Here is a 288,358-nt window from a genome sequence, read left to right on the forward strand (position 1 = left end):
TTTGAGTTTTATCTCTGTGTATGGTGTGAGAGAATGGTCCAGTTTCATTCTTTTGCATGTGGCTGTCCAACGTTCCCAGCAGCCTTTAGTGAGGAGGCTGTCTTTTTTCCAGTGGATGGTCTCTCCTGCTTGGTCGAATATATGGTCCTGACCGTAGAGTTGAGGGTCCACTTCTGGATTTCTCTCTTCTGTCCCATTGATCCGTGTGTCTGTTTTTCTGCTAGTAGCACACTGTCTTGATGAGCACAGCTTTGTAGCACAACCTGAAGTCCGGCGTTGTGATGCCGCCAGCTGTGGTTTTCTTTTCTAATATTGCCCTGGGCATTCGGGGTCTTGTCTGATTCCACACTAATCTTCAGATGATTTGTGGCGAATCTCTGAAGGGAGCCTTTGGTATTTTTGATGATAGGGATTGCAATCAATGTGTAAATTGCCCTGGGTCAGTCACGTTGACATTTTCCCAATATATGAATTCTTCCAATCCAGGAGCATGGGATAGTTTTCCATCTCTTAGTGTCCTCCTCAATTTCTTTCAGATGTGTTCCGTGGTTTTTCGGGTAGAGATCCTTTACCTCTTTGGTTAGGTGTATTCCTGGGTATCTCATGCTTTTGGGTGCAGTTGTCACTGGAACCGACTCCTTAATTTCTCTTTCTTCAGAGTCATCGTTGGCGTATAGAGAGGTGACTGATTTCTTGGCATAGATTTAGGATCCTGCCACGCTGCCGAATTTGCTGTATGAGTTCTACGATCTTGGGGTGGAGTCTTTTGGGTTTTCCGGGTACGGTACCATGCATGCCATCGGTGAAGAGGGCAAGTTTGACTACTTCTTTGCCAATGTGAATGCCTTTTATTTTTTCTGTCGCTTGATTGCTGAGGCCGAGATGTCTAGAAGTATGTTGAGAAGACGTGGTGAGGGTGGACATCCCTGTCTCTCGTTCCTGATGTTCGAAGAAAGGCTCCCAGTGTTTCCACATTGTGGATGATAATTTGCCACGGGCTTTTCGTAGATGGATTTGAAGATGCTGAGGGACGTTCCCTCTATCCCTGTACTCTGAAGGGTTTGGATCTGCCATGGATGCCGTATTTTGTCAAATGCTTCCTCTGCGTCTCTTGAGAGGATCATCTGGTTCTTGTTTTCTCTCTTGCAGATCTGATGAAGCCCATCGAGTGTTCTCCGAGTGCTGAAGCAGCCTTGCACCCTGGCGATTAACCCCACTGGGTCGTGGTGAGTAACTTCTTAATCATGTCCCGTCGGATCCTGTTGGCTCATATCTTGTGGAGAAGGTGTGCGTCCGCCTTAATCAGGGACATCGGTCCAGCATTGTCCCCTTTTGGGGTCTTGGGTTTTGGAGTTAAGGTGATGCTGGCCTCCAAGAACGAGCTTGGAAGTATTCCATCTCTTTCTATCTTTCGGAGCAGCTTTAGTAGCATAGGTAGTCTTTCTTCTTGAAGCGCTGGATAGATTTCCCCTGGGAAGCCATCTGGCCCTGGACTTTTGTGTCTTGGGAGGTTTGTGTGTTTGTTTATAGGTTTCTTTCTTATTGGAGGTCATTTTGCCAACATCGAGTGTAACTCCCCCAGTGTTCATCGCATCAAGTGCCCCCCTCTGTGCCCGTCACCCAGTCAACCCCGCCCCCCGCGTTCCTCCCTTTCTTCCACCCCTTGTTCATTTCCCAGGGTTAGGAGTCTCTCCTGTTCTGTCTCCTTTTCTGCCATCTCCCACTCATTTTTTTCTTCTTTCTCCTCTGTTCCCTTTCACTATTTTTTTCATACTCCCCAAAAGAACGAGACCATAGAATGTTTGTCCTTCGCCGACTGCCTTCTTTTTCTTTGACTCAGCCATAATACCCTCTGGTTCCATCCACATCGAAGCAAATGGTGGGTGTTTGTCGTTTCTGATGGCTGAGTAATCTTCCATCGTGTACAGAGACCACTCGCCCTCCTTATCCATTCATCTTTCGATGGGCACCGAGGCTCCTTCCGCAGTGTGGCTATCGTGGGCATTGCAACTCGAAACCTCAGGGTGCACGTGTCCCGGTGTTTCCCCGCATCTGTATCTTTGGGGTACATCTCCACCAGTGCACCCCCATGCTGGATCGCAGGGCAGATCCGTTGTTACCTCTCTGAGGCACCTGCACACGGTTTTCCAGGCGTGGCTGCATCAGGTCACATTCCCACCAGCAGTGCAAGAGGGTTCCCTTTTCGCCACATCCTCGCCGACCTTCGCTGTTTCCTATCTTGTTAACGTTCACCGCAGTCACTGGTGTGTCAGGTGGGATCTCGTGGTGCTTTTGACCCATATCTCCCTGACGGCCAGTGATGCGGAGCATTGTCTCACGTGCTTGTCGGCCATGCCTAGTCTTCCTCTGTGACATTTCCATTCATGTCTCTTGCCCGTCTTCCGGATTGGATCGTTGGTCTCTTTGCTGTGGAGTTGCAGAAGTTCTTCAGAGATCTTGGATACTGGCCCTTTACCTGACAGGGTCATTTGCACATGTCTTCTCCCACTCTGTGGGTTGGCTTTGAGTTTTGTCGGGTGTTTCTTTTGCTGTGTGGAACCTGCTCATCTTGGTGAAGTCCCAGCAATCCTTTTCTTCGCTCTTGTTTCTCTGGCCTTCGTGGCTGATGTCATTTCTACGAAGTTGCTGTGGCCCAGTTCAAGAAGGGTGTTGTTGCCTTTGTCCTGCCCTAGGATTTTGATGGACTCTTGTCTTGCAAAATTGAGATCCTTCATCCATTTTGAGTTTATCCTTGTGTATGGTGTGAGAGGAATGGTCCAGTTTCATTCTTCTGCGTGTGGCTGTCCAGTGTTCCCAGCAGCATTTATTGAAGAGGCTGTCTTTTCCTTTTCCCCGTGCATGGTCTTTCCTGCCTGGCTGAATATTAGTTGCCCATAGAGTTGAGGGTCCACCTCTGGATGCTCTCTTCTGTTCCATTGATCGGCGTGTCTGTTTTTGTGCCAGTATCCCACTGTCTTGCCCGTCACAGCTTCGTGGCACAACGTGAAATCCGGCATTGTGCTGCCCCCGCAGTGGTTTTCTTGGCGACTCTTCCCGTGGCCGTTCGGGGTCTTTTCGCATTCCACACCAGCCTTCAGAGGACTTGCTCCAGCTCTCTGAAGAGAGTCCGTGCTATTTCTGACAGGGATTGCATTAGTTGTGTATATTGCCCTGGGTCACGTTGACATTTTCCCCAATATCAATTCTTCCAACCCAGGAGCGTGGAACCCTTTTCCATCTCTTTGTGTCTTCCTCAGTTTCTTTCCGACGTGTTCCACAGTGTTTCAGGAAGCCATCCGGCCCTAGACTTTTGTGTCCTGGGAGGTCTTTGATGACGACTGCTTTAATTTCCTCCCTGGATATTGACCTGTTGGGGTTTTCTGTGTCTTCCTGTTCCGTTTTTGGTAGTTTGTGGTTTTCCGGAAATGCGTTCGTTTCTTCTCGATTGCCCAATTTATTGGCGTATAGCTGCTCAGGATGAGTTTTTCAGATCGCTTGTATTTCCTACGTGGTGGTGGTGATCTCTCCTTTCTCATTCATGTTTTTGTTAATTGGAGTCTTTTCTCTCTTCTTTTACTAAGGCTGGCTTCATGGTTTTTCTCTCTCTTATTGGTTCTTTCAGAGGTCCACCACCTGGTTTTGTGGATGTGTTTCCTCAGTTCTTCTGCTCTCTATTTCATTGAGTTCTGCTCCAATTTTTATTAACCGTCGTCTTCTGCTGGGTGAAGGTTTCATTTGCTGGTCCTTCTCCAGCTCCTTTAGGTGCCAGGTTAGTTTTTGTATTTGAGTTCTTTCCAGTGTTTGGATCGATGCTTGTATTGCGATGTCTTTCCCCTATTTGGGACCGCTTTTGCTGTATCCCAGAGATTCTGAACGGTTGGTCGTATCTTCGTTCTCATTGGTTTCCGTGAATTTTCTTAATTCTTCTCTGATGTCCTGGTTGACCCTTTCACCTTTTAGCAGGATGGTCCTTAACCTGCACGTGTTTGAAATCCTTGCAAACTTCTTGTGGTTGAGCTCTAGTTTCAGAGCATTATGGGCTGAAAATATGCAGGGGACGATCCCAAAGTTTTGGTATCGATTATGACCTGATTTGTGACCCAGTATGTGGTCTCTTCTGGACAAAGTTCCACGTGCAATTGAGAAGAATGTGAATTCAGTTGCATTTGCATGTAAAGTTCTGTAAATATCTGTGAGATCCACCTGGTCCACTGTATCCTTTAGTGCTCTTGTTTCTTTGGAGATGCTGTGCCTGGAAGACCTGTCAATTGCAGAAAGCGCCGTATTCGAGTCTCCAAGTAAAAGGGTATTATTATCTAAGTATGTCTTAACTTTGCTTAGCGATTGATTGATATCCGTGGCAACTCCCTCATTCAGGGCATAGATACCCACGATCGTTAGTTAGGTCGTCTTGTTGGATAGATCCCTTACGTACGATCTAGTCTAGTGATTGTGTGAGGTTTCCCACATAGAGTGTCATGTCCTCTGTGAAGAGTGAGAGTTTGACTTCTTTGCCGATCCGGATGCCTTTTTTTTCTGTTTCGGAATGTCGCTGGGAAAGCGAGGACCACTACTATTCTGCCGAACGAGAGTGTTGAGGGTGGACACCCTGTCGTGTTCCTGACCTTAAGGGAAAAGCTCCAGGTTTTTCCCAATGAAGAGCACGTTCCCTCTCTGGGTCGTTTGTACATGGGTTTTATGATAATTGAGGTTTTTTTCCCAGTATGCGTACCCAGCAGAAGGTTTTCATCATGAAAGGATGGTCTATTTGGTCAAATGCTTTTTCTGCATCTATTGAGAGAATCCTACGGTTCTCATCCTTTGTTTCATTAACGTGGAGAGGGAAGGAGAGACAGAACTGGAGGGATGGACAGACACAGGGAGGGGGACACAGACAGGGAGGGAGAGATAGGGATGGGGAGGGAGAGACAGCGAGATGGTGAGGGAGAGACCGAGACAAGGAGGAAGAATGAGGAAGGGAGGGAGAGAGCCAGACATGGAAGGAGAGTCAGAGAGACAGGGAGGGAGAGACAGAGACAGAGAGACACCGAGAGCCCAGGAGGGATACACTGAGAGACAGGGAGGAAGAGTCAGAGAGAAAGGGAGGGAGACTGAGACACAGAGAGGGGAACACAGAGACAGGATGGAGAGAACGAGACGGAGTGAGAGACTGGGAGACACGAAGGGAGACACACAGAGACTGGCAGAGAGACAGAGACGCAAAGAGAGACAGAGACACAGGAAGGGAGAGTCGGCGAGACAGGGAGCGAGAGTCAGAGAGAGGGCGGGAGAGGAGACGGGGTGGGGGGCAGGGCGGGGACAGACTGAGAGGGGGCAGCGGGGAGAGACAGACTCAGACACAGGGAAGGAGAGTCAGAGAGACAGGGATGGAGAGACAGAGACAGCGAGGGAGATACAGAAAGACAGGCAGGGAGAGGCAGGGAAACAGGTAGGGAGACACCGAGAGCCTGGGAGGGAGAGACCGAGACACAGAGAGAAGGAGGGTGAGATCTAGACACCGTGGGAGAGACAGAGAGGGAGGGAGACCGAGAGACAGGGAGGGACAGACCCAGAGACAAGTAGGGAGAGACTGAGAGACCGGGAGGGACAGACCGAGAGACAGGCAGGGGGAGACAGAGAGACAGGGAGTGAGAGCCAGAGCCATGGAGGGAGACCGAGATACAGTGAGGGAGAGGCCGAGGAACAGGATGAGAGAGACACGGATGGAGACACACAGACAGGGAGGGACAGATGGAGACGGGTGGCGAGAGACAGGGATGGAGAGACCGAGGCAGGGAAGGAGAGACAGAAGTGGAGGGATGGACAGAGACAGGGAGGGAGAGATAGATAGAGGTGGGCAGGGAGATGGAGAGAAAGCGAGGGGGAGACCGAGAGACAGGCAGGGAGAGAGAGATGGAGACAGGGAGGAGTGACTGAGACGACGGGGGTGAGAGATCGAGATGGGGGAGAGACACAGGACAGGGAAGGAAGGATCCAGAGACAGGGAGGGACAGACAGACCAAGAGACAGAGAGGGAGAGATGAGACAGAGGGGAGAGACCAACGTGCAGGGAGGGAGACCGAGAGACAGGAGGGGAGAGTCAGAGACAGGGAGGGAGGAGACAGCGAGACAGAGACAGGATGGAGAGAATGAGACAGGGAGGGAGACAAGTGAGAGTCCGAGAGACAAGAAGGTAGGCACAGAGACAGGGAGAGAGAGACAGCGAGGGACAGGCCATGATAGGCAGTAAGAGAAGAAAGACTGGGAGGGACACAGAGACTGGGAGGGCGAGGGAGAGAGAGAGAGATGGGGGTGGGGGCAGAGGCAGAGAGACTGGGAGGGAGACAGGGCCAGACCGGGAGGGAGAGCGAGGGAGACAGTGAGGGAGAGACAGAGACCCGGACGGAGGGACAGGGATGGAGACACAGAGCCAGAGAGAGGCTCCGTGCCTCCGTGAGCAGGTGTCCCTCGGGACTGAGCCGGGGCGCAAGGCCTCGGCCCCGGCGCCCCGACTAGACTAGCGGGGGGAGGCAGAGGCGGTCTCGGGTCCCCTGTAGGCTCCGCGGAGGGCGGGCCTCTGTGTGGCAGGTCTGCGGGGGGCGTGGCGGGGGCGGGGCGGGAGCTTGCCCAGGCGCCTGAGCCCGAGCGTGACCTGAAGGGGGCCGGGGCGTGGCCGCAGGAGGAGCTGTGCGCAGATGCGGCGACGTGGGCACGGCAGGAGGTTGCGCGGCCGCGCCCCCAGTCCAGGCCCGCGGTTCCCCGCGGTTCCCCGCGGTTCCCCGCGCTCCGGGCTCGCGGCAGCGGCTCTGCAGGCCTGGGCCCCCGGCGCGCAGGTCAGCGTGGGCCCCGGGAGGCGTGACGGGCCCCGGGGTGGCTGTGCGAGAGGCATCTGGCCCTCGCTGGTGGCGCGGCGGGTGCCTGGGAGGGACCGGAGGGGGACAGTGAGTCTTGGGGGCCGCATGGAGGCGCCCCCGTGGCGAGCCCGGCGGACACCCTTTGGGCCGCCAGGGTGCCGGGCAGAGGGCTGCGCGGGGGAGGAGTGGTGGCACCTGTTCTCGGAGGGGGGCGGCGGCGGGGCCTCCTACGTGTCAGGTCAGGTCTCACAGGAGCGGCTCAGGGAGGGTGTGGGGCCCCTCCACCGGGGCTCGGGGAGGTGCCGCCGAACCCATCCGCGGCTGCTCAGAGGGGTTAGGATGCAGGCACCTTGCGATGTCAGGGCAGGGCCTTGGGGCGGTGGCTTGAGGGCCTGGGCTGCTGGGCCCCCCCAGGCCCCCCAAGGCCCTTGGCTGTTCCTCCTCCCCCCACCCCCTCCCCGCTCTCAGGTCCCTCCCTAAGCTCCCCAGCCTGGCCGGCAGCATGCCCCCCTCCCCCTTGGTCCCTTTCAGGTGAATATGGCTACCTCTGAAATTGTTGAATTTTGAAATCGTTCCCCTTTCTGCACATCCTGTCCAGTATTTGTGGTTTCCTGTCTGGCCAATGTTCCCCATTCTCACCGGTGTAAGGTGGGATTTCGTTGCGCTTTTGACGTGTGTTTCCCTGATGGAAATAACAGTGATGCGGCGCATTTTCTCATGGGCTTGTCGGCCACGTCGACGTCTTGCTCTGTGCCATTTCGGTTCGTGTCTTTTGCCCATTTCCGGATTGGATGGTTGGTTTCTCTGCTGTTGAGTTGAATGGGTTCTTTAGTGATCGTGGATGCTGGCCCTTTATCTGACGGGTCATTTGCACGTAGCTTCTCCCATTCTGGAGGTTGTCTCTTGGTTTTGTTGAGTGTCTCTTTGGCTGTGCGGAAGCTTCTCATCCCGATGAAGTCCCAATAGTTCATCTTTGCTTTTGTTTTCTGGCCTTCACGGGTGTATCTTGCAAGAAGTTACTGTGGCCAAGTTCGGGAAGGACGTGGCCTGTGTTCTCCCCTAGGGTTTTGATGGAATCTCATCTCACATTTACATCTTTCATCCATTTTGAGTTTTATCTCTGTGTATGGTGTGAGAGAATGGTCCAGTTTCATTCTTTTGCATGTGGCTGTCCAACATTCCCAGCAGCCTTTTGTGAGGAGGCTGTCTTTTTTGCAGTGGATGGTCTCTCCTGCTTGGTCGAATATATGGTCCTGACCGTAGAGTTGAGGGTCCACTTCTGGATTTCTCTCTTCTGTCCCATTGATCCGTGTGTCTGTTTTTCTGCTAGTAGCACACTGTCTTGATGAGCACAGCTTTGTAGCACAACCTGAAGTCCGGCGTTGTGATGCCGCCAGCTGTGGTTTTCTTTTCTAATGTTGCCCTGGGCATTCGGGGTCTTCTCTGATTCCACACTAATCTTCAGATGATTTGTGGCGAATCTCTGAAGGGAGCCTTTGGTATTTTTGATGATAGGGATTGCAATCAATGTGTAAATTGCCCTGGGTCAGTCAGGTTGACATTTTCCCAATATATGAATTCTTCCAATCCAGGAGCAGGGGATAGTTTTCCATCTCTTAGTGTCCTCCTCAATTTCTTTCAGATGTGTTCCGTGGTTTTTCGGGTAGAGATCCTTTACCTCTTTGGTTAGGTGTATTCCTGGGTATCTCATGCTTTTGGGTGCAGTTGTCACTGGAACCGACTCCTTAATTTCTCTTTCTTCAGAGTCATCGTTGGCGTATAGAGAGGTGACTGATTTCTTGGCATAGATTTAGGATCCTGCCACGCTGCCGAATTTGCTGTATGAGTTCTACGATCTTGGGGTGGAGTCTTTTGGGTTTTCCGGGTACGGTACCATGCATGCCATCGGTGAAGAGGGCAAGTTTGACTACTTCTTTGCCAATGTGAATGCCTTTTATTTTTTCTGTCGCTTGATTGCTGAGGCCGAGATGTCTAGAAGTATGTTGAGAAGACGTGGTGAGGGTGGACATCCCTGTCTCTCGTTCCTGATGTTCGAAGAAAGGCTCCCAGTGTTTCCACATTGTGGATGATAATTTGCCACGGGCTTTTCGTAGATGGATTTGAAGATGCTGAGGGACGTTCCCTCTATCCCTGTACTCTGAAGGGTTTGGATCTGCCATGGATGCCGTATTTTGTCAAATGCTTCCTCTGCGTCTCTTGAGAGGATCATCTGGTTCTTGTTTTCTCTCTTGCAGATCTGATGAAGCCCATCGAGTGTTCTCCGAGTGCTGAAGCAGCCTTGCACCCTGGCGATTAACCCCACTGGGTCGTGGTGAGTAACTTCTTAATCATGTCCCGTCGGATCCTGTTGGCTCATATCTTGTGGAGAAGGTGTGCGTCCGCCTTAATCAGGGACATCGGTCCAGCATTGTCCCCTTTTGGGGTCTTGGGTTTTGGAGTTAAGGTGATGCTGGCCTCCAAGAACGAGCTTGGAAGTATTCCATCTCTTTCTATCTTTCGGAGCAGCTTTAGTAGCATAGGTAGTCTTTCTTCTTGAAGCGCTGGATAGAATTCCCCTGGGAAGCCATCTGGCCCTGGACTTTTGTGTCTTGGGAGGTTTGTGTGTTTGTTTATAGGTTTCTTTCTTATTGGAGGTCATTTTGCCAACATCGAGTGTAACTCCCCCAGTGTTCATCGCATCAAGTGCCCCCCTCTGTGCCCGTCACCCAGTCAACCCCGCCCCCCGCGTTCCTCCCTTTCTTCCACCCCTTGTTCATTTCCCAGGGTTAGGAGTCTCTCCTGTTCTGTCTCCTTTTCTGCCATCTCCCACTCATTTTTTTCTTCTTTCTCCTCTGTTCCCTTTCACTATTTTTTTCATACTCCCCAAAAGAACGAGACCATAGAATGTTTGTCCTTCGCCGACTGCCTTCTTTTTCTTTGACTCAGCCATAATACCCTCTGGTTCCATCCACATCGAAGCAAATGGTGGGTGTTTGTCGTTTCTGATGGCTGAGTAATCTTCCATCGTGTACAGAGACCACTCGCCCTCCTTATCCATTCATCTTTCGATGGGCACCGAGGCTCCTTCCGCAGTGTGGCTATCGTGGGCATTGCAACTCGAAACCTCAGGGTGCACGTGTCCCGGTGTTTCCCCGCATCTGTATCTTTGGGGTACATCTCCACCAGTGCACCCCCATGCTGGATCGCAGGGCAGATCCGTTGTTACCTCTCTGAGGCACCTGCACACGGTTTTCCAGGCGTGGCTGCATCAGGTCACATTCCCACCAGCAGTGCAAGAGGGTTCCCTTTTCGCCACATCCTCGCCGACCTTCGCTGTTTCCTATCTTGTTAACGTTCACCGCAGTCACTGGTGTGTCAGGTGGGATCTCGTGGTGCTTTTGACCCATATCTCCCTGACGGCCAGTGATGCGGAGCATTGTCTCACGTGCTTGTCGGCCATGCCTAGTCTTCCTCTGTGACATTTCCATTCATGTCTCTTGCCCGTCTTCCGGATTGGATCGTTGGTCTCTTTGCTGTGGAGTTGCAGAAGTTCTTCAGAGATCTTGGATACTGGCCCTTTACCTGACAGGGTCATTTGCACATGTCTTCTCCCACTCTGTGGGTTGGCTTTGAGTTTTGTCGGGTGTTTCTTTTGCTGTGTGGAACCTGCTCATCTTGGTGAAGTCCCAGCAATCCTTTTCTTCGCTCTTGTTTCTCTGGCCTTCGTGGCTGATGTCATTTCTACGAAGTTGCTGTGGCCCAGTTCAAGAAGGGTGTTGTTGCCTTTGTCCTGCCCTAGGATTTTGATGGACTCTTGTCTTGCAAAATTGAGATCCTTCATCCATTTTGAGTTTATCCTTGTGTATGGTGTGAGAGGAATGGTCCAGTTTCATTCTTCTGCGTGTGGCTGTCCAGTGTTCCCAGCAGCATTTATTGAAGAGACTGTCTTTTCTTTTTCCCCGTGCATGGTCTTTCCTGCCTGGCTGAATATTAGTTGCCCATAGAGTTGAGGGTCCACCTCTGGATGCTCTCTTCTGTTCCATTGATCGGCGTGTCTGTTTTTGTGCCAGTATCCCACTGTCTTGCCCGTCACAGCTTCGTGGCACAACGTGAAATCCGGCATTGTGCTGCCCCCGCAGTGGTTTTCTTGGCGACTCTTCCCGTGGCCGTTCGGGGTCTTTTCGCATTCCACACCAGCCTTCAGAGGACTTGCTCCAGCTCTCTGAAGAGAGTCCGTGCTATTTCTGACAGGGATTGCATTAGTTGTGTATATTGCCCTGGGTCACGTTGACATTTTCCCCAATATCAATTCTTCCAACCCAGGAGCGTGGAACCCTTTTCCATCTCTTTGTGTCTTCCTCAGTTTCTTTCCGACGTGTTCCACAGTGTTTCAGGAAGCCATCCGGCCCTAGACTTTTGTGTCCTGGGAGGTCTTTGATGACGACTGCTTTAATTTCCTCCCTGGATATTGACCTGTTGGGGTTTTCTGTGTCTTCCTGTTCCGTTTTTGGTAGTTTGTGGTTTTCCGGAAATGCGTTCGTTTCTTCTCGATTGCCCAATTTATTGGCGTATAGCTGCTCAGGATGAGTTTTTCAGATCGCTTGTATTTCCTACGTGGTGGTGGTGATCTCTCCTTTCTCATTCATGTTTTTGTTAATTGGAGTCTTTTCTCTCTTCTTTTAATAAGGCTGGCTTCATGGTTTTTCTCTCTCTTATTGGTTCTTTCAGAGGTCCACCACCTGGTTTTGTGGATGTGTTTCCTCAGTTCTTCTGCTCTCTATTTCATTGAGTTCTGCTCCAATTTTTATTAACCGTCGTCTTCTGCTGGGTGAAGGTTTCATTTGCTGGTCCTTCTCCAGCTCCTTTAGGTGCCAGGTTAGTTTTCGTATTTGAGTTCCTTTCCAGTGTTTGGATCGATGCTTGTATTGCGATGTCTTTCCCCTATTTGGGACCGCTTTTGCTGTATCCCAGAGATTCTGAACGGTTGGTCGTATCTTCGTTCTCATTGGTTTCCGTGAATTTTCTTAATTCTTCTCTGATGTCCTGGTTGACCCTTTCACCTTTTAGCAGGATGGTCCTTAACCTGCACGTGTTTGAAATCCTTGCAAACTTCTTGTGGTTGAGCTCTAGTTTCAGAGCATTATGGGCTGAAAATATGCAGGGGACGATCCCAAAGTTTTGGTATCGATTATGACCTGATTTGTGACCCAGTATGTGGTCTCTTCTGGACAAAGTTCCACGTGCAATTGAGAAGAATGTGAATTCAGTTGCATTTGCATGTAAAGTTCTGTAAATATCTGTGAGATCCACCTGGTCCACTGTATCCTTTAGTGCTCTTGTTTCTTTGGAGATGCTGTGCCTGGAAGACCTGTCAATTGCAGAAAGCGCCGTATTCGAGTCTCCAAGTAAAAGGGTATTATTATCTAAGTATGTCTTAACTTTGCTTAGCGATTGATTGATATCCGTGGCAACTCCCTCATTCAGGGCATAGATACCCACGATCGTTAGTTAGGTCGTCTTGTTGGATAGATCCCTTACGTACGATCTAGTCTAGTGATTGTGTGAGGTTTCCCACATAGAGTGTCATGTCCTCTGTGAAGAGTGAGAGTTTGACTTCTTTGCCGATCCGGATGCCTTTTTTTTCTGTTTCGGAATGTCGCTGGGAAAGCGAGGACCACTACTATTCTGCCGAACGAGAGTGTGGAGGGTGGACACCCTGTCGTGTTCCTGACCTTAAGGGAAAAGCTCCAGGTTTTTCCCAATGAAGAGCACGTTCCCTCTCTGGGTCGTTTGTACATGGGTTTTATGATAATTGAGGTTTTTTTTCCCAGTATGCGTACCCAGCAGAAGGTTTTCATCATGAAAGGATGGTCTATTTGGTCAAATGCTTTTTCTGCATCTATTGAGAGAATCCTACGGTTCTCATCCTTTGTTTCATTAACGTGGAGAGGGAAGGAGAGACAGAACTGGAGGGATGGACAGACACAGGGAGGGGGACACAGACAGGGAGGGAGAGATAGGGATGGGGAGGGAGAGACAGCGAGATGGTGAGGGAGAGACCGAGACAAGGAGGAAGAATGAGGAAGGGAGGGAGAGAGCCAGACATGGAAGGAGAGTCAGAGAGACAGGGAGGGAGAGACAGAGACAGAGAGACACCGAGAGCCCGGGAGGGATACACTGAGAGACAGGGAGGAAGAGTCAGAGAGAAAGGGAGGGAGACTGAGACACAGAGAGGGGAACACAGAGACAGGATGGAGAGAACGAGACGGAGTGAGAGACTGGGAGACACGAAGGGAGACACACAGAGACTGGCAGAGAGACAGAGACGCGAAGAGAGACAGAGACACAGGAAGGGAGAGTCGGCGAGACAGGGAGCGAGAGTCAGAGAGAGGGCGGGAGAGGAGACGGGGTTGGGGGGCAGGGCGGGGACAGACTGAGATGGGGCAGCGGGGAGAGACAGACACAGACACAGGGAAGGAGAGTCAGAGAGACAGGGATGGAGAGACAGAGACAGCGAGGGAGATACAGAAAGACAGGCAGGGAGAGGCAGGGAAACAGGTAGGGAGACACCGAGAGCCTGGGAGGGAGAGACCGAGACACAGAGAGAAGGAGGGTGAGATCTAGACACCGTGGGAGAGACAGAGAGGGAGGGAGACCGAGAGACAGGGAGGGACAGACCCAGAGACAGGGAGGTAGAGACTGAGAGACCGGGAGGGACAGACCGAGAGACAGGCAGGGGAAGACAGAGAGACAGGGAGTGAGAGCCAGAGCCATGGAGGGAGACCGAGATACAGTGAGGGAGAGGCCGAGAGACAGGATGAGAGAGAGACAGGGATGGAGACACACAGACAGGGAGGGACAGATGGAGACGGGTGGCGAGAGACAGGGATGGAGAGACCGAGGCAGGGAAGGAGAGACAGAAGTGGAGGGATGGCCAGAGACAGGGAGGGAGAGATAGATAGAGGTGGGCAGGGAGACGGAGAGAAAGCGAGGGGGAGACCGAGAGACAGGGAGGGAGAGAGAGATGGAGACAGGGAGGAGTGACTGAGACGACGGGGGTGAGAGATCGAGATGGGGGAGAGACACAGGACAGGGAAGGAAGGATCCAGAGACAGGGAGGGACAGACAGACCAAGAGACAGAGAGGGAGAGATATGTCAGAGGGGAGAGACCAAGGTGCAGGGAGGGAGACCGAGAGACAGGAGGGGAGAGTCAGAGACAGGGAGGGAGGAGACAGCGAGACAGAGACAGGATGGAGAGAATGAGACAGGGAGGGAGACAAGTGAGAGTCCGAGAGACAAGAAGGTAGGCACAGAGACAGGGAGAGAGAGACAGCGAGGGACAGGCCATGATAGGCAGTAAGAGAAGAAAGACTGGGAGGGACACAGAGACTGGGAGGGCGAGGGAGAGAGAGAGAGATGGGGGTGGGGGCAGAGGCAGAGAGACTGGGAGGGAGACAGGGCCAGACCGGGAGGGAGAGCGAGGGAGACAGTGAGGGAGAGACAGAGACCGGGACGGAGGGACAGGGATGGAGACACAGAGCCAGAGAGAGGCTCCGTGCCTCCGTGAGCAGGTGTCCCTCGGGACTGAGCCGGGGCGCAAGGCCTCGGCCCCGGCGCCCCGACTAGACTAGCGGGGGGAGGCAGAGGCGGTCTCGGGTCCCCTGTAGGCTCCGCGGAGGGCGGGCCTCTGTGTGGCAGGTCTGCGGGGGGCGTGGCGGGGGCGGGGCGGGAGCTTGCCCAGGCGCCTGAGCCCGAGCGTGACCTGAAGGGGGCCGGGGCGTGGCCGCAGGAGGAGCTGTGCGCAGATGCGGCGACGTGGGCACGGCAGGAGGTTGCGCGGCCGCGCCCCCAGTCCAGGCCCGCGGTTCCCCGCGGTTCCCCGCGGTTCCCCGCGCTCCGGGCTCGCGGCAGCGGCTCTGCAGGCCTCGGCCCCCGGCGCGCAGGTCAGCGTGGGCCCCGGGAGGCGTGACGGGCCCCGGGGTGGCTGTGCGAGAGGCATCTGGCCCTCGCTGGTGGCGCGGCGGGTGCCTGGGAGGGACCGCAGGGGGACAGTGAGTCTTGGGGGCCGCATGGAGGCGCCCCCGTGGCGAGCCCGGCGGACACCCTTTGGGCCGCCAGGGTGCCGGGCAGAGGGCTGCGCGGGGGAGGAGTGGTGGCACCTGTTCTCGGAGGGGGGCGGCGGCGGGGCCTCCTACGTGTCAGGTCAGGTCTCACAGGAGCGGCTCAGGGAGGGTGTGGGGCCCCTCCACCGGGGCTCGGGGAGGTGCCGCCGAACCCATCCGCGGCTGCTCAGAGGGGTTAGGATGCAGGCACCTTGCGATGTCAGGGCAGGGCCTTGGGGCGGTGGCTTGAGGGCCTGGGCTGCTGGGCCCCCCCAGGCCCCCCAAGGCCCTTGGCTGTTCCTCCTCCCCCCACCCCCTCCCCGCTCTCAGGTCCCTCCCTAAGCTCCCCAGCCTGGCCGGCAGCATGCCCCCCTCCCCCTTGGTCCCTTTCAGGTGAATATGCTACCTCTGAAATTGTTGAATTTTGAAATCGTTCCCCTTTCTGCACATCCTGTCCAGTATTTGTGGTTTCCTGTCTGGCCAATGTTCCCCATTCTCACCGGTGTAAGGTGGGATTTCGTTGCGCTTTTGACGTGTGTTTCCCTGATGGAAATAACAGTGATGCGGCGCATTTTCTCATGGGCTTGTCGGCCACGTCGACGTCTTGCTCTGTGCCATTTCGGTTCGTGTCTTTTGCCCATTTCCGGATTGGATGGTTGGTTTCTCTGCTGTTGAGTTGAATGGGTTCTTTAGAGATCGTGGATGCTGGCCCTTTATCTGACGGGTCATTTGCACGTAGCTTCTCCCATTCTGGAGGTTGTCTCTTGGTTTTGTTGAGTGTCTCTTTGGCTGTGCGGAAGCTTCTCATCCCGATGAAGTCCCAATAGTTCATCTTTGCTTTTGTTTTCTGGCCTTCACGGGTGTATCTTGCAAGAAGTTACTGTGTCCAAGTTCGGGAAGGACGTGGCCTGTGTTCTCCCCTAGGGTTTTGATGGAATCTCATCTCACATTTACATCTTTCATCCATTTTGAGTTTTATCTCTGTGTATGGTGTGAGAGAATGGTCCAGTTTCATTCTTTTGCATGTGGCTGTCCAACGTTCCCAGCAGCCTTTAGTGAGGAGGCTGTCTTTTTTCCAGTGGATGGTCTCTCCTGCTTGGTCGAATATATGGTCCTGACCGTAGAGTTGAGGGTCCACTTCTGGATTTCTCTCTTCTGTCCCATTGATCCGTGTGTCTGTTTTTCTGCTAGTAGCACACTGTCTTGATGAGCACAGCTTTGTAGCACAACCTGAAGTCCGGCGTTGTGATGCCGCCAGCTGTGGTTTTCTTTTCTAATATTGCCCTGGGCATTCGGGGTCTTGTCTGATTCCACACTAATCTTCAGATGATTTGTGGCAACTCTCTGAAGGGAGCCTTTGGTATTTTTGATGATAGGGATTGCAATCAATGTGTAAATTGCCCTGGGTCAGTCACGTTGACATTTTCCCAATATATGAATTCTTCCAATCCAGGAGCATGGGATAGTTTTCCATCTCTTAGTGTCCTCCTCAATTTCTTTCAGATGTGTTCCGTGGTTTTTCGGGTAGAGATCCTTTACCTCTTTTTTTAGGTGTATTCCTGGGTATCTCATGCTTTTGGGTGCAGTTGTCACTGGAACCGACTCCTTAATTTCTCTTTCTTCAGAGTCATCGTTGGCGTATAGAGAGGTGACTGATTTCTTGGCATAGATTTAGGATCCTGCCACGCTGCCGAATTTGCTGTATGAGTTCTACGATCTTGGGGTGGAGTCTTTTGGGTTTTCCGGGTACGGTACCATGCATGCCATCGGTGAAGAGGGCAAGTTTGACTACTTCTTTGCCAATGTGAATGCCTTTTATTTTTTCTGTCGCTTGATTGCTGAGGCCGAGATGTCTAGTAGTATGTTGAGAAGACGTGGTGAGGGTGGACATCCCTGTCTCTCGTTCCTGATGTTCGAAGAAAGGCTCCCAGTGTTTCCACATTGTGGATGATAATTTGCCACGGGCTTTTCGTAGATGGATTTGAAGATGCTGAGGGACGTTCCCTCTATCCCTGTACTCTGAAGGGTTTGGATCTGCCATGGATGCCGTATTTTGTCAAATGCTTCCTCTGCGTCTCTTGAGAGGATCATCTGGTTCTTGTTTTCTCTCTTGCAGATCTGATGAAGCCCATCGAGTGTTCTCCGAGTGCTGAAGCAGCCTTGCACCCTGGCGATTAACCCCACTGGGTCGTGGTGAGTAACTTCTTAATCATGTCCCGTCGGATCCTGTTGGCTCATATCTTGTGGAGAAGGTGTGCGTCCGCCTTAATCAGGGACATCGGTCCAGCATTGTCCCCTTTTGGGGTCTTGGGTTTTGGAGTTAAGGTGATGCTGGCCTCCAAGAACGAGCTTGGAAGTATTCCATCTCTTTCTATCTTTCGGAGCAGCTTTAGTAGCATAGGTAGTCTTTCTTCTTGAAGCGCTGGATAGAATTCCCCTGGGAAGCCATCTGGCCCTGGACTTTTGTGTCTTGGGAGGTTTGTGTGTTTGTTTATAGGTTTCTTTCTTATTGGAGGTCATTTTGCCAACATCGAGTGTAACTCCCCCGGTGTTCATCGCATCAAGTGCCCCCCTCTGTGCCCGTCACCCAGTCAACCCCGCCCCCCGCGTTCCTCCCTTTCTTCCACCCCTTGTTCATTTCCCAGGGTTAGGAGTCTCTCCTGTTCTGTCTCCTTTTCTGCCATCTCCCACTCATTTTTTTCTTCTTTCTCCTCTGTTCCCTTTCACTATTTTTTTCATACTCCCCAAAAGAACGAGACCATAGAATGTTTGTCCTTCGCCGACTGCCTTCTTTTTCTTTGACTCAGCCATAATACCCTCTGGTTCCATCCACATCGAAGCAAATGGTGGGTGTTTGTCGTTTCTGATGGCTGAGTAATCTTCCATCGTGTACAGAGACCACTCGCCCTCCTTATCCATTCATCTTTCGATGGGCACCGAGGCTCCTTCCGCAGTGTGGCTATCGTGGGCATTGCAACTCGAAACCTCAGGGTGCACGTGTCCCGGTGTTTCCCCGCATCTGTATCTTTGGGGTACATCTCCACCAGTGCAACCCCATGCTGGATCGCAGGGCAGATCCGTTGTTACCTCTCTGAGGCACCTGCACACGGTTTTCCAGGCGTGGCTGCATCAGGTCACATTCCCACCAGCAGTGCAAGAGGGTTCCCTTTTCGCCACATCCTCGCCGACCTTCGCTGTTTCCTATCTTGTTAACGTTCACCGCAGTCACTGGTGTGTCAGGTGGGATCTCGTGGTGCTTTTGACCCATATCTCCCTGACGGCCAGTGATGCGGAGCATTGTCTCACGTGCTTGTCGGCCATGCCTAGTCTTCCTCTGTGACATTTCCATTCATGTCTCTTGCCCGTCTTCCGGATTGGATCGTTGGTCTCTTTGCTGTGGAGTTGCAGAAGTTCTTCAGAGATCTTGGATACTGGCCCTTTACCTGACAGGGTCATTTGCACATGTCTTCTCCCACTCTGTGGGTTGGCTTTGAGTTTTGTCAAGTGTTTCTTTTGCTGTGTGGAACCTGCTCAACTTGGTGAAGTCCCAGCAATCCTTTTCTTCGCTCTTGTTTCTCTGGCCTTCGTGGCTGATGTCATTTCTACGAAGTTGCTGTGGCCCAGTTCAAGAAGGGTGTTGTTGCCTTTGTCCTGCCCTAGGATTTTGATGGACTCTTGTCTTGCAAAATTGAGATCCTTCATCCATTTTGAGTTTATCCTTGTGTATGGTGTGAGAGGAATGGTCCAGTTTCATTCTTCTGCGTGTGGCTGTCCAGTGTTCCCAGCAGCATTTATTGAAGAGGCTGTCTTTTCTTTTTCCCCGTGCATGGTCTTTCCTGCCTGGCTGAATATTAGTTGCCCATAGAGTTGAGGGTCCACCTCTGGATGCTCTCTTCTGTTCCATTGATCGGCGTTTCTGTTTTTGTGCCAGTATCCCACTGTCTTGCCCGTCACAGCTTCGTGGCACAACGTGAAATCCGGCATTGTGCTGCCCCCGCAGTGGTTTTCTTGGCGACTCTTCCCGTGGCCGTTCGGGGTCTTTTCGCATTCCACACCAGCCTTCAGAGGACTTGCTCCAGCTCTCTGAAGAGAGTCCGTGCTATTTCTGACAGGGATTGCATTAGTTGTGTATATTGCCCTGGGTCACGTTGACATTTTCCCCAATATCAATTCTTCCAACCCAGGAGCGTGGAACCCTTTTCCATCTCTTTGTGTCTTCCTCAGTTTCTTTCCGACGTGTTCCACAGTGTTTCAGGAAGCCATCCGGCCCTAGACTTTTGTGTCCTGGGAGGTCTTTGATGATGACTGCTTTAATTTCCTCCCTGGATATTGACCTGTTGGGGTTTTCTGTGTCTTCCTGTTCCGTTTTTGGTAGTTTGTGGTTTTCCGGAAATGCGTTCGTTTCTTCTCGATTGCCCAATTTATTGGCGTATAGCTGCTCAGGATGAGTTTTTCAGATCGCTTGTATTTCCTACGTGGTGGTGGTGATCTCTCCTTTCTCATTCATGTTTTTGTTAATTGGAGTCTTTTCTCTCTTCTTTTACTAAGGCTGGCTTCATGGTTTTTCTCTCTCTTATTGGTTCTTTCAGAGGTCCACCACCTGGTTTTGTGGATGTGTTTCCTCAGTTCTTCTGCTCTCTATTTCATTGAGTTCTGCTCGAATTTTTATTAACCGTCGTCTTCTGCTGGGTGAAGGTTTCATTTGCTGGTCCTTCTCCAGCTCCTTTAGGTGCCAGGTTAGTTTTTGTATTTGAGTTCTTTCCAGTGTTTGGATCGATGCTTGTATTGCGATGTCTTTCCCCTATTTGGGACCGCTTTTGCTGTATCCCAGAGATTCTGAACGGTTGGTTGTATCTTCGTTCTCATTGGTTTCCGTGAATTTTCTTAATTCTTCTCTGATGTCCTGGTTGACCCTTTCACCTTTTAGCAGGATGGTCCTTAACCTGCACGTGTTTGAAATCCTTGCAAACTTCTTGTGGTTGAGCTCTAGTTTCAGAGCATTATGGGCTGAAAATATGCAGGGGACGATCCCAAAGTTTTGGTATCGATTATGACCTGATTTGTGACCCAGTATGTGGTCTCTTCTGGACAAAGTTCCACGTGCAATTGAGAAGAATGTGAATTCAGTTGCATTTGCATGTAAAGTTCTGTAAATATCTGTGAGATCCACCTGGTCCACTGTATCCTTTAGTGCTCTTGTTTCTTTGGAGATGCTGTGCCTGGAAGACCTGTCAATTGCAGAAAGCGCCGTATTCGAGTCTCCAAGTAAAAGGGTATTATTATCTAAGTATGTCTTAACTTTGCTTAGCGATTGATTGATATCCGTGGCAACTCCCACATTCAGGGCATAGATACCCACAATCGTTAGTTAGGTCGTCTTCTTGGATAGATCCCTTACGTACGATCTAGTCTAGTGATTGTGTGAGGTTTCCCACGTAGAGTGTCATGTCCTCTGTGAAGAGTGAGAGTTTGACTTCTTTGCCGATCCGGATGCCTTTTTTTTCTGTTTCGGAATGTCGCTGGGAAAGCGAGGACCACTACTATTCTGCCGAACGAGAGTGTGGAGGGTGGACACCCTGTCGTGTTCCTGACCTTAAGGGAAAAGCTCCAGGTTTTTCCCAATGAAGAGCACGTTCCCTCTCTGGGTCGTTTGTACATGGGTTTTATGATAATTGAGGTTTTTTTCCCAGTATGCGTACCCAGCAGAAGGTTTTCATCATGAAAGGATGGTCTATTTGGTCAAATGCTTTTTCTGCATCTATTGAGAGAATCCTACGGTTCTCATCCTTTGTTTCATTAACGTGGAGAGGGAAGGAGAGACAGAACTGGAGGGATGGACAGACACAGGGAGGGGGACACAGACAGGGAGGGAGAGATAGGGATGGGGAGGGAGAGACAGCGAGATGGTGAGGGAGAGACCGAGACAAGGAGGAAGAATGAGGAAGGGAGGGAGAGAGCCAGACATGGAAGGAGAGTCAGAGAGACAGGGAGGGAGAGACAGAGACAGAGAGACACCGAGAGCCCGGGAGGGATACACTGAGAGACAGGGAGGAAGAGTCAGAGAGAAAGGGAGGGAGACTGAGACACAGAGAGGGGAACACAGAGACAGGATGGAGAGAACGAGACGGAGTGAGAGACTGGGAGACACGAAGGGAGACACACAGAGACTGGCAGAGAGACAGAGACGCAAAGAGAGACAGAGACACAGGAAGGGAGAGTCGGCGAGACAGGGAGCGAGAGTCAGAGAGAGGGCGGGAGAGGAGACGGGGTGGGGGGCAGGGCGGGGACAGACTGAGATGGGGCAGCGGGGAGAGACAGACACAGACACAGGGAAGGAGAGTCAGAGAGACAGGGATGGAGAGACAGAGACAGCGAGGGAGATACAGAAAGACAGGCAGGGAGAGGCAGGGAAACAGGTAGGGAGACACCGAGAGCCTGGGAGGGAGAGACCGAGACACAGAGAGAAGGAGGGTGAGATCTAGACACCGTGGGAGAGACAGAGAGGGAGGGAGACCGAGAGACAGGGAGGGACAGACCCAGAGACAGGGAGGTAGAGACTGAGAGACCGGGAGGGACAGACCGAGAGACAGGCAGGGGGAGACAGAGAGACAGGGAGTGAGAGCCAGAGCCATGGAGGGAGACCGAGATACAGTGAGGGAGAGGCCGAGAGACAGGATGAGAGAGAGACAGGGATGGAGACACACAGACAGGGAGGGACAGATGGAGACGGGTGGCGAGAGACAGGGATGGAGAGACCGAGGCAGGGAAGGAGAGACAGAAGTGGAGGGATGGCCAGAGACAGGGAGGGAGAGATAGATAGAGGTGGGCAGGGAGACGGAGAGAAAGCGAGGGGGAGACCGAGAGACAGGGAGGGAGAGAGAGATGGAGACAGGGAGGAGTGACTGAGACGACGGGGGTGAGAGATCGAGATGGGGGAGAGACACAGGACAGGGAAGGAAGGATCCAGAGACAGGGAGGGACAGACAGACCAAGAGACAGAGAGGGAGAGATGAGACAGAGGGGAGAGACCAAGGTGCAGGGAGGGAGACCGAGAGACAGGAGGGGAGAGTCAGAGACAGGGAGGGAGGAGACAGCGAGACAGAGACAGGATGGAGAGAATGAGACAGGGAGGGAGACAAGTGAGAGTCCGAGAGACATGAAGGTAGGCACAGAGACAGGGAGAGAGAGACAGCGAGGGACAGGCCATGATAGGCAGTAAGAGAAGAAAGACTGGGAGGGACACAGAGACTGGGAGGGCGAGGGAGAGAGAGAGAGATGGGGGTGGGGGCAGAGGCAGAGAGACTGGGAGGGAGACAGGGCCAGACCGGGAGGGAGAGCGAGGGAGACAGTGAGGGAGAGACAGAGACCGGGACGGAGGGACAGGGATGGAGACACAGAGCCAGAGAGAGGCTCCGTGCCTCCGTGAGCAGGTGTCCCTCGGGACTGAGCCGGGGCGCAAGGCCTCGGCCCCGGCGCCCCGACTAGACTAGCGGGGGGAGGCAGAGGCGGTCTCGGGTCCCCTGTAGGCTCCGCGGAGGGCGGGCCTCTGTGTGGCAGGTCTGCGGGGGGCGTGGCGGGGGCGGGGCGGGAGCTTGCCCAGGCGCCTGAGCCCGAGCGTGACCTGAAGGGGGCCGGGGCGTGGCCGCAGGAGGAGCTGTGCGCAGATGCGGCGACGTGGGCACGGCAGGAGGTTGCGCGGCCGCGCCCCCAGTCCAGGCCCGCGGTTCCCCGCGGTTCCCCGCGGTTCCCCGCGCTCCGGGCTCGCGGCAGCGGCTCTGCAGGCCTGGGCCCCCGGCGCGCAGGTCAGCGTGGGCCCCGGGAGGCGTGACGGGCCCCGGGGTGGCTGTGCGAGAGGCATCTGGCCCTCGCTGGTGGCGCGGCGGGTGCCTGGGAGGGACCGGAGGGGGACAGTGAGTCTTGGGGGCCGCATGGAGGCGCCCCCGTGGCGAGCCCGGCGGACACCCTTTGGGCCGCCAGGGTGCCGGGCAGAGGGCTGCGCGGGGGAGGAGTGGTGGCACCTGTTCTCGGAGGGGGGCGGCGGCGGGGCCTCCTACGTGTCAGGTCAGGTCTCACAGGAGCGGCTCAGGGAGGGTGTGGGGCCCCTCCACCGGGGCTCGGGGAGGTGCCGCCGAACCCATCCGCGGCTGCTCAGAGGGGTTAGGATGCAGGCACCTTGCGATGTCAGGGCAGGGCCTTGGGGCGGTGGCTTGAGGGCCTGGGCTGCTGGGCCCCCCCAGGCCCCCCAAGGCCCTTGGCTGTTCCTCCTCCCCCCACCCCCTCCCCGCTCTCAGGTCCCTCCCTAAGCTCCCCAGCCTGGCCGGCAGCATGCCCCCCTCCCCCTTGGTCCCTTTCAGGTGAATATGGCTACCTCTGAAATTGTTGAATTTTGAAATCGTTCCCCTTTCTGCACATCCTGTCCAGTATTTGTGGTTTCCTGTCTGGCCAATGTTCCCCATTCTCACCGGTGTAAGGTGGGATTTCGTTGTGCTTTTGACGTGTGTTTCCCTGATGGAAATAACAGTGATGCGGCGCATTTTCTCATGGGCTTGTCGGCCACGTCGACGTCTTGCTCTGTGCCATTTCGGTTCGTGTCTTTTGCCCATTTCCGGATTGGATGGTTGGTTTCTCTGCTGTTGAGTTGAATGGGTTCTTTAGAGATCGTGGATGCTGGCCCTTTTTCTGACGGGTCATTTGCACGTAGCTTCTCCCATTCTGGAGGTTGTCTGTTGGTTTTGTTGAGTGTCTCTTTGGCTGGGCGGAAGCTTCTCATCCCGATGAAGTCCCAATAGTTCATCTTTGCTTTTGTTTTCTGGCCTTCACGGGTGTATCTTGCAAGAAGTTACTGTGGCCAAGTTCGGGAAGGACGTGGCCTGTGTTCTCCCCTAGGGTTTTGATGGAATCTCATCTCACATTTACATCTTTCATCCATTTTGAGTTTTATCTCTGTGTATGGTGTGAGAGAATGGTCCAGTTTCATTCTTTTGCATGTGGCTGTCCAACGTTCCCAGCAGCCTTTAGTGAGGAGGCTGTCTTTTTTGCAGTGGATGGTCTCTCCTGCTTGGTCGAATATATGGTCCTGACCGTAGAGTTGAGGGTCCACTTCTGGATTTCTCTCTTCTGTCCCATTGATCCGTGTGTCTGTTTTTCTGCTAGTAGCACACTGTCTTGATGAGCACAGCTTTGTAGCACAACCTGAAGTCCGGCGTTGTGATGCCGCCAGCTGTGGTTTTCTTTTCTAATGTTGCCCTGGGCATTCGGGGTCTTGTCTGATTCCACACTAATCTTCAGTTGATTTGTGGCAACTCTCTGAAGGGAGCCTTTGGTATTTTTGATGATAGGGATTGCAATCAATGTGTAAATTGCCCTGGGTCAGTCACGTTGACATTTTCCCAATATATGAATTCTTCCAATCCAGGAGCAGGGGATAGTTTTCCATCTCTTAGTGTCCTCCTCAATTTCTTTCAGATGTGTTCCGTGGTTTTTCGGGTAGAGATCCTTTACCTCTGTGGTTAGGTGTATTCCTGGGTATTTCATGCTTTTGGGTGCAGTTGTCACTGGAACCGACTCCTTAATTTCTCTTTCTTCAGAGTCATCGTTGGCGTATAGAGAGGTGACTGATTTCTTGGCATAGATTTAGGATCCTGCCACGCTGCCGAATTTGCTGTATGAGTTCTACGATCTTGGGGTGGAGTCTTTTGGGTTTTCCGGGTACGGTACCATGCATGCCATCGGTGAAGAAGGCAAGTTTGACTACTTCTTTGCCAATGTGAATGCCTTTTAGTTTTTCTGTCGCTTGATTGCTGAGGCCGAGATGTCTAGTAGTATGTTGAGAAGACGTGGTGAGGGTGGACATCCCTGTCTCTCGTTCCTGATGTTCGAAGAAAGGCTCCCAGTGTTTCCACATTGTGGATGATAATTTGCCACGGGCTTTTCGTAGATGGATTTGAAGATGCTGAGGGACGTTCCCTCTATCCCTGTACTCTGAAGGGTTTGGAGCTGCCATGGATGCCGTATTTTGTCAAATGCTTCCTCTGCGTCTCTTGAGAGGATCATCTGGTTCTTGTTTTCTCTCTTGCAGATCTGATGAAGCCCATCGAGTGTTCTCCGAGTGCTGAAGCAGCCTTGCACCCTGGCGATTAACCCCACTGGGTCGTGGTGAGTAACTTCTTAATCATGTCCCGTCGGATCCTGTTGGCTCATATCTTGTGGAGAAGGTGTGCGTCCGCCTTAATCAGGGACATCGGTCCAGCATTGTCCCCTTTTGGGGTCTTGGGTTTTGGAGTTAAGGTGATGCTGGCCTCCAAGAACGAGCTTGGAAGTATTCCATCTCTTTCTATCTTTCGGAGCAGCTTTAGTAGCATAGGTAGTCTTTCTTCTTGAAGCGCTGGATAGAATTCCCCTGGGAAGCCATCTGGCCCTGGACTTTTGTGTCTTGGGAGGTTTGTGTGTTTGTTTATAGGTTTCTTTCTTATTGGAGGTCATTTTGCCAACATCGAGTGTAACTCCCCCGGTGTTCATCGCATCAAGTGCCCCCCTCTGTGCCCGTCACCCAGTCAACCCCGCCCCCCGCGTTCCTCCCTTTCTTCCACCCCTTGTTCATTTCCCAGGGTTAGGAGTCTCTCCTGTTCTGTCTCCTTTTCTGCCATCTCCCACTCATTTTTTTCTTCTTTCTCCTCTGTTCCCTTTCACTATTTTTTTCATACTCCCCAAAAGAACGAGACCATAGAATGTTTGTCCTTCGCCGACTGCCTTCTTTTTCTTTGACTCAGCCATAATACCCTCTGGTTCCATCCACATCGAAGCAAATGGTGGGTGTTTGTCGTTTCTGATGGCTGAGTAATCTTCCATCGTGTACAGAGACCACTCGCCCTCCTTATCCATTCATCTTTCGATGGGCACCGAGGCTCCTTCCGCAGTGTGGCTATCGTGGGCATTGCAACTCGAAACCTCAGGGTGCACGTGTCCCGGTGTTTCCCCGCATCTGTATCTTTGGGGTACATCTCCACCAGTGCACCCCCATGCTGGATCGCAGGGCAGATCCGTTGTTACCTCTCTGAGGCACCTGCACACGGTTTTCCAGGCGTGGCTGCATCAGGTCACATTCCCACCAGCAGTGCAAGAGGGTTCCCTTTTCGCCACATCCTCGCCGACCTTCGCTGTTTCCTATCTTGTTAACGTTCACCGCAGTCACTGGTGTGTCAGGTGGGATCTCGTGGTGCTTTTGACCCATATCTCCCTGACGGCCAGTGATGCGGAGCATTGTCTCACGTGCTTGTCGGCCATGCCTAGTCTTCCTCTGTGACATTTCCATTCATGTCTCTTGCCCGTCTTCCGGATTGGATCGTTGGTCTCTTTGCTGTGGAGTTGCAGAAGTTCTTCAGAGATCTTGGATACTGGCCCTTTACCTGACAGGGTCATTTGCACATGTCTTCTCCCACTCTGTGGGTTGGCTTTGAGTTTTGTCGGGTGTTTCTTTTGCTGTGTGGAACCTGCTCATCTTGGTGAAGTCCCAGCAATCCTTTTCTTCGCTCTTGTTTCTCTGGCCTTCGTGGCTGATGTCATTTCTACGAAGTTGCTGTGGCCCAGTTCAAGAAGGGTGTTGTTGCCTTTGTCCTGCCCTAGGATTTTGATGGACTCTTGTCTTGCAAAATTGAGATCCTTCATCCATTTTGAGTTTATCCTTGTGTATGGTGTGAGAGGAATGGTCCAGTTTCATTCTTCTGCGTGTGGCTGTCCAGTGTTCCCAGCAGCATTTATTGAAGAGGCTGTCTTTTCTTTTTCCCCGTGCATGGTCTTTCCTGCCTGGCTGAATATTAGTTGCCCATAGAGTTGAGGGTCCACCTCTGGATGCTCTCTTCTGTTCCATTGATCGGCGTGTCTGTTTTTGTGCCAGTATCCCACTGTCTTGCCCGTCACAGCTTCGTGGCACAACGTGAAATCCGGCATTGTGCTGCCCCCGCAGTGGTTTTCTTGGCGACTCTTCCCGTGGCCGTTCGGGGTCTTTTCGCATTCCACACCATCCTTCAGAGGACTTGCTCCAGCTCTCTGAAGAGAGTCCGTGCTATTTCTGACAGGGATTGCATTAGTTGTGTATATTGCCCTGGGTCACGTTGACATTTTCCCCAATATCAATTCTTCCAACCCAGGAGCGTGGAACCCTTTTCCATCTCTTTGTGTCTTCCTCAGTTTCTTTCCGACGTGTTCCACAGTGTTTCAGGAAGCCATCCGGCCCTAGACTTTTGTGTCCTGGGAGGTCTTTGATGATGACTGCTTTAATTTCCTCCCTGGATATTGACCTGTTGGGGTTTTCTGTGTCTTCCTGTTCCGTTTTTGGTAGTTTGTGGTTTTCCGGAAATGCGTTCGTTTCTTCTCGATTGCCCAATTTATTGGCGTATAGCTGCTCAGGATGAGTTTTTCAGATCGCTTGTATTTCCTACGTGGTGGTGGTGATCTCTCCTTTCTCATTCATGTTTTTGTTAATTGGAGTCTTTTCTCTCTTCTTTTAATAAGGCTGGCTTCATGGTTTTTCTCTCTCTTATTGGTTCTTTCAGAGGTCCACCACCTGGTTTTGTGGATGTGTTTCCTCAGTTCTTCTGCTCTCTATTTCATTGAGTTCTGCTCCAATTTTTATTAACCGTCGTCTTCTGCTGGGTGAAGGTTTCATTTGCTGGTCCTTCTCCAGCTCCTTTAGGTGCCAGGTTAGTTTTTGTATTTGAGTTCTTTCCAGTGTTTGGATTGATGCTTGTATTGCGATGTCTTTCCCCTATTTGGGACCGCTTTTGCTGTATCCCAGAGATTCTGAACGGTTGGTTGTATCTTCGTTCTCATTGGTTTCCGTGAATTTTCTTAATTCTTCTCTGATGTCCTGGTTGACCCTTTCACCTTTTAGCAGGATGGTCCTTAACCTGCACGTGTTTGAAATCCTTGCAAACTTCTTGTGGTTGAGCTCTAGTTTCAGAGCATTATGGGCTGAAAATATGCAGGGGACGATCCCAAAGTTTTGGTATCGATTATGACCTGATTTGTGACCCAGTATGTGGTCTCTTCTGGACAAAGTTCCACGTGCAATTGAGAAGAATGTGAATTCAGTTGCATTTGCATGTAAAGTTCTGTAAATATCTGTGAGATCCACCTGGTCCACTGTATCCTTTAGTGCTCTTGTTTCTTTGGAGATGCTGTGCCTGGAAGACCTGTCAATTGCAGAAAGCGCCGTATTCGAGTCTCCAAGTAAAAGGGTATTATTATCTAAGTATGTCTTAACTTTGCTTAGCGATTGATTGATATCCGTGGCAACTCCCTCATTCAGGGCATAGATACCCACGATCGTTAGTTAGGTCGTCTTGTTGGATAGATCCCTTACGTACGATCTAGTCTAGTGATTGTGTGAGGTTTCCCACATAGAGTGTCATGTCCTCTGTGAAGAGTGAGAGTTTGACTTCTTTGCCGATCCGGATGCCTTTTTTTTCTGTTTCGGAATGTCGCTGGGAAAGCGAGGACCACTACTATTCTGCCGAACGAGAGTGTTGAGGGTGGACACCCTGTCGTGTTCCTGACCTTAAGGGAAAAGCTCCAGGTTTTTCCCAATGAAGAGCACGTTCCCTCTCTGGGTCGTTTGTACATGGGTTTTATGATAATTGAGGTTTTTTTCCCAGTATGCGTACCCAGCAGAAGGTTTTCATCATGAAAGGATGGTCTATTTGGTCAAATGCTTTTTCTGCATCTATTGAGAGAATCCTACGGTTCTCATCCTTTGTTTCATTAACGTGGAGAGGGAAGGAGAGACAGAACTGGAGGGATGGACAGACACAGGGAGGGGGACACAGACAGGGAGGGAGAGATAGGGATGGGGAGGGAGAGACAGCGAGATGGTGAGGGAGAGACCGAGACAAGGAGGAAGAATGAGGAAGGGAGGGAGAGAGCCAGACATGGAAGGAGAGTCAGAGAGACAGGGAGGGAGAGACAGAGACAGAGAGACACCGAGAGCCCGGGAGGGATACACTGAGAGACAGGGAGGAAGAGTCAGAGAGAAAGGGAGGGAGACTGAGACACAGAGAGGGGAACACAGAGACAGGATGGAGAGAACGAGACGGAGTGAGAGACTGGGAGACACGAAGGGAGACACACAGAGACTGGCAGAGAGACAGAGACGCAAAGAGAGACAGAGACACAGGAAGGGAGAGTCGGCGAGACAGGGAGCGAGAGTCAGAGAGAGGGCGGGAGAGGAGACGGGGTGGGGGGCAGGGCGGGGACAGACTGAGATGGGGCAGCGGGGAGAGACAGACACAGACACAGGGAAGGAGAGTCAGAGAGACAGGGATGGAGAGACAGAGACAGCGAGGGAGATACAGAAAGACAGGCAGGGAGAGGCAGGGAAACAGGTAGGGAGACACCGAGAGCCTGGGAGGGAGAGACCGAGACACAGAGAGAAGGAGGGTGAGATCTAGACACCGTGGGAGAGACAGAGAGGGAGGGAGACCGAGAGACAGGGAGGGACAGACCCAGAGACAGGGAGGGAGAGACTGAGAGACCGGGAGGGACAGACCGAGAGACAGGCAGGGGGAGACAGAGAGACAGGGAGTGAGAGCCAGAGCCATGGAGGGAGACCGAGATACAGTGAGGGAGAGGCCGAGAGACAGGATGAGAGAGACAGGGATGGAGACACACAGACAGGGAGGGACAGATGGAGACGGGTGGCGAGAGACAGGGATGGAGAGACCGAGGCAGGGAAGGAGAGACAGAAGTGGAGGGATGGACAGAGACAGGGAGGGAGAGATAGATAGAGGTGGGCAGGGAGACGGAGAGAAAGCGAGGGGGAGACCGAGAGAAGGGAGGGAGAGAGAGATGGAGACAGGGAGGAGTGACTGAGACGACGGGGGTGAGAGATCGAGATGGGGGAGAGACACAGGACAGGGAAGGAAGGATCCAGAGACAGGGAGGGACAGACAGACCAAGAGACAGAGAGGGAGAGATGAGACAGAGGGGAGAGACCAAGGTGCAGGGAGGGAGACCGAGAGACAGGAGGGGAGAGTCAGAGACAGGGAGGGAGGAGACAGCGAGACAGAGACAGGATGGAGAGAATGAGACAGGGAGGGAGACAAGTGAGAGTCCGAGAGACAAGAAGGTAGGCACAGAGACAGGGAGAGAGAGACAGCGAGGGACAGGCCATGATAGGCAGTAAGAGAAGAAAGACTGGGAGGGACACAGAGACTGGGAGGGCGAGGGAGAGAGAGAGAGATGGGGGTGGGGGCAGAGGCAGAGAGACTGGGAGGGAGACAGGGCCAGACCGGGAGGGAGAGCGAGGGAGACAGTGAGGGAGAGACAGAGACCGGGACGGAGGGACAGGGATGGAGACACAGAGCCAGAGAGAGGCTCCGTGCCTCCGTGAGCAGGTGTCCCTCGGGACTGAGCCGGGGCGCAAGGCCTCGGCCCCGGCGCCCCGACTAGACTAGCGGGGGGAGGCAGAGGCGGTCTCGGGTCCCCTGTAGGCTCCGCGGAGGGCGGGCCTCTGTGTGGCAGGTCTGCGGGGGGCGTGGCGGGGGCGGGGCGGGAGCTTGCCCAGGCGCCTGAGCCCGAGCGTGACCTGAAGGGGGCCGGGGCGTGGCCGCAGGAGGAGCTGTGCGCAGATGCGGCGACGTGGGCACGGCAGGAGGTTGCGCGGCCGCGCCCCCAGTCCAGGCCCGCGGTTCCCCGCGGTTCCCCGCGGTTCCCCGCGCTCCGGGCTCGCGGCAGCGGCTCTGCAGGCCTGGGCCCCCGGCGCGCAGGTCAGCGTGGGCCCCGGGAGGCGTGACGGGCCCCGGGGTGGCTGTGCGAGAGGCATCTGGCCCTCGCTGGTGGCGCGGCGGGTGCCTGGGAGGGACCGCAGGGGGACAGTGAGTCTTGGGGGCCGCATGGAGGCGCCCCCGTGGCGAGCCCGGCGGACACCCTTTGGGCCGCCAGGGTGCCGGGCAGAGGGCTGCGCGGGGGAGGAGTGGTGGCACCTGTTCTCGGAGGGGGGCGGCGGCGGGGCCTCCTACGTGTCAGGTCAGGTCTCACAGGAGCGGCTCAGGGAGGGTGTGGGGCCCCTCCACCGGGGCTCGGGGAGGTGCCGCCGAACCCATCCGCGGCTGCTCAGAGGGGTTAGGATGCAGGCACCTTGCGATGTCAGGGCAGGGCCTTGGGGCGGTGGCTTGAGGGCCTGGGCTGCTGGGCCCCCCCAGGCCCCCCAAGGCCCTTGGCTGTTCCTCCTCCCCCCACCCCCTCCCCGCTCTCAGGTCCCTCCCTAAGCTCCCCAGCCTGGCCGGCAGCATGCCCCCCTCCCCCTTGGTCCCTTTCAGGTGAATATGGCTACCTCTGAAATTGTTGAATTTTGAAATCGTTCCCCTTTCTGCACATCCTGTCCAGTATTTGTGGTTTCCTGTCTGGCCAATGTTCCCCATTCTCACCGGTGTAAGGTGGGATTTCGTTGCGCTTTTGACGTGTGTTTCCCTGATGGAAATAACAGTGATGCGGCGCATTTTCTCATGGGCTTGTCGGCCACGTCGACGTCTTGCTCTGTGCCATTTCGGTTCGTGTCTTTTGCCCATTTCCGGATTGGATGGTTGGTTTCTCTGCTGTTGAGTTGAATGTGTTCTTTAGAGATCGTGGATGCTGGCCCTTTATCTGACGGGTCATTTGCACGTAGCTTCTCCCATTCTGGAGGTTGTCTGTTGGTTTTGTTGAGTGTCTCTTTGGCTGTGCGGAAGCTTCTCATCCCGATGAAGTCCCAATAGTTCATCTTTGCTTTTGTTTTCTGGCCTTCACGGGTGTATCTTGCAAGAAGTTACTGTGGCCAAGTTCGGGAAGGACGTGGCCTGTGTTCTCCCCTAGGGTTTTGATGGAATCTCATCTCACATTTACATCTTTCATCCATTTTGAGTTTTATCTCTGTGTATGGTGTGAGAGAATGGTCCAGTTTCATTCTTTTGCATGTGGCTGTCCAACGTTCCCAGCAGCCTTTAGTGAGGAGGCTGTCTTTTTTCCAGTGGATGGTCTCTCCTGCTTGGTCGAATATATGGTCCTGACCGTAGAGTTGAGGGTCCACTTCTGGATTTCTCTCTTCTGTCCCATTGATCCGTGTGTCTGTTTTTCTGCTAGTAGCACACTGTCTTGATGAGCACAGCTTTGTAGCACAACCTGAAGTCCGGCGTTGTGATGCCGCCAGCTGTGGTTTTCTTTTTTTTTTTTTTTTTTTTTTTTTTTTGTGGTTTTCTTTTCTAATATTGCCCTGGGCATTCGGGGTCTTGTCTGATTCCACACTAATCTTCAGATGATTTGTGGCGACTCTCTGAAGGGAGCCTTTGGTATTTTTGATGATAGGGATTGCAATCAATGTGTAAATTGCCCTGGGTCAGTCACGTTGACATTTTCCCAATATATGAATTCTTCCAATCCAGGAGCAGGGGATAGTTTTCCATCTCTTAGTGTCCTCCTCAATTTCTTTCAGATGTGTTCCGTGGTTTTTCGGGTAGAGATCCTTTACCTCTTTGGTTAGGTGTATTCCTGGGTATCTCATGCTTTTGGGTGCAGTTGTCACTGGAACCGACTCCTTAATTTCTCTTTCTTCAGAGTCATCGTTGGCGTATAGAGAGGTGACTGATTTCTTGGCATAGATTTAGGATCCTGCCACGCTGCCGAATTTGCTGTATGAGTTCTACGATCTTGGGGTGGAGTCTTTTGGGTTTTCCGGGTACAGTACCATGCATGCCATCGGTGAAGAGGGCAAGTTTGACTACTTCTTTGCCAATGTGAATGCCTTTTATTTTTTCTGTCGCTTGATTGCTGAGGCCGAGATGTCTAGTAGTATGTTGAGAAGACGTGGTGAGGGTGGACATCCCTGTCTCTCGTTCCTGATGTTCGAAGAAAGGCTCCCAGTGTTTCCACATTGTGGATGATAATTTGCCACGGGCTTTTCGTAGATGGATTTGAAGATGCTGAGGGACGTTCCCTCTATCCCTGTACTCTGAAGGGTTTGGATCTGCCATGGATGCCGTATTTTGTCAAATGCTTCCTCTGCGTCTCTTGAGAGGATCATCTGGTTCTTGTTTTCTCTCTTGCAGATCTGATGAAGCCCATCGAGTGTTCTCCGAGTGCTGAAGCAGCCTTGCACCCTGGCGATTAACCCCACTGGGTCGTGGTGAGTAACTTCTTAATCATGTCCCGTCGGATCCTGTTGGCTCATATCTTGTGGAGAAGGTGTGCGTCCGCCTTAATCAGGGACATCGGTCCAGCATTGTCCCCTTTTGGGGTCTTGGGTTTTGGAGTTAAGGTGATGCTGGCCTCCAAGAACGAGCTTGGAAGTATTCCATCTCTTTCTATCTTTCGGAGCAGCTTTAGTAGCATAGGTAGTCTTTCTTCTTGAAGCGCTGGATAGAATTCCCCTGGGAAGCCATCTGGCCCTGGACTTTTGTGTCTTGGGAGGTTTGTGTGTTTGTTTATAGGTTTCTTTCTTATTGGAGGTCATTTTGCCAACATCGAGTGTAACTCCCCCAGTGTTCATCGCATCAAGTGCCCCCCTCTGTGCCCGTCACCCAGTCAACCCCGCCCCCCGCGTTCCTCCCTTTCTTCCACCCCTTGTTCATTTCCCAGGGTTAGGAGTCTCTCCTGTTCTGTCTCCTTTTCTGCCATCTCCCACTCATTTTTTTCTTCTTTCTCCTCTGTTCCCTTTCACTATTTTTTTCATACTCCCCAAAAGAACGAGACCATAGAATGTTTGTCCTTCGCCGACTGCCTTCTTTTTCTTTGACTCAGCCATAATACCCTCTGGTTCCATCCACATCGAAGCAAATGGTGGGTGTTTGTCGTTTCTGATGGCTGAGTAATCTTCCATCGTGTACAGAGACCACTCGCCCTCCTTATCCATTCATCTTTCGATGGGCACCGAGGCTCCTTCCGCAGTGTGGCTATCGTGGGCATTGCAACTCGAAACCTCAGGGTGCACGTGTCCCGGTGTTTCCCCGCATCTGTATCTTTGGGGTACATCTCCACCAGTGCACCCCCATGCTGGATCGCAGGGCAGATCCGTTGTTACCTCTCTGAGGCACCTGCACACGGTTTTCCAGGCGTGGCTGCATCAGGTCACATTCCCACCAGCAGTGCAAGAGGGTTCCCTTTTCGCCACATCCTCGCCGACCTTCGCTGTTTCCTATCTTGTTAACGTTCACCGCAGTCACTGGTGTGTCAGGTGGGATCTCGTGGTGCTTTTGACCCATATCTCCCTGACGGCCAGTGATGCGGAGCATTGTCTCACGTGCTTGTCGGCCATGCCTAGTCTTCCTCTGTGACATTTCCATTCATGTCTCTTGCCCGTCTTCCGGATTGGATCGTTGGTCTCTTTGCTGTGGAGTTGCAGAAGTTCTTCAGAGATCTTGGATACTGGCCCTTTACCTGACAGGGTCATTTGCACATGTCTTCTCCCACTCTGTGGGTTGGCTTTGAGTTTTGTCGGGTGTTTCTTTTGCTGTGTGGAACCTGCTCATCTTGGTGAAGTCCCAGCAATCCTTTTCTTCGCTCTTGTTTCTCTGGCCTTCGTGGCTGATGTCATTTCTACGAAGTTGCTGTGGCCCAGTTCAAGAAGGGTGTTGTTGCCTTTGTCCTGCCCTAGGATTTTGATGGACTCTTGTCTTGCAAAATTGAGATCCTTCATCCATTTTGAGTTTATCCTTGTGTATGGTGTGAGAGGAATGGTCCAGTTTCATTCTTCTGCGTGTGGCTGTCCAGTGTTCCCAGCAGCATTTATTGAAGAGGCTGTCTTTTCTTTTTCCCCGTGCATGGTCTTTCCTGCCTGGCTGAATATTAGTTGCCCATAGAGTTGAGGGTCCACCTCTGGATGCTCTCTTCTGTTCCATTGATCGGCGTGTCTGTTTTTGTGCCAGTATCCCACTGTCTTGCCCGTCACAGCTTCGTGGCACAACGTGAAATCCGGCATTGTGCTGCCCCCGCAGTGGTTTTCTTGGCGACTCTTCCCGTGGCCGTTCGGGGTCTTTTCGCATTCCACACCAGCCTTCAGAGGACTTGCTCCAGCTCTCTGAAGAGAGTCCGTGCTATTTCTGACAGGGATTGCATTAGTTGTGTATATTGCCCTGGGTCACGTTGACATTTTCCCCAATATCAATTCTTCCAACCCAGGAGCGTGGAACCCTTTTCCATCTCTTTGTGTCTTCCTCAGTTTCTTTCCGACGTGTTCCACAGTGTTTCAGGAAGCCATCCGGCCCTAGACTTTTGTGTCCTGGGAGGTCTTTGATGACGACTGCTTTAATTTCCTCCCTGGATATTGACCTGTTGGGGTTTTCTGTGTCTTCCTGTTCCGTTTTTGGTAGTTTGTGGTTTTCCGGAAATGCGTTCGTTTCTTCTCGATTGCCCAATTTATTGGCGTATAGCTGCTCAGGATGAGTTTTTCAGATCGCTTGTATTTCCTACGTGGTGGTGGTGATCTCTCCTTTCTCATTCATGTTTTTGTTAATTGGAGTCTTTTCTCTCTTCTTTTAATAAGGCTGGCTTCATGGTTTTTCTCTCTCTTATTGGTTCTTTCAGAGGTCCACCACCTGGTTTTGTGGATGTGTTTCCTCAGTTCTTCTGCTCTCTATTTCATTGAGTTCTGCTCCAATTTTTATTAACCGTCGTCTTCTGCTGGGTGAAGGTTTCATTTGCTGGTCCTTCTCCAGCTCCTTTAGGTGCCAGGTTAGTTTTCGTATTTGAGTTCTTTCCAGTGTTTGGATCGATGCTTGTATTGCGATGTCTTTCCCCTATTTGGGACCGCTTTTGCTGTATCCCAGAGATTCTGAACGGTTGGTTGTATCTTCGTTCTCATTGGTTTCCGTGAATTTTCTTAATTCTTCTCTGATGTCCTGGTTGACCCTTTCACCTTTTAGCAGGATGGTCCTTAACCTGCACGTGTTTGAAATCCTTGCAAACTTCTTGTGGTTGAGCTCTAGTTTCAGAGCATTATGGGCTGAAAATATGCAGGGGACGATCCCAAAGTTTTGGTATCGATTATGACCTGATTTGTGACCCAGTATGTGGTCTCTTCTGGACAAAGTTCCACGTGCAATTGAGAAGAATGTGAATTCAGTTGCATTTGCATGTAAAGTTCTGTAAATATCTGTGAGATCCACCTGGTCCACTGTATCCTTTAGTGCTCTTGTTTCTTTGGAGATGCTGTGCCTGGAAGACCTGTCAATTGCAGAAAGCGCCGTATTCGAGTCTCCAAGTAAAAGGGTATTATTATCTAAGTATGTCTTAACTTTGCTTAGCGATTGATTGATGTCCGTGGCAACTCCCTCATTCAGGGCATAGATACCCACGATCGTTAGTTAGGTCGTCTTGTTGGATAGATCCCTTACGTACGATCTAGTCTAGTGATTGTGTGAGGTTTCCCACATAGAGTGTCATGTCCTCTGTGAAGAGTGAGAGTTTGACTTCTTTGCCGATCCGGATGCCTTTTTTTTCTGTTTCGGAATGTCGCTGGGAAAGCGAGGACCACTACTATTCTGCCGAACGAGAGTGTTGAGGGTGGACACCCTGTCGTGTTCCTGACCTTAAGGGAAAAGCTCCAGGTTTTTCCCAATGAAGAGCACGTTCCCTCTCTGGGTCGTTTGTACATGGGTTTTATGATAATTGAGGTTTTTTTCCCAGTCTGCGTACCCAGCAGAAGGTTTTCATCATGAAAGGATGGTCTATTTGGTCAAATGCTTTTTCTGCATCTATTGAGAGAATCCTACGGTTCTCATCCTTTGTTTCATTAACGTGGAGAGGGAAGGAGAGACAGAACTGGAGGGATGGACAGACACAGGGAGGGGGACACAGACAGGGAGGGAGAGATAGGGATGGGGAGGGAGAGACAGCGAGATGGTGAGGGAGAGACCGAGACAAGGAGGAAGAATGAGGAAGGGAGGGAGAGAGCCAGACATGGAAGGAGAGTCAGAGAGACAGGGAGGGAGAGACAGAGACAGAGAGACACCGAGAGCCCGGGAGGGATACACTGAGAGACAGGGAGGAAGAGTCAGAGAGAAAGGGAGGGAGACTGAGACACAGAGAGGGGAACACAGAGACAGGATGGAGAGAACGAGACGGAGTGAGAGACTGGGAGACACGAAGGGAGACACACAGAGACTGGCAGAGAGACAGAGACGCAAAGAGAGACAGAGACACAGGAAGGGAGAGTCGGCGAGACAGGGAGCGAGAGTCAGAGAGAGGGCGGGAGAGGAGACGGGGTGGGGGGCAGGGCGGGGACAGACTGAGATGGGGCAGCGGGGAGAGACAGACACAGACACAGGGAAGGAGAGTCAGAGAGACAGGGATGGAGAGACAGAGACAGCGAGGGAGATACAGAAAGACAGGCAGGGAGAGGCAGGGAAACAGGTAGGGAGACACCGAGAGCCTGGGAGGGAGAGACCGAGACACAGAGAGAAGGAGGGTGAGATCTAGACACCGTGGGAGAGACAGAGAGGGAGGGAGACCGAGAGACAGGGAGGGACAGACCCAGAGACAGGGAGGGAGAGACCGAGAGACCGGGAGGGACAGACCGAGAGACAGGCAGGGGGAGACAGAGAGACAGGGAGTGAGAGCCAGAGCCATGGAGGGAGACCGAGATACAGTGAGGGAGAGGCCGAGAGACAGGATGAGAGAGAGACAGGGATGGAGACACACAGACAGGGAGGGACAGATGGAGACGGGTGGCGAGAGACAGGGATGGAGAGACCGAGGCAGGGAAGGAGAGACAGAAGTGGAGGGATGGACAGAGACAGGGAGGGAGAGATAGATAGAGGTGGGCAGGGAGACGGAGAGAAAGCGAGGGGGAGACCGAGAGACAGGGAGGGAGAGAGAGATGGAGACAGGGAGGAGTGACTGAGACGACCGGGGTGAGAGATCGAGATGGGGGAGAGACACAGGACAGGGAAGGAAGGATCCAGAGACAGGGAGGGACAGACAGACCAAGAGGCAGAGAGGGAGAGATGAGACAGAGGGGAGAGACCAAGGTGCAGGGAGGGAGACCGAGAGACAGGAGGGGAGAGTCAGAGACAGGGAGGGAGGAGACAGCGAGACAGAGACAGGATGGAGAGAATGAGACAGGGAGGGAGACAAGTGAGAGTCCGAGAGACAAGAAGGTAGGCACAGAGACAGGGAGAGAGAGACAGCGAGGGACAGGCCATGATAGGCAGTAAGAGAAGAAAGACTGGGAGGGACACAGAGACTGGGAGGGCGAGGGAGAGAGAGAGAGATGGGGGTGGGGGCAGAGGCAGAGAGACTGGGAGGGAGACAGGGCCAGACCGGGAGGGAGAGCGAGGGAGACAGTGAGGGAGAGACAGAGACCGGGACGGAGGGACAGGGATGGAGACACAGAGCCAGAGAGAGGCTCCGTGCCTCCGTGAGCAGGTGTCCCTCGGGACTGAGCCGGGGCGCAAGGCCTCGGCCCCGGCGCCCCGACTAGACTAGCGGGGGGAGGCAGAGGCGGTCTCGGGTCCCCTGTAGGCTCCGCGGAGGGCGGGCCTCTGTGTGGCAGGTCTGCGGGGGGCGTGGCGGGGGCGCGGCGGGAGCTTGCCCAGGCGCCTGAGCCCGAGCGTGACCTGAAGGGGGCCGGGGCGTGGCCGCAGGAGGAGCTGTGCGCAGATGCGGCGACGTGGGCACGGCAGGAGGTTGCGCGGCCGCGCCCCCAGTCCAGGCCCGCGGTTCCCCGCGGTTCCCCGCGGTTCCCCGCGCTCCGGGCTCGCGGCAGCGGCTCTGCAGGCCTCGGCCCCCGGCGCGCAGGTCAGCGTGGGCCCCGGGAGGCGTGACGGGCCCCGGGGTGGCTGTGCGAGAGGCATCTGGCCCTCGCTGGTGGCGCGGCGGGTGCCTGGGAGGGACCGGAGGGGGACAGTGAGTCTTGGGGGCCGCATGGAGGCGCCCCCGTGGCGAGCCCGGCGGACACCCTTTGGGCCGCCAGGGTGCCGGGCAGAGGGCTGCGCGGGGGAGGAGTGGTGGCACCTGTTCTCGGAGGGGGGCGGCGGCGGGGCCTCCTACGTGTCAGGTCAGGTCTCACAGGAGCGGCTCAGGGAGGGTGTGGGGCCCCTCCACCGGGGCTCGGGGAGGTGCCGCCGAACCCATCCGCGGCTGCTCAGAGGGGTTAGGATGCAGGCACCTTGCGATGTCAGGGCAGGGCCTTGGGGCGGTGGCTTGAGGGCCTGGGCTGCTGGGCCCCCCCAGGCCCCCCAAGGCCCTTGGCTGTTCCTCCTCCCCCCACCCCCTCCCCGCTCTCAGGTCCCTCCCTAAGCTCCCCAGCCTGGCCGGCAGCATGCCCCCCTCCCCCTTGGTCCCTTTCAGGTGAATATGCTACCTCTGAAATTGTTGAATTTTGAAATCGTTCCCCTTTCTGCACATCCTGTCCAGTATTTGTGGTTTCCTGTCTGGCCAATGTTCCCCATTCTCACCGGTGTAAGGTGGGATTTCGTTGCGCTTTTGACGTGTGTTTCCCTGATGGAAATAACAGTGATGCGGCGCATTTTCTCATGGGCTTGTCGGCCACGTCGACGTCTTGCTCTGTGCCATTTCGGTTCGTGTCTTTTGCCCATTTCCGGATTGGATGGTTGGTTTCTCTGCTGTTGAGTTGAATGGGTTCTTTAGAGATCGTGGATGCTGGCCCTTTATCTGACGGGTCATTTGCACGTAGCTTCTCCCATTCTGGAGGTTGTCTCTTGGTTTTGTTGAGTGTCTCTTTGGCTGTGCGGAAGCTTCTCATCCCGATGAAGTCCCAATAGTTCATCTTTGCTTTTGTTTTCTGGCCTTCACGGGTGTATCTTGCAAGAAGTTACTGTGGCCAAGTTCGGGAAGGACGTGGCCTGTGTTCTCCCCTAGGGTTTTGATGGAATCTCATCTCACATTTACATCTTTCATCCATTTTGAGTTTTATCTCTGTGTATGGTGTGAGAGAATGGTCCAGTTTCATTCTTTTGCATGTGGCTGTCCAACGTTCCCAGCAGCCTTTAGTGAGGAGGCTGTCTTTTTTCCAGTGGATGGTCTCTCCTGCTTGGTCGAATATATGGTCCTGACCGTAGAGTTGAGGGTCCACTTCTGGATTTCTCTCTTCTGTCCCATTGATCCGTGTGTCTGTTTTTCTGCTAGTAGCACACTGTCTTGATGAGCACAGCTTTGTAGCACAACCTGAAGTCCGGCGTTGTGATGCCGCCAGCTGTGGTTTTCTTTTCTAATATTGCCCTGGGCATTCGGGGTCTTGTCTGATTCCACACTAATCTTCAGATGATTTGTGGCGACTCTCTGAAGGGAGCCTTTGGTATTTTTGATGATAGGGATTGCAATCAATGTGTAAATTGCCCTGGGTCAGTCACGTTGACATTTTCCCAATATATGAATTCTTCCAATCCAGGAGCAGGGGATAGTTTTCCATCTCTTAGTGTCCTCCTCAATTTCTTTCAGATGTGTTCCGTGGTTTTTCGGGTAGAGATCCTTTACCTCTTTGGTTAGGTGTATTCCTGGGTATCTCATGCTTTTGGGTGCAGTTGTCACTGGAACCGACTCCTTAATTTCTCTTTCTTCAGAGTCATCGTTGGCGTATAGAGAGGTGACTGATTTCTTGGCATAGATTTAGGATCCTGCCACGCTGCCGAATTTGCTGTATGAGTTCTACGATCTTGGGGTGGAGTCTTTTGGGTTTTCCGGGTACGGTACCATGCATGCCATCGGTGAAGAGGGCAAGTTTGACTACTTCTTTGCCAATGTGAATGCCTTTTATTTTTTCTGTCGCTTGATTGCTGAGGCCGAGATGTCTAGTAGTATGTTGAGAAGACGTGGTGAGGGTGGACATCCCTGTCTCTCGTTCCTGATGTTCGAAGAAAGGCTCCCAGTGTTTCCACATTGTGGATGATAATTTGCCACGGGCTTTTCGTAGATGGATTTGAAGATGCTGAGGGACGTTCCCTCTATCCCTGTACTCTGAAGGGTTTGGATCTGCCATGGATGCCGTATTTTGTCAAATGCTTCCTCTGCGTCTCTTGAGAGGATCATCTGGTTCTTGTTTTCTCTCTTGCAGATCTGATGAAGCCCATCGAGTGTTCTCCGAGTGCTGAAGCAGCCTTGCACCCTGGCGATTAACCCCACTGGGTCGTGGTGAGTAACTTCTTAATCATGTCCCGTCGGATCCTGTTGGCTCATATCTTGTGGAGAAGGTGTGCGTCCGCCTTAATCAGGGACATCGGTCCAGCATTGTCCCCTTTTGGGGTCTTGGGTTTTGGAGTTAAGGTGATGCTGGCCTCCAAGAACGAGCTTGGAAGTATTCCATCTCTTTCTATCTTTCGGAGCAGCTTTAGTAGCATAGGTAGTCTTTCTTCTTGAAGCGCTGGATAGAATTCCCCTGGGAAGCCATCTGGCCCTGGACTTTTGTGTCTTGGGAGGTTTGTGTGTTTGTTTATAGGTTTCTTTCTTATTGGAGGTCATTTTGCCAACATCGAGTGTAACTCCCCCGGTGTTCATCGCATCAAGTGCCCCCCTCTGTGCCCGTCACCCAGTCAACCCCGCCCCCCGCGTTCCTCCCTTTCTTCCACCCCTTGTTCATTTCCCAGGGTTAGGAGTCTCTCCTGTTCTGTCTCCTTTTCTGCCATCTCCCACTCATTTTTTTCTTCTTTCTCCTCTGTTCCCTTTCACTATTTTTTTCATACTCCCCAAAAGAACGAGACCATAGAATGTTTGTCCTTCGCCGACTGCCTTCTTTTTCTTTGACTCAGCCATAATACCCTCTGGTTCCATCCACATCGAAGCAAATGGTGGGTGTTTGTCGTTTCTGATGGCTGAGTAATCTTCCATCGTGTACAGAGACCACTCGCCCTCCTTATCCATTCATCTTTCGATGGGCACCGAGGCTCCTTCCGCAGTGTGGCTATCGTGGGCATTGCAACTCGAAACCTCAGGGTGCACGTGTCCCGGTGTTTCCCCGCATCTGTATCTTTGGGGTACATCTCCACCAGTGCACCCCCATGCTGGATCGCAGGGCAGATCCGTTGTTACCTCTCTGAGGCACCTGCACACGGTTTTCCAGGCGTGGCTGCATCAGGTCACATTCCCACCAGCAGTGCAAGAGGGTTCCCTTTTCGCCACATCCTCGCCGACCTTCGCTGTTTCCTATCTTGTTAACGTTCACCGCAGTCACTGGTGTGTCAGGTGGGATCTCGTGGTGCTTTTGACCCATATCTCCCTGACGGCCAGTGATGCGGAGCATTGTCTCACGTGCTTGTCGGCCATGCCTAGTCTTCCTCTGTGACATTTCCATTCATGTCTCTTGCCCGTCTTCCGGATTGGATCGTTGGTCTCTTTGCTGTGGAGTTGCAGAAGTTCTTCAGAGATCTTGGATACTGGCCCTTTACCTGACAGGGTCATTTGCACATGTCTTCTCCCACTCTGTGGGTTGGCTTTGAGTTTTGTCGGGTGTTTCTTTTGCTGTGTGGAACCTGCTCATCTTGGTGAAGTCCCAGCAATCCTTTTCTTCGCTCTTGTTTCTCTGGCCTTCGTGGCTGATGTCATTTCTACGAAGTTGCTGTGGCCCAGTTCAAGAAGGGTGTTGTTGCCTTTGTCCTGCCCTAGGATTTTGATGGACTCTTGTCTTGCAAAATTGAGATCCTTCATCCATTTTGAGTTTATCCTTGTGTATGGTGTGAGAGGAATGGTCCAGTTTCATTCTTCTGCGTGTGGCTGTCCAGTGTTCCCAGCAGCATTTATTGAAGAGGCTGTCTTTTCTTTTTCCCCGTGCATGGTCTTTCCTGCCTGGCTGAATATTAGTTGCCCATAGAGTTGAGGGTCCACCTCTGGATGCTCTCTTCTGTTCCATTGATCGGCGTGTCTGTTTTTGTGCCAGTATCCCACTGTCTTGCCCGTCACAGCTTCGTGGCACAACGTGAAATCCGGCATTGTGCTGCCCCCGCAGTGGTTTTCTTGGCGACTCTTCCCGTGGCCGTTCGGGGTCTTTTCGCATTCCACACCAGCCTTCAGAGGACTTGCTCCAGCTCTCTGAAGAGAGTCCGTGCTATTTCTGACAGGGATTGCATTAGTTGTGTATATTGCCCTGGGTCACGTTGACATTTTCCCCAATATCAATTCTTCCAACCCAGGAGCGTGGAACCCTTTTCCATCTCTTTGTGTCTTCCTCAGTTTCTTTCCGACGTGTTCCACAGTGTTTCAGGAAGCCATCCGGCCCTAGACTTTTGTGTCCCGGGAGGTCTTTGATGATGACTGCTTTAATTTCCTCCCTGGATATTGACCTGTTGGGGATTTCTGTGTCTTCCTGTTCCGTTTTTGGTAGTTTGTGGTTTTCCGGAAATGCGTTCGTTTCTTCTCGATTGCCCAATTTATTGGCGTATAGCTGCTCAGGATGAGTTTTTCAGATCGCTTGTATTTCCTACGTGGTGGTGGTGATCTCTCCTTTCTCATTCATGTTTTAGTTAATTGGAGACTTTTCTCTCTTCTTTTAATAAGGCTGGCTTCATGGTTTTTCTCTCTCTTATTGGTTCTTTCAGAGGTCCACCACCTGGTTTTGTGGATGTGTTTCCTCAGTTCTTCTGCTCTCTATTTCATTGAGTTCTGCTCGATTTTTTATTAACCGTCGTCTTCTGCTGGGTGAAGGTTTCATTTGCTGGTCCTTCTCCAGCTCCTTTAGGTGCCAGGTTAGTTTTCGTATTTGAGTTCCTTTCCAGTGTTTGGATCGATGCTTGTATTGCGATGTCTTTCCCCTATTTGGGACCGCTTTTGCTGTATCCCAGAGATTCTGAACGGTTGGTTGTATCTTCGTTCTCATTGGTTTCCGTGAATTTTCTTAATTCTTCTCTAATGTCCTGGTTAACCCTTTCACCTTTTAGCAGGATGGTCCTTAACCTGCACGTGTTTGAAATCCTTGCAAACTTCTTGTGGTTGAGCTCTAGTTTCAGAGCATTATGGGCTGAAAATATGCAGGGGACGATCCCAAAGTTTTGGTATCGATTATGACCTGATTTGTGACCCAGTATGTGGTCTCTTCTGGACAAAGTTCCACGTGCAATTGAGAAGAATGTGAATTCAGTTGCATTTGCATGTAAAGTTCTGTAAATATCTGTGAGATCCACCTGGTCCACTGTATCCTTTAGTGCTCTTGTTTCTTTGGAGATGCTGTGCCTGGAAGACCTGTCAATTGCAGAAAGCGCCGTATTCGAGTCTCCAAGTAAAAGGGTATTATTATCTAAGTATGTCTTAACTTTGCTTAGCGATTGATTGATATCCGTGGCAACTCCCACATTCAGGGCATAGATACCCACGATCGTTAGTTAGGTCGTCTTGTTGGATAGATCCCTTACGTACGATCTAGTCTAGTGATTGTGTGAGGTTTCCCACATAGAGTGTCATGTCCTCTGTGAAGAGTGAGAGTTTGACTTCTTTGCCGATCCGGATGCCTTTTTTTTCTGTTTCGGAATGTCGCTGGGAAAGCGAGGACCACTACTATTCTGCCGAACGAGAGTGTTGAGGGTGGACACCCTGTCGTGTTCCTGACCTTAAGGGAAAAGCTCCAGGTTTTTCCCAATGAAGAGCACGTTCCCTCTCTGGGTCGTTTGTACATGGGTTTTATGATAATTGAGGTTTTTTTCCCAGTATGCGTACCCAGCAGAAGGTTTTCATCATGAAAGGATGGTCTATTTGGTCAAATGCTTTTTCTGCATCTATTGAGAGAATCCTACGGTTCTCATCCTTTGTTTCATTAACGTGGAGAGGGAAGGAGAGACAGAACTGGAGGGATGGACAGACACAGGGAGGGGGACACAGACAGGGAGGGAGAGATAGGGATGGGGAGGGAGAGACAGCGAGATGGTGAGGGAGAGACCGAGACAAGGAGGAAGAATGAGGAAGGGAGGGAGAGAGCCAGACATGGAAGGAGAGTCAGAGAGACAGGGAGGGAGAGACAGAGACAGAGAGACACCGAGAGCCCGGGAGGGATACACTGAGAGACAGGGAGGAAGAGTCAGAGAGAAAGGGAGGGAGACTGAGACACAGAGAGGGGAACACAGAGACAGGATGGAGAGAACGAGACGGAGTGAGAGACTGGGAGACACGAAGGGAGACACACAGAGACTGGCAGAGAGACAGAGACGCAAAGAGAGACAGAGACACAGGAAGGGAGAGTCGGCGAGACAGGGAGCGAGAGTCAGAGAGAGGGCGGGAGAGGAGACGGGGTGGGGGGCAGGGCGGGGACAGACTGAGATGGGGCAGCGGGGAGAGACAGACACAGACACAGGGAAGGAGAGTCAGAGAGACAGGGATGGAGAGACAGAGACAGAGAGGGAGATACAGAAAGACAGGCAGGGAGAGGCAGGGAAACAGGTAGGGAGACACCGAGAGCCTGGGAGGGAGAGACCGAGACACAGAGAGAAGGAGGGTGAGATCTAGACACCGTGGGAGAGACAGAGAGGGAGGGAGACCGAGAGACAGGGAGGGACAGACCCAGAGACAGGGAGGGAGAGACTGAGAGACCGGGAGGGACAGACCGAGAGACAGGCAGGGGGAGACAGAGAGACAGGGAGTGAGAGCCAGAGCCATGGAGGGAGACCGAGATACAGTGAGGGAGAGGCCGAGAGACAGGATGAGAGAGACAGGGATGGAGACACACAGACAGGGAGGGACAGATGGAGACGGGTGGCGAGAGACAGGGATGGAGAGACCGAGGCAGGGAAGGAGAGACAGAAGTGGAGGGATGGACAGAGACAGGGAGGGAGAGATAGATAGAGGTGGGCAGGGAGACGGAGAGAAAGCGAGGGGGAGACCGAGAGACAGGGAGGGAGAGAGAGATGGAGACAGGGAGGAGTGACTGAGACGACGGGGGTGAGAGATCGAGATGGGGGAGAGACACAGGACAGGGAAGGAAGGATCCAGAGACAGGGAGGGACAGACAGACCAAGAGACAGAGAGGGAGAGATGAGACAGAGGGGAGAGACCAAGGTGCAGGGAGGGAGACCGAGAGACAGGAGGGGAGAGTCAGAGACAGGGAGGGAGGAGACAGCGAGACAGAGACAGGATGGAGAGAATGAGACAGGGAGGGAGACAAGTGAGAGTCCGAGAGACAAGAAGGTAGGCACAGAGACAGGGAGAGAGAGACAGCGAGGGACAGGCCATGATAGGCAGTAAGAGAAGAAAGACTGGGAGGGACACAGAGACTGGGAGGGCGAGGGAGAGAGAGAGAGATGGGGGTGGGGGCAGAGGCAGAGAGACTGGGAGGGAGACAGGGCCAGACCGGGAGGGAGAGCGAGGGAGACAGTGAGGGAGAGACAGAGACCGGGACGGAGGGACAGGGATGGAGACACAGAGCCAGAGAGAGGCTCCGTGCCTCCGTGAGCAGGTGTCCCTCGGGACTGAGCCGGGGCGCAAGGCCTCGGCCCCGGCGCCCCGACTAGACTAGCGGGGGGAGGCAGAGGCGGTCTCGGGTCCCCTGTAGGCTCCGCGGAGGGCGGGCCTCTGTGTGGCAGGTCTGCGGGGGGCGTGGCGGGGGCGCGGCGGGAGCTTGCCCAGGCGCCTGAGCCCGAGCGTGACCTGAAGGGGGCCGGGGCGTGGCCGCAGGAGGAGCTGTGCGCAGATGCGGCGACGTGGGCACGGCAGGAGGTTGCGCGGCCGCGCCCCCAGTCCAGGCCCGCGGTTCCCCGCGGTTCCCCGCGGTTCCCCGCGCTCCGGGCTCGCGGCAGCGGCTCTGCAGGCCTCGGCCCCCGGCGCGCAGGTCAGCGTGTGCCCCGGGAGGCGTGACGGGCCCCGGGGTGGCTGTGCGAGAGGCATCTGGCCCTCGCTGGTGGCGCGGCGGGTGCCTGGGAGGGACCGGAGGGGGACAGTGAGTCTTGGGGGCCGCATGGAGGCGCCCCCGTGGCGAGCCCGGCGGACACCCTTTGGGCCGCCAGGGTGCCGGGCAGAGGGCTGCGCGGGGGAGGAGTGGTGGCACCTGTTCTCGGAGGGGGGCGGCGGCGGGGCCTCCTACGTGTCAGGTCAGGTCTCACAGGAGCGGCTCAGGGAGGGTGTGGGGCCCCTCCACCGGGGCTCGGGGAGGTGCCGCCGAACCCATCCGCGGCTGCTCAGAGGGGTTAGGATGCAGGCACCTTGCGATGTCAGGGCAGGGCCTTGGGGCGGTGGCTTGAGGGCCTGGGCTGCTGGGCCCCCCCAGGCCCCCCAAGGCCCTTGGCTGTTCCTCCTCCCCCCACCCCCTCCCCGCTCTCAGGTCCCTCCCTAAGCTCCCCAGCCTGGCCGGCAGCATGCCCCCCTCCCCCTTGGTCCCTTTCAGGTGAATATGGCTACCTCTGAAATTGTTGAATTTTGAAATCGTTCCCCTTTCTGCACATCCTGTCCAGTATTTGTGGTTTCCTGTCTGGCCAATGTTCCCCATTCTCACCGGTGTAAGGTGGGATTTCGTTGCGCTTTTGACGTGTGTTTCCCTGATGGAAATAACAGTGATGCGGCGCATTTTCTCATGGGCTTGTCGGCCACGTCGACGTCTTGCTCTGTGCCATTTCGGTTCGTGTCTTTTGCCCATTTCCGGATTGGATGGTTGGTTTCTCTGCTGTTGAGTTGAATGGGTTCTTTAGAGATCGTGGATGCTGGCCCTTTATCTGACGGGTCATTTGCACGTAGCTTCTCCCATTCTGGAGGTTGTCTGTTGGTTTTGTTGAGTGTCTCTTTGGCTGTGCGGAAGCTTCTCATCCCGATGAAGTCCCAATAGTTCATCTTTGCTTTTGTTTTCTGGCCTTCACGGGTGTATCTTGCAAGAAGTTACTGTGGCCAAGTTCGGGAAGGACGTTGCCTGTGTTCTCCCCTAGGGTTTTGATGGAATCTCATCTCACATTTACATCTTTCATCCATTTTGAGTTTTATCTCTGTGTATGGTGTGAGAGAATGGTCCAGTTTCATTCTTTTGCATGTGGCTGTCCAACGTTCCCAGCAGCCTTTAGTGAGGAGGCTGTCTTTTTTGTAGTGGATGGTCTCTCCTGCTTGGTCGAATATATGGTCCTGACCGTAGAGTTGAGGGTTCACTTCTGGATTTCTCTCTTCTGTCCCATTGATCCGTGTGTCTGTTTTTCTGCTAGTAGCACACTGTCTTGATGAGCACAGCTTTGTAGCACAACCTGAAGTCCGGCGTTGTGATGCCGCCAGCTGTGGTTTTCTTTTCTAATATTGCCCTGGGCATTCGGGGTCTTGTCTGATTCCACACGAATCTTCAGATGATTTGTGGCAACTCTCTGAAGGGAGCCTTTGGTATTTTTGATGATAGGGATTGCAATCAATGTGTAAATTGCCCTGGGTCAGTCACGTTGACATTTTCCCAATATATGAATTCTTCCAATCCAGGAGCAGGGGATAGTTTTCCATCTCTTAGTGTCCTCCTCAATTTCTTTCAGATGTGTTCCGTGGTTTTTCGGGTAGAGATCCTTTACCTCTTTGGTTAGGTGTATTCCTGGGTATCTCATGCTTTTGGGTGCAGTTGTCACTGGAACCGACTCCTTAATTTCTCTTTCTTCAGAGTCATCGTTGGCGTATAGAGAGGTGACTGATTTCTTGGCATAGATTTAGGATCCTGCCACGCTGCCGAATTTGCTGTATGAGTTCTACGATCTTGGGGTGGAGTCTTTTGTGTTTTCCGGGTACGGTACCATGCATGCCATCGGTGAAGAGGGCAAGTTTGACTACTTCTTTGCCAATGTGAATGCCTTTTATTTTTTCTGTCGCTTGATTGCTGAGGCCGAGATGTCTAGTAGTATGTTGAGAAGACGTGGTGAGGGTGGACATCCCTGTCTCTCGTTCCTGATGTTCGAAGAAAGGCTCCCAGTGTTTCCACATTGTGGATGATAATTTGCCACGGGCTTTTCGTAGATGGATTTGAAGATGCTGAGGGACGTTCCCTCTATCCCTGTACTCTGAAGGGTTTGGATCTGCCATGGATGCCGTATTTTGTCAAATGCTTCCTCTGCGTCTCTTGAGAGGATCATCTGGTTCTTGTTTTCTCTCTTGCAGATCTGATGAAGCCCATCGAGTGTTCTCCGAGTGCTGAAGCAGCCTTGCACCCTGGCGATTAACCCCACTGGGTCGTGGTGAGTAACTTCTTAATCATGTCCCGTCGGATCCTGTTGGCTCATATCTTGTGGAGAAGGTGTGCGTCCGCCTTAATCAGGGACATCGGTCCAGCATTGTCCCCTTTTGGGGTCTTGGGTTTTGGAGTTAAGGTGATGCTGGCCTCCAAGAACGAGCTTGGAAGTATTCCATCTCTTTCTATCTTTCGGAGCAGCTTTAGTAGCATAGGTAGTCTTTCTTCTTGAAGCGCTGGATAGAATTCCCCTGGGAAGCCATCTGGCCCTGGACTTTTGTGTCTTGGGAGGTTTGTGTGTTTGTTTATAGGTTTCTTTCTTATTGGAGGTCATTTTGCCAACATCGAGTGTAACTCCCCCAGTGTTCATCGCATCAAGTGCCCCCCTCTGTGCCCGTCACCCAGTCAACCCCGCCCCCCGCGTTCCTCCCTTTCTTCCACCCCTTGTTCATTTCCCAGGGTTAGGAGTCTCTCCTGTTCTGTCTCCTTTTCTGCCATCTCCCACTCATTTTCTTCTTCTTTCTCCTCTGTTCCCTTTCACTATTTTTTTCATACTCCCCAAAAGAACGAGACCATAGAATGTTTGTCCTTCGCCGACTGCCTTCTTTTTCTTTGACTCAGCCATAATACCCTCTGGTTCCATCCACATCGAAGCAAATGGTGGGTGTTTGTCGTTTCTGATGGCTGAGTAATCTTCCATCGTGTACAGAGACCACTCGCCCTCCTTATCCATTCATCTTTCGATGGGCACCGAGGCTCCTTCCGCAGTGTGGCTATCGTGGGCATTGCAACTCGAAACCTCAGGGTGCACGTGTCCCGGTGTTTCCCCGCATCTGTATCTTTGGGGTACATCTCCACCAGTGCACCCCCATGCTGGATCGCAGGGCAGATCCGTTGTTACCTCTCTGAGGCACCTGCACACGGTTTTCCAGGCGTGGCTGCATCAGGTCACATTCCCACCAGCAGTGCAAGAGGGTTCCCTTTTCGCCACATCCTCGCCGACCTTCGCTGTTTCCTATCTTGTTAACATTCACCGCAGTCACTGGTGTGTCAGGTGGGATCTCGTGGTGCTTTTGACCCATATCTCCCTGACGGCCAGTGATGCGGAGCATTGTCTCACGTGCTTGTCGGCCATGCCTAGTCTTCCTCTGTGACATTTCCATTCATGTCTCTTGCCCGTCTTCCGGATTGGATCGTTGGTCTCTTTGCTGTGGAGTTGCAGAAGTTCTTCAGAGATCTTGGATACTGGCCCTTTACCTGACAGGGTCATTTGCACATGTCTTCTCCCACTCTGTGGGTTGGCTTTGAGTTTTGTCGAGTGTTTCTTTTGCTGTGTGGAACCTGCTCAACTTGGTGAAGTCCCAGCAATCCTTTTCTTCGCTCTTGTTTCTCTGGCCTTCGTGGCTGATGTCATTTCTACGAAGTTGCTGTGGCCCAGTTCAAGAAGGGTGTTGTTGCCTTTGTCCTGCCCTAGGATTTTGATGGACTCTTGTCTTGCAAAATTGAGATCCTTCATCCATTTTGAGTTTATCCTTGGGTATGGTGTGAGAGGAATGGTCCAGTTTCATTCTTCTGCGTGTGGCTCTCCAGTGTTCCCAGCAGCATTTATTGAAGAGGCTGTCTTTTCTTTTTCCCCGTGCATGGTCTTTCCTGCCTGGCTGAATATTAGTTGCCCATAGAGTTGAGGGTCCACCTCTGGATGCTCTCTTCTGTTCCATTGATCGGCGTGTCTGTTTTTGTGCCAGTATCCCACTGTCTTGCCCGTCACAGCTTCGTGGCACAACGTGAAATCCGGCATTGTGCTGCCCCCGCAGTGGTTTTCTTGGCGACTCTTCCCGTGGCCGTTCGGGGTCTTTTCGCATTCCACACCAGCCTTCAGAGGACTTGCTCCAGCTCTCTGAAGAGAGTCCGTGCTATTTCTGACAGGGATTGCATTAGTTGTGTATATTGCCCTGGGTCACGTTGACATTTTCCCCAATATCAATTCTTCCAACCCAGGAGCGTGGAACCCTTTTCCATCTCTTTGTGTCTTCCTCAGTTTCTTTCCGACGTGTTCCACAGTGTTTCAGGAAGCCATCCGGCCCTAGACTTTTGTGTCCTGGGAGGTCTTTGATGACGACTGCTTTAATTTCCTCCCTGGATATTGACCTGTTGGGGTTTTCTGTGTCTTCCTGTTCCGTTTTTGGTAGTTTGTGGTTTTCCGGAAATGCGTTCGTTTCTTCTCGATTGCCCAATTTATTGGCGTATAGCTGCTCAGGATGAGTTTTTCAGATCGCTTGTATTTCCTACGTGGTGGTGGTGATCTCTCCTTTCTCATTCATGTTTTTGTTAATTGGAGTCTTTTCTCTCTTCTTTTAATAAGGCTGGCTTCATGGTTTTTCTCTCTCTTATTGGTTCTTTCAGAGGTCCACCACCTGGTTTTGTGGATGTGTTTCCTCAGTTCTTCTGCTCTCTATTTCATTGAGTTCTGCTCGAATTTTTATTAACCGTCGTCTTCTGCTGGGTGAAGGTTTCATTTGCTGGTCCTTCTCCAGCTCCTTTAGGTGCCAGGTTAGTTTTCGTATTTGAGTTCTTTCCAGTGTTTGGATCGATGCTTGTATTGCGATGTCTTTCCCCTATTTGGGACCGCTTTTGCTGTATCCCAGAGATTCTGAACGGTTGGTTGTATCTTCGTTCTCATTGGTTTCCGTGAATTTTCTTAATTCTTCTCTGATGTCCTGGTTGACCCTTTCACCTTTTAGCAGGATGGTCCTTAACCTGCACGTGTTTGAAATCCTTGCAAACTTCTTGTGGTTGAGCTCTAGTTTCAGAGCATTATGGGCTGAAAATATGCAGGGGACGATCCCAAAGTTTTGGTATCGATTATGACCTGATTTGTGACCCAGTATGTGGTCTCTTCTGGACAAAGTTCCACGTGCAATTGAGAAGAATGTGAATTCAGTTGCATTTGCATGTAAAGTTCTGTAAATATCTGTGAGATCCACCTGGTCCACTGTATCCTTTAGTGCTCTTGTTTCTTTGGAGATGCTGTGCCTGGAAGACCTGTCAATTGCAGAAAGCGCCGTATTCGAGTCTCCAAGTAAAAGGGTATTATTATCTAAGTATGTCTTAACTTTGCTTAGCGATTGATTGATGTCCGTGGCAACTCCCTCATTCAGGGCATAGATACCCACGATCGTTAGTTAGGTCGTCTTGTTGGATAGATCCCTTACGTACGATCTAGTCTAGTGATTGTGTGAGGTTTCCCACATAGAGTGTCATGTCCTCTGTGAAGAGTGAGAGTTTGACTTCTTTGCCGATCCGGATGCCTTTTTTTTCTGTTTCGGAATGTCGCTGGGAAAGCGAGGACCACTACTATTCTGCCGAACGAGAGTGTTGAGGGTGGACACCCTGTCGTGTTCCTGACCTTAAGGGAAAAGCTCCAGGTTTTTCCCAATGAAGAGCACGTTCCCTCTCTGGGTCGTTTGTACATGGGTTTTATGATAATTGAGGTTTTTTTCCCAGTCTGCGTACCCAGCAGAAGGTTTTCATCATGAAAGGATGGTCTATTTGGTCAAATGCTTTTTCTGCATCTATTGAGAGAATCCTACGGTTCTCATCCTTTGTTTCATTAACGTGGAGAGGGAAGGAGAGACAGAACTGGAGGGATGGACAGACACAGGGAGGGGGACACAGACAGGGAGGGAGAGATAGGGATGGGGAGGGAGAGACAGCGAGATGGTGAGGGAGAGACCGAGACAAGGAGGAAGAATGAGGAAGGGAGGGAGAGAGCCAGACATGGAAGGAGAGTCAGAGAGACAGGGAGGGAGAGACAGAGACAGAGAGACACCGAGAGCCCGGGAGGGATACACTGAGAGACAGGGAGGAAGAGTCACAGAGAAAGGGAGGGAGACTGAGACACAGAGAGGGGAACACAGAGACAGGATGGAGAGAACGAGACGGAGTGAGAGACTGGGAGACACGAAGGGAGACACACAGAGACTGGCAGAGAGACAGAGACGCAAAGAGAGACAGAGACACAGGAAGGGAGAGTCGGCGAGACAGGGAGCGAGAGTCAGAGAGAGGGCGGGAGAGGAGACGGGGTGGGGGGCAGGGCGGGGACAGACTGAGATGGGGCAGCGGGGAGAGACAGACACAGACACAGGGAAGGAGAGTCAGAGAGACAGGGATGGAGAGACAGAGACAGCGAGGGAGATACAGAAAGACAGGCAGGGAGAGGCAGGGAAACAGGTAGGGAGACACCGAGAGCCTGGGAGGGAGAGACCGAGACACAGAGAGAAGGAGGGTGAGATCTAGACACCGTGGGAGAGACAGAGAGGGAGGGAGACCGAGAGACAGGGAGGGACAGACCCAGAGACAGGGAGGGAGAGACCGAGAGACCGGGAGGGACAGACCGAGAGACAGGCAGGGGGAGACAGAGAGACAGGGAGTGAGAGCAAGAGCCATGGAGGGAGACCGAGATACAGTGAGGGAGAGGCCGAGAGACAGGATGAGAGAGAGACAGGGATGGAGACACACAGACAGGGAGGGACAGATGGAGACGGGTGGCGAGAGACAGGGATGGAGAGACCGAGGCAGGGAAGGAGAGACAGAAGTGGAGGGATGGACAGAGACAGGGAGGGAGAGATAGATAGAGGTGGGCAGGGAGATGGAGAGAAAGCGAGGGGGAGACCGAGAGACAGGGAGGGAGAGAGAGATGGAGACAGGGAGGAGTGACTGAGACGACCGGGGTGAGAGATCGAGATGGGGGAGAGACACAGGACAGGGAAGGAAGGATCCAGAGACAGGGAGGGACAGACAGACCAAGAGGCAGAGAGGGAGAGATGAGACAGAGGGGAGAGACCAAGGTGCAGGGAGGGAGACCGAGAGACAGGAGGGGAGAGTCAGAGACAGGGAGGGAGGAGACAGCGAGACAGAGACAGGATGGAGAGAATGAGACAGGGAGGGAGACAAGTGAGAGTCCGAGAGACAAGAAGGTAGGCACAGAGACAGGGAGAGAGAGACAGCGAGGGACAGGCCATGATAGGCAGTAAGAGAAGAAAGACTGGGAGGGACACAGAGACTGGGAGGGCGAGGGAGAGAGAGAGAGATGGGGGTGGGGGCAGAGGCAGAGAGACTGGGAGGGAGACAGGGCCAGACCGGGAGGGAGAGCGAGGGAGACAGTGAGGGAGAGACAGAGACCGGGACGGAGGGACAGGGATGGAGACACAGAGCCAGAGAGAGGCTCCGTGCCTCCGTGAGCAGGTGTCCCTCGGGACTGAGCCGGGGCGCAAGGCCTCGGCCCCGGCGCCCCGACTAGACTAGCGGGGGGAGGCAGAGGCGGTCTCGGGTCCCCTGTAGGCTCCGCGGAGGGCGGGCCTCTGTGTGGCAGGTCTGCGGGGGGCGTGGCGGGGGCGCGGCGGGAGCTTGCCCAGGCGCCTGAGCCCGAGCGTGACCTGAAGGGGGCCGGGGCGTGGCCGCAGGAGGAGCTGTGCGCAGATGCGGCGACGTGGGCACGGCAGGAGGTTGCGCGGCCGCGCCCCCAGTCCAGGCCCGCGGTTCCCCGCGGTTCCCCGCGGTTCCCCGCGCTCCGGGCTCGCGGCAGCGGCTCTGCAGGCCTCGGCCCCCGGCGCGCAGGTCAGCGTGGGCCCCGGGAGGCGTGACGGGCCCCGGGGTGGCTGTGCGAGAGGCATCTGGCCCTCGCTGGTGGCGCGGCGGGTGCCTGGGAGGGACCGGAGGGGGACAGTGAGTCTTGGGGGCCGCATGGAGGCGCCCCCGTGGCGAGCCCGGCGGACACCCTTTGGGCCGCCAGGGTGCCGGGCAGAGGGCTGCGCGGGGGAGGAGTGGTGGCACCTGTTCTCGGAGGGGGGCGGCGGCGGGGCCTCCTACGTGTCAGGTCAGGTCTCACAGGAGCGGCTCAGGGAGGGTGTGGGGCCCCTCCACCGGGGCTCGGGGAGGTGCCGCCGAACCCATCCGCGGCTGCTCAGAGGGGTTAGGATGCAGGCACCTTGCGATGTCAGGGCAGGGCCTTGGGGCGGTGGCTTGAGGGCCTGGGCTGCTGGGCCCCCCCAGGCCCCCCAAGGCCCTTGGCTGTTCCTCCTCCCCCCACCCCCTCCCCGCTCTCAGGTCCCTCCCTAAGCTCCCCAGCCTGGCCGGCAGCATGCCCCCCTCCCCCTTGGTCCCTTTCAGGTGAATATGCTACCTCTGAAATTGTTGAATTTTGAAATCGTTCCCCTTTCTGCACATCCTGTCCAGTATTTGTGGTTTCCTGTCTGGCCAATGTTCCCCATTCTCACCGGTGTAAGGTGGGATTTCGTTGCGCTTTTGACGTGTGTTTCCCTGATGGAAATAACAGTGATGCGGCGCATTTTCTCATGGGCTTGTCGGCCACGTCGACGTCTTGCTCTGTGCCATTTCGGTTCGTGTCTTTTGCCCATTTCCGGATTGGATGGTTGGTTTCTCTGCTGTTGAGTTGAATGGGTTCTTTAGAGATCGTGGATGCTGGCCCTTTATCTGACGGGTCATTTGCACGTAGCTTCTCCCATTCTGGAGGTTGTCTCTTGGTTTTGTTGAGTGTCTCTTTGGCTGTGCGGAAGCTTCTCATCCCGATGAAGTCCCAATAGTTCATCTTTGCTTTTGTTTTCTGGCCTTCACGGGTGTATCTTGCAAGAAGTTACTGTGGCCAAGTTCGGGAAGGACGTGGCCTGTGTTCTCCCCTAGGGTTTTGATGGAATCTCATCTCACATTTACATCTTTCATCCATTTTGAGTTTTATCTCTGTGTATGGTGTGAGAGAATGGTCCAGTTTCATTCTTTTGCATGTGGCTGTCCAACGTTCCCAGCAGCCTTTAGTGAGGAGGCTGTCTTTTTTGCAGTGGATGGTCTCTCCTGCTTGGTCGAATATATGGTCCTGACCGTAGAGTTGAGGGTCCACTTCTGGATTTCTCTCTTCTGTCCCATTGATCCGTGTGTCTGTTTTTCTGCTAGTAGCACACTGTCTTGATGAGCACAGCTTTGTAGCACAACCTGAAGTCCGGCGTTGTGATGCCGCCAGCTGTGGTTTTCTTTTCTAATATTGCCCTGGGCATTCGGGGTCTTGTCTGATTCCACACTAATCTTCAGATGATTTGTGGCGACTCTCTGAAGGGAGCCTTTGGTATTTTTGATGATAGGGATTGCAATCAATGTGTAAATTGCCCTGGGTCAGTCACGTTGACATTTTCCCAATATATGAATTCTTCCAATCCAGGAGCAGGGGATAGTTTTCCATCTCTTAGTGTCCTCCTCAATTTCTTTCAGATGTGTTCCGTGGTTTTTCGGGTAGAGATCCTTTACCTCTTTGGTTAGGTGTATTCCTGGGTATCTCATGCTTTTGGGTGCAGTTGTCACTGGAACCGACTCCTTAATTTCTCTTTCTTCAGAGTCATCGTTGGCGTATAGAGAGGTGACTGATTTCTTGGCATAGATTTAGGATCCTGCCACGCTGCCGAATTTGCTGTATGAGTTCTACGATCTTGGGGTGGAGTCTTTTGGGTTTTCCGGGTACAGTACCATGCATGCCATCGGTGAAGAGGGCAAGTTTGACTACTTCTTTGCCAATGTGAATGCCTTTTATTTTTTCTGTCGCTTGATTGCTGAGGCCGAGATGTCTAGTAGTATGTTGAGAAGACGTGGTGAGGGTGGACATCCCTGTCTCTCGTTCCTGATGTTCGAAGAAAGGCTCCCAGTGTTTCCACATTGTGGATGATAATTTGCCACGGGCTTTTCGTAGATGGATTTGAAGATGCTGAGGGACGTTCCCTCTATCCCTGTACTCTGAAGGGTTTGGATCTGCCATGGATGCCGTATTTTGTCAAATGCTTCCTCTGCGTCTCTTGAGAGGATCATCTGGTTCTTGTTTTCTCTCTTGCAGATCTGATGAAGCCCATCGAGTGTTCTCCGAGTGCTGAAGCAGCCTTGCACCCTGGCGATTAACCCCACTGGGTCGTGGTGAGTAACTTCTTAATCATGTCCCGTCGGATCCTGTTGGCTCATATCTTGTGGAGAAGGTGTGCGTCCGCCTTAATCAGGGACATCGGTCCAGCATTGTCCCCTTTTGGGGTCTTGGGTTTTGGAGTTAAGGTGATGCTGGCCTCCAAGAACGAGCTTGGAAGTATTCCATCTCTTTCTATCTTTCGGAGCAGCTTTAGTAGCATAGGTAGTCTTTCTTCTTGAAGCGCTGGATAGAATTCCCCTGGGAAGCCATCTGGCCCTGGACTTTTGTGTCTTGGGAGGTTTGTGTGTTTGTTTATAGGTTTCTTTCTTATTGGAGGTCATTTTGCCAACATCGAGTGTAACTCCCCCGGTGTTCATCGCATCAAGTGCCCCCCTCTGTGCCCGTCACCCAGTCAACCCCGCCCCCCGCGTTCCTCCCTTTCTTCCACCCCTTGTTCATTTCCCAGGGTTAGGAGTCTCTCCTGTTCTGTCTCCTTTTCTGCCATCTCCCACTCATTTTTTTCTTCTTTCTCCTCTGTTCCCTTTCACTATTTTTTTCATACTCCCCAAAAGAACGAGACCATAGAATGTTTGTCCTTCGCCGACTGCCTTCTTTTTCTTTGACTCAGCCATAATACCCTCTGGTTCCATCCACATCGAAGCAAATGGTGGGTGTTTGTCGTTTCTGATGGCTGAGTAATCTTCCATCGTGTACAGAGACCACTCGCCCTCCTTATCCATTCATCTTTCGATGGGCACCGAGGCTCCTTCCGCAGTGTGGCTATCGTGGGCATTGCAACTCGAAACCTCAGGGTGCACGTGTCCCGGTGTTTCCCCGCATCTGTATCTTTGGGGTACATCTCCACCAGTGCACCCCCATGCTGGATCGCAGGGCAGATCCGTTGTTACCTCTCTGAGGCACCTGCACACGGTTTTCCAGGCGTGGCTGCATCAGGTCACATTCCCACCAGCAGTGCAAGAGGGTTCCCTTTTCGCCACATCCTCGCCGACCTTCGCTGTTTCCTATCTTGTTAACGTTCACCGCAGTCACTGGTGTGTCAGGTGGGATCTCGTGGTGCTTTTGACCCATATCTCCCTGACGGCCAGTGATGCGGAGCATTGTCTCACGTGCTTGTCGGCCATGCCTAGTCTTCCTCTGTGACATTTCCATTCATGTCTCTTGCCCGTCTTCCGGATTGGATCGTTGGTCTCTTTGCTGTGGAGTTGCAGAAGTTCTTCAGAGATCTTGGATACTGGCCCTTTACCTGACAGGGTCATTTGCACATGTCTTCTCCCACTCTGTGGGTTGGCTTTGAGTTTTGTCGGGTGTTTCTTTTGCTGTGTGGAACCTGCTCATCTTGGTGAAGTCCCAGCAATCCTTTTCTTCGCTCTTGTTTCTCTGGCCTTCGTGGCTGATGTCATTTCTACGAAGTTGCTGTGGCCCAGTTCAAGAAGGGTGTTGTTGCCTTTGTCCTGCCCTAGGATTTTGATGGACTCTTGTCTTGCAAAATTGAGATCCTTCATCCATTTTGAGTTTATCCTTGTGTATGGTGTGAGAGGAATGGTCCAGTTTCATTCTTCTGCGTGTGGCTGTCCAGTGTTCCCAGCAGCATTTATTGAAGAGGCTGTCTTTTCTTTTTCCCCGTGCATGGTCTTTCCTGCCTGGCTGAATATTAGTTGCCCATAGAGTTGAGGGTCCACCTCTGGATGCTCTCTTCTGTTCCATTGATCGGCGTGTCTGTTTTTGTGCCAGTATCCCACTGTCTTGCCCGTCACAGCTTCGTGGCACAACGTGAAATCCGGCATTGTGCTGCCCCCGCAGTGGTTTTCTTGGCGACTCTTCCCGTGGCCGTTCGGGGTCTTTTCGCATTCCACACCAGCCTTCAGAGGACTTGCTCCAGCTCTCTGAAGAGAGTCCGTGCTATTTCTGACAGGGATTGCATTAGTTGTGTATATTGCCCTGGGTCACGTTGACATTTTCCCCAATATCAATTCTTCCAACCCAGGAGCGTGGAACCCTTTTCCATCTCTTTGTGTCTTCCTCAGTTTCTTTCCGACGTGTTCCACAGTGTTTCAGGAAGCCATCCGGCCCTAGACTTTTGTGTCCCGGGAGGTCTTTGATGATGACTGCTTTAATTTCCTCCCTGGATATTGACCTGTTGGGGATTTCTGTGTCTTCCTGTTCCGTTTTTGGTAGTTTGTGGTTTTCCGGAAATGCGTTCGTTTCTTCTCGATTGCCCAATTTATTGGCGTATAGCTGCTCAGGATGAGTTTTTCAGATCGCTTGTATTTCCTACGTGGTGGTGGTGATCTCTCCTTTCTCATTCATGTTTTTGTTAATTGGAGTCTTTTCTCTCTTCTTTTAATAAGGCTGGCTTCATGGTTTTTCTCTCTCTTATTGGTTCTTTCAGAGGTCCACCACCTGGTTTTGTGGATGTGTTTCCTCAGTTCTTCTGCTCTCTATTTCATTGAGTTCTGCTCGATTTTTTATTAACCGTCGTCTTCTGCTGGGTGAAGGTTTCATTTGCTGGTCCTTCTCCAGCTCCTTTAGGTGCCAGGTTAGTTTTCGTATTTGAGTTCCTTTCCAGTGTTTGGATCGATGCTTGTATTGCGATGTCTTTCCCCTATTTGGGACCGCTTTTGCTGTATCCCAGAGATTCTGAACGGTTGGTTGTATCTTCGTTCTCATTGGTTTCCGTGAATTTTCTTAATTCTTCTCTAATGTCCTGGTTAACCCTTTCACCTTTTAGCAGGATGGTCCTTAACCTGCACGTGTTTGAAATCCTTGCAAACTTCTTGTGGTTGAGCTCTAGTTTCAGAGCATTATGGGCTGAAAATATGCAGGGGACGATCCCAAAGTTTTGGTATCGATTATGACCTGATTTGTGACCCAGTATGTGGTCTCTTCTGGACAAAGTTCCACGTGCAGTTGAGAAGAATGTGAATTCAGTTGCATTTGCATGTAAAGTTCTGTAAATATCTGTGAGATCCACCTGGTCCACTGTATCCTTTAGTGCTCTTGTTTCTTTGGAGATGCTGTGCCTGGAAGACCTGTCAATTGCAGAAAGCGCCGTATTCGAGTCTCCAAGTAAAAGGGTATTATTATCTAAGTATGTCTTAACTTTGCTTAGCGATTGATTGATATCCGTGGCAACTCCCACATTCAGGGCATAGATACCCACGATCGTTAGTTAGGTCGTCTTGTTGGATAGATCCCTTACGTACGATCTAGTCTAGTGATTGTGTGAGGTTTCCCACATAGAGTGTCATGTCCTCTGTGAAGAGTGAGAGTTTGACTTCTTTGCCGATCCGGATGCCTTTTTTTTCTGTTTCGGAATGTCGCTGGGAAAGCGAGGACCACTACTATTCTGCCGAACGAGAGTGTTGAGGGTGGACACCCTGTCGTGTTCCTGACCTTAAGGGAAAAGCTCCAGGTTTTTCCCAATGAAGAGCACGTTCCCTCTCTGGGTCGTTTGTACATGGGTTTTATGATAATTGAGGTTTTTTTCCCAGTATGCGTACCCAGCAGAAGGTTTTCATCATGAAAGGATGGTCTATTTGGTCAAATGCTTTTTCTGCATCTATTGAGAGAATCCTACGGTTCTCATCCTTTGTTTCATTAACGTGGAGAGGGAAGGAGAGACAGAACTGGAGGGATGGACAGACACAGGGAGGGGGACACAGACAGGGAGGGAGAGATAGGGATGGGGAGGGAGAGACAGCGAGATGGTGAGGGAGAGACCGAGACAAGGAGGAAGAATGAGGAAGGGAGGGAGAGAGCCAGACATGGAAGGAGAGTCAGAGAGACAGGGAGGGAGAGACAGAGACAGAGAGACACCGAGAGCCCAGGAGGGATACACTGAGAGACAGGGAGGAAGAGTCAGAGAGAAAGGGAGGGAGACTGAGACACAGAGAGGGGAACACAGAGACAGGATGGAGAGAACGAGACGGAGTGAGAGACTGGGAGACACGAAGGGAGACACACAGAGACTGGCAGAGAGACAGAGACGCAAAGAGAGACAGAGACACAGGAAGGGAGAGTCGGCGAGACAGGGAGCGAGAGTCACAGAGAGGGCGGGAGAGGAGACGGGGTGGGGGGCAGGGCGGGGACAGACTGAGATGGGGCAGCGGGGAGAGACAGACACAGACACAGGGAAGGAGAGTCAGAGAGACAGGGATGGAGAGACAGAGACAGCGAGGGAGATACAGAAAGACAGGCAGGGAGAGGCAGGGAAACAGGTAGGGAGACACCGAGAGCCTGGGAGGGAGAGACCGAGACACAGAGAGAAGGAGGGTGAGATCTAGACACCGTGGGAGAGACAGAGAGGGAGGGAGACCGAGAGACAGGGAGGGACAGACCCAGAGACAGGGAGGGAGAGACTGAGAGACCGGGAGGGACAGACCGAGAGACAGGCAGGGGGAGACAGAGAGACAGGGAGTGAGAGCCAGAGCCATGGAGGGAGACCGAGATACAGTGAGGGAGAGGCCGAGAGACAGGATGAGAGAGACAGGGATGGAGACACACAGACAGGGAGGGACAGATGGAGACGGGTGGCGAGAGACAGGGATGGAGAGACCGAGGCAGGGAAGGAGAGACAGAAGTGGAGGGATGGACAGAGACAGGGAGGGAGCCCCCAGACAGGGAGGGAGAGATAGATAGAGGTGGGCAGGGAGACGGAGAGAAAGCGAGGGGGAGACCGAGAGACAGGCAGGGAGAGAGAGATGGAGACAGGGAGGAGTGACTGAGACGACGGGGGTGAGAGATCGAGATGGGGGAGAGACACAGGACAGGGAAGGAAGGATCCAGAGACAGGGAGGGACAGACAGACCAAGAGACAGAGAGGGAGAGATGAGACAGAGGGGAGAGACCAAGGTGCAGGGAGGGAGACCGAGAGACAGGAGGGGAGAGTCAGAGACAGGGAGGGAGGAGACAGCGAGACAGAGACAGGATGGAGAGAATGAGACAGGGAGGGAGACAAGTGAGAGTCCGAGAGACAAGAAGGTAGGCACAGAGACAGGGAGAGAGAGACAGCGAGGGACAGGCCATGATAGGCAGTAAGAGAAGAAAGACTGGGAGGGACACAGAGACTGGGAGGGCGAGGGAGAGAGAGAGAGATGGGGGTGGGGGCAGAGGCAGAGAGACTGGGAGGGAGACAGGGCCAGACCGGGAGGGAGAGCGAGGGAGACAGCGAGGGAGAGACAGAGACCGGGACGGAGGGACAGGGATGGAGACACAGAGCCAGAGAGAGGCTCCGTGCCTCCGTGAGCAGGTGTCCCTCGGGACTGAGCCGGGGCGCAAGGCCTCGGCCCCAGCGCCCCGACTAGACTAGCGGGGGGAGGCAGAGGCGGTCTCGGGTCCCCTGTAGGCTCCGCGGAGGGCGGGCCTCTGTGTGGCAGGTCTGCGGGGGGCGTGGCGGGGGCGGGGCGGGAGCTTGCCCAGGCGCCTGAGCCCGAGCGTGACCTGAAGGGGGCCGGGGCGTGGCCGCAGGAGGAGCTGTGCGCAGATGCGGCGACGTGGGCACGGCAGGAGGTTGCGCGGCCGCGCCCCCAGTCCAGGCCCGCGGTTCCCCGCGGTTCCCCGCGGTTCCCCGCGCTCCGGGCTCGCGGCAGCGGCTCTGCAGGCCTCGGCCCCCGGCGCGCAGGTCAGCGTGGGCCCCGGGAGGCGTGACGGGCCCCGGGGTGGCTGTGCGAGAGGCATCTGGCCCTCGCTGGTGGCGCGGCGGGTGCCTGGGAGGGACCGGAGGGGGACAGTGAGTCTTGGGGGCCGCATGGAGGCGCCCCCGTGGCGAGCCCGGCGGACACCCTTTGGGCCGCCAGGGTGCCGGGCAGAGGGCTGCGCGGGGGAGGAGTGGTGGCACCTGTTCTCGGAGGGGGGCGGCGGCGGGGCCTCCTACGTGTCAGGTCAGGTCTCACAGGAGCGGCTCAGGGAGGGTGTGGGGCCCCTCCACCGGGGCTCGGGGAGGTGCCGCCGAACCCATCCGCGGCTGCTCAGAGGGGTTAGGATGCAGGCACCTTGCGATGTCAGGGCAGGGCCTTGGGGCGGTGGCTTGAGGGCCTGGGCTGCTGGGCCCCCCCAGGCCCCCCAAGGCCCTTGGCTGTTCCTCCTCCCCCCACCCCCTCCCCGCTCTCAGGTCCCTCCCTAAGCTCCCCAGCCTGGCCGGCAGCATGCCCCCCTCCCCCTTGGTCCCTTTCAGGTGAATATGCTACCTCTGAAATTGTTGAATTTTGAAATCGTTCCCCTTTCTGCACATCCTGTCCAGTATTTGTGGTTTCCTGTCTGGCCAATGTTCCCCATTCTCACCGGTGTAAGGTGGGATTTCGTTGTGCTTTTGACGTGTGTTTCCCTGATGGAAATAACAGTGATGCGGCGCATTTTCTCATGGGCTTGTCGGCCACGTCGACGTCTTGCTCTGTGCCATTTCGGTTCGTGTCTTTTGCCCATTTCCGGATTGGATGGTTGGTTTCTCTGCTGTTGAGTTGAATGGGTTCTTTAGAGATCGTGGATGCTGGCCCTTTATCTGACGGGTCATTTGCACGTAGCTTCTCCCATTCTGGAGGTTGTCTGTTGGTTTTGTTGAGTGTCTCTTTGGCTGTACGGAAGCTTCTCATCCCGATGAAGTCCCAATAGTTCATCTTTGCTTTTGTTTTCTGGCCTTCACGGGTGTATCTTGCAAGAAGTTACTGTGGCCAAGTTCGGGAAGGACGTTGCCTGTGTTCTCCCCTAGGGTTTTGATGGAATCTCATCTCACATTTACATCTTTCATCCATTTTGAGTTTTATCTCTGTGTATGGTGTGAGAGAATGGTCCAGTTTCATTCTTTTGCATGTGGCTGTCCAACGTTCCCAGCAGCCTTTAGTGAGGAGGCTGTCTTTTTTCCAGTGGATGGTCTCTCCTGCTTGGTCGAATATATGGTCCTGACCGTAGAGTTGAGGGTCCACTTCTGGATTTCTCTCTTCTGTCCCATTGATCCGTGTGTCTGTTTTTCTGCTAGTAGCACACTGTCTTGATGAGCACAGCTTTGTAGCACAACCTGAAGTCCGGCGTTGTGATGCCGCCAGCTGTGGTTTTCTTTTCTAATATTGCCCTGGGCATTCGGGGTCTTGTCTGATTCCACACTAATCTTCAGATGATTTGTGGCAACTCTCTGAAGGGAGCCTTTGGTATTTTTGATGATAGGGATTGCAATCAATGTGTAAATTGCCCTGGGTCAGTCACGTTGACATTTTCCCAATATATGAATTCTTCCAATCCAGGAGCATGGGATAGTTTTCCATCTCTTAGTGTCCTCCTCAATTTCTTTCAGATGTGTTCCGTGGTTTTTCGGGTAGAGATCCTTTACCTCTTTGGTTAGGTGTATTCCTGGGTATCTCATGCTTTTGGGTGCAGTTGTCACTGGAACCGACTCCTTAATTTCTCTTTCTTCAGAGTCATCGTTGGCGTATAGAGAGGTGACTGATTTCTTGGCATAGATTTAGGATCCTGCCACGCTGCCGAATTTGCTGTATGAGTTCTACGATCTTGGGGTGGAGTCTTTTGGGTTTTCCGGGTACGGTACCATGCATGCCATCGGTGAAGAGGGCAAGTTTGACTACTTCTTTGCCAATGTGAATGCCTTTTATTTTTTCTGTCGCTTGATTGCTGAGGCCGAGATGTCTAGTAGTATGTTGAGAAGACGTGGTGAGGGTGGACATCCCTGTCTCTCGTTCCTGATGTTCGAAGAAAGGCTCCCAGTGTTTCCACATTGTGGATGATAATTTGCCACGGGCTTTTCGTAGATGGATTTGAAGATGCTGAGGGACGTTCCCTCTATCCCTGTACTCTGAAGGGTTTGGATCTGCCATGGATGCCGTATTTTGTCAAATGCTTCCTCTGCGTCTCTTGAGAGGATCATCTGGTTCTTGTTTTCTCTCTTGCAGATCTGATGAAGCCCATCGAGTGTTCTCCGAGTGCTGAAGCAGCCTTGCACCCTGGCGATTAACCCCACTGGGTCGTGGTGAGTAACTTCTTAATCATGTCCCGTCGGATCCTGTTGGCTCATATCTTGTGGAGAAGGTGTGCGTCCGCCTTAATCAGGGACATCGGTCCAGCATTGTCCCCTTTTGGGGTCTTGGGTTTTGGAGTTAAGGTGATGCTGGCCTCCAAGAACGAGCTTGGAAGTATTCCATCTCTTTCTATCTTTCGGAGCAGCTTTAGTAGCATAGGTAGTCTTTCTTCTTGAAGCGCTGGATAGAATTCCCCTGGGAAGCCATCTGGCCCTGGACTTTTGTGTCTTGGGAGGTTTGTGTGTTTGTTTATAGGTTTCTTTCTTATTGGAGGTCATTTTGCCAACATCGAGTGTAACTCCCCCGGTGTTCATCGCATCAAGTGCCCCCCTCTGTGCCCGTCACCCAGTCAACCCCGCCCCCCGCGTTCCTCCCTTTCTTCCACCCCTTGTTCATTTCCCAGGGTTAGGAGTCTCTCCTGTTCTGTCTCCTTTTCTGCCATCTCCCACTCATTTTTTTCTTCTTTCTCCTCTGTTCCCTTTCACTATTTTTTTCATACTCCCCAAAAGAACGAGACCATAGAATGTTTGTCCTTCGCCGACTGCCTTCTTTTTCTTTGACTCAGCCATAATACCCTCTGGTTCCATCCACATCGAAGCAAATGGTGGGTGTTTGTCGTTTCTGATGGCTGAGTAATCTTCCATCGTGTACAGAGACCACTCGCCCTCCTTATCCATTCATCTTTCGATGGGCACCGAGGCTCCTTCCGCAGTGTGGCTATCGTGGGCATTGCAACTCGAAACCTCAGGGTGCACGTGTCCCGGTGTTTCCCCGCATCTGTATCTTTGGGGTACATCTCCACCAGTGCACCCCCATGCTGGATCGCAGGGCAGATCCGTTGTTACCTCTCTGAGGCACCTGCACACGGTTTTCCAGGCGTGGCTGCATCAGGTCACATTCCCACCAGCAGTGCAAGAGGGTTCCCTTTTCGCCACATCCTCGCCGACCTTCGCTGTTTCCTATCTTGTTAACGTTCACCGCAGTCACTGGTGTGTCAGGTGGGATCTCGTGGTGCTTTTGACCCATATCTCCCTGACGGCCAGTGATGCGGAGCATTGTCTCACGTGCTTGTCGGCCATGCCTAGTCTTCCTCTGTGACATTTCCATTCATGTCTCTTGCCCGTCTTCCGGATTGGATCGTTGGTCTCTTTGCTGTGGAGTTGCAGAAGTTCTTCAGAGATCTTGGATACTGGCCCTTTACCTGACAGGGTCATTTGCACATGTCTTCTCCCACTCTGTGGGTTGGCTTTGAGTTTTGTCGGGTGTTTCTTTTGCTGTGTGGAACCTGCTCATCTTGGTGAAGTCCCAGCAATCCTTTTCTTCGCTCTTGTTTCTCTGGCCTTCGTGGCTGATGTCATTTCTACGAAGTTGCTGTGGCCCAGTTCAAGAAGGGTGTTGTTGCCTTTGTCCTGCCCTAGGATTTTGATGGACTCTTGTCTTGCAAAATTGAGATCCTTCATCCATTTTGAGTTTATCCTTGTGTATGGTGTGAGAGGAATGGTCCAGTTTCATTCTTCTGCGTGTGGCTGTCCAGTGTTCCCAGCAGCATTTATTGAAGAGGCTGTCTTTTCTTTTTCCCCGTGCATGGTCTTTCCTGCCTGGCTGAATATTAGTTGCCCATAGAGTTGAGGGTCCACCTCTGGATGCTCTCTTCTGTTCCATTGATCGGCGTGTCTGTTTTTGTGCCAGTATCCCACTGTCTTGCCCGTCACAGCTTCGTGGCACAACGTGAAATCCGGCATTGTGCTGCCCCCGCAGTGGTTTTCTTGGCGACTCTTCCCGTGGCCGTTCGGGGTCTTTTCGCATTCCACACCAGCCTTCAGAGGACTTGCTCCAGCTCTCTGAAGAGAGTCCGTGCTATTTCTGACAGGGATTGCATTAGTTGTGTATATTGCCCTGGGTCACGTTGACATTTTCCCCAATATCAATTCTTCCAACCCAGGAGCGTGGAACCCTTTTCCATCTCTTTGTGTCTTCCTCAGTTTCTTTCCGACGTGTTCCACAGTGTTTCAGGAAGCCATCCGGCCCTAGACTTTTGTGTCCTGGGAGGTCTTTGATGACGACTGCTTTAATTTCCTCCCTGGATATTGACCTGTTGGGGTTTTCTGTGTCTTCCTGTTCCGTTTTTGGTAGTTTGTGGTTTTCCGGAAATGCGTTCGTTTCTTCTCGATTGCCCAATTTATTGGCGTATAGCTGCTCAGGATGAGTTTTTCAGATCGCTTGTATTTCCTACGTGGTGGTGGTGATCTCTCCTTTCTCATTCATGTTTTTGTTAATTGGAGTCTTTTCTCTCTTCTTTTAATAAGGCTGGCTTCATGGTTTTTCTCTCTCTTATTGGTTCTTTCAGAGGTCCACCACCTGGTTTTGTGGATGTGGTTCCTCAGTTCTTTTGCTCTCTATTTCATTGAGTTCTGCTCGAATTTTTATTAACCGTCGTCTTCTGCTGGGTGAAGGTTTCATTTGCTGGTCCTTCTCCAGCTCCTTTAGGTGCCAGGTTAGTTTTCGTATTTGAGTTCTTTCCAGTGTTTGGATTGATGCTTGTATTGCGATGTCTTTCCCCTATTTGGGACCGCTTTTGCTGTATCCCAGAGATTCTGAACGGTTGGTTGTATCTTCGTTCTCATTGGTTTCCGTGAATTTTCTTAATTCTTCTCTGATGTCCTGGTTGACCCTTTCACCTTTTAGCAGGATGGTCCTTAACCTGCACGTGTTTGAAATCCTTGCAAACTTCTTGTGGTTGAGCTCTAGTTTCAGAGCATTATGGGCTGAAAATATGCAGGGGACGATCCCAAAGTTTTGGTATCGATTATGACCTGATTTGTGACCCAGTATGTGGTCTCTTCTGGACAAAGTTCCACGTGCAATTGAGAAGAATGTGAATTCAGTTGCATTTGCATGTAAAGTTCTGTAAATATCTGTGAGATCCACCTGGTCCACTGTATCCTTTAGTGCTCTTGTTTCTTTGGAGATGCTGTGCCTGGAAGACCTGTCAATTGCAGAAAGCGCCGTATTCGAGTCTCCAAGTAAAAGGGTATTATTATCTAAGTATGTCTTAACTTTGCTTAGCGATTGATTGATATCCGTGGCAACTCCCTCATTCAGGGCATAGATACCCACGATCGTTAGTTAGGTCGTCTTGTTGGATAGATCCCTTACGTACGATCTAGTCTAGTGATTGTGTGAGGTTTCCCACATAGAGTGTCATGTCCTCTGTGAAGAGTGAGAGTTTGACTTCTTTGCCGATCCGGATGCCTTTTTTTTCTGTTTCGGAATGTCGCTGGGAAAGCGAGGACCACTACTATTCTGCCGAACGAGAGTGTTGAGGGTGGACACCCTGTCGTGTTCCTGACCTTAAGGGAAAAGCTCCAGGTTTTTCCCAATGAAGAGCACGTTCCCTCTCTGGGTCGTTTGTACATGGGTTTTATGATAATTGAGGTTTTTTTCCCAGTATGCGTACCCAGCAGAAGGTTTTCATCCATACAGAATAACACCCAGTGCTCATCCCGTCAAGTGTCCCCCTCAGTGCCCGTCACCCATTCACCCCCACCCCCCGCACTCCTCCCCTTCTACCACCCCTAGTTCGTTTCCCAGAGTTAGCAGTCTTTACGTTCTGTCTCCCTTTCTGATATTTCCCACACATTTCTTCTCCCTTCCCTTATATTCCCTTTCACTATTATTTATATTCCCCAAATGAATGAGAACATACGCTGTTTATTTTTTATTTCTTTATTTCTTTATATTTTATTGGTATATGAATTTTAAAATTAAGAATTCAGTTTACTTAATAGACTACAGAACTATTCAGATGTTTTATTCACAGTACTTACATGTTACTGCATGAGTTGTAGTGGCTTGTGGTTTTTTGAGAAGCTTGTCCGTATCTTTGAATTGGTCAAATTGATGTGTGAAGTCTTACTACTGTTTCCTTTATCTTTTCAGTTTCCGCAGGGTCTGTAATGATAACGTTTCTTTCCTGATTTTGTTAATTTACGTCATATCAGTCTCTCTCTCTCACTCATTTCTCTAGAGGTTTGCGTATTTTATTTCCTATATTTAAGGGATCACATTTTTGTTTCGTTGATTTGGGGGTTTTTTTTCCTGTTTTCAGTTTCTTTGATTTTTTTCTTGTATTTACTATGCTATTTCTTCCTCTCAATTTGCTTTACTTTGTTCTTCTTTTTCTAGATTATTTAAATGGAAGCTTAGATTATTTGACAACTTTCTCTTTTTTAGTATGAGCAAATAATCTCATAAATTTCCCTTTCAGAGCTACGCACCACCGATATTGGTGTGTGGTATTCTCACTTTCATTCCGTTCTGTGTATTTTTAAAACTTTCCTTTGACATCTCCTTTCAACTCCTGGATTGCTTAGAATCATTTTGCTTAGTTTCTCAATATTTGGAGATTTTTCTGCTACCGATTTTTAGTTTGAGTCCATGATTTTCAAAGACCATGCTCTAGAATTTTAATTCTTGTAAATACGTTGAAGTTTGTGTCATGGTCCAGGATATGGCCTGTCTTGGTGTGAGTTCTGTGGGTGCTTGAAGACAACGTGTTTTCTGCACTTCTTGGGCGAGGTGTTTTATACCTGTTGTTGACATACTGTTGGCTGATGGTCTTCTCGAGTGCTCTGTATCATTGCTAATCTTTGTCCAGATTTTCTATCATTTATTTTTCTTCTTAAAATTTTTTTTGAAAAAGAGTTTATTTATTCATGAGAGACACACACACACACACAGAGATGCAGAGACACAGGCAGAGGAAGAATCAGGCTCGCCACAGGAGGGATGCGAGACTCAATCCCAGGACCCCGGGATCATGCCCTGAGCCAAAGGCAGATGCTCAACCGCTGAGCCACCCGGGCGTCCCTGGGTCATACTTGTTAAAAACCAGTCTGCCAATGTCTGTCTTTTGTATGTTTAGAACACTTCTCTTTCATGTAATTATTATGTCAGAGCATCCACCTGTCATTTTATGTTTTGTTTCTTTTTCCTGCTTTCCTCTGTGTTAGTCGAACGCGTTTTTAGAATTCAGCTTTGATATATCATTGTGCCCGTGAGTGCGTATCTTTCTCAGTGCTGCTTGAGGTTTTATACTACAGACACGTAATGTCACATTCTACTGTTGTCGACATGTTACCGGATAGGGCGAAGTGCAGAAACCCCACCTCCGTGGCCTTCAGCCTCACCTGCAACATCACTGTCTTAAATATTTCTTCTGCATACATTTGAGCCACACCAGGCAGTGCTGTGTGACTTGCTTCAACCAGCACGTAGCAGAGAAGGGAAGTAAATTTTATTCATGGATATTTTTGCTTATGTTATGTTATTTTTTCCTCCCCTATGCCCAGGTGCTTCCTTTTCTCCTTTTCTTTCTGGTTACAGGTCTTTCTCTTGGGGCAGGTCTGTTGGTGACAAGGCCTCCTACTTTTCCCTCTTGATTTCTTTCATTCCTGAAGGGCTCTGGGTAGACAGTTCTTTTCTCTCTGCACTAGAAAAGCCGGCCACCATCTCATGGCCTCCATGATCCCCGATGAGAAATCTGCGGTAATTCCAACCGTGTTTCTCGTGGGAGAGGCACCGTTACTCCCCCGTTACTGTTTGGCCTCATCCCCTGTCATGATGTTTCTGACGTTTGACTGTGTTGTGTCCTGGTGTGGATTTCTTCGGTTTGTCTGCACTGGGGTCTTTCCAGTTTCCTGAGTGTGGAGATTTAGGTCTTTTGTCAAATTTGGGGTCTTTTCATCCACTAATTCTCTGAAGTTTTGTAGCCATTTTCTTACTCGTCTTTGGTGACTCCGTGGACATGAATGTGGGATCTTTTGTTACGGTCCTATGGGTCACTGTATTTTGGGGATTTCCTTCCCAGTCTCTGCTCTGTTTTATCCATGTGGGCTATCTCTGTCATTCCGCCTGCAAGTTCACTAGGCTCTCCGTTCTTTGCACCTGTCGAGCTTTTTATTTGATTTTTTTTTCAGCTCCAACATTTGTATTTGAGTCTCTCTTGTATCTTTTATCTCTTTGCTGGTTCCTTTTTCTTCTTTCATTTTTTCCAGGTGTGTTTGTGGCTGTTTATCGAATGATTCCTACATTAGCTGCTTTAAAATCTCGTTAGGTATGGTGATTATTCTGTTAATCATGCTGTTGCTGTCTATTGATTGTCTTTATTCATTTGTTGAGATCGTTCCGGTTCTCATGTGCTGCGTGATTTTCTTTTTTTTTCTAAGATTTTATTTATGTATTTATTCATGAGAGACACAGAGAGAGGTAGAGACAGAGGCAGAGGGAGAAGCAGGCTCCCTGCAGGGAGCCCGCACGATGCAGGACTTGATCCCAGGACCCCAGGGTCACACCCCGGTTGGAAGGCAGATGCTCAACCACTGAGCCATCCAGGCATCCTTAATACATTTATCTTAAGTCACGTTTTGGTAGTCAAGTTAAATGTAGTAATGTTTGTAGGATGCTGGGAGACATTGTAGGATCCACGTTCATGAGTTTGTCCTTTGGATTTCTGGCTTTGTGTTTTATTTTGCTGGTCAGAACACATCAGGCTTGTCGGCTCCTGATGCAGCGTTTACTTCTGCTTGGGGCTTTCGGGCTGGGTCTGAGATTGGACGTGGATTGCAGGTAATATCTTTATGATGTCAGAAAACTACTTTGTTCCAGGTTTTGCTGTTTTTAATCGGGGATGGGTGCTTGATCTTGCCAGATGGCACTTTGCTCCCTATGGGAAAGTTGTGTGCTTTTACTCTTGGTTATGTGTGTCAGCTTTAGGGACCATCCCTAATCTCGTGGGTGCAGCTGATGCTGAGCCCCTGGTCAGAAGGACAGCCACAGCCTGTCCTTAGGAATTTCATATGACAGTGGTTTATGCAAGTGTGAACACTCTTTCCCCCTCATGTGCGGGTTCCAGAGAGCCTCTTTATGGCTGAGGTGGCAGGGCTGATCCATGCAGCCCTTCCAGCCCAGTCTCCCATCTCTTCACTGATCTGCCACTGCTGGTGTGTGGCCCTCATCCTCATTAACCAAGATGGTAGGTAGAGGGCTGGACATCAATACCATGTCCCCAGCAACAGAGGGACAAAAGGAAGAATAGGCCATCTTTAAGAGCCGTTCCAGAAGCTCTTACATGACCTTTCACCCCCTGTCTTCTGGGCCACATCTAGCTGCAAGAGCAGGCTGGATCACAGGGTGTTTATCTTAGGTCTCTGAGCCCCAGATGAAAGTAAGAGGCTAGACGGTTGTGCTAGTGGTGAAGAAAGGATGTGGGAACAGCAGCCAGCTCTGCCCTGGCCTCACTTCCAGCACCAGATGCCACTGCCCAGCATTCCCAGCGTGGTACTCTCCTGTGGTCTATGGCTGACTCAATTTCCCTGTCCTAACTCCACGGTGCAGGGCAGTGATGGGATGGAGAGACCAGGTCCTGGAGGTGTGCCCTTATCTGGGGTCCTTGGAGAGGGAGGGGTTCCAGGGAATTAGGAGAATACTGAACGGGGAGGACGGTGTGCTGGGCACGGCGGGTGTGGGGGGCAGTCTCCCTTGTTTGATCCGATGTAGCGTATTTGTAGGTACAGGTGAGGGATTTAAGACCTGAGCCCTGAGCAGTGGGAATTGGAGGCGTGGCAGGCAAAGGGGGAGCAGGGTCTGGGGGGCAATGACCCCCTCACAGAGCACCTGCTGAGGACGTGGTGCGCCTGTCTCCCTGTCTGGTGTGATGGAATTCAGACAGGGCAGAGATGCGATGCAAGGCCAGGCCACCGTGCACTTCTCCAGGGACCCTCCATGTGGGGCATGCTGGTGCCTGAGCCACCCCTGAGCCCCTAACCGCAGCTCGGCAGCCCGGGCGGCCCAGGGTCGTGGGGCCCCGTGATGCTGGGTCTTCCTAGGAGAGCGTGAAGCCCCATGTGTGTTCTAGGGCAGCATTCTGTAGTGTCTCGGCCTCGTGCCTCGAGGCCCAGGGGCCATATATGTGTTCTTCAAATCCATGAGCATGGAATTTTTTCCATTCCTTTGTGTTCACTTCAATTTCTTTCATGAGTGTTCTATAGCTCTAAGAGTATAGATCTACCTATTTGGTTAGGTTTATTGCTGGGGGTGGGCCTCTCTGTGGCCAGGGCGTGGCCGGGGCATGGCCGGGAGCTTACCCTGGCGCCTGACCCCCAGCGTGACCAAAGTCCCCAGGGCGTGGCCCGGGAGGAGCTGGGCACAGATGCAGCGATCCCGCCACTGGGGCAGGAGGTTAGTCGGCCTCGCCGCCGCTCCAGGCCCGTGGTTCCCCGCACTGCGGGCTCGCGGCAGTGGCTCTGCAGGCCTCGGCCCCGGCACGCAGGTCAGCGTGGGCCCCGGGAGACGTGACGGGCCCCAGGGTGGCTGTGCGAGGGGCATCTGGCCCTCGCTCGTGGCGTGGCGGATGCCTGGGAGGGACCAGGTGGGGGACAGCGGTCCTTGGTGGCCACATGGAGGCGCTCCCGTGGCGAGCTGGGCCAACACCCTTTGGGCCGCCAGGTTGCCAAGGGCAGAGGGCTACATGGGGGAGGAGTGGTGGGACCTGTTGGCGGAGGGGGCGGCGGAGGGGCCTCCTACGTGTCAGGTCAGGTCTCACAGGAGCGGCTCAGGGAGGGTGTGGGGCCCCTCCCCCCGGGCTCAGGGAGGTGCCGCCGAACCCATGTGCGTGCGCTCAGAGGGGTTAGGGTGCAGGCACCTTGCAATGTCAGGGCAGGGCCTTGGGGTGGTGGCTTGAGGGCCTGGGCCGCTGGGCCCCAGGAGCCCCCCCAAGGCCCTTGGCTGTTCCCTCGCCCCCCTCCCCCCTCCCCGCTCTCGGGTCCCTCCCTAAGCACCCCAGCCTGGCCGGGAGCCCACCCCTCCCGCTTGGTCCCTATCAGGTGAGTATGGCTACCTCTGAAATTTTTCCTTTTTGAAAGCGTTCCCCTTTCTGCACATCCGGTCCAACATTTGTGGTTTCCTGTCTGGCCAATGTTCCCCATTCTCACCGCTGTGAGGTGGAATTCCTTGTGGTTTTGATCTGTATTTCCCTGATGGAAATACAGTGATGCAGCGCACTTTGTCATGGGCTTGTCGGTCACATCTACATCTTGCTCTGTGCTGTTTCGGTTCGTGTCTTTTGCCCATTTCCGGATTGGATGGTTGGTTTCTCTGCTGTTGAGTTGAATAGGTTCTTTAGAGATCTAGGATGCTGGCCCTTTACCCGACGGGTCATTTGCACGTAGCTTCTCCCATTCTGGAGGTTGTCTGTTGGTTTTGTTGAGTGTCTCTTTGGCTGTGCAGAAGCTTCTCATCCCGATGAAGTCCCAATAGTTCATATTTGCTTTTGTTTCTCTGGCCTTTGTGGGTGTATCTTGCATGAAGTTGCTGTGGCCAAGTTCGGGAAGGGTGTTGCCTGTGTTCTCCCCTAGGGTTTTGATGGAATCTCATCTCACATTTACATCTTTCATCCATTTTGAGTTTATCTTTGTGTCTGGTGTGAGACAGTGGTCCAGGTTCACTCCTCTGCATGTGGCTGTCCAGCATTCCCAGTGGCATTTATGGAAGAGACTTGTCTTTTTTTCCAGTGGATGGTCTCTCCTGCTTGGTCGAATATGTGGTCTTGACCACTGAGTGGAGGGTCCACTTCTGGATTCCTCTTCTGTTCCATTGATGGATGTGTCTGTTTTTGTGCCTGTACCACACTGTCTTGGTGAGCACAGCTTTGCAGTGCAACCTGAAATCCGGCATTGTACTGCCCCCCGCTGTGGTTTTCTTGGCTACTCTTCCTGTGGCCATTCGGGGTCCTTTCTGATTCCACACAAATCTTCAGATGATCTGTTCCAGCTCTCTGAAGAGAGTCCATGGTATTTTGATAGGGATTGCATTGTGTAAATTGCCCTGGGTCACGTTGACGTTTTCCCAATATTCATTCTTCAGATCCATGAGCATGGAATAGTTTGCCATCTCTTTGTGTCTTCCTCAGTCTCTTTCAGACGTGTTCTGTCATTTTTCGGATAGAGATCCTTGACCTCTTTGGTTAGGTTTATTCCTAGGTAGCGCATGCTTTCGGGTGCCATCCCAAATGGGGTTGACTCCTTAATTTCTCTTTCTTCAGTCTCATCGTTAGCGTCTAGAAAGGCCACTGGTTTCTGGGCATTGATTTCGTACCCTGCCACACTGCCGAATTTGCTGTATGAGTTCTAGCAGTCTTGGGGTCGAGTCTTTTGGGTTTTCCAGGTGTATGGTATCATGTCATCTGTGAACAGGGAGAGTTTGACTTCTTCTAGGCCGATTTGAATGCCTTTTATTTCTTTTTGTTGCCAGATTGCTGAGGCTATGACGTCTAGTGTTATGTTGAATTGCAGTGATGAGAGTGGACATCCCTGTCTCGTTCCTGATCTTCTTCGGGGAAAGGCTCCCAGCGTTTCCCCCTTGGGAATGATAATTTGCCGTGGGCTTTTCGTAGATGGCTTTGAAGATGTTGAGGAATGTTCTCTCTATCCCTATACTCTGAAGCGTTTGGATCAGGAATGGATGCCGTATTTTGTCAAATGCTTTCTCTGCATCTATTGAGAGGATCATCTGGTTCTCGTTTTTTCTCTTGCAGATCTGATCAGTCACATGGAGTGTTTGACAAGTGTTGAACCAGCCTTGCATCCCGGGGATAAATGCTACCTGGTCACGGTGAGTAACTTCTCAATGTACCGTTGGATCCTATTGGCTCGTATATTGTTGAGAACGTTTGCATCCGTGTTCATCGGAGACATTGGTCTATAACTCTCCTTTTTGGTCGGGTGGGGTCTTTGTCTGCTTTTGGACTTAAGGTGATGCTGGCCTCATAGAACGAGTTTGGAAGTATTCCATCTCCAGAAGCTTCAGCTGGCCTCACTGTAGTCTCTTTGGCAGGCTCTTGATTTGGTTCAGGATGTTGCTCAGTGGCAAAAGTCATTTGCTCCACTGAGGCAGGTGGCGGCTCCGGCATGTGCGGGAACCCAATAGCATGCACCTGGGCGTGCTCTTCCTCCAGGGTGGCCACGGGTACAGGTAGCTCTTGCATGTCGGAACAGTGAGTCAGAGGTGTTACCACCACATGCATTGGTTTGGTCTGAGCAGCTGGCTTCTCGGCTCGAGCCATGACCAGCTCAATCACCTCTGGCCCTGAAGCTTTAGCAGGCCCCAAGGTAGGAGCTGGGGCCAGTTGTTGAGGTGGTTCAGGATATTGCACAGGGGTGGACACTATTTGCTCCACTGAGACGAGTGGCTGCTCCGGCATGTGGCAGACCCTGATAGCATGCGCTGGGACATGATCTACTGCGAGGGTGGCCAAGATTGCAGGTGGGTCCTCCTTGTTGGGAGAGTGAATCAGAGATTTGACCACCTCATGCATTGGCTTCAACTCAGCAGCTGGTATCTCTACTCTGGCCAAGCACTCAGCACCGACAGCCCTGCCCAGCTCGATCACCTCAGGCCCAGAAGCTTCATCAGGCCCCACCTTCAGAGCTGGGGTGGGCTGCTGACATGATGTTGCTCAGGGGCCCAAGCTGGTTGCTGCACTGAGGCAGGTGATTCCTTTGGCATGGCATGCCGGGGACATTGATAGTGGGCACCTGGGGGAGCTCTTGTTGCAGGGTGGCCAAGTGTGTAGGTGGCTCCTCCAGGTCGGGACAGTGAATCAGAGGTGTGACTGCCTTGTAAATTGGCTTGGCCTCAGCAGCTAGCATCTCGCTCGGGCCATGCACTCAGCACCAACTGCCATGCCCGGCTCAAACTGCTCAGGCCCATAAGTTTCAGCTTGCCCCAGTGTAGTAGCTCTGGCGGGCTCTTGATTTCGTTTAGGATGTTGCTCAGTGGCCGAAGTCGGTTGCTTCACTGAGGCAGGTGGCTGCTCTGTCATGTGGGGGATCCCGATAGCATGCCCCTTGGCGTGCTCTTCCTCCAGGGTGGCCATGGGTACAGGTACTTTTTCACATTTGAAATACATTATTGCATATTTGCTTATGTTAAAAAAATAACTGTGTCCAAAACTTAAAGATTCTTATTTACTGATGCATTTAAATCTTTCTCATGATGATCTACGGCATTTAACATAGTAGTGAAATTGTTCATATCTGTGCCTTCAGCAGCTTTTACTTCTGTACTTGTGGTGTTCCTGTTTATATCACTCGGATATCTTTTGAAAAACAATGACATACTTTAGAACCCTGAAGATTTCCCTGGTGTTTTTTTTTTTTTTTTTTTTAGTGTCCTACATTTCCATTTATTGGACCTACTGAATACATCAGTTAAATGTTTGCTTATTTTACATAAAGGGCCCATTTTCTTTTTTTTTGAATTTTTAATTTTTTATTGGAGTTCAATTTGTCCACATATAGCACAACACCCAGTGCTCATCCCGCCAAGTGCCCCCCTCATTGCCCATCACCCAGTCACCCACCCCCACCCACTTCCCCTTCCACTACCCCTTGTTTGTTTCCCAGAGTTAGGTGTCTCCTGTTTTGTCACCCTCACTGATACTTTCACTCATTTTCTCTCCTTTGCCTTTATTCCCTTTCACTAATTTTTATATTTCCCAAATGAATAAGACCATATAATGTCTGTCCTTTTCCGATTGACTGTTTTCACTCAGCATAATACCCGGGACAGCTGCACCCCAATGTTTATAGCAGCAATGTCCACAATAGCCAAACTGTGGAAGGAACCTCGGTGTCCATCGAAAGATGATGGATCAAGAAGCTGTGGTCTGGCGGGAAGTCATGGCGGCTCACCTAAAGAAACGAGTGTACGACGAATTCACTAAGGAGGTCCAGCAACAACAGGAGGAAATTGCAACCAAGAAACTGCGATTGACAAAACCAAGTAAATCTGCAGCACTCCACGTAGATCTGTGTAAAGCTCCCTTCCCAGCGGATGCTTTGCAGTATCTACTCCAGTTTGCCAGAAAGCCTGTTGAAGCAGAAAGTGTGGAAGGAGTAGTTAGGATTCTCTTGGAACATTATTATGGAGAATGATCCATCTGTGAGACTGAAAATTGCATCATTGTTGGGTTTATTATCAAAGACTGCAGGATTTTCACCAGACTGCATTATGGATGATGCCAATAACATCCTGCAGAATGAAAAGTCTCATCAAGTCCTTGCTCAACTGTTGGACAGCTTGCTTGCAACTGGCACCAGACTCCCAGAGAATCAAGCTATCCAGATGGGATTAGTTGATGTAGCCTGGAAGCACCTCACAGATACGTCTCATGGTGTAAGAAATAAGTGCCTGCAATTACTTGGCAATCTTGGCTCTTTGGAGAAAAGTGTCACAAAAGATGGAGAAGGCCTAGCTGTCAGAGATGTCCAGAAGATGATAGGGGATTACTTCAGTGACCAAGACCCACGTGTCAGAACAGCAGCTATAAAAGCCATGTTGCAGCTTCATGAGAGAGGACTGAAATTACACCAAGCAATTTATAATCAGGCCTGTAAATTGTTGTCTGATGACTATGAACAAGGGCGCAGTGCTGCAGTCCAACTTATCTGGGTTGTCAGTCAGCTCTATCCTGAAAGCGTTGTCTCCATTCCTTCTCCTAATGAAGAAATTCGCTTAGTTGGTGATGCATTTGGAAAAATTTGCCCCATGGTCAATGATGGCTCCTGGGTGGTTCGAGTTCAGGCTGCAAAGCTGTTGGGCTCAATGGAACAAGTCAGTTCTCATTTCCTGGAGCAAACACTCGACAAGAAGCTCATGTCCGATCTCAGGAGAAAATGCACTGCACATGAACATGCCAAGGAACTTTACAGGTCAGGAGAGTTTTCCAGTGGCAGAAAGTGAGGAGGTGATGCTCCCAAAGAAGAAATAGATACAGGAGCTGTGAACTTGATTGAGTCAGGAGTTTGTGGAGCCTTTGTTCAGGGATTGGAAGATGAGATGTATGAGGTCCTCATTGCTGCTGTGGAGGCTCTCTGCGTGCTGGCCCAATCTTCACCTTCTTTTGCGGAGAAGTGCCGCCCTGATTTCCTGGTTGACATGTTTAATGATGAAATTGAGGAAGTACATCTGCAGCCCATACACAGCATGAGAAAAATTTCTAATAATATCACTCTCCGAGAGGATCAGCTTGACACTGTCCTGGCTGTGTTAGAGGATTCATCCAGAGATATTCGAGAGGCTCTTCATGAACTTTTATGCTGTACTAATGTTTCGACTAAAGAAGGGATTCATCTTGCACTGGCGGAGCTGCTGAAAAATTTAACCAAGTACCCTACTGATAGGGACTCTATATGGAAGTGCTTGAAGTTTCTGGGAAGTCGGCATCCAACCCTGGTGCTTCCCTTGGTGCCAGAGCTCCTGAGCACCCATCCGTTTTTTGACACAGCTGAACCAGACATGGATGAACCAGCTTACATTGCAGTTTTGGTTCTTATTTTTAATGCTGCTAAAACCTGTTCAACAATGCCAGCACTGTTCTCAGATCATACCTTCAGGCATTATGCCTACCTCTGAGACAGTCTTTCTCATCTTGTTCCTGCCTTAAGGTTACCAGGTAGAAAACTAGTGTCATCGGCCATTTCTCCCGGTATTGCGCCCCATGAGGACCCGTCCCATCAGTTCCTGCAGCAGAGCTCTGAAAGGGTGTACAGTCTTCAGAGCACCGGAACCCTCAGGGAACCCAGAAGCTGCTGGAGTTCACCATCCAGGATCTTCAAAAACGTGGAGAACTTCAGTCTGAACTAGCAGGAGTCGCTGCTAGGAGTTCTCGGCTACCTATCTTTGGTGTCAGCTTCTTCTCATCAAGGCCTTGCAAGAAAAGCTCTGGAATGTGGTTGCCCCTTTATATTTGAAGCAGAGTGACTTGGCCTCCACAGCAGCAAAACAGATCATGGAAGAGACCTACCAAATGGAGTTCATGTACAGTGGTGTGGAGAATAAACAGGTGGTGATTATACATCACCTGAGGCTGCAGGCCAAAGCCTTGCAACTTATAGTAACAGCACGGACTACTCGAGGAGTTGACCCCTTATTTGGGATGTGTCAAAACTTTTTACAGGAAGTGGACTTTTTTCAGAGGTGTTTTATTGCGGATTTGCCCCACCTAAAGGACAGCTTTGTGGACAAACTTCTTGACCTTATGCCCCGACTCATGACATCCAAACCTGTGGAAGTGGTCAAAATTCTATGGACCATGCTGAGGCAGAGTACCTTCTTGCACCTCCCCCTTCCAGAGCAGATCCACACACTTCAGCCAGCATCATTGAGCCAGCAGGTGAGTCAGACAACCCCTTGCAGTTTACATCTGGATTGGTTGTGGCCCTGCATGTCGATGCGACCCTGGAAAATGTCCAGGACCCTCAGAGTGCTGTGAAGGTCCAGGTCTTCTATCCAGATGGCCAGGCTCAGATGATTCATCCTAAGCCGGCAGACTTGCAGAATCCTGGCCCAGGGCGCCACTGGCTTATCACTCAGGTGTACCCCTCCCATACTGCCTGGACAGAACCATGCCAGGTGGATGTGAGGCTGCTGCTGGCCTACAACTCCAATTCCCGCATTCCCAAATCCCCCTGGATTGACGGTGGCGAAGTGTCACCCCAGGTGGAAACCAGCATCGAGGGCACCATCCCCTTCAGCAAGTCTGTGAAAGTTTCCATAATGCCCAAACCTGCAAGGCGCTGAGTCACAAGCATTGTGTAGAGCTAAAGCTGAGAAAGACCTTCTTAGGTAGCAGAGTGAGCCCGAAGCCTAGAGCACTTCACCTGGAGCCGGCGTATGGGCATGAGCACCATCACCCTTATCGTCTCATCTGGTATCAAACACAAAATAAATTATTTTGCATTAAAAAAACAAAAACCTTCAAGTCCACACCTCTTCCTTCCCTGACTCCCCCCACCACCTCAATAAAGTTGAGAAAACAACAACAACAACAAGAATCTGTGGTCTATGATACAATGGAATATTACTCAGCCATTAGAAACGACAAATGCCGTGAAAGGAGAGTGATGTTTGTCTACTTGTTGGGTTCATGTTGTTGTACGTGTGTGTGCAGCCAACCAGCAGTGCTCATTATGTACCAGATCATCTACTAAGAATAGTCTTTTACCCAAAACCAGGAAAGAGGAGAGAGAAAGAACTAGTTTTGAGAGCTTTTTGATTTGGAAAAAGCATTACAAAAATCACAATTTTCATTATACAGTAAGGGAGTAGCTTCCTTCATTCTCGTGAGGATTAACGATAGAGGGAGTCCTGTGAAATGAAGACCACTTTGTATTCCAATTTAATTTCTTGAATTTCTTAATTGTTTCCTTTTCTTTTTGGTTTTTACTGACATTCAAAAACTGAAAAACTTCTAGCTCATAACTTTGTTGCATTTCTAGGTCCTTGCAGCAACAAAAGGAGATTGTCATATTAGGACTAGAACTTTAAGTGAGTCCTAAAGTATTGGAAGAAAATTCTAAAATATACATTGAGGTTCTACAAGGAAAAGATTGAGTTTAAACAAAAGAGCCTGAGCTAATTCTTCCAGAAGGTTTGTTACTTTGAATTCAGAGCCCTTTTACAAGTATATTAGAAAAATAAGTAGTCCCACAGTATCAGTCGATTCATGTATAAATGAGAAGAGGGCTAACATTAATGAAACTACCTCTAAAGTAGTTGACTGCCAAGCTGATTGTTAAATTGGTTATTATGGAAACAGGAGAACCAACTCACACACTTAGAAATGAGGTCCCAGACTGGAAGCACTGGTAAATGTAGCTGCTCATAATCTAAGTTAAATAATTCCTTGACAATCTGAGTAGATCTATATCATCATGGTGGTCTTATATGTAATTTAGGGTGTTTAGTAGGAAATTATTGAATGGACTTCATGATTCTCTAGAGCTTATTTTTGAGAGGTGCTAGTGAATCAGGAGGGAAAAAAATAAATGCTCAAAAAAGTCCTATTGCCATCTTACACATTTGGGGAAACTGTAAGAATATGTCCAAAGAATCTTGGTCTTCAATACTTTTATATACAGTAATAACTAACACCATAAAATAGCACTTATTTAGATAGAATTGATGGTAGACGTGGCAGTACTACATCCTTTTCTACAATGTCTGAGTGTTTGTAGTACTTAAGACCTTTCCATCAGGCATCAACATTAAATATTGAATACCTCTAGAAAGTGTGAAAATAATTTTGTCTTTGGAAGTAGTTAACGTGCAGTTTTTCCGTGTGTCCCATTGGACTTTTCTAGTGATGATTCTCCTAGGATGCTTTATCAGTAGGTGTCTGGATTTTATGGACTAAAAAGGTGATATTTTCTTTTATAATTGAAATCTGTAAATTATCTTTATACTTAATTTTCTATGTCCATTCATAGCAAAAAGTAAGCAAAATATCCCAAGACAAAGAATGATGGTTCCCCCCCCCCCCACCAAACCTTGAGCATAACCGTTGAGGAACAAGAACTGTCGGAGATCTATGTGTGTGTATCTGTACATACATCCATGCATACATGGCAAGATTGAACAGAAATCACAATTCCGACATCATCTGTGGTTTATGTCACAGCTCTTCTCTGTCATCAGCCTCTGTTTTTCTCTTTGGGCTTTCGTTGAAAAATACTCAGCCTCATATCTTTTGCTCTGAGACTTTAACTGTAATCCTTGAATTCTTAATTTCAGTTCAGAAACCCTAGTCGTAGAACTCATGAGTCTCCAGATTTCCATGACTGTCACCAAAAATTGAAAATCCTATAGGTTTGCCTTTTTTTTTAAACTAAAGACTTAAAAGCAAGAAAAGAAAAAAAATGCTTCTTTCTGTCTTGACAAACATGAGGAAGAAACTGCAAACAGGAATACAGGTGGAAGCAACTCCTTCTGTAGCCTCCCCTTGTACTTTTAAAAGAGTTTTGTCATGGGGTTAATGATGGAGAAAGTTGACAACAGGCATTGTATATGTCTGCTGTTCGCAAACTGTATTGTGTGACCGTATTTTTTTCCCAGTCATTGAAAGGATTCTCCCAGTGTGATACCTCTTAATTTAAAGAAAAAAGTGTTTTTTTCTCCTGTAAAATAGTCATCATTTGGAACTGGAGGGTATTACGCTCAGTGAAGTAAGTCAATCGGAGAAGGGCAAACATTATAATGTCTCATTCTTTTGGGGCATATAAAAATAGTGAAAAGGAATAAAGGGGAAAGGAGAAAAAATGAGTGGGAAATATCAGAAAGGGAGACAGAACATGACAGACTCCTCACTCTGGAAAATGAACAAGGGGTGGAAGAAAAGGAGGTAGGGTGGGGGTGTGGGGTGACTGGGTGACGAACATTGAGGGGGACACTTGATGGGATGAGTGCTGGGTGTTATGCTATATGTTGGCAAACTGAACTCCAATAAAAAAAATCATCATTATTTTATGACATTTATAAAATGCAGTAAAAGATAAGGAAACCATCCTGAGAGGCAGGATGCCTCTCTCATTTGGCCAGCTTTTTAACATGTTCTACTTATTTTCCTCCCTTATTATTTAAGGCTTTTTTGTATGTATGCACTGTCTTTTTTATTGGCTATATTTTTGAGGAAGAAGCTCTTCAATTTACAGGTGCTGTATATTTCATAGTCATAAATTCATTGATTTCTAGAAATACACATTTGCTTCCATGTATCCATTAGAGTGCAACAATCCTGAACTCCTAGGGATTTTTCACTGATGAAAGTTGTTTTTATACTTCCCTGTTGTATTGAAGCAGGTCTGAAGACCAGGAAGAAAGCTGACTAGTGATCTGAATTGCAAAATGTTGAGAACTAACCAGTGGGTTGTCATGGTGCCTAATGACTCTTGTGTGTGTGTGTGTGTGTGTGTGCCTAATGACTCTTAAGTACAAAGGAAGTTTATTAATTATTTGAAGTAAAGACAACACAGTCATTTGTAGGAGATCCTTAGCTAGAAAGTTTTAATATTCTTTGAAGAAATCAATACAACCAAACCTTAGAAAGTTTTAGAAGTTACCAAAAAATCAAAACCTGAGCTGCAAAAAAGAAAAGTCATGTATCTGAGGTGACAAACGTAAGGGAAGCAAGCAAGTGCAGGAAAGCTGGAAGCTCTCGATTGGTTGTGGCCACAGAGAGTTTGGACAAGACAGCAGGATGTGCCACTTTTGTTTTGTAGGGAAGTGTCATTTGTGACCGTCATATTTGTAAATGGGTTTTCCGTTGGTTTTGGCGGCAACAATGTTTGCCACTCCTCTGGTCTAACTGGACCGAGACATCCCTCACTTCTATTACCGCTAGTCCATGTGTGCAGTGCTGTTGGTTGGCTTTGGAAATGTGAACTTTGTGGATAAAACAGGGAAGTTTCTCTGGCATCGAGTGGCACACAAGGCTCTGTAGGGATGGTGTGTGTGCATGCGTGCGCATGAGATACTCTCATAACAGGAAATACACAGTACTCAATTTCATCAACAGTAGCTCAAATTTAGTTACTGAAACAGGTTTCAATGAACATTGTATTCTCTGCTTCAGGTTTTTGTAGAAGTGACAAAATTGGACAGTGTAATACCGTAAAGAACTACAAATTCACTAGAATATAGCTGACCTCCCCGCAACGTGGGGATTAGGGGTCCCGACAGCATCCCCCAGCACAGCTGAAAATCCACATATAATTTTTGATTCTGCCAAAACTTGACTGTTAGTTAGTAGCCCACTGTTGATTGGAACTTTACCGATGATATAACCAGTAGATTAATATGTATCTTACAATGAAGTGAGCTAGGGAAAAGAAAATGTTATTAAAATCATAAGGAAGAGGGGCGCCTGGGTGGTGCAGCCATTGGGCTCCTGGGCGATGCCGTCAGTTAAGTGCCTGACTCTTGGATTTGGCTCAGCTCATGATCTCATGGTCTCTGGATCAAGCCCTGCATCGGGACTCATGCTCAGCAGTGAGTCTACTTGGAATTCTCTCCCTCTGCCCCTCCAACTCGTGTACACACTCTTTCTCATTCTCTCTTAAATGACTAAATCTTTAAAAAAAGAAAATCATGGGAGTAAAGACATCTATGGTGCTGTACTGTATAAAGAAGTGGACCCATACAATGCAAACACATGTTGTTCAAGTAACAACTGTACTCTTACTATATATATATCCCACTTATTAAACTGTGATCATTAGACAGTCATCAGCAGTTGTCCCTAAGGCTAATGAGCTTTTTTTTCTCTCTCTCTCCTACTCCTAGTCTGCAGAACAGGAATGCTGCCCCTCTCTACTGCATTAGCAGGAAAAGATCTCTGAGGGCAATTTAGAAGACCTGGTGTCTGTTTCCACGATTGCCCTTTCCAAGCTGGGTCACCTTTCCTCACTCCATGGGGCCTTTGTTCTGTTATGTGTGCTTGAATAGCAGACAGTCGTCAACCAGTCTCATACAGTATAATCTAGTTGGAAATCTCTGAGCGCAGGACTTACACGACAGCCACCCCGCCCCGGATCCCCTGCCCTGCGTGCCCGCTCTTCGTGGTGCTCGCCACCTTGTGACATGTTACAGATTTATTCAGTCATTGTCTCTTCCACCTGCGGAGGAAGACCAAACCCTGTGGATGGGGGCAGTCGCCTGATGTGTTTTGCCCATCGCTGTGTCATCAGCGCCTGCGTCAGAGCGTGTCGGAAACCACATGAAGCTCGTGGTGAATGTTTCTGGAATGAGTTAGTTATTAGGATCCAAACTGTATTTCTGGGTAATAATTTAGAGATCACTAAAAACTAAGTTCCTATGATAAGGGTTTTAGGTGTCTGCCAGTCGGCTTTATGACGTTCTTTGGTTTGCATGAAAAACTCTATTCCTCCTACAGGATAGAATTCGAAGAGCAATTTATATTTAGAAGATGTTTATAATAAGCCTTATGGGCCCAGTTTATCGCAGTGATCTCTTGTTATTCAAATGCTATATTTTCTCTAATGTAGATTGTACGGTTGTGCCTGGGAGGCATGTGCACTGCATGAAAGTAGGATCTGTGAGGCCCTCTAGCCATCATCACACCATATGGCTATTCCTGTAGATACTTACTTAAACCACAAAATATTTGCACATTGCTTTCTTTCTTAGCAAGTAGAAAATATACATGATAATAAAAATGTTACCTGATAGAAGAAATTTAATTTATTCATTTCACAGTTAAGAGTCTGACAATGAGAGATCTGTCCTAAATGGCTACCTACTTATGCATCATGCTTATTATATGTGTCAGATTGAAATATTTCCCATAATCCTGGTAAGTTGAGGAGTAAGGCCCACCTGAGAGCGACCCGAACACAAGGGCACGAGGCTTTGCACGAGGCGTGGTGCATGGCAATTGGTCTTTTCTGTTTATAGTCACTCCAGGGTGGGGGCCGGGTCTGGAGTGAGATCATCTCCTGTCCTGCCTTCCGTGCTGTTTGTAGGTGGACACCTCCCACATTTGTCATTCTCCCACTGAATTGTATATCCAACTACTCGTGTAACCTCTCCTCCAGTTTCTGCAAATAAACATGATCTCACCACACATACTCCTCTGTATTCTTCACCCCTGTGACTTGACTGCAAGGCTGTCTTCCCAGTTACTCAGCCTCCAGACCTCAGAGTTGTCTTTAATTCCTTGCTGTCTTTCAAACCCCCATCCAGTGCATCAGAAAAAAAAAAACCTTTTATCTTGACCTTCAATATAGATCCAGAATCCAGCTGTTTTCTATTATCTCCACTGCTAGATACTAATTCAAGTGACCATCTTCTCTTGCCTGAATTCTTCAGAAGCCTTTTGTGGGGTTTTCCTGCCTTTCCCCATGCCCCGCTGTGAGATTCTACATGGAGCAGCCATCTCGATCCACTTAAAGCAAAAGTAAGATCCTATAACTCTTCTGAAACCATTTGAAGGCTCATTCAGCTCAGTCACTGTAAAAGCCAAAGTGGGGATGGTGGTCAAAAGGCCTACGTGATCTGTCTGCCCTTCCTTGTCTCTTTTATCACAACCTCTATGTCTGCCTTCCTGACCACTCTGCATCTTCCTTTACTGTTTCTCAGAAACCCATACAAGTTCCCACTCTTGGACTCATTCTAGCTCATTCCCTTGCCTAGAAAATTCTTTGACTTGAATTTCTCTTAGAGAGCCTTCACTTGCTTCAAGTCTTTTCCCAGAGGTAAACTGTTCATGAAGGCCTACATTGATCATTTATTCTAACTGTAAATCCCATCTCGCTGGCACCCCTCATTTCCGTTGTCCTGCTCCATTTTTTCTTTGCTACATGTCTCTTTCTAAAATGCGATGTGATGTTTTGTATTCGTTGCTAATTACTGGTTTCCCACTCTAGAAGCTTCACCAGAGCAGGCACTTTTGCATCTCTTTGTCTCTGCTGTACCCAATGAGGTGAAGACCATGCTTTACACAAGATAATAGCTTATTGAATAATTGAACAAATAAACTATGAGATACAGAATTTCCACTCACTCATTGGACAGATATATTGAGTGCCAATGATTGCAGTCCCTGTACCAGGCATTGCCATACAGTAGAAAGCAAAAGACCCATGTTCCCATGGAGCTTTCTCACGGCCTACTCAGAGGACAGTCACTTTAGAAATATTCATACTGACAAGTGCCTACAAGAAACGTGGGAAAGGTGCTATGAAAGAAAATGACAATGTACCATAAAATATCATAATGGAGAGAACTAGCTCTTAAATTAGAGGTTCAGGGAAGACCCCGTTAAAGAAGTAACATATGTGATGAATGTTGTAAGGCTAAGGCTAAGTTCCTACATAGGAAATCTTAATAGCCATTGAGATGTTGAAGAATGTAAAAAAAATATTGATGGGAGTCTCCAAGATTGAGAAAGATTGAAAAAATGGTCAGGGAAGGTGGAACATAATGAATAGATAGATAGGAGAGCAGCATTAGATGTGACTAAAGTCAGCATGGACTAGATCACACCAGGATTTATTGGCTCAGAGGGTTTTGATTTCATCCAAGGTACAAAGAGAAGACTTTGAAGAGAACTAATAAGCAAAGTAACAACATAATGATGTTTGGGGCTTTCACTATTAGGCTACCTGTTGTGGGTTTGGGAACGATTCAGAAAAGAACAGAGTTAGGGACACCTGGTGTGGGGGGGATCAGTCGGTTGAGCCTTTGCCTTTCGGCTCAGGTCAGGATCCCTGCCCAGTGGGGCATCTGCTTCTCCCTCTCCCTCTGCCTCTCCCCACTCCGACTCATGCACTCTCTCTCATGGTCTCTCTCAAAGAGATAAAAGTCATCTTTAAAAAATTGAAAAGACTTGAGTTACAAGTGGGAAGGCTAGCCAGAATGCAATGATATTAGTTCTAGTGAGAGATGACAATGGGACATATAAATGTGACCTGGGTGCTGAATATAGAGAAGAAAATAATAAGATGGATGAAAAGTATATTTTAAATTAGAACGGTCATGGGTTAGATGTAGAAACAGATATGGCTGCCTGGTTTCAGTCATCAGCAAATGGATGGATACAGGTAGATAGAAATGTTGGGGTGAGAAACAGATAATAACATAATGAATCATTGACCACCTTTGTAGGGAGATGGGGATTAGGAAGCAGATGATCGGGATCCCTGGGTGGCTAAGCGGTTTGGTGCCTGCCTTTGTCCCAGGGCACGATCCTGGAGTCCCGGGATCGAGTCCCACGTCAGGCTCCCAGCATGAAGCCTGCTTCTCCCTCCTCCCGTGTCTCTGTCTCTCTCTTTCTCTCTCTATATCTATCATGAATAAATAAATCTTTTTAAAAAAAGGAGATGATAAAAAAAATTAAGTCCATTGTTTGAGTTTAATCGGGTTCATTTTGGTGATCATCCCATATTTTATACATGTTGTCCCATATTGTCCCAGAAGGCTCTGAAAGAGTGCCTGAGTCTCACAGTTTTGCGTGGAATGAACAACGGGCTAGACACTTCAGGCACGGAAAGCTTGTGAGATGGTGTGTAATATCCATCATCCTGAGTATCTCTTTTCATCCTCACACCAGTAAATGTCGAGTCCGTCTTCCTCAGTTCTCGTCTTCAGGGTCTCGGCTTGGAAAAATCTCCACCTGCTCCTCCTTTGTTTTGACTTTTGGTTGTGATTTTTTTTTTGAGTCTGGGTAGACCAGATGGGACCAGGTGAGGAGCAAGGATTTGGCCTACAGCAAAGCTTGGGAAGGAATGTAAATATCGTGAGCCCCGAGAGAACAAAGCCCACAGCAGAATGTCCATGTGAATGAATCACCGACACGGCAAGCCTGGACACAGGACAGGGTAGGTATTCTAGGGGTCCAAACTTGGCAGGGGACACAATGAGAAATGGGGAAAGCATGCAGCTGCAAAAGGTGTCCCCATAACAGGACAGCCACAGGCAGAGGTGGTATTCAAGAGTTCAGATAAAGGGTGGCACCTCATTGTTTTGGAGAAACACACTGAGAATGCAGTTTGGGAAGCTAGGATTGTTAAGAGGCCCATGTGATGGAACAATCAGAATATCCTTGCAGAGCGGTTTCATCACTAGTGTTCAGTGCCCTTCTTGAATTCCTGGGTGAGACCAACACGTGCACCAGATGAAGCCGAGCCAAGCCCGAGGCAGTGACGTGTACAGACTGTCGATTATGGTATAGAATGATTCCTCCGGTGAGCCTTCACTCACATCTACTCCTGGGTCGAGCAGTTTCTTGTTGCCTCTGCTGCATTGTTAAGTTTGACACCCCATGGACTGGTGGTCTCATCATCGTCTTTTAGAGTTCGAAGACTCAGCCAAATGAATAGGTAACATCCTACTTGCTCTTCTCTTACTTTTAATCATAGTAGTTGCCTAAAAGGGTGACTCATGTATTCAAGGCCTTGAGGAGTCATTAGTGAGAAATTGAAACAAATGTGAAGATCCAGAAAGACCGTACCTTTCTGCTTCAAATTCCACGTGTCTGTTTCTCATTGACTTTGCGTGCTATCAAATCACAATGACTGAGGCTCCCCGGAACCATTGAGAAAAGTATCGTGTGTCATCTAAGCTGGGATGTATTTAAAACACTGCATTATCACTTTGCTAAATAAGATATGTTTTTTTTTTTCCACGTCTGAAGCTAGATGTGGTCAGATTCATCTACAAATTCCAAAGAACATTGCCTAATACCAGATACCATGAGCCTGTTTCAAAGCCAAGAGTGAATGATGTCTGGAATTTATGTCCCTGCCAGTTTCACACATATTGAAATGATATAGTTCCTAACAACATAGAGATTAGCTGTCACAGTCTTTAAGTGGCAGTTTGGTACAAAAGGACCATGGTTTTTGTCAGGTTTAATCTGATTGGTAGTGAACTGGAAGAGAGAGGCCAGGCAAAAGTTGGTGGAAACAGGCTTTTATTTTTATTTATTTATTTTGTTTGAAACAGGCTTTTAATGGGATGCGCTCCCTGGCTAGGTTCTGAGGCCCGCAGGGGAGAGAGAGCGAGGGGGGGAGTCACACCCAAGCAAACTGCAGGGGGGGTCTATAAAGAGTTTTCCTCTGGAAGATGGGGGTGGGGCGGCATTCCAATTAGGGCAAGGGTTACAGGTCTTTGGGTGCTCAGTTAGGGTAGGGCCGCAAGGCGGCCTTATTGGGAGGTTGCTGGCCTGGGGTCAGCCATTTTGAGGTCCCCAGTCTCCCCAGCCCAACATTCAGATCTTTTTGTTATGTTATAATGGGGCGATGATTCAGATCCGGCTGCTTCCTGCTGATTTAGGGGCGTCGTGGTGCCTGTCGGAGGTGGGCAGGCCAGCGTAGGGGTGTAAAACAAGTTGGTTGACTGATAACCGAGATCTTTCGCGGATTCCTTCCTTGATGATTCAGAGAGAGCAAGGGACCACCATTAATAGTATGCCAATGATTAGGAGTGGGCTTAGAGAGAGGAGGAGCCATATGGTTAGTGGGGTCTGCCACCATTGGGGTGTAGTTGGGTCGACAGGGTGATACTGTTTTTGGAGAGACTCACGAACTTTGGCGAGGACGTGGAGATTGCTTTCAACTACACCTGTTTCGTTGATGTAGTAGTAGCAATCTTCATTGAGACACATACAAGTTCCTCCTTTCTTGGCCGTGAGGAGGTCCAAGACACGTCGGTTCTGAAGAGCTACCTGGGCCACCGTGTTTATTTGGCGTTGTCGGGAAGCAAAAGACTCTGCCAAAGCCTCGATAGCCATTTGAAGCCTCTCGGATAGGTCCCTGGAGGAATCTACAGAGTAGAATAAGGGCCCCTTACCCAGTGGTCACCAGGGTTGAGGCCAGGGAGACCCTGACAACCAGTGGGAGAAAGATCACTCGTTTCTGCTTTTCCAGGGGGCTGATGAGGAGGGCTACTTCTGCCTGACTATAGATAGTTAATCGCGGAACTAGGGAGACAGTCAGGAGCGAGGCAGAGGTATTGAGAGATTTAGATAGGGTGCCATGGCACCAAAAGAATCAGGCAATAGCAGCATGATGAGAGGTGACGTTTGACCGGGTGACGTTGCACAGGGATGAGTTAGGGACAGAATAACAGAAGGGGAATTGATGGTTGAGAGGGTCAGTAAATAGGGCAACATTAGTGAGAGAGGGATGAGGCAGGCACTGGAGGTGTGGGTGCGGGGCTGGTGCAGCTGAATGCACTTGGGGAGGGGAATGGCCACAAGGGGAGTTTTGCCTAAAGCGGCACAGATAAAACAGTGGGACAGATTGCCCATGCAGGAAAGGCTGGCGAGGGAAGTGCCTTGTTGGATAAGTTTTATCCAGGAGAAGGGGCCCTGGTCCTGAGTTGGGTTAGCCTGTAGGTGGGTGCTCCTGGAGTAGGGGTGACTGAATCCACATGGGCCCGCAAGAGGGCTCTTAGAAGAGTTAGGGAAGGTAGGTGAGTAAGATAGGAGAGGAGGAGGTGATGATGGAAGATTTTAAGTGAGCAGGAAGGGCCGCCCCGTAGAGAAGCTCAAAGGGACTTAGGCCCGACGGCCCTCTAGGGGTGGCTCTGAGCCTTGTTAAAGCCAGCGGGAGGAGGGTTGGCCCGGACAGGTGGAGTTTCAAGGGTAAGTTTGGTGAGATGTTCTTTGAGAAGGCCGTTGGCCCACTCTACCTTACCCGAAGACTGGGGGTGATATGGGATATGGAGTTTCCAGGTAATATTTAGGCTCTCGGAGTCTTGCCGGGTGATGCTGGAGATGAAAGCCGGGCTGTTGTCAGATTGTAGGATCTCCAGGAGGCTGAATCTCAGAATGATCTGTTCGATGAGTATGGTGGCCACCACATCCGCCATCTCCCGAGCTGTGGGAAAAGCCTCTATCCAGCCTGTAAAGGTGTCCACTAAGGTTAATAGGTAGCGAAAGGATTTATGGCGCGGCATGTGGGAAAAGTCAAGCTGCCAGTCCTTGCCAGGTTGGTAGCCATGGAGCTGGTGATTGGGTCCTGGCCTGCGAATTCCCCCCTTGAGCATTTACAGTGGAGCAGGTTTTGTAAGACTAACGCACCTCTCCAATTACCTTTTGGAGATGTGGATAGTGGAATCCTGGGAACTGGTGTAAGGCCTTGGGACCAATGTGTAGGGATTGACGTATGTCTGAAATGATCACAGGAGCTAAATGGTTTGGAAGAGCGAGTTTCTTTTGAATGAAGATCCAGTCTTTCTCCCCGGCTATTCTTCCCATCTTTTTTAGTGTGTGAGTTTCCTCATCTGTGTAAGAGGGGGAATGTGGTGTGTTGAGGAAGAGGAGGGGAGCTGATGAGGAGCCTAAGGCAGTGGCTTGGGCAGTTGAGTCAGCTTTGTTGTTGGCCCAGGACACCGGGTCCATGGAGGATTGATGTCCATGGCAGTGGACAATGGCTACTTCAGTGGGAAGGCTGAGGGCCTCTAGTAGTTTTGAAATGAGGGGCCCATAGATTATGGGGCTTCCCTTGGTTGTAAGAAACCTTTGCTCTTGCCAGAGGACAGAATGTGTATGTGTGATGATGGAGGCACATTTGGAGTCCGTGTATATGGTAGCTCATTGCCCTTTGGACAGGCGAAGAGCCCTGGTGAGGGCTCTAAGTTCTGCCTTCCGAGAGCTTGTCCCGAGGAGGGGGGAACTGCCTCTAGGATGGCATCTAGGGTAACGATGGCCTATGCTGCGTGTCTCTGGCCACAAAGAGAATTTGGTCAGGGTTAGGGAAGGGCTGATTCTAAAGTCCTGGATGTGGAGGGGGCAGCTCTTCCAGGAGTTGAGAGCAGGAATGGGAGGGTTCTGGGTTAGTAGAGGGGGTAAGTAGGAGGGTAGCCGGACTTAGCCGAGGAGAAGCTGATAGATAGATGTCAGGATTTTCGATGAAAAGGAGCTGGGCAGGAAGGGATTGTAAGGAAGGAGTGTGAGGAGGAGAACCCATCCAGGCTGCAAGAGAGGAGTGGGGCAGTCCGTGGAATAGAGGAGGTGCCATCAGTTCCCATCACGGCTACTGGAGAGGGGAAGCTGGCCCCCGAGTAGGAAGGCACAATGGAGTCAGTCGCCCCCGTGCCCAACAGGAAAGAGATGGGCTTCCCTGCTACCTGGAGCAGGACCCTGGGCTTGGCCTGGCTTAGGGGGTGTCTGAGTCTGGGCCCCGTCAGTCATCATCCAATCCGAGTAGTTGAAAGGCTGGACTTCCCGGCTCAGGGTTTCCTCTGTGTGGAGGCGCCAAGGATCCCCCGAGACCCAGCAGGCGGATTTCCAGTGGCGCATCGTTCCACATTGAGGGAATTGCCGCGTTGGCTCCTTGGGATTGGGACATTGACGGGCCCATTGTCCCTCGGTGCCACATCTGAAGCAAGCCCCAGGTGGGATTCGGTTGGTTCCCCCTTTCTGCGGGCTCCTGGAGCCCGCCGGCCGCAGGGCTGCCACCGACGCTTGGGTCTGGAGTTGGACCTTCTGCTGGAGCCTGGCCTGCCTCTTAAGTTCAGCCACTTCCTCTCGGGTGTTAAGGACTTTAAATGCCATTTTCACCAGGTCGGGAATGGGAGTTTGAGGACCCTCCTTGGTCTTCTTTAGTTTTCTATGGATATCGGAGGAGGACTGATAAACCACTGCAGTGGTAATCCATTTTAGCGCATCTGTAAGGACCAGTAGGGGGGATTGAGGTGAGACTCTGGAACAGTCTGCGTGGGGAGGGGAAAAACCTGACTCATGATGCTGGGAGTGGCACGCACACGGAGATTTTCTTACCATTTAAGTTTCATGGCAGAAGTCTCTCTTTTTATTCAGGTCTGATTCATAAAACACAAACCAGTACATAAATTTCTCATGAGAAACTTTGCATGAAGTGGTACAAAGAAAGAGGTCTTACAGGTGTTTCTTCCACAAGTTCTGAAGTTCTGCGTTTTCAAGTGTGACCTTTGGTGGTTGATTTTTCTTCTGTTTTCCTTATGAGGAGAACATTTTTAAAGGAGACTGCATGATTCAGAGCTGTTTTATGAAAGTTCCTTAAGAACGAAAAAATGAAAAGAAGGAAACCATTTCCTGTAGCTTCACTCTGAGGGACACAACCCCTCTGTCTCTGGCTTGTGACGCTTCCACGGCACACTCCTGCAAGGATGGGAGCTTGCTGTCTTCTCGCTGGTCTGGGGCGGGATTAGGGATGACCCACGGTTGAATCTGACAGCGGGAAAGCTCTCGTAAGCCCTGGTTTTAATCTGGTTCTGAGTTCAACTGTGGAGTCGTACCGAAACCCAGGTTTTGTTCTCAGCTTTGTTCTGGGGGTTCACTAGCTCATGACAGAGGTCAGGAACTGGGTGAGCAGTAAGGAAGCCGTCTCTGTTGGAAGAAAAGCGTCTTTACGATCTCCTATCTATGGGCTCATTTTCTAACTTACGAAGCACCGTCAGGAAGTCTTGTGGGCTCTCAACCTTAATTCCGTTTTTACGTAAGAACGACTTTTGCTCTGAACTCCCAGAAGAATAACAGGACGTTTGGAATTTCTGTTTAGATTTGCATAGTGTTGCTGCTTTAAAAGCAATTTTTAGTCCTTTACTTGGCCTAATGGTTTTCTATTTTTTCTTACATATGCAAATGAATTACAATATAGGAATGCAGTTGACATCCAATCATAATGATCATTTGTTAGTTAAAGGCTATTTCAGTCTATAACACTTTGATCCCTAGGAATTTAGCTGTGGTTTTATGAGTTTTCCCGTATGATTGCCCACAAATTTTTATGTTGACTAAAATTGTAAGTGGTTTAAACTGTTCAAACAAATTACTTAGCAATTAAACCCCCAGCAAAATTGTAATTCATTTTAAATTAAGCACAGAGATTTGGTGCTCTTTCTGAGCAAAACAACGGGACATAACGGTGAAATATGGAAATTCGGTATTTTGCGTGAACTGTTTCCGACAGGACAAAAACATTCCCAGCACTGGGCATAGCAAAGCCTTCCACTAATGTGAATTAATTTTGTAGCAAAGGATCACTTGGGAGGATTCCTGCTTTTGAGTTTTATCCAGGTTTCATTCTTTGAAGCACCCTTTCCATAAACTTGTGTTTTATTCCTAATTTGTCGTACTTCACCTTTTGATATTTAAACAACTCACATGCAGCTAACTGAAGTCACGGTAGTATTCGCTTCTATATCAGGTTATCACCTGCTATGTTGAGAATTGCAAAGCCAGAGCACATTACAAAGAGTCAGTTGGACTTTGATACCCAAAATTGCATTTACGAGGTTCACACTCCTTTGTGTTTCACCAGATAGAGACAGCAACAGTGTTCTCATGTAATGTGTGCTTCAGCCTCTGTGCCAGAACTTATAGTGTCTGGATTTTAATATGTGTGTTGATCTGTTAACCAAAGTTGTTTTGTTTTGTTTTGTTTTGTTTTGTTTTTTGTCCACAGAGGCATGGACACCTGCTTCTGGTGAGTCTTTACGCTGAATATACATACTCAGTTGTCGGTATGTATGTATGTCACTTTGAGGTTCTCTCTCATCAGTGTTACCATTCTTGACAAAAAAAAGTCTTTGTGTTTGATATCCTTTCTCGTTTGTTAGCCAGGGTCTACCAAAACCATTACTTTTTGATGACACTTCAGTTTTGGCCCAGAATGTCACAGTCTGTATTGAATCTCTCATTTCATTGATCCCTCATGGTTTTTTTTTTTAATTTTTATTTATTTATGATAGTTACAGAGAGAGAGAGAGGCAGAGACACAGGCAGAGGGAGAAGCAGGCTCCATGCACCGGGAGCCCGATGTGGGACTCGATCCCGGGTCTCCAGGATCGCGCCCTGGGCCAAAGGCAGGCGCTAAACCGCTGCGCCACCCAGGGATCCCTCCCTCATGGTTTTTAATTAACTTTAGCAGCATTCGAAGATTTTCTTTCACTAAGGGGAGTCAGAGGAATCAGAGTCTTTCTCTACATTTTTAAAGTCATTCCATAAAAATATTCCTGTGACGTAACCTGAACTCAAAATGCATTTCGTCAAAAGGGAGAATTAATCCAGTTTGATGAGCAAGTTCTGAATTCGATATGCTTTGTTTAATACTTGGTCCCGGTGCTACGCGTACCATCTTTCTGTTGTAGTTTTGTGTTCCCGTGCTAATTTTGCATATGTCCTTGCTCAGGAGTCTGGGGATTAGACTGCATTCTATCCCTGTTTATGTCAGCTGGTATTTTCATTATTTTCATCTTGCTTGCTTTCAGATTTTCCCCTCCTTCCCCAACTTTTCCAATTGTTGAGGTCTTTTATTTTTTTTCTTGCCTGCTTTCTGGGAATTTTGTTTAAGGGAAATGAACCTCTTGCTTCTTACAGTTTATGTTTTCCTAGCCATCTTATGGCCTTCCTCATTACTTAATTTTTTTAGGAAGATGAGCAGTTCAAAAAACACAACGTGAATATATGTTTTTGTTACTGTGATAGGGAAAAATCTTTATCATTTCTTGTCAAAAGCATTCTTCAACCCAGAGCATTTTACATACTAAAATGAATCTGTTGCCTATACGGAATGGAAGCCTAGTGTAGCAGTGAATGTTTCCCTCACAAATACAGTTTTTTATTGATTGCTAGCCATTTTGATTTCATTTATTAATGACTTTGTCACTGATCAGAAAACTCTGACATAGTATTTCTGTTTACTACTTTGGGAAAAGAATAATTAGGACCATTATTCATAACTCCAATATAGCTTGTTAATTTTCAAGTTCATCGTACCAGAATATGCGCATGCGTGTGTGTTTGCAATGGTATTGATGTTTCAGCGTGTCTTCCTAAAAATTCACAATGTCTGTAGATAGATAGCTATTTCAACATTTTGTGAGGTCTTAGTTTTCTTTGTTCTTTTATTAAAATAACAGCAAGTAAATAGCCCATACTTTTGGTTGTGTCCTATAAGAATTTCTGCTTGGAATACTTGGAAAGAATAATGCTAGTGTTATATGAATTTTGTCTTAATCATCAATTATCAATTATTTTTTATCTATTTTTATCTTGAGTATGATAAATGATCATGGAGTCAAAAACTGTTTAGTTTAAACATACAATGTTCTTCGGTCGATAGTTTATGAGATTCATTTCATAGAACTGTCTTTATGTTTCCATTTTGTGCTCAGTGTCCTTTTGTAGAAATCCAGATTGACTACTTTACACTGTGCATATATTTAGAGCATCATAAATGTGGGCCATCAAAATGATAATTTCATGGTATCGGTGAAACTCTGGATAGAATTTTCTTTCCTATCATCTATCAGAGTTTTAATTTGTTAACTTTACATGTCCTAAGTGTACTCAGTTATATCCTGAACCTGAAAGGTCGTTGAATATATGACACCTATAAGTACATACCTATCAAAACTGTAATTAAGATGCATTTTGCCATTTTGACCAAAATGTCATAACAGCAGAGGCACGCCTAAGTCTCTTAGTGGGTTTGTGCTTGATGTCATTGAGAGCAGTATAGTCGAGAATAACCCACTACTGGTCCCTGAGCCTCACATGAAAACACGTTCTGTACCAGAGGGTGGAGTACCTTTCACTTCTTCTCGATACCTCTTTTATTTTTTTAAAGATTTTTATTTATTTATTTATTCATAGAGACAGAGACAGAGACAGAGAGAGAGAGAGAGAGAGAGAGAGGCAGAGACACAGGCAGAGGGAGAAGCAGGCTCCATTCAGAGAGCCCAACGTGGGACTCGATCCAGGGTCTCCAGGATCATGCCCTGGGCTGCAGGCGGCGCTAAACCGCTGCACCACCGGGGCTGCCCTCCATACCTCTTCTATTGGTGCTACTCACTGCAGAAATGACAGAATGAGCATGGGACTACTCTGTAGGCACAGTGAACATTTCCCAAAGTCTTCAAAGTGCACAGTCCCTTCAGGGTAGTAGACTAGCACATGACCTTGCTAGAAGTTTTTCTTCTTTAAAAATAAAGCCCTTTGTTTTTTTTCTCATTTCATGTCAGAATCTCTTTAAAAAAAAAGACATTTTACTTTGGAAAGAACTTTTCAGATAAATGATCGTTAAAAATGCAATCAGTATATAGAAGTGCAAAAAGTAAACGGAATTGCAGATCTCGTCACTCAGAGGCAGCTCCTGTTAGCTCTTGCTGATGTCTCTCACTGGTCACGTGTTCTCGTGCATATTTAGAAATGTACATATAGGATTTTGTATAAAGGAGAATCTGTTGATCATGATGTTTTGCAGCATGCTCTGTCTCCTCCATATATCATAGACATCATTGCATATATTTTATAGATAACAGATTTACATTATAATTTAATGACCTCACAATCTGTTGTTTATCCATATCATGATACTGCAATTTCACGCTACTTTAATTTATATTTCTAAATATTTACTGTGAAAACAATGCTATGTGTAAATCTTTCCTAACTTATTATTTTCCTTGTTTAAGCTTGAGAGCTGGTGCTAAAGCATCCATCTCTCGTTCCCTCTGACCCATCTTCCGCTTCATGTTTCCACCAAACGTGGTAGTTGCTTTACTGTGTATACGTGAGGAATGGAGAAGATTGTCATTTTTATATTAAAGTAAACCCATATTTTATGTAGCCAGTTACAAAAATGTGAGATTTCAAAGAAATGTCTAATTTTCTTTGCATCAGCTCAGTTCTAAAGTTCTGTAACTCGTTCCCTCTTTCCTTTCATTAACAATACTTTGACAGAAAACATTGAGAAATATTCTGAGTGTTTGAAATATCAAATACTGATTATCCAGTGGGGAAAAAGGAGTAATACTTAATATACTCCGATTTCACCTTTATATGTCTGTTGGCTTTGATGTAAACACATGGTGTCAGACTCTTGATGTTTTAGGAGAGCTTTAATAATTAAGTTTATAGTAAATTGTCATATCAGGATTAGTGATAAATACAGTAGCCCATGTTCTGACCTAGGGTTAGTGGTCAGCCAGCTGCTGGTAGAAGTTTTTACTTCGCAATGCGTAGGCATCCTAAAGTATCTCATGGTATCATGACATCTGTAATTCAGGCATGAAAAATAAGGAATGGATGTGAGAATCCAGTGTTTAAAAATAACGTTTGAGGCTTTCTTGGTCTTGGTGGGTGATAGCTATGTGAGCACAGCCCAGTTTTCCCACCTGCAGAAGTCTTACAAAAGTACTGTTCATGCTCCATCCTCCAAACCCCATAGTCAAATGCTTTCCCCGAATCTCGAGCTAAACTGCATGAGTGGGAGCTCTCGGTGCTCCCTTGGTCTTGTGGAGCCACTGTAAGGCTTTAATATGCACGCGGTTGTCGTGGCTTGTTCCTCCTGGCAGTTTTGCCTGTTGTGGAAATAATCCTCTTCTTCTGGCCTGTGGCTTGTAAGTGCGCTGCTGCCTGCCCACTTCTGGAAGAGGAGACTTGTACCCTTCGACTCCCTACACGAGAAGACCTGCTGACACATTCAGAATAGGGCTGTGGGGCTTCTCTTTTTATAGAACCGAACGTGACAAAATTCACTTTGTTTTGTTAAGGAAGGAAGGATGCATATAGATTCCTTTGCGGCAGAAAAATATTTCCCATATAGAGATTAACACCTTTCAAATTGATTTTCTGAAATGTCTTATGTGGTTTCTTTGACATCTTCGATTTTATCAGAGATGTTTAAAGGGCAGAGTTTATGGGTGACGGGCACTGAGGGGGGCACTTGAGGGGATGAGCACTGGGTGTTATTCTGTATGTTGGCAAAGTGAACACCAATAAAAAATACATTTATTATAAACAAAAAAAAGAAAAACTTAAAAAAATAAATAAATTCTGCTTCTGAAACTAAAAAAATAAAAAATAAAAAAAATAAAAATAAAGGGCAGAGTTTAAGCAATGGGTCAGTTTTAACCAGAAAAATGTAGGATCTTCTTCTGAAAAAAGAAAGTTCAGTATTTCAACTTTGGTCTATGTATACGTTCTAAGAACCAGGGAAGCTGTGTTGTGTTACCTTGGGCCTGTGTGTGTCAGTCGGCAGTAAATGACCGAGATCATGTGGTTTTCATCAATATTAATACTTGCTGGGGCACCGTTTCTAAAAGGTCAGGAATGACGGAGCAAAACATTTTCCCGAGAATGCTTTATAAGACGCCTTGAAAACATGAAGCAATTTAACCCACTTGATAGATAGTCCGTGGCTTCTGAGGTAAGGCTGCATGTCCAGAGCGTAGGGCATTGGCAGGAGTACGGAGCAGCAGGGCCGCAGTGTGTGCGCGCCCCTTTCGGGGCTGGGGGGCCTGGAGCCGGGGGGCCGGGGCCGGCTGAGGATGTGGCTTGGCCTGCATTGCACACCTTCCATTGTGGTCCTCCTTTCTCTTATGTGGAGAACACTTCTTTGCACACTCGAGTTATTTGTCAATCATCACACATGTGTAGACTGGTCTAGCGATTTTCTGGTAGGAGTTTGTTTTCATACTTAGGCCCTCGGTTTTTATTGAGTCACCATCAGCAGTGATTCGAAAAAATCCTCTCTGTATTTGCAGGGTTGGAGATTTGTTTGAAATCTGACCATCCAATAAGTCGTTCTCTGCATGCCGTGTGACAAATGTGTAGCGTTACCAGCAAAGATCATATTAATTCCTTTAATTAATGCGTGACTTGAGAAGTCTCGGATTAATCAGCACATGACTTGTGGTTATTCGTACCCTTGTGGGAGTTTTTTGCCACCAAATGCAAATACCAGGCTAAAAATACTGCTTTGTTTGTAGATGGAGCGAATATTCATCGCAATAGTCCTGTACATCTAAGAAAACAGAAAGTAATTAAAATGTTGATCACTATAGTAAATCTCTGCAACGGCTGCTTGTTTGTATTTCACATGGGCTCACATTTCTGAGAAGTTAGCTCTTACACAACAACCTACCATGATTATCTGATATCCTCCAGAAGGTTAGCTGGGTTGTTTCCTATATTACTTAGGAAAAACTTTCTTTTCACAATCCAAAATGTCAGCATCAATTTAAAGTGTAACACTAAGCATGTGCTTGCTCTCTGAATATTATTCTCCAGCCACCCTGCCGAGGATCTGGCCGTGACACTTTGAGGAGCTCATCGATCCTCACTGTTCACGGCACTTTGCCTGAACACCCGGACTGCCGGGGCACCTCTGGATCCAGCTACCGTTGTTTCCGTGACCCAAGGTGCGCTGACCGTAGCAATTTACATTATGTGCGCAAATTAAAAGTTACCTTGCAACAGCAGTTTACTTTAAAAAAAGGCCTCGTTTTCCCCCATGTTAAAGTTCTGTTATGTTATAGGAGTTGCATTTTTGTATGATGCAAGGATCTTTTTGTAGGACATAGTCACCTGCCATGATGAAGATAGGTTTCTTTTTTCTTTTCATTTGGGCTTAGATCGGAATCTCCATAAGGAAAATTATCTTCTCTTTCATCATCTTGTGCTATATGGGAAAAAAATATATATATATATGCTATTGATTGCATGTTTTAAATTTAATTACATTTTTTACCAGATTTAAGTCTAAAATAATTGAACTTGTCATATATTGCTGAAAATCTTTTTTCTGCTCCTAAATTCTCCACTTGAACTGTCACAGTGGTCTGATTTATCCTGTCCGGTTTATAGTTGTAGTGATAGAGAGAAATACCTACTCGACATTTTCAATGCAAATTGTTTTAGTTGCAGAATGCAGCATAAACATATGTTAAATCTAGCATTATCTGAGTTTTGGATACCATAAGTAACTTTTGTTTTCCTCACAACTTTTTATTTCTGCGATGAGGGAAGGAAAATAGAAAACTTCCTATCATTAACATTGTATGATCCTCTAGGGTAGAGACCTGACTTTGGCTGTTCAACCAAAGTTTTACTGTTCGGGTTTGAACAGTGTTAACTGGGAAACGGCCACCCCATTAAAGAGTGTTCCCCCCAGTATTGGTAGAGACAAAGTAAAGTCAGATACACGCTGTATCTGTTATTTTTGTTGGAACTTACTATTGTTCTTCAGTTTCTGATTGTTCATTATTTTAAGACATATGTGAGCCTTGTGCAAGTACATTGAAGTGTCGTGCTCTTTTGGTGAGAAAATCTTTTGTATTTATCAGAGAGCACATGGATACATACAGTGTATAAGATTTTTCTGTTTCTGACGCATTTTCTTCCCCTAGAGATGTAGAGCTTTCAGAGTCATGAACAGTTTTCATCCTGATTTGTAATGATCTGTTTGTCCATAGATAGGAAAATGTTATGAAATAATACTAAATATTCCTAAGTAAGATTATACCCTGTAGAGATCAAAGCCCAACATGCATGCAGTTAGATTTTTGTCATATTCTGGAGCAGTGAGTATGCATGGTGTACGGTGGCCATAAGCACATGTATTCCGTGTCGGCTGTCTCTTACCTCGGTCTACTTATGTTTTCAGTAGCATGGCTAATGTTCATTATAAAAATCTTGATCTTATCTCTGAAAGTCTGCAATAAATGTAAACTTTCAAGTGTTTGACAGTGGCACGATACGCCAGGCTGGAAAGCTCATTTGACTAATAGGTCGTTGGCCTACTCTTAATTCAGCCTTTTGTCCATCCAGCTGCGTGACCTTGTGTGCATTCCTTTAAATCTCTGTCTGTCGTCTGTACACGCGTGGGATTCCGAGGGAGCTGGAGCTGGGGTCGCAGCCCCTGAGTTCCCTGTGTTCCACAGCAGCTGTACTTGCTTGAACAAACCTCCTTGACTCTCCGAGCCTGGTTTCGTGGTCTGAACCCCTGATGTGATCAGATGTAGACTATCGTGAGGATCAATTGAGGCAATAAATGGAAAGCCCTGTGAGGGGCTTGTGGTGAGGAAAGCTCTGTGTAGGCTTATTAATCTCTAGTACCTGACTTTGAACAACACCATTACTTCCTGATGAAGTACTTCATCAGTACTTCCTAATGGCCAACCTGATGGCCGATGCAGCGTCGGCCAAGTTATTTAACCTCTTACGCTCCATTCACTCAACTACAAATATGGAAAATTACTCTTTCTTCCAGAATTCTCCTAAGGAGTGAACTACATGAGGTTAAGTATGTAACATGTCACAGCAGAGTGATGTCAGGTCTTCCTGTCCTGTCACTGGGTATCACCTCTGCCTCGTGCATTTTCATCTAGTGAAAGCTTCCTGAGGCCCAGCCTCATTTTAAGTCCTGGGAGAGAGTGATGAGCAAGACAAGGACTCTGTATTTCTGGAGATGACTTCCTTGTGGGGTCTCAGGAAATAGAGGAGTGAGCCAATCAGTAATTTCAGAAAGCAGTGGGTACTATGGAGGAATGATGTTGGGTGACAGGCAAGGAAGTGACGAGGGGTGGGGGGGAGTCATGGCAGAGGTTAGCATTGCAGATAGATCTGTTGCAGAAGGCAGCCCCAGAGGGTTTTGTAAAGACTTTTCTTTGAGATAGTTGTAGACTCCCATGCAGTTGTAAGAAATGACACAAAATATTACCATGCAGAGTACCATAATACACACATAACCAAACTAAAAGTCCGAGCATTCTTTCTGAGGCATTTAGAGTAGAATCTTGAATTATGAGAGGGGTTATGTCAAAGAGCATTCCAGGTGGAGGGAATACAGAGGTGCCAGTTCTGAAGTGGGAAGACATTGGGACGTTGGCTTCACTGAGCAGGGCCACTGTGGCTGTGACCCTTGCATGAGGGAACGAGGGCTTTATGAAAGGTTGAGCAGCCACTCTGTCTTGCAGGGCCATGACGGTGGTGGTGCGACACTTGTGTTCTTTGTGCAAGCAATCACACTAGTTGTGCTTCAGCAGAGTGCTCAAGATCTCCCTCCATAATTTGTCAAAACTATCACCCCCTCCCCATTTTTAAGTTGGACCTCAAACATTTTCATCTCAAGCATCAATAGTACAGGATGGGGTTTTCTACAAGTGTATGGGAAAAGTTGACCTTGTAAAAGTATTTTGTATCTCACTATTGAATATGTATCCAATAGAACGTTACTACCATGATAATTTGATGCTCACTATCATCCCTTTGAACTTTACCTGACTGAGCTCTCTCTTTTCACTGTCAGAACAATTATATTTGCTTTTCTTCTTGAACTCCTGTCTCTGTCATTTCCTCCATAGATTTTATTTTATGGGTTTTATAATGGGAAGATGTTTTAATAAGTATTCTGTCATTTTTCTGTGTGTATGTGTGTACATATACAGACTGGTATATATACACATGGAAGTAAGGTTTCTAAAGTTTTAGTGTCTTTGGCTACAGTATTCTAAGTGTGAAAATCGGTCAGAAAGAATTGTTATTATAAATAGTACTGATGCACAATTGATATAAACGGCAAAATTAATAGTATGATTGGTAATTTTTAAACATGAAATATAATGCCATTGGGATGCCTCTCTTAGCAAGATGGAGAGAGAGTTTATAAAATTTCAGTTCATGTACCCATGAATGAATACTATGACCAGGGTGATGTAAAGTCTGGTGGAAATTAATAGTAAACATAAATGATATGCTGTGGGGCTTCGAAATGACGTTTGAATGATTATTAGGTATGTTGTTTGTATATTATATATGTTTATAGTATGTCATTACAGTCGATGAATTACACTGTTTTAGAAGTTCATGTAATGTTAACAAGGGCATGCTAGGAATGAATAAGCAGGAAGGTGCTTACCTTCCTGATGAGGGGGTAGATATATGTCCTTAGTAAAAATTTATAGTACCCAATATTCTTTGTGTAAAAACTTAATGATACTGTTCCTCTAAGTTTGAATAAATGTTTAAGAAAAGATATATCTTATGTTATATAATATTGAACATATATATGTGGTTTTTATATATATATGTGTGTGTGTGTGTGTGTGTATATATATATATATATATATATATATATATATCAGTTCTGAGAAATGATTCTTTTACTGACTTAAAATTGGTCTACTGGAAATTCATGTAGCATCTTTCACCTCTTCCTCCTTGAAATATCACAGAAAATACATAACTGAGACCGAGGCATGTGTGAGTGGGCGGGCTCTGGCTCCTGACTCAGCATTGTGACTTTGTAGATAGGGTGTGTGAATTATTTCCCAGGATTATTTTCTTCTTTTTTTTTAAAGCAAAACCTGAGGTAATTCCATGCTTAGAGACAGTATAGATCTTTCCCGTGAGCTTTCTGCCTCAGTGAGTTGAGTTTCCACTGTCTCCAGCCTTTCTTTCCTGTTCTCTTTGTGCGTGGCTCCCAGTCAGCTTGACGTCCTTCCCTGATGATCCTTCGGGATTGAGGAGGCAGGATCTATCAGCAGGAACCGCCACCCCTCTCACGATCCCATCGTCACTGTCCCTGAATTCAGGACAGATGAATTTAGGCTAGGTGGCGTGTGTCTGATGTCATTCTCTTTTTATGGAAATGAACGCAAAGAAGGAAAGACCGGATGTTCTGTCCCAGGCTTAGTGACGCCTTGACTTTAGAAAGGCTTTGCGGTTAACAGGGGATTCTGTGGTGTTCCAGTGCCTTTTACCACTCACTCTGGAGCACAGTACAGGAGGAGCAAGGAGGAGGCCTTCGTTCTGGTAAGTGACAGAAAAGCAGTGATGGGGTAGGATGTGGTGAAGGCGAAATGGCATCGGGTGCTACCTCAGGAGCTTCCGTCAGCTTTCAGGGACAGGAAGGACTAGCTGAGCCAGGGATCAGGAATCGACACCTATAAACCATCTGGACCTAACTGCTGTCTTTCAAAATTCTTCACGTGCCCTAAGAGTGTGTGGAGGTCATGGTCTGAGTCAGAAGGTTGTGGCAGACGGAACACACTGGAGCAGGGAGAGCGCTGAAAAGATCTGGTTCCAGGAAGAGATGATGGTGGTGTGGAACCAGGTGCTAAGAGTGGCCAGGCAGACGGTCAACCCTGAAGGCAGAGCCCACGGCACGGCCTGAAAGATGGATTGTGGGATGGGAGAGGGGGAGGGATCAGGAAAGAAGTGGGCTGAGTGCATGCGGGTACCTTTAAGTGATGTGGAGAAGACAGCTTTCGGGAACTGAGAGATGTTGGGTTGGCAATACTCTCAGATAGATGTCCAGGTGGAGGTGTGGACGGGGAAGGAAGCACTTGCAGAAGGAAAGACAGAGGCCAGGCCTGAAGGTACTCCTTCGAGAGGTGGGGTGGCCTGTAGCTGCCGCCTGCACCTCCAGCGGGTGTGGAGACGGGGTGCGGGGTAGAGGAGCAAGCCTTTGGCGGTCCTCCTGCTGCAGGTCAGGTGAAAAGGACAGAGGCCACAGTGGCATCCCAGAGGGCAGCTTGTCAGGGCAAATGGTGGACTGCAGACGTCTTAACTCTGAGTAACAAAGGGCTTCAAGGAGGGACTTCATATTCGTGTCCAGGATTATCTGTAACATCAAGACAGATTTAGGCTGTCACATTCGTAGCGAGTCTGAATTGGAGTTTGTTGAACTGGATGGTTTTGGGAGATTCCATCGTCTCCTGAGCCCCGATGTTCTGTAATGTCAGAACCACCTGTCCAGATGGTGCCTGGGCCGTGTCCCACGAGGTTTGGTCATTGGGACTTTTCTTTTACTGGTCTGAGGAACCCGAAAGTCTCTTTCCCTGTGTCCGTCCTCTCCTCTGTCCAGTCTGTCTGCAGGTCATTCGGATGGAGCAGGTTAATCAGGACCAGCCGCATTTACGTTTCCTCACGTGAGTTACTAGGGTGCGAGTGAATCTTGAACCCCCTGCAGTGTCCTGCTCTTGTGTATTGTGACGGGTTCGGTGCCTAGGTCCGATGGTTGAGGCCGTGCTATGTGACTTCAGGACTATTTCCCTTGGGTGGTCCCGGTAAGAGCTGTTTTTCCAGTCTCTTCCTGCCAACATATTCTTACATGTTTATGGCTTGGAGGTAGGTTAAAATAATGAAGCCTTTATTCCATGATTTATCCTCTACTTTTATGTATTTAAAAAATGCTAATTTCACGGTTGGTATTTTGCGCATCATGAACTTTCATAGTTACTCATTTGGGAATTTGAGAATTTTTGTATTTCAGTATATGGTTTTGTAGTTTTTTAATCCATTGCAATGTTGATGAAATTGTCATAGTTATTCTCTTGTTGTATAATTTAACTATTAAAAAAAGATTTATATTTTTTCTATTAGTGATTTCACCACTTGATATACTGAGTTGTCTTCTGAGAATTCATTAAGATTATGCAGTGAAACCCCATACGTGTTTTAAAATTCAATCGTATTGTATCATTATATCCATGGTTAAGCTGTTAGCAGAGTGAGAAAAAAAGTAAATAGTGTGATTTGATCAAATGCCGTGTTTCCATCGCTCTCGCTCACTGCGTCAAGCAAGCATGGTTCACGGTTTTCCTGTTTACTTGTCACTTTAACTTTGTTACACCGCTCTATTCTCTGTCCCCTGCAACTTTGAGTTGGCCCCCATCCCCTTTATTTTCTGCTCCTTAATCTTTGCATATTACAACTCTTACATCATTCCACTAATGCTCATGCCTCCTTCTCTTTGGATGAAGCACTGTGGTAGCAAACTGCGAGCATCACCATTGTTTCAGACAGCTCTGGGCTTGTGTCTTTGTTCTGTGACGTGGGAATTGTGAGGCCTTTGGCAAGAAGCTTAGAGTTTCTATGTGTAAAAGGAAGTAATCATATTTAGTTCAGAAAGTTGTGAAATTTAAATAACATGTTGTAAATTTTTGAATACTTAGCAAACTACTCAATACGTTACCTAAAAGGTTTTTTTAAAAATCTGATTCAAATATACTCTTTTCCTCCAGTCTCCCTCCAAACCTCAAATGGCCAGAACTTGATTTTCCCCTATTGTGTTTCTACACAACCTATTGTTCTTTTGAAGGGGGTGTCTCTTCCCAACCCCCATCCCCAGCCACAGCTGCTTTTAGGATTTCCTTTTTGTTTTTGTTTTTCTGTATTTTGATGATCACGTGACCTGTGTGTGATGCGTGCCTGTGTGTATATGTGCACGCGTGTGCTGTGTGTGCCTGTAAGCGCACATGTGTTTTCATTCTGCCTCTTGAATGTGGGAATTGGTGTCTTTCTGCAGTTTGGGATCCTTGGCTGTTCTCTCTCTGGATATTGCTTCTATCTCTGTCCCTCTTTTCCTGGGACCTCAAGTTCAAGTATGATGGGCCTTTTGCTGTGGACCGTGTGTCTTCTGTTCTTTTCATTGCTTCTTCTGCTTGCTCTCCAGTTTTGGTATTGTCTGTTTGCTCTATCTCAGAACTCACCAATCTTGTCCTTTCCTATGCCATCCGAGTTTTCTGTTAAGCCATCGATGAATGCTTGGTGAAAGATAGTTTATTTTATAGGTCTAGAATATCCATGTGATTTCTTCATATGCATTACACTTTTCTCATTCAGTTCTCCATTTGTTGCATCCACTTCTGTCCATCTTGTTACCTGTTTTTCTTACCAGCATGATCTTACTTACTTCACGGTCTTTGCTTATTTTTATTCTGAATTATTGGTTGCATTTTCCTTCCCGTGTATGTTTCTGGTAATTCTTTGGATGTGTGCATAACACAGTGAATGAAAGAACATCGAGGGCCAGATGGTTTATTTAGTTGGTCGATAGTCCCTTCTTCTCTTTGGTGCATTGAGCTGGCCTTCAGTGCCCCTGTAATTTTTCCCTGTTTTTCCCCTGTGGACACTCTGTGTTTTGATTGAGACCCACTAGTCAGAAGCAGGCTCTTTGTCCTCAGCACTGGAAGGCCTCACAAGCACTACGCTAGTCCTTTCAGGGATTTGGAGTGTCATACTTGGTCTTCTTCTGCCCCATGCAGCTTAGTCATCTGGAAGCTCCCACGTGGGTGGGTCTGTGTTTGTGGGAGACCCGTTCTCGCTAGCAGAGGCTCATCCCGTAGGTACTGCGAGGCCACGATAAGCTTCGCTCGGTCCCGTCCCCTTCACCTCCCACCTTCCCAAAGCACACGTCCTGTGGGAATGTCAGCCTTGCATTTGGGCCTCCTTGAGTTTCCAGTGTGTCACTGTATGGTGATGGTGTCCTCTTATCCCAGTGGAGCTGATGTCCTGAATCGGCAAGTGGCCTGGGGACAAAATGGTGCCCCATCATCAGCCTCCCCAGTGAAGCGCTCTCTGTCCTCTGCATGGATCCTTTACCTAGCTCTGGTCATCTGACAGCTTCCTGACTATCGCCAGGAGCACATCTTTTCTGGTTGTTGGGATCGAGGCTTTGGCTTGCACCATGTATGTATGTATGTATCTTCTCAGGAAGTGGAAGTCCCTGATTTAATAAAAAGCTTAGAAATTGTGATTTGTTAATACCTGAAAGATGGTGGTGAGCAAGTTCTTGGTAACTGATGATGCACATAGCGAGTGCCCTATTACTGCTTTTTTAATTGAATGCAGAGTTCTTTCTTCACTGTACACAAGAATGTGTGATTTTTTTCATTCTTTTTTTTTAGATTGTATTCAAATTCAAGTTGGTTAACATATAGTGTAGTATGAGACTGGGGTAGAATGTAGTGATTCATCAGTTGCATATAACATCTAGTGCTCATCACTTCACATGCCCTCCTTAATGCCCATCCCCCAGGTACCTGATCCACCACCCACCTCCCCTCCAGTGACTGTCACTTTGTTTCCTATGATTAAGCGTCTCTTATGGTTTGCCTCCTGCTCTGTTTTTATCTCATTGTATTTTTCCTTCTCTTCCCCATGCCCATCAGTTTCATTTCTTAAATTCCACATATGAGTGACCCAGAGGGCTGACACACCCAGCCAGAGAAACAGGGCGCCCGGGCCGCAGGGCAGCCCTGAGCCAGCAGGTATCCCCTGGACTTTACAGCAGCTGCTGTGGGAGGCTGAGGTCAGGGGTGCAGGGAGTCAGGAGGCGGGGCCGAGTCCTGGCACCTTCCCCACCAGAGGCCATCTCCCTACATGCAACAGCGGGCTTCCGCCAAACCTTACATGCAACATGTTCGCCAGATGCCCAACTGCCTGGGGGTTGAAATGGCAGGGATCCGGAGCACCCTGGGTGAAGGAGGACCCCAGAGCTGTGTGGGGCCCCACCTGGCCACTCTCCCGCAGCCCTGTGGCTGCTTCTGCAGCAGAGCTCTTCACTGGGGACCCGCCAGCCTGAGGTCTCCTGTCCCAGGCCCCCCAGACCACCGGACAGCTGACAGGTGGCCCCCGGGGCTCCTATGCCTTTGAGCTCAAGCACGAGCTCCTGTTTGGCAGCCCCTCCATGGCACCTGCCAACCCAGACCCTCTGCAGGCCAGGCACATGGTGGAGGGCTCCTAGGCCCCTGCTGCGGGCTGCCAGGAGACCCCGCCCCAGGCCACAGGATGGCCCCGACCTGGGCAGCTTCCCAACCACCTGCCCTGCAGGAGAGCCTGCCCCAGACTGCCAGCCGCCCCAGCGCTATACCCACACCAGGACTCCTCCTCGGGGAGAAGCACCTGGGCTGTTGGGGATAAGATGGCAAATGACGCCAGGGGCCTACCCCCCGACCTGCAGAGCGTCTGCCAGTACCAGGCCTGTGCCACACGGATGGCAGAGGCAGGGAGGCCCCACTGGAGCAGCATGCGGGGTGGGCGGTCCAGCTCCAGCCTCAGGGTCATCCCTTCCTCTGTGGCCCTCACACCGTGTTTGCATCGAAACGTCCCCGAGTGCATCCGGCTCTGGCTACACAGCGTGGGAAGCAGCATGACAGAGAAGGCGGGAGGCCCGGCCTGGTTTTGCCCTCCATGCTAGCCAGATGGGAGACCACCCAGCCGGGACAGCCCCACCAGGCTGCTGTGCCTGCCGGGACAGGCGGGGTGACACTGACTCACCATGTGCCCCCCCAGCTTGGGCTCCAGTGTCCGTGGGCCTGGTCCCCTCAGGGCAAGGGGAACACACAAGGCCGTACCCATGTCTGGGCTCAGCGGCAGAGGGCAGGCCAGGGCAGCTGTCGGGCTGCACACAAGCTGACCTCTGGAGGCCAGCCAGCCCTCAAGAATCACATCCAGGAAAGGAACTAGGGGTGGGGGAAGTGGAGGTGGGCGGGGTTGGGGGTGACTGGGTGATGGGCACTGATGGGGGCACTTGATGGGGTGAGCACTGGGTGTTATTCTATATGTTGGCAAATTGAACACCAATAAAAAGTCAATTTACAAAGGAAAAAAAAAGGAACTGACACATGTTTCCTAACTGATGGGAAGGCTAAATCCCAATTAGATATTAGCAAAAATTAAAGACATAACATTTTTCCCATTGATGTTCCAAAATAAAAATAAAAAAGAATCACACCCAGGGAGAGCACCAGAGGCTTGAGCTGAGTGGGGAGCAGAGCCTGAAATGTCGGTGTTACCCCCCACACCCACCGAAGCTGGGACAGGTGCCAGCGGGAGGCCCACGGGAGCGCCACCCTGCCAGTGGGGCAGACCCGGGTGGCTGTGGGTCTGTCCTCAGGTGGGCAGTCCTGGGCACACTCCTCTCCGCACCGCAACTGCCACCTCCCGGACACTTCCTTTCTACGTAGAACATGGAGACTGTTCTCCCTCCCACACGTTTTGGGGCAAACTGTTGAAAGATGGGGCCTTTCCTCCCTGGCAGATAATCTCTGGTCCTGGGCACTTGTGCGCTAATGCCACCACGCCTCCTCCATTCACTTGAGAAGCGTCGCTAGAGCCTGACCACAAGCACGGTCCCCGGGACTAGGGTGCGGCCAACGTGCTGTGCCCTGGAGGGTGCAGGCAGATGGGTGAGCCCAGCACCGCAGGGCGAGACTCGCTCCATGGGGTGTGGAGGTGTGTCCTCTGGCTGAAGCTTCGGGATCCTGTGCTCACTTCAGCTTTTCAGAACCTGCTGGAAACCCATGTCAGCTCTGCAACCACAATTCTTTTTTCTTGAAAGCTCATCAGATTTCTGAAAACCACAGGTTAGAGCAGACACAGTTCAGAAGACACTGAGGAATCCCCTACTTTGGCATCTGCTTTGTCCGTGAGTCAGGGACCTCATGGCTGGAGTTCCGGAAAAGCACACATGCAGAGAAGAGTCTCAGAAGCAAGAGACACACACAGATGCTTAAGTGCTTAAATACAGATTTACTGCAAACCAACACTGGAGAGGGGACTTCGTGGGTGGGCACTGGTCTCCGCGGACCTCAGCTGATGGAGCTCACTGGCCAATCTGTGGCAGCCGCGTCTGGAGAGAGAAAACACACAGGCTGCACTGGCTCCAGGGCCCAGGCCAGCAGCAATGGGCAGAGGACACCCACGAGGACGGCCTGCCATCGGCCGCATGGCCCAGTGCCCCAGCCCGCCACTCTGACGCTGGTGAGCCACTGCCACGGCAGGCGGAGTGGGCCAAAACACAACACTGAAAACGACATCAGAGAAGATGACGGACCATGGAGTCCATGGCTCCCCAGTCTCCCGAGTAGCTGGGGTACGGTGCATGCCCCACCTCGTCACACCAGGAGACCCCGACGAGACCATCGAGACCGGTTCTCACACACGTGCATGCCATGAGAGCCCTGGGACATGGGACAGGTGTGCAAATCCTGGGGACCCTGAGGATGGGTCTCAGCAGCTCCAGCAACAGGCTCCGGCCCAACTATGGGGGCAGATCTCTGGGCCCCCTTGGCGACGCTCCTCCCAGCCATCTGGTGTCTGCACCTCCTTCGACCGCACGAGAGCTACCCAATGCTTCCCAGGGGCTGCTTCGGACATATTCGGGCATCCCCACCCATTTCTGGCCACCTCGAGCCACAAACCTGCCCCCACACGACTGACGAGTCAGCTCCCACCTACTCAAGCCATTTGAAGGGGGCCATCGCCTAGAAAGGAGTCCTCCTCAGCCTCCAGGACAGCCACCAAGGGAAGGTCCCAGGAAACCTGCCAGCTGACAGCCCCACAGAGCAGCGGGCATGCGGCCTGCGGGCCTGGGGTGGCTCAGGCCCCACAGGCAGAGGAGAGGCAGGAGGAAAGGCTGTGGCTGTGTCTCCTGAGGGCACCTGGTCAGCTCCCCAACAAGGACCAGGCCCCACAGAGGACGTGGGAGGACAGTTCCTGCTGCGTCTGTGGCCTACTCGGGAAGGTGTCCCCACATCCAGCAGCGCCGACCAAGAGCCCCAGTCTGGTCTTCCCGACAGGGCCTTGCAGCTGGCAGACGCACACACACACCAAGCGAGAGCACAAGCGCGGGTGTGCAAGAGAGATGAAGCCGAGCCCCCCCCCCCCCCGCCCTCCTCAGAAGCAGCCGGCCCAGAACCCGCTCCCCGGGCCCAGCACAAGGAAAGGAAGCAGAGCCCACGCAGTAGCAGCAGGAGGAGAGCGGGTGGCCGGTGTCCCGCTCCCCCCACGCTGCTCCCAACACTGTGGAGATGCAGGGCCAGGCACTGTGGGTTCACCCTTTTTTTTAAATTTATTTATGATAGTCACAGAGAGAGAGAGAGGCAGAGACACAAGCAGAGGGAGAAGCAGGCTCCATGCGCCAGGAGCCCGATGTGGGACTCGATCCCGGGTCTCCAGGGTTGCGCCCTGGACCAAAGGCAGGCGCCAAACTGCTGTGCCGCCCAGGGATCCCTCACCCTTTTTTTTTTAAGATTTTGTTTATTGGAGTTCAGTTTGCTGCCATGTACCATAACACCCAGTGCTCATCCCACCAAGTGCCCTCCTCAGTTCCAATCACCCAGTCACCCCAACCCCCCACCCACTTCCCCTTCCACTACCCTTTGTTCATTTCCCAGAGTTAGGTGTCTCTCATGTTTTGTCACCCTCACCGATATTTTCACTCATTTTCTCTCCTTTCTCTTTATTTCCTGTCACTAATTTTTATATTCCCCAAATGAATGAGACCATATGATGTTTGTCCTTCTCCCATTGACTTATTTCATTCAACATAATACCCTCTAGGTCCCTCCACGTCGAAGCAAATAGTGGGTATTTGTCATTTCTATTGGCTGAGTAATACTCCATTACATAGGTAGAACACATCTTCTTTATCCATTCATCTGTCGATGGGCACCGAGGCTCCTTCCACAGTGTGGCTATTGTGGACATTGCCGCTATAATGATCGGGGTGCAGGTGTCCTGGCGTTTCACTGCATCCGTATCTTTGGAGTAAATCCCCAGCAGTGGAATTGCTGGGTCGCAGGGCAGCTCTATTTTGAACTCTTTGAGGAAGCTCCACACAGTTTTCCAGAGTGGCTGCACCAGGTCACACTCCCACCCACAGTGCAGGAGGGTTCCCCTTTCTCCACATCGTCTCCAACATTTGTTGTTTCATGTCTTCTTAATGTTCACCATTCTCACTGGTGTGAGGTGGGATCTCATTGTGCTTTTGAGTTGTGTTTCCCTGATGGCCAGTGATGCGGAACATTGTCTCATGTGCGTGTTGGCCATGTCTATGTCTTCCTCTGTGACATTTCCGTTCAGGTCTTTTGCCCATTTCATGATTGGATTGTTGGTTTCTTTGCTGTAGAGTTGAATAAGTTCTTTAGAGATCTTGGACACTGGCCCTTTATCTGATGGGTCATTTACAAATATCTTCTCCCATTCTGTGGGTTGTCTTTTAGTTTTGTTGAGCGTTTCTTTTGCTGTGCAGAAGCTTCTCATCTTGATGAAGTCCCAGTGATTCATTTTGGCTCTTGTTTCCCTGGCCTTCATGGATGTATCTTGCAAGAAGTTGCTCTGGCCAAGTTCAAGAAGGGTGCTGCCTGTGTTCTCCTCTAGGATTTTGATGGCTTCCTGTCTCACATTTAGATCTTTCATCCACTTTGAGTTTCTCTTTGTGTACGGTGGTGTGAGAGAATGGTCCAGTTTCATTCCTCTGTGTGTGGCTGTCCAATGTTCCCAGCAGCATTTATTGAAGAGACTTTGTTCCAGTGGATGGTGTTTCCTGCTTTGTCGAATATTAGCTGACCATAGAGTTGAGGGTCCACTTCTGGATTCTCTGTTCTGTTCCATTGATCTCTGTGTCTGTTTTTGTGCCAGGACCACACTGTCTTGATGACCACAGCTTTGTAGTACAACTTGACATCCAGCATTGTGATGCCCCGGCTCTGGTTTTCTTTTTTAATATTCCCCTGGCTACTTGGGGTCTTTTCTGATTCCACACTAATCTTCAGATGATTTGTTCCAACTCTCTGAAGAAAGTCCATGGTATTTTGATAGGGATTGCGTTCAATGTGTAAATTGCCCTGGGTCACGTTGACATTTTCCCAATAAATGAATTCTTCAAATCCATGAGTATGGAATAGTTTTCCATCTCTTTGTGTCCTCCTCCATTTCTTTCAGACGTGTTCTGTAGTTTTTCGAGTAGGGATCCTTTACCTCTTTGGTTAGGTGTATTCCTAGGTATCTCATCCTTTTGGGTGCAATTGTCAATGGGAATGACTCCTTAATTACTCTTTCTTCAGTCTCATTGTTAGTGTATAGACATGCCACTGATTTCTGGGCATTGATTTGGTATCCTGCCACGCCGCTGAATTTCCTGTATGAGTTCTAGCAATCTTGGGGTGGAGTCTTTTGGGTTTTCTAGGTACAATATCATGTCATCTGCAATGAGGGAGAGTTTGACCTCTTCTTTGCCAATTTGAATGCCTATTATTTCTTTTTGCTGCCCAATTGATGAAGCTAGGACTTCTAGTACTATGTTGAGTAGCCATGGTGAGAGTGTACGTCCCTGTCGTATTCCTGATCTTAGTGGAAAGGCTCCCAGTGTTTCCCCATTGGGAATGATATTTGCTATGGGCTTTTCGTAGTTGGCTTTGAAGATGTTGAGGAATGTTCCGTCTATCACTACAGTCTCAAGAGTTTTGATCAGGAATGGATGCTGTATTTTGTCAAATGCTTTCTCTGCATCTATTGAGAGGATCATCTGGTTCTTGTTTCTTCTCTTGTTGATGTGATCCATCCCATTGACTGCTTTACGAGTGTTGAACCAGCCTTGCATCCTGGGGATAAATCCCACTTGGTCATGGCCAGTAATCTTCTTAATGTATTGTTGGATCCTGTTGGCTCATATCTTGTTGAGAATGTTTGCATCCATGTTCATCGGGGATATAGGTCTATAATTCTCCTTTTTGGTGGGGTCTTTGGTTTTGGAATTAAGGTGATGCTAGCCTCATAGAATGAGTTTCGAAGTATGAATGGACCTAAAGTACCACGATGTATAATTTAAAAGCAACAGAGTCAATTTTTACAAAGTTAACTTATCCTTTATTACAAATAAAATTTATGAAGCAATTATAGAGGTTTACAAAAAACACAAAATACAGAAACAGCACAATGAAAGGGGAGGGGAAGGCTTCAATTGTGCTGCAGCCATCACAAGCTGCTGCTCGGGGGCCAAGGCTGGTGGCTCCACTGAGGCAGGTGGCAGTCCGGCCCTTCGATGAACTCGAGAGCCGGCACCGGGACATGCTCCTCCTTCTGGGGTGGCCAAGAAGCAGGTGGCTCCTCCAGGTCGGGACAGTGAATCAAAGGTATGACCCCCAGGTACTTTGGCTTGACCTCAGCAGCTGGCATCTCAGCCCAGGCTTAGCTTTCAGCACCAGCAGCTGGGACCGGCTCGATCACCTCAGGCCCAGGAGCTTCAGCAGGCCCCACAGTCAGCCTCGGGGCGGGGCTCTTGCCACGATGGTTCAGGGTGTTGCTCGGGGTCCGAAGCCGGTTGCTCCCCTGAGTGAGGTGGCTGCTCCAGCACATCAATGACCTCGATAGCTGGTGGTGGGGCCCGTTCGGTTTCCAGGGCTCCCAAGGGTGCAGGTGGCTCTTCCAGGTCGGGACAGGGATTCAGAGATCTGACCACCACATACCTTGGCCTGAACACAGCAGCTGGCATCACGGTTTGGGCCAAGCCCTCAGCTCCAGCAGCTGGGACCAGCTCCATCACCTCAGACCCTGAAGGTGCAGCAGCCCCCACAGTCAGGGCTCAGGCGGGCTCTTGGGGTGGTTCAGGGTGTTGCTCGGTGTCTGAAGCCGGTTGCTCCACTGAGTGAGGCGGCTGCTCCGGCACATCGATGAGCTCGATAGCCGGTGGTGGGGCCCATTTGGCCTCCAGGTCTCCTAGGGTTGCAGGTAGCTCTTCCAGGTCAGGACAGTGATTCAGAGGTCCGACCACGTATCTTGGCTTGAACACAGCAGCTGGCATCATGGCTTGGGCCAAGCTCTCAGCTCCAGCAGCTGGGACCAGCTCCATCCCCTCAGACCCTAAAGGTGCAGCAGGCCCCACCGTCGGAGCTCGGGCGTGCTCCTGGGGTGGTTCAGGGTGTTGCTCAGGGTCCAAAGACAGAGTATCATCTCCAAGAAGACAAAGTATCATCACCAGGATGGACTTTCCACGTCCCTCTCAAATCAAGGACACTCTTCCCACCGCTCAATGTGTGTGAGTGCAAGAGCCCTGGGAGGTCTCCCCAGACTGCAGCCCGTGGGGATGGGGTGTGAGCCTACCCACTGCTCCGGCCCAGCAACACGGAGGCTTGATCTGTGTGACCCACCCTGTCCCCAACTCGGCCACCCCAGTCCTCCTCACCTCCACCCACAAACTCCGCTTGATGGAGATTTATGAAACGCCAAAGGTAACACACGGCACGCCAGTCGAGCACTGAGCCTGGCAAGTACTGCCCCGTGAAGTTCAGCAGCTTTGTCAGGGCAGGAAATTCTGGGGGATCGTGGAAGTCCTCCTCATAGTAGTCCAGCCAGATGGTCAGGAAGGAGGACATGGTGCTGGGGAGGGACAGGTGGGCAGAGGCGTCAGAAGACAGAGCTCCCTCACGCAGAGGTGTCCCGGGGAAGCCCTGCAGGAACCGGGGCCCTCGGCCTCCCATGCAGGGCTGTCGGAGGCCAGTGCTGCTCCTTGTCCACCTGTCACCTGGCGGTCCAGTCTGCCACAGCCCTGCTCGCTGAGGAGGGGCTGGCACAAAGCCTCTGTGCATGGGAGCCCATGACCAGCAGTGTGACCATCACTGTTTTTCCTGGGGAAACTTCCCTCCCGTGGGTCTGCCCTGCCTCACTCATGAGGGGCCCCCAAGGGGTGTCCTTCCACTGACTCTAATCTCCCACGGGGCGGGGGCCGTCTGGTCCGTGAGCCCTCACTGGCTCTCCTGAGCACCTGCCGTGCACCCGGGTCCAGGTGCCACCAGATTGGTGAGTGCGATGCTCCCCACACCCTCTGCTCTGGGTCCCAGGTGTGGGGCAGACAGAGGGTTGGGGGGATGGGCATGGAGGAGGTCACCCTTTGGTGTCCCAGTGCTCTCCCACAAAGCCGACACCCCACCCACGGCTCTCCTTTGCTCTTTTCCTGAAGGGGCCTTAGACCCTTACCCTGTCACAGGAATTGCAGACGTGTGGGGTGAAGGGTCGAGCAGCCCCTCCAACCCACAGCCCCCTCGCGGCCCTCCTGGAGAGGGAAGGCTCCCCTGCATGGTCCAGAGCTCACTCACATTTCCCACTGGTCCAGGATTCCTTCGTTCTTGCAGGAAGCTACGATGTATCGATATCTAGAGGAGGGCAGGGGGCATCACATGAATCGTCCTGTGGACCCGATCTCTCCTCATAGCTGCTGTCACCTCTGAACCCCAACTAGTCCAGAACCCTGGGGGGCCGTCAGCTCTGTGCCTGTGGCCACGGGCAGCTCCTGGAGAAGCACCTGCACCTGCTGGCACTTCCTGAATGCTTGAGGAATGAAAGGGCTCCGGCCAGGCCCATGGCTGATATCCGAGTGGGCCTGGGCGCCCAGGTGTCCCCAGGGACCCCTACTCCGAATGCCCCAGGATATAGACCCCAGATGGACTCAAAACTCCCTTTCAATGGCAAAACAGGCCAGCTCAAGACCCTGGTGACGGTGAGGAGGCGGCACAGGCTTTGTCATGGGGAGAGAAGACGACTGATGAGCACAAGCACAGCCCCTCTAGCCGACCTGCCACAGGCCCGGCACCGGGGGCTGCCCTACAGGACCCGACTAGGCCCTGTGTGACTCTCCTCCAGTCAGAGGAGCAGCCCAAGGGGCCGGGAAGTTAAGCAACATTCCCCAAGACTCCCAACCAGTAGGTGGCCCATCCCACTGGGCTGTGGAGGGTCAGAGTGCTCACTTTGCAAACAGCAGGTCCAGCACCTCTTCAGGGGTGCCATATTCCACCAAATAGTTAAGGAATTCAAATATGGACAGGTTATCAAAGCGCAGCAAGGCGGGCACCAGTTCTTCTACCTGCCGCTCCAGCAGCTCCCTCCGGCTGGGGGTGGTTGGGCAGATCCGATTCTTCCTCAGGGCTGAGGCCCTTTCAGCCTGAGGTGGGACAGAGGGGATGTGCAGCCTGCACTGTAGCCTCCAGGAGACCTGGGAGTTGGAGCGCAGACCACAGCCCGAGCTCTCAGTGGCTGCAGGGGGCGGGGGGGGGGGCAGGAATGCCCACAGCAGGGACACGGGGCTTGACGCCTGCGGCTCAGTCACTTAGCATCTGACTCTCAGTTGTGGCTCAGGTCATGGTCTCAGCATCCTGAGATCCCACCCCTGGCAGGCTCTGCGCTTGGGGCAGAGTGTGCTTGAGGAGCCTGTGTCTCCCTCTTCTGCTTCCTGCTGTCTGTCTCTTAAACTGACAGACTATCCAATAAAGAAATAGTTTTAGAGGATAAATTTTCAAAAAAATTTGGATCAATACAAGGATCTCAAATGGGAGGGGTCAGTATCCCAGGGCCGCTTGTCAGCTGAGTTTTGACAGCACCTCCCTGCATTAACGGCTTCACCCCTTGAATTTGACCACACGCCCCTCTCTCGAGGTGCCAACCCGGAGACCTTTCCTTGGGTGGGAGGGCCCAGGGTGTGAGGGCTGCAGGATGTTCAGCACCGCCCTGTGATTTGGCAACAGAAGGGAATCGCATCGAAGTCCTGCATCAGTGAAGGGCTCAGTGGCTGTGGGAACCAACTGGCCTTCTGACATGTTGTGCAGCACACGAGGCCCCTGTGCCCGACCCCGGGAGCGGGGGCAGGGATGCGCTCCTTCAAAACCTAACTGCAGAGCGATAGACATAGTACAGTGAGCCCCGTGTCCCTTTGGGGAAAAGTCTCCCAACTCACCAGGACCATGCTCAAGCCTTGGAGAAGGTGGGGAAGGACGTCAGGCCAATGGGGCCTCCTGGGAGCACCAGTTAGGAGAAAGCATAGCACAGTGCAAACTACTGGAGACCGCATGCGATGAGACATGGTGTGTCTCTTCTTAAAAAGTTTTTATGGGCAGCCCGGGTGGGTCAGTGGTTTAGCACTGCCTTCAGCCCAGGGCGTGATCCTGGGGACCCAGGATCCAGTCTGACATCAGGCTCCCTGCATGGAGCCTGCTTCTCCCTCTGCTTGTGTCTCTGCCTCTCTCTCTTTGTCTCTCGTGAATAAATAAATAAAATATTTAAAAGAAAGCATTATAAAAAAAGTTTTTATTATTTATTCATGAGAGACACACACACACAGGTGGGGGGGCAGACACACAGACAGAGGTAGAAGCAGTCCCCATTCAGAGAGCCCGAGGCAGAACTCGATCCTGGGTCTCCAGGATCAGGGCCTGGGCGGAAGGCAGGCTCTAAACCACTGGGCGACCAGGCATCCCCTGAAGGCTCTATTCTGATATTCCTACAAATCTGTGCACAGGGACTCTGCATCTGGCCCAGGCAGGGGCAGGGCCATGGGGGCAAGTTTGGGGAGGAGGGGAATCCAGACTCCTGTAGCAGCAGGAGTCTAGGGGGGAGCCGAGGGGAGCAGCAGGCTGGCTTCTGGGACCTGGGGCCCTTCCTGCTGCATCGGGGCCCTGGGTGTCGGGTGGCCCCAGCCCCTGCACTCACCTTGAACCCTTGCAGGTCTCCGTTAGCTGTGCTGGGCTCCTTCCTGATCACCACCGGTGTGTGGGGGATGTCCTCTTCCTCCCGCCTCCGCCGCCACCCCTTGTCCCATGTGGAGCTCTGTAAAGACCGTGTGTGGCAGCCAGGCAGGAGGCCTCAGCGCCCGGTGTGGCCGCCTCGGCTGGGCCGCACACCCAGCTGACTCCATTGCAGACACACACACCACAGCACAGTTGGCACACACCTCCCCCAAGGAGAGCAAAGGGATGCGGCTGCAGGGCCTTGGGTTAACTCCGGGTCATGTAAGAGGCACCTCAGGAATCCTGTTTCCACCCTGCCCACCGTGACATCAGGGTGACCCTGAAGGGGTCACCGGGGAACCTGCTGCCCTGCAAGGTCCTCCAGCCTGGATGCGACCTGCCCACACATCCCTGGTTCCCTGAAACTGAAGAGGAGGGGATGGGGCTGCCCAGGATGGCTGGCACAGGTGGCCTGGCCTGGCCTGCTCTGTATTACCCTACAGCGCCTCCTGAAAAGCTCCCTGAGGCGTTGGGTTTGACGGTGGCACCAGCGTCTCCAGCATTCGAAGCAGCCGCATCCCTGGGGTTCCTGGTGTTGCTCAAAACTGGGAAAGCCATCAGGGAACATCTTTCAGTAGCAGAAGTCTCCTGAAAGTGAGCCTGAGGTGGGGCTGCACTAGAATGTGGGGGCCCGGGTACAGGGGTTCCAAGTTCTGTTGGCCTCTGTTGTGAAAGAAGTGACCTCACTGCCTGGGACCCCCTCCCTGAGTCCCCTCCTGGAGGGAGCTTCAGGAGCAGCGCTCGGGGCTGCCAACGGCCCCCCCCCTCCCTGCAGGCAATGGCCTGTGTGCACACAGTGACACAACCGCACCCCTGTCTACAGGCCCCAGGGCAAGACTATGTGCAGCCAGGGCCCCAGCCTGGAAACACACCTGGGTTCAGACACAACTTTCCATTCTTCCCTGGTTTTCACCCCGGAGAAGCCGTTGTGCCTGTCGGGGATAGTCTGCCTCTTGCCTGTGGGATAGGGATTATCCTAGCAGGTGCTTCCTCCAGATGTCCCCACGCCACTGTGGCATCATATCTGTGACATTGGAGGTGGGTGTCACGTGCAGGCAATACCTCCCACCACATGTTCTTCCTTGGTGTGTACATGCGTCCAGGCCCACAAGGTCCCTGTGTGCACACACGTGGGCACCATTACCCTCATTCTGGAGGCCCAGAAGATGACAGTCCCACCGGGGCAGGGATGGGCAATAGCTTCCCACAATCCTAGGCTCCTGAATCCAAGGCAAACCCTACAGTAGGTGTGGGAGTCTTGGCCTAGAAGGTGTGAGGCTGTCCTTATCCTGAAACCCTGCCTGTCGTGTGTTACGGGCCATTCCGTCATTTCCACTGGGTGAGCTGTGGACAGCGGTGCACCCAGTGGGTCACCCGACCTGGGCTCTTCCTCAGACTGGAACGTGCTGGAATGCCTCCTGTCTGGGCTGTCAATGCCCACCCCCACCCCATCACATCCCCATGACTGTAGCCAGTTCCATCCACACAACCTTTTCTCAGCCCCCTGACAAAGGGGAGGGGCAGCCTTGGCCCCCAACGGAGGACACAGAGCTGGCTTCATGCCCCCTTCTGCCTCCTTCCCAGGCTGTGATCCTGGCGAGGCAGTGGGTCTTCACCTCCTCCCCTCAGTGGCCCCCTGGAGCCCCAGCTGCTGCGTTTGTCAAAGCCCCACAGTTTGTCACAGCCTCACCTCCGGAGCTCAGGACCCAGGGAAGCACCAGGCTCTCTTTCTAGGGAGCAATTTGCTCTTTCCATTCCTGATATTTTTCCGTATTTTGTCCATCTTCCCCCCTGGAGCATGAGCTCCGAGAGGGAGGATCTGGTCTGTTTATCAGCTCGGGCACTATCTGTGCTCAGGGCTCAGCAGCTGAAGGAGAAGGTGGGAGGATCCATCCCACCACGGGCCAGCTCAGCGGTGGGAGCCTTATTGACTTGGGGCATTTTAAAATACTTGTGCTTTTCTTTTCTTTTTTTTTTTAAGGAAACTCTGTGCCCGATGTGGGACTCAAACTCAGGACCCCGAGATCAATAACCACACGCCCTTCAGACTGCTCCAGGCAGGCGTCCATTGGTCATTTAAAACTAGTAGACTGATAACTATTTCAGTTAATTTGGTGATCCACATTGCTGAATTACCAAGTGACTCCCCCAATGTCAGTACTGCGTCAGCACAGATTGCCCCACCTGACAGCACTGAGTGGCTGTTCAGATTGGAGACTGAACTCGTTCACGGGGTCTTTCAGGAGCCAGGGTGGCTCCTCCATGGGCCTCCTTCCTCCCTAGGAGGTCATGCACCTCTGCAGCCAGCAGCACAAGGGGAAGACAACAAACACAGGCATGAGGGAGGGGGTCTCCAGCCAGGTCTAGCAGGCCTGCATGTCCACCTTTATGCTCACTCTGTGTGTTATTTATTAGAAGTAGTATTCATTTTTAGGATTTTATTTATTTGTTTAAGAGAGAGAGAGCGAGCACGCATGATCAGTGGAGACAGGCAGAGGGAGAGGGAGAAGCAGGTGTCCTGCGAGCAGGGAGGCAGAAACCCAGGAATTCTGAATCATATCCCACAAAACAGAGAAAACACATCACCAGATCTGCTCCACAAAACAAACAAAAGGCATCTCCTCAAGCTGAATGAAAATTTTCTACTTGAAGTACAGACTGTATGAGTGAAATGAGAGCAAGATTTGTGTGTGTGTGTGTGTGTGTGTGTGAGAGAGAGAGAGTGAGTGTATATGTAAAGTAAATCCTTTTTTATATCAATGCTGTTTTGTATAAACTAAAGAAAGCAATGTCTCAGAGAATCTGCAATAACCAAATTGAAAGCTTCTTGAAAATATGTAACTGCTATTAATTAGCTTCATCTGTTTTGGATTTCAAACCATTAGCATTTGGCAAAGGAATAAAACAACATAGAAACTAGGATCTCCTATATGAGTAAAGAGTTCAGTGCAGAATTTTGAGGGTGAGTGTTTGCTGCTTCACCATTATGATCAAACGGAAACTTCATTCCTTCAGATAAAAAGGGCAGTGTTACCCCAGCAATGTTACAGACAGCAACTTTCTTCAACCCAGAGGAGGTAGGTTCTTCCTATTTTGGATGAAAGTTTAGCAAAACTTTCCAGAGTTACCCACTGAAGAAGCACAGCCTGACACATTTCTTTCATCTGGACACCGCAGAAGGCTGAAGTATTTACAGCAGATGGTATTCAGTGTAATGTTATCATACCATGGATTATCAAAATATCTCCTTTCATCACCTTTTGTTTGGAGTTCTTTTTTTTAAAAGATTTATTTGTTTATTTATTTATGAGAGAGAGAGAGAGTGGGGGGGGGGCAGAGAAACAGGAGGAGGGAGAAGCAGGCTCCATGCCGGGAGCCTGACGTGGGACTCGATCCCAGGACTCCAGGATCACGCCCTGGGCCAAAGGCAGGCACTAAACTGCTGAGCCACCCAGGGATCCCCTTGTTTGGAGTTCTATCTGGAGTTTTATGTATTTGAAAAATCCAGGATGAATCCTCAGTTGTAGAAGAAAAATAGACTGTGCTCTAAGCTTATATGTGAAAATGCTCCGAGAAGGTTGGTTTGCTCTGACAAAATTCATAGAAGAGCAGTATAACCAGAACAATTCTGAGGTCTCAGGCTGCAGGACTTGAGAGGGGTCGTCACTGGGGAAAGGCAATGTTGATGTGCTGTGCGGTGCCAGAGGAGATAGCATGTGTGAGGGGGCTGGCAACAGGGCCTTTCTGAAAGAACACAGTGGTCATCAATTTCAGGTAAGGGCTCATATATGCCAGGCTCTGTGCTGCTTCATCTTTCTGACCTTTTCATCCTCATAACAACTCTATGAGATATGTCATGTTATCCACATTTTACAGATAAGAATATAGGGCCTTCGAGAATTGAAGTAAATGACCCAAGGTCACCAAGTGAGTGACAGGAACAGATGTCTTCTTGGGGCTATGCCCCACCATGGTCCACACTCAGTATCTACCCCATATGTCTGTTGACTGACTGGAATCTCAGAGGTCTTAACATCTCACATGTGTAAATGATTGGTTGATACGACCCCTCATCATCCACCAACCTCACAGATAAATCTAGATATTGTGTATATGTGTGTGTGTGTATTAATATTTATATTTATATTTATATATATTTCAAATTTCAGCTTTGCTGGTAGTACCTTACTGGGAACCTCTTGGAATACTAAATGGCTTGAATTATTTGTGTGAGAAAGGATCTTCCTACTATAGCAGGAGGATTCCAAAATGAAAAAAAAAAAGGCATGAAAGATCACCAAATACGTCTGATTTACAGATTCGGTCCCTATACTGTAATCTTCTCTTTGTTCCTGTTCTTTGCTTACAATAATCATCACTGCATTTTGACTGCACTTCAAGTAGGCTGCTTCTTCAGCCTCTGACTTCTCTGATTACTGGCTCTTGATCTTTTGCTTTTTTTAATTTATGTGCATTAGTCTTTATCCCTTTAAAATCCACCCCAAAATCTGCTAAGCATATACATCTGGAATTTCAAATCTCACCCTGCCCCCCTTCACACATGGACATTTCTTCCTTTCCCTCTTAACCTCATTCATCATACATTTTCTGTTTATAGCTCTGGGACACCTTGACTCTGACACACAAATCAGCTTTTTCCTGAGCTCTTACTAGAACTGTGTTTCTCATTTACTCTTGGGCAGTATCCATCCTTATCGACTGAAGTTAGGAGTTGAATTATCACCAAAATAAAAGAAAAAGAATGAAGAGATTTTTGTTATTACAGCAGAAATTATTTTTTAATCCACAACAGATGATTTATATTCATCAAAAATTTGTGCTGCTTTCAGCAAACAAGCTTACATATGAAGTCATCAGTTCTGTAAAAGGTGAGGAAGAAAACAACTAATTCAAAGAGAGCATTTTTCCCTCCTTTTTGGTATGCAATGTCAAAAACTTGAACAATTCGTATCAAATCAATTCAGTGGTAGAATGTGGTGTATTACATGAGCATGACTTGTAGTCAGGAGACTTTGGGTCTACTCCCACGATTTATTAGAGTAGCTGTGTGACCTTGGGATAAATTGCTTAAAACTATAATCTGAGTCATTTGTCTGTAAATTTAAGATGTTATTTAACTATGTGACCTTTAAAATTATGGACCTTCTGTGGAGAGTGAAACTTCCCTTAAGCCAGAGTCTTTAAAGGGGGGGCTAGAGTGCTCCCAGATCAATTTCCTCCCGGCCCTAGATCTATAAAGAAACAAATTCAAATCCCCAGTTGAAGCCTTCAGATTTGTTAAAATTAAATACATTCAAATATAATAAGAAATTAACATGAATATTAATGAATGAAAGTCAGGGGAAAACAAGAACAACACATTGAGGTTCTTGGGAATTTATAGATATTGAAATCATCAAATAGTATAAAATAATTATGGGTCAAGTGTTTTAAGAAATTAAAGATTCTCAAAAAAAAGAAATTAAAGATGGAATAATAAATGAAAAAGGGTCAAAATGCAAATCTAATAAAAATACCAGGCACATTTGAAAAAAAAACATTTATAAATAACAGATAATTATTAAAACTAATAGCTTAGTGGATGTGTTAAACAGCGGAATATATGCAGCTGAAGATGGAGTTAAATCTGAAAGAAATACTCAGGCTGTACTACATAGAGACAAGGCAGTAAATACAGAAGAGACATTAAGCTATATGGAGGGCATAATGAGTAATATATATAATTTGAGTTCCAGAAAGGGGAGATAGATAAAAGGCAATATTTGAACATAGAAGGGCTAAGATCTTCCCCAGACTGACAAAAGGACATGAATCCACAAATAGAGGAAACAAGAGTCCAAATAGATAAAAGGAAAGTCACACCCAGATGTATGATAGTAAAACCAAAGAATAGCAAAGACAAAGAGCAGATCTTAAAAGTAGGCAGAGGGGGAAAAAGTAAATAATAAGGAGGGCAAGTAGGTATCAGTTTCTCAGTAGCAACAATGGAAACCAGAACACAGTGGAATATCTTCAGCGTTCTGAAGAGAAAATGACGGTCAAGCTAGATTCATGGATTTAACAAAACTATTTTTCAAGGACAAAGGCAGTAAAGACACTTTCAGATAAAGATAGATTGCATTTGCAACCAAGAAACCTTATTAAAGGTATTTTTAAAGAATGTTCTTTTTGACGCCTGGGTGACACAGTCAGGTAAGTACCTGACACTTGGTTTTGGCTGGGATCATGATCTCAGGGTCTGGAGATCAGCTCCACGCTCAGCATGGGGTCTGCTTAAGGCTCTCTTTCCATATCCTTCTGCCCTTCCCCCCGCTCTCTCTCAAATAATAAATCTTTTAAAAAAAAGAATGTACCTTAAAAAGAAAAATGGTTCTAGAAACAAGTTTTCAGGATAATACCCTTGGAAGAAAAAAAAAATACCCTTGGAAGAAAACATAGGGGTAAGTTTCCATGATCGTGGATTTGGGGATGGTTTCTAAGATACAACACAAAGAGCACAAGCAACAAACAAACAAACAAACAAAAAATACTGAACTTCAAAATTGAAGATTTTTGTGCTTCAAAGGACGTGATCAAAAACTGAAAGAACCCCCCCCCCCAAAAAAAGGGAAAGAACCTACAGAATGGAAGCTATTATTTGTAAATCATATAAATCTTGTGTCTAGTATTCAGAATTTAGAAATTATACAACTGAACAATGAAAAGACAACCCAGTTAAAAAATGGAGACAAAGAATTGAATAGACATTTTCCAAAGAAGATACACAAATGGCCAACAAACACATGAAAAGATGTTCAACATCATTAGTCATTAGAGAAATGCAGATCAAAACTGCAGTGAGATGCCCACTTCATGCTTAGTGGGATGGCTATAATTTTTTTTAATAGAAAAACAACAAGTGTTGGGTAGAAGGTAGAGAAATTAGAACCCTTGCACGTTGCTTGTGAGAATTTTAAATGGTGCAGCTTCTATGGAAAAAATGTTGGTGGTTCCTTCAAAAGTTAAACATAGCATTGCCATATGAAACAGCAAATTCACTTCTAGTTATATCCCCCCCTAAATTGAAAACAAGTATTCAAACAGATACTTGTACACAAATGCTCATAGTGATACTATTCACAATAACCACATTATGCTGAGTGAAAGAAGCCAGGCACAGAAGGTCACATATTGTATGATTCCATTCGAAATATCCAGAATAGGCAGATCCAAAGAGACAGAAGATTACTGGTTGTCATTCCATAAAAATATTCCTGTGACGTAACCTGAACTCAAAATGCATTTCGTCAAAAGGGAGAATTAATCCAGTTTGATGAGCAAGTTCTGAATTCGATATGCTTTGTTTAATACTTGGTCCCGGTGCTACGCGTACCATCTTTCTGTTGTAGTTTTGTGTTCCCGTGCTAATTTTGCATATGTCCTTGCTCAGGAGTCTGGGGATTAGACTGCATTCTATCCCTGTTTATGTCAGCTGGTATTTTCATTATTTTCATCTTGCTTGCTTTCAGATTTTCCCCTCCTTCCCCAACTTTTCCAATTGTTGAGGTCTTTTATTTTTTTTCTTGCCTGCTTTCTGGGAATTTTGTTTAAGGGAAATGAACCTCTTGCTTCTTACAGTTTATGTTTTCCTAGCCATCTTATGGCCTTCCTCATTACTTAATTTTTTTAGGAAGATGAGCAGTTCAAAAAACACAACGTGAATATATGTTTTTGTTACTGTGATAGGGAAAAATCTTTATCATTTCTTGTCAAAAGCATTCTTCAACCCAGAGCATTTTACATACTAAAATGAATCTGTTGCCTATACGGAATGGAAGCCTAGTGTAGCAGTGAATGTTTCCCTCACAAATACAGTTTTTTATTGATTGCTAGCCATTTTGATTTCATTTATTAATGACTTTGTCACTGATCAGAAAACTCTGACATAGTATTTCTGTTTACTACTTTGGGAAAAGAATAATTAGGACCATTATTCATAACTCCAATATAGCTTGTTAATTTTCAAGTTCATCGTACCAGAATATGCGCATGCGTGTGTGTTTGCAATGGTATTGATGTTTCAGCGTGTCTTCCTAAAAATTCACAATGTCTGTAGATAGATAGCTATTTCAACATTTTGTGAGGTCTTAGTTTTCTTTGTTCTTTTATTAAAATAACAGCAAGTAAATAGCCCATACTTTTGGTTGTGTCCTATAAGAATTTCTGCTTGGACTACTTGGAAAGAATAATGCTAGTGTTATATGAATTTTGTCTTAATCATCAATTATCAATTATTTTTTATCTATTTTTATCTTGAGTATGATAAATGATCATGGAGTCAAAAACTGTTTAGTTTAAACATACAATGTTCTTCGGTCGATAGTTTATGAGATTCATTTCATAGAACTGTCTTTATGTTTCCATTTTGTGCTCAGTGTCCTTTTGTAGAAATCCAGATTGACTACTTTACACTGTGCATATATTTAGAGCATCATAAATGTGGGCCATCAAAATGATAATTTCATGGTATCGGTGAAACTCTGGATAGAATTTTCTTTCCTATCATCTATCAGAGTTTTAATTTGTTAACTTTACATGTCCTAAGTGTACTCAGTTATATCCTGAACCTGAAAGGTCGTTGAATATATGACACCTATAAGTACATACCTATCAAAACTGTAATTAAGATGCATTTTGCCATTTTGACCAAAATGTCATAACAGCAGAGGCACGCCTAAGTCTCTTAGTGGGTTTGTGCTTGATGTCATTGAGAGCAGTATAGTCGAGAATAACCCACTACTGGTCCCTGAGCCTCACATGAAAACACGTTCTGTACCAGAGGGTGGAGTACCTTTCACTTCTTCTCGATACCTCTTTTATTTTTTTAAAGATTTTTATTTATTTATTTATTCATAGAGACAGAGACAGAGACAGAGAGAGAGAGAGAGAGAGAGAGAGGCAGAGACACAGGCAGAGGGAGAAGCAGGCTCCATTCAGAGAGCCCAACGTGGGACTCGATCCAGGGTCTCCAGGATCATGCCCTGGGCTGCAGGAGGCGCTAAACCGCTGCACCACCGGGGCTGCCCTCCAAACCTCTTCTATTGGTGCTACTCACTGCAGAAATGACAGAATGAGCATGGGACTACTCTGTAGGCACAGTGAACATTTCCCAAAGTCTTCAAAGTGCACAGTCCCTTCAGGGTAGTAGACTAGCACATGACCTTGCTAGAAGTTTTTCTTCTTTAAAAATAAAGCCCTTTGTTTTTTTTCTCATTTCATGTCAGAATCTCTTTAAAAAAAAAGACATTTTACTTTGGAAAGAACTTTTCAGATAAATGATCGTTAAAAATGCAATCAGTATATAGAAGTGCAAAAAGTAAACGGAATTGCAGATCTCGTCACTCAGAGGCAGCTCCTGTTAGCTCTTGCTGATGTCTCTCACTGGTCACGTGTTCTCGTGCATATTTAGAAATGTACATATAGGATTTTGTATAAAGGAGAATCTGTTGATCATGATGTTTTGCAGCATGCTCTGTCTCCTCCATATATCATAGACATCATTGCATATATTTTATAGATAACAGATTTACATTATAATTTAATGACCTCACAATCTGTTGTTTATCCATATCATGATACTGCAATTTCACGCTACTTTAATTTATATTTCTAAATATTTACTGTGAAAACAATGCTATGTGTAAATCTTTCCTAACTTATTATTTTCCTTGTTTAAGCTTGAGAGCTGGTGCTAAAGCATCCATCTCTCGTTCCCTCTGACCCATCTTCCGCTTCATGTTTCCACCAAACGTGGTAGTTGCTTTACTGTGTATACGTGAGGAATGGAGAAGATTGTCATTTTTATATTAAAGTAAACCCATATTTTATGTAGCCAGTTACAAAAATGTGAGATTTCAAAGAAATGTCTAATTTTCTTTGCATCAGCTCAGTTCTAAAGTTCTGTAACTCGTTCCCTCTTTCCTTTCATTAACAATACTTTGACAGAAAACATTGAGAAATATTCTGAGTGTTTGAAATATCAAATACTGATTATCCAGTGGGGAAAAAGGAGTAATACTTAATATACTCCGATTTCACCTTTATATGTCTGTTGGCTTTGATGTAAACACATGGTGTCAGACTCTTGATGTTTTAGGAGAGCTTTAATAATTAAGTTTATAGTAAATTGTCATATCAGGATTAGTGATAAATACAGTAGCCCATGTTCTGACCTAGGGTTAGTGGTCAGCCAGCTGCTGGTAGAAGTTTTTACTTCGCAATGCGTAGGCATCCTAAAGTATCTCATGGTATCATGACATCTGTAATTCAGGCATGAAAAATAAGGAATGGATGTGAGAATCCAGTGTTTAAAAATAACGTTTGAGGCTTTCTTGGTCTTGGTGGGTGATAGCTATGTGAGCACAGCCCAGTTTTCCCACCTGCAGAAGTCTTACAAAAGTACTGTTCATGCTCCATCCTCCAAACCCCATAGTCAAATGCTTTCCCCGAATCTCGAGCTAAACTGCATGAGTGGGAGCTCTCGGTGCTCCCTTGGTCTTGTGGAGCCACTGTAAGGCTTTAATATGCACGCGGTTGTCGTGGCTTGTTCCTCCTGGCAGTTTTGCCTGTTGTGGAAATAATCCTCTTCTTCTGGCCTGTGGCTTGTAAGTGCGCTGCTGCCTGCCCACTTCTGGAAGAGGAGACTTGTACCCTTCGACTCCCTACACGAGAAGACCTGCTGACACATTCAGAATAGGGCTGTGGGGCTTCTCTTTTTATAGAACCGAACGTGACAAAATTCACTTTGTTTTGTTAAGGAAGGAAGGATGCATATAGATTCCTTTGCGGCAGAAAAATATTTCCCATATAGAGATTAACACCTTTCAAATTGATTTTCTGAAATGTCTTATGTGGTTTCTTTGACATCTTCGATTTTATCAGAGATGTTTAAAGGGCAGAGTTTATGGGTGACGGGCACTGAGGGGGGCACTTGAGGGGATGAGCACTGGGTGTTATTCTGTATGTTGGCAAAGTGAACACCAATAAAAAATACATTTATTATAAACAAAAAAAAGAAAAACTTAAAAAAATAAATAAATTCTGCTTCTGAAACTAAAAAAATAAAAAATAAAAAAAATAAAAATAAAGGGCAGAGTTTAAGCAATGGGTCAGTTTTAACCAGAAAAATGTAGGATCTTCTTCTGAAAAAAGAAAGTTCAGTATTTCAACTTTGGTCTATGTATACGTTCTAAGAACCAGGGAAGCTGTGTTGTGTTACCTTGGGCCTGTGTGTGTCAGTCGGCAGTAAATGACCGAGATCATGTGGTTTTCATCAATATTAATACTTGCTGGGGCACCGTTTCTAAAAGGTCAGGAATGACGGAGCAAAACATTTTCCCGAGAATGCTTTATAAGACGCCTTGAAAACATGAAGCAATTTAACCCACTTGATAGATAGTCCGTGGCTTCTGAGGTAAGGCTGCATGTCCAGAGCGTAGGGCATTGGCAGGAGTACGGAGCAGCAGGGCCGCAGTGTGTGCGCGCCCCTTTCGGGGCTGGGGGGCCTGGAGCCGGGGGGCCGGGGCCGGCTGAGGATGTGGCTTGGCCTGCATTGCACACCTTCCATTGTGGTCCTCCTTTCTCTTATGTGGAGAACACTTCTTTGCACACTCGAGTTATTTGTCAATCATCACACATGTGTAGACTGGTCTAGCGATTTTCTGGTAGGAGTTTGTTTTCATACTTAGGCCCTCGGTTTTTATTGAGTCACCATCAGCAGTGATTCGAAAAAATCCTCTCTGTATTTGCAGGGTTGGAGATTTGTTTGAAATCTGACCATCCAATAAGTCGTTCTCTGCATGCCGTGTGACAAATGTGTAGCGTTACCAGCAAAGATCATATTAATTCCTTTAATTAATGCGTGACTTGAGAAGTCTCGGATTAATCAGCACATGACTTGTGGTTATTCGTACCCTTGTGGGAGTTTTTTGCCACCAAATGCAAATACCAGGCTAAAAATACTGCTTTGTTTGTAGATGGAGCGAATATTCATCGCAATAGTCCTGTACATCTAAGAAAACAGAAAGTAATTAAAATGTTGATCACTATAGTAAATCTCTGCAACGGCTGCTTGTTTGTATTTCACATGGGCTCACATTTCTGAGAAGTTAGCTCTTACACAACAACCTACCATGATTATCTGATATCCTCCAGAAGGTTAGCTGGGTTGTTTCCTATATTACTTAGGAAAAACTTTCTTTTCACAATCCAAAATGTCAGCATCAATTTAAAGTGTAACACTAAGCATGTGCTTGCTCTCTGAATATTATTCTCCAGCCACCCTGCCGAGGATCTGGCCGTGACACTTTGAGGAGCTCATCGATCCTCACTGTTCACGGCACTTTGCCTGAACACCCGGACTGCCGGGGCACCTCTGGATCCAGCTACCGTTGTTTCCGTGACCCAAGGTGCGCTGACCGTAGCAATTTACATTATGTGCGCAAATTAAAAGTTACCTTGCAACAGCAGTTTACTTTAAAAAAAGGCCTCGTTTTCCCCCATGTTAAAGTTCTGTTATGTTATAGGAGTTGCATTTTTGTATGATGCAAGGATCTTTTTGTAGGACATAGTCACCTGCCATGATGAAGATAGGTTTCTTTTTTCTTTTCATTTGGGCTTAGATCGGAATCTCCATAAGGAAAATTATCTTCTCTTTCATCATCTTGTGCTATATGGGAAAAAAATATATATATATATGCTATTGATTGCATGTTTTAAATTTAATTACATTTTTTACCAGATTTAAGTCTAAAATAATTGAACTTGTCATATATTGCTGAAAATCTTTTTTCTGCTCCTAAATTCTCCACTTGAACTGTCACAGTGGTCTGATTTATCCTGTCCGGTTTATAGTTGTAGTGATAGAGAGAAATACCTACTCGACATTTTCAATGCAAATTGTTTTAGTTGCAGAATGCAGCATAAACATATGTTAAATCTAGCATTATCTGAGTTTTGGATACCATAAGTAACTTTTGTTTTCCTCACAACTTTTTATTTCTGCGATGAGGGAAGGAAAATAGAAAACTTCCTATCATTAACATTGTATGATCCTCTAGGGTAGAGACCTGACTTTGGCTGTTCAACCAAAGTTTTACTGTTCGGGTTTGAACAGTGTTAACTGGGAAACGGCCACCCCATTAAAGAGTGTTCCCCCCAGTATTGGTAGAGACAAAGTAAAGTCAGATACACGCTGTATCTGTTATTTTTGTTGGAACTTACTATTGTTCTTCAGTTTCTGATTGTTCATTATTTTAAGACATATGTGAGCCTTGTGCAAGTACATTGAAGTGTCGTGCTCTTTTGGTGAGAAAATCTTTTGTATTTATCAGAGAGCACATGGATACATACAGTGTATAAGATTTTTCTGTTTCTGACGCATTTTCTTCCCCTAGAGATGTAGAGCTTTCAGAGTCATGAACAGTTTTCATCCTGATTTGTAATGATCTGTTTGTCCATAGATAGGAAAATGTTATGAAATAATACTAAATATTCCTAAGTAAGATTATACCCTGTAGAGATCAAAGCCCAACATGCATGCAGTTAGATTTTTGTCATATTCTGGAGCAGTGAGTATGCATGGTGTACGGTGGCCATAAGCACATGTATTCCGTGTCGGCTGTCTCTTACCTCGGTCTACTTATGTTTTCAGTAGCATGGCTAATGTTCATTATAAAAATCTTGATCTTATCTCTGAAAGTCTGCAATAAATGTAAACTTTCAAGTGTTTGACAGTGGCACGATACGCCAGGCTGGAAAGCTCATTTGACTAATAGGTCGTTGGCCTACTCTTAATTCAGCCTTTTGTCCATCCAGCTGCGTGACCTTGTGTGCATTCCTTTAAATCTCTGTCTGTCGTCTGTACACGCGTGGGATTCCGAGGGAGCTGGAGCTGGGGTCGCAGCCCCTGAGTTCCCTGTGTTCCACAGCAGCTGTACTTGCTTGAACAAACCTCCTTGACTCTCCGAGCCTGGTTTCGTGGTCTGAACCCCTGATGTGATCAGATGTAGACTATCGTGAGGATCAATTGAGGCAATAAATGGAAAGCCCTGTGAGGGGCTTGTGGTGAGGAAAGCTCTGTGTAGGCTTATTAATCTCTAGTACCTGACTTTGAACAACACCATTACTTCCTGATGAAGTACTTCATCAGTACTTCCTAATGGCCAACCTGATGGCCGATGCAGCGTCGGCCAAGTTATTTAACCTCTTACGCTCCATTCACTCAACTACAAATATGGAAAATTACTCTTTCTTCCAGAATTCTCCTAAGGAGTGAACTACATGAGGTTAAGTATGTAACATGTCACAGCAGAGTGATGTCAGGTCTTCCTGTCCTGTCACTGGGTATCACCTCTGCCTCGTGCATTTTCATCTAGTGAAAGCTTCCTGAGGCCCAGCCTCATTTTAAGTCCTGGGAGAGAGTGATGAGCAAGACAAGGACTCTGTATTTCTGGAGATGACTTCCTTGTGGGGTCTCAGGAAATAGAGGAGTGAGCCAATCAGTAATTTCAGAAAGCAGTGGGTACTATGGAGGAATGATGTTGGGTGACAGGCAAGGAAGTGACGAGGGGTGGGGGGGAGTCATGGCAGAGGTTAGCATTGCAGATAGATCTGTTGCAGAAGGCAGCCCCAGAGGGTTTTGTAAAGACTTTTCTTTGAGATAGTTGTAGACTCCCATGCAGTTGTAAGAAATGACACAAAATATTACCATGCAGAGTACCATAATACACACATAACCAAACTAAAAGTCCGAGCATTCTTTCTGAGGCATTTAGAGTAGAATCTTGAATTATGAGAGGGGTTATGTCAAAGAGCATTCCAGGTGGAGGGAATACAGAGGTGCCAATTCTGAAGTGGGAAGACATTGGGACGTTGGCTTCACTGAGCAGGGCCACTGTGGCTGTGACCCTTGCATGAGGGAACGAGGGCTTTATGAAAGGTTGAGCAGCCACTCTGTCTTGCAGGGCCATGACGGTGGTGGTGCGACACTTGTGTTCTTTGTGCAAGCAATCACACTAGTTGTGCTTCAGCAGAGTGCTCAAGATCTCCCTCCATAATTTGTCAAAACTATCACCCCCTCCCCATTTTTAAGTTGGACCTCAAACATTTTCATCTCAAGCATCAATAGTACAGGATGGGGTTTTCTACAAGTGTATGGGAAAAGTTGACCTTGTAAAAGTATTTTGTATCTCACTATTGAATATGTATCCAATAGAACGTTACTACCATGATAATTTGATGCTCACTATCATCCCTTTGAACTTTACCTGACTGAGCTCTCTCTTTTCACTGTCAGAACAATTATATTTGCTTTTCTTCTTGAACTCCTGTCTCTGTCATTTCCTCCATAGATTTTATTTTATGGGTTTTATAATGGGAAGATGTTTTAATAAGTATTCTGTCATTTTTCTGTGTGTATGTGTGTACATATACAGACTGGTATATATACACATGGAAGTAAGGTTTCTAAAGTTTTAGTGTCTTTGGCTACAGTATTCTAAGTGTGAAAATCGGTCAGAAAGAATTGTTATTATAAATAGTACTGATGCACAATTGATATAAACGGCAAAATTAATAGTATGATTGGTAATTTTTAAACATGAAATATAATGCCATTGGGATGCCTCTCTTAGCAAGATGGAGAGAGAGTTTATAAAATTTCAGTTCATGTACCCATGAATGAATACTATGACCAGGGTGATGTAAAGTCTGGTGGAAATTAATAGTAAACATAAATGATATGCTGTGGGGCTTCGAAATGACGTTTGAATGATTATTAGGTATGTTGTTTGTATATTATATATGTTTATAGTATGTCATTACAGTCGATGAATTACACTGTTTTAGAAGTTCATGTAATGTTAACAAGGGCATGCTAGGAATGAATAAGCAGGAAGGTGCTTACCTTCCTGATGAGGGGGTAGATATATGTCCTTAGTAAAAATTTATAGTACCCAATATTCTTTGTGTAAAAACTTAATGATACTGTTCCTCTAAGTTTGAATAAATGTTTAAGAAAAGATATATCTTATGTTATATAATATTGAACATATATATGTGGTTTTTATATATATATGTGTGTGTGTGTGTGTGTGTATATATATATATATATATATATATATATATATATCAGTTCTGAGAAATGATTCTTTTACTGACTTAAAATTGGTCTACTGGAAATTCATGTAGCATCTTTCACCTCTTCCTCCTTGAAATATCACAGAAAATACATAACTGAGACCGAGGCATGTGTGAGTGGGCGGGCTCTGGCTCCTGACTCAGCATTGTGACTTTGTAGATAGGGTGTGTGAATTATTTCCCAGGATTATTTTCTTCTTTTTTTTTAAAGCAAAACCTGAGGTAATTCCATGCTTAGAGACAGTATAGATCTTTCCCGTGAGCTTTCTGCCTCAGTGAGTTGAGTTTCCACTGTCTCCAGCCTTTCTTTCCTGTTCTCTTTGTGCGTGGCTCCCAGTCAGCTTGACGTCCTTCCCTGATGATCCTTCGGGATTGAGGAGGCAGGATCTATCAGCAGGAACCGCCACCCCTCTCACGATCCCATCGTCACTGTCCCTGAATTCAGGACAGATGAATTTAGGCTAGGTGGCGTGTGTCTGATGTCATTCTCTTTTTATGGAAATGAACGCAAAGAAGGAAAGACCGGATGTTCTGTCCCAGGCTTAGTGACGCCTTGACTTTAGAAAGGCTTTGCGGTTAACAGGGGATTCTGTGGTGTTCCAGTGCCTTTTACCACTCACTCTGGAGCACAGTACAGGAGGAGCAAGGAGGAGGCCTTCGTTCTGGTAAGTGACAGAAAAGCAGTGATGGGGTAGGATGTGGTGAAGGCGAAATGGCATCGGGTGCTACCTCAGGAGCTTCCGTCAGCTTTCAGGGACAGGAAGGACTAGCTGAGCCAGGGATCAGGAATCGACACCTATAAACCATCTGGACCTAACTGCTGTCTTTCAAAATTCTTCACGTGCCCTAAGAGTGTGTGGAGGTCATGGTCTGAGTCAGAAGGTTGTGGCAGACGGAACACACTGGAGCAGGGAGAGCGCTGAAAAGATCTGGTTCCAGGAAGAGATGATGGTGGTGTGGAACCAGGTGCTAAGAGTGGCCAGGCAGACGGTCAACCCTGAAGGCAGAGCCCACGGCACGGCCTGAAAGATGGATTGTGGGATGGGAGAGGGGGAGGGATCAGGAAAGAAGTGGGCTGAGTGCATGCGGGTACCTTTAAGTGATGTGGAGAAGACAGCTTTCGGGAACTGAGAGATGTTGGGTTGGCAATACTCTCAGATAGATGTCCAGGTGGAGGTGTGGACGGGGAAGGAAGCACTTGCAGAAGGAAAGACAGAGGCCAGGCCTGAAGGTACTCCTTCGAGAGGTGGGGTGGCCTGTAGCTGCCGCCTGCACCTCCAGCGGGTGTGGAGACGGGGTGCGGGGTAGAGGAGCAAGCCTTTGGCGGTCCTCCTGCTGCAGGTCAGGTGAAAAGGACAGAGGCCACAGTGGCATCCCAGAGGGCAGCTTGTCAGGGCAAATGGTGGACTGCAGACGTCTTAACTCTGAGTAACAAAGGGCTTCAAGGAGGGACTTCATATTCGTGTCCAGGATTATCTGTAACATCAAGACAGATTTAGGCTGTCACATTCGTAGCGAGTCTGAATTGGAGTTTGTTGAACTGGATGGTTTTGGGAGATTCCATCGTCTCCTGAGCCCCGATGTTCTGTAATGTCAGAACCACCTGTCCAGATGGTGCCTGGGCCGTGTCCCACGAGGTTTGGTCATTGGGACTTTTCTTTTACTGGTCTGAGGAACCCGAAAGTCTTTTTCCCTGTGTCCGTCCTCTCCTCTGTCCAGTCTGTCTGCAGGTCATTCGGATGGAGCAGGTTAATCAGGACCAGCCGCATTTACGTTTCCTCACGTGAGTTACTAGGGTGCGAGTGAATCTTGAACCCCCTGCAGTGTCCTGCTCTTGTGTATTGTGACGGGTTCGGTGCCTAGGTCCGATGGTTGAGGCCGTGCTATGTGACTTCAGGACTATTTCCCTTGGGTGGTCCCGGTAAGAGCTGTTTTTCCAGTCTCTTCCTGCCAACATATTCTTACATGTTTATGGCTTGGAGGTAGGTTAAAATAATGAAGCCTTTATTCCATGATTTATCCTCTACTTTTATGTATTTAAAAAATGCTAATTTCACGGTTGGTATTTTGCGCATCATGAACTTTCATAGTTACTCATTTGGGAATTTGAGAATTTTTGTATTTCAGTATATGGTTTTGTAGTTTTTTAATCCATTGCAATGTTGATGAAATTGTCATAGTTATTCTCTTGTTGTATAATTTAACTATTAAAAAAAGATTTATATTTTTTCTATTAGTGATTTCACCACTTGATATACTGAGTTGTCTTCTGAGAATTCATTAAGATTATGCAGTGAAACCCCATACGTGTTTTAAAATTCAATCGTATTGTATCATTATATCCATGGTTAAGCTGTTAGCAGAGTGAGAAAAAAAGTAAATAGTGTGATTTGATCAAATGCCGTGTTTCCATCGCTCTCGCTCACTGCGTCAAGCAAGCATGGTTCACGGTTTTCCTGTTTACTTGTCACTTTAACTTTGTTACACCGCTCTATTCTCTGTCCCCTGCAACTTTGAGTTGGCCCCCATCCCCTTTATTTTCTGCTCCTTAATCTTTGCATATTACAACTCTTACATCATTCCACTAATGCTCATGCCTCCTTCTCTTTGGATGAAGCACTGTGGTAGCAAACTGCGAGCATCACCATTGTTTCAGACAGCTCTGGGCTTGTGTCTTTGTTCTGTGACGTGGGAATTGTGAGGCCTTTGGCAAGAAGCTTAGAGTTTCTATGTGTAAAAGGAAGTAATCATATTTAGTTCAGAAAGTTGTGAAATTTAAATAACATGTTGTAAATTTTTGAATACTTAGCAAACTACTCAATACGTTACCTAAAAGGTTTTTTTAAAAATCTGATTCAAATATACTCTTTTCCTCCAGTCTCCCTCCAAACCTCAAATGGCCAGAACTTGATTTTCCCCTATTGTGTTTCTACACAACCTATTGTTCTTTTGAAGGGGGTGTCTCTTCCCAACCCCCATCCCCAGCCACAGCTGCTTTTAGGATTTCCTTTTTGTTTTTGTTTTTCTGTATTTTGATGATCACGTGACCTGTGTGTGATGCGTGCCTGTGTGTATATGTGCACGCGTGTGCTGTGTGTGCCTGTAAGCGCACATGTGTTTTCATTCTGCCTCTTGAATGTGGGAATTGGTGTCTTTCTGCAGTTTGGGATCCTTGGCTGTTCTCTCTCTGGATATTGCTTCTATCTCTGTCCCTCTTTTCCTGGGACCTCAAGTTCAAGTATGATGGGCCTTTTGCTGTGGACCGTGTGTCTTCTGTTCTTTTCATTGCTTCTTCTGCTTGCTCTCCAGTTTTGGTATTGTCTGTTTGCTCTATCTCAGAACTCACCAATCTTGTCCTTTCCTATGCCATCCGAGTTTTCTGTTAAGCCATCGATGAATGCTTGGTGAAAGATAGTTTATTTTATAGGTCTAGAATATCCATGTGATTTCTTCATATGCATTACACTTTTCTCATTCAGTTCTCCATTTGTTGCATCCACTTCTGTCCATCTTGTTACCTGTTTTTCTTACCAGCATGATCTTACTTACTTCACGGTCTTTGCTTATTTTTATTCTGAATTATTGGTTGCATTTTCCTTCCCGTGTATGTTTCTGGTAATTCTTTGGATGTGTGCATAACACAGTGAATGAAAGAACATCGAGGGCCAGATGGTTTATTTAGTTGGTCGATAGTCCCTTCTTCTCTTTGGTGCATTGAGCTGGCCTTCAGTGCCCCTGTAATTTTTCCCTGTTTTTCCCCTGTGGACACTCTGTGTTTTGATTGAGACCCACTAGTCAGAAGCAGGCTCTTTGTCCTCAGCACTGGAAGGCCTCACAAGCACTACGCTAGTCCTTTCAGGGATTTGGAGTGTCATACTTGGTCTTCTTCTGCCCCATGCAGCTTAGTCATCTGGAAGCTCCCACGTGGGTGGGTCTGTGTTTGTGGGAGACCCGTTCTCGCTAGCAGAGGCTCATCCCGTAGGTACTGCGAGGCCACGATAAGCTTCGCTCGGTCCCGTCCCCTTCACCTCCCACCTTCCCAAAGCACACGTCCTGTGGGAATGTCAGCCTTGCATTTGGGCCTCCTTGAGTTTCCAGTGTGTCACTGTATGGTGATGGTGTCCTCTTATCCCAGTGGAGCTGATGTCCTGAATCGGCAAGTGGCCTGGGGACAAAATGGTGCCCCATCATCAGCCTCCCCAGTGAAGCGCTCTCTGTCCTCTGCATGGATCCTTTACCTAGCTCTGGTCATCTGACAGCTTCCTGACTATCGCCAGGAGCACATCTTTTCTGGTTGTTGGGATCGAGGCTTTGGCTTGCACCATGTATGTATGTATGTATCTTCTCAGGAAGTGGAAGTCCCTGATTTAATAAAAAGCTTAGAAATTGTGATTTGTTAATACCTGTAAGATGGTGGTGAGCAAGTTCTTGGTAACTGATGATGCACATAGCGAGTGCCCCATTACTGCTTTTTTAATTGAATGCAGAGTTCTTTCTTCACTGTACACAAGAATGTGTGATTTTTTTCATTCTTTTTTTTTAGATTGTATTCAAATTCAAGTTGGTTAACATATAGTGTAGTATGAGACTGGGGTAGAATGTAGTGATTCATCAGTTGCATATAACATCTAGTGCTCATCACTTCACATGCCCTCCTTAATGCCCATCCCCCAGGTACCTGATCCACCACCCACCTCCCCTCCAGTGACTGTCACTTTGTTTCCTATGATTAAGCGTCTCTTATGGTTTGCCTCCTGCTCTGTTTTTATCTCATTGTATTTTTCCTTCTCTTCCCCATGCCCATCAGTTTCATTTCTTAAATTCCACATATGAGTGACCCAGAGGGCTGACACACCCAGCCAGAGAAACAGGGCGCCCGGGCCGCAGGGCAGCCCTGAGCCAGCAGGTATCCCCTGGACTTTACAGCAGCTGCTGTGGGAGGCTGAGGTCAGGGGTGCAGGGAGTCAGGAGGCGGGGCCGAGTCCTGGCACCTTCCCCACCAGAGGCCATCTCCCTACATGCAACAGCGGGCTTCCGCCAAACCTTACATGCAACATGTTCGCCAGATGCCCAACTGCCTGGGGGTTGAAATGGCAGGGATCCGGAGCACCCTGGGTGAAGGAGGACCCCAGAGCTGTGTGGGGCCCCACCTGGCCACTCTCCCGCAGCCCTGTGGCTGCTTCTGCAGCAGAGCTCTTCACTGGGGACCCGCCAGCCTGAGGTCTCCTGTCCCAGGCCCCCCAGACCACCGGACAGCTGACAGGTGGCCCCCGGGGCTCCTATGCCTTTGAGCTCAAGCACGAGCTCCTGTTTGGCAGCCCCTCCATGGCACCTGCCAACCCAGACCCTCTGCAGGCCAGGCACATGGTGGAGGGCTCCTAGGCCCCTGCTGCGGGCTGCCAGGAGACCCCGCCCCAGGCCACAGGATGGCCCCGACCTGGGCAGCTTCCCAACCACCTGCCCTGCAGGAGAGCCTGCCCCAGACTGCCAGCCGCCCCAGCGCTATACCCACACCAGGACTCCTCCTCGGGGAGAAGCACCTGGGCTGTTGGGGATAAGATGGCAAATGACGCCAGGGGCCTACCCCCCGACCTGCAGAGCGTCTGCCAGTACCAGGCCTGTGCCACACGGATGGCAGAGGCAGGGAGGCCCCACTGGAGCAGCATGCGGGGTGGGCGGTCCAGCTCCAGCCTCAGGGTCATCCCTTCCTCTGTGGCCCTCACACCGTGTTTGCATCGAAACGTCCCCGAGTGCATCCGGCTCTGGCTACACAGCGTGGGAAGCAGCATGACAGAGAAGGCGGGAGGCCCGGCCTGGTTTTGTCCTCCATGCTAGCCAGATGGGAGACCACCCAGCCGGGACAGCCCCACCAGGCTGCTGTGCCTGCCGGGACAGGCGGGGTGACACTGACTCACCATGTGCCCCCCCAGCTTGGGCTCCAGTGTCCGTGGGCCTGGTCCCCTCAGGGCAAGGGGAACACACAAGGCCGTACCCATGTCTGGGCTCAGCGGCAGAGGGCAGGCCAGGGCAGCTGTCGGGCTGCACACAAGCTGACCTCTGGAGGCCAGCCAGCCCTCAAGAATCACATCCAGGAAAGGAACTAGGGGTGGGGGAAGTGGAGGTGGGCGGGGTTGGGGGTGACTGGGTGATGGGCACTGATGGGGGCACTTGATGGGGTGAGCACTGGGTGTTATTCTATATGTTGGCAAATTGAACACCAATAAAAAGTCAATTTACAAAGGAAAAAAAAAGGAACTGACACATGTTTCCTAACTGATGGGAAGGCTAAATCCCAATTAGATATTAGCAAAAATTAAAGACATAACATTTTTCCCATTGATGTTCCAAAATAAAAATAAAAAAGAATCACACCCAGGGAGAGCACCAGAGGCTTGAGCTGAGTGGGGAGCAGAGCCTGAAATGTCGGTGTTACCCCCCACACCCACCGAAGCTGGGACAGGTGCCAGCGGGAGGCCCACGGGAGCGCCACCCTGCCAGTGGGGCAGACCCGGGTGGCTGTGGGTCTGTCCTCAGGTGGGCAGTCCTGGGCACACTCCTCTCCGCACCGCAACTGCCACCTCCCGGACACTTCCTTTCTACGTAGAACATGGAGACTGTTCTCCCTCCCACACGTTTTGGGGCAAACTGTTGAAAGATGGGGCCTTTCCTCCCTGGCAGATAATCTCTGGTCCTGGGCACTTGTGCGCTAATGCCACCACGCCTCCTCCATTCACTTGAGAAGCGTCGCTAGAGCCTGACCACAAGCACGGTCCCCGGGACTAGGGTGCGGCCAACGTGCTGTGCCCTGGAGGGTGCAGGCAGATGGGTGAGCCCAGCACCGCAGGGCGAGACTCGCTCCATGGGGTGTGGAGGTGTGTCCTCTGGCTGAAGCTTCGGGATCCTGTGCTCACTTCAGCTTTTCAGAACCTGCTGGAAACCCATGTCAGCTCTGCAACCACAATTCTTTTTTCTTGAAAGCTCATCAGATTTCTGAAAACCACAGGTTAGAGCAGACACAGTTCAGAAGACACTGAGGAATCCCCTACTTTGGCATCTGCTTTGTCCGTGAGTCAGGGACCTCATGGCTGGAGTTCCGGAAAAGCACACATGCAGAGAAGAGTCTCAGAAGCAAGAGACACACACAGATGCTTAAGTGCTTAAATACAGATTTACTGCAAACCAACACTGGAGAGGGGACTTCGTGGGTGGGCACTGGTCTCCGCGGACCTCAGCTGATGGAGCTCACTGGCCAATCTGTGGCAGCCGCGTCTGGAGAGAGAAAACACACAGGCTGCACTGGCTCCAGGGCCCAGGCCAGCAGCAATGGGCAGAGGACACCCACGAGGACGGCCTGCCATCGGCCGCATGGCCCAGTGCCCCAGCCCGCCACTCTGACGCTGGTGAGCCACTGCCACGGCAGGCGGAGTGGGCCAAAACACAACACTGAAAACGACATCAGAGAAGATGACGGACCATGGAGTCCATGGCTCCCCAGTCTCCCGAGTAGCTGGGGTACGGTGCATGCCCCACCTCGTCACACCAGGAGACCCCGACGAGACCATCGAGACCGGTTCTCACACACGTGCATGCCATGAGAGCCCTGGGACATGGGACAGGTGTGCAAATCCTGGGGACCCTGAGGATGGGTCTCAGCAGCTCCAGCAACAGGCTCCGGCCCAACTATGGGGGCAGATCTCTGGGCCCCCTTGGCGACGCTCCTCCCAGCCATCTGGTGTCTGCACCTCCTTCGACCGCACGAGAGCTACCCAATGCTTCCCAGGGGCTGCTTCGGACATATTCGGGCATCCCCACCCATTTCTGGCCACCTCGAGCCACAAACCTGCCCCCACACGACTGACGAGTCAGCTCCCACCTACTCAAGCCATTTGAAGGGGGCCATCGCCTAGAAAGGAGTCCTCCTCAGCCTCCAGGACAGCCACCAAGGGAAGGTCCCAGGAAACCTGCCAGCTGACAGCCCCACAGAGCAGCGGGCATGCGGCCTGCGGGCCTGGGGTGGCTCAGGCCCCACAGGCAGAGGAGAGGCAGGAGGAAAGGCTGTGGCTGTGTCTCCTGAGGGCACCTGGTCAGCTCCCCAACAAGGACCAGGCCCCACAGAGGACGTGGGAGGACAGTTCCTGCTGCGTCTGTGGCCTACTCGGGAAGGTGTCCCCACATCCAGCAGCGCCGACCAAGAGCCCCAGTCTGGTCTTCCCGACAGGGCCTTGCAGCTGGCAGACGCACACACACACCAAGCGAGAGCACAAGCGCGGGTGTGCAAGAGAGATGAAGCCGAGCCCCCCCCCCCCCCGCCCTCCTCAGAAGCAGCCGGCCCAGAACCCGCTCCCCGGGCCCAGCACAAGGAAAGGAAGCAGAGCCCACGCAGTAGCAGCAGGAGGAGAGCGGGTGGCCGGTGTCCCGCTCCCCCCACGCTGCTCCCAACACTGTGGAGATGCAGGGCCAGGCACTGTGGGTTCACCCTTTTTTTTAAATTTATTTATGATAGTCACAGAGAGAGAGAGAGGCAGAGACACAAGCAGAGGGAGAAGCAGGCTCCATGCGCCAGGAGCCCGATGTGGGACTCGATCCCGGGTCTCCAGGGTTGCGCCCTGGACCAAAGGCAGGCGCCAAACTGCTGTGCCGCCCAGGGATCCCTCACCCTTTTTTTTTTAAGATTTTGTTTATTGGAGTTCAGTTTGCTGCCATGTACCATAACACCCAGTGCTCATCCCACCAAGTGCCCTCCTCAGTTCCAATCACCCAGTCACCCCAACCCCCCACCCACTTCCCCTTCCACTACCCTTTGTTCATTTCCCAGAGTTAGGTGTCTCTCATGTTTTGTCACCCTCACCGATATTTTCACTCATTTTCTCTCCTTTCTCTTTATTTCCTGTCACTAATTTTTATATTCCCCAAATGAATGAGACCATATGATGTTTGTCCTTCTCCCATTGACTTATTTCATTCAACATAATACCCTCTAGGTCCCTCCACGTCGAAGCAAATAGTGGGTATTTGTCATTTCTATTGGCTGAGTAATACTCCATTACATAGGTAGAACACATCTTCTTTATCCATTCATCTGTCGATGGGCACCGAGGCTCCTTCCACAGTGTGGCTATTGTGGACATTGCCGCTATAATGATCGGGGTGCAGGTGTCCTGGCGTTTCACTGCATCCGTATCTTTGGAGTAAATCCCCAGCAGTGGAATTGCTGGGTCGCAGGGCAGCTCTATTTTGAACTCTTTGAGGAAGCTCCACACAGTTTTCCAGAGTGGCTGCACCAGGTCACACTCCCACCCACAGTGCAGGAGGGTTCCCCTTTCTCCACATCGTCTCCAACATTTGTTGTTTCATGTCTTCTTAATGTTCACCATTCTCACTGGTGTGAGGTGGGATCTCATTGTGCTTTTGAGTTGTGTTTCCCTGATGGCCAGTGATGCGGAACATTGTCTCATGTGCGTGTTGGCCATGTCTATGTCTTCCTCTGTGACATTTCCGTTCAGGTCTTTTGCCCATTTCATGATTGGATTGTTGGTTTCTTTGCTGTAGAGTTGAATAAGTTCTTTAGAGATCTTGGACACTGGCCCTTTATCTGATGGGTCATTTACAAATATCTTCTCCCATTCTGTGGGTTGTCTTTTAGTTTTGTTGAGCGTTTCTTTTGCTGTGCAGAAGCTTCTCATCTTGATGAAGTCCCAGTGATTCATTTTGGCTCTTGTTTCCCTGGCCTTCATGGATGTATCTTGCAAGAAGTTGCTCTGGCCAAGTTCAAGAAGGGTGCTGCCTGTGTTCTCCTCTAGGATTTTGATGGCTTCCTGTCTCACATTTAGATCTTTCATCCACTTTGAGTTTCTCTTTGTGTACGGTGGTGTGAGAGAATGGTCCAGTTTCATTCCTCTGTGTGTGGCTGTCCAATGTTCCCAGCAGCATTTATTGAAGAGACTTTGTTCCAGTGGATGGTGTTTCCTGCTTTGTCGAATATTAGCTGACCATAGAGTTGAGGGTCCACTTCTGGATTCTCTGTTCTGTTCCATTGATCTCTGTGTCTGTTTTTGTGCCAGGACCACACTGTCTTGATGACCACAGCTTTGTAGTACAACTTGACATCCAGCATTGTGATGCCCCGGCTCTGGTTTTCTTTTTTAATATTCCCCTGGCTACTTGGGGTCTTTTCTGATTCCACACTAATCTTCAGATGATTTGTTCCAACTCTCTGAAGAAAGTCCATGGTATTTTGATAGGGATTGCGTTCAATGTGTAAATTGCCCTGGGTCACGTTGACATTTTCCCAATAAATGAATTCTTCAAATCCATGAGTATGGAATAGTTTTCCATCTCTTTGTGTCCTCCTCCATTTCTTTCAGACGTGTTCTGTAGTTTTTCGAGTAGGGATCCTTTACCTCTTTGGTTAGGTGTATTCCTAGGTATCTCATCCTTTTGGGTGCAATTGTCAATGGGAATGACTCCTTAATTACTCTTTCTTCAGTCTCATTGTTAGTGTATAGACATGCCACTGATTTCTGGGCATTGATTTGGTATCCTGCCACGCCGCTGAATTTCCTGTATGAGTTCTAGCAATCTTGGGGTGGAGTCTTTTGGGTTTTCTAGGTACAATATCATGTCATCTGCAATGAGGGAGAGTTTGACCTCTTCTTTGCCAATTTGAATGCCTATTATTTCTTTTTGCTGCCCAATTGATGAAGCTAGGACTTCTAGTACTATGTTGAGTAGCCATGGTGAGAGTGTACGTCCCTGTCGTATTCCTGATCTTAGTGGAAAGGCTCCCAGTGTTTCCCCATTGGGAATGATATTTGCTATGGGCTTTTCGTAGTTGGCTTTGAAGATGTTGAGGAATGTTCCGTCTATCACTACAGTCTCAAGAGTTTTGATCAGGAATGGATGCTGTATTTTGTCAAATGCTTTCTCTGCATCTATTGAGAGGATCATCTGGTTCTTGTTTCTTCTCTTGTTGATGTGATCCATCCCATTGACTGCTTTACGAGTGTTGAACCAGCCTTGCATCCTGGGGATAAATCCCACTTGGTCATGGCCAGTAATCTTCTTAATGTATTGTTGGATCCTGTTGGCTCATATCTTGTTGAGAATGTTTGCATCCATGTTCATCGGGGATATAGGTCTATAATTCTCCTTTTTGGTGGGGTCTTTGGTTTTGGAATTAAGGTGATGCTAGCCTCATAGAATGAGTTTCGAAGTATGAATGGACCTAAAGTACCACGATGTATAATTTAAAAGCAACAGAGTCAATTTTTACAAAGTTAACTTATCCTTTATTACAAATAAAATTTATGAAGCAATTATAGAGGTTTACAAAAAACACAAAATACAGAAACAGCACAATGAAAGGGGAGGGGAAGGCTTCAATTGTGCTGCAGCCATCACAAGCTGCTGCTCGGGGGCCAAGGCTGGTGGCTCCACTGAGGCAGGTGGCAGTCCGGCCCTTCGATGAACTCGAGAGCCGGCACCGGGACATGCTCCTCCTTCTGGGGTGGCCAAGAAGCAGGTGGCTCCTCCAGGTCGGGACAGTGAATCAAAGGTATGACCCCCAGGTACTTTGGCTTGACCTCAGCAGCTGGCATCTCAGCCCAGGCTTAGCTTTCAGCACCAGCAGCTGGGACCGGCTCGATCACCTCAGGCCCAGGAGCTTCAGCAGGCCCCACAGTCAGCCTCGGGGCGGGGCTCTTGCCACGATGGTTCAGGGTGTTGCTCGGGGTCCGAAGCCGGTTGCTCCCCTGAGTGAGGTGGCTGCTCCAGCACATCAATGACCTCGATAGCTGGTGGTGGGGCCCGTTCGGTTTCCAGGGCTCCCAAGGGTGCAGGTGGCTCTTCCAGGTCGGGACAGGGATTCAGAGATCTGACCACCACATACCTTGGCCTGAACACAGCAGCTGGCATCACGGTTTGGGCCAAGCCCTCAGCTCCAGCAGCTGGGACCAGCTCCATCACCTCAGACCCTGAAGGTGCAGCAGCCCCCACAGTCAGGGCTCAGGCGGGCTCTTGGGGTGGTTCAGGGTGTTGCTCGGTGTCTGAAGCCGGTTGCTCCACTGAGTGAGGCGGCTGCTCCGGCACATCGATGAGCTCGATAGCCGGTGGTGGGGCCCATTTGGCCTCCAGGTCTCCTAGGGTTGCAGGTAGCTCTTCCAGGTCAGGACAGTGATTCAGAGGTCCGACCACGTATCTTGGCTTGAACACAGCAGCTGGCATCATGGCTTGGGCCAAGCTCTCAGCTCCAGCAGCTGGGACCAGCTCCATCCCCTCAGACCCTAAAGGTGCAGCAGGCCCCACCGTCGGAGCTCGGGCGTGCTCCTGGGGTGGTTCAGGGTGTTGCTCAGGGTCCAAAGACAGAGTATCATCTCCAAGAAGACAAAGTATCATCACCAGGATGGACTTTCCACGTCCCTCTCAAATCAAGGACACTCTTCCCACCGCTCAATGTGTGTGAGTGCAAGAGCCCTGGGAGGTCTCCCCAGACTGCAGCCCGTGGGGATGGGGTGTGAGCCTACCCACTGCTCCGGCCCAGCAACACGGAGGCTTGATCTGTGTGACCCACCCTGTCCCCAACTCGGCCACCCCAGTCCTCCTCACCTCCACCCACAAACTCCGCTTGATGGAGATTTATGAAACGCCAAAGGTAACACACGGCACGCCAGTCGAGCACTGAGCCTGGCAAGTACTGCCCCGTGAAGTTCAGCAGCTTTGTCAGGGCAGGAAATTCTGGGGGATCGTGGAAGTCCTCCTCATAGTAGTCCAGCCAGATGGTCAGGAAGGAGGACATGGTGCTGGGGAGGGACAGGTGGGCAGAGGCGTCAGAAGACAGAGCTCCCTCACGCAGAGGTGTCCCGGGGAAGCCCTGCAGGAACCGGGGCCCTCGGCCTCCCATGCAGGGCTGTCGGAGGCCAGTGCTGCTCCTTGTCCACCTGTCACCTGGCGGTCCAGTCTGCCACAGCCCTGCTCGCTGAGGAGGGGCTGGCACAAAGCCTCTGTGCATGGGAGCCCATGACCAGCAGTGTGACCATCACTGTTTTTCCTGGGGAAACTTCCCTCCCGTGGGTCTGCCCTGCCTCACTCATGAGGGGCCCCCAAGGGGTGTCCTTCCACTGACTCTAATCTCCCACGGGGCGGGGGCCGTCTGGTCCGTGAGCCCTCACTGGCTCTCCTGAGCACCTGCCGTGCACCCGGGTCCAGGTGCCACCAGATTGGTGAGTGCGATGCTCCCCACACCCTCTGCTCTGGGTCCCAGGTGTGGGGCAGACAGAGGGTTGGGGGGATGGGCATGGAGGAGGTCACCCTTTGGTGTCCCAGTGCTCTCCCACAAAGCCGACACCCCACCCACGGCTCTCCTTTGCTCTTTTCCTGAAGGGGCCTTAGACCCTTACCCTGTCACAGGAATTGCAGACGTGTGGGGTGAAGGGTCGAGCAGCCCCTCCAACCCACAGCCCCCTCGCGGCCCTCCTGGAGAGGGAAGGCTCCCCTGCATGGTCCAGAGCTCACTCACATTTCCCACTGGTCCAGGATTCCTTCGTTCTTGCAGGAAGCTACGATGTATCGATATCTAGAGGAGGGCAGGGGGCATCACATGAATCGTCCTGTGGACCCGATCTCTCCTCATAGCTGCTGTCACCTCTGAACCCCAACTAGTCCAGAACCCTGGGGGGCCGTCAGCTCTGTGCCTGTGGCCACGGGCAGCTCCTGGAGAAGCACCTGCACCTGCTGGCACTTCCTGAATGCTTGAGGAATGAAAGGGCTCCGGCCAGGCCCATGGCTGATATCCGAGTGGGCCTGGGCGCCCAGGTGTCCCCAGGGACCCCTACTCCGAATGCCCCAGGATATAGACCCCAGATGGACTCAAAACTCCCTTTCAATGGCAAAACAGGCCAGCTCAAGACCCTGGTGACGGTGAGGAGGCGGCACAGGCTTTGTCATGGGGAGAGAAGACGACTGATGAGCACAAGCACAGCCCCTCTAGCCGACCTGCCACAGGCCCGGCACCGGGGGCTGCCCTACAGGACCCGACTAGGCCCTGTGTGACTCTCCTCCAGTCAGAGGAGCAGCCCAAGGGGCCGGGAAGTTAAGCAACATTCCCCAAGACTCCCAACCAGTAGGTGGCCCATCCCACTGGGCTGTGGAGGGTCAGAGTGCTCACTTTGCAAACAGCAGGTCCAGCACCTCTTCAGGGGTGCCATATTCCACCAAATAGTTAAGGAATTCAAATATGGACAGGTTATCAAAGCGCAGCAAGGCGGGCACCAGTTCTTCTACCTGCCGCTCCAGCAGCTCCCTCCGGCTGGGGGTGGTTGGGCAGATCCGATTCTTCCTCAGGGCTGAGGCCCTTTCAGCCTGAGGTGGGACAGAGGGGATGTGCAGCCTGCACTGTAGCCTCCAGGAGACCTGGGAGTTGGAGCGCAGACCACAGCCCGAGCTCTCAGTGGCTGCAGGGGGCGGGGGGGGGGGCAGGAATGCCCACAGCAGGGACACGGGGCTTGACGCCTGCGGCTCAGTCACTTAGCATCTGACTCTCAGTTGTGGCTCAGGTCATGGTCTCAGCATCCTGAGATCCCACCCCTGGCAGGCTCTGCGCTTGGGGCAGAGTGTGCTTGAGGAGCCTGTGTCTCCCTCTTCTGCTTCCTGCTGTCTGTCTCTTAAACTGACAGACTATCCAATAAAGAAATAGTTTTAGAGGATAAATTTTCAAAAAAATTTGGATCAATACAAGGATCTCAAATGGGAGGGGTCAGTATCCCAGGGCCGCTTGTCAGCTGAGTTTTGACAGCACCTCCCTGCATTAACGGCTTCACCCCTTGAATTTGACCACACGCCCCTCTCTCGAGGTGCCAACCCGGAGACCTTTCCTTGGGTGGGAGGGCCCAGGGTGTGAGGGCTGCAGGATGTTCAGCACCGCCCTGTGATTTGGCAACAGAAGGGAATCGCATCGAAGTCCTGCATCAGTGAAGGGCTCAGTGGCTGTGGGAACCAACTGGCCTTCTGACATGTTGTGCAGCACACGAGGCCCCTGTGCCCGACCCCGGGAGCGGGGGCAGGGATGCGCTCCTTCAAAACCTAACTGCAGAGCGATAGACATAGTACAGTGAGCCCCGTGTCCCTTTGGGGAAAAGTCTCCCAACTCACCAGGACCATGCTCAAGCCTTGGAGAAGGTGGGGAAGGACGTCAGGCCAATGGGGCCTCCTGGGAGCACCAGTTAGGAGAAAGCATAGCACAGTGCAAACTACTGGAGACCGCATGCGATGAGACATGGTGTGTCTCTTCTTAAAAAGTTTTTATGGGCAGCCCGGGTGGGTCAGTGGTTTAGCACTGCCTTCAGCCCAGGGCGTGATCCTGGGGACCCAGGATCCAGTCTGACATCAGGCTCCCTGCATGGAGCCTGCTTCTCCCTCTGCTTGTGTCTCTGCCTCTCTCTCTTTGTCTCTCGTGAATAAATAAATAAAATATTTAAAAGAAAGCATTATAAAAAAAGTTTTTATTATTTATTCATGAGAGACACACACACACAGGTGGGGGGGCAGACACACAGACAGAGGTAGAAGCAGTCCCCATTCAGAGAGCCCGAGGCAGAACTCGATCCTGGGTCTCCAGGATCAGGGCCTGGGCGGAAGGCAGGCTCTAAACCACTGGGCGACCAGGCATCCCCTGAAGGCTCTATTCTGATATTCCTACAAATCTGTGCACAGGGACTCTGCATCTGGCCCAGGCAGGGGCAGGGCCATGGGGGCAAGTTTGGGGAGGAGGGGAATCCAGACTCCTGTAGCAGCAGGAGTCTAGGGGGGAGCCGAGGGGAGCAGCAGGCTGGCTTCTGGGACCTGGGGCCCTTCCTGCTGCATCGGGGCCCTGGGTGTCGGGTGGCCCCAGCCCCTGCACTCACCTTGAACCCTTGCAGGTCTCCGTTAGCTGTGCTGGGCTCCTTCCTGATCACCACCGGTGTGTGGGGGATGTCCTCTTCCTCCCGCCTCCGCCGCCACCCCTTGTCCCATGTGGAGCTCTGTAAAGACCGTGTGTGGCAGCCAGGCAGGAGGCCTCAGCGCCCGGTGTGGCCGCCTCGGCTGGGCCGCACACCCAGCTGACTCCATTGCAGACACACACACCACAGCACAGTTGGCACACACCTCCCCCAAGGAGAGCAAAGGGATGCGGCTGCAGGGCCTTGGGTTAACTCCGGGTCATGTAAGAGGCACCTCAGGAATCCTGTTTCCACCCTGCCCACCGTGACATCAGGGTGACCCTGAAGGGGTCACCGGGGAACCTGCTGCCCTGCAAGGTCCTCCAGCCTGGATGCGACCTGCCCACACATCCCTGGTTCCCTGAAACTGAAGAGGAGGGGATGGGGCTGCCCAGGATGGCTGGCACAGGTGGCCTGGCCTGGCCTGCTCTGTATTACCCTACAGCGCCTCCTGAAAAGCTCCCTGAGGCGTTGGGTTTGACGGTGGCACCAGCGTCTCCAGCATTCGAAGCAGCCGCATCCCTGGGGTTCCTGGTGTTGCTCAAAACTGGGAAAGCCATCAGGGAACATCTTTCAGTAGCAGAAGTCTCCTGAAAGTGAGCCTGAGGTGGGGCTGCACTAGAATGTGGGGGCCCGGGTACAGGGGTTCCAAGTTCTGTTGGCCTCTGTTGTGAAAGAAGTGACCTCACTGCCTGGGACCCCCTCCCTGAGTCCCCTCCTGGAGGGAGCTTCAGGAGCAGCGCTCGGGGCTGCCAACGGCCCCCCCCCTCCCTGCAGGCAATGGCCTGTGTGCACACAGTGACACAACCGCACCCCTGTCTACAGGCCCCAGGGCAAGACTATGTGCAGCCAGGGCCCCAGCCTGGAAACACACCTGGGTTCAGACACAACTTTCCATTCTTCCCTGGTTTTCACCCCGGAGAAGCCGTTGTGCCTGTCGGGGATAGTCTGCCTCTTGCCTGTGGGATAGGGATTATCCTAGCAGGTGCTTCCTCCAGATGTCCCCACGCCACTGTGGCATCATATCTGTGACATTGGAGGTGGGTGTCACGTGCAGGCAATACCTCCCACCACATGTTCTTCCTTGGTGTGTACATGCGTCCAGGCCCACAAGGTCCCTGTGTGCACACACGTGGGCACCATTACCCTCATTCTGGAGGCCCAGAAGATGACAGTCCCACCGGGGCAGGGATGGGCAATAGCTTCCCACAATCCTAGGCTCCTGAATCCAAGGCAAACCCTACAGTAGGTGTGGGAGTCTTGGCCTAGAAGGTGTGAGGCTGTCCTTATCCTGAAACCCTGCCTGTCGTGTGTTACGGGCCATTCCGTCATTTCCACTGGGTGAGCTGTGGACAGCGGTGCACCCAGTGGGTCACCCGACCTGGGCTCTTCCTCAGACTGGAACGTGCTGGAATGCCTCCTGTCTGGGCTGTCAATGCCCACCCCCACCCCATCACATCCCCATGACTGTAGCCAGTTCCATCCACACAACCTTTTCTCAGCCCCCTGACAAAGGGGAGGGGCAGCCTTGGCCCCCAACGGAGGACACAGAGCTGGCTTCATGCCCCCTTCTGCCTCCTTCCCAGGCTGTGATCCTGGCGAGGCAGTGGGTCTTCACCTCCTCCCCTCAGTGGCCCCCTGGAGCCCCAGCTGCTGCGTTTGTCAAAGCCCCACAGTTTGTCACAGCCTCACCTCCGGAGCTCAGGACCCAGGGAAGCACCAGGCTCTCTTTCTAGGGAGCAATTTGCTCTTTCCATTCCTGATATTTTTCCGTATTTTGTCCATCTTCCCCCCTGGAGCATGAGCTCCGAGAGGGAGGATCTGGTCTGTTTATCAGCTCGGGCACTATCTGTGCTCAGGGCTCAGCAGCTGAAGGAGAAGGTGGGAGGATCCATCCCACCACGGGCCAGCTCAGCGGTGGGAGCCTTATTGACTTGGGGCATTTTAAAATACTTGTGCTTTTCTTTTCTTTTTTTTTTTAAGGAAACTCTGTGCCCGATGTGGGACTCAAACTCAGGACCCCGAGATCAATAACCACACGCCCTTCAGACTGCTCCAGGCAGGCGTCCATTGGTCATTTAAAACTAGTAGACTGATAACTATTTCAGTTAATTTGGTGATCCACATTGCTGAATTACCAAGTGACTCCCCCAATGTCAGTACTGCGTCAGCACAGATTGCCCCACCTGACAGCACTGAGTGGCTGTTCAGATTGGAGACTGAACTCGTTCACGGGGTCTTTCAGGAGCCAGGGTGGCTCCTCCATGGGCCTCCTTCCTCCCTAGGAGGTCATGCACCTCTGCAGCCAGCAGCACAAGGGGAAGACAACAAACACAGGCATGAGGGAGGGGGTCTCCAGCCAGGTCTAGCAGGCCTGCATGTCCACCTTTATGCTCACTCTGTGTGTTATTTATTAGAAGTAGTATTCATTTTTAGGATTTTATTTATTTGTTTAAGAGAGAGAGAGCGAGCACGCATGATCAGTGGAGACAGGCAGAGGGAGAGGGAGAAGCAGGTGTCCTGCGAGCAGGGAGGCAGAAACCCAGGAATTCTGAATCATATCCCACAAAACAGAGAAAACACATCACCAGATCTGCTCCACAAAACAAACAAAAGGCATCTCCTCAAGCTGAATGAAAATTTTCTACTTGAAGTACAGACTGTATGAGTGAAATGAGAGCAAGATTTGTGTGTGTGTGTGTGTGTGTGTGTGAGAGAGAGAGAGTGAGTGTATATGTAAAGTAAATCCTTTTTTATATCAATGCTGTTTTGTATAAACTAAAGAAAGCAATGTCTCAGAGAATCTGCAATAACCAAATTGAAAGCTTCTTGAAAATATGTAACTGCTATTAATTAGCTTCATCTGTTTTGGATTTCAAACCATTAGCATTTGGCAAAGGAATAAAACAACATAGAAACTAGGATCTCCTATATGAGTAAAGAGTTCAGTGCAGAATTTTGAGGGTGAGTGTTTGCTGCTTCACCATTATGATCAAACGGAAACTTCATTCCTTCAGATAAAAAGGGCAGTGTTACCCCAGCAATGTTACAGACAGCAACTTTCTTCAACCCAGAGGAGGTAGGTTCTTCCTATTTTGGATGAAAGTTTAGCAAAACTTTCCAGAGTTACCCACTGAAGAAGCACAGCCTGACACATTTCTTTCATCTGGACACCGCAGAAGGCTGAAGTATTTACAGCAGATGGTATTCAGTGTAATGTTATCATACCATGGATTATCAAAATATCTCCTTTCATCACCTTTTGTTTGGAGTTCTTTTTTTTAAAAGATTTATTTGTTTATTTATTTATGAGAGAGAGAGAGAGTGGGGGGGGGGCAGAGAAACAGGAGGAGGGAGAAGCAGGCTCCATGCCGGGAGCCTGACGTGGGACTCGATCCCAGGACTCCAGGATCACGCCCTGGGCCAAAGGCAGGCACTAAACTGCTGAGCCACCCAGGGATCCCCTTGTTTGGAGTTCTATCTGGAGTTTTATGTATTTGAAAAATCCAGGATGAATCCTCAGTTGTAGAAGAAAAATAGACTGTGCTCTAAGCTTATATGTGAAAATGCTCCGAGAAGGTTGGTTTGCTCTGACAAAATTCATAGAAGAGCAGTATAACCAGAACAATTCTGAGGTCTCAGGCTGCAGGACTTGAGAGGGGTCGTCACTGGGGAAAGGCAATGTTGATGTGCTGTGCGGTGCCAGAGGAGATAGCATGTGTGAGGGGGCTGGCAACAGGGCCTTTCTGAAAGAACACAGTGGTCATCAATTTCAGGTAAGGGCTCATATATGCCAGGCTCTGTGCTGCTTCATCTTTCTGACCTTTTCATCCTCATAACAACTCTATGAGATATGTCATGTTATCCACATTTTACAGATAAGAATATAGGGCCTTCGAGAATTGAAGTAAATGACCCAAGGTCACCAAGTGAGTGACAGGAACAGATGTCTTCTTGGGGCTATGCCCCACCATGGTCCACACTCAGTATCTACCCCATATGTCTGTTGACTGACTGGAATCTCAGAGGTCTTAACATCTCACATGTGTAAATGATTGGTTGATACGACCCCTCATCATCCACCAACCTCACAGATAAATCTAGATATTGTGTATATGTGTGTGTGTGTATTAATATTTATATTTATATTTATATATATTTCAAATTTCAGCTTTGCTGGTAGTACCTTACTGGGAACCTCTTGGAATACTAAATGGCTTGAATTATTTGTGTGAGAAAGGATCTTCCTACTATAGCAGGAGGATTCCAAAATGAAAAAAAAAAAGGCATGAAAGATCACCAAATACGTCTGATTTACAGATTCGGTCCCTATACTGTAATCTTCTCTTTGTTCCTGTTCTTTGCTTACAATAATCATCACTGCATTTTGACTGCACTTCAAGTAGGCTGCTTCTTCAGCCTCTGACTTCTCTGATTACTGGCTCTTGATCTTTTGCTTTTTTTAATTTATGTGCATTAGTCTTTATCCCTTTAAAATCCACCCCAAAATCTGCTAAGCATATACATCTGGAATTTCAAATCTCACCCTGCCCCCCTTCACACATGGACATTTCTTCCTTTCCCTCTTAACCTCATTCATCATACATTTTCTGTTTATAGCTCTGGGACACCTTGACTCTGACACACAAATCAGCTTTTTCCTGAGCTCTTACTAGAACTGTGTTTCTCATTTACTCTTGGGCAGTATCCATCCTTATCGACTGAAGTTAGGAGTTGAATTATCACCAAAATAAAAGAAAAAGAATGAAGAGATTTTTGTTATTACAGCAGAAATTATTTTTTAATCCACAACAGATGATTTATATTCATCAAAAATTTGTGCTGCTTTCAGCAAACAAGCTTACATATGAAGTCATCAGTTCTGTAAAAGGTGAGGAAGAAAACAACTAATTCAAAGAGAGCATTTTTCCCTCCTTTTTGGTATGCAATGTCAAAAACTTGAACAATTCGTATCAAATCAATTCAGTGGTAGAATGTGGTGTATTACATGAGCATGACTTGTAGTCAGGAGACTTTGGGTCTACTCCCACGATTTATTAGAGTAGCTGTGTGACCTTGGGATAAATTGCTTAAAACTATAATCTGAGTCATTTGTCTGTAAATTTAAGATGTTATTTAACTATGTGACCTTTAAAATTATGGACCTTCTGTGGAGAGTGAAACTTCCCTTAAGCCAGAGTCTTTAAAGGGGGGGCTAGAGTGCTCCCAGATCAATTTCCTCCCGGCCCTAGATCTATAAAGAAACAAATTCAAATCCCCAGTTGAAGCCTTCAGATTTGTTAAAATTAAATACATTCAAATATAATAAGAAATTAACATGAATATTAATGAATGAAAGTCAGGGGAAAACAAGAACAACACATTGAGGTTCTTGGGAATTTATAGATATTGAAATCATCAAATAGTATAAAATAATTATGGGTCAAGTGTTTTAAGAAATTAAAGATTCTCAAAAAAAAGAAATTAAAGATGGAATAATAAATGAAAAAGGGTCAAAATGCAAATCTAATAAAAATACCAGGCACATTTGAAAAAAAAACATTTATAAATAACAGATAATTATTAAAACTAATAGCTTAGTGGATGTGTTAAACAGCGGAATATATGCAGCTGAAGATGGAGTTAAATCTGAAAGAAATACTCAGGCTGTACTACATAGAGACAAGGCAGTAAATACAGAAGAGACATTAAGCTATATGGAGGGCATAATGAGTAATATATATAATTTGAGTTCCAGAAAGGGGAGATAGATAAAAGGCAATATTTGAACATAGAAGGGCTAAGATCTTCCCCAGACTGACAAAAGGACATGAATCCACAAATAGAGGAAACAAGAGTCCAAATAGATAAAAGGAAAGTCACACCCAGATGTATGATAGTAAAACCAAAGAATAGCAAAGACAAAGAGCAGATCTTAAAAGTAGGCAGAGGGGGAAAAAGTAAATAATAAGGAGGGCAAGTAGGTATCAGTTTCTCAGTAGCAACAATGGAAACCAGAACACAGTGGAATATCTTCAGCGTTCTGAAGAGAAAATGACGGTCAAGCTAGATTCATGGATTTAACAAAACTATTTTTCAAGGACAAAGGCAGTAAAGACACTTTCAGATAAAGATAGATTGCATTTGCAACCAAGAAACCTTATTAAAGGTATTTTTAAAGAATGTTCTTTTTGACGCCTGGGTGACACAGTCAGGTAAGTACCTGACACTTGGTTTTGGCTGGGATCATGATCTCAGGGTCTGGAGATCAGCTCCACGCTCAGCCATGGGGTCTGCTTAAGGCTCTCTTTCCATATCCTTCTGCCCTTCCCCCCGCTCTCTCTCAAATAATAAATCTTTTAAAAAAAAGAATGTACCTTAAAAAGAAAAATGGTTCTAGAAACAAGTTTTCAGGATAATACCCTTGGAAGAAAAAAAAAATACCCTTGGAAGAAAACATAGGGGTAAGTTTCCATGATCGTGGATTTGGGGATGGTTTCTAAGATACAACACAAAGAGCACAAGCAACAAACAAACAAACAAACAAAAAATACTGAACTTCAAAATTGAAGATTTTTGTGCTTCAAAGGACGTGATCAAAAACTGAAAGAACCCCCCCCCCAAAAAAAGGGAAAGAACCTACAGAATGGAAGCTATTATTTGTAAATCATATAAATCTTGTGTCTAGTATTCAGAATTTAGAAATTATACAACTGAACAATGAAAAGACAACCCAGTTAAAAAATGGAGACAAAGAATTGAATAGACATTTTCCAAAGAAGATACACAAATGGCCAACAAACACATGAAAAGATGTTCAACATCATTAGTCATTAGAGAAATGCAGATCAAAACTGCAGTGAGATGCCCACTTCATGCTTAGTGGGATGGCTATAATTTTTTTAATAGAAAAACAACAAGTGTTGGGTAGAAGGTAGAGAAATTAGAACCCTTGCACGTTGCTTGTGAGAATTTTAAATGGTGCAGCTTCTATGGAAAAAATGTTGGTGGTTCCTTCAAAAGTTAAACATAGCATTGCCATATGAAACAGCAAATTCACTTCTAGTTATATCCCCCCCTAAATTGAAAACAAGTATTCAAACAGATACTTGTACACAAATGCTCATAGTGATACTATTCACAATAACCACATTATGCTGAGTGAAAGAAGCCAGGCACAGAAGGTCACATATTGTATGATTCCATTCGAAATATCCAGAATAGGCAGATCCAAAGAGACAGAAGATTACTGGTTGTCATTGGCTTGGGAGAGGAAGGAATGCAAAGTGACTGCTTAATTGGCATGGAGTTTCCTTTTGGGATAATAAAAATGTTCTGGAACCAGATAGAAGTGATGGTTGCACAACATCATGTATGTACTGTCACCAAATTATATGCATTTAAATGGCTAACATTGTGAATTTTAGGTTATGAATTTTGCCACAATACAAAAAAGTCAAAGGGAGCCTTGTGGCTCATCCATTTAAGCATCCAGCTCTGGATTTCAGATCAGGTCATGATCTCAGAGTTGTGGGATCAAGCCCTGCATCAGGCTCCACATGGGGCAAGGAGCATACTTAAGATTCTCTCTCTCTTCCTCTCCCGCTGCCCCTGCCCCCTATGCTGCCTACATTCATACACAAACACACTCTCTCTCCCCCTTCTCTAAGAAAGAAAAAAAATTTTTTCACAGATGCATAGAAATTAGCAAACATGTAGGTAAATCCAGACATTGTACAATATAAGTGATAATGATAATAATGTCTCATTTGTGTGGTTCTAAAAATGAGCATTAAAGTAGTAGACAACAACAAACATGTGAGTTGAGAAAAAAGTAATCAGAGCATTAAAGTTCTCACAAGACCTTATGAGAGTCATTCACTCTCAAGTGCTTTTGACTGTGATTGACAGTAATGAATGTTTTATAGTCACCCAGTGTACACACATATGTATATGACTGAAACAAAAATTTCTCAAAATAGTCCTTCCCTAACTATATATGTTGTACACTATTTTCTAATCTAGTTAATTTCATTTTTAAAAATGCTAATTGTCTCCCCTTAAGTTGACTCCATCAACCACTAATGGATTGTAACATGCTACTTTAAAACATAACAAAACAAACTGGTATCAAGAGTATGATGGCACCCAAGTAAAGATGTGGGTGAGAAAAAAAATTAAAAAGTCTTGAGTTGTTCACTATCTACTCTGATACTGGGTCAGGAAGCATATGCAAGTGGTGAATTGGCTGTATTTTCCACAATCTTTTGAAGATGTCATCATGTTCCAATATGGTAATCTCCATGGGGCGAAAGTATATTTCTACTAATTCACTGGAAACATTTTAAACAATTCTGAGTTTGTATAACATTCTGTAAATTGTCAAGATAAAGTTCTCTGGAGTATTCAATATGGATGCAGGTAATAGAATTTTTTAAAGATTTTATTTATTCATTCATGAGAGGCAGAGAGAGAGAGAGAGAGAGAGAGGCAGAGACACAGGCAGAGGGAGAAGCAGGCTCCATGCAGGGATCCCAACGTGGGACTAGATCCCAGGTCTCCAGGATCACGCCCTGGGCCGAAGGTGGTGCTAAACTGCTGAGCCACCCGGGGCTGCCCAAGAATCTCATATTCATCTCAAATTCATATATGCAAGCAGAATGGTCCATCTCAATTTGAAAAAATCAGAAAAGCTGAATTATGGTCTTACACTTCTTATCCTCTTGTTATTTTGGATAAGTGACTTCATTTGCCCTGGTTTTCTCATCTGCAAAATTAAAGGGAACTTTTAAGTTTTTCCTAAAAGGAAATCTGTGATTCACTCTAACAAGTCTATACAAAACCTTGAGTGCTCTCTCTCTCTCTCTCTCTCTCTCTCTCTCACACACACACACACACACACACACACACCTGTATTGCATTAAGATGAAGGAAATTTGGGGCGGCCCTGGGTGGCTCAGCGGTTTAGCACCACCTTCGGCCCAGGGCCTGATCCTGGAGACCCAGGAAAGAGTCCCACGTCCGGCTCCCTGCATGGAGCCTGCTTCTCCCTTTGCCTGTGTCTCTGCCTCTCTCTCTCTCATGAATAAACAAAATCTTTAAAAAGAAAAGATGAAGGAAATTTAACATCGACCCTTATGAAACGTTCTCAACATTGGCATTAATCTATTTTAAAGTAGGAAGTGACTTTCATCACTGATGATTTATTGGGCATACTATATATTTTCAGACATGATTTTTTATTTATAAGACATTTGTGACTTTTTTAAAATTAGATTTTTGTTACTGCAACTTCAGAAGCTTTACCAGGTTAAGAAAGGGGATTATGCTGGTCTGAGCCTGTACCAGTAAATATGTCCATATTCCATGGTAGCTAAATGGCTCCTGTTTAAATTCTTGTTCCAACTGCTGCAAAGTACCTTAAGGAACAATGTTTGGTAAGGTATGTTTACACAAAAGATACAAATGTCTGTTTTTCCACCATAGCTTTTTGTTCATGTTAGCTTATCATTGAAACTGTCCATGCTCTCAAGTGATGTGTGACTAAGAGATTTGTTATCTTTAGTCCGCTGCTGTCTGGAAGATTTGTACTAGATGAAAGAGTAGAAAAGACACTCTCCACTTCAGCCATTCTGCATTATTTTCAGGTGCCTAATAGCCTTTTGATGATCTTGCTTACTGGGTTTTTAACGTTGTGTGCATGCCTATGTGTGTGTAGAAAATTTCAAACGTAAACAGAGTAGTGTAATGAGCCCCACTTACTCATCACTCAACTTCAACTATGAATATCCTACCATTCTTGTTTTATTTATACCACCCACTCCCCAGCCCCTCTGTTTGATTATTATTATTTTTTAGAGTTTTTATGGTAAAATTTACATACACTGAAATGCACAAATAATTGAACTGTTTTGACAACTAGATACACCTGTGTAACCTGTGCCCTTACCAGAGTTCCATCTCTTGAAAGAATCTTCCTCTGTCCCCAGGTAATTCCTCAAGTCCCCCAAAAGCATCCAGTGGTTTTTCTCACCTTAGGTGAGTTTTGCTTATTCTAGAACTTCATATAAGTGGAAGCATACAGTATTTCTAAACCCTTTTGTGTCTGGCTTCTTTTCTCTTGTGAGATTCAGTCATTTCATTGCAGGGATCAGTACACTAATGCATCCTTTTTATTACTGAGTGGTAAAATAATACCACAGCTTGTTTGCCCATCCTCATGTTGATGGACATTTGGGTTGTTTACAGTTTGGGGCTATTTTGAGTAAAACTGCTATGAGCATTCTTTACATCCTTTTGTGAAGCATATATTCCCACTTATCTTGGACAGTGACCTAGATCTACAGCTGCTGGACTATAAGGTAGGTATATGTTTAACTTTATAAGAGGCTACCCCACCCTGTACCACACTTTTACACTCCCATCAGCAGTATATATGAGTTCTAATTGCTCTGACTCCTCATCAGCACTTGGGATTTGTCAGTCTTAAATTTTAGCTACTCAGGCAGCCGGGTGGCTCAGTGGTTTAGCACCGCCTTCAGCCCAGGGTCGAGTCCCACTTCGGGCTCCCTGCATGGAGCCTGCTTCTCCCTCTACCTGTGTCTCTGCCTCTCTCTCTCTCTCTCTCTCTCTCTCTCACTCATGAATAAACAAAATCTAAAAAAGAATTTTTAGCTACTCTAGTGGATGTAAAGTAGTATCTCAATTTAGTGTTAATTTGCATTTCTGTAATGACTAAAGATATTGAGCGTGTTTTCATGAGCTTATCCCTTTGGCCTAATGTATTTTTCACACGTGGTTCCCTTGTCCACAACACTTACTATCTACCACCCTTTTCTAGTTAGCTACTTACACCTTATCTAGTCCTCACCTTATTGAAAGGAATCCTTCCTCCCAAAAAGTTAGGAGTTGAGGAAATCAGCCTGAAAGCTCTATGAGAAACAGTTTTCCAGAATCAGCATCAGCCACTGTCTTTTCGCAGTGCCCTTGAACCTTAAGGCAGGGAAAACTTTTCCTTTACCCTCCTCCAATTCCCACTTTTGGAAATACAAACAGCCCAAGTCGTAGTTGCTCATTCATTTTGATGTTACCGGGTACAGAAGCTCGTAGGGCTGGGACTCCTGTGGAGACAGGGGCATACCATAAAATCTAAAAGGGAGTACCACGTGGAAATTTTATTGAAGAACAGTAAGCACCTCAGCTTCAGTATTTCCCTTTGAAGGGATAATCCTGTGGCTTTCAAGCCTGTAGAGAAATAGGGTGATTACAGTGTACAGCATGAGAAAGAAATACTTCTGGACACCTGGGTGGCTCCGTGGTTGAGCTTCTGCCTTTGGCTCAGGTGGTGGTCCTGGGATCGAGTCCCACAGCGGGCTCTCTGAAGAGAGTCTGCTTCTCCTCTGCCTATGTTTCTATGTCTCTCATGAATAAATAAATAAAACATGAACATATAAACATAAACATAATAAAACAATAAAATGTAAACAGTCTAATAATATATAGAAGTATATAATTTCTTCGGAATATAGACTCTTAAGTTACCATTGACTAGAAAAGCATCGCATTCTCTTGCTGTGCTCTGTAAAGCTTCTTCCTTGACCTGCTCCCAATATCTGCTGAGAAGATAAGCAAAAAATGTTCTCAGGCTTCCCTTAGTCTGACCTCCAGGGATTGCCTGGGGGTCAAGGAGGATCCTGTGTGGGAAGAGAGTAGGACTGCTATCAGAAGGGTTACAATTGATGCTTCTCCTATCTTTCCACCCTCGGTTGCTGGCCTTTTGGTTTCCTCCCATTAAAAAGAAGCTTTATTAGTGTGTTTATAAACAGTTATGCCTCTGAGTAGGTGATTTTGGCACACCATGTATATCCCCTTGTCACTCAACATCCCTATGCATGCTGATAAGCTTTCTGCTGCCAATACCTGCATCCCTTAGCTCTCCCCACAGGAGCATTCTTGGTGCCCGGTGGGCTGGAAGTGCCAGGGAGCTGACATCCCTGGGAACAGCCTCAAACTCATGACAGATGGGAGCTAGTGGCTAAGCCCTCCATCTTTCTTATCCTTTGGGTGAGACAACTCTCGGGTCTGCTCTACACCACTTCCCAGAGTAGCACAGTGGAAATGAGCCCAAGTTCCCCACAGCTATAACATACTCATAAATTCATCTACTGGCTTCCTTCCCTTCCCTGGCTCCTCCGCCAATGTTTCCTGAGATAGTCTTCCAAATAAACTCCTAGCCTTGGTCCTAGTCTCAGGGCCTGTTCTGGAGAAACCCAATGTAGGCTAGCTTAATAATACCAAGCAAACTCACTAATAAAATATTGGTATAAACATATTGTTAGTAAATCTTCTAATACTTTAAATGGTTCAGATCCAGCGTGGCTAAAGACCTAGCATTCATTTCGTTAAATTTACCTAGCATTATCCCCAAAATGTTATTGTTTCAGAATGCTTCTGAGGTAAAGATCTAGTTTAAGGAGTAATCTCAAAACCAGGGATGTGTGTCTCACATATTTGAGTTTAGATGAAGAGTCAGCGACTTGATTTTTCAAAGCCAATTGGTATAATGTATACTATTGTTTCCCAGCATACTAAGATACTTCTGTGTATAATAAAAGATATCCTCAACATGTTTATATTTTGGTTTTACTCTCTTTAGCCCATTGTTTGGAAACAAAAATGGGAAGGAAGTGTAATTTTGCTGAAGAAAGAGCGCTGATGCTGGTGTATAGGTGTGCATGTATATGGACCCAGGAGTCCTCAGCGTCCCTTGCCCTCCACATACCCACCTAAAATATTTTGGCAAGCTTGGGTTTACGGATGTGTCATGAGTTAAGTTCAGTGAATAACTCCACGTAACATTTTATAGGTCAAGAAAACACAAGAGAAGCACAAATTTGAAACTGTGTCAGGGATTCATGGCACAAGGTATTAGATAGTTTCTGTCACCAAATATGCTTTGCTTCATTATCCATTAAATATTTCATCTTAAATACCAGTTCCAAATCCATAAATTCAGACCTGAGCTTAGTGCCATATGCCCTTCTCAAAATAATTAGCTTCCAGATGCTTTAATATTAATTTCACTGATGCCTTTAGAGAAATTCTTGATGTCTGTTTTTGTGCCAGTACCACACCGTCTTGATGGTCACAGCTTTGTGGCACACCCTGAAACCCGGCATTGTGCTGCCTCCTCCCGCCCCCCCTCCCCCGCAGTGGGTATCTTGGCTACTATTCCCGTGGCCATTCGGGGTCTTTCTGATTCCACACAAGTCTTCAGATGATTTGTTCCAGCTCTCTGAAGAGAGTCCGTGGTATTTCTGAGAGGGATTGCACTAGTTGTGTAAATTGCCCTGGATCACGTTGACATTTTCCCCAATATAAATTCTTCCAACCCAGGAGCATGGAACCTTTTTCCATCTCTTTGTGTCTTTCTCAGTTTCTTTCAGACATGTTCTGCAATGTTTCAGGTAGAGATCCTTTACCCCTTTGGTTAGGTTTCTTCCTAGGTAGCTCATGCTTTTTTTTGGGTGCTGCGGTTGTATAAATGGGATTGACCCCTTCCTCGATGTCCCTTTCCTCGGTCTCATTGTTTGCGTACAGAAAGGCCACTGGTTTCTGGGCCCCGAGTTTGTATCCCGCCACACTGCCAAACTTGCTGTAGGAGTTCCAGCCGTCTTGGGGTGGAGTCTTTTGGGTTTTCTAGGTACGGTATCATGTCATCGGCGAAGAGGGAGTTTAACTTCTTCTTTGATGATTTGAATGCCTTTTATTTCTTTTCATTGCCTGATTGCTGAGGCCATGACATCTCGTACTCTGTTGAGAATAGCAGCGGTGAGAGTGGACATCCCCATCTCGTGCCTGGTCTTCAGGGAAAGGCTCCCAGTGTTTCTCCATTGGGAATGAGAATTTGCTGCGGGCTTTTCGTAGATGGCTTTGAAGATGCTGAGGGACGTTCCCTCTATCCCGGTACTCTGAAGCGTTTGGATCTGGCATGGATGCCATATTTTGTCAAATGCTTCTTCCTCTGCGTCTCTTGAGAGGATCATCTGGTTCTTGTTTTCTCTCTTGCAGATCTGATGAAGCACCTTGAGTGCTCTCCGAGTACTGAAGCAGCCTTGCACCCCAGGGATAAAGCCTACCGGGTCATGGTGAGTAACTTGTTAATAATGTCCTGTTGGATCCCGTTGGCTCATAGCTTGTGGAGAAGGTGTGCATCCGTGTTCATCAGGGACATCGGTCCAGAATTCTCCCTTTTGGTGGGTGGGGTCTTGGGTTTTGGAGTTAAGGTGACACTGGCCTCCAAGAACGAGTTTGGAAGTATTCCATCTCTTTCTATCTTTCGGAGCAGCTTTAGTAGCACAGGTATGCTTTCTTCTTGAAGCGTTGGATAGAATTCCCCTGGGAAGGCATCTGGCCCCAGACTTTTGTGTCTCGGGAGGTTTGTGTGTTTGTTTCTAGGTGTATTTCTTATTGGGGTTCATTTTGCCAACATAGAGCATAACCCCCCAGGGCTCATCCCATCAAATGTCCCCCTCCGTGCCCATCACCCAGTCACCCCCAGCCCCCCGCCCTCCTCCCTTTCTTGCATCCCTTGTTCGTTTCCCAGGGTTAGGACTCTCTCATGTTCGGTCTCCCTTTCTGCCATCTCCCACTCAATTTTTTCTCCTTTCCCCTCTATTCCCTTTCACTATTTTTTTCTCATCCTCCCCAGAAGAATGAGACCATATGATGTTTGTCCTTCGTTGATTGACTTCTTTCACTCAGCCGTCATACCCTCTGGTTCCATCCAGGTCAAAGCAAATGGTGGGTGTTTGTCATTTCTAATGTCTGAGTAATCTTCCATTGTGTGCAGGGACCACTCGCCTTCCTTATCCATTCATCTTTCGATGGACACCAAGGCTCCTTCCGTAGTGTGGCTGTTGTGGGTGTTACCACTCTAAACCTCGGGGTGCGGGTGTCACGGCATTTCCCTGCATCTGTACCTTTGGGTCACACCTCCACCAGTGCACCTGCTGGATCGCAGGGCAGATCGGTTGTTACCTCTCTGAAGCACCTGCACACGGTTTTCCACTGAGGCTCAGGGAGGGTGCCGAACCCTTCCGCATGCGCTCACAGGGGTTTGGATGCAGGCACCGTCCACCGTCAGGGCACGGCCTTGGGGCGGTGGCTTTAGGGCCTGGGTTGCTGTGCCCCAGGAACCCCGCGAAGGTCCTTGGCTCTTCCTTCTCCCCCTTCCGCCCCCTCCCCCTCCACCCCTACCCCCCTTACTCCCTTACTCCTTCCGCCCCTGCCCCCCTTCCCTCTTCCCCCTTCCCAATCTCCCCAGGCTTGCCGGGAGCACGCCAGCCCCCCCTTGGTCCCTATCAGGTGAGTATGGCTATTTCTGAAATTTTTGAATTTTGAAAGCATTCTCCTTTCACCACATCCTCTCCAACATTTGTTGTTTCCTGTCTGGTTTTTTGTTCCCCATTCTCACCAGTGTGAGGTGGTATCTCATTGTGCTTTCGATCTGTATTTCCGTGACCCCGGTGATGTGGAGCATTGTCTCGTGTGCTTGTTGACCATGTCTATGTCTTCCTGTGTGACATTTCTGTTCGTGTCTTTTGCCCATTTCAGGGTTGGACTCCTGGTTTCTTTGCTGTTGAGTTGAATAAGTTCTTTAGAGATCTTGGATAACTCACGCTTTATCTGACAGGTCATTTGCAAATATCTTCTTCCATTCTGGAGGTTTGTCTTTTAGTTTTGTTGAGTGTTTCTTTTGCTGTGCGGAAGATTCTCATCTTGATGAATGATTCATTTTGGTCTTGTTTCTGTGGCCTTCATGGATGTATCTTGCAAGAAGTTGCTGTGGCCAAGTTCAAACAGGGTGTTGCCTGTGTTCTCCCCTAGAAGTTTGATGGAATCTTGTCTCACATTTACATCCTTCATCCATTTTGAGTTTTATCTTTGTGTACGGTGTGAGAGAATGGTCCAGTTTTATTCTTCTGCGTGTGGCTGTCCAACGTTCCCAGCAGCCTTTAGTGAAGAGACTGTCTTTTTTCCAGTGGATGGTCTTTCCTGCTTGGTCGAATATATGGTCTTGACAATAGAGTTGAGGGTCCACTTCTGGATTTCTCTCTTCTGTCCCATTGATCTGTGTGTCTGTTTTTGTGCCTGTACCACACTGTCTTGATGAGCACAGGTTTGTAGCACAACCTGAAATCCGGCATTGTGATGCCGCCAGCTGTGGTTTTCTTTTCTAATATTGCTCTCGCCATTTGGGGTCTTTTCTGATTCCACACTAATCTTCCGATGATTTGTTCCAACTCTCTGAAGAGAGCCCGTGATATTTCTGATGATAGGGATTGTGTTCCATGTGTAAATTGCCCTGGGTCACGTGGACATTTTCCCAGTATATGAATTCTTCCAATCCAGGAGCATGGAGTAGTTTTCCATCTCTTTGTGTCTTCCTCAATTTCTTTCAGATGTGTTCTGTAGTTTTTTGGGTAGAGATCCTTTACCTCTCTGGTTAGGTGTATTCCTAGGTACCTCATGCTTTTGGGTGCAATTGTAAATGTTACTGACTCTTTCATTTCTCTATCTTCGGTCTCATCGTTGGCATAGAGAGAGGCCACTGATTTCTGGGCATTGATTCAGTATCCTGCCACACTGCTGAACTTGCTGTAGGAGTTCCAGCAATCTTGGGGAAGAGTCTTTTGGGTTTTCCAGGTACGGTATCATGTCATCGGTGAAGAGGGAGAGTTTGACTACTTCTTTGCCGATTTGAATGCCTTTTATTTCTTTCTGTCGCTTGATTGCTGAGGCCGTGACGTCTAGTAGTATGTGAGTAGCCATGGTGAGAGTGGACATCGCTGTCTCTCGTTCCCAATCTTCAGGGAAAGGCTCCCAGTGTTTCCACATTGAGGATGATAATTTGCTGAGGGCTTTACTTTCCGTAGATGACTTTGGAGATGCTGGGAACATTCCCTCTATCCCTGTACTCTGAAGCGTTTGGATCAGGAATGGATGCCGTATTTGTCAAATGCTTTCTCTGCATCTCTTGAGAGGATCGTCTGGTTCTTGTTTCTTCTCTTGCAGATCTGCTAAGTCATGTGGCGTGCTTTCCAAGTGTTGAACCAGCCTTGCATCCCTGGTATAAATTCCACCTGGTCATGGTGAGTAACTTCTTAATGTACCGTTGGATCCCATCGGCTCGTGTCTTGAGAATATTTGCATCCGTGTTCGTGAGGACTGTCGGTCTATAACTCTCCTTTTTTGGTGGGATCTTTGTCTGCTTTTGGACTTAAGGTGATGGTGGCCTCCAAGAACGAGTTTGGAAGCATTCCATCTATCTTTCGGAACCACTTTAGTAGTAATAGGTACGGTTTCTTCTTTAAACGTTTGATAGCATTCCCCAGGGAAGCCATCTGGCCCTGGACTTTTGTGTCTTGGGAGATCTTTGATGATGACTGCTTCAGTTTCCTCCCTGGATATTGGCCTGTTCAGGTTTTCTGTGTCTTCCTGTTCCGGTTTTGGTAGTTTGTGGTTTTCCGGAAATGCGTCCGTTTCTACTCGATTGCCCAATTTATTGGTGTATAGCTGCTCAGGATGAGTTTTAAAGATCGTTTGTATTTCCTTGGTGGTGGTGGTGATCTCTCCTTTCTCATTCATGATTTTATTTTATTTTTTTATTTTCATTTTTTAATAATAAATTTATTTTTTATTGTTGTTCAATTTGCCAACATACAGAATAACACCCAGTGCTCATCCCGTCAAGTGCCCCGCTCAGTGCCTGTCACCCATTCACCCCCACCCCCCACTCTCCTCCCCTTCCACCACCCCTAGTTTGTTTCCCAGAGTTAGGAGTCTTTATGTTTTGTCTCCCTTTCTGATGTTTCCCACACATTTCTTCTCCCTTCCCTTCTATTCCCTTTCACTATTATTTATATTCCCCAAATGAATGAGACCATATAATGTTTGTCCTTCTCCGATTGACTTATTTCACTCAGCATAATACCCTCCAGTTCCATCCACGTTGAAGCAAATGGTGGGTATCTGTCATTTCTAATGGCTGAGTAATATTCCATTGTATACATAAACCACATCTTCTTTATCCATTCATCTTTCGATGGACACCGAGGCTCCTTCCACAGTTTGGGTATTGTGGACATTGCTGCTAGAAACATCAGGTTGCAGGTGTCCCGGCGTTTCATTGCTTCTGTATCTTTGGGGTAATATTGTATTATAATCAATTAATTAATTTTTGTTGTGTTGTTTATATATATACATTTATATATATAGTTTGTATTTTTTATTAAGTGTTTTATATGTTTGGTTGCTCCCACATTGGGTGCATAAATATTTATAGTGGTTAGATCTTCTTGTTGGATTGTCTCCTTTATTATCATATGGTGTCATATCCTTCTTTGTCTCTTGTTAATCTTTGTTTTAACATCTAGTTTATCTGATCTGAGTATTGCTACTCCAACTTTCTTCTGACATCCGTCTGTGTGATAAATATTTCTGCGTCACCCCACTTTCAATGTGCAGGTGTCTTCACATCTCAAATAAGTATGTTGTAGGTACTATAGAGTTGGATCTAGTTTGTTTGTTTTTGTCCATTCTGACACCCTATGTATTTTGATTTGAGCATTTAGTCCATTTACATTCAAAGTAATTATTCATAAATATTTATTTAGTGCCATTTTATTACTTGTTTTGTCATTGTTTCTGGAGATTTCTCTGGTCCTTTCTTGTCTTTGTTACTTTTAGTCTTTCCTTCCCGCTCAAGGAGAGCCCTCTAATATTTATTTTTTTTAATTGAAGTTTGACTTGCCCACATATAGTATAACACCCAGTGCTTATCCTGTCATGTGCCCCCCTCAGGGCCCATCACCCAGTCACCCCATCCCCCTGCCCACCTCCTCATCTGCAACCCTTTGTTCATTTCCCAGAGTTAGAAGTCTCTCATGTTTTGCCACCCTCTCTAATTTTTCCCAGTCATTTTCTCTCCTTTCCCCTATAATTCCTTTCACTTTTTCTTTTATTCCCCGTATGAGTGAAACCATATAATGATTATCCTTCTCAAATTGACTTACTTCACTCAGCATAATACCCTCCAGTTCCATCCACATTGAAGCAAATGGTGAGCATTCTTCCTTTCTAATATTTTTTGAAGGGCTGTCTAGTAATCATGAACTCCTTTAGTTTTTGTTCTGTGTCCTTCTCAGCCTATTGATAGTGATATTATTAGCTTGGAATGCCTGAGGCACTCACCTGGGCCCCCACTACCTATGGCAAGTCCCCACAGACATTTTCCCATCGAGAGCCAATATTATGGTTGGCATGGCCCTTGTGGCTCTTATTATTATTGGAAGATGTATCTCAGCAACAACTATCAAGGGACTTTGAAAAAAGAAATTTATTACTCAGAGATCTTGGAAGGCATATGGCATGCCCAAGAGCCATCAAGCAAGGTGTCAGATAGAGATTACAGACCTGGGTACTCTCCTTACTGAGATTGAGGGTAGGCTACCTAGGATTTCTTGGCTTTACTCTTTACTCATAAATTTAAAACAGAGCAGGAATTAGGGCACAAGAGGTGATAGCAGAGTTCCTTAAGTGGTCAATAATCTAGATTGCCAAGGACTTTCTAAAAAGGAAACTCAGATGGGACACCCTGGTTCCTTTTCTTATCTAGTTGTTTTAGCAGTAGTTGTATCATATAGCTGGCAATATGTTTATTCAAAATAGATGTCTTGGAAATGTATGCCTCAGCAATCAAAAGCTGATTTTCAGGCACTTACACTACAAAAACCTTGTTGAATCTTCTTTCAGAATGTATCTAGAATATTACCATTTTTACCATCCCCATAGCCTTGATCCAAGCCTACCCCATTTCTCACCTGTAGAACCACAGTGGCCCTAACCAGTCTGGGTTCCCTGGAGGCTCCTCTAACTGAGTAGCCAGAGTTAACATGTCCTATCTCATCCCTCCCAGGTTCAGAATCCTCCATTACCTCACTCAGCACCAAAACCAAAGCCTGTATGACCAGACCAAACCTGGTCTTCTTCCTTGTGCTGCCTCCTTCCTTCCTCACCTCCTTGTTCTTCTCTTGGTTCTTCTAGAAGTTCACCTAGTCACTCACCTCCCTGCTCACCACACTACAGCCCCAGATGGTTTTTTCACCCTTCTTGAGCACCAGCCTTAGCCTTCCACTCAAAGCCTTTGCACTGACTGTTCCCTCTTCCTGGATGTTCCCTCCCCACACAACTGGGGCGTCCCTCTTTCCCTCTCCTCAGGCCCTTCTCCCACCTCACTGAGGACTTACTGAAAGTCACCCTGATCAAAATCCTGACTGCCTCCCCCAACAGCTTCTGATATACCCGCCCCTGTTTTTCTGATGTAACATACCACACATTATAGTTGTTTAATTAATGTAAACTCTAACCAGAATGGAAGTTACAGAAAGGCAGGGAATTTTGTTCACTACTCTAGCCCTAACACTCAGAACAGTGCCTGCCACAACTGGAAAGTACCAGTTAGGTTGGTGAATAAATGCACAGAAAGATGGATGGATGAATAAATGGAAATAAAACTTGACTTAATTAGTGGTTACACCATAATGACCACAAGATGGAGACATTCTTTAATATAAATTCATCCCTACTTTTCCCTTCTGTTTGTTTCCCCATCCTGATAGTACTTCACTGCCTCTTTTACCTACACACATGCCTGGGTTTTACTCTCCGTGTGTGTGTGTGTGTGTGTGTGTGTGTGTGTGTGTGTGTTCTCTCTTTTGAATTTTGTGTCCCCTCTTGGCCACTTGTGTACTCCTCTGTCTACAGAGGCTCTGTTTGCAGGATGGAAGAAACAGGTTAGAACTGAAACAGATACCTCATTTATTTTTGTTTAGCCTACTGAATTTTAAAAATTTCTTTAATAGATTTTTTGCGTGTGTTTTAAATGGAAAAATAGCATGTTTGCATTTTGTATTCACGTATTTTTATGAAGCTAAATTGATTTACTTTTGGCTTCTGTGCCCTGTATAAAGTGCTGAGGTAGTGGGTCTGAATGAAATAACAGTACAAATCCAAAGATGTGCTTTTTCTTTTGGACCAAACTAGTTCCTTCTCATGTGGTTTCATCTTCAGAGGTGGCCAAGTCTTTCTTGGAGGAAAATGCTTCACTTCCCCGCTCAGGTAGCGCCTGGGGAGCTCAAGTCTCATTGACTTTTCCTCCTTAACACTGACTCAATGTCACATAGGCAATGGGTCTGCTATCATTTATGCAGAAACCTGTTTGACATTTCCTTACCTGGGATGAAACCCTATAAATTATAACTCACTTCTTCTTCCTCCTCTTCTTCCTCCTCCTTTTTTTATAGTCTTCGTTTCTATTTCAATTCCAGTTAGTTAATATACAGTGTAATACGTGTTTCAGGAGTAGAATTTAGTGGTTCATCACTTACACACAATACCCCATGCTCTTAATAACAAGTGCCCCCTTTAATACCCATCACCTATTTAACCCATCCCCACCTACCCACCTCCTTCCAGCAACCCTCAGTTTGTTCTTCATAGTTAACATTCATTTTTATGGTTTCCCTCTCTTTCCCCCCATGTTCATGTGTATTCTTTCTTAAGTTCCACATATAAGTGAAATCATAGTATTTGTCTTTATCTGACTTATTTCACTTAGCATAATAGGTTCTAGCTCCACCCATGCTGCTGCAGATAGCAAGATTTCACTCTATTTGATAGCTGAGTAATATTTTATATATATAATTATATATATATTGCTGCTTCTTTATCCATTCATCTGTCAATGGACATTAAGGCTCTTTCCATAGTTTGGCTATTGTGGATGTTGCTGCTATAAACATTAGGGTGCATGTATCCCTTTGAATCAGTATTTTGTACACTTTCAGTAAATACCTGCTAGTGTAACTGGTGGGTCATAGGGTAGTTCTATTTTTAACTTCTTGAGGAACCTTTATACTGTTTTACAGAGTGGCTGCACCAGTTTGTATTCCCACCAACATTGTAAAAGGGTTTCCCTTTCCCCACACCTGTTGTTTCCTGTCTTGTTAATTTAAGCCATTCTGACATGTGAGGTACTATCTCATCATGGTTTTGATTTGTATTTCCCTGATGACGAGTGATGGTGAGGATCTTCTCATGTGTCTATTAATCATCTATATTTATTCTTTGGAAAAGTGTCTATTCGTGCCCTCTGCCCGTTTCTTAACTGGATTATTTATTTTTTGGGTGTTGAATTTGATAAATCATTTGCAGATTTGATACGAACCCTTTGTCAGATACGTCATTTACAAACATCTTCCCCCATTCTATAGGGTGCCTTTTAGTTTTGTTGACTGGTTCCTTCACTGTGCAGACACTTTTTATCCTGATGAAGTGTCAATTGTTCAGTTTTGATTTTGTTTCCCTTGCCTCCAGAGACCTGTCCACTAAGAAGTTGCTAAGACCAAGGTCAGTGAGTTTTCTGTCTGTGTTCTTCTCTAGGATTTTAATGGTTTCCTGTCTCACATTTATTTTTTTATAAATTTATTTTTTTATTGGTGTTCAATTTGCCAGCATATCGAATAACACCCAGTGCTCATCCCGTCAAGTGCCCACCTCAGTGCCTGTCACCTGTCTCACATTTAGATCTTTCATCCATTTGAACTTATTTTTGTGTATGGTGTAAGAAAGTGGTTCAGTTCCATTCTTTTGCATGCAGCTGTCCAGTTCCCTCAACACCATTTGTTGAAGAGACCGTCTTTCTCCCATTGGATATTCTTTCCTGCTTTGTTGAAGATAAGTTGACTATCAAGTTGTGGGTCAATTTCGGAGTTCTCTATTCTGGTCCACTGTCTGTTTTTGTGCCAGTACCATACTGTCTTGATGATCACAGCTTTGTAATACAGCTTGAATTCTGGAATCTCAATGCCTCCAGCTTTGCTTTTCTTTTTCAAGATCGTTTTGTCTATTCAGGGTCCTTTGTGGTTCCATAGGAATTTTAGGGTTATTTGTTCCAGCTCTGTGAAACATGCTGGTGATATTTTGATAGGGATTGCACTAAATGTGTAAATTACTGTGGATAGCATAAACATTTTAACAATGTTTGTTTTTACACTCCTTGAGCATGGAATGTTTTTCCATTTCTTTGTGTCCTCTTCAATTTCTTTCATAAGTGTTCTGTAGTTTTCAGAATGCTGATGATCCCTAGGAATCTTATGTTCTTTCGGAGGCCCCTGACCTCATGGAATCTCTCTCCTGAGATGCAGATGCTGCTCTCTAGCCCCATATTCTTACCCACAGAATATAGTGATCAATTGGCTGCCACACCCATGAATGACTGCCGTGCTCTCTTGGAGGTATGACTGTTGCTTATTCCAGAAGAGAATGAAGTTCAGGGAAAGAGTAGCAAAACAGGGAAATAATCAGTAGAAAAATGAAAGGAAAATTGGGGAAAGAAATGGGAAGGTAATGGGCATAGATGAGAAGGATGCAGAGAAGAAAAAGAATAATGGGTTATACCTATTAAGTATATACTGTGTATTGACACTGTGCCAACCACTTCATACGGGAGCAATAGTTGAAAAGTTTTTCTCAATGCCTAAAGTCATTTACTCTATAACCCTTTGCTATGGGTTGAATTGTGTTCTGCCAAAATTAATATGTTGGAGTTCTAGTCTTCAATACCTCAGAACTTTACTGTATTTGGAGACATAGCCTTTTAGGATGAGGTCACTATAGTGGGCCCTAATCCAATCAGACTGATATCCTTATAATAGATGATTGGGACACAGACACTGCCTTAGTCCATCTGAACTGTTACAACCAGATAACACACAACCGATGGCTTATAAACAATGGAAATTTATTTCTCACAGTTCTGGAGCCTGGAAGACCAAGACCAAGCTCCAGACTTGGACCAGCAGACTCAATGTCTGTTAAGGATTCTCTTCCAGGTTCATAGACAGCCATCTCATTGTGTCCTCACACAGTGGAAGGGGCAAGGGAGCTCTGTGGAGCCTCTTCTATAAGGGCACTGATGCTATTCATGAGGGTGGCAAGCTTTGAAAGTCCCCACTATCCAATACCATTGCTTGGGAGTAGGGTGCACAAACATCCAATATATAGCAGACACATGTAGAGGAAGGATCATGTGAAGACACAGGGAGAAGACAGCCCAAGAGAGAGACCTCAGAAGACAACAGTGTTGAGGGCACCCTGGTCTCAAACTTCCAGCTTCCAAAACTGAGAAAAGTAATTTTTTATTGCTTAAGCCACCTTGTTCATGTTACTTTGTTGTGGTAGTCCAAGCTGACTGATGTGTCCAGGACTTGGTTATTGGTTGAGAGGCAGGATGGCACAGAGAATAAAGTCCCAGATTGTAAATTGACAATTTGGGTTAGAGTCTCCATCCTGTTGCCACTTTTTCTTTGTAAAACGTATGTGGTGGTAACAGCAACACCAGCCCACTTGAGCTGATGTGACCTCCTTGGAGTTGAATCAGCACAGGATTTCCCATTATTACCCTAAGGGTTTCCTTATCAAAGGTCTCCTGTGTAGGCTCTATTTTGATTTACTGCCTTTCTGGGGACTTTGCTGTTTAACCATTTTTTAGCCTACCATTTCCCCAGTGGGAACTTCACTTTCATACACACTCCTTCCTCAAGCCCTGTCTCAGTTTACCACCTTTGTGTACCAGTTTTGACTCTACCTCCTTTTTCCTCCCTGAATTTTCCTGCCCCTCTGATTATTTGTGCTTAGAATTCCGTGCAGTTACATGCAATCCTTTCATCATTCTCTGTGTATTAGCTCCTTATCCCTGAGGGAGAACCCTGTGTCTTTTACAGTTTCCATCACTGTGCTGAGCACACAGTGAGAATATGCATAAAACGAGTCCTGGACATATAAACTCTGCACGCTGCCTGCTCAAAAGCCCAGGGAAGAGAAAATGGAGACATAGTCCCAAGGAGAAAGCCACAGTCTATGTAGCTTTCAGGCTCAGATAAGCTTATAGAGTGCGAGGGCCCCAGCACGATACAGACAACAGATTGCTTCCCAGAAGGTCATCATTACGTGTGAGGTATTCTTTTCTTTTATGCAACTTACTGCACCCTGTAGGAAACTGAATTTGGAGAATCAAGAGATCCATATGAGCAGGTATCACGGTGTCCATTGTGTTCAGCACCATGAGGACATCATAGTTTGGATCCTGTAAGGGTTATTCCTGACCCCTGCTTCCTCATGGCATCACATGAAGAATGGTTGTGACTGCCCCTGACTTGTGGGACACAGCCTGAGATGCTATCTAATATTTCCTTACTTATTACTTGGGTTGAAGAAAGAATCCATTAGATGAATGAATAAGATTTTTTTAAAATATATTTAATTTATTTTTTTATTCATGAGAGACACAGAAAGAGAGAGAGAGAGAGGCAGAGACACAGGCAGAGGTAAAAGCAGGCTCCATGCAGGGATCCTGATGTAGGACTAGATCCCAGGATTCCAGGATCACTCCCTGTGCCAAACGCAGGTGCCAACCACTGAGCCACCCAGAGACCCCCCTTCAATAAGATTTTTTTTAACCTGAGTTACTAATAAAGATTACAAACATACTTAAGGAAATATCAGCAACTTAATTCTGCAATGTCTGGAGAATGTTGGGGAGGGGAGACATCAGAGGACTCCAACTTTTTCAGGTTTGTAGAATTATGAGCTTGGAAGTGTGCAAACTTCAAAGCAAGACTTTGAGCAAGAAGGGACCAGTCAAGATTGATGAGGTGATGAACATCAGTGGGGATCTCCATTGCTTTGTTCTGTACAGTTGGTACGGATTTTTATGTTATTCAATATACTTATATTCCTCAAGTTGAGGACAGTTTCAGTAGCACAACCCATGGCAAAAATCATAAATATTGGACTATCTGCCAAAAGAAAAATCCAAGAGTTAGTCTTCTCTCTTATCTTGTGTCCCCTCTTCACCCACGTCCTATCCTATCTGCCTCCCTTGGGGAAGAAAAGGGTACACAGAATGCCCCAGAATTCCCCTCTGCCTTCTGTGAAAGAAGCAAGAACCACAGCTCCATCTCTGTCCAGGGACCAAGCCTTAGTTCCCTTTGGGCCCGACATCTCAGTTTAGGATGAATCCCAAAGGGCCCCTGCTGTGTCAGATGCATAGCTGAGATTGGAGTCTGTACCTTCTGACGAGGCGAGAGATAGTTGGAAGAGAGGAAAAAGCCTGAGGTCAGAACTCATGTATTCACCTAAACAGCCCCTTGGTACCTGTTGTTTTCTATCTGAATGGCATCTGTGCATCTTATTACAAGTCCATACTTTTCTCCTCCTCAGGAAAATGGCAAGTCCTTCTGCAGATTTCAGAATCATATCATGCTTATTCATGGGGTTTGGGTAATAGCAATAATGGTAGTGATGAAAAAAACCAGAACTGAGGTATCACCCTCTTTGTTGAAGAGGGTGATGGCCAATGACCCAAGTTCCCATTCGAGGAGATCATGATATGACATGTTCCCAAGTGTCAGACTTTCCTGTGGAAAGCAGTTGTGTTCTCTTCATCTTCCCTCTCCTCTCCTCGTCCTCTCCTCTCCCCCTTCTCTCTTCTGACAGATGGCTCCCTCCAAACTTTGGAGAGTGAACTAGGACTTGGCCCTGTATCAGCCTTTGCTGTACATAGTAGTTAGTCTCTAGGATGGCCTGCGATCTCTTAGTATTCATGTCCTTGTATACTCTTCTCCCATGTTGTATCAGAGTTGATCTGTGCAACCAACAGGATACAACAGAAGTGAAGAAATGTTCCTTCTGATATTTGATTACTTTGAAACTGTAGTATCTCCTTCCTCCCTCCCTCTTCTCCTCCTCTTCTCCCTCTGTCATCATTTGCCCTGAGAAATGCCAGTTAGTGCTCTTCCTCCCTCCCTCCATCTCTCTTATCTCTCTTCTCTCTTCTCTTCTCTTCTCTCTATCTCTCTCTCTCTCTCTCTCATCACTTGCTGTGGGGGAATACATTATAAGGACATCCAGGCAGCCCACACAGAGACCCATGTAGAGAAGAACCAAGCCTGACAACTACATGGGTGATCTTGGAAGCAGGTCTTCCTGGTGACAGGCCCTGCTGACAGCTAGATTACAACTTCATGAGAAACTCAGCCAGAAGCACTTAGCTAGGCCACTTCCAAACTCCTGACCCTCAGATGCCATGAAATAATAAATGCTCATTGTTTTAAACTGCCAAGTTTTGGAGTAATGATTACACAGCAAAGATAACTAGCACAGATATATCCTTTGAGAAAATGAACACCAAGAATCCTGTGGAAATAGTTGTACCTATGCCAATAACTTCCACACGCTTTGTCTCTGTACCAGTGCAGGCAAGAAGAACTGGGTCGCAGGAAACATCATACACGTTGTAGCAGGCAGGACACTTAATGCCATTGGGTTCTGAGGATTCCTGAGGCACTGAATGAAGAAAGAAAATTTTCATCTCAAAGAGTAAGCCATAAAAGGAGCTCAGAGAATTTATTATCCCCCAACCAAGATCATGCTTATTCCATGATTCCTCCACCCAAAATCAAAATTATTTAAAACTAGGATGGCATGGAGGGTGTGTGTGTGTGTGTGTGTGTGTGTGTGTGTGTGTGTGTGTGGAGGGGAGTAGGTATTAAGTGGAAAGATAGAGGATCTTATAGGAATTTGGTTTATTTGCTTCTTTCATGAATTGATCCTTTGCCCTGGCTGGAGAAAAATGCTTAGATGCCAGAAGGTAACTTGTGGTCTTAAAAAATACTGGTAAGAAATTTTATCATTTCAAGTTTCACATCTAAGTCTTTAATACATTTTTAGCTTATTTCTGTGAATGGCATAAAAAAGTGGTCTGGTTTCATGCTTTTGTATACATATAGCTGCCCAGTTTTCCCAGCACATTTTTGGGAGAGACTGCCTTTTCCCCCATGTATATTCTTCTCTCCTTTGCCATAGATAAATTGACCATACAAGCATGGGTTTATTTCTGCATTCTCTCTTCTGTTCCATTGATCTATGTGTCTGTTTTTGTGCCAGTACCATACTGTTTTGATCACTACAGCTCTATAGTGTATCTTGAAATCTGGGATTGTGATACTTTGAGCTTTATTCCCTCAGGATTGCTTTGGCTACTCAGTCTTTTGTGGTACAAATTTTACTTTTATTTTCTCTAGTTCTGTAAAAAATACTGTTGTATTTTGATAGGAATTGCATATCTGTAGATTGCTTGGGTAGTATGGACATTTTAACAATACTCGTTCTTCCAGTCCATAACCAAACATTGGAAGTAATTTCACATCATCTGTAGACACATTTTTCTTTATATATCTCCTTTAGCAAAGGAAATAAAACAAAAATAAACTACTGAGACTACACCAAAATAAAAACCTTTTGCATAGCAAAGAAAATCACCAACAAAATAAAAAGGCAACCTACTGAATGAAGAAAGATATTTGCAAATTATATATATCTTTTAAATATATAATTAAATATATAAATAATATATAACTTATAAAAAATAAAATATATAAATAATATAAACAATAATAAAAATTATATATAAATAATATTCTAAATATATAAAGAGCTTATACAACTCAATACCAAAAAAGCCCCACGAATAATCCAATTAAAAAATGGGCATGGGACCTGAATAGACATTTTTCCAAGAAAGATATATAGATGGCCAACGGACACATAAAAAAAGATGCTCAACATCACTAATCATCAGGAAAATGCAAGTTCAGACTATAATGAGATATCACTTTATGCCTGTCAGAATGGCTAAAATAAAAAACATAGGAAATAACAATTATTTGTGAGGGTGCAGAGAAAATGGAATCTTTGTGTGCTGTTGGTAGGAATGCAAATTGGGGATAGCCACTGTGGAAAACAGTATGGAGGTTCCTCAAAAAAATAAAAATGGAAATTCCATATGATCCCATAATTTCATTACTGGGGTATTTACCCAAAGAAAATGAAAAACACTAATTTGAAAAGATATATGCACCCCTATGTTTATTGTAGAATTATTTGCAATAGCTGATATATGAAAAAACAACCCGGGTGTCCATGGACTGAAGAATGGATAAAGAACACGTGATATGTATGTCTGTGTGTGTGTGTATGAATAAATAAATTTATTTATTCATTAGAGACACAGAGAAAGAGAGGCAGAGATATAGGCAGAGGGAGAAGCAGGCTCCCTTCAGGGAGCCCAGTATGGGACTCAATCCTGGGACCCCAGGATCACAACCTGAGCCAAAATCAGATGCTTAAGCACTGAGCCACCCAGGCGTGTCTATACAAGAGGATATTACACAACCATAAAAACGGATGAGATCTTTCCATTTCAAATAACATGGATGGATTTAGAGCATAAATGCTAAGTGAAATAAGGCAGTCAAGGAAAAATAAATATCTATCATGTGATTTCACTCATATATAGAATTTTAAAAATGAAACAAATTAGCAAACAAAGGTTTTTAAAAAGGCAAACAAAAACCACTCTTAAATAGCATAAACTGATGGTTGCTAGCAGGTAGGTGGGTGGAAGATGGATTATATAGGTGAAAGAGATTAAGAGTACATTTATCTTGATGAGCCCCGAGCAATATATAGAATTGTTGAATCGCTGTATTGTACACCTGAAACTAATATAATACTGTATGTTAATTATACTTTAATAAAAAAATACTGTTGAGAGAGTTAAGAAATAAATAGGCAAGGACAAACACTTTTCAACTGGAATGGAAAAGCAAACAATTTAAACCTACAAACTCATACTTAGTGTAAATCCTGAGGACCCATCCCAGCCGCCCAGCTGCCATTCAGTCTTCCTTAAAAGAAGGGCTTGTGCCTATCCCTTCACAGGAAGGAAAGACAGTCAGTGAGGAAAATCAATAGGCAGCTCAGAAGCAGAGAGACAGGTCGTAGGAAGGTACTTAGAAGACAGACATAAGGGATCCCTGGGTGGTGCAGCGGTTTGGCGCCTGCCTTTGGCCCAGGGCGCAATCCTGGAGACCTGGGATCGAGTTCCACGTCGGGCTCCCGGTGCATGGAGCCTGCTTCTCCCTCTGCCTGAGCCTCTGCTCTCTCTCTCTCTCTCTCTCTCTCTCTCTCTCTCTCTGTATGACTATCATAAATAAATAAATTTTAAAAAAATTTTAAAAAAAGACAGACATAAGACAATGGATTGGGATAAAGGATGGGAAGGGAGGGAGAGCAGAGATGTGTTGTTACTCACCTTGGAAGTCCCCTTGGTTATAGAGCTCATCTTGGCAGCACTGGTAGTTTTACCTGAATGTTTTATTATCTCCTAGTGTTGCTGAGAAGGTCCTTGGGACACACTTGCTTGAAGAACAACCTTCTCCTCAACATATTGTAAGAGCTTCCCTGTACAGAAGCAAACCCCAGAAGGAATTTCCCCTTTGAACCATAGAGAGAGCGATGCCCAAATGGGCTACCATTATTAAAGGATTCTGTGCTTCAAATCCTTTTGTCTTTAGTCTTTCCACTTCTCAAGGAGCCCTTCTGCATTGGTCCATGGAATAAACCAGTGGAGGGATGGTTTGTTAGCACTTGTTAGAATGGGAGTGTCATACTTCAATGAGGTGATGCAGAACAAGGATTGTCCAGTCTTTTTACCAGTGTCTCCCACCCTGCCTCCTCCCACCACCCCACACCCCCAGTCCTATCTGGGTAGAATTCAACATAAGAAAGTAGGGTAAAATAGAAGATGCACAGGAAAGCTCCAGCTGGCACCAACATCAGCACTTGTCTGATCTAATCTCTGATTCCTCAGATGAAGAATCTGAGGCTCAGAGAAATGCAAAACTTGGCTAAAGTTGACTGAGAGGTGATGTGGGTCTCCTAATTTTGTCTCGTGCCTGTTGCCTCCACCACCAACTGCTCTCAACATCAGGAGAACCACAGAAAGCTAGCTCTATCTGTTGCTGCCCTACCTCCCCAGTTCTTAGAGGAATAGCCAAGGGCTTGCTCGTGAAAAGAAACAGGGTCTGAGAGAATGTATTAGTATCTTCAGAGATTCACTGACACTCTGTTAGGGTAGAGTATACTTCCTTGTCTCACTGACAATAGACATGGTCATATGATTTGCTCTGAATACTAAAATGTGAGCAGAAATGTGTATTCTATGTTCCAGCAGAAGCTAGGGTATACTTGGAGTATGGTTCTCTCTATCTCTCTTCATTTTTTTATTGTGGTACAATGCATATAAGGTAAAAAAATACTATCTTAAAAATTTTTAAAGATTTTACTTATTTATTCATGAGACACACACACACACACACACACACACACAGAGAGACAGGCAGAGATACAGGCAGAGGGAGAAGCAGGCTCCATGCAGGGAGTCCAATGTGGGGCTTGATACTGGGACTTCAGGATTATGCCCTGAGCCAAAGGCAGATGCTCAACAGCTGAGCCACCCAGGCGTCCCTATATTAAACATTTTTAATTGCACAGTTCAGTGGTGTTAATCTCCATGCTCTTTCTTCCCTCCACCATGACACCCAGCAATTCTTTAGAAAACATCTTCTCCATCAACTTGAGTCCCAGGTTAATATGATTTAGAGTAGACATGCGGCTGACCCAGATGGTGTGAGCAAGAAATAAATCTTTAATTTTGTAGCTTCTGACACCTTGGAGTCACTTGGTATAGCAGCGGTACTTAGCCTCTTAGTACTTAGCAGTACTTAGCCTGGCTGATACCAGGATAACACATGGCTGTCATCTCTAACTTGCTGTCCACCCTGCTGGCTAAAGACCATGAAGTTTCCATGCAATAGCATCTGACTTACAACTAAGTAGAAGAAAGTGTTTCTAGCTTCTAAAATCTCAAGGTGAAGGATGCAGACCGAGAATAAAAACATCTGAAAGCAAGGGCAAATGTATACAACTGAACATGTGCTTTCATTGGCACAGGGCATGCTCAAATGGCCTGATCTTCTGCCTTGTTGAGAATGGATTTTCCTCGGATGTGAGTCTTTGAAACAGGGTGTCACAGCCAACTTTCTCATTCTAAAGAGAAAGATAGAAATGAAGAGAAGCCAGGGCAGAGGGAAACATTAGTTCTTCAGTCACTGACTATCATTTCAGGCAGGGAATTTTTATTACTGTCTACCCCTAAAAACACGTAGGAAGACACAGACCAAAGAGATGTGATGGTGTCAAGTTGTCCACCCCCAGCCTGGGGCCACCCAATGCTTGCACAATCCCTGGTAGCCTGCCACCCAAGAGTACAGGTTCTTTGAGTGACCAAGCCCTCTGGTCACTGGGCCTGACAAGGGACAGATGGTGTTTGTACTTCTTCCAAGGATAGACTATGTCATGCTTAGGCGGAGGAGGAAATAAAAGCTTCATAAACACACTCAAGCCCTCTTTATGGTATTCACTTATATACCTGGCAGATGTCCAACTCATCAAAATTCCACCCTTTTCTGAACATGTCAAATGGCCAAAGTTAGGTCGAAGTTTGAGAAGGCAGAGAAGGGTCTGGAAGTGATAGAATTGGGTTGAGCACAGGCAGTGTTCATGGTGGAACCCACCCTGGAGAAAGACAACCAGTTACTCATTTCCCCCTCAATTTCTGGCCCTTGATGTACTCACCAATATCTATCATATCCCTTCTAAGAACCTGGGCCTAAGGGAAGTATAAAAGCTTACAGTTTTTTTTTTTTTTTTACCTGGATTCTGGAGCCAGAGTGCCTAGGCTCAAAGCACCTAGAACAATGCTAGCATGACTAGATTTGAATAAAGTTTAGCTATAGCTGCTGCTATAATGCTCTCACTCGTCACTTTTCATAGAGCTCGTAATTCAAGAGCACAGATAGGCAGCATTTTTCTGAACCTGAGGCTTGGAAGATAAATGGGATTCAGGTAAGATTCACGTAAGCCTGTGAAAATCCCACTCCCTGAGGCCTAGAGGGAAAATGAAGAGGCAGTTGTCATGTGGAGAAACCACCAATACCAAGAATGAGGGTCCCAACCCTGAATCCCAGATTTTTGGTTATTTCAAGAGGTGGGGATGGAACTCCTCAAAAGCCAGTCTGGAGAGCTAAGAGTAAGGTGTCATCCTGAGGCCCACCACTGTTCATCTGAGACGTGGGCAAGTCAGAGTAAGGATGTACCGGCAGGTGGCCTGATAACAAGAAGTAGGGCTGCAGGTCCTGATGTGCAGGGCATTGTGCACAACATTGTGATGCTCAGACAATCTTGCCAGTAAACCAGGGGAGGTAAAGGTTATGTGCAGGTCTGGGTGGGATTCTTGGCCCAGCATAGGGATGCTTCCCTGAGACCACTGCTCAGTGAGAATCAAGACTCTACATCCAGCTGCCATGGGATCATGAAAGGAAATGACTATAAGAGAGAAAATGTCACCCTAACTACTTCTTACTACCAGCTTAAAGCACTCTTCCCCACTCACTAATTCACAGGACCAGAAGGTATTTTCTAACCCCATACGAACATGTAATGGGCAGAACATATAAGGGTGAATGAAAAAGAGTTAGGATGAAGATATGGAAGTTTTCCAGTTAACAAAATAAGCCTAGAAGTCAAAAACTAGAAAGTTTCATGTGAGGGCTATGAATGAAAGTTTGGACAGGGTGGTGTGTGTGTGAAGGTGTGCAGCAGGGAGGCATCTTGGGTTCAAATTATGAAGGTAACTGTCTTGGTTTCTTAGGACTACCATAACAGAGTGCCACCAACCAGGTAGCTTAAACAACAAAAATGTGTACTCTCACAGTTGTGGCATCTAAAAGTCTGAACATGGAGCCAGCAGGGTTGGCTCCTTCAGGAGGCTGTGGAGAAGATACTGTCCCATGCCTTTGTCCTGGCTTCTGGTGGCTGCAACAATCTTTGTCACCCCTTGGCTTATAGACACATCACTCTGATCTCTGCCTCCATCTTCACATGGAGTTCCCTTGTGTGTCTCCCTCCTCTTTTTATAGGGATAGGGACACTAGCCGTATTAGGTTGGGGCCCACATTATTTCAGTATGACCTCATTTAACTGATAACATCAGCAATGACCCTATTTCCAAATAAGATCATATTCTCAGGTATCCAGGGCTTAGGCTTCAATATATCTCTTTTGGAGGTGCAATCAAAGTCATAACAGGAACAGAAGCCCTTGGATTCCCCCCTCTCAATGCCCCATTCCTTCTACCTGGGTCCCTCTAACTTTGTCCTTTCATGTGTCCATCCAAGTGGCTAGCACTGCTCTCCTCAGGGACACTCTTTACTGTCTGAAAGCGGTCCATCTGAGAGTGGAAATTGGGACAGCCACTATGGAAAACAGTAGGAAGGGTCCTCAAGAAACTATAAATAGATGCACTTCTGGATATATAACTTAATGAAACAAAATCACCACCCTGAATATGTCTACACCCCATATTCATCACAGCATTATTCACCATAGCTAACCAATGGTAACAACCTAAGTATCTATCAACAAATGAATGGATGAAGGAATACTATTTGGCCATAAAGAAAATCTTGCCATTTATGACAACATGGATAGACATTGGAGGAATTATGCTAGGTGAAATAAGTCAGAGAATGACGAACACTTATAATCTCACTTACATAATAATTGATAGAAACAGAATAGATTGGTGCTTACCAGAGATAGAGGGAGAGTGTGGGGGCATACCCCTTAGTTTTGTGATCTTGGGGCTAAATTTATCTTTTTCTTTGAAAAACTTGTCATGCCCTGTCTTCCATTTTAAGTACCATCTTTATGGATAATGGTCATTACAAAGAATACATGTTTGTTGCAAAAAAACCCTCAGAATGTAGAAGTATAGAATAAAAAGTGGAAGTTACCTGCCTTCTGGTGGCTTCTACATCCTGTGATTGTTTTCTGAGTGAGGATGTTCCAGGGTGTAGTCTTCCTGAGGCAACAACTGTTCCTGTAAACTGTAGTGAGGTAGTTTAAGGAAGTGGGTTTATGGATGAACATAAGATTCATCCCTAACTGAGTTCAAATTCCTACCCCTTCTGTTACTAGCTCTTCCAAAGTGGATGTTATTTCAGCTTTCCATGCCCCTCTTTATCTTTAAGCTACAAGATGATCATGGTAGTAGTCCCTATATCATGGAGTTGCTGTGAGAATTAAGTGATTTCACAAACATGGTAATTCTTGGCTACTTTTATTATTGTTTTGTATCTTCCTGCCTACTGGAGGTCTTTGAGCCAAGGAATAATGAGATGGTACAAGTTCAAGAATGTAAATTAACCAACAAAAAGCCCAATAAGGATAATAGCACTGTCTCTGAGGTGTGGATGGAAAACGTAAAAACAATTTTAAAAATTAATTTTTCCAGCTTTATTGACATATAAATGACATGTAATATTGCATAAATGTAAAGAATATAACAGTTTAAAAATATTTTTATTTAAATTCCAGTAAACAGTGTACTGCATATTAATTTGAAATATATATATATATACTGTGAAATTACTACAATAAATTTAATTAACATCCACACCTCACATGGTTACAAATTCTTTTTCTTGTGATGTGAACTTTTAAGATTTACATTCTTATCAACTTTCAAATATATAATATTGTTAACTATAGTCACCGTGCTGTGCACTATATCCCCAGACCATTTCATAGGTTGCCTTTTAGTTTTGTTGATGATTCCTACACTGTGCAGAAGCATTTTGTTTTGATACAGTCCGAATAGTTTTACTAGTTTCAGAGGCAGAGCTTAGTGATTCATCAGTTGCATATAACATCCAGTGCTCATTACATCATGTGCCTGCCTTAATGTCCATCACCCATTTACCTCATCCCCTCACTCCCCTCCCCTCCAGCAACCCTGTTTGTTTCCTAGTGTTAAGAGTCTCCCATGGTTTGCCTCCCTCTCAATTTTCATCTTATTTTTCCTTCCTTTCCCCTATGTTCATCTGTCTTATTTCTTAAATTTTACGTATGTGTGAAATATTATGGTATCTGTCTTTCTCTGACTGACTTACTTCACTTAGCATCATACCCTCTAGTTCTAGTCACATCACTGCAAATGGCAAGATTTCATTCTTTTTGATGGTTGGGTAATATTCCATATTATATCCATATATATTGCTTCTCCATTCATCTCTCAATGGGCATCTTGGCTCTTTCCATATTTTGGCTGTTGTACGCACTGCTGCTATAAACATTGGACTGCTTGAGCTACTTTGAATAACTATATTTGTATCCTTTAGATAAATACCTAATAGTACAATTACTGCGTGGTAGGATGGTTTTATTTTTCAGTTTTTGAGGAACTTCCATTCTGTTTTCCACAGAGGCTGCAAAAGTCTGCATTCTCACCAACAGTGTAAAAGGGTTCCCTTTCTCCACATCCTTGCTAACATCAGTTGTTTCCTGTCTTGTTAATTTTAGCCATTCTGACTGGTGTGAGGTGGCATCTCATTTTGGCTTTGATCTGTATTTCCCTGATGACAAGTCACGTGGAACATTTTCTCATGTGTCTGTTGGCCATGTGTATGTCTTATTTGGACAAACGTCTGTTCATGTCTTCTGTCCATTTCTCAACTGAATTTTTTGCTTGAGTTTGATAAGTTCTTTATCGATTTTGGATACTAGCCCTTGACCTGATAAGATCATTGCAAATATCTTCTCCCATTCCATAGTTGCCTTTTAGTTTTGTTGGTTTTTTCCTTTACTGTGCAAAAATTTTTATCCTGATGAGGTTTCAATAGTTCACTTTTGCTTTTGCTTCCCTTGTCTCCAGAGACATGTCTAGAAAGAAGTTGCTGCGGCTGAGTTCAACAGATTGCTGCCTGTATTCTCCACTAGGATTTTGATGGATTCCTGTCTCACATTTAGGTGTTTCGCCCATTTTGAGCTTATCTTTGTGTATGGTGTAAGAAAGTGGTCCAGTTTCATTCTTCTGCATGTGGCTGTATAATTTTCCTAACACCATTTGTTGAAAAAATGTCTTTTTCCACTGGATGTTCTTTCCTGGTTTGTCAAAGATTAGTTGACCGTAGAGTTGAGGGTCCATTTCTGGGTTCTCTATTCTGTCTCATCGATATATGTGTCTGTTTTGTATCAGAACCATACTGTCTTGATGATCAGAGCTTTGTAATACAGCTTGAAGTCCAGAATTTTGCTGCCTCCAGCTTTGGTTTTCTTTTTCAACATTACTTTGGTGATTTGAGGTCTTTTCTGGTTTCATACAAATTTTAGGGTTGTTTCATAGATCAATGGAACAGAATAGAGAATCCAGAAGTGGAACCTCAACTTTATAGCCAAATAGTATTCGACAAAGGAGGAAAGACTATCTATCCACTGGAAAAAAGACAGTCTCTTCAATAAATGGTGCTGGGAAAATTGGACATCCACGTGCAGAAGAATGAAACTAGACCACTCTCTTGCACCATCCACAAAGATAAACTCAAAATGGATGAAAGATCTTAATGTAAGACAAGATTCCATCAAAATCCTAGAGGAGAACACAGGCAACACCCTTTCTGAACTTGGCCACAGTAACTTCTTGCAAGATTAATCCATGAAGGCAAGAGAAACAAAAGCAAAAATGAATTATTGGGACTTCATCAAGATAAGAAGCTTTTGCACAGCAAAAGATACCATCAACAAAACTCAAAGACAACCTACAGAATGGGAGAGGATATTTGCAAATGACATATCAGATAAAGGGCTAGTTTCCAAGATCTATAAAGAACTTCTTAAACTCAACAGCAAAGAAACAATCCAATCATGAAATGGGCAAAAGACATGAAGAGAAATCTCACAGAGGAAGACATAGACGTGGCCAACAAGCACATGAGAAAATGCTCCGCTCACTTGCCATCAGGGAAATACAAATCAAAACCACCATGAGATCCCACCTCACACCAGTGAGAATGGGGAAAATTAACAAAGCAGGAAACCACAAATGTTGGAGAGGATGTGGAGAAAGGGGGACCCTCCTGCACTGTTGGTGGGAATGTGAACTGGTGCAGCAACTCTGGAAAACTGTGTGGAGGTTCCTCAAAGAGTTAAAAATAGATCTGCCCTATGGACCCAGCAATTGCACTGTTGGGGATTTACCCCAAAGATACAGATGCAATGAAATGCCGGGACACCTGCACCCCGATGTTTGTAGCAGCAATGTCCACAATACCCGCACTGTGGAAGGAGCCTCGGTGTCCATAGAAAGATGAATGGATAAAGAAGATGTGGTTTATGTACACAATGGAATATTACTCAGCCATTAGAAATGACAAATACCCACCATTGGCTTCGACGTGGATGGAACTGGAGAGTATTATGGCTGAGTGAAATAAGTCAATTGGAGAAGGACAAACATTATATGATCTCATTCATTTGGGGACGATAAAAAATAGTGAAAGGGAATAAAGGAGAAAGGAGAAAAAATGAGTGGGAAATATCAGAAAGGGAGACAGAACATGAAAGACTCCTAACTCTGGGAAATGAACTAGGGGTGGTGGAAGCAGAGGAGGGTGGGGGGTGGGGGTGATGGGCACTGAGGTGGGCACTTGACGGGATGAGCACCGGGTGTTATTCTATATGTTGGCAAATTGAACACCAATAAAAGATAAATTTATTAAAAAAAATTTTAGAGTTGTTGGTTCCAGCTCTGTAAAAAATGCTAATGCGGGCAGCCCAGGTGGCTCAGCGGTTTAGCGCCACCTTCAGCCCAGGGCCGGATCCTGGAGATTCGCGATCCAGTCCCACGTTGGGCTCCCTGCATGGAGCCTGCTTCTCCCTCAGCCTGTGTCTCTGCCTCTCTCTCTCCCTCTCTGTGTATCTGTCATGAATAAATAAATAAAACCTTTAAAACCTTTTAAAAATTGGTATTTTGATAGAGATTGCACTGAATGTGTAGGTTGCTCTGGGTAGCAATAGACGACTTTTGGGGTAGCATTAACAATATTTGTTCTTCCAATGCATGAGAATGGAATGTTTTTCCTTTTCTTTATGTCTTCCTCAATTTCTTTCATAAGCATTCCATAGTATCCGGAGTACAGATCCTTTACCTCTTTGGTTTATTCCAAGGTGTCTCATGGTTCGGGGGACAATTGTAAGTGGGATCCATTCCTTCATTTCTTTCATCCGTTCATGTTTAGTGTATAGAAATGCAACTGACTTCTGTGCATTGATTTTATATTCTGCGATTTTGCTGAATTCCTACATCAGTTCAAGCAATTTTGGGATGGAATCTTTTGGGTTTTCTATATAAAGTATCATGTTGTCTACAAATAGTGAAAGTTTGACTTCTTTGCCAATTTGGATGCTTTTTATTTGTCTGATTTCTGAGGCTAGGACTTCTAGCACTATGTTGAACAGCAGTGAGAGTGGACATCCCTGTCTTATTCCTGACCCTGGAAGAAAATCTCTGTTTTTCCCTGTTAAGGATGATATTCACTGTGGATTTCTTGTATGGCTTTTAGGATACTGAGGTAAGTTCCTTCTGTCTTTATACTGCAGTGAGTTTCAATCAAGAAAGAATGCTGTATTTTGTCTTTTATTAATGTTGTGTATCACGTTGATTTGCAACTGTTGAACCACCCTTGCATCTCAGGAATAAATTCCTTTTGGTCATGGTAAATAATCCTTTTAATGAACTTTTGGATCCAATTTGCTACTATCTTGGTGACAATTTTTGCATCCATATTCATCAGGGATCTTTGATCTGTACTTCTTTTGGGTGGGGTCTTTATTTGGTGTTGGGATTGATGCTGGCCTCATAGAATGAGTTTGGAAGTTATTCTTCCATTTCTAGTTTTTGGAACAGTTTCAGAATAGGTACTAATTATTTAAATGTTTGGTGGAATTCCCCTGGGAAGCCGTCTGGCCCTGGACTCTTGTTTGTTAGGAGATCTTTGAGATCTGATTCAATTTCTTTGCTGGTTATGGCTCTGTTCAGATTTTCTGTTTCTTCCTGTTTCCGTTTTAGTAGTTTATATATTTCTAGGAATGCATCCAAATTGCCTAATTTGTTGGGATATAATTGCTCACAATATTCTCTTATAATTGTATGTCTTCAGTGTTGCTTGTGATCTCTTTTTCATTCATGATTTTATTTCTTTGAGTCCTTTCTCTTTTCTCTTTTTGATAAGTCTGGCTAGGTATTTATCGATTTTATTAATTCTTTCAAAGAATCAGCTATTAATTTCATTGATCTTTTCTGTTTTTTTCCCCCATATCATTGCTTTATGGTCCACTCTATTATTTTTCTTCTCCTGCTAGATTTAGGCTTTATCTGTTGTTCTTTTATCAGCTCCTTTAGATTTCAGGTTATGTTGTGTCTTTGCAACTTGTTTCTTGAGAAAGGCCTGTGTTGCTATATACTTTCCTCTTAGGACCACCTTTGCTGCATCCTCATAGTTTAGGGGACATGTCTAGAAAAATGTCGCTACAGGAATACCAGGGAAATTGCTCTCTTCTAGAATTTTTATACTTTCAGATCTCACAATTAGGTCTTTGATACATTTTGAGTATATTTTGTGTATGGTGTAAGAAAATGGCCTACTTTCATTGTTTTTGCAAGTAGCTATCCAGTTTCCCAACAGCACTTGTTGAAGAGACTTTTTCCCATTATTTTTTCCTGCTTTGTCAGAGAGTAAATGATCATATAATTATAGATTTTTTAGTGTTGTTTTATTAATCTGTGTGTCCATTTTGTACTAACAGTATACTTTCTGAATTACTACAGCTTTGTAATAGAACTGGAAGTCTGGAATGTGTTACCTCCTGTTTTGTTTTTCCAAGATTGCTTCGGCTGCTTGGGGTATTCTGTGGTTCCATATAAATTTTAGGATTGTTTTAGCTCTGTGAAGAATGCCGGTGATATTTTGATAGGAATTGCATCCAAAGTGTAGATTTCTTTGGTTGGCATAGACCTTTTAACAGTATCTGGCCTTTTTTTTTTTAATTTTTTTTTTAATTTTTATTTATTTGTGATAGTCACAGAGAGAGAGAGAGAATGAGGCAGAGACATAGGCAGAGGGAGAAGCAGACTCCATGCACCGGGAGCCCGACGTGGGATTCGATCCAGGTCTCCAGGATTGCGCCCTGAGCCAAAGGCAGGCGCCAAACCGCTGCACCACCCAGGGATCCCAGTATTTGGCCTTCTAATCCATAAGCATGGAATGTCTTTCCAATTGTGTCATCTTCAACTCTTTAATCATTGTTTTATAGTTTTCAGAGTATAGGTCTTTTACCTCTTTGGTTAAGCTTATTCCTAGGTATTTTAATATTTCTGGTTCAATTGTAAATGGGATTATTTTATTAATTTGTCCTTCTGCTGTTTCATTATTAGTGTATAGAAATGATACAGATTTCTGTGTGTTGTTTTTGTATCCTGTGACTTTACAAATTTATTTCTCAGCTATAGAATGTTTTTGAAGGAGTGTTTAAGGTTTTCTGTGTGTACTATTATGTCAACTGCAAATAGTGAAAGTTTTACTTCATCCTTGCAATTCCGGATGCACTTTATTTCTCTTTGATGTCTGATTGCTGTGGCTAAGATTGAGAGATAGGGAGGGAGACAGGGCCAGACCAGGAGGGACAGAGAGTGAGACCGGGAGGGAGAGACAGAGACCCGGACGGAAGGACAGGGAGGGAGACACAGAGCCAGAGAGAGGCTTCGTGCCTCCATGAGCAGGAGTCCCTTGGGACTGAGCGGGGGGCTCAAGGCCTCAAACCCAGCGCCTGACCAGACTACCCGGCAGAGGCATAGGCATTCTCCACTCCGCTCTGAACTCCGCGAAGGGCGGGCCTCTGTGCGGGGGGCGGGCCCAGGGACGGGAGCGGGGGTGAGGCCACAGGGTTCCAGGAGCTTGCCCCTGCGCCTGACCCCGAGCGTGACCTGAAGGGGGCCGCGGCTGGCCGCAGGAGGAGCTGTGCGCAGATGCGGCGACCCGGCGGTGGCAGGAGGTAGCTCGGCCGCGCCGCCCCTCCAGGCCCGCGGTTCCTGGCGCTCCGGGCTCCCGGCAGCGGCTCTGCAGGCCTCGGCCCCCGGCGCGCAGGTCAGCGTGGGCCCCGGGAGGCGTGACGGGCCCCGGGGTGGCTGTGCGAGAGGCATCTGGCCCTCGCTGGTGGCGCGGCGGGTGCCTGGGAGGGACCGGAGGGGGACAGTGAGTCTTGGGGGCCGCATGGAGGCGCCCCCGTGGCGAGCCCGGCGGACACCCTTTGGGCCGCCAGGGTGCCGGGCAGAGGGCTGCGGGGGAGGAGTGGTGGGACCTGTTAGCGGAGGGGTCGGCGGTGGGGCCTCCTACAGGTCAGGCCAGGTCTCCTTTGGGCGGCTCAGGGAGGGTGCGGGGCCCCTCCCCCGGGCTCAGGGAGGTACCGCGGAACCCATGTGCGTGCGCTCAGAGGGGTTAGGGTGCAGGCACTTTGCAATGTCAGGGCACGGCCTTGGGACGGTGGCTTGAGGGCCTGGGCTGCTGGGCCCCAGGAGCCTCCCCAAGCCCTTGGCTCTTACTCCGCCTGCCTCCCCCTCCCAGCTCTCAGGTCCCTCCCCAAGCACCCCAGCCTGGCCAGGAGCCCGCCCCTCCCGCTTGGTCCCTGTCAGGTGAGTATGGCTACCTCTGAAATTTTTGCATTTTGAAAACGTTCTCCTTTCTCCACAGCCTCCCCAAAATTTGGTGTTTCCTGTCTTTTTAATGTTCTCACCGGTGTGAGGTGGCATCTCATTGTGGTTTTGACCTTTATTACTCTGATGGCCAGTGACCCAGAGCATTGTCTTGCCTGCTTGTTGGCCATGTACATATAGGTCTTCTTCTGTGACTTTTCTGTTCGTGACTTTTCCCGTTTTCTGGATGGGATGGTTGGTCTCTTTGCTGTGGAGTTGCAGAGGTTCTTCAGAGATCTTGGATGCTGGCCCTTTATCTGACGGGGTCATTTGCACATACCTTCTTCTCCCATTCTGTGGGCCGCCTTTGAGTTCTGTTGAGTGTTTCTTTTGCTGTGCGGAAAGTGCTCATCTTGATGAAGTACCAGCGATCCATTTTCGCTCTTGTATCTCTGGACTTCGTGGCTGATGTAATTTGCAAGAAGTTGCTGTGGCCCAGTTCAAGAAGGGTGTTGTTTCCCGTGTTCTCCCGGGGGGTTTTGATGGAATCTTGTCTCACATTTAGATGCTTCATCCATTTTGAGTTTATCCTTGTGTTTGGTGTGAGAGGAATGGTCCAGGTTCATTCCTCTGCATGTGGCTGTCCAGTGTTCCCAGCAGCCTTGATCGAAGAGACTGTCTTTTTTTCCCATCTTTCCTGCCTGGCCAAATATTAGTTGCCCGTAGAGTTGAGGGTCCACATCTGGATGCTCTCCTCTGTTCCATTGATCCATGTGTCCGTTTCTGTGACAGTACCACACTGTCCTGATGCTCACAGCTTTGAGGCGCGCCCTGAAATCTGGCATTGTGCTGCCCCACCCCCACCCCCTGCATTGGATTTCTTGGCTACTATTCCTGTGGCCGTTCGGGGTCTTTTCTGATTCCACACAAGTCTTCAGATGATTTTTTCCAGCTCTCTGAAGATAGTCCATGGTATTTCTGAGAGGGATTACACTATTTCTGTAAATTGCCCTGAGTCACGTTGACATTTTCCCCAATATTAATTCTTCCAAACCAGGAGCATGGAACCTTTTTCCATCGCTTTGTGTCTTCCTCAGTTTCTTTCAGACATGTTCTGCAGTATTTTGGGTAGCAATCCTTTACCCCTTTGGTTAGGTTTATTCCTAGGTAGCTCATGGTTTTTTTGGGTGCTGCGGTTGTATAAATGGGGTTGACCCCTTCCTCGATGTCCCTTTCCTCGGTCTCATTCTTCGCTTACAGAAAGGCCACTGGTTTCTGGGTCCCGAGTTTGTATCCCGCCACACTGCCGAACTTGCTGTAGGAGTTCCAGCCGTCTTGGGTTTTCTAGGTACGGTATCATGTCATCGGTGAAGAGGGAGAGTTTGACTTCTTCTTTGCCGATTTGAATGCCTTTTATTTCTTTTCATTGCCTGATTGCTGAGGCCATGACGTCTCGTACTATGTTGAGAATAGCAGCAGTGAGAGAGTGGACATCCCCGTCTCGTGCCTGGTCATCGGGGAAAGGCTCCCAGTGTTTCCCCATTGGGAATGAGAATTTGCCACGGGCTTTTCGTAGATGGCTTTGAAGATGCTGAGGGACGTTCCCTCTATCCCGGTACTCTGAAGCGTTTGGATCAGGAATGGATGCTGTGTTTTGTCAAATGCTTCTTCCTCTGCGTCTCTTGAGAGGATCATCTGGTTCTTGTTTTCTCTCTTGCAGATCTGAAGAAGCACCTTGAGTGCTTTCTGAGTGCTGAAGAAGCCTTGCACCCCGGGGATAAAGCCCACCGGGTCATCGTGAGTAACTTGTTAATAATGTCCTGTTGGATCCCGTTGGCTCATAGCTTGTGGAGGTGTGCATCCGTGTTCATCAGGGACATCGGTCCAGAATTCTCCCTTTGGGTGGGGGGGGGCCTTGGGTTTTGGAGTTAAGGTGACGCTGGCCTCCAAGAACGAGTTTGGAAGTATTCCATTTCTTTCTATCTTTCGGAGCAGCTTTGGTAGCACAGGTATGATTTCTTCTTGAAGCGTTTGATAGAATTCCCCTAGGAAGCCATCTGGCCCCGGACTTTTGTGTCTCGGGAGGTTTGTGTGTTTCTTTATAGGTGTGTTTCTTATTTCCTATTGGGGTTCATTTTGCCAACATAGAGCATAATCCCCCAGGGCTCATCCCATCAAGTGCCCCCCTCCGTGCCCGTCGCCCAGTCACCCGCACCCCCCACCCTCCTCCCTTTCTTCCACCCCTTGTTCGTTTCCCAGGGTTAGGAGTCTCTCCTGTTCGGTCTACCTTTCTGCTATCTGCCACTCATTTTTTTCTCCTTTCCCCTCTCTCCCCTTTCACTATTCTTTTCATCCTCCCCAGAAGAATGAGACCATATGATGTTTGTCCTTCGCGATTGTCTTCTTTCCCTCAGCCTTAATACCCTCCGGTTCCATCCAGGTCGAAGCAAATGGTAGGTGTTCGTCGTTTCTAACGGCTGAGTAATCTTCCATTGTGTGCAGAGACCACTCACCCTCCTTATCCATTCATCTTTCGATGGACACCGAGGCTCCTTCCGCAGAGTGACTATCATGGATGTTGCCGCTTGAAACCTCGGGGTGCAGGTGTCCCAGCATTTACCTGCATCTGTATCATTGGGGTACTCTCCACCAGTGCACCCCCATGCTGGATCACAGTGCAGATCTGTTGTTACCTCTCTGAGGCACCTGCACACGGTTTTCCAGGCGTGGCTGCACCAGGTCACATTCCCACCAGCAGTGCAAGAGGGTTCCCCTTTCGCCACATCATCACTGACATTCGCTGCTTCCTGTCTTGTTAACATTCACCGTGGTCACTGGTGTGTCAGGTGGGATCTCGTTGTGCTTATGACCTGTATTTCCCTGACGGCCAGTGATGCGGTGCATTGTCTCATGTGCTTGTCTGCCACGCCTACGTCTTCCTCTGTGACATTTCCGTTCACGTCTCTTGCCCGTCTACCAGATTGGATCCTTGGTCTCTTTGCTGTGGAGTTGCAGAAGTTCTTCAGAGATCTTGGATACTGGCCCTTTACCTGACAGGGTCATTTGCACATATCTTCTCCCATTCTATGCGTTGGCTTTAAGTTTTTTGAGTGTTTCTTTTGCTGTGCGGAAGCTGCTCATCTTGGTGAAGTCCCAGCGATCAATTTTTGCTCTTGTTTCTCTGGCCTTTGTGGCTGATGTAATTTGCACGAAGTTGCTGTGGACCAGATCAAGAATGGTGTTGTTGCCTGTGTTGTCCCCTAGGATTTTGATGGAATCTTGTCTTGCATTTAGATCCTTCATCCATTTTGAGTTTATCCTTGTGTATGGTGTGAGAGGAATGGTCCAGTTTCATTCTTCTGCGTGTGGCTGTCCAGTGTTCCCAGCAGCATTTACTGAAGAGACTGTCTTTTTTGTTCCCCCTGCAAGGTCTTTGCTGCCTGGCCGAATATTAGTTACCCATAGAGTTGAGGGTCCACCTCTGGATGCTCTCTTCTGTTCCATTGATCGGTGTGCCTGTCTTTGTGCCAGTATCCCACTGTCTTGCCAGTCACAGCTTCGTGGCACAACGTGAAATCCAGCATTGTGCTGCCCCCACAGTGGTTTTCTTGGCTACTCTTCCTGTGGCCGTTCGGGGTCTTTTCGGATTCCACACAAGTCTTCAGATGACTTGCTCCAGCTCTCTGAAGAGAGTCCATGGTATTTCTGACAGGGATTGCATTAGTTGTGTCAATTGCCCTGGGTCACATTGACATTTTCCCGAATATTAATTCTTCCAATCCAGCATCATGGAACCTTTTCCATCTCTTTGTTTCTTCCTCAGTTTCCTTCAGACTTGTTCTGCAGTGTTTCGGGTAGAGACCCTTTACACCTTTGGTTAGGGTTCTTCCTAGGTAGCTCATGCTTTTTTGGGGGTGCTGCAGTTGTATAATTGGGGTTGACCCTTTCCTCGATGTCCCTTTCCTCCGTCTCCTTGTTCGCATGTAGAAAGGCCACTAGTTTCTGGGCCCCACGTTTGTATCCTGCCGCACTGCCGAACTTGCTGTAGGGAGTTTGAGCAATCATGTGGTGGAGTCTTTTGGGTTTTCTAGGTACAATATAATGTCATCGGCGAAGAAGGAGTTGTTGACTTCTTCTTTGCCAGTTTGAATGCCTTTTGTTTCGTTTTGTTGCCTGACTGCTGAGGCCATGACGTCTCGTACTGTGCTGAGAATAGCAGTGGTGAGAGTGACATCCCAGTCTCGTGCCTGTTCTTCAGGGCAAGGCTCCCGGTGTTTCCCCATTGCGAATGATAATTTGCCACGGGCTTTTCGGAGATGGCTTGGAAGATGCTGAGAGACGTTTCCTGTATCCCTGTACTCTGATGCGTTTGGATCGGGCATGGATTCCGTATTTTGTCAAATGCTTCCTCTGCGTCTCTTGAGAGGATCATCTGGTTCTTGTTTTCTCTCTTGCAGATCTGATGAAGCCCATCGAGTGTTCTCCGAGTGCTGAAGCAGCCTTGCACCCTGGCGATTAACCCCACTGGGTCGTGGTGAGTAACTTCTTAATAATGTCCCGTTGCATCCTGTTGGGTCGTATCTTGTGGAGAAGGTGTGCATCTGCGTTCATCAGGGACATCGGTCCAGGATTCTTCTTTTTGGTGGGTTCTTGGGTTCTGGAGTTAAGGTGACCCTGGCCTCCAAGAACGGGGTTGGAAGTGTTCCATCTCTTTCTATCTTTCGGAGCAGCTTTAGTAGCATAGGTATGCTTTCATCTTGAAGCATTGGATAGAATTCCCCTGGGAAGCCTACTGGCCCTGGACTTTTGTGTCTCGGGAAGTTTGTGAGTTTATCGGTTTATTTATTATTGGAGTTCGTTTTACCAACATAGAGAGTAACCCCCCAGTGCTAATCCCATCAAGTTCCCCCCTCGGTGCCCGTCGCCCAGTCACCGCCACCCCCCGCCCTCCTCTCTTTCTTCCACCCCTTGTTCGTTTCCCAGGGTTAGGAGTCTCTCCTGTTCTGCCCTCTCTGCCATCTCCCACTCATTTTTTTCTCCTTTCGCCTCTATTCCCTTTCACTATTTTTGTCATACTCCCCAAAAGAATGACACCATATAATGTTTGTCCTTCACCTATTGCCTTCTTCCCTCAGCCGTAACACCCTCTGGTTCCATCCACGTCGAAGCAAATGGTGGGTGTTTGTCATTCCTAACGGCTGAGTAATCTTGCATTTTGTACAGAGACCACACACCCTCCATATCCATTCATCTTTGATGGACACCGAGGCCCCTTCGCAGTGTGGCTATCATGGGCATTGCGGCTCTGAACCTCAGGGTGCGGGTGTCCCAGCGTTTCATTGCATCTGCGTCTTTGAGGTAAATCCCCAGCAGTGCAATTGTTGGGTCGTACGGAGGTCTATTTTTAACTCTGAGGATTCTCCATACAGTTTTCCAGAGTGGCTGCACCAGTTCACATTCCCACCAACAGTGTAAGAGGGTTCCCTTTTCTCTGCATCCTCTCCAACATTTGTAGTTTCCTGCCTTGTTAATTTTGCCCATTCTCACTGGTGTGAGGTGATATCTCATTGTGGTTTTGATTTGTGTTTCCCTGATGGCAAGTGATGTAGAGCATTTTCTCAAGTGGGTGTTGGCCATGTCTATGTCTTCCTCTGTGAGAATTCTGTTCTTTTGCCCATTTCATGATTGGATTGTTTGTTTCTTTGGTGTTGAGATTAATAAGTTCTTTATAGATCTTGGAAACTAGCCCTTTATCTGATATGTCACTTGCAAAATCACATTGATAGTTTTATGAGTGTTGAACCAGCCTTGTGTCCTGGGAATAAATCCTACTCAGTCACGGTGAATAATTTTCTTATGTACTGTTGAATCCTATTGGCTAGTATCTTGTTGAGAATTTTTGCATCCATGTTCATCAGGGATATTAGTCTATAATTCTCCTTTTTGGTGGGCTCTTTGTCTGGTTTTGGAATTAAGGTGATGCTGGCCTCAAGAACAAATTTGGAAGTACTCCATCTCTTTCTATCTTTCCAAACAGCTTTAGTAGGATAGGTATGGTTTCTTCTTTAAACGTTTGATAGAATTCCCCTGGGAAGCCATCATGCCCTGGACTTTTGTGTCTTGGGAGGTTTTTGATGACTGCTTCAATTTCCTCCCTGGTTATTGGCCTGTTTAGGTTTTCTATTTCTTCCTGATACAGTTTTGGTAATTTGTGGCTTTCCAGAAATGCGTCCATTTCTTCTAGATTGCCTAATTTATTGGCGTATAGCTGTTGATAATATGTTTTTAAAATCGTTTGTATTTCCTTGGTGTTGGTAGTGATCTCTCCTTTCTCATTCATGATTTTATTAATTTGAGTCTTCTCTCTCTTCTTTTTAATAAGGCTGGCTAATGGTTTATGTATCTTATTAATTCTTTCAAAGAACCAACTCCTGGTTTTGTTGATCTCTTCGACAGTTCTTCTAATCTCGATTTCATTGAGTTCTGCTCGAATCTTTCTTAACTCTCTTCTTCTGCTGGGTGTAGGATCTATTTGCTGTTTTTTCTCTAGCTCCTTTATGTGTAAGGTTAGCGTTTGTATTTGAGATCTTTCTAGTTTTTGAATGGATGCTTGTATTGCAATGCATTAACCCCTTAGGACTACTTTTGCTGCATCCCAAAGATTTTGAAAGGTTACATCTTCATTCTCATTAGTTTCCATGAATCTTTTTAATTCTTCCTTAATTTCCTGGTTGACCCTTTCATCTTTATTCAGGATGGTCCTTAACCTCCACGTGTTTGAGGTCCTTCCAAACTTCTTGTTGTGATTTAGTTCTAATATCAAGGCATTATGGTCTGAGAATATGCAGGGGACGATCCCAATCTTTTGGTATTGGTTCAGACCCGCTTTGTGACCCAGTATGTGGTCTATTCTGGAGAAAGTTCCATGTGCACTTGAGAAGGATGTGTGTTCAGTTGAGTTTGGATGTAAAGTTCTGTAGATATCTGTGAAATCCATCTGGTCCAATGTATCATTTAAAGCTCTTGTTTCTTTGGAGACGTTGTGTTTAGAAGACCTATCGAGAGTAGAAAGAGCTACATTGAAGTCACCAAGTATAAGTGTATTATTATCTAAGTATGTCTTAACTTTGGTTATTAATTGGTTGATATATTTGGCAGCTCCCACATTCTGGGCATATATATTGAGGATTGTGACGTCCTCTTGTTGGATAGATCCTTTAAGTATAATATAGTGTCCCTCTTCATCTCTCACTACAGTCTTCGGGGTAAAGTTTAGTTTATCTGATATAAAGATGGCTACCCCTGCTTTCTTTCGAGGACCATTTGAATGGTATATGGTTCCCCAACCTTTTATTTTCAGGCTGTAGGTGTCCTTCTGTCTGAAATGAGTCTCTTATAGACAGCAAATTGATGGGTCCTGCTTTTTTATCCGGTCTGAAACCCTGCACCTTTTGATGGGGTCATTAAGCCCATTCACATTCAGAGTTACTATTGAAAGCTAGGAGTTTAGTGTCATCATGATATCTATTCAGTCCTTGTTTTTGTGGACTGTTCCACTGAACTTCTTCTTAAAGGGGAATTTTAAGAGTCCCCCTTAAAATTTCTTGCAGAGCTGGTTTGGAGGTCACATATTCTGTCAGTTCCTGCATGTCTTGGAAGCTCTTTATCTCTCCTTCCAAGTTGAATGAGAGCCTTGCTGGATAAAGTATTCTTGGTTGCATGTTTTTCTCATTTAGGACCCTGAATATATCCTGCCACCCTTTGTGTCCTGCCAGGTCTCTGTGGAGAGGTCTGCTGTCACCCTAATACTCCTCCCCATAAAATCAGGGATTTCTTATCTCCTGATGCTTTAAGGATCTTCTCTTTATCTTTGGAATTTGCAAGCTTCACCATTAAATGTCGAGGAGTTGAACATTTTTTATTGATTTTAGGGGGTGCGGATCACTCTATCTCCTGGATCTGAATGCCTGTTTCCCTTCCCAGATTAAGAAAGCTTTCAGCTAGGATTTGTTCAAATATATATTCTGGCCCTCTGTCCTTTTCGGCGCCCTCGGGAACCCCAATTAAATGTAGGTTTTTCTTCCTCAGGCTGTCATTTATTTCCCGTAATCTATCCTCATGGTCTTTTAATTGTTTGTCTCCTTCTTCCTCAGTTTCCCTCTTTGCCATCATCTTGTCTTCTATGTCACCCACTCGTTCTTCCACCTTGTGAACCCTCGTTGTGAGGACTTGTAGTTTGGATTGCATCTCATTCAATTGATTTTTAATTTCTGCCTGATTAGATCTAAATTCTGCAGTCACGAAGTCTCTTGAGTCCTTCATGCTTTTTTCTAGAGCCACCAGTAGCTGTATAATAGTGCTTCTGAATTGGCTTTCTGAGATTGAATCGTAATCCATATTTGTACCTTTGTGGGAGAGAGGACTGTTTCTGATTCTTTCTTTTGAAGTGAGGTTTTCCTTCTAGTCATTTTGCTCAGTGCAGAGTGGCCAAAAACAAGTTGTATTGGGAAAAGGAGAAAAAGAGAGGATAGAAAGAAGGAAAGAAATGAGAAAAAGAAAAAAGGAAGGAAAAAAAGAGAAGAAAGAAAGAAAGGAAAATAAAGGATGGGGAAAGCAAACAGAAATCAAAAAGCAAAAAAAAAAAAAAACACACGGGGGAGTATCTTCTGATTCTGTATACTTTAAGTCCCTTGGCTTCCCCTGGAACTTGTGTGTCTAGCTAGTCTTCTGGGGGAGGGGCCTGTTGTGCTGATTTTCAGTTAGCACTTGGGGGATCTGCTCTCCCCCTTCCTGGTTCAGGGCTCAGTGGGGGTTGTTTACCCCGTGAGGCCCCAGGAGGAACAACCACAGTGGCAGTGGCTGGCTCTGGAGCCCTGGATTCAGCTTCCGCAGTAACTCGGGAGCTCTCGGACTGCAGGGGCCTGGATGCTCCGGGGGCGGGGCCGCTGATCTCCTCAGCTCGGGGCAGAAGCATCCTTGCTGTCCTGGGCCCTCCTGGCCTCTGCCTGTCCTGGGGGGAGGTTGGATCCTAGGCTGTGTCCCCAGAGCCCTGTGCTCCCGGGCCTGTGCTGTTGGATTCGCGCTCCGGCCGCGAAGACCCTCTCTGTGGAACCGCCACCTGAGACCCACAGAGCTGCTCCCGGGCCACACGGCCCCCTCCACGTGGAGCCTCTACCTCTGCTAGAGCCGCCTCTGAGCTGCTCTCGGGTCCCTGCAGCCCCCTCTCTCCGGAGCCTCTGCTGGAGCCCCTCCGAGCTGCTCTGGGGTCCCGCCATGCACACGCTGCAGCCCTTAGGGAGCTGGGTGCACTTTCCTGGGGGCGCAGGTGTCTGTTAGTGTCCCAGGGAGCCTGAGGGCATCCCCGCCTTCCTGGGGTCCTGCTCTAACTCCCTGCGAGCATCTTTCTGCTTGGGAAGATTGGTTAAGCTCCTGCTTCTCCAGGACGGGGCTTTCCTCTTCTGGGGGCACTAGCCTTTGCCGGACTTCTCGTGAGGCCCCTCCCCCTTGGATGCCTTTTGTTTCTCTATTTCATTTCCCCCCATCATCCTACCTTGATAGAAGCGTGAACTCTTCTCACTGTAGCATTCCAGCTGTTCTCTCTTTAAATCTCAGGCCGGATTCATAAATTTTCAGGATGATTTGAAGGTTATCTAGGTAATTTGGAGGGGACAGGTGACTTGGGGACCTTACTCTTCCACCATCTTCCCCATCCTTATTTTCGATCTAAAAAGAAAGACAGTATGTATGAAGCCATAATGACACACGAGGTAGACACAATGTCAATGAGACTAATAAATTTTTCATCCAAGGAAATCTACCAAGAATTTGTCTAGAAAGCAATTCCAAATATAGTCAAATGAAACCATACTTTCTGGGGTGGGTGGGTGTGCTCAGTTGGTTAAGTGTCTGAGTCTTGATTTCTGTGCAGGTCATGATCTCAGGATGATGAGATTGAGCCTCACTTCAGGCTCCATACTCAATAGGGAGTCTGCTTGAGATTCTCTCTCTCTCTCCTTTTACCCCTCCTCTCACTCATGTGCATGTGCACACATTCTCTCTCTCTCTCTCTCTCCCCCTCGCAAAAAAAAATATAAACTTAAAAAAAAAACATGTTTTTTAAGCAAGTACTATGTGCACAGCTATACAGGAGCTTAGGTGAATATGATACAAGGCAAAACTAAATATCTTCCCCAATGAGTATATTTCAGAGCAAAGCTAAAATGTAGAGGAGAGTTGTTCAAGTGACATTGTGATAAATTCATGTAATTCAATGTCTGTCCCATAGTCCTTCAGAGTTTATAAATAAAACAACTTTCTTCTTCTTCTTCTTCTTCTTCTTCTTCTTCTTCTTCTTCTTCTTCTTCTTCCTCTTCCTCTTCCTCTTCCTCTTCCTCTTCCTCTTCTTCGGAAATAAAACTTTTAAAGCATCTCAAGAATAGTATTGGTTCTCAGGGGCAAAGTGTTTAAGACCTGAAAACATACATAGAGCATCTCTGATTCTATAGGAAAACTTCTCTAAAACGTTAAATACATTTGTGCGACTAGACCACCAAGACCAAATTCTTGAGTCTCAATTTCATAGAAATGACCACTGAACTTGAGAGAAAGAAAGCAGGTGGAGTTTATTGGAGATACCTTACATATAGGGGACTGGATAGAAAGAAAAATGTTGGGATGCCTGCATGGCTCAGGTCATGATCCCAGGGTCCTGGGATGGAGCCAACTTGAGCTCCACACTCAGTGGGAGGAGTCTGATTCTTCCTCTACCCTTCACACTCCCCCTGCTCGTGCTCTCTCTCTCAAATAAGTAAATAAAATCTAGAAAGAAAGAAAGAAAAAGAGAAAGAAAGGAAAGAAAAAGAGAGAAGAAAGGAAGGAGGGAGGGAGGGAAGGAAGGAAGGAAGGAAGGAAGGAAGGAAGGAAGGAAGGAAGGAAGGAAGGAAAAGAAAAGAAAAAAAAGAAAAGAAAAGAAAAGAAAAGAGCAATGCCCTCCTCTGAAGGGGTGGTGTGCCAGACATAAAAGCAGTTTTCCAAAGGATAAGAGGCTGGGCTTGCGTAGGCATCCTTCAGTCCCATGATCATTATTTTGTAGTCATTACTGTTTAGCAGACATAAGACAATCACAGGATTCCTTTCTTTCTGGTCAAAATTCTTCTAGGGCTCCTGGAAATTAGAAATACAGCAGGGTTTAAATTGTTACTTCTAATTTTGCCAGACAACCATCCCTCCCTGTCAGCTGTTATCTCTGGTTTGTTCTCTTTCCCATAAAAGGTATTTGTCTCTGAGCATATGGAAACTCTTGACCCTTGCCTGAGACCAGACGCTTTACAGGAGTTAAGTCGCTCTTGTTTTCCCTATACGGTCTCATTTGTACCAAATGGTTACTTACCCATAGAAGAAAAGTAAGGGAGAGAGAATTCTAGTGTTATAAATTTTATATTATCCTCCAGCAATGACCACTCTTTATTGGCAAGAAGTTATTTCAAGCTTTACCAAAGAGATGGATAACTACATAGAATGCTTATATTTTTGCCTGTGTTTATATTTTGTATACTAGGAGATTTTAAGAAAACATTCTCTTGTGATGAGGGAGGTCCGGCATAAGTAAATAAATGAACCTTGCTTGTGTTTCCATCTCAGACACTGAAGAACTTGGAGCAATTCCAAGGTGTGCTGACTCGGGATCTAAAGTGTCCTTACCTTCACAGGAGAGACCACGTACCCAGACTAGCCCCCTTTCAGGATAGTTGGGAGATCTGTTATGAATTCCCTTTAGAAACTCAGGAATATATAATATATAATACCTAATTATATAGATAATATATAATATATAATACCTAAATAATTATTATTAAGATAATGCCTGTCCTGGGGGGACAAGAGTGCCAAGAATACAAAATGGGGAGAAAAATCATCTCTTCAAACACTGGTTTCAGGAAAACTGGATATTCACATGCAAAAGAATGAAATGAGAACCTTATATGTCACCATACCAAACAACAACAACAACTCATAAATGTAAAACCGAAAATTATAAATCTTTAGCAGAAAGCCAGGGGGAAAAATTTTCATGACATTGATCGCGGCAATAATTTTTTGGATAAAATACTAAAGGCACAAACAGCAAAAACAAAAATAGATAAATGAGAGTACAGGAGATGTAGTTATTTCTACACATTAAAGGAAACCATCAACAGAGTAAAAAGGCAGCCTATGGAATAGGAAAAATATTTGTTAGCCATTTATATAATAAGGGGTTAATATTCAAAATATATAAAGAAACCTGACAAATCAATATCAAAAACCAAATAACCTGATTTTTAAAATAAGCAAAGAGGGGATCCCTAGGTGGCACAGCGGTTTGGCGCCTGCCTTTGGCCCGGGGTGCGATCCTGGAGACCTGGGATCGAATCCCACATCAGGCTCCCTGCATGGAGTCTGCTTCTCCCTCTGCCTGTGTCTCTGCCTCTCTGTCTCTCTCTGTGTGACTATCATGAATAAATACATAAAATCTTAAAAAAAAGAACAAACATAGGAAGAAAATTATAAAAATAAAAATAAATAAATAAAATAGGCAAAGAATGTAATAGATGTATTTCCAAGGAATATATACAACTGGTGAACAGATACATGACATAAGAACATGCTTAATATTACTAACCGTCAGGGAAATGCAAATAAAAAACACAATGAGATATCAACTCATGCAGTGAATTATCACCCAACACACTGGCCATTATCAAACACAGATACACATTTTGTACATAGAGAAAAAAATTGTTTAAAGATTTTATTCATTTATTTATAGAGACACAGAGAGAGAGAGAGAGAGAGGCAGAGACACAGGCAGAGGGAAGAGAAACAGGCTCCATGCAGGGACCTCAATGTGGGACTCGATCCTGGGTCTCCAGGATCACACCCTGGGCCGAAGGCGGTGCTAAACCACTGAGCCACCTGGGATGCCCAAAATTTTTTAAAGTATTAGTAAGAATGTGGAGAAATTGGAACACTTGTGCACTCTAAGTGGGAATGTAAAGTGGTGTAGCTGCCATGGAAAACAGCAGAGAGCTTCTCCCTCCCCAAAATTTCTTTTTAATTAGAATTATCTTATGATCCAGCAATCCCACTTGTGAATATTTATCCAAAATAATTGGAAGCAGAATCTAGAAATGATACGTGCACTCATATGTATTGCAGCATTATTCACAACAGCCAAGAAGTAGAAATCATTCAGTGACCATTAGAGAATAATGGATAAGGAAGTGTGGTACAGACAGGCAGTGGAATATTAGTCAGCCTTGAAGAAGAAGGGAATCCCGTCATGCTGCATGTGAATGAACTGTGAGGACATTATGACAAATAAAATAAACTGGTAACAGAAAGAAAAATACTCCATGATTCTACTTATTTGAGATATATAAAATGGTCAAACATCACAGCACAAAGTTAGAATGGTGGTTGCCAGGCAAAGAGAATGAAAGGTGGAAATGCACCTTTTGTTCCATCGGAATAGTTTCAGTCACGAGATGAAAACATCCTTGAGACCGGCTGTTCAACCAGCATATTTAAACATTTAAGAGGGTAGATTTCATGTTTATTTCTACTAAAATTTAAAAAAAAGGCTTACCCAGAGTTCTTTTTCACATTTCAGCTTTCTCAACATTAAGAAATAACTGCACATTGAAAGATCCAAAATAAGAGAATATAAAAGGATATTCAAAATATAAGAGATATCCAAACTAACGTAAGCCATCCTTGGTGGAAAAGTAAAGCTTAATCCTGAGTCTCTAACACATATTAGAGCTTTTGCCTCTCATAATATTTACTTGAGATTCTCAAATACGTATTAGGTTAACGTACTTTCCTTCTCATTTTCTAGGAAGGTCTTGCCTTCCTCTTCAATCCCCCTCTTCAGCTTGAGCAACTTAGCTCTTACCATTTTATGAGATTTGTGCTCTAAGTAAGGTTTCCTTTGAGTAAGAAAAAAATCCCTATTTAAAAAAATGATTGAAAGTCAGTAGATTCTAGTACTTTCTCTTACAGGTGAGGCATACAAAGTCTAGACAGGCTTGCAACTCATTCAAAGTCTCGTAACCAGGGCGAAAAGGTTGGTCTGCAACTCAGAATCTCCATTCTCGCCAATATTCACTATGCCTCTGATTTTACTTCTATACATCAAAGATGGACACAATAACTGGAAAATCATTATTTTATGCCTAACATGTACAGCAGATTATGACCGGTAGTAAGAATGAAAGGGAAGACCTGTGTCCTTTCTCAAGGAGCTCCCATCAACATGATCTAATGGAGTTTGTTTAATGTTTTAAATGAGGGTATGATATGCATAATTTCTTAAAAAGCAAAATGAAATGTTTATAGTATATTTTCTGAAGTGGTCTAAGAATACAGTACACTGTGATGTATACAGTGTGTGTATATATGCAATTTAAGTTTCAGTAATAGAGAAAGAATGTGCAGGATCTAGGAGGCAGCATTTACTCAACTCTGCATTGATCACTGGAATACTGCTTTTTAAATCGAGAGACCACACCTTGATTCCAAATTATCACGACGTAGTTCGTATAGAGCATCCAACGTGGCTGGAGAAATAACTACTTTGTGAGCACTGACGAAAGGGATTAGGAAAGAGTAAGGAAATAGAGCAAGCAACAAGTTTAAGTATCTGAAATTCTATCCTGACAGAGAAATAAACCTTATCATGATTGGCCCTTGAAGAATATGGACTATTTCGATGCATAGGATAGATAAGCAGAATTTTGTCTTCACGTGAGGAAGATTTTCATAATCACTGGAATTATCCAACACTGAAACGGGCACCTGAGGTATTGATTACCCAGGAAATGAAGATATTGGATCTGGATCAGCATTCGGAACAGATACTGTCAAGCAGGGTTTCTTAGACTAATATGCATGTGCATATTAAATGCACCTGGGGGTCTTGTTTAAATGAAGATACTGGAAGTGTATGTAAGGGTACGAGTGTGATCCTACAGTCCTAGGAAGCATCTAGGTGATGCCCATGCTCACGGTTTGAGGAGCAAGCTTGTAGAACAATTAAGCACATTTAATTTGTACCTTGAAATAAGTGATTTAAATTTTTTTCGAGGCCTTAGGCTTTATTAGACTTTATTACCGAACACGTCATAAAAGCAGCTGCTCTTTGATTATGAGTTATCTCCTTCATCCTGACAAAAAAGGAAAATAAATCTCTTGAAGGGTCAGCCAGGGAAAGTGAATTGCCTTTTCTAAAGAGCAGGAAATCCCACATGCACTTTCAGCTGCAGCGTCCTCGTGGTTCCTTCGTTCCCTGTTAGCTGTCTGTTGTCTTCCTTAACGTTGTTGGAAGTGAAACCTTTGGCTGAGATACTTGCCTTAGAGGCTGACTTGTCAGATGGATTTCTGCAAATTGCATGTGGTAGCGGAAATGCTCATTTTTGACACCCAAAATCTTCACATAGGATTTTTACAGCCCACCTATGATAAAGACCAATTAAAAGTTTGGCCACTTGGCCATGGAGCAGCTGACTCATTTATCTCTTCTAAGTGAGACCGTCTGAGCACAGCATCTTCCTTTAAACATGAAAAATTTTGAACACTATCTCGTTTGACCATAATTAAATCTTTCAGTCCCTCAAGGAAGTGTTTGGTTTTTCTCTCCATGGTTGATTTTGGTTATTTTACCTTCACATAAGAAACATTAAAGAATACAAGAGTAAACACTTCAAAACTAGTTTTCAAAATCTGTCACAGACTAGACATAACAACCAATTATCCTTCCTTTCCCCATTCTAAGGCTTCAAATAATAGTGGGGAAAACAGTTATTATTTTATACTACAATTTTCGACTATGAGTACTAGTATCCAAGGCAAGAATTCCAGTTTTCTTCAAAGAAAAGAGCCTGCACCATCATTTCCAGAAAGCTCAAAGGAGAATTAAAAAAAACATCTATGAAATGTTCTGACATTTCTGACAGAAGTTTCCACAATGTCTACTAATTAATAGGAAAAATATAAAACACATTAATTAGTTTCCTCACAATTATATACAAATCATGACAAATTGGCGTAAGGAACGAAGTTTCAAGCTTTGTGTTCAGGCTAATGGAAACCATTCTCTTGTTTTGGGGATGATAAAAAGAATTCTTGACTTGAGAGAATTTAGGTGACATTTAATCTCGATTCACCCGGCTGGTGGAAAATGAAACCATATTTCCTCTGGGTTCAGATGTCAATCAATGAAAATACAATCCTCATAAATAAATAGGGTTGCATTATCTCACTTATTTCTTTGCCTGCTTCAGAAAGGAGCCTGTCACAAAACCATTGTAGGAGATCAATTATGGAGGAGGCCTGTGAATCAGAAGTATAAAATGGTCTCTCACAAACAGATTCTGAATCAAAAAGAATTTAAGCATTTATGGCTGGGAAAGTATTTCTCACAGAAACAAGGGGGGAAATGTAGATGTTTTGAAAAATAAATAGGACAACATTTCCTCATCAATTATGTAGCTATATATTAATCTATAACTTAAAATGTCTACTTATACATTATATATGTGTATTTATACGCAAACATGTCCATGCACACGTACGTGTACCTACATAGAAACACACATATGTGTGGGTGTTTATCTGCATATGTATACAGGTACACATATTTGCTTGTGTATACATATCACCCCGTGAGTGCATACATATTCACGTCTATATACGTGTGTGCATATATGGGTATATATGATGATAGCAGGAATTTTAATTTGAAAATTTTAACTAAAAAATTTGAAACGCAGAAGGTGGAAATCAGGCAAACCAGATGCCACCAGAATTAGTCAGGAGTAGCGCAACTCATGTTTTTAAATTATTTGTGCCGGGATCAAAGACAGCAATGACACACCTAAACATCCCTTTTGTTTTAAAGAGTCTCCACTTTCCAAAAATAAAAGAACACTATATGGAAATGTTTCAGATTTGGCTTGACTCATAACAGGTGCACCCTAATGAGGATGGCATCCACTGCGCCTTGGACCGAGTCTATGCTTCTACTGTGTAAGGCCAGGAACAAAGAGAGGTGGTCACTGAAAGGGCTTGCCTGGGACTATCCCCAATCCTCCATGCTTACAGCAAATCTTCCCCTTGCCAGGCCTTTGAGGACGGCTACATGGTACTTGGTTTGGCATCACTGCAAACATGAGTTGGAGATCGATACTGAAGATCCTCAGAAATATGAATTTTAGAAATTTCTATAGGATCGAATGAGCTGATTCTGATTTCAAGGGATTTTTTTTTCTGCTACTCTTTATTCTCCTCTTAGAAAACACAGATTGTCATAAAGGGCTCTAATGAGATCAGAGTACATGGTTTGTTGGCTGTATAAGCTTTTGCAGTTTTTGTGCTGTCAAGTCCATCTAGTTTTTTCTTTTCTGAGGCTTAGGTCTCTTTTTGGAATACCCTCTTTGCCTCAAGACTACATTCATATATATTATATATATTATTTTCTAACGATGTTTTAATTTGGGGTAATTGATTAATGCCTTATGTGTTAACATTTCTGTAAAAAGAAGATAGTTTATTCCAAGTAATTTTAAAAGAATTATAATTTTATTCCATTTAATTCTTACTTATTACTCCCAATCCCAGGGTTTAAGGTCCTTTATGTGTCATTTCTCATTTTTAATTCTTCTGATCTTCTATATGTTTGGATTTAGTATTTATATTCTCATCATGTTTTTAAGAGCTGTATATTTTGGGATCTCTAGCTTTGAGTAGTGAAGTTTTGTTTCTTTTCCTGTCCAGGGTCCATTTCATCTCTCTCTAGTAAAAGCATCATCAGCACACTGATTTTCTTCTACACATCTATCTTCCCCTCCCTAACTTCTGGCCTCCACAACTATGAGAAAAACAGGTTTTACTGTTTAAGCCACCCAGTCAGTGGTATTTGGTTAGGACAGCCTAACCACACTAATACAGAAGGGGTGCATCCTTCTTTGTGACTTTTCATTCCTGTTTGGTAAAATGTGGAATCAATGGCTGGAGCTCGTGCAGCCTTATTGAACCAAACGATAGTAGCTGCGTATTACAGGATGCACTAAGAAGAAGAATGATGGCAAGTCCACCATAACAGCCCTGTTTATCTGTAACCTTTTTTTTTTTTTTGCTTTTCCCATAGATGCTATATTTTATTGTAAGCACACCTGTAAGCCACTGCCAGTATTTTTAAACAAGGGAGTGGTGATATTATCAAAATTCAGTTCAGACATTAATTTTTACATCAAGAAGTAATGGCTTCCCAAGATACATTATTCCTTTCTAATAAAACCAATTTTTTTTTGAGAGAGAGAGCAAGGGGTGGGGGGGGGAGAGAGAGGAGAGAGAGAGAGAGAGAGAGAGAATTCTAAGCAGGTTCCATGCCCAGCATGGAGGCTAATGTGGGGACTTCATCTCATAACTCTAGATTATGATCTGAGCTGAACCCAAGAGTCAGACACTCAACCAAGTGAGCCACCCAGGCACTCCTAAAAACCGATTGCGTGCATGGCCATTCGATTCAAAGATTGACTTTCCCAGGCTCTCCTGTAGGTCAGGGGTGGCCATATCATTAAGTTCTGGACAATGAGATGGAGTGGAAATTTGGAACAATTTGGTGGGGGGAGAGTAAAGCAGGGATCAGGAGTGATAGTAAAGATAATAGCAGCACTTATTTTGCATTTATAACATGCCAGGAAGCATGTGAAGGCCTTTACATAAACTAGAGTCAGCAGGACCTGTTTTGAGAGACTGCAAATGGTTTGGCATCCCAGCAGAGCAAAGTGGGTGGAGATTAGGGAGTAGAAGCGGCAGAAAATTTAGAGAATAATCAACAGGAATGTTGAAAAAGGCCTTGTGTTCCATTCTATGAAGTGAAAACTTCAAACCAAGGGTAACAGGAATCCACTGAAGGATTTAAAAGTGGGCTATAACCTGATCAGATAGCTTTTGAGAAATTTCACTTGGAGAACAGTATGGACAATGGAAAGAGAAGCTCTATCACAGGTTTATAGTAATTGTCCAGGTGAGAGGTTCTTTTGTGAAGAAATACATGAATTAACACATTAGGAATCTTTTTGACAGATACACATAGGGCTTTGTGATGAATTAAGTAAAAGGTCTTAGTGAGCTATTACCATAATTTCTATTATTGGAAACATACATTATTTTTTTATATATATTTATTTTTTATTGGTGTTCAATTTGCCAACATACAGAATAACACCCAGTGCTCATCTCATCAAGTGCCCCCCTCAGTGCCCGTCACCCATTCACCCCTACACCCCACCCCCTCCCCTTCCACCACCCCTAGTTCATTTCCCAGGTATTACTCAGCCATTAGAAACGACAAATACCCACCATTTGCTTCAACGTGGATGGAACTGGAGGGTATTATGCTGAGTGAAGTAAGTCAATCGGAGAAGGACAAACAGTGTATGTTCTCATTCATTTGGGGAATATAAATAATAGTGAAAGGGAATATAAGGGAAGGGAGAAGAAATGTGTGGGAAATATCAGAAAAGGAGACAGAACATAAAGACTCCTAACTCTGGGAAATGAACTAGGGATGGTGGAAGGGGAGGAGGGCGGGGGGTGGGAGTGAATGGGTGACGGGCACTGAGGGGGGCACTTGACGGGATGAGCACTGGGTGTTTTTCTGTATGTTGGTAAATTGAACACCAATAAAAAATTAATTTATTAAAAAAAGGAGTCCTCTGTGTGTCTCTCGTGAATGAATAAAAAATACTTTTTAAAAAGATGTTCACTTATTTAGAGTGAAAGAAAGAGATAGAGTGCAGTGGGGAGGGGCAGAGGTGGAGGGAGGAAAAATTCTTAAGCAGACTCTGCAATGAGTGCAGAGCCCTTTGTGCCACTCCACCTCACAAGCCTGAGATCACCACCTGAGCTGAAAGCAAGAGTCCAACACTTAACCAACTGCACATCCCAGGCATCTCAGCTTTTGCTTTTTTATCAGTCATTACAAGGTTGATGAAAGTGTCCTGGAAGATGAAAAAAAAGTGATAAAAGCTAGAAAATAGAGAACTTAGGGTCAAAAGAGGAAGATGGATGGGATAGAAGGCCTCCCCAAAATCAGATGTAGCCAAGAGTTTAAAAGATGTGTAATTGACCCTGATTCTTTTTTTAAGGTTTTATTCATTTATTCATGAGAGACACGGAGAGAGAGAGAGAGAGGCAGAGGGAGGAGCTGGCTCCATGCAAGGAGCCCAACGTGGGACTCGATCCCAGGTCTCCAGGATCGCACGCTGGGCCGAAGGCAGGTGCCAAAGTGCTGAGCCACCCAGGGATCCCCAACCCTGATTCTTAATACAAAACCCTCATGATATAATATAGACTTGGCCTTGTACAGATCTGGGTCAAAGTTATAATATATATGTATGTATATATATATTCAGGTACTTCACTATCTTAGACATTTAACAATTCTTTAAAAAATTATTTTATGTGATAAAATGCACATAATATAAACCTAAAAGCCCTTTTAACTCATTTTTCTCACTTGTGAAATGAGAACAAAATTACCTACCTTGCTTAATTAGAATGTATGATAAATTCAGTGATTTCAATAAGTGATCATTTTCCTTTTCTAATTTTCAGGAAAGATACAATTGAAATCACTCTATAAACAAATCTAATTAGAAAGCTACTTCAGCATGAATTTACATTTTCATTAACACTCAAAGAAGAGCTAATGCATGTAGGCTTCAAGAGGGAAAGACATAAAGAAGCACAAATCTTTCTAAATTTCACTGCTGTAAAGTATAGGGATTGGTAGCTGAGGAACTTTTTACTTGAATATCAATTTGGACTTCAAAGAAGCAGAGGTAATAATCACTTTGATTCAGGCAGTCATAGGAAGTCATTGACTCAAACCCTCAATTTATACAAATGAGGCCACTGAGGCCCAACAAGCTTGAAAGAATTACCTAGTGTCTCACAGCTAGTTAGTGATAGAGGGAAGATTTGAATAGCAATCTCTAGGATGTATGTGATGTGGGGTTTTTTTTCCCTTAAATGCTAAGAGTATACACCAGACGATAGCCTCTTTGAAATAAAAGCTATAACAAAATAAGTATAGGGCTAGCAAATAAATACATTGCACACATCAAAAAGGAACAAAACAAAAGCCAAACATCTTCACAATGTGAAAATATTCTGAGTGGGGAATTAGCTACATAATCTCCATGGATACTCATTTGCTCCATGATGCCATGTAATTAAGGTCATTTTTATTCACAAATGTCCTTTTTGTGACTCAGTCTTTGTACAGATACGTAACAATAACAATAACAGTTATTCCCAAGAATATTAACCAAATAGGCAGATAAGCAAAGACAATCTGCTTTCACACATTTACTGAGAGAGAGAGAGAGAGAGAGAGAATGAATTTTGAATTTTACTGAACTACTTACAATTCCAAAAAGGTGTCATGTGTTTCTTACCTGAGTCCTTGGTACTATTGTTTCCATTGCTGCTTGCCTTTGTTGGAATGAGTGGTCAACAATGCCCTTGATCCACCACAGATATTTAAAAGTTCCTGCCTTTATATAGTTTTCCTCACTTCTAACACCTAAATACACCTGTAGTTCAGAAGCCTTATCAGTTCATCTCCCTTCTCTCTCCCAGTGACTCCTAGCTAGAGCAGTGTCTAGAACCTAGTACACGCAAAAATCTTTTCTAATTGAAAAGTACTTTATATAAGCTGAGCAACAGGCTATCCATAAAATAATTTTTAGGGTAAAATCGGATATGGTGTTTTTTTCATTGGTAGGTAATTTGGTTGTGGTTTAACTGATACAAAAATCTATCATGAACTATAAACTAATATTAATCATGAACTATAAACTAATAATAAGGAATGAGACTAAGAATATACATGTGATTAGATTCAAATAGAAATGCCAAAAGAGGGATGCCTGGTTGGCTCAGTCGGTGGAGTGTGTGACCCTTCATCTCAGGATTGTGAGTTCGAGCCCCAGGTTGGACGTAGAGATTACTTAAAAAAAATCTTAAAACAACTCAAAAGAACTGATGCACTAATTTGTGTAAATGTGCAGTTTGTTACATACACATATACAAATGTATACAATACATATGAATATGTATGTGCAAGAAGTGTATATATTTCTAATTACATGAAAATGAAATTTCAACTTTTTTCTTTGTAATGCACGTGTATGTTTCATACACAATGCTTCATATATCTAGAAAATATTTGTAGCTATGTAAGTTATCTGCAACTGACCAAATCTAGAAGGAAGGAAAAATCTCTTTTGAGGAAGTAAAATAGACATTACGAGGCCTATACACTAAAGTCATGCACTTCACTGAAGGAAGAGTTTTATATTAAGAGTCTTCATCCCGTCGAGTGCCCCCCTCAGTGCCCATCACCCATTCACGGGATGAGCACTGGGTGTTATTCTGTATGTTGGCAAATTGAACACCAATAAAAAATAAATTTATTATTAAAAAAAGAGTCTTCAGGTGAATCCTGCTCGACCTGCTTTTAGAAATAACTCTAAAACATATGGGCATTTATTTTCTCTTCCCATGGAAGATTAGAGAGGAGGTGATTACACTCTTAACAGCAAGAAGTGAGAGGAACTATGGCAGATGAAATAGAAGCTTAATGTGAGAGAAAGAAACGCAGAGGCAGAGACAGAGGAGGGGAAAGAGAACTGAGGAATAGAAAGAAGAAAATGGAAAAGGAAGGTGGAAAGGAAGGAAAACAGAAACATTTAAGGGATTAACAGAGTAAGACCTTAAATGAAATGAGTAAAGCAGTTTGGGCCACATAGACAGCGGCCAGAAATGCTGCTCAGGGGAGGACAAACTTGCTCCTGACCCTCTCAGTTCAGTACCTGGGGGTGTGTGAACAAAACTGACAACAGACAAAATAACAGGAGTAAAGGCATCCACGTTTATAAATTTTTAATTTTACATGTAAAGGGACCTCACGACAAGAACTAAATACCCAGAGCTGTGGTGAGATTTGAGAGCAGATAGAGCATTTTAAAAAGGGAAAGGAGCAGGGAGAAAGGCCACTGAAGGGAGAGTAAATGAATTTTTGGAAAGACAAGTGAGTCCTTAGGAGAACAGATGGAAGATATGATGGGTTGTGCCCATGTCTGTCTGAGTGTAGTGCCTACCTTTCTGAGGCTCTGTGATGAACCGGTCTTCCCTGGGGGATGAGACTTTTGGGGAGAGGATTTAAGACAATTGAGGTTTTCTAGGGGGAGGATATATCTTTAGATGGATAAGGGGACTTCAAAGAAAGCTCTCCCTGTACTGTGGATTCACAGCTATCTTCAGCCCAGAAGAGTCCTTACTTCACCGTGGCACGTTTTGGAGCCCTTCACGTGGCAGCTCAATGATTCCTGTGAACGTCACCATTTGGTGTAGTATATATAATAAAGTGCATGATGATGAGCTTATGTCAAGGAGTCAAGAAAGACCTTTTATTAACGTGTTCTGCTCAGGAAGGTGAGGTATATTGTTATAAATTTAAAAAAGTAAATTTTGAACCCAAAACCAAATTAGCAGTGATTAGCAAACCAAATTAGCAGTGGTTAGCAAATGCGCATGTGTGTACTACCCTAACATGGTACTTACTGCTTATTTGTATATGAGTGAAAGTTGAGTATTTAGTATAGTTGCAGTCCTATCATGACAGGCTTTCTATGACCCATAAAAGCTCTCGAACATTGCATACTTAACTATAGATCCATCTACAATAGAAGAAAAAAAAGGCCATGTATAATTCATAACAGTAGAGGAGTCCATAAACCCAAACGTTCCCTGGGTAACTGAATAAAGCAAGCTAATTTCCATGAGTGACAGGTCAGACTCGCAAGCCATCAATCCTTCTTGGCGGTGAAATGGAAACCGAAGCCAGATGAAATAGCTTGTTTTCTTGCTTACAAGGGTTTTCCAGACTTCTGAGCTGATTAAAAACCAGAAGCATCTTTGAGAACAAGCAGGTGCTTACTTCTTCTACTTGAAATCGACTGCTTTTCTTGTTTTTACACCCATCTTTCCTTTCCCTTTTAACTAGTCGATGCACTGAAATATTAGCGCAGACCCAGAGACTATAAAACCATGCAGAGTAGCAAGTAAGAATGAAAAAATGGATTGATAGAATTCTAATAGGTGTATTATTTAGAATACACACCCCCCCGCTGGCGTGACCCCGACGCCCCCACCCCGCACCCAGCCCCGCGCCCCCAAGGGAAGTGGGAAGGGGGGGATGCTCGGGAACTACCTTGTTCGGTCTCCAAAGGGCACCCGCCCTCCGCCGCCGCCGCCCGGGCGCTGGGCTCCGACCGGGAGGAGCCGGCCTCGGGCTTGGCCAGGCCCGGACCCGCCAGCCCCCCGCTGGCCGCCGCCGCCGCCCTCCCCAGCGCCTCCGTGCGCGCCGCGGAGCCCTGGGCGCAGCCTAGAGTGGAAGGAAGCGCGCGAGCCCGGGAGGGACTGCGGGGGGCGACAGGCGACCGCACTCACCCCGGGAGGACGCCGCCTGCTGCTGCCTCGGGCTCCTCCGCTCTCCCCCGCCGGCTTCCCCGCCCCGCGAGGGCCGGCGAGGGGGGCCGGGCGGAGCGGAGCCGCTGCGACCAGGCTGGACATGGTGCTCCCGGAGGAGCTGCAGGGGAGGGTTTGGGGGGCGCTAAGATTTAGGGGGCCCCGGAGGCTAGAGGGGGGCCGGGGAAGGCCTCTGAAGGCGGGTGTCTGTGAACAGTCGCCCTCGGGCATCGCCAGGGCAGCCGGGGGTGTGGGGCGGGGAGGGAGGGGTCCGGCCTGTACACTGTTGCATCTAAGTGTGAGCAAGTGGGATGGACCCCACGCTTGGGCGTCTCGACTGTACCGGCCACGGAGTCGCGTCCTCCGGGGTCCCCTCCTTACCTGGTGGCTTTCCTAACAAAGTAAGAGAAGGCGAAGTCCCGGTGATCACCAGCCACGCTTCCACGGAGGCCTGATCCCGCTGCAGCTGTCCCCCCCCCCCACCCCGGCGCCGGGGCTGCCCCGCTCCAGGACCCCCCGCGCGTCTGGGCAGCTGGCTGGTGCTGCTGTGCACCCGGCTGGGGTCCCCCCCGAGGAGGAGAGCTCTGCCCCCAGCCGCTCCCCCTCCCCTGCGCTCCAGACCCCGGGCTGTGGGCGGCGCTGCTCCTGCCCCAGGCCAGCCGCTGGCCGCCCCCGCCTCTCCGGGCCTCCCCGCTCGCAGGGGTGGCGGGTGGGGCAGGCACAGCGGCCGCGCGCCCTCGCCGGGTCCCAGGGAGACCGGGGCTCGCAGTCGCTGGGGGCCCCAGATTCCCAGGCGGCGACGGAGGCAACTGGTGAACTTGCCTGAAGCTCAGTGGCCGCCGCTGGGGTGCCCTGGGCGCTGCAAGGGCTGCAGGGGGGCGCGCAGAGGTGACGGGGGGGTGGGGGGCGCGCGGAGTGCCCCACTTAAGAGAGGGACAGTCGCGATGAGTGCGCACACCCCCAGGTCCTGAGAGCAGGAGCGAGGGGCAGTTTCCACCAAAAATAAGAAGTGCTGCTACCCTGGGCACTTTGCCCCCACCCTGGGTGAAGCATCACCATCCAGCGCCCTGGGCTTGGGTCTGGAAGGAGCGGCGATCCACCTGCCTCTGAGCCCAGCCAGCCCACGGGAGAGCAAAGAAGTTAAAAAAAAAAAAAAAAGACAAATGGCAGAATTTTTATTTTATTTTAAATTTGTATTTTAAGGACAATTGTCAGTCTGTATCAGACAAAAACAAACATGAAGCCAGATGATATAAGGCAAATTAATATTTTTTAAGTAATCAAATATGTTAAATTTTCACCTGAATGGAAATAGTTCCAAATATTGCTCTTAAGTTGAACCATGAATAAACATTTCAAGTTAAAAAGAAAATTGCAGATAGCATTTTGACGTTGAAATGCAGAAAAATACTCTCATAAATCATTGTAAACATTCCCAATTTGTTGGATATTTTACAATACTAATAAATATTAGATATAAAAGCATGGAATTAAACTTAGAAAAATACCTCATATGAACAAAAGAATTATGCATACTATTGTGTCTTTTAAAGCATTTTAAATTAGGAATTGTTTAATAGATTAGCGTGGAGGCTGTGCAGGCGGAGAAAATTAAGGCCATTCCACTTTAAGTTCAGCATTAGCACAGGTACAGCCATCCCAGGCCCCTGTGAATAAGAGCTGAAATTTACATTATTTCAGTTATAGGGAAAAAAAACACAGCTTACAGCTTAATGTCTTAGGAAACCCCATATTAGGATGAGAACAGAGCCCAAGCCAAGGGCATGAAGCCCCATATTAGAATAAGAACAGAGCTCAATGCCCATGGCAGAAAGTCCCATATCAGAATGAGAATGGAGCTCAATGCCCTTGAAAGCCCCATATCAGAATGTAAACAGAACTTGAGAAATTCCTCCCCCCTTCTGAAGTTCCCCTAGACCAGCCCTTAAAACTCAGCTGAAACCCATCTCGGGGTCCAAGTCCCTGCTCCGCTGTGTCCGGTATGCTTAGACCCAAGCTCCAGCTTGTAAATAAACCCTCTTGTGTTTGCCTGGGTGTCTGCTCCTTGGTGGTTTCTCGGATTCGCAATCTTGGGCACAACAGAGGCTGCCTGAAATTCTCTCTCTGCTCCTCCTTGGCACCACCTCCTCCCACTTGTGTGTGCACATGTGCACACTCAGTCTCTCTTTCTCTCAAAAAAAATGCCAGAAAATATTTATTTTAATACTACTTGCTCTGCAATCTTATGCAGAGTATTAATTTGTTTAGCCTACCTTTTTTAACTACTCTTGTCGTAATGGGGAAAATGTCAACCTACACCTTGTCCAAATTATTGTAATTCCAGTTACTATTATTCCTTTTTTTGGTTATTTCTTTCTATATTGTTTGGTGGGTTTCTCCCTTATCATCAAACAATTTAGTATACCTCAAAAGTGAAAGTCTATAGAGGATTATACAGAATGATAATCCCTTTTGCTTATTTGAATTTATGTAGGGCTCTCCAAATTCTTGAGGAGTTATTTTATAGTTTCAAACTACAAACAGCTTGACTTTGTCAAGTCACTTCATTAGCAAATCCGTCTGTTAGTGCAAGAATAAACATGAGGAGGTTTTGAGGACATATATTGTTTTGTTACATCTCCATCAGACCATAAAGGATCTGAAGCATCTAAGCCATTACTGAGGAAAAGACAGCCTCTGTTTTCAGGAACTTGGCACCTGATACGACTGTGTCTAGCAGTGTTGATGTGAATGAAATATACAATGAGGAGTCAAGTGAATAATTCACTGATGTGGTCTTTATAATTTGTTAAATCCTTTGTGCATCTGGGAAACTCCAGGAACTAAAATAATTGAAAAGGTTGGGAGGGTTGACATTAAAGTGTCTCCAGTGGAATCACACCTCTCAAGAAAAATACATGTTAGTTTTATTACTTGGCCATACTTTATCAAGCCTTTTTCATTTCATCTCTTTCTTGATCCTTTGCTCTGATTCTCTCTCTTCCAAATAAAATCTTGTTTCTGAGCACACAGTATATATTAACCTTCGATCTCTGTGATATTCTATCACAAATCAAAGTTATTAAAGGTATTTTGCATTGTTTTGACCATAAAACATAAGTTAAAAGGACATCCTTGGGATCCCTGGGTGGCGCAGCAGTTTAGCTCCTGCCTTTGGCCCAGGGCGTGATCCTGGAGACCCGGGATCGAATCCCACGTCGGGCTCCCGGTGCATGGTGCCTGCTTCTCCCTCTGCCTATGTCTCTGCCTCTCTCTCTCTCTCTCTCTCTCTCTCTCTCTGTGTGTGTGTGTGTGACTATCATAAATTAAAAAAAAATTTAAAAGGACATTCTTTTTCATGTATTGAAAATGGAGCATGTGGCTATACTTTTAGCTAAGCGAGTGGCCTTTTTACAATGGTACATCTTCCCATTTCTGTTAATGGAAAGTGTAACTTAAACAGGCTGTAAAGGAGGTATTGCCTCATCTGCCCTTGTTCACTCTGGACTGACATTTCTGTATTCTCTTGAAAATAGGCAATAACGTCCTATGGCTGCAAATGTTGTCTTTTGTTGAAAGGAGTAAAAGCTCAGGGCCTCTATATGGCTTGGTTTCTTTGGGTCATGACTATTTTCATAACTGTTTTATCACTATGACACTGCACTCATTGCATTCCTATATTCCACAGATTTTGAAGAGCCTGCTCAGAATATAGAAGATCTCTTCAGAGTCTTTGTTGCTCTTTAGTTTATTAAGTGAAGCTTATGGTTCATCTAGTTCCGTAGTTCATAACCCAGGGGAGCAAGAAGAGAATCACCTATGGGGCTTTTAGAAAATATACATGATGATTTTTGAGTGGGGCCCAGACTTCAGAATGTTTTTAACCTCCCACATTTTCTTCCCAAGATGATGTTACTGAGCCTTTAGAATTGGTAATCACAGAGCTATTCACACAACCGTTTTCTTCTGTCTCAAGAACTAATGCTACATAATGGTATAATACACCCAAAGCTAGCCTGCCTGGCTTCAAATCCTGGCTGCCACTTTTTAACAGGGTGCCTTTAGGCAAGGTGCTTAGTGACTCTGATCCTTAGTTTCCTCATTTGGAAAGTGGGGATGGTGGTAATAAGAGAACATACATCATACATACAAAACAACCAACCTAGAGTCTGGTACCTAGAATGAAGTATAAAAGTATGTTAATAAATATTTAATTCTACTTAGAGCATTTTTATATTTCAAAATTTCTCCCAAACATTAGGGCAAGCCTTGTTTATCTGTATATAATTTATGCTTTTAAAAAATATTTATTTGTTTATTTTAGAGAAAAAGAGTCTGCATGTGAGGGGCGAGGGGCAGAGGGGAAAAAGAATCTTGAGCAGACTCCCTGCTGAGTGCAAAGCCCAGGGGGGCAGGGTGGGGGGCTCCAGCCCAGGAGGTGGGATCATGACCTGAGCCTAAATCAAGAGCCAGATGCTTAATGGGCTAAGCCACTCAGGCGCCCCATGATTTATGCATTTTAAGTGGTTAACAAGTTGGTGTTCTAAGCAATGACTTAGGACTTTTTTTATTGTTTGTTTCATCACCCCCATAAATACCCAGTGTATGCTCAAGAAAATCCAGTGGATTGTACAGTTTCATTAAATTTGATTATTTATACCCTCATTTTTTTCCAAAAGAGTTCTGGGCAGGTATCTTACAAAATAAATATATAATATAACGAGTTAAAAGACTACATATTAAAATCAGAGCAAAGGGTAAACAAGAGTAGGAAGATAAATTAGGCTTTTAAGTTTAGCTACCAAGAAGGTACCCTATAAGGTCCTGTACTCTTCTAGCACAGGCCCACATCACTCTTTCAGGGCTAAATTCATGCCAAAGTGATATTTTATGTTATCTGTGCAATAGCTTTCCTGTTAACACAGGAATAGAAAGATGACTTTTATTATCGTTGTTTTCACAAGCAGGAAAATTTAAGTTCTAAAAATGAAGTAAGTTATTCTCTATGATTTTATGGGTTAGTGACAATGAAATACCAATGTTCAGATGTTGTTTGCTTTACCTAAAAATAGCTTAAATTATATAATATTATAAGATATAATATAAGCCCTTTAAAAATACCTGTTAGACATTATCACCTCATAAAAGACAACTCTTTACATTCAACTATCCAAAGGAATGAGTCTACAATGTGTGCCAGATATGGCATTTATTTCCGTTTCTATGATCCACTTTTACCAAAGCATGCAACTGCTTGTGGTTAGCTCTCAAGTCTAAAAAGGAGATTAATAAGAAGTTGAGCAGTTTGGCCTATCATTCACCCACAGTCTCCTCTGGACATCCTTCCCCTGTGTTGTTGAGCAGCTGCCACAAGTATATCCTACAATCCAAGCTGTAAGGCATGCATCCCAGACTGTAAGAAGATAGGTTCTCAGCTTCCAAAGAATATGCCATGTTCTTGTGGACTAATTCACTAGGATAGGAGAAAGACAAAATAACAGTCGAATCTAAATTTGTTAGAAACGGGCTTAGTGCTCCAACACTATCACCTCTGAGCTTGACTGTGACAGCATTTTATTCTCTGTGTCCGAGAAAGCAGGTTTGAGATGGAGCGTATTAGTCACTGATGACATTAAAATCCTTAGGATTGTTTTGTGAATCCATTCCAGACTAAAAATTTCCAAGGATCTTAAAAGTTATAGTGGCTCCTGGGACTTCCGAGGAAATGTCACCTGTATAGTATATATGTAAAATTTCCCCACCTACATAGCTAAAATATTTCAATCTCACTGAAAATAATAAGTTGGCAGGAAAAGTGGAACTATGAGGTAAATGCCTCCTAATTACTCTAATTCCACTTTTGGTCTTAAGTTTGATAGTGTTTTATATTTCAGACTGATAATTTTTTTAAGATTTTATTTATTTGTTCATGAGACAGAGAGAGATTGAGAGAGGCAGAGACACAGGCAGAGGGAGAAGCAGGCTCCATGCAGGGAGCCCGACGTGAGACTCGATGCCAGGTCTCCAGGATCAGGCCCTGGGCCGAAGGTGGCTCTGAACCGCTGAGCCACCCGGGTGGACTGAGACTGATAATTTTTCGGCCTGAGACTGATAATTTTTAACTTCGTATTCTTACTAATCCATTCTGAAGGTTGAAGAATGTTAGTAGAAACTCCATCTGTGTTTTTATTCAGAACATAGACAATTACAGGTTTTTGTGGGGGGCTTTTTGTTTTGTTTTGTTTTGTTTTAAGTAGGCTCCAACACAGGGCTTGAACTCATATCCATAAGAGCAAGATCTGAGCTGAGATCAAGAGTTGGGTGCTTAACCAACTGAGCCACCCAGGCACTCCAACAATTACAGTTTTTAATTTCTTTCTTTGGTGGGCTGTCCTTAAAAGTATAATCCTCTTTTTTATATCCCATTCACTACCTTCTGGGATAGCTGTTATCACCAGCAGTATTTTTATTCATTCATTGGTTACCATTGACTGCTTATAAAGCACCTGGTGCTGGGTTAGGTATTGTGGAGAATATGGAGAACGACAACTAAAAAAACTTAATTGGTAGTAAAGAAACAGATTTTCATGTTTCATCTGAGTTTGAATCTCAGCTCCATCATTAATCTGTTGTGAAAATTCTCCGTTCTTTTCCTTTATCTATATGTCTATCCTTGGCTAGTTCCACACCATCTTGATTACTGAAGCTTTGTAGTATTGACATAGGGAAGTACATTTCGTAGCTTTGTTCTTTTCAAAGATTGTCTTTGCTATTTGGGGGTCCTATGAGCCTCCACATGAATTTAGGATCAGCTTGTCAATTTCTGGGGAAAAAATTCAACTGGTAGTTTTAATTGGAATTGTGTTGAATTTGGAGATCAATGTGTGGATAATTTCCATCTTAATAGCATTGATTCTTTCCATTCCAACATGTCTTTCTATTTATTTAGGTCTCCATTGATTTAAAGTTTAATGATGTTCTGTACTCTTCAGTGTGCTTACATTGCACTTCTTTTGTTTGATTTATTCCTTAGCATTTTATTCCTTTTGATGCTTTATCAATGGAGTTGTTTTCTTAGGTTCATTTCTGGTTTATTTATTTTTTGTGCATAGTAATATAATGAATTTTTGTATACTGGTTTTATGTCCTGCAACAGTGCTGAATTCATTTTATTAGGTCTAATAATATATGTGTATTTGACATAAAAATCATGTAACCTGCAAATAGAGATAGTTTTATTTCTTCCTTTACAGTCTGGATGCTTCTATACTTTTTCTTGTCTAACTGCCCTGGTTAGCATCTCTAGTTAATGTTCTGTAGAAATAGTGCAAGTTAACATTCTTTTCTGATTGCTGATCACAGGGAGAAAACTTGCAGTTTTTCACCATTGATGATGTAAACTGAGTCTCTCTTTCTTTTTTTTTTTTTTTTTTTTTGATAGATGTCATTCATCAGGTTGAAGAAATTTCCTTGTACTCCTCATTGGTTGAGTATTTTTTCTTTTTTTTTAATTTTTAATTATTTATGATAGTCACACAGAGAGAGAGAGAGAGGCAGAGACATAGGCAGAGGGAGAAGCAGACTCCATGCACTGGGAGCCCGATGTGGGATTCGATCCCGAGTCTCCAGGATCACGCCCTGGGCCAAAGGCAGGCGCCAAACCGCTGCGCCACCCAGGGATCCCGAGTATGTTTTTCATGAAGGAATTTTGAATTTTGTCAAATGCTTTGATGATCATGAGGCTTCTATCTTTTATTTAGTTAATATACTATATTACAATGACTGATTTTCATATGCTAAGCCAATTTGTATTTCTGGGTTAAAACCCCTTTAGATATTATTATTATTATTTTTAAACCACTGTTCTAGAACAATGTTTCCCCAGTGTATGCATCAGAACAAACACTCCATAGGTATGCTAATAGCTGCTCCATGAAAAAAGAGGTACATTAAGTAAATTTAGGAAATGCTGGATTCGAATTAAAGAGGTTTTTGTACAGTGCACTATCTCAGAGACTATAATATACTGACACACTTTTCATATCTCCAAGAAGGAGGTATGGTAAACCATATATTAAAAATTTATTTGACAAGAGTATGTTGTGAGAGTCATGTTCCATCAAACACACCTTAAGAAATTTTGGTCCCAAGAATTTTGATTAAACTTCTCTATCATGTAGTAGTAACCAAGAAAAGCTTAAAACTTATAGGATAATCAATTTTAAATTATATTACTATCTATAAAATTCAATCATCATACAATAAATATTTATAGAGTGTTTATTATGTGCTAGGTATTCTTTTAGGCACTGGAAAGACAGCAATAGGAAAATATGACAAGAGAAATCTCTGCTTTTATGGAGCTTGCATTCTGGAAGAGAGGCAAACAATAACTATAAAAATCATGCAAATTATATTATAAAGTATGTTAGAGAACATTATATATTACATAAAAAAGAAAAATCAGGTAAGCTCTGTGACATCATTAGTATCATTAGCAATAATATCTTGGATTTGATACCAAAAGCAAGGGAAACAAAGCAAAAATAAACAAGCAGGACTACATCAGTGAAAAAACTTCTACAGAGCAAACGAAACCATCAACAAAATGAAAAGACAACGTACCAAGTGGGAGAAAATATTCACGAATCATGTATCTGATAATCATGTATCTGGGTTAATATTCAAAATTATTAAATAACTTACAAAACTCAATAGCAAAACAGAAACAATCCCATTGGAAAATGAGCAGAGCAATCTAAATGGATAATTTTCCAAAGTAGACACAGGTGGCCAACAGAACAGGTACACAAAAAGATGCTCAACATCACTAATCATCATAGAAATGCAAACCAAAACCACAATTAGATATTACCTCATGCTTTTTAGGATGGTTAATATAAAAAAAGACAAGAAATGACAAATATAGGTGAGGATGTGGAGAAAAGGGAACCCTTGTACACTTTTGGTGGGAATGTAAATTAGTACAGTCACTACAGAAAACAGTATGGAGTTTCCTCAAAAACTTAAAAATAAAACATTCATATGATCTAGGAATTCCACTTCTGAGTATTTATTTGAAGAAAATGAAAATACTAATTTGAAAAATTGCTTGCATCCCCAATGTTCACAGGCAGCATTATTTACAATGGCCAAGATATGGAAACGATATCAAGTGTTCATCAGTGAATAATAAAGAAAATGGGATATATAGATACAATGGAATATTATTTAGCCATTAAAAGTTAAATCTTTCCATTTGCAATATCATGGATAGGACTTGAGGGAATTTTGCAAAGTGAAATAAGTCAGACACAGAGAGAGAAATACCATATGATATCACTTGTATGTGAAATCTTGAAAACCAACAAAACCAAACAAATAAAAAGAAATGAGCTCATAGATACAAAGAGCAGATTTGTGGTCACCAGAGGCAGGGGGTGAGTGGTGGGTGAAATGGATATAGGTGCTTGTGATAAGGTACAAATTTCCAATTATAAAATAAATAAGAAAAGCTTAAAAACTTATTTAAAAAAGTTTTATAACCGGGTGGCTCAGCGGTTTGACACTGCCTTCAACCCAGGGCCTGATCCTGGGGACCCAGGATCGAATCCCACGTCGGGCTCCCTACATGGAGCCTGCTTCTCCCTCTGCCTGTGTCTCTGCCCCGCCCCAATCTGTCTTTCATTAATAAATAAATACGAACTTAAAAAATAAAAATAAAATAAAAATAACATAAATAAGTCATGGGGATGTAATGTACATCATGGTGACTATATTTAATATTGTATTGTATATTTGACAGTTGCAAAGAAACTAGATCTTAAAAGTACTTACCAGCAAAATAAAAGTGTTTTTGGTAACTATGTAGATAATGGATGTTAACAAGACTTATTGTGGTTTTAGTTTTATATTTTTATTTAATACATTTACATTTTATATATCATTTATATGTATATGTTTTATTATAAATGTTTTGATTTCTGTAATTCTAGATAATAGAGTGAAATTTATTCTGAAATTCATGGCAGAAGCAAAGGACCTTTAGGAGAGAGATCATTTATTTTGGTTTCAGTTTGTTATAGTTATGGATGTACCCTTTTTCTCCATAAAAGAGGTGTTACTCTTTGATTTCTTTATTTTCCACTATAACCTATGAGGCAGTTAATGGCTCCCTATACATATACATATATGTATATACATATGTGTATCATTACAAAATGACCCAAACCGTAATTACACTGGGGTAAAAATCTGGTTTCCCTGAGAAACATTCAGGCTCTGGCTATCTCTTTTCTTCTCTTTATGATTGAGACTAAATCCTTATACTCTGTATCAATCATGATTCAGGGGAGAAGAAAAGCCTCCTTCTGGGGTGCTAGCATCATAGCTGCTAAGAAGGCTTTAGCCACACTGTTCCTGAGGAAATTTTAAATGGGCTGCTTGTAAAATCCCATTTTCCTTCAGTTTTCATCTCAACTTCAGTTCTCAATTGTTAAGTAGCTTTTGGGGGGTCACAGATTTGGGTATTTTTCAGTGAAATTATATTCGTTGTGAATATTTTCTATTTAGTTAGTCTACTCATTTTAGGAAATCTGTAATGTGGATATTATCCTTTCTTGTGACTTCAGTTCTTTCCAGAGAGTACTTAAATATGAATATCAAAAAATTAATACCATAGAAGCACCTGGGTTGCTCCGTTCGTTCAACATCCAACTCTTGTATTCAGCTCAGGTCATGATCTCAGGGCCATGAGATGGAACCCGTCATTGGTCTCTGCGCTGGGCTTGGCACTCTCTTAAGATTCTCTCTTCTTCTCTCTCTACCCTCTGCCCCTGCACACATATACTCTTTCTAAAAAGAAAAAGTACCATGACTCTAATGCCACTTAAGGCAGAATATGCAAGTAGGCTGGGTGTTGTTTGCTGGAAAGTTGAAAGATAAAAGATCCTACAAATGAAATGAGTATAGCAAGTTCTATGATGTCATGTGCTTACAACACAAAAACAGAAATCACTTAAAGAATAACCCAATTAGTTGTCTTATGAGTATTTGGATACTACTAGTATAACTAAGTGTTCTCTGAAATAATCATTGCATGGAGTCAGAATCTGTATATATGATATAAGTATATAATTATATAATATATAACTTACATGTAACAAATATATATAAAATAAGCATATAACTGTATATGTAATATTTATAATTTTATAAATATATGAACATAGACATTTGTAATTTTATAAATATGTAAATCAAATACTAATAGACATTACTTTTTTCAGCTTTGTTCCCTATATGAATCTACGTTAAAGCATGTAGATAGAAATAATAGGAGCCAAAATTGAGAGCAATTTTTCAGTGAATTTTTGTCATGAAATGTTATTTATCTGTACTTTTAAGACCTCTCAGAGGTATTGTTTTTCTAAAGCTTTTCTTTTGCCTCGTTAAAGTCCACTTTACAATGATTTTGATGATGCTGAATGTTTGTGGCCTTGATGCTAGATTGTATCAGAAGCAATAGGACAGATTACTAATTTGAGATTTGGCATTTGGAAATCATGAGGCAAGGAAATGGGCAAGAGACCCTGGAGGTTGGTAATCGGACCCGAAGCCCTTTAGAGGGTTAGTGGTTGAGCTAAAGTTGTGAGTGACAGAAGCCACTCATCCAAGGACTGATTCTTATGGTAGAAAACAGATGGTCTAAGGTTCTTCAGTGATCTTTCCAGAGTGTATAGTGCTTTCTGCCTTACCAAAAAGTAACAGACACTTTAAAGCCTCCTTGAGCTTTAGGACCCCCCTTGAGGCTCCCTGACTGGGTAGCTGCCCAGCCATAAAGCCTGGACTTATTCCAGGTCTCAAACATCCCAGAGTGTTCATGCCAGATGCAGGCTGGATCCCAGGGCCAAAACTCAAAACATCACTGGGGACAATCCTCGTGGTTTTCCTATGACTAGTCTCAATGTGCATTACATTGAATTAATTTGAATTAAGTCTATTTAACTCAAACTTTTGTCATTATCATATACATAGTATCCATCTATCTATACACAACTATACCATATTTTATACACACACACCATTCTTATGTATGTGGCTATTTCAGCTACTCCTATTCAGTGAATGAAGATATTTGGTTCACTCTTCCAGTACAAATTAAAAGCAACATTTTGCCGGAATGTGATGTACATGACTCTCTCTCTCTCTCTCTCTCTCATATATATATATATATATATATATATATATATATATATATATATATATATCTTAGAGGCAACAGAAGTGAAGGAACAAAAAACAAAATGTGTTTTTAGACATGTAAGCAGCATACCAAGTCATTGCCCAAAAAATGACATTCATCTGCAATATAGTCTTTAACATGCGGGACAGTTTATCACCAAGTAATATATGACTCAATGGCTAAATTGTGAATTTTTAAAATATTAAATTCTGTTTATATTTCCTCATTGGCAGGACATGAGTTAGTTCTCCAACATCTGTCCTGTTAAGAGCTATTGCCAGTGCTGTGACTGTGGCATGCTCAGTGTCTGTTTCTTTTCTCTCTTTGGAGAGAGGTCTTTGGAAATTGGTTCTGTACTTAACTTGATAGGAAAGAAATGCCCTCACTGACCTCCCTCTGAGCACTTGGGCCTCTTTGTGGCTTGGTTCCTTTGTGTACATAATGAAAATCCTCTTAACTGAATCTTCCACCAAATGTATGATTTACATTGATTTGATGTAAAGGGTATCTAGCTACTAGTAGAAAAACTATTGGGACACCTGGGTGACTCAGCGGTTGACCATCTACTTTTGGTTCAGGGCGTGATCCTGGGATCTGGGTTCAAGTGCCACTTGGGCTCCCTGCAGGGAGCCTGCTTCTCCCTCTGCCTATGTCTCTGCCTCTCTCTCTCTCTCTATGTGTCACACATGAGTAAATAAATAAATCTTTTAAAAAGCCTATTGCCACTGTAAGTATAAAAAGAGAACAAAATTTTGATCTAAGAGATCATAGTGACAATTCTTTTCTTCCATGTTCGCATACTCTGAAGGGGCAGTTATAGCTAAACAAAGGAACAAATACAAAGAGTAAAGACATCACATAGGATCATCACACAGGTATGCAAAGGAATGGTTCAGAAATGAGATCTGCGACTTTATTAGGTTTTCTGTGTCTTGGAATGTAGTGAAAACAAGGAAATTGTCTCAATTCAAAGGTTTTCTTTTACCTAATATGTTCTAAGAGAGAATGAGTTGGGTATTTCTGAGTAACTCTGAAATTTACTGTTTGTACTTATTTGCTCTCTCACTAGGGTGAAAGAGCACAAGAGTGAATGAGGAAGAGTGTAGGCAGACCTTGTGTTACAGAATCTTTCCTGCTTAGTATATTGTCCTATCAAGTGGTAGCTGAGTGAATCTACAGGGATGATGCCTGTAGTCCCTAGAGGATATATAAATGGGACCTTACAACAGGCCTTAATTCCTAATTTCAGGTGTGCTGACATGGCATCATCTTACTCTTTGCTCCTCACACTGAGATTTCCTGAGATGTGGGGCATTCAGGGCTGAAACTGGACTAGTACTGGGTAAATGAAGATAATTGGTTATATTAGAGTTCTTTTTTTAGGATTTTATTTATTTACTCATGAGAGACACAGAGAGAGAGAGAGGGAGGGACACAGGCAGAGGGAGAAGCAGGCTCCGTGCAGGGAGCCTGACACAGGACCTGATCCTGGGTCTCCAGGGTCACGCCCTGGGCTGAAGGCGGCGCTAAACCACTGAGCCACCAGGGCTGCCCCAAGAATTCTTAAAATAAATTAATGGGAAGTCTTTTGTCAAGGAATACACTGCATCCTAAACAATCAGAAGCTAGCGAGTGAGGTCACCATTATTGAAAAAAAAAAAAGGCAAAATCTGATTTGTACTGGTTACCATTGATGATGATAGGTCATTTTGTTTTGAGGGTAGGAATGGTATTTTGCAGAAGGTAGGAAGTATATATCAGCCTGTGAAGTCTGTGTCATACCACCAGAGATTACGAAAAGTTTTCATAAAGAACTCAGACATTTGTGAAAGAAGATTGAGCTCAAATTTACCTCCAGAACAAAACCATTCAGACGAAAAGGGGAAAGAGACAAGACATTCATTTTATGAATAAAAATAATGTTCTGCGGTTGCCTTTGGGTTAAAAATGTTATGTTATTTAAATTAGGAAAACAAAAATGTTCCCATTTATTACAGTAATTCTCTTCTGTTTGTTCATTCTTTCTTCTCCTCTTTTTCTTTCTCCCTTTCTTTCCTTAATGAGTTTATTTATTTCTCTCTCTTTCTCTCTTTCTCTCTTCCTAACCTTTTAGGATGATGGACTTTTTGTCAAAACATTGTATGACTTGAGCACATTCAAATCTAGCAAGATCTTTGCTAGATCACCTGTGCAAATAGACGGGCTGTTTTATTCAACATTTTTGAGGTTTGAAGGGGGCAGGTTTATGCTACTAGCTCGCTGCCATCTGTGGAGTGTGTTGATTCAGAGATGTAATTTATATTGATGATATGATTTCCTCTGACTTCTCCCTGTGCCTTGACAGTTGTGTTTCACCTGTTGACATGAACTTGGCTGAAATGAATGCTCCGTTGGCCATGGGCGAATTAGTTGCATGTGTGATAGCACCTTTCTGCTGCGTTCTTGTTATTTTCAAAGTTGTGTAATGGGATAAGTACGTTATTCCTTTAGAATTAGATATCCCTTTTCTAGGACTTTGTATTTACATAATTCCTTTCTCCTACAGACCTCTGAATAAACTTTATAGCTTCATTCAAAGATGGATTACACTTGCCACCATCACATGTGTCAGAAACCATGCTTGTTATTTTTGGAAGTAGGCAAGAGGAATTAAATCAATTCTCTGTGGACTAATTGGATGTGATTCTTAAAAGTGAGAGTCTGTGACTATTCTGTGTTCTCCCCTTACATTATTCTTTGTAGCCTGTACCACTATATTATGGCCCCTCAATTGACAGGGATATTTGGTATTTGCTGCATATTATATTTCAAATTGTGTAGCCATAGAAACTGAAGGTTGATGGACAAGTAAGTAAACCTCAACTCCATCTACTCTGTCTGCCCTTTTTGCAAATCTTTTGGCCTCTTCTTTAGGATAAGGACCATATCTCAAAGCTTTGTCCCCTAGAGTTCCTACACAATGGAGACTTTTGCTGATGAATTTACCCTCAATTACACCATCATCTAATCATGGGGGTTATCTTGATTGTTGTCAGATCACTTGTAAGTAGAACTAGAAACATTTAAACTAACTGGTAGGTAGGCTTAAAGTACTAGTCCAAATATAGAAAATATTGGCTTTTTAAAGGAAGTAGGTAATATTTTTCTTCCTCAGTTTGCCTTTGGTTGTACATTAATGGGTCTTGGGACCAAATTTTTCAGAAATATCCCGTAGTTAAATGAAGCAACCTAGAACATGCAAAAAAAAATTGAGGCTGTTTTAAACTTATGACCTCCATTGATTTTCTTTTTTCTTTTTTTTTTTAATTTATTTTTTATTGGTGTTCAATTTACTAACATACAGAATAACCCCCAGTGCCCGTCACCCATTCACTCCCACCCCCCGCCCTCCTCCCCTTCCACCACCCCTAGTTCGTTTCCCAGAGTTAGCAGTCTTTACGTTCTGTCTCCCTTTCTGATATTTCCCTCACATTTCTTCCCCCTTCCCTTATATTCCCTTTCACTATTATTTATATTCCCCCAAATGAATGAGAACATATAATGTTTGTCCTTCTCCGACTGGCTTACTTCACTCAACATAATACCCTCCAGTTCCATCCACGTTGAAGCAAATGGTGGGTATTTGTCATTTCTAATAGCTGAGTAATATTCCATTGTATACATAAACCACATCTTCTTTATCCATTCATCTTTCATTGGACACCGAGGCTCCTTCCACAGTTTGGCTATCGTGGCCATTGCTGCTATAAACATCGGGGTGCAGGTGTCCCGGCGTTTCATTGCATTTGTCTCTTTGGGGTAAATCCCCAACAGTGCAATTGCTGGGTCGTATGGCAGGTATATTTTTAACTGTTTGAGGAACCTCCACACAGTTTTCCAGAGTGGCTGCACCAGTTCACATTCCCACCAATAGTGTAAGAGGGTTCCCTTTTCTCCGCATCCTCTCCAACATCGGTTGTTTCCTGTCTTGTTAATTTTCCCCATTCTCACTGGTGTGAGGTGGTATCTCATTGTGGTTTTGATTTGTATTTCCCTGATGGCAAGTGATGCAGAGCATTTTCTCATATGCATGTTGGCCATGTCTATGTCTTCCTCTGTGAGATTTCTGTTCATGTCTTTTGCCCATTTCATGATTGGATTGTTTGTTTCTTTGGTGTTGAGTTTGATAAGTTCTTTATAGATCTTGGAAACTAGCCCTTTATCTGATATGTCATTTGCAAATATCTTCTCCCATTCTGTAGGTTGTCTTTGAGTTTTGCTGACTGTATCCTTTGCTGTGCAAAAGCTTCTTATCTTGATGAAGTCCCAATAGTTCATTTTTGCTTTTGTTTCTTTTGCCTTCGTGGATGTATCTTGCAAGAAGTTACTATGGCCGAGTTCAAAAAGGGTGTTGCCTGTGTTCTTCTCTAGGATTTTGATGGAATCTTGTCTCACATTTAGATCTTTCATCCATTTTGAGTTTATCTTTGTGTATGGTGAAAGAGAGTGGTCTAGTTTCATTCTTCTGCATGTGGATGTCCAATTTTCCCAGCACCATTTATTGAAGAGACTGTCTTTCTTCCAATGGATAGTCTTTCCTCCTTTATCGAATATTAGTTGCCCATAAAGTTCAGGGTCCACTTCTGGATTCTCTATTCTGTTCCACTGATCTATGTGTCTGTTTTTGTGCCAGTACCACACTGTCTTGATGACCACAGCTTTGTAGTACAACCTGAAATCTGGCATTGTGATGCCCCCAGATATGGTTTTCTTTTTTAAAATTCCCCTGGCTATTCGGGGTCTTTTCTGATTCCACACAAATCTTAAAATAATTTGTTCTAACTCTCTGAAGAAAGTCCATGATTTTCATTAGCAAATTTTTAGGATACGACAAACAAAAATGCCGAAGACAATATGTAACAAAAGAATAAGGCAGTCACATTAGCACCCTATGCTCTCATAGCTCTAACTGCTTTTATGATTGGCTTCACTTCTGATTATTATTAGAAACTCAGAATTTTTGGACACTATATATATGTATATATTTATCAAAACATGTAGGTATAAATATTAGGTACATACATACATTTATCTTTCTATATATCCTTTATATTTTGATATTTGTTTTCCTTCTATTCACTTCTACTTCTTTCCCTTATATTTCCTCATATTTTTGTTCTAATTTACTTTCGTATTTCAGAGTTTGATTTATAATTTTGAAAATTGGTGAGAATGACTTTCTCCTTATAAAACTTTCCTGTTCATATGATTAGTCTTCTTTTGATTCTTAGATATTTTGAGAAAAAATATCTAAATAATTAGTCATTATGCAGGGAAATAAATCGTCTCCCTTTAAATAATTTAAATAGTAACACTTTCACTTAACCAGCATTCATTTTCTTCAAGGATTCCAAAGAACATTCTTTACAATGCACAAATCTCACGTTGTTCTCAGAATTCTTATCAGCAAATATATTTTCAGCTCCTTTATAACTTTCTTCATGTGTATAAGAAAAACGCTGATGTCCAAAAGAACACTCTCCCCTATTTTTAGAGCTGAGGCTCTTAGACCAGGTTTTACATTGTCATTTTTTGATAGCTAGCCACTGACTTTGAGTTTCTGATCATTGTTGTAGCATTGTGCTTCAATCTGAGCAAGCGGTTTCTCTGTTATTAGCATAGGGCTGTTGGAATATGGTATGATGTTTGGGAAGATAGGGACAGAATACTTTCATGCCTAAGTAACCAAAAGCCCCATTGAAAGGGTCTTAAATGATAAAGATTATAAGTCACACAACAAGAATTCAGAAGTAGGGCCATCTCGTGGTTGGCGCTACAAGATCTTCAGTGGCTCGGATTCCTCTCATCTTTCCTGCTGTCTTCAGCCAGCCCCTCACATGCTACCACGTGGCTGCAGTAGCCTAGGCATCAAGCCCATACCTGGTCAGCCTCAGCAGGCAGGAGAAGTCTTTCCCAGAATCCCCATAGACTTCTCTGCACCATGACCACAGCCATGGGACATGCTGCAATCTAAACTCATAACTGAAAAGGAAATGGAACTGCCATCATTGATGTAGCCCGACGGTTCCCAAACGTGTGTCCATATTAGGATCGCCTCTGGTCCTTCAAAGGCACCAAAGGTCAGGCCACACCCCCAAAGCAATGAAATCACACTCTGGGGGGTGGGTTACAGGCATCAAGATTTTTCAACGCATTCCCAGGTGATTCCCACTGTGCAAGCAGCTTAGCCTCATCAAGATTCTCTCTCTCAGCTGGGGTACGTAGCCTCCTCTTTAAGGAAAGAGTTTGATGCGTAGGAAGCTGCACACAAGGCAGTCACCACAGCCACTGGCCTTGAAGGAAGCATGCCATGTTTTGAGTTTGGCCTTCACTACCCTACAGTGTAACCTTGGTCATATTTTAAAACTAATACTGCATCATCTGCAAGTGAGAATAACTGTGCTAAATTCACAGTATTACTTAACAATTAAATGTAAAAAAAATCCTTAACAGTTCCTAGCACCTTATTGGCCAACATGAAGTAGGCATCCTATTAACATACACAATAGTGCCTTGATAGAAGAGCATCAGAGGAAGGGGAGGAGAAATAGAAGTTATCGTTGCTGTGTTGTATTTATTAGTAGTAGTAGAGTTATTACTTGAGAGGATGGGGGATCAGATTAGAAGTTTTCACTTCTGGTTGCACATTAGAAGCACCTCGGGAGCTTTAAAAAGGGTCTGTGCCTGGCCACACTCAGACCAGCTAAATCAGGCTCTCTAGGAATGGAGCCAAGGCATCAGTGTTTTTTAAAAAGATCCCTGGGTGATTCAGATATGCAGGCAGTGCTGTAGTCCATAGGCTGGAGACTGGGAGAGAAGCAGAGAGAAATGTAGTTATGTCAGTTTGCCTCATTATTCCAGATGACCAGTCCGAGTCACCAGGGTAGCCCCAGGGAAACGAGGTTTGCGAGCTAGTTTGGACAATTATTTGCTTGCTTTATGCCAGACTAGCTCTTCTATCATCTCTCTGCAAGTGTTTGGGCTTTGTTCTAGCCATTTAACTCATATGCAGTATTCTTTAAGCCTCAGGAGTGGATTAAAAGGGGGCCAAGTGCCTTCTTGTTTCTATTTAAAGTTTGTATACAACACTTTCATATAAGAATTATATTCTATTTACTGTGCTTATTTTTAGTTTTCTATATGTGAATTGTGCAATCATTCTCCTAGTTTATAGAAAGTGTGTTTTCCCTTAGCTACAATGCAAAACCCATTATGGATGTGTTATGTAGAAACCTGCTCTAAATATTCTCCTAGCTTTCTGTAGGCTTCCCAAAGACATCTATTTTAGGTGCATTGTTTACTAGACCATGGGTTTGTTTTGTCATATGTTCAAAGATCACGCCAGCTATAAAAAATAAGATGGTGAATAAAAAGTCACAAAAGCTATAAACATCTGTAAAAGAAGTTTTCTAGGCAAGGCTGCTCGTTAGAGGGAAACTCAGTGCATTTTGATTGTGTGCAGCTGGTGGCACATGAGCTTTCAGAAACGGGGCCATTAAGAGTTGATATATGGCATAGATATATGGCATGCTGTGCTGTGGGCCATAGATCTGTCCCCTCAGCTGTGTGTAATAGCAGCCTGTGTGGCCACACTCGAAAAGCCCCCTCTAAATTTCACCTGTGACTCGATTGCAAATTGGTTACTTTATGGAATTGGGTAGTCATCTTTTGGTTACAAAACCAGTCTTATGAAGAGAATTAGCTGGCTTCTAGTAAAATGGAAAAATCTGGAAATATCAGCATGGACTTCGCAGTTTCTGCCACCCTGAAGAGCATGTGTCAAGGCTGACCTCAGGTCAGTGTCAGGGCCACCGCAGGATGCAGTGGAAATAGACTTGGAGGGGAGACATATGTGCTACTGACATCTAGTGGGTACACAGGACAGCTCCCCAAAACAAAGCATTATCTGGCCCTAGATTTCAGTAGTACTGGGGTTGAGAAACCCTGCTCTAGACCACAGTGGAGGGCTTAGGCTGTCTGTGCCTTGCCTAAAGAAGGTTTGGCAAATGGGTCTTACCAGAGTGCAGGCTGGCAAGAGTCTAAGGCTGTTTGAACATGACCTTCCCTTATATGAGAGTCTCTAATTCTACCTTGGAAATGAGTGAGACATTTTGCAGATGGAAGAGTAGGACAGCTAAATGACTTTGCCCCAAATGATACAAAAATATGATGGTTTTGTATTTAGTCACAAGTTTTCTGTTTCCCCTCTGCCAGAGTTTGCCATGTGCCTAACAGGAGAAAGTTAACTGTTGCTACAGCTGCTGAGAAAATGGGGAACTAGAAAGTTATAAAATTTCTATTTAGAAATTTCATTTTTAAGAAATTCACACCAAATCCCTGCTTCATGAGGTTTTTAAGATTTTCTTTTAAATTTAGAAGTAGGGAACGATCATCTGGCAAAAGTCATCATTTTTCCGAACTCTAGTGGGGAAATATTAATACTAGAAATTTTTAGTCTAGAATCAAATGAAATTAATTTACAAGCACCGATAACTTTATATCCTAACATACATGTGTGTGTGAGAAAGAGTGACAAAGAGACTTCTTTCCATATCTGATTCCTCTTCAGTGAGTTTCTTCTCTCAAATTGTACTTGATGTTCAAGATGCTCACATGTAAGTTATTACATTAACAGCATGGACACTCTGGCCTTGCTATAGCTTTGAGCAAGACAAATAAAGGAAAAGTTTGTCCATCAAGTATAGCCATATACTATATAAAAACCAGAAAGCCAGTGTTTGGCTTATAGATTGAGCCCTATCATAAGCCAACTGTGTTTATACATGTTCAAAATACCACAGGTTCTGCTAGTCCTCCCCATACTCACTAGCCAGCTTGTTTTAATTGCTTACTAATTCTTATTTCTCAATTTTATTGGGGTCAGGCTACCACTGTCACAAACGCCAGCATTCTATGACTTCCTTATACTATGTACCTTGACTTCTGACTACAAGAAGAAAATCTCATTTGTTATATTTTCTGTTTTTACTTAATTGGGCCTAACATAAAAATAACCGGAAGTAATATTCAGAATATCTACTTGTGGCATGCAGATATCTACCCATGATCCATACTTGGTTTTGGTAATCTGTATAATGGAGGTCATGCTTCTTTCTATCCTGGCAAGCAATCCTTTAGCTAAAGTAGGAAGAAAGCTCCAAAAAATGTCTATTTTAAATAACTTCAACATTAAGATCCCTCCAGGATTTAGTAAAAATATAACTTTGTTTCTAAAATGATTTTGAGATTTATTAATTCAGTTGATGTTGGAAAAAATATAACATTTGAAGCTTTTTAAAAATTCAGATGAAAAAAAAGAAAAAAATTCAGATGGGCATTAACAACACAAAAATAGGACTTTTTAGTAGCTATATAACAAGGTACAGGGTATAGAGCTCTATAAATCCTACCTTCTGAATGAATTCTGCCAAATGCTTTTTGATTAAAGGGAGCTGATTAGACTACTGAGTAATTCTACTTTTTGACAGATTACAGTTTAACTGACAAATAGATTGCCTCCATTTAGGAATGATTCCCCAGTTATGATGACAAAGGACAAGGTATTTGACAGTTAAACTGTGTAATCATTCACAAACAGAATTAATCAAGGACCTAATCATTTTCTCTGGTTAAATCCAGCTAATGAGTTAAAATGTGTAATTTATACTACATATTCCACTCTGAAACGGTGTTACAATTTCCATGATATTTTATTGCATCAGATTTTGTGCCCATATTAAAGATTTTGTAATGGAGTAAAAGATAAAAAGGAAGAGAAGTAGTGGAGGATTAATGTTATAATGATGATACTGTATGAGTTCTTCGTGGGGAAGGAGTGATGGGACCTTTGGAAGTCCAACAATGTCCAAACTTGCTTAAACACTTCAGCCACACCATCCTGCAAATTATTTTCCACTGTATACTTGGGAAGGTAGCAGATAACCCAGCCTTACCTCTGCTGCCTAACCTGCCAGTAAGAACTCAGACTTCCTTAGCTTTCTGTGGCATGTGGCCCCTTGTTGTATCAACTCCTGTACAGTTGTCTAACTGCTGTCATCCTCAGTGAACCTTATGATAAGGGTGGGCAGCAAAGATTAGAAATTGAAGTTCTCTTCCTTCCTTGCACACAAGCATGGGTTCTTCTGGACTGGGACTTTAGGGCTGAGAATACTTAGGAATGCTCTAGAGGCAGCATAGTTTTTTTGTTTGTTTGTTTGTTTGTTTTGTTTCATGATTTTTAGAGATAAGGAGAGGAGGAACAGGTGTAGGTGTCTTTGTACCACTCAGCTTATTCTCTGGGACCAACTATGCTCACCATGTGAGAGGTGGAATTTCTTTCCACCATGGCGTCCTAGGAGTAATTGGAAAGAAATTAGTAAAGAAGGATGCGATTTTGTTTTGTGTTTATTTTCTGAAAAATAAAATGTACTTTTCCCTTCCTATTTCAATTCATTTGGTTTTCTTAAATTTGAGATGAGTGACCTGTGACCTTCTGGCTTTGCCTCCAGTATAAAAACTGTTTACTGGAGCAGGAATTCTCTAACATGTGCTTTGGTACCATTCACTATAAATTGGAGTCTTTTCAGGGGTGCCTGGATGGCTCAGTCAGCCATCCGACTCTTGATTTCAGCTCAGGTAGTGATCTCAGGGTTCCACGCTCAGTGAAGAATCTGCTTGGGATTCTCTCTCCCTCTCCCTCTTTCCCTCCCCCACTCACTCACACATGTGTGCTCTTTCTCTAAATAAATAAATATAATCTTTCAAAAAAACCTGAAACATTTTTTAAATAAATTTATTTTTTATTGGTGTTCAATTTGCCAATATATAGAATAACACCCAGTGCTCATCCCGTCAAGTCCCCACCTCAGTGCCCATCACCCAGTCACCCCCAGCCCCCAGGCACCTCCCCTCCCACCACCCCTAGTTCTTTTCCCAGAGTTAGGAGTCTCTCATGTTCTGTCTCCCTTTCTGATATTTCCCACTCATTTTTTCTCCTTTCCCCTTTATTACCTTTCACTATTAAAAAAAAACCTGAAATCTTTGCAAGGGTGCACATTAAAGTTCTTTCCAAGGAGTGCTATATGGCATTGTGACCAAATATGTCAGAAATTATATCCTTCCTTGCAATATCTTCAAGAAAATTGTATATTGTTTAAGATTTAGGGATAAAAGAGATGGACAGACATGAAAGGCAAACATGGCTTCTTACTATACTTTGCTATAGCCTAAAGGACTCAGAGGACCTTTCTTTCTAGACTGACATAGAAGTGTGATTGTAGAGCCCTGTATGAGCTGATAATCTTAGAACAAAACCCCAAGGAATCCTCAGCTTCAAATGGTTCTTGATACAAAGGAAGGAGTCCAGGCAGAGAACTACTTCATTCAATGAGTCCCTTTTACAACTATAATTCTCAAACTTTTTGAATTGTAGGAACCTTTCTAACATAAATTTCAACCCCATCTTTCCTGCCAACACACACACAGAAACACATGATAGTTGTATTTTTAATGTCTTTTATAGGAGAAAATAAATAAGTGAAGGTAATAAAATTTCAGTGACATTTGTAAATAGTGTATTGAAATAATCACCAGTAGTATTTATAAACATTTGAAAAATATCAATCTATGAGTGTGTGAATGTGTGTGTAAAACATTATTTATTCCATCCAAGCCAGTGAATAATACACATTTGGGTTTTTGAAAACTTGTGATAACTATAAAACCCTTATGCTTTTGCCATAATCTCCATACACTGGCTCAGAACCTTTCTTAGTATCCATGGGGCACTGTAGGATGCCTACCTAGACAGTACCTGCTAAGACAAAATTTAGGAATTAGAGGGGTGTTCTTAATCAGTGATGCACAGACCGTGTTTCTCATTGCCTTTTGTTCCTGGAAACTTCTATCATTCTCTTAGGAAGTCATCCAGATACTTGGTCTTGTCTTCGGTTGTTCTCTGCCAGACACTTAGCTGTCACTGCAGCTGCCATGGTGATTTACTTCTTCGCAAGATCTTGTTTTATAGATAGATTGTAGGGAGAAAACCTTCCCTTTTTCCTTTTCATATACATCATATTGATATATCCTTATATGTTTTTAAAATACAAGTTTAAGTAAAACATTTGGATATAATAAAAGTCCCAGCAACTCCAAGAAATTTCTGATTTAAATACCTACAACTACATTTTCAAGTTTGTTTGTTTGTTTGTTTGTTTGTTTGTTTGTTTGTTTGTTTGTTTTAACTGGGCAATATTTGAAGAAATAATAGGCACCGAAGGTCATGTGATATGTGAAAAGAGATTTTGTTGATTTAGACTAGATGAAAAAAGCAGTAAACATCCTATTTTTTGGACTGCCAAGAAAATGCAGTGTTTTTCTGTTACTTTGAACAGTCATTTAAAATACAGAGGTCCTATACAAAACACCTACCCATGCTGGAGATAATAAAGCAAATAGCAAATATCTGAACTTATGGGGAAAAAAGTAACAATAATCCCCAGAATCCAACAAAGCAAACTGAAGCCGAAGGCCAGAGTGATAAGGTTAAGTTGAGAATGAGAACACCTTCAGGGTGTTTGCCAGTATCCGTAAATTCAAGATTTGGTTTTCAGTGGTGATGGAAAGGGAGGCAAGCTCTGGATTTAGGTTATAGGACAAGATGGAACCACATCCCACCACAGTGCTGGGGCCCTAGAAAAGTGATGCTCAAAATTAAATCAGGGACTGGAAATAAACTACCTTTGGCAGACAAAGATGCTTAGGACATTGGACTGTCTCAGAGTAATTGCTGGCTAGAGAGAAAGAGTTCTCCTTGGAGTTTGTAACCACAGTCTTTCCCTCAAGTGTGTTTAGAGTTCAGACCTAAAATACTTCCCTGACCAGAAAACCCTAAAGCAAGAAATAAACTTAAAATGGCCTTTGATTGATAGCATCCCAGAATGCCTGGCAGAAGCAAACACAAATGCTGTCTGGAGGGACATACCCTCAACCTAAGGGTCACCGGATTTTAACAGATAAAGACCACCAAACATGAGCCCATAACTCCAAAAACAAGAGCCATGAGCAGGAGACAGGAGAAACCACAAATAGCAGCATTAGATTTCAAAAAAACTTAAGATAATGATTTATCAGATAAGGTAAATTATATAAATATTTAGAGTATTTTTAAAATAGACCTAAGCAACATGAGTAAAAAATAAGATTTTATCAAAAATTAAGCAGAATTGAAAAAAAAAACAAATAAAAACTTACAAAAGCTTAAAATATTAATGGAAATTAAAAACTGAAATGATCCTATTAACAGGTTCCTACTGAAGATAATTGATAGCTGATTCTAAAGAACTTGCAAATGGTGCAATACAGAGAGATGGAAATGGCTAAGAGATGTGAAAAATGGTCTGTTATACATCTGATTGGATTTGTACACTTTCACTTAATAACAAATGAGAAATAAAGTCCTTTTCAATCAAGTATAAAAGAAGAATTTACCATCATCAGGTCCTCTGAATGTCAGAGAGCATGAAAAGTCAAGTAATCATTAAGAATGTATAAAACTAAACCACACTGATGTGTTAAATAATAATGATTCCATATCAGGCTTTAAAAGTCAAGACACAAATAAAAGACTTACACATAACATGTGAGACAGGAGCATTCTGCAGGACTCGTTATTCAGTAGGAGGGAAAACATACAGATAAACTTTCGATTGTGTTCAGTGTACATGATAGAACTGTTGATAACCACTAAGGGGATAGAAATAGTATTCATAACTTCTATGATGATACAAGGGGAAAATCATTAATCCAAAACATGTAAGAAAATATAGGGGGGGGGGAATGAGAAGCAAGATAAAAAGCAATGCCCAAAATAAAATGATGAAATATATTCACATGTTTTTAAGTGTATATATTAAATATATAATTAATAACAACAAATGTTAATAGATAAATATACTAGTATATCATAATGGTCATTAAACTATAATAAATAGCAATGAATATCAAGAAGCAGAACTTGTCTTTTAAAGAGGTGATATAAGGGAAGGTTAAGAAAATCCAGTTGGGGTACTTTTTATGGGGATACTCCTCATACCTAAAAATAGACTGTTTAAAAGTACAAAGATGAATATACCAGGCAAATGCTTATTTTATTTATTTTTTTCTTCCTTCTTTTAAACTAAGGTATAATTGGCATATAACATTATATACATTTAAAGTGCAAGGTATTTATTTGATACATTTATATATTGCAATATGATTACCACCATAGTGTTATCTAAATCTCCATCATGTTATATAATTACCTTTATGACTGTGTGTGTGTGCACGTGTATGTTGAGAACATTTAAGATCTAGTCTCGTAGCACCTGTGAAATAATACTACAGTGTTGTTCGCTAGAAATCACAATGCTGTGCATTAGCTCTCCAGAGGATGCTTGTCTTCTGCCCTTTGATCAACATCTCCTTTATTTCCCCACCCCTGACAGATTTTAAAAAGCTTTTATAGCTATATGAGGACTTAATTAATTTCAAAATTAAAAAAAATTCTTACAGATAAAGATCCCTTCGAATTGATAAGAGGTCCTATTTTCTAGGAACATAATATTTTTAAACTTATGTACACTTATCATGTCCCTCCTAAGTCTCAAAACTGGTAAAATACAGTGATAGAATTTTAAGAACGTACTGGATGTTGGAGTGTAAAAGGGCTTATCTACTTTGTAGAGTTTGGCCATTCCTAGAAGAGTGGAAGTTGCAATCCCACTTCTAGATACACATACCATGGAAATTACACTTACCTGCATTCAAGTATACAGTGTACAAAAAAGCCAAAGCAACGTTATTTGTAAGAGTGAAAAATTGGAAAAACATGAACTACCCATCACTAGATACTATATATAAGCAAATTGGGGTCTAGCCACTGAATGTAATATGATATGGTATTAACAATGAATGAGTGTGAACTACATGTGTTCACAAAATGAAATTGAGGACTAGAAGCTCATAAAGATAATGCTGAGCAAAAATACATCAATTTCAAAAGAACTCACAAAGTTTACATACAGTATGATACTATTTACATAAGTGTAAAGGGCAATATAATACTATGTCTTCCTTAGAGATCCTTCCATCCATGGGCAGTCAAAATATAGAGAAAAGCCAGGGAATGATAAGCTCCATACCCAGCACTAGTAGTCACCTCTGGGGAAGTGTACAGACAAGGTGCTGAGGTACTGCAGTTAGGGAGCGGGGGTGGGGGTGCGTTGAGAGTCACACCTGTACTGGGCATGTTTGATTCCTTAAGAGCTAGTTGGTAGGCACACACATGTCAGTTTGGTTTTGTAGATCTGGAAACTTTTGTAATACTCTTAAATACTAAGGAGAAAATATGCATGGAATTTACATAACAGGAAATTAAATACACACTATCTCAATCTAAAAAAACTATAATATTTTTGAAGATGTATCTGGACAAAATTTCACTGCAAGTTTACTTTAAACAAATAGTTTATTTTTCCTCAAATCTTTTTGATTTATGCACTGTTTAGTGATGGCCAGTTGGGTTTGTTTGTTTGTTTGTTTGTTTGTTTGTTTGTTTTGAGGAGGTGTGTTAATGGAACAATTTTAATTTATTTTGCAATTCTTTCCAAGTAAAAAGGATGGTAATGTAAGTACCTAGTACCAAAGGTGGCTAGGGAATGTGGACCGTTTTTTCTTCCTGTAGGAATTTTTTCTTTTTCCTTAAGAGTCTGTGACAATTTGTAAATATTCTTCATTTAGGAAAGTTGTTTAGATTTTAGAAAAGAACATTCTACATAAGAAAGAAAGATTGGGCAATAGAGATGAAAATACTTAAACCACAGCTGAGCTGTATTGCTTTTTATACTTCTCCCCAATATCTGATAGAAATTTTTTCCTCAAGTTTTCATTCTCTGAGATAGTAAGCAGTTTGCACCATCTAGATCAGGGTTCCCAAACTCTCTTGGTCCATGATGCCCTTCTTTAGTGTCAGTAAATTTTTGTGGCCCACCAAGACCAAAAGAAGACCTAGAGTTCAGTTCTTTTAGTAGTTAGATCATGTCAGACATTCATAACCTAGCTTTGCAAAGGTATGACTTAGTTAAAAGAACTGCAAGGGTGCCTGGTTAGGTGCCCAACAGGTTAGGTGTCTGCCTTTGGCTCAGTCACTATCCCAGGGTTTTGAGATGGAGCCCCAAATCAGGCTCCCTGCTCTGCGGGTAGCCTGCTTTTCCCTCTCCCTCTGCTTTCCCTCCTGCTTGTACTCTCCCACTCTCTTGCTCTCTCTCTCTGTCTCGGTCTCTCTCAAATCAACAAATAAAAATAAAATAAAAAATAAGAACTACAGTACATGCTGGAACTATGAACTACCACGAGCAAGTGGTTCAGTTTGTCAGGCGGACACTGAGTGTTGCTGTTTCTCCTGAAAAATTAAAAGAAAATAACCCATGGCACTGCTCTGGATTGGCTGCGGCACCCTACAGAAGCTCGGTAAAATATCCCCACGCGTATACCTTAGTGAGGAGGGCTCTCAGTTCACCCAGATTCATGGCGATCTCTTTTCGTTGACTGCAGGAGCCATGCAAGTGCTCCAAGTACAGCAAAGCCTTCAGCCAGAAGCGAGGCCTGGCTGAGCACAAGAGGACGCATACCGGAGAGAAACCTTTTCAGTGTCGTGGGAGTTGGGTTTCTCTTTTCTTTCCCCAGTGCCTTCCAGTAACAGATGTGTGTGTGTAGCGGGCGTGTCTGGGTCTGTGCAACTATGTGTATGTATGTGATTGTGTGTGTGTGTTGCAGTGCTGGTCATTCTATTAATGCCTTGTGCTGCTTATATCTTTTGATTGTGTAATCCATGTAACCACTTTGTAGTAATTCTGTTCATCCTAGTTTACTGCAGAAATAAACGGAATTTTTTTAGGGCATGCTTGCAACCTTCTTTAATGTAATTGTGATGTTCTCACAAGGTGTAAGTGCGTGACGACTCAAGGCAGCTTTCATGTGTCCACCCAAATCTTTGACAGGTTACTGACAGCTAAACCAGAGATGTAACTGATCAGAGCTATTATTTATTTTCTTATAGCCTAACCATGAATTTCTAAAACATAAACAAACGCCTTTGTTTAAAAAATATTGCTAATTGTTTAGATTTTCTGCTTGTGACATTTGAATTGAAATGAAGTTATCAACATAGTTTACACTATTTATGAAAGGAAAAAATACAACCACTGTCAGTAAAATCAGTCTGAGTGTTAATTAAGGAAAGAATTGGTTTCTCGATGAACAGTGTCACAATTCTGTGTAAGAGGACAGTGGACAGAAGATTGACACGGCTTTAGGGAAAACATTTGGATACTTATGTCTAGCACAAAAATAGCAAAAAGAGTATTAATGTAGTCAGCAGAAGAAGAAACATTCAAGTTGTAGTGTGTGAAATTGCACAGTAGAGATTCTCCTTAAAACGTGGAGTGGGGGGGCAGCCCCGGTGGCGCAGCGGTTTAGCGCCGCCTGCAGCTGGGGTGTGATCCCGGGGACCCCGGATGGCGCCCCGCGTCGGGCTCCCTGCATGGAGCCTGCTTCTCCCTCTGCCTGTGTCCCTCCCTCTCTCTCTAGCGCTCAGGAATTAAAACAATAAAACTAACTGTGGAGCGAGGCCCCGAGCCGGCGCCGTGGGCCTCGGGCGGGCGGCGGGCATGCTGGCCCGGCAGGGGCAGGGGCAGGGGCAGGGGCAGGGGCAGGGGCAGGGGCAGGGGCAGGGGCAGGCCGGCGGGGCCAAGGCGGCTCCCCCCGCCAGAGACCGCCTCCCCGTCCTGGACATCCCGGACCGCAGGGATTCCTCCGCGCTGCGCTCCCGCCGGGCGCCCTGCTCCCGGGAAGCCAAGAGAAGTTTGGCAGAGGCCGAAGCGGGGACGGACGCCAGCCCAGGGGACTCCGGCGGCCCCCTCCAAGGCTCGGAGGCCGAGGAGGCGGAGGACGAGGACCGGGAAGCCGAGGACGCGGGCGCGCGACGGCCGCACGAGCGGGCTGAGCGCCTGCAGGCGGACCCGGCGCGCTCCCCGAGTCCCGGGCGGCGGCGCTGGCGGCGGCGGAGCGGCCCGAGAGCTCCCCGGGCTGCCCGGCTCCCCGCGGCCCGCGCCGAGCCCCGCTGCGCCAAGCCAGGCCGCGCCCGCCTTCACCTGCGAGCAGCTGGGGGCCCCGGAGAACGAGCTCGCCCCGCGCTACCTGTGGGCTGCGAGCGCCCGAGCCTCGCGCTGTCGCCCAGCCTCACCGAGACGCAGGCCCGACCTGCTTCCCGAGGCGGAGGACCCAGTGGAAGAAGCAGAAGCCCGGCCCCCGGGCGGCGCAGGGGGGAGCGGCGCGCCCCAGCCCGGGGCGGCGGGCGGCGGCGGGAGGGCGGCCGGGGCGGGGCAGCCCGGGAGCGCCCGGCTGGCTGCGTGGCCCTCGCAGACTTTCCGCTCCTCCTCGGAGGCCCACGTCCTCCTTCCCGCCGAGGCCGCAGCGCTGGGGGCCCTCTGCATCCTTCCTCGGGCCCTCCGACCTGACCCCTTTCTGCCCGACGAACCGGCGCCTTCGGGGTCCACCGGCTCGAACTCCCGAGGGACTGGCGTGGTCGGGCTCCCGGGTCCACAGAGGGGCGCCCACGCGCAGGGACCCCGCCTGGGCCAGCGGCCTTCTGCGCGCCCCTTCCCTCCCGCTGTCGCGGGGCGCCAGCAGGGGGCACGGCCGCCTGCCCACTCCGGCCTTTCCCCCCTGACTCCCCCCAGTCCCCGCGGGCCACAGAGCGGGTCAGGGAGGGCCCGGCATCCGGCTGTCCCCTGCGCCTCCCGCTCCTGCACCTGGCCCTTCTCCTGCGCTCAGGCTCCGTTCAGCTCAGGGGTCTGGGTGTCTGGGCAGGGCTGCTGCGGCTGCTGCGGGGAGGGAGATTCCGGGGAGCCAAGGCCTCCTCCTGCCCGCCCGTCGGTCGCTCACACTAGGATGGAATCTTCTTCCAACATTTCAGCTCACTCGGAGGCTAAGCAGCCTCCCCCCTTCCGAAGCGGATTGTTTCCCTTTCCATACTGACGTTTGGCCCAAACCCAGCGATTCCTCCCAGATACTGAACGAGCTGGGTCCGAGAGCACACACTGCCGCTGTGAAATGGACTATTTTTAAATGCACAAAACTGCACATTTTTAGGTCTTCATTTAAGATTGGGACTTGAGCGCAATTCTTGATCCAAACAGATTCCCCACAGGCTGTTCCTGAGAGAATAGGTATTTCACTTTTCTTTCTGAGAAGACCCCAAGTTTCTGCTAGGAAATGTTAAGAAGTTCCTGGCTAGACTTACCTGCTCGCACATGCGGTTCCACTGTCCCGCAGATTTTGAGAGCAGCTTTGACCAACCAGGCCATGGCCTCAGTTGCTTAAAAATGTTAATGAACGGACTACTGGTTCAACCAAAATCTTGAAGTCTATGCCTCGGGCTGCCTGTTTTGCTTTGCAGTATTTGATTTGCAGTATTTGATACTTTTCATACATCTGTCCTGGCGTTGCCTAGGCTCCCAAATAGTGAACCGCGCTGAGAGAGCACAGCTCTCCTGCTACACACGAAAGTCATGAATCGGACTGTTTCTTAAAGGCACAAACTCAACATTTTTAGAGCTTCATCTAGAGCAATCCTTGTTCCAAACAGACTCTAGGATGGCATGACATACAAAAGATTGTCAAGGATGTGAAAGAAGTAGTTCTCGGGCTGCAGGAGGGCCTTGGAAGCAAAAACATTTCCATCATGGATCCAACAATGGGAACTTAATGCATGGCCCTTCGTTGAAACCGCTCCTTTTATTATGTCCCTGAAAAAACTAGCTGTTTTATAAAATTCTCATGCCAGATCTGTTTGGAATACTGCCCTTAGTTTTCTTTTGTTTTTTGTTTTTTTTTTTTAATTTTTTTATTTATTTATGGTAGTCACAGAGAGAGAGAGAGAGAGAGAGGCAGAGACATAGGCAGAGGGAGAAGCAGGCTCCATGCACCGGGAGCCCGACGTGGGATTCAATCCCGGGTCTCCAGGATCGCGCCCTGGGCCAAAGGCAGGCGCTAAACCACTGCGCCACCCAGGGATCCCAGTTTTCTATGTATTATGTTTGGAGCTCACATCTCAGAAACCCCAATGTGCCAAACCAGGTCATGTCTGTCGCATTCTCACCTTTGTTATTTGAGGCCCACTGACAACTACACAGACATCATACTGCTTGCTCTTTATTGACAGCCTGTGCCATTAACAATTAAATTTAATGATCAAAGGTTTCTTATAAAGCAAACCCAGTTTGGTGTCATGAACATATCATGATATTATAATTTTAAAAATCTAGTTCTGGTATAGTCAGGAATGATAGAAGATCCACCCCCCCTCCTTCTGATAAATTAAATGATGAGTCCCTATTCACAGGACTCTTACAAGATTTCAGAATGGGTATCATTTAATTACATATCCTGTACTAATTACTCTTTTCCTTCTATGTTAAAGAAGAGTGTCCCTAAACAACACATTGTAACTTTCTAGAAGACAGTTGATACCAGATGAGATTAAAAATGCAGTTACTATAGATGAGAATGTTTTATTCACTTTACCTATTGAGAAACACTCCCTCAATAACTGCTCATTGGATCTTGAAAAGCAACAACCCATGTGTCATGAACAGGCAGTTCGGGTGCACAGAGGCAAGATCTGTAACCCGAAACTGAATTTCTTTAAGATGTGGGAAACATTCCATCTCTCTCAGGTACCAGAGTCACAGAAGATGCCAGTTGAACAGAAATGGACTAGGGAGGGAGGTGGGAGGCTTATCTGTCTGTGGACTAGCATGGAGTGCTGTCATTCCTCACTTTTCTTGTTTCTACAAATTGTAGCAGAGTAATGCTCCAAGTATGTGACTTTGGACTTCTGCTTTGAAAGGCCCAGTGGCTTTCCAACCAAATCCTTAGACTCCATCTATTGATGTGTTTGTCTAATAAATCCTTTTTTGTAACTAAAAAAAATAGAATGTAGAGGGAAACTCAGTACTTAGTTCCATTGGCATATCCCAACAGAAAAGGTATGGGGTAAGCAATCCACATGAAAGGAAACTCAGGTACACAAGATGTTTTCCTTGTCCTTCCATGAAACTTTGGTGGTAAGGTTAAGGCAACAATGTACTCCCAGTGAGCCTACTGATAAAAATACCTGTATGAACAGTGAACTTCTTTAAGGCAAGAAGTACTTGTGGAGAAAGAAATGTACACATGTAGAGCTCTATCCTGAACTGGAGGTAGAGCGAGTCCCAGCTTAATAATTTGTTGGTTTAATTCATTGGTGCTTTTATTGGAAACATTTTTTTTATTATAGACAGAACCTGTTTAGATCACTTAATTGTACAGCTACACAAATAACTGACGGGAGATAGAAAATAATATGGACTTTGTATGGACACCTTCCTACCATCACATTTGACTCAACTTTCATTTATGCTAAATATTTTTGTTGACTACTTCCTAAACCCAAGTGGACCATAATGTTATTAAAAAAAACAAAAAAACAAAAAACTAAAACTAAAACAAAAAAAAACTGAAAAAAACCTCTAATGTTACAGGTATGATTTTTCTTTCCTTTTTAAGATTTTATGTATTATTTATAAGAGACAGAGAGAGAGACAGAGACACAGAGACACAGGCAGAGGGAGAAGCAGGCTCCATGCAGGGAGCCTGAAGTGGGACTTGATCCTGGCACCCCAGGGTCATGCCCTGGGCTGATGGTGGCACTAAACCACTGAGCTACCCAGGCTGCCCAATTTTTTTCTATTTACTTCTATCTCATTTATTTCTATCACATTTTCAGAACTCTCTGATCCTTTTCTGTGGCTCAAACTGGTCCATTGAGTAGAGCTTTACATTTAATGCCTTCAAAACCTCCCTGAAATGCAGCCTGCTCGGTAGAGAACTGGCTGTCTTTGTTCCAAAATTTTATGCTCTTAATTTACTCATTCTGGATAGAAGTCAGCCTTTCTCACCCACCCCCCAGTATTTCTCCTTCCTAAATAACATTCAACTCCATTATTTCCTCTCAGTTTCTACTCCCACTAGCAGTGCGCAGCCTGCACCCTCCCTGTGTTTTATTACAGTCCATCTCCAATATATGTGTTCTTCACACTCCCAAGGTAATGATTTTTTTTTAAATTGAGATGAAATTCACATAACATCAATCATTGTAAAGTGAACAATGCAGGGGCACCTGGTGGCTCAGTCAGTTAAGGATCTGCCTTCGGCTCGGGTCATGATGCCAGGGTCCTGGGATCGAGTCCTACATTGGGCTCCTGAATAGAGTAGTCTGCTTCTCCCTCTGCCCCTCCCCATGTTTGTGCTCACATGCCTGTGCATTCTCTCTCTCTTTTTCTCTCTCTCTCCTTCTCTCTCAAATAAATAAATAAATAAATAAATAAATAAATAAATAAATAAAATATTTGAAAAATAAAGTGAAATGTACTCATTGGCATTGAGTATGTACTCATTGGCATTGGCATACTCATTGGCAACCATCTCCTTATCTCATGTCCAGACATTAATATTCCCAAATAAAATCCCATGCCAATTAAGGAATCATTCCCTACTCTACACAGATCCTGACAATACTAATCTTCCATTTCTACAGATTTACCTATTCTGGATATTTCATGTAAATGAATCCTACAATATGTGACCTTTGTGACTGGGTCCTTTTACTTAGCATAATGTTTTCAAGGTTTGTCTACATTGTAGCATGTGTCAATACATCATTCTTCTTTGGCTGAATGATATTCTGTTGTATGGATATGCCACAATTTGTTTATTCATTATCGATGAACATTTGGGTTGTTCCTCCCTTTTGGCTATTGTGAATTGCTTTGAGACTAACAGGTGCATACAACTATTTAAGTACCTATTTTAAATTCTTTGAGGTATATCCCGAGGAGTAGAATTGCTTGTGTCATATGGTGATGACTTTTCAAGGAATTGCTTTACTATTTTTCATAATAGCTACACCATTTTATATTCCGGCCAGGAGTGCCTGCAACTGCCAGTTTTTTCACATCTTTGTCAATGTATGTAATTTTCTGCTTTTTAAAATTACAGTCACCTTAGGGCGAGTGAAATGATACCTCCTTGTAGTTTTGATTAAATCAAAACTTTAAAAGTTCCCAAAGTATTAATAATATTGAGCATCTTCCTATGTACTTGCTTGTTGGTATTTGTATCTTCTCTGGAAAAATGTCTGTTCAACATCTCTTCCCATTTAAAAATTTTGTTGTTTGTCTTTTGTTGTTGTTATATTTGTCTTTTGTTTTATTGCTATTGTAAGTGGTTGAATGTTACGAGTTCTTTGTATATTCTAGATACTAGGCTCTTACCAGATATATGATATACAAATATCTTCTTACATTCTATAAGTTGTCTTTTCCCTTTCTAAATAATATCCTCTGATGCACAAAACTTTTCAATGTTAAGGGCACCTGGCTGGCTTAGTCAGTAGAACATGAAACTCTTGGTTTGGGGGTTGTGAGTTTGAGCACCTATGTTGGATGCAGAGACTATTTAAAAAAAAATAACATCTTAAAAAAAAACTTTTCAATGTTGACATCCAATTTATCTGTTTTTTTCTTTTCTTTTTCTCAGCATACTTTTGGTGTCAGATCTAAGAATTGCCAATTTTAAGTTCATGAAGATTTACTCTCATGGTTTTTTTTCTAAGTTTGATAGTTTTAACTCTTACATTTAGGTCTTTGACCTACTTTAAGTTAGTTTTTTGTATATAGTGTGAAGTTGAGGTCCATTCTTTGCATTACTTTTCTATTTTTCACCATGCAATGTGATGTTAGGTGTGAGTTTTTCATAAATATCCTTTGTTATGTTAAGGAAGTTCCCTTCTATCCTAGTTTTCTGAGTATTTTTATCAAAACAGGGCATTGGATTTTGTCAAAGGTTTTGCTTCATTAACTGAGATGATTTTTTTATCTTTTGTTTTATTAATGCAGTATATTACATTGTTTGATTTTATAAAAATTACCAGTGAAATTACCATTGCAGTCTGGATAAGTATCATTTGGTCATGACTTGCAAATCTTTTAATATACTTTAGAACAAGAGTTTTTGTTTTTGTTTTTGGTTTTTTTTTGAAGATTTTTACATCTTTATTCAATAGGAATATTGATATTTACTTATTATTTATTTATTTATTTATTTATTTATTTATTTATTCAATATTTTCTTTCTAGATTGGCCTTAAAATATTTTTGTCTGGCTTTGGTATTGAGGTAATGGTGCCTTCACAGAATAAATTAGGAAGTGTTTCCTCTTCTATTTTTTGGGAAAATTTGAGGGGATTAGTGTTAATTCAGCTTTAAATGGTGGAATTTATCAGTGAAACTCTCTAGTTTCAGGCTTTTCTTTTTGGGAAGTTTTTTCCTTGACAGAGTCTCTTTACTTGTTACTGTCTCTGGAATTTTTCTATTTCTTTTTGAATCAGTTTTGGTTATTTGTGTGCTCCTAAGAACATATCCATTTCATCCAAGTTATCTGATTTGTTGGCTGCCACCAACACTCTATGAAGGCACAAATACGAGGTGTGTCTTTCCAGTGTCTGCTGTATCCAATCATAAAGCAAAGTTAAATCACAATTATAAAGCAGGTTCAGGATTCCAGATCCGGTGACAATTTACCATGTGATTAAAATTGGCTTCTTGGGGATCCCTGGGTGGCTCCGTGGTTTAGCACCTGCCTTTGGCCCAGGGTGTGATCCTGGAGTCCCAGGATTGAGTCCCACGTTGGGCTCCCATCATGGAGCCTGCTTCTCCCTCCTCCTGTGTCTCTGCCTCCCTCCCTCCCTCGCTCTCTCTCTCTCTCTCTCATAAATAAGTAAATGAATAAATCTTTAAAAATAAAATAAAATAAAATAAAATTGGCTTCTTACACAGCACACAAATCAGGACAGAAGACAAGCCAAACACACCACAAACAAGAAAACATAAGGATACAGGAAGTTAACCAACCAAACTCGAAGTCAATCTGTGGGCGTTCAGTTGAGATAAGGCCTCGATCTGGTCCAGGTCAGCTCCTGTGGCACTTACTGCTTCTAATGTTCAAGCAGTGAAGGATTTTGGTTCTCTTCGGAGATCAATGAGTAGAGCCTTTGGTGACAATTGTCTTTTGTAAGTGGTCAGAGAAGGAGTCAGTTTCCTGAAGCAGTGGTGCTGATCTGCATCTCTGTCCTTTGTTCTGTGTGGTTTCATACACTACTTCCTCTGCATCCCTTGTTCCCACTGCCTGGCATTTACACACACACACACACACACACACACACACACACATACATGAACGCTCGTGTGTGCACGCGCACACACACATGCATACACACGATATTTGAGTTACAGTTGAGTGGCATGAGCAAAATTGCAAAAAAAAAATGATGTATGTTGATCTCGGTTCTTTACAATTTTGCTCAAATGCCACTTCACTCATTAACACTAGGCCCTTAGGCATGATCATGGGATGACCATGCCATGAAGCTCCCCCAGCATGCCATAGCTATTGAACTTCTAGTATCTTTGCTCTTATCCCTATGGTGATGACTTCCAGATCTCTTTTTCTCCTGCCTAGATCTCTCTTCTGAAATTTTTTTTGAGGCAGATTTTTTGAGCTGCCTGTCACACATCTCTCCTGTGTTCTAGATTGAAATCAGTATCTCCCCCAGTCTTTTCAGTCATTGAACACAATCCCTTTACCTATATATCTCTCTCTAGGCTCCACCATGTCCAAATAACTCAAACTAAAGCTCTGAGCATCATGCCAGACACTTTTCCCTAAGCCATGACCAACAGCATCATCTAGTTGAGCTTCTATTGTGGGAAAGATCTAGTGATCCAGTTTGTATATATTTTCTCTGATCCTCACTACATCCCAGAGATATCCAGATCTTTCCACTTTCTGAAGCAACTGAGGCTCACTGAAATTGAGTGACTTGCCTCTTCTCCACCACTTACAACTGGCCGAGTTGATTCTAGGATTCAAAGCCAAGTAGCCCCCATTCACTCCCAGTAATTCTTGACAGTCTTCATTCTGTATATTTCCCAAACTTATTATCCTCTCTAAATTTCCCTTAAAAAATAAAGATTTATTTACTTATTCATGAGAGACACAGACAGAGAGAGAGAGAGAGGCAGAGACAGAAGCAGAGGGAGAAGCAGCCTCCTCGCAGGGAGCCCAATGCGGGATTCGATCCCAGATTCCAGGATCACAACCTGAGCCAAAGGTAGTTGCTCAACCACAAAGCCACCGAGGTGTCCCTCCTCTTGAAATTACCATCGCCACCTACACTCCTCTCTTTTTCTCATTCTGACATCCAATCCAGTAACAACTCTGATTGGCCCTACATTTAAAATAAGCTGAATAAATATCAAGGAGGGAGACAGAACATGAGAGACTCCTAACTCTGGGACACGAACTAGGGGTGGTGGAAGCGGAGGTGGGTGGGGGGTGGGGGTGGGGGTGACTAGATGACAGGCACTAAGGGGGGCACTTGATGGGATGAGCACTGGGTGTTATTCTATATGTTGGCAAATTGAACACCAATAAAAATAAATTTATAAAAAAAATAAATAAAATGTTAGTTATGAAAAAAATAAGACAGGATTCTCCATCTTGAAAAAATAAAATAAAATAAAATAAATAAAATAATAATAAAATAAGCTGAGAATCTGAACATTTTTCACATCTCCCCAGCAATCAGCTTAGTGTCCTGCAATAATGCAGTAGTTTCTTAATTTATCTGTCTTCTACCATTGCTCCTCACAGTCTGTCCTAAGCTGCCCACCCCTGAGTCAGATTTTATATATTTTAGGTGTAGGTTGTATATGTATTATATTTTACTCATTTGCTTAAACCCTCTAATGACTGTTCATCCCATTTAGAGTGAAAACCTAAGTTTTACTATGGTCTAAAAGTCCCTACAGGTCTGTACCCCCATTCTCCTACCCCAACCATTGTGACTTCACCACCCATGTCCACCTCACTCTGGCCACATCACTTCCTAGCTGTTTTTCAGACACACTAAGTAATTTCCAATGAATAGGGGCTTTTGTTTGTTTGTTTCTTTTTTGTTTTGTTTTGTTTTGTTTTGGCAGCTTCTCTGGCCTGGGACCCCTTTCACAGGTTCCTTTATGGCTTTCTCCTATACTAATTTCAGTTCTCTGCTCAAACTCTTCTCTTTCTTATTTCCATTACTTTCTTAACCCCCACCCCATATTCTTCTCCTTCATGGCACTTACATCCACCTGAAATCTCACATATTTGCTTGTTTAATTATTTATCATGTATTATAGGTTCTGTGATGACAGTTTTTTTTTTTTTTTCTTATTGTCAATTGCTGTGTCCCCAGGTCTAGAACCTTGCCTGGCAGATAAGAACATTTAGTGAATATTTTGAAAAGCATGAATCAAGGAGCACTATCTTAATTCATATTCAAATTATTTCTGTCTTGGAGTGGAATAATCGTATTGGCCTTGCTGACTCCAGTTTCATATTCTCCAGCTTGCTGACTAAATGGTATTTTAGCTTTAGCCTCTACTTAGAATCCTTTAATTAATTCCCACTACTTGCAGAAGATGCTTCCAGTTTCTTCTTATAATTACCGAGATCATCAAGGTTCGGCTCCAGCTTCAATTTTAACTTCTTTTTCAAGTTATTCCCCTTATTTAAATTTATTTCAATTTGTTGCTCTAATAATATGTTTCTTTAGCCTTAGTAAACTGTTTTCAGTTCCCCACATGAGCCTTGCTTGTCATACCTCCGTACTTTTGCGCATTCTTTTCCCTCTCCGTGGGATATCATTCCCCACCTTATGACATGAGAACACCCATACATCCAGGAGGACTGGATTGCATGCTCATCTGTTCCTTCTCCTAGCATTATGTTCATGGCATTGAAAATATTTCTTTTTAGTACTGGATTCCGCAGGGCAGGACAGAATGCTTTGTCGTGCTGTTGCTAACTGAAGTGGCAGGCACACTGTATGTGATTGATAAATATTAACTGAAGATTTTTGTATAGAATTCTAATATTATTTCTCAAGATTCTTTGTTAAATGTGTTGTTTCACTTCACTTTAAAACAAAATCCGTTTACTGCTGCCATAGAGAAAGAATCAGTATTTCCCTATTCTTTGGCATGTAAATTAATACTAATTTGAAGTAGGTTGAAGGGTTGGCTAAGCACTTCAGGTGGAAAGAAAAAAAAGGAAGCATCCGCATTGCACTCTTTGGATTCTTTCTTGCTCTCCAGTAATTTTAAAAGACCATGAATGTCCTCGCATTTGACTGATTTATGCAAAACATCAGTTTCAAGTTTCTTAATGACTACATTTAAGTTCATGAAAACGTGATGTGTAGGTGGTCACTTTCACAAATGTGACATCAGCTACTTCTACTGACATTTAATTCTCTACCTGACCCTCATTCAACAAGCTCTTGGGTTGTTCTCATCCCAGTTCCTATGTGGAGCTTCTAGGACTTCTTAATTCAGAGTCATTATCAATGACTTCAGCGTTTTGCTCAACTTCCTTTGCATTTCTCCAGCTTGCTGCTGCTGTGATTTCCCCAGGGTGACCATGTAAATGAACTTGAACTTGTGAGTTCAGCACTGGTGAGCTGAACTGAGAACCTCCTTTATTTTTTCAGAGATTTTTATTTCTTAAAAATGCTGTCAGCCACGCAAATGTCAACTCACATAGCTTTCTTTATTTGAAGTTCGAGTCTTTAATAATGGTCTGTCCTTGGGGTCGGAAAGACTATGAACCCAGACTGCATGGGTTTAAGTCCTGGAAACCACTTCTTAGTTCTGTGACCTTGGGAAACCTGCTTGAGACACTGAAGTGAATGTGTCGGTTTCCTTCTGTAAGATGGGGTTCATAATACTAGTATGTGCCTAAAAGGACGACGTGAGGATTGCACAAGTTAATGATTGTGAATTGCAAAGAATGGTTCCTGGCACATAATGAAAGCTGATATTAGCCCTTCGACCTAGTCCCTGTGCTGAACACTGAAATGAGACAGTGAAGAAGACACTATGTCCTCTGTGGTCACAGAGGTCACATTCCTGTGGGGTACAGACATTGAACAAATAAACCTGAATAAATACCTAATTGCATTTTATGATAAAGCCTGTGAATAATTTAAAAAAGGAGGACGGGGAGGCATAAAAGGATACTTAAGGCAGAAGTCTCTGAAAAAGTAGCTTTAAGGAACCTAAAAGATGAGGAGGAGTCAGCCATGGGGAAGAGAACATTCCAGGCTCAGGGAACAGCATAAATCAAGACTGGAGGGTATTACGCTGAGTGAAATAAGTCAGTCGGATGAGGACAAACATTATATGGTCTCATTCATCTGGGGAATATAAAAAGTAGTGACAGGGAATAAAGGGGAAAGGAGAAAATAGGAGTAGGAAATATCAGAAAGGGAGACAGAACATGAGAGACTCCTAAGTCTGGGAAACGAACTAGGGGTGGGGGAAAGGGAGGAGGGCGGGGGTGACTGGTGACAGGCACTGAGGGGGCACTTGATGGGATGAGTCCTGGGTGTTATTCTATGTGTTGGCAAATTGAACACCAATAAAAAATAAATTTACAAAAAAAAAGGCCTGTAGGTGGGAAAGAGCCTGGGTATTAGGGGAGGTAAGAAGGCAAGTGGAGCCAGAGCATAGTGAGAAAGAAGGGAGGCAGATGAAGTTGGAGAGCAAATTGATGGGCCTTTTAACCATGGCAAGGAATTTATTTTGAATCTACGTTCAGTGGGAATCCAATGAAGAATTTGGTATCTGTTGTTTATTACATGAGGTTTAGAGAAGGAGCCAGATAAATAGAAAACAGGGTACATTATAATTCTTTGTTATTTATGGCAACAAATTTTGATTACACTTACAAAAACGTTAGGCAATTTAGAAGTTTTTTTTTTTTACTTGAAAATAACCTCTATAGTTACCTTCTTCAATTTCTCTGGAGTTGTTTCACAAGCTTTGGTAAACCTACATTGCTCACAGGATTTTTCCTATCTATCAATAAAATCCGTGAATTCGTGGGTCAAAATTCCCTGACAACTTCTTCAGTGTGTCTGGGCCTGTTTGGTGGGGGAACTTATTCCCGAGCAGCTTATTCCCACGCACAGAGGCAGCCCCTGCGGCTCCCGCTGACAGCACAGGACAAGGGCTGCGGCTCACCTCTTTCACCCCAACCCGATTCCTTTGTTTTTGAAGAATGTATTTATTCACGATAGACACACAGAGAAAGAGAGAGAGCGAGGCAGAGACACAGGCAGAGGCAGGCTCCACGCAGGGAGCCCCACGCGGACTCCACCCCTGGGCTCCAGGGTCAGGCCCAGGCTGAAGGCGCGTCAACCGCTGGGCCGCCCGGGCCGCCCCCAATTTCTTAAAAGTTGCGCGGGCAGACAGTCACCAGGCCCTCTCCAGCTGTGCTCGGTGCCACGCAGGCGGCTTCTTGACTGGCTCGAAGCATCTAAGCAAAAGTTTGCGGGGGGGGGGGGGTCCCTGGGGCCACGTTAAGATGCAACCGGCGCGCAGTTCACATCACTTTGAAAACAAAAAAAAACAGAAAATCGCTTTGAAACTGCCGAACTGGGATCCTGGGCCTCACTCCGCAGGCCTCGGAGCGGGCGTCAGAGCCAGGTTTTGCAGTCCTCTCGCCTCAGCTGCGGCCCCGCGACCACAATTCCAGGTGCCCGCCAGGACCCTTCGAGCCCCGACAGCCCGGAAGCGCCTGACCACGCCTACCCACTGCGCCTGCGCGAGGCGCCCCCTCCGGCGAGCGGGGAGACTGGCGCGGGCGGGCCGAGAGGCTCGTCGCGCCTGCGCGAAGGCCCCGGGGAGCAGCGTCGTTACTTTCCAAACGACTGGCGGGAACCGTTGGAGGCTGTGCGGTCGCCGTCTGGTCTGCCGGGCAGCAGCGCGCTCCCTCGTCCCTAGGCCTGGCCGTGGCGCCGCAGCTCTCCCGCGAGCAGAGGCGGAAATCGTGGCCCAGTTCTTCTGTGAGTCCCCCTCCCGCAGGCCAGAGGGCGGGGACAGCTGAGGCCAGCGGCCCTGGAGGCCCGGCCGGCCCGGAGGCGGGGGCCGGGGGTGGGGGGCGGCTCTGCTCCAGCGCCCGCCTGGCTGGAGAATCTAATCTAGGCGCCTTGCTCCTGGGGGAGCGGGAAGCCCAGGTGCTGCCCGGCCTGCCTCGCGCCGCGCCCCTGCACCAGCAGCCTTGCGGGAAACTGCGGATCCCACAGGCTGCCCAGCCCGGCCGCCCGGCACCACCCCGAGCGGTGGAGCCCAGTGCACTTTGAACAGCCCATCCACCAAGCTTTGATTCCGGTACTGAGGGCGATGGGCTAGATTTAGGACCAGGCCATGCTTGTACCCTCTGATAGACTCTGGCAGGAGAAGAGGAGGGAAAAGTGAGGGAGAGGCTTGCTCTGGAGCATCCGACCGGTTAATCAATCAATAAAATAAAAAATAAAAATAAAATGTTGACAGAAAAAAAATCTAAATTCTATATTCAGCAAAATATCTTTCATAAATGAGAGTAAAGACAAACTGACAAGGTTATTATATAACTCATAGGGAAATTCAAGTGATCTAGAATTTGCAAGTGATTTTTTAAAAATAATAAAGTTGGAGGATTTATTCCATTTGATTTCAAGATTACAAAGTTAAAGTACCAAGGCACTATAGTAATGGCAGAGAATAGACATTCAGATAAATGGAACAGAAATGACAATCCAGAAATACATCAATTACATAACCAATTGATTTTTCAACAAAGATGTCAAAAATTTAAGGCTTGGGGAAAGATTGTCTTTTTAGTAAACTATGCTAGAATAATTGGATATACACACACACACACACACACACACACACACACAAATGGACCTCAGCCTTCTCATTACACCATACCTGAAAAATAATTAAAAATAAACATAGGAGCTAAATCTTTTAAAAGAAAATATAAGGGAAGGTCTAGAATCTAATTTAGGCAGAGATTTCTTAGGCAAGACATAATAATAAGCCCATAAATGAAAATTTTGTTAATTGGACTCCACCAAAACCAAAAATTTTACTTGTCAAAGGACACTACTGAAAATGAAAAGGCAGCCACAAAATGAGAGAAAATATTTGCAAAACATACATCTGACTAAAGGTAGATCCAGACACATAGCCACAAAATATACAAAGAACTTGTATAACACAATAACAGGAGAAACTTTTCAATTAAGAAGTGAGCAAAAGAAAGACACTTCATAAAAGAAGACACTCTGGCTAACAAGCTCCTGGAAAGATACTCAACATCATCAAGCATTAAGAAAATGCAAACCAAAATTATAAAATACCAGTATGGAACCATTTAAAAGGTTAAAATAAAAAGGCTGAGAAATCCAATTATTGACAAGGATGTAGAGAACAGTGGAAGTCTCCTATATCTCTGGTAGGAATGCAAAACACTGAAATCACTTTGTATAATAGTCTGGAAATTTCTTTTTTTAAATTTATTTATGATAGTCACAGAGAGAGAGAGAGAGAGAGAGACACGCAGAGGCAGAAGCAGCTCCATGCACCGGGAGCCCGACGTGGGATTTGATCCCGGGTCTCCAGGATCACGCCCTGGGCCAAAGGCAGGCGCTAAACCGCTGCGCCATCCAGGGATCCCTAGTCTGGCAATTTCTGAAAAAGTTAACCATAGGGCGCCCGGGCGGCTCAGTCCCTTAAACATCTGCCTTCCACTCAGGTCATGATACTGGGGCCCTGGGATTCGGCCCGCATCTGACACGTGGGCAGGTGCTCTCTCTCGTTCCCTCTCAAATAAATAAATAAAATCTTAAGGGAAAAAAAAAACATACAGTTAACCATGTGTCTACAGAAACAATAGCAAAAAATTTAAAAACTAAAAAATAGTAATGTTTGGCAGTGTTTTTAAAAACATATGTAGAAGTAAATTGAACGCAATTTTTGGCACAAAGAATGAGACAGGGAAATGGAAAATCCACCTATGCGAATTAGCATAATACTGTTTGAAGGCGATGATAATTCATTTTATTTTTTGAAGATTTTATTTATTCATTCATGAGAGGCGAGAGAGAGAGAGAGAGAAAGAGAGGCAGAGGCACAGGCAGAGGGAGAAGCCGGCTCCAGGCAGGGAGCCCATGCAGGGCTCGAACGGGGTCCCCAGGGTCACCCCCCGGCTGCAGGCGGCGCAAAACCGCTGGGCCCCGGGCTGCCCCGAAGGAGATGAGCACCTAAAAACGACAGCCCCTATGGACCCGTAGTGTTTCCTTTCTGGCTCCAAAAATCGTTTCTTTCGTCAGCTGAGAAAGCTTCTCCTAGGCTGCTGCTGCAGGCTCCTCCGGGACTTGGGCGCCCGCACAGCCGGCCCCGCGGCGCTGGGGTGACCCCCGGCCTCCGCCCCCCGCCTGCCAGGCTGGACGGCACCTTCCCCTGGGGCCCGGCAGGGGGGGGCAGCAAGTTCTCCAGCCTTTCCTCCTGTTCTCCGGGGCCTCTGTCCGAGCCGCCTTCCAGGGGGTCCCGGGGGGCCGGACGGTCCGTGAAGGGGGAGCCTGGCAGGGAGACCCCCGGACGGCGAGCTCTCCCCGCGCGGCCGCCCACTGCGAGAGCGGCTGGGGTGTGCAACAGCACGTGAACCCCACGGCTAGGCCCGCGGCCGCACCGACCACAAATCTGCGTCCAGGCAGAGGCTTCCGGCCGCAGGCGGGAAAGCGCCGGCTTCGAGCTTGCTTCCTCCCGCACGTCGAAGGCGAGCGCGGCTGCAGGCTCCGCGGGACCAGCTCCAGGCCCGGGGACGCCCGCCTGAGCGGAAGCAGCTCCGCTCCCACAGGCCTCGAGCGGCTCCGGCGCCCGCCGGCTCCGAGGAGCGACTGCGCACGCGCAAGTCGAGAGGCGGGCGGGGCCGTCGGGCGCCTGCAGCTGCCGGCGCGTGCGGGGCGCGGCGGCAGGGACTCCCCGGGAGAGAGACCAGGGCTTCCGGGCGGCCTCCGAGATCCCGGGGCCGCGTGCTGGAAGCCTGCCTGAAAACACCCCGCCAGGGCCGCTCCTCTGCCGCCGGCTCCTGCCCGGCCACTGTTCGGGGCCCTTGGCCGCACGACGGAGGACGGCTCTCTGTGGAGCAGCGCGCGGGCTCCCCGGCTCGCGCCCCCCCTGCCCGGGGCCTGCGGCGCGAGGTACGTGCGGCTCCCGGCCCTGCCTTCCTGTGGGCGCGACGAGGGGGAAGGTGGGATCAGATGCGTCTCTGCAGCCCCACGAGGAGAGGGTTTTCATGCAATTGGATGACAGGATGTTCCGCGGGAGGTGGAGGAGGGTACAGCGATGGCGGTTTGGTTTTGGCAGAGACTTTTTAAAAGTTCAGCTATAAGAATGAATCGAGACAGGGCATTCGTATTTAGATGGAGTGAATTCACCTGCCAAATCCATCCCATTAAAGAAAAAATGTGGGCAGCCCGGGTGGCTCACGGTTTAGCGTGGCCTGCAGCCCAGGGCGTGACCCTAGAGCCTCGGGATCGAGTCCCGCTTCGGGCCCCTGCCTGGGGCCTGCTTCTGTCTCTCTGTGTCTCATGAATAAATAAATAAATAAATAAATAAATAAATAAAATCCTTAAAAGAAACAAAAGAAAAAAAGTTAATGGTGTTTAGGAGAAGAGGAGGGAAACTGAATTTCTGGCCAAACACCAGTTGGTCATTACTGCTGAGCTTTACCACACAACTGTGTGTTCTGCTCTACCCTTGGTTTCAGTGCCCTCAAATACCATCACAAGTCAGGGGTGGGCTGCAGCTCTGGGAGTGTCCCTAACAATTCCCCTTTCTTTTAGGAGTTTGATGTCTTTCAGGATTTTCCTTTTTGTCGGTTAAAGCCGCTCACGAGATGGCATGGGTGGTGGGTTAGGTGGGGAAGTCAGATTGGTGTGGCCAAATGTGGAGAAAATTCCTAAAGACAGGATGATCAACAACAACAACCACAAGAGAAGACACCTGGGTGACCCAGTGGGTTAAGCCTTTGCCTTTGGCTCAGGTCATGATCCCAGGGTCCTGAAATGGAGCCCCGCATCAGGCTCCTTGCTCAGTGGGGAGTCTGCTTCTCCCTCTCCTGAGCTTGTGCTCTCTGTCACTGTCTCTGCGTCTCTCTCAAAGAAATAAATACAACCCTAAATAAAAACAGACAAGAAACAACAATAACAAGACCGGGTCCCAGAGATTATTCCAAAGAGCAGCACGAAAGTCCCATTTATCTGAAGGGTGTCTTCTTATCAAATAATTTGAATTTGCTGTGGTCAGGGTCTGTAGAAGTCTTCATGGGATCATGGATTACACAGGACTGGAAGGGACTTTAAGAAATAAAGTAGGTTTTGTACTGGACTTAAAAGAAGAGTTAAGAGTTCATGGGGTACGAAAAGGGTCTGATTTTCATCTAGATTTCACCTTCCACTCCAAAAAGTCCAAAGCCAAAGTGGCAAAAGTAACTGAGTAAAGCACACATATGGGGAATGCCTTTGCTCAATTTTTCCCTTGTTTTTTAGGAAGACCAAAATGATCTTTTGTACTGCAAGGTGCTAACACTTGATATAGATGAAAATCTACATAAACCAGCATATCTCTCTGCAACAGGTAGGTACTATTTAAATGTCTTTTAGGGAGAAAGCATAAGGTCTGAAGCTTGGCCGTGTCTTTAGCTTCTTTCCCAATATCTAGGCTTTGCCATCCAGGAAAAACCCATAGCAGTGTACTAAATCAAAGTAATTGATTGCTTTACCGAGTGGTAACTTGAAAGTTTAGAGAGTTGGACTTCTGTGGTTATTGTTTGTATAAATAATGTGTTTTATGAACCATAGTGATATGTGATAAAATCTCATAAACACCTATAGATGTACTCAAATCACCTTAGATTAGGTAGTGGACTTTTATTAAAAGTTCTGTACGTTTGCTTGTAGATATCCTGGTTGATTACTTAGAATCCTGGTAGCTTCTGAGCAACAGTTTTTCTAAGACTGAAGCAGTAGTTATATAGTTTAAGAATCCAATCAGTAGTTTTATCCTTATTCTGGATACACTTCCATTATAAACAGTTGATGGAAATATACACACACACACACGTGTGTGTGTGCATATGCACACCCAGGTCTATACATAAAAGCCATTATCCCTCAAACGTTTTTCATCTTATTTATAAGCCAAAACTGAGTACTATTGAGGAGCATATGGTTCTCTAAAAATCTATTAAGGAAAAATTTGGATTTAAGGGAAATAATTATCCATTAAATTCTCAAAACATTCTCGAAGCACCTGGGTGGCTCAGTTGATCAAGTGTCTGACTCTTAATATCAGCTCAAATCATGAGTTCAGGTTCTTCATTGGGCTCCATATAAATAATAATAAATATTATTAAAATAATAATAATAATAAAATAAAAGGAAATTCTTAGAACATTTTCAATCTAGACTTTACCCTTAAGTGGAAAGAATGGAGAAATTTAATATGTCCAATTTTTTAAATCATTTTCCCTCTGTTCTGTGCAAGAAAAACCAATAGAATTAATGTGGTATTGATGTTATTTTCTTATTCTAGTTAGCTTACTTTAATAATATCACTTAATATTTTCTTTGCTTTTATACTAAGTTTCTGAGTTGTTCATGTACAATGAATGTATCTGTGTTGTGATTTCCTAGTTTCTTCATGGAATGTACTATTTTATTTCTGGATATCTGATCATATTTAAATGCCTTAAACTTTCCTGGTCAAAGAGTAACTTCTTTTCTCTTTAACATTCTGCAGAGGAATTAAGCAGATTCTTACAGGTTGAAATGTTTAAATATGTCTTCAGAACACTCATGGGAGAAACAGTAGCTCTGTCACATTTTTAGCAACAAAACACTTAAAAGAATAGCTGTCCAACAAAACTAAACCTGCTTGTGAAGTCCACTAGAGTTGATCCCATCCTAAATTACTTGGCTACATTAGTACATTCGTATAAAAAAGAGCAAAACATAACAAGAAGGTAAGATAGCTGTGTCTGAAACGCATGAGGTACTGATATATATTAACAGACATCAGTTTCTTTTCTTTTTTTTACAATAAATTTATTTTTTATTGGTGTTCAATTTCTAACTTGTGCTTTCAAATTATGAAAGGGAATTTGAGATGCTTTCTATCTCGTTTTTGGAAAATTTAGGATAATTTTAGAATAGGTTAGATTTAGAATAGGGTTTTTTTCTTAGTTTGAAGAAATAGTTGAAAAAGTAAATAGGAATTGTGTGCCATGGCCCCTCCTCCATCCACTGGGTCTCAGAAACAGCGTTCTCCTCTTCCTCTTGGCTTACGGAAACCAAGTTTCTGTACTTGTGCTGCTAGGTGGACACTGTGGGTGGACAGGGAGGGACAGAAGGAACAGAATACACAGACTTCTCTTTCCATTTCAGTTTTCTATCATCAATCAGCTATGAATGACCAAGCCTTGTTTCTGCCCACTTGCAGCCCCCTGAAATGAGGCTGTAAGAGAACACCCCCTCCACCCCCCGGCAACATTCACAAATTGATAGCTTCTGGGTCACATTAGAATGTTTTAATTTTTTTAAATTCAACTTTGCTTTTTTTGTTCTTTGCTTGTTTTAAAGTAAACTTTGTATTCAAGTACTCGTCATACTTGAATACAGAATGATACACAAATCAAGATGCATTATATTAATTGGAACTGATCACATCATGGGGAAATCGGCTGGGGCCTGAGTGGCAGTTATAAATTCCAACTGCTTGAGTCCTTGATGAACATTGGTTTACTGAAAGGTGTTAGGACCAGGTTTTGCCAAATTCTAGAACTATTCTCAGATTGTCTTATGTGCCTTTATTCTGTAATTACATTGAGGCTGCTTCAGATCTTTATTACTCCAGTAATATAAAATTGTATAGTCACAGAATCTCCCAGTTACTATTTCCTGCAAATTAATTGGCTACCTTCAAAGGCTGATGAACAAGATACCTCTTAATGATTGTAGTATTGAGTATTGTGTGACTACTGAGTATAGCTCCTGCACCCCTCCCCACTTCTTTCTAATGCTGATTTTCATTCAGGTAATTTAATCTTTCACATGACCATATGCTTTCCTAATCCAATTACGGTAATTTCTTTTAAAATTGTATTTAAGTTCTACTTAACATACATTTGCAATATTGGTTTCAGGAGTAGAATTCAGTAATTCATCACTTACATACAACACCCAGTGCTCATCCTGACAAGTGTCCTCACCACCCATCTAGCCCATCCCCGCTCATCTCCCTCCAGCAGCCCTCAGTTTGTTCTCTGTCGTTAGGTCTCTTATGGTTTGTTTCATTCTCTCTTTTCCCCCCTTTTCCCCCCTTTCCCATATGTTCATCTGTTTTGTTTCTTAAATTCCACATATGAGTGTGAAATCATATAGTATTTGTCTTTTTCTTACTGACTTATTTCACTTAGTGTAATGTGCTCTAGCTCCATCCACATTGTTGCAAATGGCAAGATTTCATTCTGAGTAATACTCCATTGTACATAAAAGAATGCATATTCTACTTTGGGATGAAATGTCCTGAATATACCTGTTAAGTGCATCCAGTCGAGTGTATCATTCAAACACTTGTTACTGTCTTTGTTTTAAAATCTAGTTTGATATAAGTTTGGCAACCCTGGCTTTGTTTTGCCATCCATTAGCATGATAAGTGGTGCTCCATCTCCTTAGTTTCAATATCAGGGTGTCTTTAGGTCTAAAATGAGTCTCTTGTAGGTAGCATATAGATGTGCCTTTTTTTTTAAAAAAAAATCTATTCTGATACCCTATGTCTTTTGATTGGAAATTTAGTTCACGTGATCCCTGGGTGGCGCAGCGGTTTGGCGCCTGCCTTTGGCCCAGGGCGCGATCCTGGAGACCCGGGATCGAATCCCACGTCGGGCTCCCGGTGCATGGAGCCTGCTTCTCCCTCTGCCTGTGTCTCTGCCTCTCTCTCTCTCTGTGACTATCATAAATAAATAAAAAAAAAAAGGAAATTTAGTTCATATACATGCAGATTGCTTATTGAAAGATATGAATTTCATGCCACTGTGTTACCTATAAAGTTGGTGTTTCTGGTGATGTTCCTTTCTAGTCTTTGTTGCTTTTTTTAAAAAAAAGATTATTTATTTATTTATTCAGAGAGAGAGAGAGAGAGAGGAGGCAGGCAGAGAGGCAGAGACACAGGCAGAGGGAGAAGCAGACTCCATGCAGGGAGCCTGACATGGGACTCGATCCTGGATCTCCAGGATCACACCCTGGGCTGCAGGCAGTGCTAAACTGCTGGGCCACTGGGGCTGCCCGTCTTTGTTACTTTTGATCTTTTTTCTCCACTCAGTTCCTCTTAATATTTCTTGCAGGGCTGGCTTAGTGGTCTATGAACTCCTTTAGTTTTTGTTTGTCTGGGATACTCTTTATCTCTCTTCCTATTCTGAATGACAGCCTTGCAGGATAAAATATTCTTGGCTGCATATTTTCCCCATTCAGCACAATTATGGTAATCTCATTGTTCTTGGCTGCTCATATTTTAGAAACAGGTATGATGCATTTCTGGTCAATGAGCTATGAAGTGGAATATTCTGGGAGTTCAGGGAAAAACTTTGTCATAATTAAAGAGACACAAAAAGACAGCATTTTTACTGGGTATCTTTTTGTCACATATGGTGTAAGGTAGTTAACATAAGGATAAGCCTATATCCTGAATAATGCAATATAGAAAAATGGAAAGATCCTTGATGATGTTGTTGAGGCACTGAATTAAGCAACCCTGTAGCTACCTAACCGCAGAATTTCTTGTATGAAATGATCAATTTCTTAAGATGTCAGCCAGTTAGGCCAGGATTTTCTGTTTCTTGTAGCTGAAATCTTCCTAATGAATACACTATGGGAACCATTTCATTACTGAATAATTTACAATTATAAGATTTATCAGATTATGTAGAAAGGTTTTTATCTCAGCCTGTCTTGCAGAATAAATTATCCTAGAAAGGAGAGGGAAAATTGGATGATGGTAGAAAGATAAAACAGAGTAAGGTTAAACAACAAAAAAGATGTGATGGTAGCCGAGACCAGGAGTCAGAATGTATTCTAACACATTCATTTAGATTAAAATGTTATATATATCCTAAGTCTATAGGTATATGTAAATGTTTCCTCTAAGATTGTGCAGATAGTTCATATAGTTTGTGCTTCTGATGAATCTCGAGTACTTTCATGTTTCTTAAATTGCTAAACCTAAATTATTAATCTTGTGTTTACTCAACAAAGTCCTCTTATCTACCATTTATTGAGCTTAGCTTCAATAAACTTTGAACATAAATTAAAGGTTTCTGTGAACTAAGCTGCTCTTCTGAAACTGATTTTTGATCTCAGTATAAGCAGGAACAAAGAATACTGGCTTAAATAAAAGGCAGGTAGGGATCCCCTCCTCTAGCCATCTCCCACCAATGTGTCCCAGAGCCCTGAGAGTGGGACAAAGCTCTTTTTTTCTGGAGGGAGAACCCTCTCTGGCAGTTCCTTCTCAGTTGCTTGTGATCTACTAGCCTCTGGAAGGGGAAGGGCAAGGGCAAGATGTGCAGACTTCCTATGTTACTTTCCATACTTGTACTACTTGAAGGGCCAAGGAGAAGGGTATTGTGGATCAAATAGACACAAATCCTGACTATATATTTAGAAATGCTCAGCATAGTTGGTTTGAATTTAGAGACAAAGAGTTTTTCATTGTGATCAGGTTCCTATTCCGTTGGAGGCAGGTATCTTATCTGTCCACCTGTCTGTCTATCCACCTATAGCTTCCTAGTTCAGCCTCTCTGGTATGTTCTAATCTGCCAATGAAAAGGAAACAGTTACACCATCACATCATTTGATAGGAACTTTATATTACAAGTTAGAAGTCATAAAGGAGGAACAGAAATATTTTTTAGGATAAGTTAGATAAGTAGAAGATAACTTCTCTAAAGTCACATGTGCCAGAAAATATACATAGGTGTTTAGAGTCCTGGGGAGAGTATGGGAGGAGAGGTAACCTGTTGGCTAAACAGTGATGTGGCATTAGCCTAGACCAAGACTGCTGACTCTGATCTACAGGCCAGATCCTACCTGCTGCCTGGTTTGTGTTTTTTTAATGATTTTATTTATTTATTTGTTTGTTTGTTTGTTTGTTTGTTTGTTTATTTATTCTTGAGAGACATAGAGAGAGAGAGGCAGAGACACAGGCAGAGAAAGAAGCAGGCCCCATGCAGGGAGCCTGATGTGGGACTCGATCCAGGGTCTCCAGGACCATACCCCAGGCTGAAGGTGGCACTAAACCGCTGAGCCACCCGGGCTGCCCTGCTGCCTGCTTTTGTATGGTACACAAGCGAAGGGAAGGGTTCAAAATTTTTAAATGGTTGAAAAAAAATTAAAAGAATATTTTGTGATACATGAAAATTGTATAAAATTGAAACTTTAGGTTCCATACATGGTTTTGTTGGCGTGGAACCGTGCGCATTTATTTACATATTTTTTTCTGGCTGCTTTTGAGATAGGAAGGCAGATTTGAACAGATATTATAGTCCTGCAACAAAGGTTAAATATTTACTGTCTAGCCCTTTACAGAAAGTTTGTTAACCTCTGACCTAGACCACTGCTTCTCAACCCTTAATGTTAGTAAATCATTTGGAGATTTTGTGAAAATATATAGTTTCTGATTCGGTAGGTCAAGGGAGCCTACGTGTCTGTATTTCTTTTTTTTTTAGATTTTGTTTATTTGTACATGAGAGACACACAAAGAGAGGCAGAGACACAGGCAGCGGGAGAAGCAGGCTCCATGCAGGGAGCCTGATGTGGGAATTGATCCCCAGCTTCCAGGATCACGCCCTAGGTGGAAGGCAGATGCTAAACCACTGAGCCACCCAGGGATCCCAGTGTCTGTATTTCTAATGAGGTAAGGACCGCATAGTAAGTGGCGAAGCTCTAGTGCAGGACTAACACACTTATTGTTTAAAGAGCCAAGTAATAAATGGTTCACAGTCTGCAGCCTATTCAGTCCTTTTGTTACAACTATGTACATCTGCTGGGTAACATAGACATAGACAACATATAAAAGAGCAGGAGTGGCTGTGTTCCAATAAACATTTGCAGAAGTAGGCTTTGAGCTGGAATTGGCACGAAGATTTACTTTAGCATTCACTGGCCTCAGCTGTTTAGTGTGGGTGTCCGTTAAGTAATAGACACAGTCCTACCCTCAACTTGCTTACTAGATTTATAACATATTCCAGTAATGATGATAAAGACAGCAGTTAACTTGTATTGGGTAATTATCATATGCCAGGCTCTATGTGAAGCACTATGAGCCATCTCTTATTTAATTACCACAACAAATCCTAGGACGCAGATACCATCATTATCCTTGCTTACAGATGAGAATACTGAGCTTCAGAGAAAAAAAAAAAAAAAACTAAAAGCTGCCAACAGCAAATCAGTGATGGGCCTAGGGTAAGGCATAACTCATGATTATTGAATGACTGTTGAATTATTAGATGACTGGATCAAATCTGTGCATTCATAGGAGTTCCAGAAGCTGGAAAACCAGACTGTGACTATACTGGCTTCCTTCATTGTGAGGCCTGGATCTAAAGGACCTGAACAGTGAAAGATAAGACATCTATTTAGAGGCAACATTGAAGGTAGGTGTCAGAAACTGGATTTGAGTCATGCCAGAGCATTCTTTTTCATGAAAGACTTATTTAGTACCTTCACTGCATGTTTTTGAAGTTAAGGCTCATAGAGATCTCAGAAAGCACATTTTTCATAGTTTTGGGATTTTCCATGCTCCAAAATTGAAATCGCTTTACTTTATAATAACATGTTATTTTAGGCACCAAATAAGTATGGCATTTTGCCTTCCTTGTGTACTTTGGATTTTTTTATATAAATTTATTTTTTATTGGTGTTCAATTTGCAAACATATAGAATAACACCCAGTGCTCATCCCATCAAGTGCCCCCCTCAGTGCCTGTCACTGAGTCACCCCCACCCCCTGCCCACCTCACCTTCCACCCCCCCCAGTTTGTTTCCCAGAGTCTCTCATATTCTGTCTCCCTTTCTGATATTTCCCACTCATTTTTTCTCCTTTCCCCTTTATTCCCTTTCACTATTTTTTATATTCCCCATATGAATGAGACCATATAATGTTTGTCCTCCTATTGACTTATTTCAATCATACAATAAATGTCCCTTCTAACCACAGTGACTGAAATTAAATTTCTCCTTCCAAATTCTATATTTTTTTCCTTCCTTCTTAGCTGCAATTACTAACATAGAGAGTAGACCTTGATTCTGGCCTAAATATAAGATTACTTTTATCTGTCTTTACACTGTTATTTCCATGTAAATGAATGTTTTTAGGTAAGATGCCTATCAGTGTAACTACATTATAATAAATTAATAGGTCCCTGAGAGAAAACATGTTGTTAATAAAAATGCTTTGGAAAAAACTTTCTGGAGTCTCAGACACAATGTCCTTGGACTATAGATATCATATAAAGATGAATAAGTATGCCATTTTTTATAAATCACCTGTTGAAAAACTTTTATGTCATTGCTTTGATGAATAATAATAGGTTCCATTTTATAAGCAGTGTAGGTACAGGGCAAGGAGGAATATGTCAACATTTTCTAAGTCTTAAGTATCAGTCTTGATATGCCTAGGTGGCTCAGTGGTTTGGCGCCTGCCTTCGGCCCAGGGCAAGATCCTGGAGACCCAGGATTGAGTCCCACATCGGGCTCCCTGCATGGAGCCTTCTTCTCCTTCTGCCTGTGTCTCTGCCTCTTTCTCTCTCTCTCAGTGTCTCTCTGAGGCAGAGACACAGGCAGAGGGAGAAGCAGGGTCCATGCAGGGAGCCCAATGCGGGACTCAATCCTGGGTCACCAGGATCATGTCTTGGGCCAAAGGCAGATACTCAACCACTGAGCCACCTGGGGATCCCATGAATAAAAAAAATCTTAAAAGAAAAAGAATCAATAACCTTAATTTTTTAGGTGGGGAAGGAAGTTAAATATGACACTTAAATAGGAAATCACATACTTACAGATTCTTAAAGCCAGAATTTAGGATGTTCTAATCTAGCCATCTCTGTACACTCCTATTTTTCTATGTAAGTCCCAATTGATTAAGTAAAATTGTTAAAGTCATTTGCTTCTTTAACACAAATATGTTAGTTTTTCCCCCTGAATCTGGGAATATGTATTGGTTTCCTAGGGCTGTTATAATGAAGTACCATAAGCTGGTGGCTTAAAACAACAGAAATTTATTATCTTGCAATTCTGTAGTTTAGAAGTCTGAAATCAATGTATTGGTAGGGCCACAGTCCTTCTGAAGGATCTGGGGCAGATTTCTTTGCCTCTTCATAGGTTCTGATGAAGGCCAGCAATTCTTAGCACTCTTTGGCTTGAGATATATATCACTCCGATCTCTGCCTCTGGCTTCATATGGTGTTTGTGACTCTGTCTTCACGTTGCTGTCTTCTTAAAAGGGTATCATTTGTTTTGGATTAGGGCTCCACTCTACTCCAGTATGATCTTAACTAATGATATCTGCAAAAACTCTGTTTTCAAATAGGTCACATTTTGAGGTACTGGGTATTAGGACTTTACTATATCTTTCTTGGGTGAGGGATGGTACAGTTTACCCATAACAGAATACGGGGATGTAAAGATATTGTTTTCCATGCAGATCTTACAGTATAGGAAGAACACATATATGTAGATTTATGAAGATGCAGGTTGTAATATACAATATTCACAAAATGCTGTAAGTGTATTGTAGTGGGGAAAGCTACCTTTTCCCAAGTGAAATGGTAAGGGAAGGCTTTCAAAGGCAGGTGCCATTTGAACTAATCTTTGAGGGACATATAGGAGTTCATTGAGAAAAGGATACCAGATGGGAGGACACATCAGCCAGAAAGCTTTGGGTAAAGGCATGGATTAAGTGTTTGTTTGCTGTGATTATTACTAGCTGCTATTTATTTGTTTATTTATTTATTTATTTAATAATAAATTTATTTTTTATTGGTGTTCAATTTGCCAACATACAGAGTAACACCCAGTGCTCATCCCATCAAGTGCCCCCCTCAGTGCCCGCCACCCACTCACCCCCACCCCCCGTCCTCATCCCCCTCCACCACCCCTAGTTCATTTCCCAGAGTTAGGAGTATTCATGTTCTGTGCTACTCTTTATTTAATATTAGTGTGTGTCATTTAATTAACAACAACCTTTTGATCCCAATTGTACAGATGGGAAAACTGAAATTTCAAAAAATTAAGTATTTGGTCTCACGCTAACACATCTTGAAGGTAGTACTATTGAGATTAGAACCCAGGGAGCCTGATTACATAGTCTATAATTTGCCATTGTGATGAAAACTACAGTTTAGGATATTTGGGAGCGCATATGGATAGTTAGACATAAGGCCAAAGAGATAGGTTAGAGACAAATTGTGAAGAGGTTGGTTTATCCATTGATTTGCTTAACAGAAAATTGTTGACTTATTAAAGTTTGAACTTTAAGGGCTATTGACATTTGAACAGTTTCCAAAGCTGTAAGGACAGGTGTCAAATGGCCACATTCCTATGGAGTGTAGGGTAGTTTGGAGGCCCAGAGGCTAGAGAGGAGGTTACTGTCATGGACCATTTTAGAATTAATGAAGGTTGGAACTAAACAAGACAATGGAACCGGAGGGGCAATAAAGTCAGAGATACTTGTAAGTCAAGGTCAGTGAGGTGTTGAACCTAAATCATTGCCTCTGTTGTGTGGCCATTCCTGATCCATTGGCTCAAGTGCTGAAAGTAGAGCTGTCTCAACTAATGTGGTTAAACACAATAATTTTAATTCATAACCCTAGCTTAGGAAGAGTCTAGTATGTGCAAATGTGATGGTTGTATTAGTACACATATAAATGATTATATTATAGAAGATATAAAAATGTCTTTAAAATTCCAAAGACTGAGTTAACATATTTTAAAACAAACTACATAAAAGTGGCAGAAAATATTTTTCCATGTGCTCTGATGCAAACTCATCTATCTGTATTTTTTAAAAATATTTTATCTATTTATTCATGAGAGATTCATAGAAAGAGGCAGAGACATAGGCAGAGGGAGAAGCAGGCTCCCTATGGGGAACCTGATGCAGAACTCCATCCTAGGACCCCAGGATCATTACCTGATCCAAAGTCAGACACTCAACTACTGAGCCACCCAGATATCCCTCATCTATTTGTATTAAGTTGTAACTCCATTAGGTTAAATTCATTCAAGTGTTATTGGAGGTATAGCCACACTTCTACAGCTCAGCTTATTCAACTAATGCCTGGTTATTGTAAAAAATATATTATTTCTTAAAAATAGCTTAATTGATTACTGGGTTAAAATAATAACATTTTGTATTAATTTGAAAGCAAGGCATTATTTAAGAGTCCCAAGTTGTCTTTGTGTGGGACAGAGGAAACCAAAACTGTGTCTCCCTGTTACTTATGGCCGTCATGAGAAAAGCTGCCCAAACAATCATAAATATCCAGCAGGATATTTATGGTATTTCCTAAAAAGATATCGATTACTGGAGGAAAGTTAATTAAAACAAGCTGCATTTCTCTTAAGTGAATTTTCTCTTATTTTGAGGAATTATTTTATGCAGGTATCTGGTGCCACCACAGATGGTGCATTGTGATTTGCTCATCTTTAGTGACTTTTGGCTTATCTGTGTGTACTTGGCTGCTTTCCCCAAGTGTTGGCCAAGGCCTTCTGATATAACTGCCATTAATCAGGCAAAAAGCAAATATAAACAATGTGAATCTTTTTCCACTTTTAGCCCATAAGTTAAAAGTATAAAGTCATAAATTTGGGGAAAATTAGACATAAACTGATGTGTTTATATACATGCTATATCTCACTAAATGAAAATCTAGGCTAGAAATTTTTTTTAAAAAAAGAATTCTTTTGAATTGATTGTATCTTGCACAGTGAAAGCTGAAGTGACCTGAAAATGGCCTACATTCTTTCCCTAGTGTTCTTGTAGGCACCTGAACACCCCAAAAAAACAAACCCTAGATTGTGTGGAAATATTATGTCTTCTTGTGGTTGATTTTCAACTTGATACTTTGCATCATTGCAAGATTAAAAAATTTCCTGGAATGTTGATTTAGAATATTGAGGCACTAAATTAGAATTCAGTTTTAAGATTTGAAACACACAGTGCAATTAAGGGGTTTAAAATTCTTGTACTTCATCTCTTGTAAGAGACCATTCTTTTATAAATTAGGGTGTTTTGTAAAATAGCAGCCAAAGGACAGGGAGATGGAAAAGGAAAATAGAAAAACAGGAAGAATTATCCTTCTTTGTTCCGTTCAAAAACACACCCAAGAGGAATATTAAGTATAAATAGTGAGGGAAAAATTGACAGTGCCAACTTACTAGCATTGATTAAGCAGTTCAAATGTGTTAATATAGTGATTTTCAGATTACTGATAAAATATGTAACACAACAGGAGGAAAAAACCCACAACCGTATTCTCAGTATCCAAACTATTGCTGCCAACATGAAGAAAGACTGTGTGTCATATAATATTCTGCTGGACTTAACTGTTGTTTAGGTCTGTGGGGATATATCGATACCTAGAACTATATGCCAGCATGTGAAGGTAAGATCAACTGTGAAGGGCTTCTTCCTTTGCTTAATAAAACTCCTGGAATCTAACAGGGAACAAACCTGGAATCAGATAACTATGTGAGATTTGCAATGCCTTTTTCATAGTGAAGAATCCAAACACATCCAGAGAGTGATTATATAAATATGCAGTTCATATAGATATATGGTCTACCTAGAGTTTCCTAGCAGTTTAAAAATGGTTCCGTAGATAAGAGGGATAGACCTAGAGTCTAGGACTAGAGCTAAAGCTGGAGCTGGAGTGCTTTCCAAGACCACCACCAGTTCTTCCATCCCTGGGAAAAAGGACAGAAAGGGGTGGTTCTGCTTGGCGCATTCAGAGATTTACTTGATTAGGATTCAGTCTGGACTAGACCACCTCATACTTTGAAACTCTGAAGTTCTAGTGTTATAATACGTGGCCTCAAATTATTCAGAATCAATGGGACATGGTCAGGGAATCCTTGCATTTCTGTCCTTCCTGGTCACCTGCTGTTCACTGTAGAGAGAATTCAGCATTTGCCCAGTTGCCCTCCCAGACAAGAAAAAGTGGTGGACACAGCCAGATCCACACCAACCAGCTTATATCCTATTTTTATGGATTCTTTTTTTTTTAATTTTTTAAATTTTTATTTATTTATGATAGTTACAGAGAGAGAGAGAGAGGCAGAGACACAGGCAGAGGGAGAAGCATGCTCCATGCACCAGGAGCTCGATGTGGGATTCGATCCCGGGTCTCCAGGATCGCGCCCTGGGCCAAAGGCAGCCACCAAACCACTGCGCCACCCAGGGATCCCTATTCTTATGGATTCTTAAATGATGACACATTGATCAAGTTCATGAATATCACTGTTGCACGGAAACATCAATATCTCTGATATCTGGTATGTTCTAAGAAAAAACATTGTCATTTTACTTTTCAGAGTTAAAGTCACTGAAGTAGGATTTTAATAAAGAAAATTAATACTGTTATAATGTCTACATTATACAGTTTTACAAAGATATTTGATTTCTTTAATACAAATTTAGAGAAAATCTGTAAGTAATGGTGATGATGTGAATCAAAGAGGTAACAGTTCAGCGATCTGGAGGGCTTGCCCTGCCTGAACTAGAAGTCTGTTCTTTTTCCTTTTTAAGATTCTATTTATTTATTCATGAGAGATAGAGAGGGAGAGACATAGGCAGAGGGAGAAGCAGGCTCCCTATGGGGAGCCCAATGTGGGACTCAATCCCAGGACCCTGGATCATGACCTGAGCCATTGAGCCACCAAGCTGCCCCTGGAAGACTTTGTTCTTATGTGTCGTATGGATTGTAGACAAGTGATCTGGAGGGCTCGAGTCTGAATCTGCTGCCATAAATTTGGTAGTGAGTTTAGAATATTTGTTTAAAGCAGTTATTTCAAATGAGACAACATTTACAAAGAGATATTAGAACTGTGGTTAAAGTTTCTGGAAAAACCATGGGATAAGACAATTTAATGAACAGAATAAATAGTGGGGATTTGGGATGATCTTTTCGAATCGATAACAAGTGGCAGAGAAAAATGTGTTACCAATTTTCCAGCTATGTGGAATGAAACTGCACTTTCTGGGATTCACATTTCATATCAGAATTGTTTAACTAGCAAAATGCTGAAATGATTAAATATAAAACCATGAAGTTAAAGCTCAAGAAAACTTTGGTCAGAGATGTTTCTGGAATGAGCCTTCAGCTTTCGTAGTTGTTTCTGTTCTGTTGGTCAGTGATCAAATGTGCTCTAATCAACCTACTAAATTATCCACAAAGGAGGGTTTACTTTGGTGGTTTGAAGGTATCTCCTTTCAGAGCTGTGATGCACAGAGCAGCACATCCCTTAACAGCTCATTTCCTCAGGGATACTAAGCAAGAGCCACACCCAGGAAAAGAGAAAAGTTTAAGATCTCTTCCCTTACTGTGAACCCTTTCCATGTTTAAACACAGATGACTCTCTTATTTGCAGTCTGGCTAAACTGAACACTGCCACAAAGGCGCTAAATACTTCCTATGCAGAGACCCAGGGTCCATTTTTCACCAGGAAAATAAAGAGCTGTATTTACCAGCATTGTGCTTTGCCCAGATGTGAAACTGAAGCCAAAATGAATGAAACAACTTTATTTTTCCTATGACAATTTAGATGGAGAACACTGTAATAAGTTGATGTACAAACAGTATTAATATGTGTTGGTTGCCTATTAGAAACTGCCAAGAGTTCAGGTCTTATTTAGTAAAGCATGGTGTTGCTTTAGGTCTCAACCTGGTCCTTCCTCTGTCTTGGAAGTCCTCCCTGGCCGGCACAGTTACCCAATAATGTTGGGCCTGGGAAGCTGTCTCCCCCTAAGGTCTTTTTGCATTTTAATTGGTGTTTATTCTAATTTCTATTGATTTGAGCATTGCCTTCTGATTTTTTGTCTTACTTCAGCAGAGTAATGTCAAATGACTATGTAAATATACATATTTCATTTATATAGTTACTTATAAAATAATGTGTTCTTCAGATGTCAAATTGCTGTATCAGCAGAGTTAACTCCTCAGAACAGGTGGGACAGCAGGAAGAGACTAGAGTGAATGGAGAAATTCACTAACTTACTGTGTCTGAGTAAAATGAATATATATCTTTGAAGGACATCATTTCCAACTTTAAAATAAAAACAGAGAAGCCAAATCTAATGTGATTTGACTGGCCCATATTTTTTAAGTTTAGTAGTACCAATTCCTTAAATTTTGAATTTATTAATACAAAAAATAAACATAACATATTTTAGAAGGCATTTTGGTCAAAGTTGTATTATATAATAGGCTTTATTTTCCTTGGCATATTATGAAAAAGTCAAAGAATAGCTCTGACCAACGGTGTACTTATACTTACTGGTAAATATTTATTAACTAGCTCTGGAGATGGGGTTAGAGAAGTCCTGATTCATAGCATTTGACAATTAACATGATGTAAATACTCCTACATGGGGCCAGTTTCAGACTACCCCTGGGATGTCAATTGGCTTGAAAACCTCTTGAAGTTTAATAATTAATTCTTACAATGCATAATAAGTCCACTCCAGCATATTGGCCAAGGATGAATATATACAAACCTTAAAATGATCTTCACAACTTAAGGGTTTGTCAAATCAGTTATCTAATGTGGACATGGAACCTCAAATATTCTGTCTTATGATCCTCCAAATACCTCTAGAAAAAAATAAAAACATAATAGGGATAAGAATGGGAAAATTCTACTATATTTGCTCTATTTAGAATCTTACACCAAATATATTGGAAAAGTGTATTAAATGGAATGAATAGTTCCTTAAGCCTTTGAGATAAATAAATGTGTCTCTAAAAATAAAGATTTTAGTATTACTTGTAGCATGTTGTTGGAAGTATAGTATCAATAAATGGCCATGAATTAATGATTTACTGCCAGTCATGAAACCTTTTCCTTATATTACTTTTTAATTTATATTCTTGCATTGTGTCTTCTTTGGTATCCCTTTTCCCTCAAATCAGTTTCTATGCATCAGTGCCAATTTATTTCACCAAAACAAATATCCCTACAAAAGCTTTTTATCGTTTTCTTATAAATTTATTTTTATTGGTGTTCAATTTGCTAACATATAGAATACCACCCAGTGCTCATCCCATCAAGTGCGCCCCTTAGTGCCCGTCACCCAGTCACCCCTACCCTCCGCCCACCTCACCTTCCACCACCCCTAGTTGGTTTCCCCCCCAAAAAAAAGTACTTTTATTGAATTCTGTCTTTATTTTACATGATACTGGAAGCAATTTGGGGGTAGTTTTAAGATGTGAGGGCGAAAAAATTGTACTTAAAATAATTATTTATTTTCCCTTAAAGTTCGAATGAATTTTTCGAACATACATTTCTGTATAGAGTATCAGTTATGAAAATTTGTTCCAGGTCTTAGATAATATTATACATTTGTATGCAATTTTGCTATGTAAACATTTTATTTTTTTATTTTTTATTTTTTCAATACATTAATTTATTATTGGTGTTCAATTTACCAATATACAGAATAACACCCAGTTCTCATCCCGTCAAGTGTCCCCCTCAGTGCCCGTCACCCATTCACCCCCACCCCCCGCCCTCCTCCCCTCCCACCACCCCTAGTTCATTTCCCAGAGTTAGGAGTCTTTATGTTCTGTCCTCCTTTCTGATATTTCCCACACATTTCTTCTCCCTTCCCTTATATTCCCTTTCACTATTATTTATATTCCCCAAATGAATGAGACCATATAATGTTTGTCCTTTTCCGATTGACTTACTTCACTCAGCATAATACCATCCAGTTCTATCCACCTTGAAGCAAATGGTGGGTATTTGTCGTTTCTAATGGCTGAGTAATATTCCATTGTATACATAAACCACATATTTATCCATTCATCTTTCGATGGACACTGAGGCTCCTTCCACAGTTTGGCTATTGTGGACGTTGCTGCTAGAAACATCGGGGTGCAGGTGTCCCGGCGTTTCATTGCATCTGAATCTTTGGGGTAAATCCCCAACAGTGCAATTACTGAGTCATAGGGCAGGTCTATTTTTAACTCTTTGAAGAACCTCCACACAGTTTTCCAGAGTGTCTGCACCAGTTCACATTCCCACCAACAGTGTAAGAGGGTTCCCTTTCCTCCACATCCTCTCCAACATTTGTGGTTTCCTGCCTTGTTAATTTTCCCCATTCTCACTGGTGTGAGGTGGGATCTCATTGTGGTTTTGATTTGTATTTCCCTGATGGCAAGTGATGCAGAGCATTTTCTCATGTGCATGTTGGCCATGTCTATGTCTTCCTCTGTGAGATTTCTGTTCATGTATTTTTGCCCATTTCATGATTGGATTGTTGGTTTCTTTGGTGTTGAGTTTAAGAAGTTCTTTATAGATCTTGGAAACTAGCCCTTTATCTGATATGTCATTTGCAAATATCTTCTCCCATTCTGTAGGTTGCCTTTGAGTTTTGTTGATTGTATCCTTTGCTGTGCAAAAGCTTCTTATCTTGATGAAGTCCCAATAGTTCATTTTTGCTTTTGTTTCTTTTGTCTTCATGGATGTATCTTGCAAGAAGTTACTGTGTCCGAGTTCAAAAAGGGTGTTGCCTGTGTTCTCCTCTAGGATTTTGATGGAATCTTGTCTCACATTTAGATCTTTCATCCATTTTGAGTTTATCTTTGTGTATGGTGAAAGAGAGTGGTCTAGTTTCATTCTTCTGCATGTGGATGTCCAATTTTCCCAGCACCATTTATTGAAGAGACTGTCTTTCTTCCAATGGATAGTCTTTCCTCCTTTTTTTTAAAAAGATTTTATTTATTTATTCATAGAGACAGAGAGAGAGAGGGGCAGAGACACAGGCAGAGGGAGGAGCAGGCACCATACAGGGAGCCCAACACGGGACTCGATCCCGGGTCTCCAGGATCACGCCGTAGGCCACAGGTGGTGCTAAACCGCTGGGCCACCGGGGCTGCCCTCTTTCCTCCTTTATCGAATATTAGTTGACCATAAAGTTCAGGGTCCACTTCTGGGTTCTCTATTCTGTTCCATTGATCTATGTGTCTGTTTTTGTGCCAGTACCACACTGTCTTGATGACCACAGCTTTGTAGTACAACCTGAAATCTGGCATTGTGATGCCCCCAGATATGGTTTTCTTTTTTAAAATTCCCCTGGCTATTCGGGGTCTTTTCTGATTCCACACAAATCTTAAAATAGTTTGTTCTAACTCTCTGAAGAAAGTCCATGGTATTTTGATAGGGATTGCATTAAACATGTAATTGCCCTGGGTAACATTGACATTTTCACAATATTAATTCTGCCAATCCATGAGCATGGAATATTTCTCCATCTCTTTGTGTCTTCCTCAATTTCTTTCAGAAGTGTTCTATAGTTTTTAGGGTATAGATCCTTTACCTCTTTGGTTAGGTTTATTCCTAGGTATCTTATGCTTTTGGGTGCAATTGTAAATGGGATTGACTCCTTAATTTCTCTTTCTTCAGTCTCATTGTTAGTGTATAGAAATGCCATTGATTTCTGGGCATTGATTTTGTATCCTGCCACGCTACCAAATTGCTGTATGAGTTCTAGCAATCTTGTGGTGGAGGCTTTTGGGTTTTCTGTGTAGAGTATCATGTCATCAGCGAAGAGGGAGAGTTTGACTTCTTCTTTGCCAATTTGAATGCCTTTAATGTCTTTTTGTTGCCTGATTGCTGAGGCTAGGACTTCCAATACTATGTTGAATAGCAGTGGTGAGAGTGGACATCCCTGTCTTGTTCCTGATCTTAGGGGAAAGGCTCCCAGTGCTTCCCCATTGAGAATGATATTTGCTGTGGGCTTTTCGTAGATGGCTTTTAAGATGTCGAGGAAAGTTCCCTCTATCCCTACACTCTGAAGACTTTTAATCAGGAATGGATGCTGTATTTTGTCAAATGCTTTCTCTGCATCTAACGAGAGGATCATATGGTTCTTGGTTTTTCTCTTGCTGATATGATGAATCACATTGATGGTTTTACGTGTAAACATTTTATGTTAATTATACATAATTAAATAATAAGACAAACTAAAAAGAACAAAAGCTCTTTATCAGCTAGACTATTTACAGTGCTAAATGATTTTATTCCCCCCTCCTTCCCACCATTCTTTAAATTAAAAGAATTAGAAGGATGTTGCTAATCCTGTGCCAGAGTTTGGGAATTATATTGAAAATAACCTCTGAATAATCCCACCTTACCTGGAAATATTAATAATTTAGGAAAAAGAGACTTAGTTGTTTAATCTGCCAGAATGAAAAGTTACAAGTAAAAGCTTCTTAACTTTATTCGTTCCTTTCAGCATCTCAGGCCTGGGACTAAGAAGATCTATGTTGATTAAATTCATTGCTGCTTGAGAATTTTTTTAATTGGCAGCTGATAAGGAGTGCTTTCAAATAAATTTATTCTAACGTGGTCCTTGGGTGTGATCTTTTCTTTTTAGGAATAGCCCAGAAATAGATTTACCAAATAACATAATCCAATAATCTTTACTGAGTTGTTATCTTTTTTAAAAAGGGCTTATATGAGCACTGGGAGTTATATGCAACTGTGAATTATTAAAAACTACATCTGAAACTAATGATGTAGTATATATTGGCAAATTGAAGTTAAGTAAAAATACATAAATAGATAGATAGATAGACTGATATTTTTAATTTGCCTAGTCCTCTCTCATCTGTTCTCATTTGCTCAAATACAGGAGAAGCATAATGGCAATGCTCTAGTACAATGAAGAAGAAATGAGGTTCTAAAGAGAGTGATTGGATCAGAGAAAACTTAGAAAATGATATTTCTCTTTCCTTGGCTTTAAGAGATCTAGGTACTCAGATAGGTAAAGCAAGTAGAGGGTTTTGATTTTTTAAAATTTATTTTGTAAAGCCCTGGGGACTCTCCCTTTCCCAAGAACTTAAGGCTCTAGAAGGGTTGCTTTTAACCACACCATGCATGATAATTTTCCTTTCTGCCTCCTAGGAAATTATTAATCCATGCTCTTTCTAATCCTTCTGCATTGGCTATTTGTCAATTGGAATCATTGACAGGTCTCATTAGTGAGTAGATATTAAAATAACACATTTGTTTTAAAAAGGAAAAACAAACATATA

At 45.6% G+C, this 288,358-nt stretch overlaps 2 protein-coding genes, 3 long non-coding RNA genes and 1 pseudogene across 12 annotated transcripts in view; 3 read left to right on the forward strand and 3 right to left on the reverse strand.

Moving 5' to 3' along the window:
* Window positions 1–75,514: 75,514 nt before the first annotated feature.
* Window positions 75,515–197,844, forward strand: LOC144291390 (uncharacterized). 4 transcript variants are annotated; one of them, XR_013358642.1, is made up of 6 exons: window positions 75,515–75,687; window positions 89,094–89,252; window positions 95,826–95,846; window positions 167,508–167,584; window positions 170,514–170,590; window positions 197,768–197,844. It is a non-coding gene; the product is annotated as an uncharacterized LOC144291390 (long non-coding RNA). The 4 variants fall into 4 exon arrangements; XR_013358644.1 differs by lacking the exon at window positions 89,094–89,252 and having other exon boundaries at window positions 75,527–75,687; XR_013358640.1 differs by lacking the exons at window positions 89,094–89,252; window positions 95,826–95,846 and having other exon boundaries at window positions 75,591–75,687.
* On the forward strand, window positions 77,468–80,889 carry LOC144291881 (integrator complex subunit 4 pseudogene; annotated as a pseudogene).
* On the reverse strand, window positions 117,300–142,523 carry LOC144291879 (uncharacterized). Its single transcript, XM_077861767.1, has 9 exons — window positions 142,515–142,523; window positions 122,960–122,999; window positions 122,142–122,226; window positions 121,706–121,814; window positions 121,193–121,309; window positions 119,458–119,651; window positions 118,810–118,866; window positions 117,900–118,093; window positions 117,300–117,667 (listed from the first exon to the last, which is right to left on the reverse strand). The coding sequence occupies exons 1-9, from the start codon at window positions 142,521–142,523 to the stop codon at window positions 117,300–117,302; spliced, it is 1,173 nt and encodes a 390-aa protein (XP_077717893.1).
* On the reverse strand, window positions 149,470–166,615 carry LOC144291332 (uncharacterized). The gene is made up of 10 exons (XM_077860877.1): window positions 166,571–166,615; window positions 164,528–164,557; window positions 155,130–155,169; window positions 154,312–154,396; window positions 153,876–153,984; window positions 153,363–153,479; window positions 151,628–151,821; window positions 150,980–151,036; window positions 150,070–150,263; window positions 149,470–149,837 (listed from the first exon to the last, which is right to left on the reverse strand). Exons 1-10 carry the CDS (start codon window positions 166,613–166,615, stop codon window positions 149,470–149,472), a joined length of 1,239 nt encoding a protein of 412 aa, XP_077717003.1.
* LOC144291389 (uncharacterized) lies at window positions 183,721–221,096 on the reverse strand. Of its 4 annotated transcripts, none has more exons than XR_013358636.1 (4): window positions 221,011–221,096; window positions 205,598–205,770; window positions 188,318–188,410; window positions 183,721–183,863 (listed from the first exon to the last, which is right to left on the reverse strand). It is a non-coding gene; the product is annotated as an uncharacterized LOC144291389 (long non-coding RNA). The 4 variants fall into 4 exon arrangements; XR_013358639.1 differs by lacking the exon at window positions 221,011–221,096 and adding an exon at window positions 220,612–220,657; XR_013358638.1 differs by lacking the exon at window positions 221,011–221,096 and adding an exon at window positions 220,373–220,481.
* Window positions 221,097–263,804: 42,708 nt separating this feature from the next.
* Window positions 263,805–288,358, forward strand: part of LOC144291396 (uncharacterized) — a 69,768-nt gene continuing 45,214 nt past the window's right edge. For both annotated transcript variants that reach the window (XR_013358655.1, XR_013358656.1), the window contains exons 1-3: window positions 263,805–264,002; window positions 268,536–268,623; window positions 275,578–275,695. This is a non-coding gene — a long non-coding RNA (uncharacterized LOC144291396). The remainder of the gene's footprint in view (window positions 264,003–268,535; window positions 268,624–275,577; window positions 275,696–288,358) is intronic.

This window comes from Canis aureus, chromosome 20, assembly GCF_053574225.1.
Source record: "Canis aureus isolate CA01 chromosome 20, VMU_Caureus_v.1.0, whole genome shotgun sequence".
Taxonomy (NCBI): domain Eukaryota; kingdom Metazoa; phylum Chordata; class Mammalia; order Carnivora; family Canidae; genus Canis; species Canis aureus.

Coding starts and splice junctions, on each gene's coding strand:
- LOC144291879 (XM_077861767.1), bottom strand. Junction 118,867..119,457: donor CTGGACCTGCTGTTTGCAAA/GTGAGCACTCTG, acceptor GCCCTCCTCTAG/ATATCGATACATCGTAGCTT. Junction 118,094..118,809: donor ATCCTGGACCAGTGGGAAAT/GTGAGTGAGCTC, acceptor GTCCCTCCCCAG/CACCATGTCCTCCTTCCTGA.
- LOC144291332 (XM_077860877.1), bottom strand. CDS start 166,615: ATGCCGGGTTTCAGGGTGTGCCACAAAGCTGTGACCATCAAGACG. Junction 154,397..155,129: donor CTGGGTCCTGAGCTCCGGAG/GTGAGGCTGTGA, acceptor CCTATCCCACAG/GCAAGAGGCAGACTATCCCC. Junction 153,480..153,875: donor TTTTCAGGAGGCGCTGTAGG/GTAATACAGAGC, acceptor CGGTCTTTACAG/AGCTCCACATGGGACAAGGG.